The sequence below is a fragment of the Lithobates pipiens genome, unplaced genomic scaffold, assembly GCF_037356315.1.
Source record: "Lithobates pipiens isolate NorthernLeopardFrog02 unplaced genomic scaffold, aLitPip1_a1.2 Scaffold_17, whole genome shotgun sequence".
NCBI classification, from domain to species: domain Eukaryota; kingdom Metazoa; phylum Chordata; class Amphibia; order Anura; family Ranidae; genus Lithobates; species Lithobates pipiens.
Window position 1 is genome coordinate 1,096,748 of NW_027507755.1, and position 288,358 is coordinate 1,385,105.

Consider the following 288,358-nt stretch of genomic DNA (forward strand, 5'->3'; position numbering starts at 1 on the left):
TGCAATGCAAACTTCGGCGTGTAAATCCTTTCTGAGCAATGCGCGGAACTTAGTTTGACGAACAAGCCTACACACGAGGGGACTGTTCGCTGAAACAAAGTTTCAGCGGACAGTTTTTCGGAATTTCCGAAAAACTTTGTTCAGCAGACTGTCCGCTGAAACTGTCCGCTGAAAGCCCACACACGAGTGGACTGTCCGCCGAAACACTGTTCAGCGGACAAAGTTGAGCGAACAGTCCCCACGTGTGTACGCGGCCTTAGTTGTCGAAAAATCCGATCTTTCAGAACGTGATGACGTTATTTCGTTACGATGGGACTACATTCAGGCTAGTAGCCAATAGCTTTGATGTAGGAATTTGATCTGAGCATGCGTGGCACTTGGTCCGATCAAAATTCGCTACACATGATCGGAGTATGTCCGATCAAACCAGTTGGTCAGGAAATATTTCCAACATGTTGTAAAATTGGGTCCGACGGAGATTCGGACGGAATCAGTCTGATGCATACCACACACAGTCGGATTATCTGACGACACAGTCCGATAAGATGCATTCCGACGGATTCTCCGACCGTGTGTACAAGGCTTTAGACATGTTTTCCTCTTATCATCTCCATTAGATGGGGGATGATAGGATTATTGGTTTACAAAAGAAAGGTAACATTACTTATGCTTTTAGTTCATCTCACAGGAAGTGTTGAGAACACTATATTTCTAGCAGGTTCAACAAGTCATACTGTATTCTTGTATAAACCAAAATATATTATCCTGAAAATCATAACTAAGGTAGCTGCCATATCTACAGTAAGGACAGGTACATTTTTTGTTTTTGGTTCTAGATGTCAATAAACTAAAAAAATTATTAATGAGTGATAAAAGTGGTCGGGATGGACGGGTGAGAGAGGGTTTAACCTCCCTTGCGGTACGATTATTTCGGATTTTAGGTACTGAAAGCGGTACAATTATTTTGCATGAAAATTTGGCGTTTTATATTGTAGTCCTGTAATTCTTAGGAATAACTCACTTAAATCTGTCCAAACCAGAGTCTAGCAGACATCCCGGGTATGATAAAGTTTGAAAAATGAAATCATAAATTATAATATAATAAATAACTATAAATAATTGTACCAAATAATAATATAACAATAATAAAAATGATTCAATAATGTAATCAAATCAAAATCACTGAAATTTGCTCAGTTGCAGAATTGTCACTGTCATTACTTTTCAGTATTTGATGACGGATCTCCCCACAAATCGCTATCGCTCAATTCTGCGAGTGATTCCAATTTATTATCGCTCTTTTCTAGCTGGTCTAAAATCATTTTTGATGTAAAGGGACAGTTTTGGTTGCTATGGACAATCTCCAGTTTCCAAGCATAAAGAACAGTTTTTATATTATAAAACTGCATGCAGGACACTGGGCAGACCACTAGGGACAAAGGGGATGTGAAATTATTACATACAGCAATGTAATCTGTAAGATTACATTATACTGTATATATACTGTGTGTTTCACTTTTTGAATCTGGCGCCGATCTCCGTCCCCGTGCGTCGCAACGCTCGCAGGGAAAGGAGATTGGCTCCGTTATGAATCGAGCGGAAGACGAGCCGCTCGTACAGCGGTGGGACATCGCTGGATCCAAGGGAGAAGGTAAGTAAACCTCCTCCTGCATACAGCGATGCGGTCCCGGGTATAGCTCGGGGTTACCGCTTTTGGTACAAAACTTCCACCCCGAGCCAGACTTGGGAACACCGCCAGGGGGGTTAAAGCAGAACTTCACTCTAAAGGGGAAGTTCTGATTTATGTCCTCCTACCTCCTCCTCTTCTTCTTTTGGAACTTTTGTTTTAGTTTTGGTAGGTACACGCTCCCACTTCCGGTCGGATCCTAGGTGACTCAACCAACAGTTCTGAAACCCCCCTTCCTGCCCACAGCCTTCTAGGACACGTCACATGTCCTTGTAGGCTGTAGAACGTTCACATAGAACAGAGAGGCTCGCAAATATGCAGTGGGAAGCTGGCTGGGAAACTGCAAGGAGTCGCAGTTGGCTTCCTACACTAAACATGCTGGCACCAGGGACCTGAACTGAATACTAGCGAAGAACTGGCCTGGGTGAGGACAGTTCAAAATTCTTGGACAGGCAAGTGTCCTTTTTATAAAAGTCAATACAGGCATACCCCACTCTTAAGTACACAATTGGGGTTTATTTACTAAAGATGGAAAGTGCAAAATCAGGCTCTCTTCTGCATAGAAACCAATGAGCTTCCAGGTTTTATTACAAAAGCTTAATTGAACAATCTGAGGTTAGAAGCTCATTGGTTTTTATGTAGAAGTGAGTCTGATTTTGCACTTTCCAGCTTTAGTAAATAGACCCCATTGTGTACTTAAAAGTGGTGTATGCCTGTAGCTACAGTATTTGTAGCTGCTGACTTTTCATTTTTTCAAACAGCGTGAAGAACCTCCTTAACTTTACCTGGAGATGGGCGTTTATATAAACAGTAACCGTAATAGTATTAATTTTCCAATTTTGAGAAACAAGGTATTTCCAAAAACACACAAGCGGCCCACTAAACTTATAAATATAAATCAATTTAGCAGAACTCTGGAGACATTGCCGGCAAAGCCAAGAGTGATATTTTAAGCATGAGCCCGATTTCTTGTTTTTCAGGAGCACTTGGGTCCTTTCATTAAGGACATGTTTTGCAGGTTGAGGGGCAGGTGGCTTCGTCTGTGACATTTCAGCACCCACTTCGCATGACAAAATAAAAATAAATAGAATTCAATACATAAAACATTTCTTGTTGCAGAGAAAAATAGGTAGATGCTAATCTACGTGGCAGAACACATTATTCCTGCACATATAGCGGTTTCACGGGATTGAAAACTCTCACTGCATAGTACATAACATTCAAGTGATGAAGATCTTGCATAATTTAGGAGCAAACAGCTCCGAATAAACATTGTAACACTACGGCGGCATGAAATTCTGTCCACAGACTACTGTTAGTTTTTTGGCTGATCTACAAATGTTATGTTGATAATGTACATTAATAAGTACACAATCAAACATCTTGCAAACTCCATAAATAATTGAATATATATGGCAGGGAGAGATTGTTTTTAAACAGATATTTATAGACGCCTGTCCTAACAGATGTGCTGTTAGGGTTTCTTCGAGCGTGGTGAATTGCATAATGTGGAAAATGATTAGCCACTAGAGGTCACATTGCAGCACGCACAATATGCTGGATGCAGTGACTTCAGGCTCAGGAATCGCAGTGCATCGTGTGCTGCAGATAGATATACTGTAGTTGGTAGTCTAGATGTGGATGAATCTCCTGTGTAGTTCATTATTCAAGATATAAATAATCGCAGCCGACATGTTCTCTTGCAAGGGTTTTCTAGCCAACCTGCAGTGTATCCAGTTCTTCTGGATACAGTTATTAAAAGGTAGGAAGCAGGAAAGTCCTTCCTGCAAGTCAGAGAAATGAAATTGCCATTCACAATAAAAGTAACTTTGCATACATGACCCTGGAGACTTGAAGAGGAACTACGGCCATCATTAACCACTTCAGCTTTGGAAGATTTACCTCCCTTCATGACCGGGTCATTCTTTGGGATACGGCACTGTGTTACTTTAACCACTTCAACACCGGGCACTTCCCCCCCTTCCTGCCCAGGGCAATTTTCAGCTTTCAGCGTTGTCACTTTTTAAATGACAATTGCGCGGTCATGCTACACTGTACCCAAACTAAATTTTTATCATTTTGTTACCACAAATAGAGCTTTCTTTTGGTGGTATTTGATCACCTCTGTGGTTTTTATTTTTTGCTTAACGAATAAAAAAATACCAAAATTTTTTTTTGAAAAAATAATTTTTTTCTTTGTTTTTCTTATAAAATGTTGTAAATAAGTTTGTTTTCTCATTCATTGATGGGCACTAATAAGCCGCACTGATGGGCACTGATAAAGCGGCACTGATGAGGTGGCACTGATGGGCACTGACGATGGGAACTGATAGGTGGCACTGATATGCAGCACTTATGGGCATTGATAGGTGCCACTGGTGGGCACTCATAGGTGGCACTGATGGGCACTGATAGGCGACACTGGGCACTGAAAGGCTGCACTGATGGGTACTTATGGGTGGCACTGAAAGACGGCACTGCTGGGCACTGATAGGCAGCACTGATGGACTCTGAAAGGTGGCACTGATGGGCATTGATGGGCACTGATGGCTGGCACTGATAGATTTCACTGATAGGCATTACTGGTGGCATTTTTCATTGTCACAGATTGACAGCTGCCTGGACACTGATTGGCAGCTGCCTGGGCACTGATTGGCATTTCCCTGGTGGTCTAGGGTGGCATACCCGGTGGTCCAGTGTGGTGGCTATGCTTGGTGGTCCTGGCGGCATCTTGGTGGTCCTGGGCAGGCATCCGAGGGGGGGAGCTGCACTAATAAACAATCAACACAGACCCCCCCTGTCAGGAGAGAAGCAGATCGCTCTCCTCTACTCCCGTCTGTCAGATACGAGTGAGGAAAAGCCGATCAACAGCTCTTCCTGTTTACATCGTGATCAGCCATGATTGGACACGGCTGATCACATGGTAAAGAGTCTCTGTCAGAGACTCTTTACCTAGATCGAAGTTGCGGTGTCAGAATGGGGTGCACAGCAGTTTGATATCCTGACAACATCATATGACGTCCAGTCAGGATAACGCAACCACTTTGCCGACATGATTTTGCTATATGGTGGGCGTCAAGTGGTTAACTGACAATTGCGTATTCTTGTGACACTGTATCCAAATAAAATTGTTGCCCTTTTTTCGCCACAAATAGAGTTTTCTTTCGGTGGTATTTGATCACTTCTGTTTTTTTCTATTTTTATTTTTTTTTGCGCTATAAACAAAAAAACGACCCACAATTTTGTTTTGTTTTTTACTATCTGCTATAAAACACATCTAATAAAAAAAATTAAAACATCTATTTTTTTCATCAATTTAGGTCAATATATATTCTGCTATCAATTTAGGCCAACACCCCAAGAAGCACAATTGATTGATTTGTGCAAAAGTTATCGCGTCTACAAACTTTGGGATATACTGTGTTTCCCAGAAAATAGGACCAGGTCTTATATTAATTTTGCCAACAAAAGACACAGTAGGGCTTATTTTCTAGGTAGGTCTTACCATGTAATGTATTCTCTTCTCTCCCCCTCTCCCTCCCTGCCTGTCAGCAATCCCCAGTGTGAACCGAGTTAAAGTGGTTGTAAAATCCTAGAATCTACTCTATTACAGTATTATATAATGTACAATGTGTGTGTTTCTGTAATATAATTGTGCCAAATACCTCAGTTTTAGCGCCACCGTGAGCCGCTGGAGCTCTCTTCCCCGCTCTGAGCACAACTTTCCAGATTTTTGAGTGATAAATCATATCGTGAAGCTTAAGAACATGCATCAGCAGGCCATGCGTTGTTGTTCCCTTACACCTTACAGTTGTATGTACTGTATATTGAAGACACCTCTGAAGAAGGAGTCTCGAAACACATTAGTTGTCTGTATCTAATCTTTCCAATATTCATGTATGGTTGTCACACACTATTTTCACTTGATGTTTTGTATATGTACAGTTTGTAATAAAATGTTATATTTTTACAATTCTTACTACCTCTTTGACTTCAATCTACCAGTGCCATTATAGACCCACCCCTTGAGGGATTTCTCCATTTCCCTTTGTGTTTGGTGGGCAAGACTGCTGTCAAATGCAACCCATTCAAGTGAAAGGGGCCCTGCCAGATCCACCATTCACAAAAGCTATACTACAGCGTTTAAGAATAGCACAAGATCTATGAATTGAGGGGGGACCTATCAATCATCCATCTATCCCCCATTCACAGAACATGTGACATTCATTTATAAAAACTGTAGTATGGTTTCTGTGTAAGGTGGATCTGACAGGAAAGGGTAGGCATGGTCAAGCTCTCCTAATGGGAGCTCCTGACCACCCCTTAGTTATATTTTCCCTTACTCCACTGGAAGATTACAGAGGCATGTGTTTGGGGTTTTGGGGGTAGGATGGAGGAAGAGTTCTCCTAAAATAAAAAGAAGCAACAGAAGGGACACATCAGATTAACTGTAATTTATGTCCCTTGTGTTGATTTTTTTTTATTTTAGCTCAACTAAGGCTGTAAAGGGACCCTGTCAGGAACTACCCTGAAAAGAAAGCAGCTTTACACATAATTCTCCATCAGCTCTCGATTGCCAGTGCTCCCAGAGACTGACAGATGTGAACACTCGGAACAGGCCCACAGAGATTCCCCCAGGATGCAGTCTGAAGAGACAGGGACTGTGTGATGATAGAAGATGGATATAACTCCAAATGGGAACTTGGATCAGTGGGACCACTGTATAGTGCAGAAAATCACTGCACCGACATAGTCCAAACTGAAGATAGTACTGAGTCCGTTTTTTGGTAATGAAGCCAGGTGGTCATTATTTCCAAGCTCAAAGAACAAGTCCACACCTGTAAGCCCTTGTACACACGGTCGGAAATTCCGATGGGTAAATGTCCGATCGGACCGCGTTGTCATATAATCCGACCGTGTGTGGGCTCCATCAGACTTTTTCTGTCGGAATGTCCGACCAACAAAGTTTGAGAGCTGGATATAAAATTTTCCGACAACATGATCCGATCAGACTTTGTCCGATTGTTTTAAGAGAATTCCAATCGGACAAAGTGCCACGCATGCTCAGATCAACGTCATCACATTCCGAACGATCGGATTTTCAGGCATCTTTGTCCGACCGTTTATATGCAACACCAGTTTCGGACAAAATCCGACGGATTTTGTGGTCGGAATGTTCGACCGTGTGTACAAGGGCTATGAGCTACAGAGAGATAGACACACGTCCGGCCGATCAGAGAACCCTTTTCTTTATTTTATTTTCCATTATTTTGCCCCCCTCCTCTTCTGTCCCCCCACTCCCCATTTTCCTTCATCATTTATGGGTACATCTTTTAATATTTGTATATATGATGTCTGCTAACCAACTGATCATTGGATTTTGTATTTTTATTTTTGCTCTCCGTATTGTAAATGCGTGAGCCGATCGTTCTTTCTGCCACTGCAACTATTGGTCATCTTTCCATGCATCAGTGGATCATTAGCCATGCCTGTTTTCTCCCCCAACATCCTCGTACAAGCAGCCATATTCCACATCACCGAACACAAAGGGGCTTTCATTTTCACTGCAGCTGAGCATTGTGTCTACGGCATGTGTACATCCCTCTCTGGTTGTCTTTACAGCTTAACGTAGGCAATAAAATAGCAACTCAACTGCTTATTTTTACCACGCCCTAACCACAAGGGTAAACTGGACCTTAAAGGTTTTCCATTGGCTTAAAGTACTGTGCTGAGAATTTCTGGGGTCTACTGTACTCCAGCTCCCTCTGCCTGTATAAAACAGGAATTTATTTATTTATAGTATATACAGTATTATTCTTTTAATAAATGAATGTGAAATTTTCTATATTGCAAAAGAAGAAGATGAAAGTATCAGGTTCAATGACTGAAAATAACTCAGGCAATATGCAACCATCACAGTAAAGCATTATACTCAACAATCAATAACATATTATGTCTACTTCTGTTGTGTTGAGTGAACATTATGAAATGACCATGAAACATATCTGTATAATAAAAACATGGTTGTCTTGTCTTTCTGTACAATCTGCAAGCAAGATCACGCTGCCAATTTCTTCAAATGTACTGTAGATATACAGTTACAAAAGGAAAAGGAAAGATGTGAAATTAATGGAATGGTTTATAAAAGAAAGAATTTAAAGTAGATATAAACCCAATCACTAAAAATCTCATTGAAGCTTAATGTCATATAATGTTAATGCCATTTCAAAAAGGCTTTTAAAAACTGATGTAAACCCAATCATTAAAATCTCATATAAGTTTTAACCCCTTCACACCTAGCCCTAGTGACCCTTTAACTAGGCTATTATGCCAGGGGGCGAGTTGGTGGCCTGATCGCATGACCTCTGCAATTAGCTGTGGTCACTAGAGACCAGGGGCCTGTCATTGAGAACTCGGTCACTGTGCTTGGAAAGTGCAGTGAGCGCGCTCTGAGCACAGAAAAGTCTGCCACCCATGGACGCATATGAACTGCTTGTGAGTGTTAAAGCATGCTCCCTTTGCTGTTGCACATACGGTATGCATTACATGGGCTGCAAAAGGTTAACATGTTTATGCAACAATGTTTAATTTGCTGAATTCCATCTACATTTGCATCTACTTCTCTCTGCTATGCATCCTGGTCTAATTTGTATTAGAATATTCTGTGTATTACTTTGAAACTGCAGTGAAAGCTTTCTCAACCTACCCTGCCTACCCAGCCATCTATAATCAGAAAAGGTTATAAAATGGGGAACTGATGGCTGGTAAAGTGACCAAATGCATGGGCACATCTTCAGCCAAAACACAGTTATTAGGGTGATTTCATCTCACTTATTGTCCCTGTGACTGAAGTTGGTTATTGTATAAAGCACACCATTATAGAAAGAATATTTTCATAATTGTATCTAATAGTGCAATGAACTGCCTGGCACCCAGCCTGGGTGCCTCTATCAAGATGCAGCTTCCTCCACTCTAGAACCAGGAACCAGGTATTATAGCTGAATATTGCACCCACAAACTAGACAACACTAGCTTACTGTAGGTGCAAACTGGAACTTACTTTATTGTAAACTCACACAGAATATGGAACTTTAAAAGAAGCATATGATTTGGAAGCAAAAAAGAGTGATGTGATTCAGATATTGTGGATTTTTATTAACTATTACACATTCCATAATCTGTAATCAATCATGATTGGTAAATTCACATGTTGGCATATTGCACATTGGAAAAATTATTCAAACAAATTAAGTAAAAACAATACAGAGTATATAAAACTGCATGGTTGAATGTAATTGTAGCATCTGAAGCTCATCCATCACAATTAGTGAATTCATATGTTGACATAATGCACATTAGAAAAATTATTCAAATTAATTGAGTAAAAACAATACAGAGTATATAAAACTGCATGGTTGAATGTAAATGTTGCATGTGAAGCTCAATGCGTTTTGTGGTTATTTTGCCACTTATCAGGAGCTGATGTATGATGGATATCTATAGAACGAAAAGTAATGTTCCAAACAATTGTTCAGAAGTGCCTAAAAAATGAGGGAAGGAAAGGAAACAAATGTATAGAAGCCAACCGCTCATACTTACGGGTCAGGTGGTGAAAGGAGGCGCGGTAGCAGGTGTGGAGGTAGCTGGGGACATCGTCTGGCATGGGAGCTGAGACGGCACAGCATGCGGCAATGCAGGGAAGCATGAGTGTAAACCAAAAGGTGATCATCACCCTAGGATCAATAATTACACGTGTTAATGTCACCTAGCACATCTAAAGGCCCGTACACACGATCTGACTTTTTGACAACAAACATGCAAATTAGCTGTTTTAAGGCAACATCGGGCCGTGTGTACTCTCCATCGGACAAACTTTATCTGTTTTCATCGGACAAATGTTGGCTGTGCAAACATACAAACTTTTCAACAACATAAGTCTGATGGAGCAAAGTCCGATCGTATGTGTGTAAAGAAAACCATCAGACTTTACAAACATGCATGCTCAGAACCAATGCAAAAGATCAGACAACAATACAGAAGTTGACCAAACGTGGCAGTAAAGAGCAGAAAAACCACGTGATTTGGTGAAAGTTGGCTGAAAAAGTCAGATCGGGTGTATGCTTAACAAGTTCACGGCTAATGCCTTTTGTACAGAAATCCACGGCAAAGTTTATTTAGAGTCCGATCATGTGTATGGGGCTTAAGACTGAGCGTGAATACGATGTAATGGTGTGTTGTGTAGAAAATTGCTGAGGGGTAATGGGCCCTGAGGTAAAAAAAAGGTAGTTGAAATAATGTGACTGGAATATATGAGTAAAGCCATGTTGCAAGTAATGAGGATGCTCCTACAATAGTGAACACTGCTAGTTTAATAATGACGTTTTTTACAAACTTTTTTTTCATTGATCCATGTCTCCCAGGGCAGTACCCGGACCCTCATAACCATTGTATGCCAAATTACTTGCATATAAGCCTTCAAAATGGCCAATTTTTTTCATGTTCGGATCCCATAGACTTCAATGCAGTTTGTTATTCGGTTCCAAACTTTCACAATGTTCGAAAGTTCTCGTGCAAACTGAACAGGGGGTTGTTTGGTCTATCCCAAAGATTATGTTTTGCTGAGTAAATAGACACTAAAAATATCTTGCTTCAAAATTGCGTAGGCCCATGGAACAGCACCAAACTATGATACCTAAAAATCTCCATAAGTTATGCTTTAGAAGTCTTTCCAGGTTATCAGTATAGAGTTACAAAGGTCTGGCATTAAAATTATTGTTCTCACTCTGACGTTTGTGGTAATACCTTACTTATGTGTATGGCACCTATGTATGCATGCCCCTTTGTGCACGAGGGTGGGAGTGCTTTACATTCTTTGCTTTTTTATTATGCCATCACAAGGGACAACATCCGTTGTGATAGCATGGGCAGTGACAGGTTCTCTTTACTGAGACATTGGTGGAAATCTATTAGACCCCAGATCCCTCATCTGCCCTTAAAATAATCTTATCCAAGCCAAGATAAGTTTTTTTTTTTTATTATTTTATTTTGTTTTATACAATACATATTATAACAAGCCACACAACGTGGGCTGCAACCGGCCACAAACATGCCATTACACTACAGAAAAATAATACAGCATAAAAGTTCTCACAGAAACTTGTGGTACACCCCCCCCCCCCCCAACTTTGCCCAGACAGGTACACAAATGTTCCTACCTCCAGCCGGAGGCAATGGACACAAGGATACAATTCCGCGGCTCCCCCGTGTTTTATCAGATGTCCTCCGTGGAATGGTTACGCTCTTGACCCCCCGCTCCCCCCCACCCCATAGTGACATGGTTTAATTAGGGGAAAAATACCCATCCCCAACTGTGCAGTGTGCAAATTCTTCAATCACTCACTAATCTTCTAGCCCTTCAAGACAATCGCTCTTTCGTTTTATCTTATCTACAGAGGATCTTAGGTTATGTCCCAGTGTGGTTAATCTGATACCGTGTCCATGGAAGCCATCCACCCCCCCCCCCCCAAACCTTCTCAAATTTGTTCAGAGCCCCTCTGCTCACGTATGTAGCCTTCTAAAAGGGTACTGCCTTGTTGACCAATGTTTTCCAAGATTTCAATGTCGGTGACACAGAGCTCTTCCATGAAGGGATAATGCGCTTTTTAGCGTAAAACAGTAACAGGGTAAGAAGGGTCCGTATTGCCCTGGTAGTGGCCAGGGGCTCCACTAAGTGTAGAAGACATACTTCGATGGACATAGGGATAGAAATTGAGGTGACCAACCTTATACAGGAGGTGATGGCTTGCCAAGATTTAATTAGTGGGCATTCACAGAAAATATGCATGAAGTTAGCTAAGGATGCAGCGCATCTCCAGCACAGGGAGTGCTGATTCCCAAACATCTTTGCCAGTCTAGCCAGGGTGAGGTAAATTCTCTGTAGGAATTTGTAATGAATCAATCTGTCTCTGCTAGATACAAGATACTGGAACGCGGTCCCCCACATATCTTCCCAATCGTCTCTGTCCAGCCCCGGAGCTATAGCCTCCCAAGCTCTACTGCAAGGCCCCAACAGGAGTGCCGTCTCATGGAATAGGTATTTATATAGGCAGGAAACTGTTTTTTGCAGTGATTCCCTGAGGGTCAGTAGCTCTAGGTCACAGGGCTCAAGGTCAAGGGGCTCCCCACCAAATTGCAAGCAAAAAGCATGCCGCAGTTGAATGTACCTGAAAAAGTGTGAGTTTGGCAGATCATATTTTAGTTTTAATTCATCAAATGACAATAAAGAACTGTTTGATACAATGTGGAGCGAGGTTTTGATACCATATTTGGTCCATACCACTGGGTCTAGGTAACCAGAAAAGTGAGTTAAATTAGGGTTCCTCCACAGCGGGGTATTAGGGGAAAGTCTGGTTGAACTAGGTGATCATGGGCCATGACCCATGCCTTCATCACTGAGCGCATGGAGGATGTCAGTGGGTATGAAGCTTTTAGAACCTTGTATACCAAATGAGACAGTGCCTCGTAGGAGCCCACACAGGCCGCTTCCAGGGATACAGAGGCATCATCCAGAGGAGCAGTCAGCCAGCGGTGTGCCACCGTCAACTGCCCAGCCAGAAAGTATTTTTGAAAATTAGGAACCGCAAGCCCCCCCTCTCCCCATGGCTGTTGTAGTATTGCTAGTTTGAGATGGGGGATTCCTCCTTGCTAAAGCCAAGATCAGTTTGATCAGATGATTTCACAAGCCAGTAATTGCTTGCTTACATCTGAGCAAAACTGCAGTGGCCCAATCTTTGTCGCTTCTGGTTCCTTAGACCATAGAAATGAACAAGGAAATCTGGGCCTCGGGGCATCCCTATGGTAAGTTGGCTTCAGTCCCAGGCTCCCCCCGATGGGATAGGAGCCTGGAAAGGCACCAGAAAGCAGTGGTACCCCTTTCCGCTGTATGTAAATCTTATCCAGCAGCTATTTAGCCACTAGGATCAGTTTTACTTTAAAGAATATCTTCAGGGAAAAAGTTGATACCGAGATCATGCCTGTAGCTGCAGGTGTTCTGTCAAATGTGGTGACCCGTCAGAATTGGTAATGGAAGTGACATTCCGCCGACGCCATCTTGTTACACCCCGCACTCCTCCACAGTAATGATACACCAAGTGTATTGTTGCTTTTGTGAAGATTATCTGACATGGTATGCTACATATCTACTGTCAAAGAGCAGTCTAGATCCAGTTCCCAGTGGAGCATTGGTCCAGATTTGTCAGGTATATCAAGGTTGTTGAGGTAGCAATATAGATGTGATATGAGGCCTTTGTCTCTAGTTGAAAATACACAGATTTTTTCAAAGAAAGTATTAGAGGAATGAGTGGAGAGCGAGGAATGTTTTGCATAAAAGGCTCTAATTTGGAGGATGTGTTGTAGCTCAGAAGAAGGGAGATCATATCTAGCTTGCAATGTGGAGAATGGGAAGAATTCTCCTTTTATCTGTAGGGAATATAGAGTGGTTCATTTTTTACTGATCCAGAGGGATAAAGAGTGGTTATTATTATAGGCCAAGGAGAATCTGGGGTCACCTAGAAAAGAGGTTAGTGACGGAGTATCTGAGACTAGATTGAAGGCATTTTTGATCTTGAGCCATAGTTGGTAACTTGTGCTACAACTATGTTATGTTTAATAAGTTTGCTATAGGAGGTGGTTTTAGACCACAAGATCCCCTGTAAGTAAAATGGGGAAATTGAGGTGGCTTTGAATTGTTTCCATGGAGTTCCCTGGGTAGGTGTGAACCATTGAGAAAGTTGCGTCAGTTTAGCAGCAAGGAAATAGAGCCAGAGGCTAGGAAGGCTCAGTCCACCCTTAGATTGTGATCTGTGCATGAGGGCATAACTTCATCTGGCTTTTTTCTCCACCCAGGGCCGATGCTACCACTAGGCAAACTAGGAAACCGCCTAGGGCACACTGCTGCATTGAGGCGCCCGGACGCTGGTTTCCCTCCACGTCTGCATGCTCTGCAGGCTGCAGCATGTAACTAACTCAGTCGAACAGCAGTGTAATTAGAGACGCAGCACTGGAGCCAGTGCTAGAGGAAGCAGAGCCGATGCTTCTTGTATAGCGGCACCTTCTGTCAAATGGGCAGGGCAAAGGGGGTGGAGTCAGGGGTGGGGCCAATGGGGGCAGCAAAATCAGGTTTCGCCTAGGGTGTCAAAAATCCTTGCACCAGCCCTGTCTCCGCCCATATGAATTTGTTGAGTTCTCTTTGGAGAGAGGCAAGTTTAGCTTTCGAAACATTGATGGGGAGGGCTCGGAAGTAATAAAGAAGTTTAGGGAGGATTGTCATTTTTATGGCACATAATCTACCATGGAAAGAGATATGGAAAGATGACCAGGATTTGAGAAGGGAAGTGAAATGGGAGAAAAGACGGAGGTAATTGGTTTTATATAAGAGGTTATGAGATGAAGTGTCCGCAATGCCCAGGTATTTCAATGATTAAGAGCACCATATAAATGGAAACATTTTTGATAGGAGGGCACATGTGTGATGAATGTGATTAATAGTTAGTGCAGAACATTTATTCATGTTAATTCTAAGGCCAAAGATGTCATGGAAGATATTAAGTTCTTTAAGGAGGGATGGGATAGAGGTGAGAGGTTCCGTGAGAAATAAGAGAGCATCATCTGCATAAAAGCTAAGCTTGAACTCTCCATCTCTTTTGGGGTAGCCTTTTATATCTATATTATTTCAGATTTTTTGGGCCAGAGGTTCTAGTGCTAGTGCAAATAGGAGAGGGGATATAGGGCAGCCCTGCCTAGTCCCTCTGCTAAGAGGGAAGAATTCTGAATTGTATCCGGGAATTCTAATTTTGGTCTGAGGGGAATGATATAATGCATTAAAGCCTTGCAGGAAATTATCAGAGATGCCAAATTTTGACAAAAGGTGGTTAAGATAGGACCAGTTGACACTATCGAAGGCTTTGTGAATATCTAGGCTTAGCAGGCAAAGCTGGCGAGAGTGTAGGTTGGCGTCTCTTGGATAATGTTGGCTACCAGTCTAATGTTATTGACTATCTGACGACCAGGAAGAAACCTGTCTGGTCTATGTGTATCAGGTTTGTAAAAACTGCTGCCAGTCTGTCGGCTGGCAGTCTTCCAAAAATGTTTAGGTCATTGTTAAGGACCGTTATAGGGCAATATTTTTGCGGGAGGGAATGGTCTTTAAGTGGCTTAGGAATTAAGGATAGATTGGCTAGGAGCATCTCATCTGGAAAGTGATTACCATTGAGAATGTGATTAAAAAGTTTGGACAGATTAGGGGCTAAGAGAGAAGCATATTTTTTGTAGTATGTGGAGGAGAAACCATCGGATCCTGGTGCTGTAGAGGTTTTGAGGGATTTAATTATTTTGATTATCTCAGAGTCTGAGCAAGATGCATTAAGAGATTCTATTTGTTGAGCATTAAGAGAGGGTAATTGTATGTCGTCTAGCCAGGATTTTGAAGTTTGATCTGGTTAGGGTAGAGGGCCAGAGAGAAGGTCTCTGTAAAAAGAAGAGAAGATACTCAAAACTTGGGTGTGTGACAAGGTTGCCGGCCTGATCTCTAAGTTTATAGAGATTTGTGTTCTTGGTAGAGTTTTCTGGTGAATATTGCTGAGGGAGAATTACTATGGAGCAAGAATTTAGCTTTTGAGAATCTAAGGGATTTTTCTGTGTTTACTGATAGGATCAGGTATAAGGCTTGGCATATTTGTCTTGGATTTGTTTGGTAAGCTCTTGAGATGGGTTTTGTTGTAATTTGTTGTATAAATAGTTTAAGTCTTTAGCAAGACATCTAATGTCTGTAATGCCCCATACACACTATGAGTTTTTCTGCTGAGTTTTTCCTTCAGATTTACCAAAACCATATAATATGAGCTCAAACATTAGGAGTTTCAATTTGTATGCAATCAGGCAGGCCGTTGCAATACATGGTTTGGTAAACCTGAAGGAAAAACTGATAGTGTGTATGGGGCTTTAGTCTTTCTCTGTTTTTCTTCGCCGCTAGGCTGATTAAATGTCCACGAAGGACTGCTTTATGAGCTACCCAAAGTGTTGTGGGAGGAATTTCGTCATTTGTGTTTTCTATGAAGTAGTTCTCTATGTGTGTAGAAATGGATTGCAATATTGATGGGTCTGATAACAAAGAGTCATTTAGTCTCCAGTTAATGGGAGATGGTGCAAGACCTATGTGTGAGGTTTCTAATGAGGTGATGTCATGATCAGAGCAGGGGCAAGGGTCAATAAAAGACGAATTAGCTAATAATATGGGCGTACTGAAAATATAGTCCAGTCTGGCCAATGGTATCCTTTTAATCCTGGTGTTAGGTGTAGTGTAGTGTTGAGTTACTCTCCATAGTAGTGTTATGGAGGTATTTAAGTTGGAACAAATAAAATGTGCTATCTGTAAATAGGTGTAATATTCTGAGTTAGGCAAGTCATATTCTATCTGTAGGGATCTAAAGGTTTTGGGAGCTGGACCTATCATCATATCTTCTAATCCCATAGCTCCCAAGTGTCCCTGATTTGGAGCAATGTCCCTCATTTTGGTCTGATCTATATAGATGTATATAAAATGCACTTTTTATCTATCAAAAAGTGTTTTCCAGCACTAAATCTTTCATCTGATTTCTAAATTTCTGCATTTGAATATTAGTGGTAAAAAAAAAAAACACTTGTGGGTTTAACCAATCTTGTTTATTTTGTACAATTCTCCTTTAAGGGGGCGTGACCAGGGATGTGTCCTATGCCTTCATACTTTTTCTGATAGGTGTCCCTCATTCCCATCTCAAAAAGTTGTAAGGTATGTAATCCCTGTATCCCTTTTTCCACCCATCTGGTTATATTTGTGCCAGGTATGATGGTGGGCAAGCTTAGGAGAGGTAGAGGAAGTGAAGAAGGTGTGGAGTCCTGATAAGAGGTGTTTAGGAGGGTTCTCAAAGCCTGAAGGGAGGCTCTTATAGTAGGGGACAGAGGGGGTTATTTACTAAAGGCAAATCCACTTTGCACTACAAGTGCAAACTACAAGTGCAAAGTGCACTTGAAATTGCATTAAAAGTGCAGCCGTTGTACATCCGAGGGGGACATGCAAGGAAAATAAAAAACAGTATTTTAGCTTGCACATGATTGGATGATAAAATCAGCAGAGCTTCCCCTCATTTCAGATCTACACCTCAGATTTACAGCGACTGCACTTCCAAGTGCTCTTTCAGTGCAATTTCATGTGCACTTTACACTTGTAGTTTGCACTTGTAGTGAAAAGTGGATTTGCCTTTCATAAATAACCCCCCAAGTCTTGTTTCGTGGAGAGCTGTATTGGCTAGCAAAGAGGAAGTGGTATTGATTATTTCCCTGCGTTTGAATCTTTTCAAGTTCTTCCCATCTAGTGCTGGTATTTTGTGGAAACCATGTCTTTAGTTGATTTTAATAAATAGAAGAACCAAGGGAAGAGGGGATTTTTATGGTGCTTAAATACAACAAAAAGAAAAACAATATATAAAAACAATTATTTTATTCTCATATAGTAAAATTAACACATGACATGTGTTAAGTAGATATCTACATATAGGAAAATTACAAAACAGTGACTGGTCCACATAACAAAAAAATTGAAATGCTTGTACTTGATTATCCCGACATGTTTCGCAATAGCTTCTTCGGGGGAAATACAAGCTAATAACAACAAAAACACAAAATTAATTACAATCAATACATCCATAACAAAATATGTTTAATGCATACAATGTTGATATAACACATTGGTGTAACCTCCACACCCAGAACCCCAAAGAGGCGCTTACCCTCCCTCCAAATCCACCGTCCGTGCATAGGTTTCATTATTTATTTAAAGGTATCTTCTATGCACCCGCTTGATTGATAAGAGTATAGTTTTCATATTTTGGTAGTGTATTGAGTGTTTCTTTTTTATTACTGTCCAGACTGGCCCCCGTCTATGCCCTCTTGAGCCATTTTCCCCAGCTGCTGAATGAGTGGTCTTGCACACCTTCTATTACATCAAGACTGGTGTTTCTGCATATCCGCCCCGCCCATCCCCGACATCAGAGCTTGGTTTTGACAGCTCCACTCACTCTCAGTGTCACTGAGGCCGTACGCTCCTGGCTTGCCCACCAATCCAAACCACGCTGGATGGATATTGACATTGCTGCATGTCCTGTTAGGGCTAGGCTGTTAGCAATAAGTATAGGCACTCCCCCTGACAGAATCCTCAATCCGGGGACTGTCCTCAGAAACCGGGAATGTCTGATCACCCTAAGTTAGCAGGGGTGCCGAACATTGTGACAGTGAAAAAACCCTGTGGTGTGCCTGGGCATTAAGATCTGCCCAGGCACACCCGGCACACACCCTGCGCACGCCTATGTGAGGCACACAGGGGCATTTGCCGACCCAGATAAATTTAGAGAAAAGTCTAGCTGCCCTGCTGAAAAAGGGGTATGCAGATGGTAATGAATTAAGTATATATAGAAATTTAGGTAGAATTGTCATTTTTATTATATTGCAACTGCCAAACCATGAATGGAGTCCTAAAGTTCATGTATGGAGAAGGGTCTGAGCTTTCCGCAGAAGTTCAGGGCATATGTCTCCTGAAGGTTTTTGCATATGATCTAAGTTTATTCCTTACTTCCGTTTTGTGTGCAGTTCAGTCAGTCTTTCAGGATCTTGCGGTAATAGATATCATTTCAGTTTTTGTTCAAGGTCCCAGTATTTATTCAAAAGCTAGAGTTATGCAATTTTCTCTGTTTTTGAAAAACTGTTGTTTTTCAGCTCTCCCCATATTGCTGCCTTATGCCCATATCATATAGCTTGAGCAGATACCTCGTCAGAAGTGTTCATTTCAAAATAGTTTTCAGGGCTTGAGCAAGTTGTATATGGAAATTAGGTAAGAGAACGTTCTGGACAGCCGCACTTGTAAAAAGATATCAAAAATACATGCCACAGCAGAAAATAGGACAGACAAGCTCATTTTTGAGTGCGACTGTCCAGAACGTTCTCTTACCTAATTGCTATATGCATTGCCTGCACCTGCTGCTTCAAGGAGAGGTTTATTTCCATTGATCCACCTGGAGTGGTAATCCCCTTTCCAAACTGTATATGGAACTGTGTATCAGTGTATTGGCGACAAGTTAATAAGGGCACGTTATATTATTAGAATTATCAAGTTATGTTTATAGGTAGCAAACATTCATCAGTTTAGCTGACCAAATAAAGTGCAAATGTGCAAAGAGAGTATACTAAAATGTTACCATAAATTAATTAGCATACACGTTAAAGGGGACATGAGCATTCATCATAAAAAAATTCCTATTCTGCAGTAAACATATTTAAAAACATATATAAAACATATATCCGGCATGTGCAATATTATGTAAACAGGTAAGTAGTGTAACTACGTGTGGTTTCAAAATTGTGCAACATTCGCAAAAAATGAATAATTCAGAAAGTGACTTATTTCATCAAGGAGAAACACAAATTATGTATATAAAACAAATTAAAGGTATATAAATAAATAAATAAAATTATTTTAACAAGCTGAGTGTATCAAGTCTCTAGTGCAATATTGGACGCTATTTCCGGTCCAGTGTGCAACAGTAGTGCAAATGTGCAAGTGTTTCACAGGAACACTGTGTGCTGCTATACTGACATTCAGTGTTACTGTGCCTTTAAGTGCAAAGGAATGAGTCTTCAGTGTCACTGACACCCGTGGTTGTAATAAATGATTACCTTACTGCTGTAAGGTAAACAGCATGTAGTGAGGTTTAGTGGGAGGGATCCCTTCTGATCGGTCTGTTCCTAGGCGTTCATACTGTGTATGGGGTAAAGCCAGGGGGGATCCTTTCCTTTCCTCTCTTTCCACTGGGCGGTAGTTACTTGGATCACTCAGATCGTTTAGATCAGGGGTGTCCAAACTTTTTTCAAAGAGGGCCAGATTTGATGAACTGAACATGCTCGAGGGCCGACCATTTTGCCTGACATTCTTTGAACCATTAAAATTCGGTCTAAGTGTGTTCGGCCGAATACTAATACACTACCCAACCAGAATTCTCATGCCTTTGTGGCTGTGTGTGGTGAAGAGATGAACTCAAGTGTATTATTTGGATACACCGTATTTTTTGGGGTATAACACGCACCTTCACTTTAAGAGGGAAGCTTCAGGAAAAAAAAATTTAATTTTAAATAAAGAACTGAAGCAAAATAAGGGTCAGTGCCCATCTGCAGACCCACAATTGCCAGGAACGCAGCGCCCACCATTGCCAGGAACGCAGCGCCCACCATTGCCAGGAACGCAGCGCCCACCATTGCTAGAAATGCAGCGCCCACCATTGCCAGGAATGTACCCACCATTGCCACGAATGCAGCCCCACCATTGCTAGAAATTCACTCACCATTGCCAGGAATGCAGCCCCACCATTGCTAGGAATGCAGCGCCCACCATTGCTAGGAATGCAGCGCCCACTATTGCTAGGAATGCAGCGCCCACCATTGCTAGGAATGCAGTGCCCACCATTGCTAGGAATGCAGTGCCCACCATTGCCAGGAATGTACCCACCATTGCCAGGAATGCAGCCCCACCATTGCTAGAAATTCACTCACCATTGCCAGAAATGCACCCACCACTGCTAGAAATTCACTCACCATTGCCAGGAATGCAGCCCCACCATTGCCAGGAATGCAGCCCCACCATTGCATGGAATGCAGCCCCACCATTGCACGGAATGCAGCCCCACCATTGCACAGAATGCACCCACTATTGCCAGGAATGCAGCCCCACCATTGCCGGGAATGCACCCACTATTGCCAGGAATGCAGCCCCACCATTGCCGGGAATGCACCCACTATTGCCGGGAATGCAGCCACCATTGCCAGGAATGCAGCCACCATTGCCAGGAATGCAGCCACCATTGCCAGGAATTCACCCCCAATTGCTAGGAATGCAGCCACCATTGCCAGGAATTCACCCACCATTGCCAGGAATTCACCCACCATTGCCAGGAATGCAGCCACCATTGCCAGGAATTCACTCACCATTGCCAGGAATGCAGCCCCACAATTGCAATTGCCAGGAATGCAGCCACCATTACCATCAGTGCAGCCATGGAGGGCAGGACGAGCGCCAAAGACATCTTACAGGAGAATTTCCTGTTTACACAACGGCCCCTTTAAGAGAAAGTCCCGCCTCCTCTGATGGACAGAACAGTCGTCCAATGGCAGAAATGGGACTTCCTATTACAGCTGCCATGTACACAGGAAATTCTCAGCCTGTGTGCACGGCACTCGTCCTGCCTCCTCCCTCCAAGGCAGCTGGACTATATATCTTTTGTGACCCCGGCGCTGGGAGATCGCCGGGGGCCACAAAAGATGTATATGTTTAAATAACCAGGCGGGCCGTTCAAAACTGGACCGCGGGCCGCGATTGGCCCGCGGGCCGGACTTTGGACATGCCTGGTTTAGATGCTCAATGTATCAAGGTATAAGAAAGATAAAAAGAGGCCTACCATGGTGCAGTATATTTGAAAAAGGGTTTGAAGTTTATTTGAGTAGAACCATAAAAACTCACATTTCCATATGTAAGCTGAGCGATGTAAAAACAAGCGCCGAGCTCGTACCTGGGCGTCTGTTCCGGTGTCTAGTTTGCCTCTCGTATCCTACGCGTTACGTCACAACACACGTGACTTTGACTGGGATGAGGCTTATGGGCAATGAAATGTATTTAAATAGGCTCAGGTAATTTTGTTATTTAGCGGTCATTTTCTTGTGTATCGTATGAAAACCAATGGGGTTGCCATTTTCTTGTGGATCATATGTAGACCAATAGGACGGACATTTTTTTGTAGCTTATATCACGGACTACGATCGCAGCCATTTTGTTGTGTATTTAACATTAGTGCAAGGGTGTCTAATTATGTTGTGGCCAAAAACCGCCTTTTATGATGAATGCTCATGTCCCCTTTAACGTGTATGCTAATTAATTTATGGTAACATTTTAGTATAAAAACCAAAAAATGTAGCGCTTAAAATAGAAAACACCTCGTGGAGAGAAGTGTTATTATAACACACAAAAAATATAAATGTAATAGATAGCGTAGCCAAGGTACACCAAATAAAGGCAAGTGGACTTAGTATAACTACACATGTGTGAAAAAGTCTTTGTGACTCGTGACATGAAAAAAGTTCAAATAATGGATGTACCAAGTGGCCTGGGACTATACCAAGACCCTACATAAGAAAAGACAATAGTCTCTATAATCCTAGATGATCACTTCACGGTAGAGAGTAGTCAGGATCTGTTGCAATGCCCCAAGTCAAAATATCCCAGAGGTGAAGACAGCAGCTGGATGTCACCCTTCATACAGATACCACGTTATAAACAGGAAAGGTAATGGATATGCTTACCCAAAGGTGTGGACCCACACACCTTGGTGGTGAGTCATTCAGACATCAAATTGCGATAGATAGCAATTCCTCCATCCAGGTGATGTAAACCTCAGCTATGCCAATACACCATCCAATCTCGGGGTATCCAATCCGGGACGTTTTTTCGGCTCCAAGGTGGTAAAAAGAACAATCACATCCCAAATAGGTGCGTAAAAAATGCAAACAGAAAAAGAGGGAAAAAAACAAAAAGCCTCTTCATAGAGCAGATTAATCCGATAAGAAATGTTTTATTAAAACAAATTAAAAAAAAACAAGAAACATGTATGTACAAACCCTCAATGAAGAAGGGTACAAAAATACAGATATCAATAAAAAAAAGCGTAGAAAGTATGCAGGCTATGTACCCGACATGTTTCGCAATAAACTTGCTTCAACTGGGGCAATTTTTTAACGAAAAGGGACTTGAGCTGATACAATTCTTACTAAAAAGAAAACATAGGAAAATTAAGCTAATAGAGCAAAAAATAGGAGAAATAAAAAAGGAACTTGAGATTTACAAAGAATCCACAGAATTTATAACATTAACCACACAGCTAAACAAAGATCTGACAAAAAAAGATAAAGAGGTCCAAAACAGAAAGAGTAAGAAATATGCTAGAGATACTAATGACTTTAAGAATGACCAGGTATTCAAATGGCAAAGCAAACTAGGCCAACTTGACCCTATCTCTACCTACTCTACACCAGAAAAAAACATCACGATCAGAGAACATGACCATACCAAAAGATACAGTTCCTAATCGTAATGTTACATATAAACCCCTCCAGCCAAATGAACAAGTAAATGGAAACAGAAGCGAATCTCCGCGACGCACAAAATCCAATGGGGGGGTACATTAACCCCAAACATTCAACACCCCAACCAGAGAGGAGAGTACCCCAACATAACCAAACACCATGTAATAGATGGAAAAAACCTCACTGGAAGAATAACAAGAAACCTTATTATGGGAACAATTGGAACAGACCACCATACGAGCAGAGAGGACCCCAATACGCCACACAAGGCCCTCAAACTAGAAACAATGCACCATATTAAGAGAATAACTATAGAGATAGAGACCACTGGGGTCCACCCCAGACCTACAATTGCCCATATGAACAAGGATTTAGATATTATACAAGATGGAAATATCTTGAGCACGAAAACGCACTTTAAAAACATTGATAGAAATAGTTATCTACCCATGACGAGTTGTCACCACCTCAACTGGCTATAGAATATACCAAAAGGGCAACTTATGCGACTACGAAGAAATTGTAGTAAAAAAGAGACCTTTCTGGACCAGGCCAAGAAAATAGGCCACAGATTCGTAGAAAAGGGCTACAAGACTAACCACATTGAAGACGCAATCCGTGAAGTGAGCGAAATGGACCGAAAAGAGTTAATTAAGGACAAAAATAAAACAGACTTGAAGCCCAATAATGCAGCCATTATATTGGACTACAATGCCCAATATAAAAAAGTCGAGAGTATCATCAAAAAACACTGGCATATTCTGCTAAACTATATACAGTGGTGTGAAAAAGTGTTTGCCCCCTTCCTCATTTCCTGTTCCTTTGCATGTTTGTCACACTTAAGTGTTTCGGAACATCAAACCAATTTAAACAATAGTCAAGGACAACACAAGTAAACACAAAATGCAATTTGTAAATGAAGGTGTTTATTATTAAAGGTGAAAAAAAATCCAAACCATCATGGCCCTGTGTGAAAAAGTGATTGCCCCCTAAACCTAATAACTGGTTGGGCCACCCTTCGCAGCAACAACTGCAACCAAGCGTTTGCGATAACGTGCAATGAGGCTTTTACAGCGTCCTGGAGGAATTTTGGCCCACTCATCTTTGCAGAATTGTCCTAATTCAGTTACATTAGAGGGTTTTCGAGCATGAACGGCCTTTTTAAGGTCATACCACAACATCTCAATAGGATTCAGGTCAGGACTTTGGCTAGGCCACTCCAAAGTCTTCATTTCGTTTTTCTTCAGCCATTCGGTGGTGGACTTGCTGGTGTGTTTAGGATCATTGTCCTGCTGCAGAACCCAAGTTCGTTTCAGCTTGAGTACACGAACACATGGTCGGACATTCTCCTTCAGGATCTCTTGGTAGACAGCAGAATTCATAGTTCCTTTTATCACGGCAAGTCTTCCAGGTCCTGAAGCAGCAAAACAGCCCCAGACCATCACACTACCACCACCATATTTTACTGTTGGTATAATGTTCTTTTTATGAAATGCAGTGTTCCTTCTACGCCAGATATACTTGCACACACACCTTCCAAAGAGTTCCACTTTTGTCTCATCGGTCCACAGAATGTTGTCCCAAAAGTCTTGGGGATCATCAAGATGTGTTGTGGAGAAATTGAGACGAGCTTTGATGTTCTTTTTGCTCAGCAGTGGTTTTCTCCTTGGAACTCTGCCATGCAGGCCATTTTTGCCCAGTCTTTTCCTGATGGTGGAGGCATGAACGCTGACCTTAACTGAGGCAAGTGAGGCCTGCAGTTCCTTGGACGTTGTTGTGGGGTCTTTTGTGACCTCTTGGATGAGTCGTCGCTGCGCTCTTGGGGTAATTTTGGGCGGCCGGCCACTCCTGGGAAGGTTCACCACTGTTCCGTGTCTTCGCCATTTGTGGTTAATGGCTCTCACTGTGGTTCGCTGGATTCCCAAAGCTTTGGAAATGGCTTTATAACCCTTTCCAGACTGATAGATCTCAATTACTTTCTTTCTCAATTGTTCCTGAATTTCTTTGGGTCTCGGCATGATGTGTAGCTTTTAAGGATCTTCTGGTGGACCTTACTGTGTCAAGCAGCTCCTATTTAAGTGATGCCTTGATTGTGAACAGGTGTGGCAATAATCAGGCCTGGGTGTGGCTAGAGAAATTGAACTCAGGTGTGGACAACCACAGTTATAGTATGTTTTAACAAGGGGGGCAATCACTTTTTCACACAGGGCCATGATGGTTTGGATTTTTTTTCACCTTTAATAATAAACACCTTCATTTACAAATTGCATTTTGTGTTTACTTGTGTTGTCCTTGACTATTGTTTAAATTGGTTTGATGTTCCGAAACACTTAAGTGTGACAAACATGCAAAGGAACAGGAAATGAGGAAGGGGGCAAACACTTTTTCACACCACTGTACATCTGAAACCTATCCTTCCTCCAGTACCGAAATTTATCTATAAACGTGCCCTGACATTAAGAGATAAAATAGTTAAAAACGTACCGGATCCTCCAACCAATGGTTTTACTTTTTTCACAGGGAAGGGCTTCTACTTATGCAAACGTTGTTTTGCCTGTACCAAAACAAAGAAGCCAGCACAAAAAATATTCGAATTCACATCTACTAGCACTGGAAATTCATACGAGATTAGCGATTTTGTCTGCTGAAACACAGAAGTTGCAGTTTATGCATTGGAATGTAGCTCCAGCCTGCAATACATTGGGCGTACAAAAAGAACCCTTACAATAAGGATTAAGGAACACATACAAAACATCATAAAAGGCTTTGATAAGCACAGTGTTTCTAAACACTTCGCAACACACCACAGGAAGGACCCCACACATTTAAAATTTTGGGGTATTTAGCTGTACAAAAAACATTGGCGAGGGGGACATAAGGTTAGGACCCTCAGCCAAATGGAATCAAAATGGATTTTTACCCTTGATACACTTTGACCTCAATTGTTTTATTAATGTTCTCTATACCAATACTTGATATGATTATTTGCTTCTATATCTATATATTGATTTTATATGCCTCTTTTACCTGAACATCTTTTCCGGAGTCTGCCTATATAATTTTAAATTTCTTACAATTTTTTTAAAATTATTTTTTCATATTTTCTAATATTGTTTAATATTTTTTAATATTTTTTACTACATATCTTTCCAATAACATTTATATATCCCGAGCCTCTGAGTCTAGGTATATATATATATATAGAAGATATAGATATATAGAAGAATCACCAACAAGTGGAACAAAATCTATTGGATTTTTGAAACTTTTTTAACTAATAAAAAAATGAAAAGTGGGGCGTGCAAAATTATTCGGCCCCCTTGCGTTAATACTTTGTAGAGCCACCTTTTGCTGCGATTACAGCTGCAAGTCGCTTGGGGTATGTCTCTATCAGTTTTGCACATCGAGAGACTGAAATTCTTGCCCATTCTTCCTTGCAAAACAGCTCGAGCTCAGTGAGGTTGGATGGAGAGCGTTTGTGAACAGCAGTTTTCAGGTCTTTCCACAGATTCTCGATTGGATTCAGGTCTGGACTTTGACTTGGCCATTCTAACACCTGGATACATTTATTTGTGAACCATTCCTTTGTAGATTTTGCTGTATGTTTGGGATCATTGTCTTGTTGGAAGATACATCTCCGTCCTAGTTTCAGGTCTTTTGCAGACTCCAACAGGTTTTCATCCAGAATGGTCCTGTATTTGGCTGCATCCATCTTCCCCTCAATTTTAACCATCTTCCCTGTCCCTGCTGAAGAAAAGCAGGCCCAAACCATGAAGAGAAGCACGGATTAAGAATGAAATGATATAAGGAGTGCTGGACATGACAGTGTGGATGAGGGACACAGAGGGTTAAGCTTTATGGGTGGAGTTCAGGAAAAGGTTTGCAGGAAACAAGTTCAGTGTAGGGGAGGGGTCACATAAAAGGGAGAGGTGTGGCTTTAAGGAATCATTCGGAGCCCAGTGTGACACAGAGGAGGCAGTTTTTTCGCTGCTCCTCTGCTATGGCGGACCTCGAGGGACTCTTCGCGCGGCTGCGACGGGCGGCGGAGGTGCACGGTGCGGATTGGCTGCGGGAACGTGTGGGTGACCTGGCGGACGGCGATGTGGACGGCGGCGGGACAGGTGAGGTTCCACTGCGCGCGCGGAGGTCTCGGCCTCCGGCGCGTTTTTCTCCTGGGCCTACTCCTCGGCCGCCTCGTGACTCCCGGAGCCCGGGGGTGGACCGATCGGTCCCCCCGGCAAAACGGCAGGTTATCGGCTCCCCCCGGTCCGGGCGGTCGTTGCACCGCCGACCGGAGGGGGGCGGGGCTTCGCGGCCGCATGGAAATGGCGCCGGGACCGCACGGGGCCCGGTGGAGGTGGGGGGGAGTGTGGATGGCTCTGGGTCGGCAGGCCAAGGGGGGGTGCACGTGGCGGGGGATCTGCGGCATGCTGGGTCTGGGGCCAGCATCCGCTCGGTGGGGGGGAGGGGGGCGCTCCGGGGGGGTCGCATGCTGGAGGGGGGGGAGGGAGGGTCGCAGAAGGCTGCCAAGGTGCCTGGCAGGGCTGGTTTTAGACGCCGGCATGCCGGGGGTGGCGGGGGGAGGAGGACATTGCCTGCAGTCCCGGATCGCAGGGACCGGATGGACCGCGCGGAGCACAGGGGGATGGCCGCGTCCCCGGTGCGCGCTGGAGAGGTCGGTTCGGAGAGCGAGCTGTCCCAGGAGGAGGAGGGGTCCTTTTCTGCACCCGGACCGGTACCGGTCGCCGAGGCCCCTGGGGGCCCGGGTAAGTTGCGGGAGTCTACATTGCTGGCGGATGCCTTGCGGGATCTGATGGGGGTGGCACAGGGGGGTGCGGTACCCACGGGATCCCGGGACGTATTGGGGGGGTTGTGGCAGGTTCAGCGCAGGGGGCGGGGCCTGTGGCCCCGGGGGGGCCATCAGGTCAGTTGCAGGAGCTGTTGGGGGGGCTGCAGGCCCTGGTTGGTAAGTTTGCTGGGGGCTCCGGGTCGCCTCAGGTGGCCCCCTGGATGGGTACTGTGGGGGGGGCCGGGGGGCGGAGGTCATTCCTGCGCGGGATGCACCGCCTGCTGCGGTGTCGGGGAGCATGGATGCGGGGGCTGTGGGCTCGGGGGTCCCCCCGGTGCCCGCGGACCCGGGGGCGCGGTCTGACCTGGTTAGGATCGCGGATGCTGCCCGGTGCGAAGTCTATGTTTGTTTCGAAGGCCCATTGGGGGCGCATTTGAAGCAGGAGGTGCGGGACAAGATCGGCAAGGGTGAGTATGTGGAGATTTTCTCTTTGCTCCCCCTCGAGAAATTTAATTTGGACAGGGTTAAGCCGGACAGTTCCAAGAAGGACGACGAGGAGAAACGTAGGTATTGGCTGATCCCGCGCACATTTGCAAATTGGCTTCAGGCGTTCGCTATCTTGGCTAGCGTGATAGGGGAAAAGAACCCCGAGCATTGCTCGGCGTTATTTTGTTACCTGGACGCGATTGGGGAGGCTCACCGAGTGTATGGAGGGCTGGCTTGGCTGCGCTATGATGAGCAGTTTCGTCAGCGTAAGGCAGTGCGGGCTGACCTGCGGTGGGATCACAAGGACATAAGCCTCTGGATGAGGCTTATGTCTGCTCCGCGGGCGCCCACTCCGTTTCTTCAGGGGGGGGCCGGGAGTGCGTCTTCCTCGGGACTGCCGGCCGGAAAGAAGTGGGGGGTGTGCTGGCCCTTTAATGAAGGGGCTTGTAAATTCGGAGGCGCGTGCCGCTTCAAGCATGAGTGCTCCGGGTGCGGCGGCACCCACCCCCTGTCCCGCTGTTTCAAAATAGGTCAGCGTGCCGGTGCCGCCGGTCACAAAAGGGATGACGCCGGTGAACCTGGGAAGGATGCTTCCTTTCCTAAATAGGTATCCGGATGGTGCGGCGGCGCGGGGGTTAATTCTGGGTTTTCGGGACGGTTTTAGGATTCCCTGTTCTTTGGGAGGGGTGCCGCCATTGGCCAGGAATTTGCGATCGGCTTTAGATCACCCGGGGGTTGTGGATGACAAATTGGGTAAAGAGGTGGCGCTGGGCCGGATGGGTGGTCCTTTCGAAGTGCAGCCGTGGGGGGACCTGGTGGTCTCCCCGTTGGGTGTAGTTCCTAAGAAGGAGCCGGGGAAGTTTCGCTTGATTCATCACCTGTCTTTTCCGAAAGGGGGGTCGGTCAATGATTTCATTGACCCGGAGGCGTGTACGGTTTCCTACACGTCTTTTGACGCGGCGGTACGGTGGGTCAGGCGGTATGGTCGTGGGGCTCTCATGGCCAAGGCGGATGTGGAATCGGCGTTTCGCCTTCTGCCGGTCCACCCGGACAGCTTCCGGCTGTTGGGATGCCATTGGCGGGGCAAGTTTTATGTGGACTTGTGCCTGCCCATGGGTTGTTCTATTTCATGCGCCTATTTTGAAGCTTTTAGTTCATTTTTGGAATGGGTGGTGAGAGATGTTTCGGGCCTGGAGTCGGTCATCCACTATTTGGATGATTTTCTGTGCGTGGGCCCGCCTGCCTCCAATGTGTGTGCGATTCTTCTGTCCACGTTGCAGCACATTGCGGGCAGGTTCGGGGTGCCGTTGGCGGGGGATAAGACGGAAGGCCCGGTGACGGAATTGAGTTTTTTGGGAATCGTGATTGATTCTATGGCAATGGAGTGTCGCTTGCCAGAGAATAAATTACGGGATCTGCAGGCGGAGTTGGCAGGCATGCAGGGCCGGCCGAAGGTTCAGCTTCGGGCCCTGCAGTCCCTGTTGGGCAAGCTGAATTTCGCTTGCCGGATCATCCCTATGGGCCGTGTGTTCTGCCGACGGCTGTCGGGGGCCACTGCCGGGGTAACCGCCCCTACCCACTTCGTGCGTTTGCGAAGGGAACACCGGGAGGACCTGCGGGCTTGGCATGAATTTTTGGAGTCGTATAATGGGCGGGCTATGTGGATGTCGGGGCCAGTGAGCAACTTCGATGTGGAGTTGGTTACTGACGCGGCTGGCTCAACGGGTTATGGGGCATTTTTCCGGGGTCGGTGGAGTGCGGAACCTTGGCCACGCTCATGGGAGGTTGCGGGGTTGTTGGGCAATTTGGTCTTGCTAGAATTGTTCCCGATAGTGGTGGCATTGGAGCTGTGGGGGGCGGAGTTTCGTAATTTGAAGTTGCGCATCAATTGCGATAACATGGGGGTGGTCCAGGTCCTCAATCGGATGACTGCTTCCTCCCCCCCGGTCATCCGGCTGCTGCGACACCTGGTCTTTCGCTGTTTGCGGCTCAATGTTTACGTTTATGCTGTGCACATACCTGGGGTGGAGAATTCTTTGGCTGACTCGCTCTCTCGTTTTCAGTGGGACAAGTTCCGGCAGCTGGCGCCGGGAGTGGAGGAGTCGGGGGCGCCATGCCCCGGGTGGATGTGGGAACTTCCCTTGGAATCGCCGCAGGTTGGTTAAAAAGGTCGTTGAGTGAGGCTACATGGTCCGCTTATTCTAGAGTGTGGGCGGAATGGTGGGCGTTCCTGCGGGAGGTTGGAGTGGCTGGTCGGGGCTCCGACCGGCACTGGGTGGTATTGTACTGGGTTGCCCGGAACATTGAGACGGGCCTGTCTCCCGCGTCTATTGAGCGGAAGCTGGCGGGGTTGGCCTTTTTGTTCAAACTGTGGGGGGAGCCGGACGGGACAAAGGATTTTTGGGTGAGGCAAACGTTGAAGGGGTACAGGAGGGATTGGAAGGGTAGGGATGCGCGCCGGCCGGTGTCATTTGACAATTTGGTGGCAATTTGTTCTCGGCTGGTGGACGTTTGCTCGTCTGCTTACGAGACCGTTCTGTTTACGGCAGCGTTTTCGTTGGCGTTTTATGGGGCTTTTAGGATTGGGGAGTTGGTGTGTCGCTCAAAACGGGTGGCTGGGGGTCTGTTGGATCAGGATGTGCAGGTGGTTGCGGATCGGGTGAGTATACGGTTGCATAGGTCTAAGACTGATCAACGGGGCAAGGGAGTGGCGATTACGCTGCTCGCCCTGCCGGGCTCGGTTGTGTGCCCGGTGGCGGCGGTACGGGCTTTCCGGGCGGTGCGGCCTGTGGGGGCGGGCCCCTTTTTGGTGCACGAGGAGGGCTCTTTTCTATCCCGTTTTCAGTTTGTGTCGGTCTTTCGGCAATGCCTGAGGGCGGTGGGTTTGGATGAGCGGGACTACGCGTCCCACTCTTTTCGGATTGGGGCGGCCACGGAAGCGGCTCGATGTGGGCTGGAGGAGGCGGTGGTTCGCCGGATTGGTAGATGGGAGTCCCGGAGGTTCCGGTCCTATGTCCGGCCGCAGTTGCTACTGGGGTAAGGAGGGTGCGGCTGGGGGTTGTTTGCTGTGGGATTTATGGGGGGGAGGACTGTGCTTGTAACATTCCTTTGGTTGTTGTGTTATTTCTCTTGTTTTCATTCCAGATGGAGGTTCTCAACGCCTCGTTTGGATCCTGGGGCATTCGTACGTCTGCTGGGGGGCCAGGAGAGGTGATTCTCTACCAGCAGGCAGGCAATTAGGTATCCCCAGGGAGGTAGCTAGGGTGATGTGGTTGGGTTTCCCGGGCATGAGGTGGGAGCGTGTCATGAGGGAGGTGGAGCGTTTCGCTTTGAGGGATAGGCCCCCGGATGTGCTGGTTGTTCATGCGGGGGGCAATGACCTGGGAGTTCGAAAAGTGAAGGACATTTTGGCGGATATCAAGGCTGATGTGTTGCGCATGCGAGTCCTTTTCCCGGGCACCATTTTGGTGTGGTCGGACATTGTGGCCAGAACGGTGTGGCGGGGGGCCAGGTCTTTAGCCAGCCTTGAGAAAACCAGGATTAGGGTTAATAAGGTTGTTGGGCGGTTTGTAGTGCAGAACGGGGGCATTGTGGTGAGACACAGGGAATTGGAGGTGAATGTAGGGCTTTATCTTAGGCGGGATGGCGTTCATCTATCGGATGTGGGGATTGACCTCTGGTCCTTTGGCTTACAGGAGGGCATACAGAAAGCTCTTCGGGTGTGGGGCGGCCCTCAAGGTTGAGGGGGTCACCCTTTCGGGCTGTGGCGGTGTGTTTTCTGGTGGTTTCTGACGGTAGACAGGTACTCAGAAGGGATCTGAGGGTGTGGGGGGCTCATCTAACGATCGGCCCCTCTGGGTATTCCTGAACGTTGGAGGGAATACGGTTATGTTCACTGGCGGAAGTTGTCTCCGACCGGTCACAGGTGGAGGCCTTTGGGAAGTTGGTCAGGTGTACCGCAGTGATTGGGTATTGGCTTAAGTGTGGTCACCGTCAGAGATCACCAGAATGGGCAGTTAATGTTAATTAAAATGTGGTTTAATGTTAATAAAGTTATTTATATTTATATATTTATATATATTTATATATTTATATATTTTCATATTTACAAGTTATTGGAGTAATTTTGAGTTATGTTTAATAAAGGCTGTTGTGGCCAGTTTACTCCAACCTATGGTGTGGTCTCGTTTCTAATAGGTAAGGAATAGTATAAGGGGAACATTCAGACTACACTAGTCAAGAGAAGCACGGATTAAGAATGAAATGATATAAGGAGTGCTGGACATGACAGTGTGGATGAGGGACACAGAGGGTTAAGCTTTATGGGTGGAGTTCAGGAAAAGGTTTGCAGGAAACAAGTTCAGTGTAGGGGAGGGGTCACATAAAAGGGAGAGGTGTGGCTTTAAGGAATCATTCGGAGCCCAGTGTGACACAGAGGAGGCAGTTTTTCCCACCCTCCCGCCCTATTGTTATGTGTTTGTTTTGTGGTGTTTTGTTGCTGGTCTTTTTCTTCTTTTGCAGGTTTCATCGGTTGTCACGGCAGCTGAAAGTTTTTCGTGTTGGCGGTGTGTTTTCTGGTGGTTTCTGACGGTAGACAGGTACTCAGAAGGGATCTGAGGGTGTGGGGGGCTCATCTAACGATCGGCCCCTCTGGGTATTCCTGAACGTTGGAGGGAATACGGTTATGTTCACTGGCGGAAGTTGTCTCCGACCGGTCACAGGTGGAGGCCTTTGGGAAGTTGGTCAGGTGTACCGCAGTGATTGGGTATTGGCTTAAGTGTGGTCACCGTCAGAGATCACCAGAATGGGCAGTTAATGTTAATTAAAATGTGGTTTAATGTTAATAAAGTTATTTATATTTATATATTTATATATATTTATATATTTATATATTTTCATATTTACAAGTTATTGGAGTAATTTTGAGTTATGTTTAATAAAGGCTGTTGTGGCCAGTTTACTCCAACCTATGGTGTGGTCTCGTTTCTAATAGGTAAGGAATAGTATAAGGGGAACATTCAGACTACACTAGTCATGCTGCCACCACCAAGTTTGACAGTGGGGATGGTGTGTTGAGGGTGATGAGCTGTGTTGCTTTTATGCCAAACATATCGTTTTGCATTGTGGGCAAAAAGTTCGATTTTGGTTTCATCTGACCAGAGGACCTTCTTCCACATGTTTGGTGTGTCTCCCAGGTGGCTTGTGGCAAACTTTAGACAAGACTTTTTATGGATATCTTTGAGAAATGGCTTTCTTCTTGCCACTCTTCCATAAAGGCCAGATTTGTGCAGTGTACGACTGATTGTTGTCCTATGGACAGACTCTCCCACCTCAGCTGTAGTTCTCTGCAGTTCATCCAGAGTGATCATGGGCCTCTTGGCTGCATCTCTGATCAGTCTTCTCCTTGTCTGAGCTGAAAGTTTAGAGGGACGGCCATGTCTTGGTAGATTTGCAGTGGTCTGATACTCCTTCCATTTCAAAATGATCGCTTGCACAGTGCTCCTTGGGATGTTTAAAGCTTGGGAAATCTTTTTGTATCCGGCTTTAAACTTCTCCACAACAGTATTACGGACCTGCCTGGTGTGTTCCTTGGTCTTCATGATGCTCTCTGCGCTTTCAACAGAACCCTGAGACTATCACAGAGCAGGTGCATTTATACAGAGACTTGATTACACACAGGTGGATTCTATTTATCACCATCAGTCATTTAGGACAACATTGGATCGTTCAGAGATCCTCGCTGAACTTCTGAAGTGAGTTTGCTGCACTGAAAGTAAAGGGGCCGAATAATTTTGCACGCACCACTTTTCAGTTTTTTATTTGCTAAAAAAGTTTAAATTATACAATACATTTCGTTCCACTTCACAATTGTGTCCCACTTGTTGGTGATTCTTCACAAAAAATTTAAATTTTATATCTTTATGTTTGAAGCCTGAAATGTGGCAAAAGGTTGAAAAGTTCAAGGGGGCCGAATACTTTCGCAAGGCACTGTATATATACACATGTAAATATATGTATATGAATATGTGTATTTATCTATGAATTCCGATTATATAATAAATATTCTCCAATAAATGTATATATTATTCTAAATCTTCATATTACAATTAATGCGGCCCCTGATAAATCTCTTTTAGAGTATCATCGTAAAATTTGCAATGTTATTCATGCAGCACACTGGTTCAGAATGAACATTATTCTGTTATATAGTTTATAACGTCTGATCCATCATAGATTATCATTACGGCTACGGTCTCCCACTGGCAGCTAGACATACTCTGCTGACACCGAGAGTATCAATAGACATCCAGACCGGAGGTTTTTGGCCACAACATAATTAGACACCCTTGCACTAATGTTAAATACACAACAAAATGGCTGCGAACGTAGTCCGTGATATAAGCTACAAAAAAATGGGCGTCCTATTGGTCTACATATGATCCACAAGAAAATGGCCACCCCATTGGTTTACATACGATCCACAAGAAAATGGCCGCTAAATAACGAAATTACCTGAGCCTATTTAAATACATTTCATTGCCCATAAGCCTCATCCCAGTCAAAGTCACGTGTGTTGTGACGAAACGTGTAGGTTACGAGAGGCAAACTAGACACCAGAACAGATGCCCAGGTACGAGCTTGGCGCTCGTTTTTACATCGCTCAGCTTACATATGGAAATGTGAGTTTTTCTGGTTCTACTCAAATAAACTTCAAACCCTTTTTCAAATATACTGCACCATGGTAGGCCTCTTTTTATCTTTCTTATACCTTGATACATTGAGCATCTAAACGATCTGAGTGATCCAAGTAACTACCACCCAGTGGAAACAGAGGAAAGGAAAGGATCCCCCCTGGCTTTACCCCATACACAGTATGAATGCCTAGGAACAGACCGATCCGAAGAGATCCCTCCCCCTAAACCTCGCTACATGCTGTTTACTTTACAGCAGTAAGGTAATCATTTATTACAACCACGGGTGTCAGTGACACTGAAGACTCATTCCTTTGCACTTAAAGGCACAGTAACACTGAATGTCAGTATAGCAGCACACAGTGTTCATGTGAAACACTTGCACATTTGCACTACTGTTGCACACTGGACCAGAAATAGCGTCCAATATTGCACTAGAGACTTGATACACTCAGCTTGTTAAAATAATTTTATTTATTTATTTATATACCTTTAATTTGTTTTATATACATAATTTGTGTTTCTCCTTGATGAAATAAGTCACTTTCTGAATTATTAAATTTTTGCGTATGTTGCACAATTTTGAAACCACACGTAGTTACACTACTTACCTGTTTACGTAATATTGCACATGCCGGATATATGTTTTATATATGTTTTTAAATATGTTTACTGCACAATAGGAATTTTTTTATGATGAATGCTCATGTCCCCTTTAACGTGTATGCTAATTAATTTATGGTAACATTTTAGTATACTCTCTTTACACATTTGTACTTTATTTGGTCAGCTAAACTGATGAATGTTTGCTACCTATAAACATAACTTGATAATTCTAATAATATACTATATATAGCAGAAAAAAAATAATCTTCTGAAAGGAACGCAACACCACCCCCCTTTTTTCTGATTACTTACACACTTGGACACAAGTTTGGTCCTTACGGTGTATGCAGCACCTAAGTTTTCAATATACCATATATATAGATTCCTTTTAGCGCAGAAGTACCTACTTTACAATAAGGGCATGTTGGTGCAGGGGCAGTAAGACGGGGGTCATCTGCATCGCATCAGTGCAGTGTCGATAAGGAGGGTTGTAAACATCAGTGCAATGGAGTTGAGGGAGGGTTGTATATATCAGTGCAGTTTAAGCCAGGGTATTGAGCTTATTGATGTAGTGGAATAATAATATTAGGTTGACATCAGGACACTTGCAATGAGATTGCATGGTGGTACAATCATGGTGAGTAAGAAAGTGCACCTCATTATGATGGAAGTGGAAATGGGGTTGCTTGCATGATGCAGGTGAAAGGGGGCTGTGCAAGCACGGTGATAAGGGCAAGTGTGCTAAATTGAGGGACATGAGGCAGGCATAATGGTTAAGGGGGGAGAACGTGTGCAAGGGGAAGGGAGAGAGTGTATGGGTCAGGAGCAGTGGTAAGAGCTGAGGAGTGTTGATGATTGATGATAGTGCAGGTGCAGTGTTTACAATAAGTAGGTAGGTAGAGGAGTACAGTAGTTATCAGTGTGAAAGTGGTGGAAGACGGCATCTAAATGGAGGGAATGTAGACATGATGGTGAGAGGGGAGGGAGGGGTTATGTAGTTGTATTGGTGAGATTAAGAGATGGGGCATGTGTGGTAGAGACGCAGTAATGACAGCACAGGGGTTGGTTCTAATGCAGGGATGTGCCATGTTTGCTACAGCATGCCCCCAGTCATTCCCATGACATGGAGACATGGAGAGCCACGCCTGGCTGGAGTATCTGGCCTGTCCCTTCTCACTCTGCCCTGCAACCTGGTTCAGTACCTCAAACTGCTGGATGATCAGCTCACCTGCACTCCTGCAGCCATTGGTTCTGCACTGCAGGTCGGAAATGAATTGAAAGAGGGGCCCTACCAGGAATGAGATGCATTTGAGTCCTTAGGGTCCCTCCTGCTCCAAGATATATATAAAGCGCAGGAGAGCTCAGCATAGACAGGCTGATGAAGAAGCCAAACCGGCTTTGAAACACATCCCATGTCTTTAGCGCATGTGTCTATAGTGATGTCGGGGATTCCAGTCCCAAGTTGAACACTGGTTGCAGTGACAGCAATTTCCTCCATCTTCCGCACGTGTGATCCCCAGTTTGGGCAAAGGCTGGTGAATCTCTGGCTGTCCCTTGGGCATTTCTAGTCACCTTTATGGCATGCCCTATACATGAACACTCATGTGTGCATTTCTATTTTTCAATAAATTGTCCTTTATTTTTCTGTTTCAATAATTTTTATTCATTTTAACAAGTAGCTAGCGTGCTATCATTCTGCACACGGAGTGCCTAGTGTTGATAGTGGTAACAAACGTTAGCTAACAAAGATAGATAAACTGTAGCAGCATGAAACGAGAACTGATATAACAACAAGAGATAGGCCTTTTTATAAGGCCATGAGGGCTAAGGGATCCTAGGGAGATCCACTACAACAACAGGGTGTTCACTAGGCCCACCAATATCCACACAATAGTGCAATTTATATCCTATACAGATCTAAGAAGAGACAGATCAGAAACCAGGCGGAAGGTATATAGAAAGGGGGCACTAAGGAAAGAGAGAAGATGCACCTTATGAGTATGAGCCAGAGAGAGAATGAGGAAAGCTAGATGGGAAAAAGGACACTGTATAGAGGCCTAGAGAGGAGGAAGAGGTAAGGGCATCAAGGTCATCCGTCATAGGTGACCCAAGCTAGTTGGGGGGAGAGTAGGAAAGGCATGAGACCACCATGGTTCCCAAACTTTCATAAACTTAGCATGAGTGTCATTGCGGATGCTAGACACCTGTTCGTTAAGCATCAACACAGTCATGCAATCTCTTAGGCTGGTTTCACACTTAGTGCGAATGTGGCTTACAGCAGGGGTCCGGCATTTACCTGTTATCTGTTTCAGGGATGAATCAGGCACACATTTTTGTCTGAATTCAGGCCTGAAACTGAGCCAACACAGGACCCCTGTGCAATCTGCTCTGCGACCGTCACGGAGATGTGTGAACTGGCACCATTGAGAGTCGGTCACACTCTCCTGTCATACAAATTGGATGCGGGGAAATTCGCACTGGTGTGAACCCAGCCTTACCCCCTGGAAATGAACAGATGTTTTTTTTGCAAGCTCGGGCAATCATGTTTGGGCTGATAAAAATTGGTAGGATGCGAGCTTCTGTTGGTATGCAAACAGGCCTGGAAATTGGCAGTATAGAAGGGCAAACTTGGCTTCTCTTTGTATGGGAAGGTGGAATAAAGGGATAAGGAGGCCAAAACTCGCCACCGGAAACGAATAAGTCTTGGGTACATCCACCACGTGTGAATGACATCATCCTGATTGCCACAACCCTGGAAACGCGTCTACATGACTAACATGTGGTGTCCCTGGTGTATTTTGACCGTCTACAATAAAAGACCCTTTTGGAAACTTTGGATGTGCAGCCATTTCTTCTTTTTCTAAAATCTCATACATTTTAGTCAACTAAAATCAAATGGGTTTAGATAAATTGTAATGCATTATTTAAACATTTCTCTAGAATTTCCAAACTCATTATATACTCCTGGAGTAAAAATCTAATAATATGTTATTATTTATGGTATTAAGGTTTGAACATGCACTACAAATGCAGATAAGGTCTTTATAAGTAAAACCAAATTTCATAAACAAACAAAAATATTGCTTTTTAACAAATAGAAGTGCAACTTTAAAATCCAAAAAAAAACAAAAACTGTAAACTACAACTAAACTAGTGGGTGTAATTGCACATATTACCTGTATAAATTCCCAACAAATATTAGGAAAAAATATAAAAAAAGCCTTTTTCTAAATGTTTTCTCTTTCCACATCTTAGTAGATGCCCCTTACTTACAGTGCCTTGAAAAAGTATTCATACCCCTTGACATTTTCCACATTTGGTCATGTTACAACCAAAAACATAAATGTATTTTATTGGGATTTAATGTGAAAGTCCAACACAAAGTGGAACCTAATTGTGAAGTGGAAGGAAAATGAACCACCTTTCATTGCAATTACAGCTGCAGGGATCAGAAGTACATGTGTGCTACAGCTAGGTGGGGCTGTTGCAGAGATTTTTTGTTATGGGGGTCAGTTTCTGTGACAGCGTGGTGTGAGAGGAAGCGAGGGAGTGTGAGATCAGAGCACCAGACAATCTCCACTGACCGAGAGCGGCAGCAGGTGACTTGGGGACCGAAAGCGGCGGCAGTGCGGGACATCATGGTGGTGGAACGGGAGTAACTTGGGACAGTATCACCCCACAGACACAGACAGAGGAGATGGGAGTGAATCCAGAGAGGCTGGGAGGGGGACGTTCATTATCACTATCACATCACTGACATCCCATACTAAAGTTATGGGGTTTGTAGCAGAACATCGACACATTTTAGGGTCAGTTGACTCCTTCCTCAGAGATAGTGCTGCAAAAAAGAGTGATGCAATCTACAAGATTAAAAGTGCATTTGTTTAGAGTATGCAAAATACAATCATAAAGTATTCATAATACCCACCCCCATTATAATGAAGCAAAATAAACCTTATATTGATGAGGTATCTGGCCATCTCATCCCAAAAGTTTTGAGAATGACACAAATATACATTTTCCCAAAGTCTTGCCTCAGGTTTTATGATGGCAATTTGGATATACTCCAGAATGTTACGAAGAGTGATCAGATGAATTGCAATTAATTGAAAAGTCCCTCTTTGCCATGAAAAGGAATGTAATCCCATAAAAAAAAATATTTCCACTGCATTTGTGAATCAGGCTTCAGGGTGCCCAAGAAAGTCCAGCAAGCACCAGAACCGTCTCCTACAGTTAATTCAGCTGCGGGATCGGGGCACCACCAGTGCAGAGCTTCCTCAGGAATGGCAGCAGGCAGGTGTGAGTACATCTGCAAGCACTGTGAGGAGAAGACCTTTGGACGATGACCTGGTATCAAGAAGGGCAGCAAAGAAGCCAATTCTCTCCAGGAAAAACATCAGGAACAGATTGATTTTCTGCAAAAGGTACAGGGATTGGACTGCTGTGGATTGGTTTAAAATAATTTTCTCTGATAAATCCTCTTTCCGATTGTTTGGGGCATCTGGAAGAAACCTTGCCTGGAGAATAAAAGGTGAGTGCTACCATCAGTTCTGTGTCTTGCCAACAGTAAAGCATCCTGAGACCATTTGTGTGTTGCTTCCAATCAACAGCAACTCCTCGCAGGGCACAGCAAGACAGGTAATTAGGGCACTGATCATCAGTGCCCTAATTACAATAAAGCACCAGCAGTGCCAGCAATTAGTACTCACCAGTGACAGGAATCAATACCCACCAGTGCCACCAATCAGTGTCCATTAGTGATGCCAGTCATGCTGGCTTTCAGTGCCCATCAGTGCCGCCTATTAGTGCTGCCCATCAGTGTCCCCCAGAGCTGCCCATCAATTCCCATCAGTGCCCGTTGGTGCCGCCCATCTGATAAAGTGATTCTGATTCAAGTGAATTTATATTTTACATATTTTTTGTATGTAGTTATATTTGGACACTTGAATTTACATTTTTTGATTCATCTTTAACAATTTTTGTATATTTGTTTCCACATTTTTTTTGGTATTTTTTCTTTGCACCTTTTCAATGGTCACAGTAATATTTATTGAGCGCTGCACTTTTTTTCTTTTATATTTTTTTTCGTGCCTAGTATCTTGGTTATGGTGTTCAGCTGCTAATTTCTTTATTGTTTTTTACTAAGAGCAGATTTTTTCTATTTTTTTTTTGGTTCTGTTTATCACAAAAAGAAAGCTCTAATTGTGTGAAGAAAATTATAAAAATGTCACATGGTTACAGTGTAGCATGACAGTAAAATTGTCGTTCAAAGCGTGACTGGGCGGGAAGGGGGTGAAAGTGCCCTGTATTGAGGTGGTTAATGTACTTTGAAATAAAAACCTTTTGACACTTATAAAATGCTTGTAATTATACTTCAGTATACATAAGTGGTATCTGATGAAAAGATTTGAAAACACTGAAGTAGCAGACTTTGTGAAAATTTATATTTGTGTCATTCTCAAAACTTTTGGCCACGACTGAACATATCTTTATCCATCAAATTTCAACAGTAAATATCAGCCTGGGACATCTCAGGCATCAGATCAATATTTTTTCTAAACATACGATAACTGCCAATACATAAAGAAATAGAGACCCCCCCCCCCCCATAAAAAAGAGACAAAAAAGGTAGAGAAAGTATCTTCATTAGGTAGTGTTCATGAAACAATCAATGTGTTCTCACTTGGATGGAGCGGTTTGTAACATGTAAGTCTGAACATATGTGTCCAAAAAACAGCAAATTGATGTCTCACTGACACTCAGAAAGCCCCTTTGCATGGGGACTAACACAGGATAGTGGTCAGTCATCCTGCTAGGCACAGGTGTGCCCACTAATTGTCCTAATAATGAGGTCCATTGCGGAGGCCAGGACTGGCTTCCCGAACCCTTAGCTTGCGGGGTAGCCCGTCCCCTTGTGCGGGATGATGTCACATGTTGCATTGGACCTTTATGATCTATCATATGCTATAGTGACAGGGTCACTTTAAAGAACACGTATGAAAAGGGCAATTGATATATAAACTGTCTCGTTAAAAAAAATCTAACTACAATTTCATAAAAAACCATGACCTCTCTATAAGAAAACATTTTTTGGGGGTTCACATGATCCTGATATTCCTGAGATGCTGAAAAATGTAACTTACATCATTCATTTGCGGCTCCCCCTCTGACTCTCACTCTAGGTAGGTCTGATTCATACACAAGTAGATGAAACCTTGCAACCATTGCCTCCCTGTAGACAAGGATCACTGTTTCATTCAGTAAACACTGCAGTGCCGGCTGCAAATACATTATCAACAGCACCAATACAAAAATATCCTGTACTAGAGATCTTGGGTCAGAATTTACAAAGACCATTTTTCACATTTACTTCACTGTGGGGAGATTTCCTCTCAATTGTCCCAATAGGACACAAACAAAATATAAATTGGTGGGGAGTAAGCAATTCCTATTTGGAAAAAAAAACATTTGTCTATACTTTAGTGATATATTCCAATACTGTAGCCATTACCCTTGTTCTACAAGGCAAACATTAAATTCTTAGCTTTGCAGCAAAACAATGTTCGAAAGAATCTTAAATGTTTCCATTCTTTTCACACTGAGATTGTCAAAAGGTAAACGGAAAGTTGGCTCATCTGCTCTGCTCATTTTTCTAAATCAGCCAGTTTTGACACATTTTTAAAAGTAAAAATCGCTTTCATTGCTTTATCCATCTCTGTCAAGGCTGGGATAGTTTTCAATTCAGTTTCTCTGGTAAGGAAGTAATTATACATATTTCTAGTAAACTCGCCGCAAAAAGAACATTTTATATGGCATGCTCTTGACAAAAAATGCAGCATTTTATCAAGGTGTTCTAAAAAAATAAGATTTTTGTACTATTAAAACTTTTTCTTGAAGTCCATTAAGGGATACAGACATATGAGTTATATCATCTTGCCTATAGAAGGTTTTGACACTGGCAAACATAAAAAAATGTTAAAGGCCCCCCCTAACCATCATACTTCAGTTTTGTGAGCAAGCAGTACATAGGACCAATAAACATAGACCTGTGTCCCACAGTGGACTTTAATAAAAAGGTTTTATAGTAAGTACAAAAATCTTATGTTCACACCCAAATATAAAATAGAAGAGGTGACGCTTCCTACATGCCAAGGGAACTGCTAAGGACCCAGGGGAGGCCACAGTTGCTCAGACCAAGCCTAGAATCACCATCAAAAGGAGTGACTACCTCAGTGGACACAGATTCTGTATCAGCAGAAGCTATGAGGAAAGGAACAAACAGGTGGGTCATATACCTGACCAAACATACCAACAAAAATTGGTCAACAAGGGATACAATGGGAGGTTTCCAAGCCCTAAAATAGATCTTTAAGAGATGAATTACAACAGGTTCAGGAAGACAACAGGATGAGCAGCTGGTCTAAGGATGATAAAATACCTAAGCCTTAAACTTCTGAACATCAGAGAAGAAAGGCTCCAAGAAGGAGTAGGAATGACTAATACAGCCATGTTGCATACACACAGTCGGACAAAGTTGTTGGAAAATCCGATTGTACATAACGTGATGACGTTATTTCGTTACGACGGGACTACATTCAGGCTAGTAGCCAATAGCTTTGGTCTAGGAATTTGATCTGAGCATGCGTGGTACTTTGTCAGTCGGAGTAGGCTACACATGATCGGAGTATGTCCGATAGGAGCATTTTGTCAGAAAATATTTCCGGCAAGTTGGAAAAGTTGGTCCGACGGATATTCCGACGGAAACAGTCTGATGCAAACCACACACAGTCTGAATATCCGACAAAATGCTCCGATAGGAAACATTCCGACGGCATCTCCGACCGTGTGTACAAGGGCTAAGTGTTTCTAGAATGGGAAATACAGACCCCAAGGCTAAACGCTGTCTCTTAAGAGATATATGCTGTTGAGAGTAACATACTCAACATTATGTTATATAGCAACCAGGATCCTCACCCTGAACGTACAATACCAAGCTGACAATCAACGAAGGCCAGGTAAAAAGCCCAGTCATAGCAGGACCCCCCAATTATCAGATATTGTGTGCTCAGGTGAAAAAAGAACTCAATCTCAGACATGAGGACAACCCTGAGATAGGAGTTCACTCATGATGGGGAGAAGAGACCACCCTGCAGACCCTAAGAGAGTGGGAGTTTATATTGAATATTAGAACAGATTCCAATGAGCCAGAATGTGCAAAATGCTTCAGCAAGGATCTAAACTGGTCAGTCTTTCCGGCTGGTGACTGATATTTACCAAAACTAGACATGTGTAAAGCTCTAACCATGTCTGGTTAGGTCATCAACCATGTCTAGTTAGGTCATCAAGAGAATTCTGGCTATCAGATTCCAGAATACTGACCCACATCAAGGAACATTGCTTAAGTGTTTTACAATAGGAATGACAAAAAAAGTCTTTAGAGGGGCCATAAAGTCCAGTGCTGTAAACAAGTACAAGTACCCTTGAAGACACTGAGGGGTTTTGACTACTAGTAACTGTAAAGCAATAAAAGCAGAGAGACTTCAGCTGGGCTTTAAATGTAAAATCTTCATGAAACCTCATAGTCTCTTAACACCTCACGCTTCCACAGTAGCTTATGTGCCAAATCCTCATAGTGTTGTTGAAAATAAATGACAAAGTCAATCACAGAAAACTAAAAGCTACTGCTTTGTACAAATCAAGTATCATTGCCATTTAATCAGATTTAATACATTATCCACTTCTACCCTGTTGCACTTAATAGTGCTGTTGTCTGCTGTCAATTGGCTGCCTAGTACAGTATTTGACATTAGCCTATCCCAGGAAACAGTCTAGTCTACATTATTGTCACATATATTAATCTTTGCCGTCTTGGCAAACCTAAAAACAGTGAGTACTAAATTCTGCCAGGTTGTGCCAGGCTCATGTAGTGCTTCTGTTCCATGGCAGCTACTGGTCTCATAACAGCATCCTGGTTTTTGCATGAGCTGCACTCTCCCTGTCTTATTGCCCACCTGCATGGTGATTAATGCAGAAACAGTGTCTGGGTAGAGATCATACCTATTTTAAGCCTGCCGAAGCCTTGCTATTGATAATTTTTTGTAACGTGCTTCAAGCTCCCTGTTTCCCTGTCTTGTCTCCATGCCTAGACTTTTACCTTAGCCCTACCCTGCTGGCTTGTATAGATTCCCTTGTTGAAAGCCTCGGATTGGATTTGGCTACACTCAGAACTATGCCTGCCTTTTGACCATGGATTGACTCTGACTATTTTGGAACTCTGCCTGCTGTGAACCCAGACTATCTCTGCTGCTCTGTCTAACTGCCAACTGCCTCCAGTGAATAATCATTTTATTAGGAAGGATTCACAGCAAGCAAAACAAAATATGTAAAAATTAATGTCATATCAGCATGATTTCCAGATAAACGCAACAATAAAAATTGGTATCAGTACCAATACTAAGCATTTGCACAAGTACTTGGTACTTGGCAAATGCTCCGATACCTAAGACCGATACCTTTGCAGTGAGATTTGAGCCAATACAAAATTAATGGGCTCAAATTGCACTGCAAAGAATTGCATGTAATTTGAACAGGAATGCAATTAAATTCCTGTCCAAATCACATGTGACGTTCCAGCTAGAACTGTGTGATCCCAGGCTGCTGAGTCTTCCTTTTTCTGTCCATACATTCCCTCTTTACAAGTTGTGCTCTTGTCAGGCCAGCGAGACATCTCACAAATGTGCTTTGTGGAAACCAGCCACTGTCTGTATAAACCACTTTATGAATTCAAAATACAACACTGTCTTATCCAGATTTACTGTTAGCTGTAGAGCATTCTGTTTGAATGATACTTTAACACTGAGCCTGGATTCACACAGGAACGATACAGGAAACCGCATGTGATCCAGACAGGAATCGCACTGTATTCATGCTCAAATCACATGGGATTCTTTGCAGGTCAATTTGAGCCCAATCATTTTGTATTGGCTAAAATCACACTGCAAAGGTATCAGTAATTGGTATTTTTAAAACAGTGATGCTATTTTATTTAACTCAGAAAGATATTATAAGGAACTCAGAAAAAGGTCTGAAGGAGGTCAACTCAAAAGATCAGACGAAACTCAGACAGAGGTTTGAAGGAACTCAAAATGAAGTCAGAATAAACTCAGATTCAGATCAAAAGGAGGGGCCAGATAAAACTCAGAAAAGAGGTCAGAAGGAGTTCCAACAGAATTTCTGACTGTCAGAATGGATTCAAGTTGAGGTCACATGTTACTCAAAACTGGGTCAATAGACATTAAAAAAAAAAACTCAGAAAAGATCAGGAGTAGAGAAGCTCAGGAGCTCAGAAGGATGTCAGTGGAGACTCAAAATAGAGGTAAGAAGCAAAGCAGAATAGCGGTCAGAGAGTATTTTGACAGAACTCAGATAAAAATCAGAAGGAATTCAGATGGAGGTCAGGAGAAATTCAAGAGAAGGTCAAAAGTATATTAAAAGGAACTCAAAAAGAGATCAGAATAAACATAGAGGTTAAAAGAAACTCACAGGGAGGTCAAAAGGCACTCAGAATGGAAGTCAGAAGAAACTCAGCAAGATCTCAAAATGAACCTAGATGGAAGTCAGAAGAATTCAAAACAAACCCAAAAGAGAAGGAAGTCAGATAGTAGTGAGAAGAGAAGAAATCCAGATGAAGGTCAGGAGAAATTTAAGAGGCGATCAGAAGGATCAGAAATATCTTAATACACCCGTATGCTAAATATACCTAAAAGCAAGCAAATATTGCCTGTCTACACTAAGACCTAAGAAAACTGATTTGCAAAGTATAAATGTTAGGTGGTGTGAACATAAGAACCACATTAACCATTTGAAACTCTTTATTTTTTTTAAGGTCCCATTTTGTGTATTTATTGAAAATGAAAACAAAAAACAGGAGTGGGACTTTAAATGTAGCTTTTTGTTTCTTAGTATCTGATTAGTGATGGACATATGTGGTTATGTTATTTAATTTGAGCTTGAATATCATCATTTCCTAGTAGCTGGCCTTATAGTACCCCCCCCCCCCCCCGCACCTTGCCCCTTGTTGCCAGCAGGGTTTTTTTATATAATACTATACAGAATGGGTTGTGGTTCACTGCCCTTACTCCAATCTTCAATTAGGCTGTGGTTGTTGTTGGGTTCTTCTGATTCTCATGAGCTGCTTGATCTTTTATCTTATCCAGGAGCTGCGATGTGCAATTGCGGGCTTCCCCTCCTCCTCCGTCTTCTGTGATGTGTGGTGGGCGGGTGTGCTTGCACTGCGCATTGCCGCCATCATTTGGCATCATTTCCAGGTGGTTTAGTTAGCTTGTTTTTTCCTTTCTTAGACCACACACTATGCACTGTTTTGGATCGTAATGTTTATGTCTTAGTACCAGGTAATTAGTTTGGTCTATTTAAGTTTAGTTTATTATTTGTTTCCCCCTTCTTTAGTTACATTTTTGCATATTTTTTTTCTCACTTATCCTATGGTATTTCCTTGTATATAGGCTTTACTTCAATTACTTGTATATTGTGGATTAAATAATATATATATATCTATATCTTTTACAGAAGGGTTCTGGCCCCATTGCTGATTACACAGGAGGATCAATTGTTTATGGATTTATATCCACCCTAGATGTTTTTTGTGTGGGTTTGCTGTCATGGAACATACTGTATCACCACAGTTCCCAGAAATTATGTTCTCAGGGGGCTCCCAATTTTCAATAACATACTATCTATACCTAGATATTTTTGTAAGTAATACATGGTGGGGGGGGGGGGGGGGGGGAGCTCCCAAATCCAGTCTCAATAGATGTTGTTGTTTTTTATTATACTAGATTATTTAGGCATTCATGCATCTCATTGCAGAAAATACATCACGTGCTTGCTCCTGAAGAGTGGCTAAGAGCCACCAAATGTGTTGAGACAACAGATGCCGTGTTTAATACTAATTATCAGATGTTTACATCATGCTGTTTTTTATGCATTTATGTCCATAGAAATACATAGTTTTTAATTATATTATTCCAGTGTTATCAGTCACGTTAGGGATTGGAGATTACAGGCCACATGTTTAATACAACATGTATATATCTATATGAATTTTTTGGAATTTTTATTATTACGAAATATTGTTTTTTATATATATATATATATATATATATATGTAAAACAATATATAGAAACATTAAATAAATATAAACAATAATATATATATTCATTATCCAACTTTTTTTGCAACCGCTTACTTCATTTAAAGTCCCACTCCTGTTTTTTGTTTTCATATTAATAGGGATGGTGGCATATAACCCCACCAGGTCATTGCTTCATTCAAAGCCCCAAACCTTTTTGCTTTTTGTGTCTTAGTATTCATTTAAAAAAAAAAAAAAAAATGTAATCTCGGTATTCTAGAGAGGCCACTCTTGGCAGGCAGTGACTGAAGAGGTATATTTATAGATTTTGCTCCAACAAAAATGTACTCATGTTGTTTGATACAAAAGAAGCAAAATAGTTGGAACTGCTCAGGATTTATGAGTCCAAAAACACATGAAAAATCAAATGATTGAAAATGCTAGGGTGGGTGAATCACATCTGATGATAAAAAAACCCAACAAACATAACAGAGCCTAAGCAGCAATAAAAAGAACTGGAAAAATAAACTACTGATAACGAGAAAATAGCTTGCAAATTACATAGAAATATTTGAAGATTTAGCTTTATGATAAATCAAAAAAAATCATTAAAATGCTTATGATGTGAGTAATCCAAAATGTCAGTCAATTTTAGTTTTCAATAATGCCTTTTGGATTTTAATAGTATGCAGAGGGAAAAAAAGAAAACAAGTTTTTCTAAAGTGTAGCTTGTGACCCATTACATGTGAAGGAATATATTTTTGCAGGCATTCAGAGGCAAAGAAACCTAGCTGAATTGTGATAGCCAAATCAAAGATCAGACTGAAAGATTATAGAATAAGGTAGTCTTAAAGCAAAATTAAAACTCTGCAAAAAAAAAAAAAAAAAAGAGAGAATAGTAAATTGGGCCCCAGGAGCTTTTAGCCATAATGTACTAGTATGCACACCATACAGTATTAGCGCATTTAGGTAGACCTATCTGACTAGGGAATAAAAATAAAGGAAAAAACCGCGCTCGACAACGGTGGGAAGTAAGAGAGGATAGTAATAACAGTAGCTACGGCTAAATACTAGTTATATCATTAGGTTGCTGCCACCCACAAAAGAAAGAAACTCCAAAAGGAGTTTCCTCCAAGAAATAAAAACAATATGATAACCAGGGTAATTGGCGCTACCTACAAGTAAAACTCCTTATATGTATGTATATCAATATATAATTCCGAATATATCATGTATTCATCTAGAAGAATATATATATAATAGAAGGAGGCATAACCCCAAAAGAATACCAGTCTGCGATTTAAAATACACAAGTTACTCAGAAGTCCCAAAAAACAACAAAGTTCCTACTAAAGATTAGTTCCTGGGATTAACAAATAATTCCAATAGGCAAAAGAAAAGGAAAAAACTAAAACCAAACAACAAACTAGAAACCAAACGAATTTTTTGTATCTGTATCGCTAAGAGACAGTATTCCCTAAAGTCGCATTAATGCCAAAGTGTGGTTTGAGTAGGCAAATTCCCAGTAAGAGGCGTATGTAAATGTGCTAGTGAATTTATAATCCCAAAAATGCAAACTGTAAGTGTAAAACGCTAATGTAGATACATATGAAAGAATTTTTTGCCTAAAGTCGCATTATCGCCAAGATGTGCAAAAAACCAAGTAGAAGGTGTATATAAATGTCCTTATTGAGATTAAAATACACACTCCAAATTTCAAATTATACAACCTATACATGCAATTGTTAATATAAGCATATATATATGAAAAAACTAAAATGTTAATAATATATAGAAATTATATCAAAAATATATATCAAAAAAGTGCAGGTGAAAAAACAAAGGACAAAGAAATGTGTACAAAAAAGAAGAAAAAAAATATATATATAAAAAATATATATATATATATAAAAAAGCAAAAGGTCTCTTAAATAAACAATACCGTATATACTCGAGTATAAGCCGAGATTTTCAGCCTCTTTTTTGAGGCTGAAAGTGCCCCCCTCGGCTTATACTCGAGTCATCGCTGTCTGCCCGCTCGATCAGCGTGTCGAGCAGACAGACAGCGGCCATTCTATAATTCAAAAGCCGCGCCTCCGGCTCCGCCTTCGCCTGTGATAGGCGGAACACTGAATTTCCCAGCAGCCTGTGTTCCGCCTATCACGGACATCGTCTCATCCTCGTACTACGGACGAGGATGATACGATGTCCGTGATAGGCGGAACACAGGCTGCTGGGAAATTCAGTGTTCCGCCTATCACAGGCGAAGGCGGAGGCGCGGCTTTTGAATTTTACAATGGCCGCCGAGGCGCCGACGAAGAGGGCACGGGACGGAGGCAAGGCAAGGCACGGCACGGGACGGGACGGAGGCAAGGCAAGGCACGACACGGGACGGAGGCAAGGCACGGCACGGGACGGAGGCAAGGAGGCAAGGCACGGGACGGAGGCTCGGGACAAAGGCTCGGGACACAGGTAGGCTGGACACACACACACACACACACACACACACACACACACACACACACACACGGATGGATGGATGGAGACACACACACACACAGGGATGGATGGATACACACACACACAGGGATGGATGGATACACACACACACAGGGATGGATGGATGGATGGAGACACACACACACAGGGATGGATGGATGGAGACACACACACACAGGGATGGATGGATGGATGGATGGAGACACACACACACAGGGATGGATGGATGGACACACACACACACAGGGATGGATGGACGGACACACAGGGATGGACGGACACACAGGGATGGACGGACACACAGGGATGGACGGACACACACACAGGGATGGACAGGCATGTCTCACCCTCGGCTTATACATGAGTCAATAAGTTTGCCAGTTTTTTTGGGGGTAAATTAGGGGCCTCGGCTTATATTCGGGTCGGCCTATACTCGAGTATATACGGTAAATCACAAAAATAGTGTCCAAATTTCCAAAAAATCTCTTCAACAGTGCAATTACAGAAAGTTCAAAAAGATGTGACTAAAGTGCTTCTCGTGCAATCTCCAACGTGACTTCTGTGTTCCCCCACAAGGTCCCCCACTCACCAGAAGAATACACCCCTGCAGGGGTAATTCGCCTTGGAATCAAAGTCTGCCGATAACCAGCTCTTCATTCGCATCCAGAGAGAGTTTTTTCAGTCCCTGCTGATGTCCAGCTCCTCAATCGCAACCAAGGGGGAGATTTCCTCATAGGAAAAAAATTGTAGTCTCCATAGTGTGATTTGTATAAAAAATCAATTTATTGCCACAAAAATATAAACAAATAAAAACATAAAAAATGATAAAACGGAAAAAACAATTCTCATATGTTGAGACAAGATGTGGAACCACAGTCCATTAAAAAAACCTTTCAGCCTCCATATATAAATGATAACGTTCCAGGAAAAAAGATAAAGAATCCTAGAACAGGGCTGAGAGAAAGGTAATAACCATACGCTAATGGCACTTTATCCCAGTTAGTTTTCAATAATGCCTTTTGGATTTTAATAGTATGCAGAGGGAAAAAAAGAAAACAAGTTTTTCTAAAGTGTAGCTTGTGACCCATTACATGTGAAGGAATATATTTTTGCAGGCATTCAGAGGCAAAGAAACCTAGCTGAATTGTGATAGCCAAATCAAAGATCAGACTGAAAGATTATAGAATAAGGTAGTCTTAAAGCAAAATTAAAACTCTGCAAAAAAAAAAAAAAAAAAGAGAGAATAGTAAATTGGGCCCCAGGAGCTTTTAGCCATAATGTACTAGTATGCACAGCATACAGTATTAGCGCATTTAGGTAGACCTATCTGACTAGGGATCCTCTCCTGCGCTCAGCTGCTGTCAGTCACAAACAAGGCCATCTTCTCCTGGTCCTCCTTCTGGGTTCTGACTCATCAGCTGCTTGATTGGCAAGGCCACGATGATGCCCTGCTCATGTGCACAGGAGTCACATCATCACAGCACAGAACCGTTTCATAATTATACGCTGAGCTGTGCATGCTTGGCTCAGCATATACAAACGCTGATAGGCAGGGATGGTTTTTATTTATTCATGTTTAATTCCATTTTAAGGTATTTCTGTTTTGGATAGAAAAAAATTAATCTTATTTATTTTATTTTTTTTCTGAACCCTGGAAGTTAGGAAGTTAAAGGGTGTCTCCAATGTAAAGATAATTCTCCTCTTTGACAGTCACTGAAATAGGTGACTTCCTTGCAAAATTTCCCGTGTATTGACAATCACAATTTTGTTTATTTCCCTTTCTATACAGGAGGCCTGTGTTTAACACACAGAGGGTAAATATCCCCAAAGGTGATAGGGTTTTTAGTTCTTACTTGCTATATCTTATGTCCCGTACACACGATCGGACTTTCCGACAACAAAATCGTGGATTTTTGTTCGAAGGATGTTGGCTTCAACTTGTCTTGCGTACACACGGTCACACAAATGTTGGCCAACAATTACGAACGTAGTGTCGTACGAGACGTACGTGATATCTCCATTACGAACACTAGTTTTACAAGACCGAGCGCTCCCAGCTCATAATTGATTCTGAGCATGCGTGGACTTTTGTGCGCCGGACTTGTTTACACATGATCGGAAAGTCTGACAACAAACATTTGTTGGCAGAAAACTTGAGAACCTTCTAGCCAACATTTGTTGGTGGTAAGTCCGCCAACAAATTTTCGATGGAGCATAGACACGGTTGTGTGTACGGACTCCAAAAAAATGTTTGGCTTTAGATACACTTTAACTAAATTGTTATTGATGAAAATCTTTTTACAAAGCCAAGCATATATTTAGAACAATGATTAGGCAGGGGTTAAAAACAACATGTAGATCCATGTAATTATGGCCAGGTAACATTATATATGTAAAGAATTTTTTAATTTCTAAGAAAGTCAAGTTGGGCCCCACTCACTGAATCTATTGCTCAGTAATGTTTTCTTTGAGATTAAAGGACCAGTAGGAATTTTGTGAGGTAGGAGGATAAGAGAATGAAAAAGTTTAACAGGAGGAAATTTCAAATGTTGAATCGGGTGATCGGTTCCATCAACCTGAGTGCACCCAAACTCAAAAGCTCTGTACAGCTGTGTGCCCACACCCTCACTCTCTTTTTCTCTCTCTCTCTAGATATATATACTGTGTATAAACAGTGCCTTGAAAAAATATTTATACCCCTTGAAATTTTCCACATTTTGTCATGTTACAACCAAAAACATAAATTTATTTTCTTGGGATTTTATGTAATACACCAAATGCCACAGAGTGGCGTGCATTTATATTCAGCCCCCTTTACTCTGATACCCCAAACTAAAATCTATTGGAACCAACTGCCGCCATAAGTCACAAATTAGTAAATAGAGTCCACTTATGTGTAATTTAATCTCAGTATAAATACAGCTGTTCTGTGAAGCCCTCAGAGGTTTGCTAGAGGACCTTAGTAAACAAACGGCATAATGAAGGCCAAATAACACACCAGACAGGTCAGGCATAAACCTGAGGAGAAATTTAAAGCAGGGTTAGGGTTTAAAAAAATTCCAAGCTTTAAACATCTCAATCCATTATTTAATCCATCATCTGAAAATGGAAAGAGTATGGCGCAGCTGCAAACCTACCAAGACATGGCCATCCAGCTAAATTGACAGGCCAGGCAAGAAGAACATTATTCAGAGTAGCAACCGAGAGGCCCATGGTAACTCTGGAGGAACTCCAGAGATCCACAGCTCAGGTGAGAGAATCTGTCCATAGGACAACTATTAGTTGTGCACTCCACAAAACTGGCCTTTATGGAAGTGCGGCAAGGAGAAAGCCATTGTTGAAAGAAATCCATAAGAAGTCCCGTTTGCAGTTGGGGGGAGGAGCCATGTGGGCGACAAAGCAAATATGCAGAAGAAGGTGCTCTGGTCAGATGAGACAAAAATTTAACTTTTTGGCCTAAAAGCAAAACGCTATGTATGGCGTTAAGCTAACAATGCACATCACCCTGAACACACCATCCACACCATGAAACATGGTGGTGGCAGCATCATGTTGTGGGGATGCTTTTCTTCAGCAGGAACAGGGAAGATGGTCAGAGTTCATGGGAAGATGGATGGCGCCAAATACAGGGCAATCTTATGCCGTGTACACACGACCAGACTTTCCTGCAGACTAGGTCCATCGTACTTCTTGACGCAATTCCGATGGACTTTCCAAACGAACGGACTTGGCCACACACAATCACACCAAAGTCTGACGGATTTGACCGTGATGACGTACGACCAGAGTAGAATAAGGAAGTTCATAGCCAGTAGCCAATAGCTGCCCTAGCATCAATTTTCATCTGTCGGACTAGCATACAAACGAACAGATTTTTCAACCAGACTTGAGTCCGTCAGAAAGATTTGAAACATGTTCTAAATCTAAAATCTGTCTGATTTTTCGACAGCAAAGGTCCGATGAAGCACACACATGATCGAATGGTCCCACGGATTCGTTCCGTCTGACCTTTGCTGCCGAAAAGTCCAGCTGTGTGTACATGGCCTTAGAAGAAAACCTGTTAGAGTCAGCAAAAGACTTGAGACTGGGGTAGAGGTTCACCTTCCAGCAGGACAACAACCCTAAACATACAGTGAGAGCTACAGTGGAATGGTTTAGATTAAAGCATATTCATGTGTTACAATGGGCCAGTCAAAGTCCAGACCTAAATCCAATTGAGAATCTGTGGCAAGACTTGAAAATTGTTGTTCACAGACATTCTCCATCCAATCTGGCAGGCCTTAGCCCCTGTACACACGGTCGGAGATTTCCACAACCAAATCCGTCGGATTTTGCCCGTCGGATTTTGTCCGTCGGATCTTGTCCAAAACTGTTGCATGCACACGGTCGGACAAAGTTGGCGAAAAATCCGATCTTTCAGAACGTCATGACGTAATTTCGTTACAATGGGACTACATTCAGGCTAGTAGCCAATAGCTTTGATGTAGGAATTTCATCTGAGCATGCGTGGCACTTGGTCCGATCAAAATTCTCTACACATGATCGGAGTATGTCCGATCGGCCCAGTTGGTCGGGAAATATTTCCAACATGTTGGAAAATTGGGTCCGACGGATATTCCGACGGAATCAGTCCGATGCATACCACACACAGTCGGATTATCCAACGGATCCTCCGACCGTGTGTACAAGGGCTTAAGGTATTTTGCAAAGGAGAATGGGCAAACATTTCACTCTCTAGTAGAGCTGCACAATTCTGGCTAAAATGGGAATCACAATTTTTGTCGCTTAGAAGATAGATCACGATTCTCTTGGCGTAACATCATCTTTCACATTAAAACAAAAAAAATTAAAATTGGGATAACTTTACTGTTTTTTTTTATTTTTTTTATTTTATTGAATGAAGTGTATTTATTTTCCTAAAACTTGCGATTGAAAGACTGATGGGCAAATACAGTGTGACATAAAATGTTTCAACAATTGACATTTTAATGTTTGGGGGTTCCAAGGAATTTTCTAGCAAAAGTTATTGATTTTAACTTAAGAAACAAGTGTCAGAAAAAAAGATTTAGACTTTAAGTGGTTAAACTTCCTACATTTACACGTTAAAAACTTGGCAGACTGCCTGGATTTTTTATTTACACTCAGAAGTTTAGCCCTTTGATGTAAGAAGGAAGAGCTAGTTAGAATGTTTCATGTTAAAAACTTGGCAGACTGCCAGGATGTTTTCTTTTTACAGCTGGATGAGCAGATAAGTCTCTCCACTTGTTATATGAAAGAATCGTCAAACTATACAATAGAGATCGTCAGGGGGGTTGAATCGAGATCACAATTTTTTAACGATTAATTGTGCAGCTCTACTCTCTAGATGTGAAAAGCTGGTAGAGACATCCCCAAAAAGACTTGCAGCTGTAATTGCAGCAAAAGGAGGGTCTACAAAGTATTGACTCAGGAGGGCTGAATACAAATGCACACCACACTTTTCACATATTTATTTGTAATATAGTTTGAAAACCATTTATCATTTTCCTTCTACTTCATAATTATGTGACACTTTGTGTTGGTCTATCACATAAAATCCCAATAAAATACATTTACGTTTTGGTTGTAACATGACAAAATGTGAAAAATCTCAAGGGGTATGAATACCTTTTCAAGGCACTGTAAATATATAATATAATGTCAATTCTAACATGGGAGAAGTAGTGGCAAAGACAGGAATCATGGCACTATTACATGGCCACTCAAAGTCTGACACTTTCTCTATAAGAAAAATCCCCATCCATCATCAAGTGATGTCAGCTTTTTGCTATGCACATAGTTAATACGTTCAATTTCGTTGCCACTGCTAAATGTAATTTGCGATTTGCTCTCTTGGGAACTTCTCTTCCACAATATCAAATAAAAGAGATTGACTGAATGACAGCCACACTGCAATGATTAATTCCACTCTTATAAAGACATCTGAACTGCAGCCTTAGAGATATTCAGTAAAATATTTGCATGGCCTAAATGAACTTAAGATGTTCAGGTGAAAGTGCTACAATTATTTTTTGTTATTTTAAATTGTATTTTACTGCTGGACTAATCCCAGATGTCAGGCAATCAATGCACTTAGCATTTCAGCGGGTGCCAAACTTTTCTGAGCGCGTTTTGTGCTTGTCAGTAGAAAAACACATTCATGTTGTCAAATATAGACACAGGGCCATCCAGCGAAACTCCAAAAATAAAAGTGTTTGCTAATTTACCTCTAGGAAGAAAAAAAAACGTAGAAAATTGGGGGTCCTTCTTTTAACTTTAACTCAATTTCCTTCCTGGGCCCTAAAGAAAATCAGGTAACTTCTGACCAAAATCTATTATTTAATTCATATAAGTAGCTGTTTATGTTTTGTGCTTTTAGGAATGCATCTAATCTTTTTTGAAGCAATTTAACTTTTATATCCAATTCTAGTGGAAGATTCATATTTCCATATGTACACTTATCCTGCGTACATACGAGCAGATTTTCCGTCTGAAAAATCTTGGATGGTTTTTCCAAAGAAATTCCGCTAAAGCTTGGCTTGCATACACAACGTCACACAATTTTGCTGAACTTTCAACCGTCAAGAACGCTGTGACGTACAACACTATGACGAGCCAAGAAAATGAAGTTCAATACTTCTGAGCATGTGTCGAATTGTTTAAGAGCATGTTTAGGAATTTTGCACGTCAGAATTGCTATAGACGATCGGAGTTTCCGGTTGGAACTTTTTCCAACCGAAAAATTGAGAACCTGCTCTCAATCTTTTGCTGGAGGGAATTCGGCCAGCAAAAGTCAGACGGAGCATACACATGGTCGCATTTTCCGACCAAAAGCTCTCATCAGTCTTTTGCTGGCCGAATTTCCGATTGTGTGTACGTGCATAACAGTAACAAAAAACTCTTTCCATATGCAGAGATTACACCTTTTTTCTTTTTATGCAAAGATTTTCATGAAGTTGTTTATAGCAGTGGTGATCAACCCTGTCCTCAGGGCCCACTAACAGGCTAGGTTTGCAAGATAACTGAAATACATCACAGATGATATCATTTTCTGCTCAGTGACCAAGGTAATACATAAAACCTGACCTGTTAGTGGGCCCTGAGGACAGGGTTCATGACCAAGTATTCTTTACAGGCCGTGCACATCATCAGGAATGTGATCATCATTTTCTAGAGTCACTCAAATCAGATAATCCCGGTTCACACCTGTGTGTTTTGCGTGCACAAAACTGTGTAAATAATCTTGCTGCTGCATCTTTGAAGCTATTTCATCAAAACACATAAGTAGAGTTCAATCGTAATGTACCGAAAACACACCTAAAGAGCACTACATAGATGTGATCCAGGATTTAACATGTATGTAAACCCAAACAATAAAGTTGTGTAAATAGCTCCTTTTTATTGCAAATGTAGTTGTGCAAAGTTTTAAACATATATACAAATTTATACAATTTAAATAAATGCTTGATGAATACATGTGTGTCCTGTTAACTGTTTATCCTGCCAGTTTCTGCTCTCTGCAGTTGTAGCAATCCCCTGCAGTCAATGGCGCCTGCTTGTTGAATGACAACTGCTGTAACCATTTAGTAGCGGGGACTGAGAGTTCCTGTAGCTATAACTATAAGTTTTGTTGGACAGCCTGGCCCATTACAGCGGGTAATACAAATATGTTGCAGGGGACTCTTAAGACCAAATCTGCCATCTAAATGCTATTGATAAATTGCATCATATGTAACTTTTTATTTTGCCCAAAAGTTTACCATTTGCCCCTGTTTCCTGGGGACTGTCCCTGTTTTGGGAGGCCTCTTACCAGGAAACTAACTTTCGCACCGACAATGAACTCTGCATTATCTAATCCTGACCACTAAACTCTGAATTACCCAATCCCGACCCCTGAATTCTGCATGACCTAATCATGACAAGCCAAAACTCTACATTACTAACTCCTTACCTCTAAATTCTGAATTACTTACTCTGTGCAACACTCCTGAACTTTCCATTGCTTAATTTTGACCCCTGAACTCTGGCTTACCTAACCATGACCCCTGAACTCTACATTCCTTACTCCTGACCCCTGAACACTATATTTCCTACTCCTGACACCTGCACTCTGTGTTACACTCAATACCTCAAAACTCTGCATGCTTGTTCCTCACCCCTGAACTCTGCAAAAGGGCCCTTTCACATTTCACGCCCTTTTAGGTCTGCCTGTCAGTTTTTCATGTGGACCTGATTGGACCCCCTAGTCTCTTCTACGGAGGGACGGATGCCAGAAGACACATGTCTGCTGACACCCACCGCCATCCAATCTGATCCTGTCCGCCAAAAACATACGGATGGTGGTACTATTTTCCATTTGGAGGATCGGATGGAAAGCGGGCAGGTGGTCGGTTTTCATCTGATTTCCCAAAAAAGGAGAGCGGGACTGTGTCTGTGCCTGCTCTACATAGCTGGGCGGACACAGACCTGTTATCCGCCTGCTCAATGGGGATCAGTGGAGCAATCCCTTGCTGAGCAAGCGGATTCCGTTAAGCGGAGGTGCCCGTGTGAAAGGGGCGATGCTTACGCCTGACCTTTGCACTTTGTGTTACACTCCTGAATTCTGAGTTACTCACTGCTGACCTTTTAATTCTGCCATGTTAATTAATCCCTGCACTCTGTGATACATACTATTGATATCTGACCACAGAATTATATGCTACTGATCTTTGAACTCTGTTTCTTACTCCTGACCCCTGCACTTTAAATGAAGGTGAAAATCTACATTTCTCACTGAAGCTAAAAAGATAGCATACATTTTTATTTTTACAGTGAGATTTATATAGTTATAATGTTCTTGATATTCTCAAGGCATTCATCTTAAAGTGGAGTTCCACCCAAAAATGCTTTAAGAACTCCTCGCCCCCTTACATGCCACATTTGGCATGTCATTTTTTTTTGGGGGGAGTGGGGGCTTCGTTAGGAGGGGGACTTCCTGTCCCACTTCCTCCTTCCGCCCAGGGACCGCCAAGGCGGCTCCTCCTTTCGCCTTAGGTGGCCCCTCCCTCTAGGCGATCTCCTGGGACACGCGACAGGTCCCAGGAGATCGCCTATCCACTTCGGGAGTGCAGCGCTACTCATACATGCGCCGTGCGTGCCCGGCCCTGAAGCCGAAAGCTGTCACGGCCGGGTGCCCAGAGTGGCAATGGAGGCGCCGGCGGAGGGGGGGTAGAGGAGTGACACCCTGTTCCGCCACATCGCTAGACCGTGGAACAGGCAAGTATCTGTTTATTAAAAGTCAGCAACTACACTTTTTATAGCTGTTGACTTTTAATAAGCCTGGAATCCACTTTAACTATGCATGCATATCTTCCTACACTTTATTTGAAATGAGTGTACTTTGCATTTATATCTTAAATGTCTGCCTCTTCTGGGGACCATATGTCACTTTAAAGAGGACCTGCCCTATTTCTATTACAAGGGATGTTTGCATCCCTTGTAATAGGAATAAAAGTGATTAAAAAAAAATAATAAATAAAAAGAAAGCATCAAAATAATAAAATAAAAATAAAATAGACAATAAAAAAATAAAAATAAATTAAAATTCTCCCATCCTTGCGTGTTTGCTCACAGAAGCGAATGCATACGTAGGTCACTCCCGCATATGTAAATGGCATTCAAACCACACATGTGAAGTATCACCATGAACGTTAGAGTGAGTGCAATAATTCTAGCACAAGAACTCCTTTGTAACTCTAAACAGGTAACCTTGTAAAAATGTTTAAAGTATCGCCTATGGGGATTTTTAAGTAACAAAAATTGGCGCCATTCCACAAGTGTGCGAAATTTTAAAGCATAACATATTAGATATCTATCTATTCGGCATAACATCATCTTTCACATTATGCAAAAAAATTGGGTTAACGTTAATGCATAAAAAAACACGTTTGAAAAATTGCTGCACAAATACCGTGCAAAATAAAAAGTTGCAACGACCACCATTTTATTCTCTAAAGTCTCTGCTAAAAAAACATATATTATGTTTGGAGCTTCTGAGTAATTTTCTGGCAATAAAAATATGATTTTTACATGTAGGAGAGAAGTGTCAGAATTGGCCTGGTAGGCAAGTAGTTAAATTGTGCTTTTTTTTCTTGTTCAATATTTTTATTAAAAAGATTGCAGTGCTTACATAACAGAAGCAATTAAAGCGCTTGAAAACATGAAAGATATACAAAGTCTGCATATAATGTCACAGCAATAGAAGGTGAAAACTAACAAAACATTGCTGTGGTAGAACAATTGGTCTTAGAAAAAAAGGGAACGGAGGCTCAAGGCCTCCAAAGACACATATTAGCCCTTGTACACACGGTCGGACATTCCGACAACAAAATCCGTCGGATTTTGTCCGAAACTGGTGTTGCATACATACGGTCGGACAAAGTTTTCGGAAAATCCGATCGTTTGGAATGTGATGATGTTATTTCGTTACGACAGGACTATGTTCAGGCTAGTAACCAATAGCTTTGGTCTAGGAATTTGATCTGAGCATGCGTGGCACTTTGTCCAAATTCTCTACACACGATCGGACAAAGTCAGAATGTCAGACCGTGTGTACAAGGGCTTACAGAAGTCCATGCAACTGGAGATATAATGCCAACAGGTTAGCCGGTAATGAGAGACATAAAAAAGTCACAGGGGAAAACCCCTAAGAACATATTGAAAAAGTAACAGAAAAAAAAATAAAACAAAGAGAAAAGAGAAAAAAGAAGAAGAAGAAGAAGAAGAAGAAGAAGGAGGTCAGCCACTCAAACTGGGCCATGGTCACAATCAACAGCCTTGACATTACCCAAAGCTTTGAGGAGAGAGGAGTGAAAGCCAGGTAGTGTGAAGCAGTCTACCCAGGGCTGCCAAACTTTGCGGTGTTTACCAATTGTGTCTAGTGCGGTGGCCTCTATTTTACTATGGATCATAGCTTGGGTCAATCTATTTTTGATCTTCAATGGAACAAAATGCTGTGGTCTTCCAGGCTCTTGCTATGGTTTGTTTCGAGGCAGTCATATGTTGCTGTAAACGTTTCGTCTGAGCTCTCGTGAAATCAAGAGCAAAGTGGTTTAATAGATTAATTGCTGAGTCAAGTTCCAAGGTTTGATTAGGCAATGTTGAGGCCATCCTCAAAATCTCAACCCAGAACTGCCACACGATCGGGCATGTCCGCCAGATATGACTGCTTTTTTTAAGGGTTTTTCATTTGGTAAGTGAGTCTTTATCTCATTTCAGTAATTTTTATTCTAGGGCTTCTTTTCCAGGTAGGAGTTGTCTTGATGATTATCCACTGCAGAAAGTGTTGGGTTACCATGTAGGCATCTGAGCTAGCCTGAGTCTAGCTGGTAACAACTGCCATGAAGACGGTCTTGGTGACATATGTTCTGCATATCAATGGACCTCCACTATCTCCCTATAAAGAAGAAGATTTAAGAAAACAGATCAGTATTAAATATACCAAAAATTGTAGACTTTGAAAACAAATACCTATAAAAGCGTTGCTGCTCCCTGAAGAAAATGAAGGGCTTAAAACATGTATATGATGGGGTAGTATAAATATGCTACAGAAATGTGTGGTTATGCGCAAAATCTGGGTGTGTTTTGTATGGGATGTTGTTAAGGACACTGGGCATTCTATACACTTCCAAAAAATGTCATGAAAATACACAGTGCTTGCACAGTGTGCCCAGTTCTTCTGCCCTACTGCTGTCTCCTTCCCCCACACACCGTACCCAACAATTCTCAGCTCTGAAAATCAAAGCAGGAAATTTCTTTGTGAATACAGCACCCCTAGCTGTAGGGCAGCTGCTGCTGTAAAAAAAAAAAAAAAAAAAGCCATCTGGTTAGGCCCCTTTCACACTTGTGCGATTTCAAAGGCGCATGATTTTTGCCGTGATTTCAGGGAATGAACTTGTTCTAAAATGAATGGTAGTCATTAGAAATCATGGGGAATGACTTATGCGACTTTGCAGCCCCAAGTCATACTTGTATGAAAGGGGCCTTAGAGAGATATAAAGTAACATTGCTACTTTTGTATCTACTCTGTTTCATTTATTTGCAGATGAAGGGATGAACTTCAATCTGCAGATGATGTCAATTTAAGCAACCCAATACGGTTCTTTTATTTTTTTTTTTACAAAATGTGCCTCTAACCTCCTATTAACCATTAGTTTACTCTGATCAGTCCTAATTTACATCCTTCTTCCCCTTCTCCCTTTAACTATTATTTTCCTGATATTTTTTTTTTTTTTGTTTATTTCTGTTGTATTAACCATTAATACATTTGTTTTTATTAATTTTGTTCTTTATTTTTTTCGTGTCACATTTAAAAAGGTTCAAAATCGAAAGAAAAGAAAGCTTTCATTTGAAAATCAATTTGCAATACTTTGTATGATTTTCGTGTCAATCCCAGAATAAAATGTACCCTTTTTTCTAAAAGGACTTTTTTTTAAATTAACACTGGACAAAAAATAACACTTTTTTTTTATTTTGTTACTTTTCTGAGGATTAAAAAGATACAAAAAATTCTGCTCTAGCTTGGTATTGCACCTGGCTACCTTCCCCTTTAGGTTGTGGGCGATGAATGAACAGAAGTAACTCATTCAGTCCTCAAAGTCCTGTAGCAGGGATGGTAACTTCTGGTCAGACCTCCTGTTGAACAGGTTTTATGTGCTTCCAGGGTGTCTCAGTCAAGCCTGGCTGAGGCTGAAGGGGGTGAGGGCTCCTCTCAACTTCCTTCCTGATCACTCGTTCTCTCTCTCTCTAATAACAAAGAGATAGCAATGTGACATCCTTGTTAGTAAAATGTTAACAATTTATTCAACAAGAAAAATAGTACACTTGCATAATAAATCCATGATAGTCAGCATGGAAACTGGATAGGAGCACCGCAGGGCTGTCAGCATTTATCAGTAGTACAGAGACTTGTGGAATACAAAGCTGTCAGCATGGAACGGAATTGGTGTACATCTCTCCCCAGAGCCTGTCAAAAGTCCCACCAATTTTGGGGGTTCTGCACTGGGATTTCTTCCTCATGGTGGATAGTGGGGCGCAGTGCTGAAGGGGGTGTGGTCTCTCTCTCTTTCTGGCAACTTATGCCTAGAGGCAAAGTCCCCTGGCACAGGCGTTCCCTCCATGCCATTGGATGCTGGAATCTCTCTCCACATGGCCAGGCTCCACAATATTTAAGGGCCATCTACCCACCTTCTGGACCGTCCTTACCCAGGGATTGACAGGGATCCCTTAAAAATTCAGGCCCTGATCTCTGCCCACTAAGTTCTAGAACCTTCAGGGAGCTTCTAGAATCCAGGGGGTGGTGACTGAGACTCAGTCTGCAGAGTCTGCCAGCTAACTGAACAATTACAATTTAGCTAAACAACTATGTATACAAAGGTAAAAAGCTAAATAGGTATTGTCAGGCACTCTGTGTTGCGTTCAGTGAGGGCATGCTTCCATTTAGGAACATGTTGCTTTGTCCATGCAGGGCAAAGCAACAGGTTCACTTTAATGACAGATGTAAAAAAGTTTATATACTTATATATGTATATATAAGCTATTTTAGCATTTGCTATTTGAGCTACAAATTGATAGTCCTCATGCGTACTGAGTGACAACTTTAACTTTATTAGTGTACAATGACCAGTTGCACACTGGACCTATTTTGATCTATAATTTTATTTTAATCAAGTTGTGTATAAGTTGTTATCCAGATGAAACAATCTTTTTCCCTGCAGGGGACCTTGTCACATCTTGTTTTAATTATAAGTGGAGCGATATTGTTAATGCATTTTTGGGAAAATCCATACTGATGGCAAAGTAATTGTTTCTGTAATATACTTTATCCTGACATTTATTATTGCAAGAGAAAAAAAACTGCATAACCCCATTTATTAGAGCCATGTTCCTTATGATTGATTATTTACATCTACTAATTAGATATGCACTCCGTTAAATTAAGTAAAAATTCTAGCTTCATTAACACAGCATTGAGATACAATCAAATATAAAGGCAAAGCCATACTACAATTTACTAATTCCATGATAACATCTGCCCCAATTAAAAAGTATTAGGATTCAAAACAGCATGCTTTCAAATGAAGTGCTGGGAACCCAGTAATTATAAAATGCTTACATGTTTTTTTAAGCTTAATTTATGTGTTTGACAAACTGAACATATGGGTTGGTATTTCATAGGTTACAGCACTTGCTGCCTTGCATTATGATTTACTGGTACGTTTATGCTGGAATACTACAGAGGAGTAAATTATATGAATAATATTAATTTTATTTTCACACTACATGCCAGAAGGTTGTAAAAAAAACTCTATTAGGACGTGTACTCATGAGCTTAAATGCAAAAATGCATCCAGCACAGGTGTGACTTTTGGTTCCATCTACCAAATTTTCTTAGTGGGGGGTCCTGTTGGCAAAAGCACTGTTTTAGTTGAACAAAGATGCAATCTCATAGTGGAATTATAGACAACATAAAAAAATGGCATATACTGTATGATATACGGTAGTCTATTGTTAGCATTCACACAGAAGTTTTTGCCCGGTTTGTACAAGCACTGAGGTCAGTGTGAAACTCACACGTCACCTCCTAGGTTCGGACACTCTGGGGTTTATTTACTAAAGGAAAATCCACTTTGCCCTGAAAGTGCACTTGGAAGTGCAGTCGCTGTAGATCTGAGGGGGACATGCAAGGAAAAATAAAAAACAGCATTTTAGCTTGCACATGATTAGATGATAAATTCAGCAGAGCTTCCCCTCATTTCAGATCTACCCCTTAGATTTAGAGTGACTGCACTTTCAAGTGCACTTGCAGTGCAAAGTGGATTTGCCTTTTGTAAATTACCCCCTCTGTGTTTGTTGGCTGTTTATTGCTATTTTTTGGAATAAAATCGTTGGAACGTTCCTGTGGTGTGCAGCCGTTCTTTTCTTTCTAATGATCATCGGTGGTGGGCTGTGGCTTGCACCCAGCACATTCGGACTGTAGTGACTGCTCACCGGGAGCTGCGTATTCCTTGTTTGAATCTACTGTTTTAGTTGAACAGAGATGCAAACTCATAGTAGAATTATGGTCAACATAAAAAAGGGGCTTATATGATATAGTCTATTGTTAGCATTAACATGTTTTTGCCCAGTCCGAACTTACGTTCTGGCTGATTGGATGTTCAGAACGCCAAATGGTTGGGATTTTTATTTTGTTTTTTTTTAAAGGACTTTCAAACATTTGGGTGCCTTTATTTCTAGGCGATACCTCTTTTTGTGTCCTTATCAACAAGGGGACTAGGTGCCTTGCATATGTATTTATTTGAATGGAGTCCCCCTTAAATAAATACCAGACCCAGTATGGATTTCTTAGGGGAAATCACATTTTTTTTGTGAGGTACCCCTTAACCAGTTAAGGAGCAGCCACTGCGGTTGCACTGCGGCAGGTTGGCTCTCCTGGATGAATCACCGTCATTGTACGTCGGCCATTTTAAGACCACTAGGGGCACATGCTGTGGATGGACGCCGGAGCCGATGGCACATTGTCGGCGGCTGTGATGTTGGCCGCCAGCCGTGATGTCCATCGGTCATCCGCGATCACTGAGATCTGAGAGAGACAGAGTTGGAATCTGTCAATGTAAACAGACAGATCACTGTTCTGTCAGGGGAGGATAGACAGATTGTCTGTTCCTAGTGATTAGGAGCAGCGATCTGTCTTCTCCCCCAGTCACTACACTGCCCCCACAGTTAGAAACACCTCCCTGGGGAACACTTAACCCCTTGATAGCCCCCTAGTGTTAACCCCTTCCCTGCCAGTGACATTTTGGCTATTTTTAGCACTAATTGCTATATACATGTCAATGGTCCCAAAAAAGTGTCAAATGTGTCCGATCTGTCGGCTGCAATGTCGCAATCCTTTTAAAAACCGCTGGTCATGGCCTTTACTAGTAAAAAAATAAATAAAAAATTAACACAACTATTTATTTTACACAGGGCTTATTACACACCAGAGAAAACTATTTAAATGGAAGTGTAGCGAAACGTCCCAATGCCCCAGATGTAAAGGGAGTCCTACTGTTTTAATACATATGCTATGGAGATGCCCTAAACTCCATTGCTTTTGGCATGGGGTTCTATCTACAATTAGTAACCTCTTTAGGACTTATACCCCGTACACACGATCGGAATATCCACCAGCAAAAGTCCGATGAGAGCTTTTGGTCGGAAAATGCGACCGTGTGTATGCTCCATTGGACTTTTGCAGGCCTAATTCCCGCCAGCAAAAGATTGAGAGCATGTTCTCAATTTTTTTGTTGGAAATTCCAATCGTCTGTACCAATTCCGACACGCAAAATTCCTACGCAATGCACGGAAACAATTTGACGCAGGCTCAGAAGCATTGAACTTCATTTTCGCGGCTCGTCGTAGTGTTGTACGTCACTGTGTTTTTGATGGTCGAAAGTTCAGCAAACTTTTGTGTGACTGTGTGTATGCACGCCAAGCCTGAGCTGAATTCCAGTGGAAAACCAATCCAAGATTTTTACGATAGAAATTCTGCTCATGTGTAAGCGGCATAAGTTGTCTCCAAAGCTGGTTGGATGTCTTCTGAGTTTCCTGGATGATTTCAGGATCCCAGGAGACATCATGGTATCAATAATAAGGAGCCTATTGCATGCCCGTAAGCTTATAGCACAAAAATGGGTATCCCCATATCCACCACCAACAAACACAATTAAGGGAAACCTTAATTAGGGAAAAATATATATTTTTAGAGAGAGAGGGGGGAATGTTGGGGTTAATTGTGGGTGGGAGGATTGTGTTCCCTTTTTTTTTGTTTTTTGTTTGTTTCTGTGATATTTAATTTCAATATGTACATGGGCTGTATGTTGTTTGTATTGTTTGTGTATAAGAGCAATAAAAAATACATTTCTTAAAAAAATGAATAATAAAAATGCCATAAATCTATCCACTATTTTGTAGACGCTATAACTTTTGTGCAAACAATCAATATACGCTTATTGCGATTTTGTTTTTTTACCAAAAAATATGTAGAAGAATACTTATTGGCCTAAAACTGATGAAGACATTCATTTATTAATTTTTTTTACGTTTTTTTTTGTTGGGGGCGCTCCCCCCCAACAAAAAAAAGGAGGGATATTTATTATAGCAAAAATTTAAAAATATTGTTTTTTTTCTTTCAAAATTGTCGTTCTTTTTTTGTTTATAGCCAGGGCCATCTTTAAGGCAGGGCAAAAGGGGCAGCTGCCCTGGGCCCTGTCATTGTTGGGGGGCCCAAAACAGCTGCCTCATACTTTCCAACTATCCAGGTTTAAATTCCCTTGTCCCTTGAAGTTTTATTCCTGTGCTGTGTCCCAATATCTCAGTGTGAAGTTCTGGTACTAATGCTGCCCAGCTCTGCCTTATTGTTGTGTGTAGATGACTCACCTGCAGACCCTGTGTTTACATGTAAATAACTGGAATTCGTATGTAAATAGCAGTAACAATACTAAGTAAATAGCTGCGGCCGGCGGCATTGACATGTAAATAAAGGCTGCATTCCTATGTATATCATGCTCCCCTGCTGTGAGGAGGTGATGTGCTGTAACCTCTAGCAACTAATCAGTGATCCATAATGTGTGCTGTAACCTCTAGCAACTAGTCAGTAAGCAGTAATGATATGCTGCAACTGCTGGCAACCAATCGCAATTGCTGCCTGATCTGATACAGAAAACTGATTTAAAGTCTAGCTGCTATTTATTGTATGTCTCAGAGTAGGTGGAAAAGGAAATTGCATGGGGGGGCACCCAAGAAAATGTTTGCCCAGGGTCCAATCAATATTAAAGACGGCCCTGTTTATAGCGCTAAGAAAAATAAAAAATGCAGGAGTGATCAAATACCACCAAAAGAAAGCTCTATTTGAGGGGAAAAAAGGACGTCACTTTTGTTTGGATACAGTGTCGCACAACCACGCAATTATCTGTTAAATTGACACAATGCCGAATTGCAAAAAAATGGCCTGGTCATTAAGGAGGCAAATTCTTCCGGTCCTTAATTGGTAAAACCTAAAAAATACTCAGAGGGTCTGGTATGTGTTTTGGGAGGGACTCTATGCATTCTTTTTCCATTTTTGCTGTAGCAGGTGCTACAGCTAAAAAATACATTTACAAAAAAATAAATACAAAATCTACAGTTTAAATTGCCAGAAAAGGACTTTTATTGCAGATCTCTTAAAAAAAAATACAATATATATAATTTTTAGTCTTGAGTTAAGCTCTTATACCTCTATACTCCACATTGACCAGAGCAATTTTTATTTTTCCGCTATAGACCTACTGGTCGTGCAACAACCTAATTACTTAACCACCTTAATATCAGAACATTAAAGCCTAAGTTTAGTCAAATGTGTTAAAAAAAAAAAAAAAAATCAGCACAGGAGATAATACTTAGAATTGATGCATAGGGGGTTATTTACGAAAGGCAAATCCACTTTGCACTACAAGTGCAAACTACAAGTGCAAAGTGCACTTGACATTGAACTGCAAGCGCACTTGGAAGTGCAGTCGCTGTAAATCTGAAGGGTAGATCTTAAATGAGGGGGCGTTCTGCTGATTTTATCATCCAACCATGTGCAAGCTAAAATTATGTTTTTTATTTTCTTGGCATGTCCCCCTCGGATCTACAGTGACTGCATTTCCAAGTGTACTTTCAGTGCAATTTCAAATGCACTTTGCACTTGTAGTGCAAAATGATTTTGCCTTTCCTAAATAACCCCCATAGTGTCCCTTTGGCTGATGGCTACTGCTTTAGTTGAACTCTTCCATCGTCCGATCCCTCCTAGCAGTAATCGTCTGGCACAGGGAGGGTTAATAGAGTCAAGGGACCTGTGACAAGAACTCATCAAGAGTGCCAACTATACCGGTCCCTTCTGCCACCCCCACCCCTATTTATAGAAGTTGTAATAAAGTTTCCATGAAGATCGATCTATGAATAGAGGTAAAGAAAATGAGTGAAAGGTTCAACTCCTCCATTCATAGATCACTTTTCACAAGACAGCACTGCATTTCTGATTAGATCAACAGGCGGCACACTCCTGACCCAGTCCTAAGCTCCGTGACCGTGGCCGCGGGCCCAGTGGACCCGATCGCCGCTGGTGTCCCGTGATCAGGTCACAGAGCTAAAGAACAAGGAGAGGTCTGTGTAAACAAACCTCTCCCCTTGCTTTCCTGTGTGGCTGTCACCGATCGTCTTTTCCCTTTTATAGGGAAGGATGATCAGTAACGTCACATGACATGCCACGCCCCCTACAATAAAAAAAACACATAAGGTCATACATAACACCTACACTGCGCCCTAGTGGTTAACTCCTTCACTGCCAGTGTCATTTACACAGGAATCAGTGCATTTAAATCACACTGATTGCTGTATAAATGACAATGGTTCCAAAAATGTGTCAAAAATGTCCGATGTGTCCGCCATAATTTCGCAGTCACAATAAAAATCGCTGATCGCCGCCATTACTAGTAAAAAAAAAAATATTAATAAAAATGCTATAAAACTATCCCCTATTTTGTAAACGCTATTACTTTTGTACAAACCAATCAATGGTCGCTAATTGCGATTTTTTTTTAACCAAAAATATGTAGAAGAATACGTATCAGCCTAAACTGAGGAAAAAAAATTTTTTTTATATATTTTTGGGGGATATTTATTATAGCAAAAAGTGCTCTATTTTTGTTTATAGCGCAAAAAATAAAACCTGCAGAGGTGATCAAATACCACCAAAAGAAAGCTCTATTTGTGTGAAAAAAGGACGCCAATTTTGTTTGGGAGCCACGTCGCACGACCGCGCAACTGTCAGTTAAAGCGGCGCAGTGCCGAATCGCAAAAAGGGGCTTGGTCCTTTGGCTGCAAATTGGTCCGAGGCTTAAAGTGGAAGTAAACCCATCGATTTAAACAGTTAAAAAAAAAAGGCATGCCGGGAATGCTAACTGCACATTGGCTGTGCTCTCAGCCAAACTATCAAACCATCCAATGGCTGGTGTCATAACGAATCACATGTGCAGCACCATAGCAGTTGAAGATTAAACAGAGGCAAAGATGGCAGCTTCCTTGGCTGAAAACAATAGGGGCGTTTACTTCCACTTTAAGTGGTTAAACTGGAACATAGAAGAGTTGATTTGAAGATAAAGTTGCATACTCAGTATGCGATTAACCGGTTCCCGACCAGCGCACGACGATGTACGTCGACAGAATGGCACGGGCAGGCATATTGACGCACAGGTACGTCCAATCTTCAATGCCGCCCTGCCATCGGGAGCGCGCCGGTGGCGGCGCGCTCCCGCGCTGGTCGGGACCCCCGTGAGTCCGGTCACGGGACCCGCAAACTCGATCACCGCGGGCATACCCGCGATCGTCTCACGGGATGACTGAATGGAGGAAATGTCGTGTAAACAGCATTTCTCCATTCTGCCTAGCAACTAGTGACGCTGATCTCTGCTCCATGTGATTGGAGCAGAGATCAGTGTTCACTAAATGAAAGCCCAACCCCCCCACAGTTAGTAACACACCCCTAGGAACACTTAACCCCTACACTGCCACCCACTGGTTAACCCCTTCACTGCCAGTGTCATTTACACAGGAATCACTGCATTTATATAGCAGTGATTACTGTATAAATGACAATGGTCCCAAAAATGTGTCAAAAATGTCCGATGGGTCCCCCACAATGTCGCAGTCACAATAAAAATCGCTGATCGCCGCCATTACTAGTAAAAAAAAAAAATAATAAAAAATTATTAATATAAATGCTATAAAACTATCCCTATTTTGTAAACGCTATAACTTTTGCGCAAACCAATCAATAATCGCTTATTGCGATTTTTTTTACCAAAAATATGTAGAAGAATACGTATCGGCCTAAACTAATGGAAAAAAATGTTTTTTTATATATTTTTGGGGGATATTTATTATAACAAAAAGTAAACAATAATGCGTTTTTTTCAAAATTGTCGCTCTATTTTTGTTTATAGCGCAAAAAATAAAAACCGCAGGGGCGATCAAATACCACCAAAAGAAAGCTCTATTTGTGGGAAAAAAAGGACGTCAATTTTGTTTGGGAGCCACGTTGCACGACCGCGAAATTGTCAGTTAAAGCGACGCAGTGCCGAATCGCAAAAAGTGGTCTGGTCTTTGACCAGCAAAATGGTCCGGTCTGTAAGTGGTTAAAGCCTAACTCTGAGAAAATAAAAAATCAATGCAGGTATTTCGTCACATATATGTAAACAGAAAGACAATCAGCGCACACATATACCAATAAAAAAATTGCAAGCTGAACACCCAAAGGAGCAATACACAAAACACCTCAATAGAACGGTAAAATATAAAAAATGGTGCAGCGCAAATAAAGTCCAAATAATGATCACATATTATTGTGTAGCAGCAGGAAATATGTAGGAAGAAACACCACGTAGTGAGGAAACTCTTCTCCTGTGTGTAACCAATCCTTCCACCAGTATTAGTAAATTCTTACCAGCTGGGATGGACCTCTGAATACTCAGATGGTCAAACAGGCAGATTCACACATATGGTATGCAGAGACCAAACTGCTACGCTTCCCAAGTGTAGACAAGGCAATCTCCAATTTTGATCCTCCAGGAGTCTCAATCGTCAGCTATAACCGACTTCAGATGTATGCATAATAATTTCAATCCAGATGTAAATATGCAGAAAATGGCTCCTAAGTAGCGTCAGATGGTGACTCACTTGGGACTTGGGAAGCGTAGCAGTTTGGTCTCTGCATACCATATGTGTGAATCTGCCTGTTTGACCATTTTCTTGTTTATTTCTAGGGGAACAGTAAAAGGAGATTTACTTACCTGATCCTCCTCTTCTACAGCTAGACTAGTCCTGGCTGTCTTTGTACCCCCGTACTTCACCAGTCTAGGGTCCTGATGTCATCTAGACCAGAGCAGGGTCCATAGCCCTGGACTGGAAGTGAGGACAGTGCGCCGCTGGATTGTGGGGGAGCCAAGAGGATCAGGTATGTAAACTGGTTCTGCTCCCCTCTAGAAAAAAACAAGCTAATAACCCTTGCAAGGTAAGTTCAGCCCCACTGCAAGGGATAATGTTTTGTAGCACTTCTCCTGCAGGAACTGCCGAAATATCTATATCTGGGTCTCCCACCGATTATCCTGGAGCCAGTTACACGTTATTTTCATGCAGCCAGCTGCACACGCTCTTCTGCTCGTTACCTCCAATCAGTAGAGTCACTAGGGTTGGTGTCATCTGGTGCGGAAAAAACAGGGTGTCACCCCTCTCCACCATCTACTATAGCCCCCCTCAATACAGACACCCCTCATCAGTACAGACCCCCCTCCTTCAGCACAGGCCCCTCTTATTAGTGCAGAGCTCCCTCCTTCAGTACAGACCCCTCTCATTAGTGCAGAACTCCCTCCTTCAGTGCAGACCCCCCCCCCATTCAGTACAGAACCCTGATTCAGTTCAGAACCCCTTCAGTGCAGACCCCCCTTTAGTGCAGACCCTCTCTTCAGTACAGACCCCCCCCTTCAGTGCAGACCCCTCCTTCAGTGCAGACCCTCCCTTCAGTGCAGACCCCCCTTCATTGCACACCCTCCCTTCAGTACAGACCCCCTTTAGTGCAGACCCTCCCTTCAGTACAGACCCCCCTTCAGTGCAGACCCCCCTTCATTGCAGACCCTCCCTTCAGTACAGACCCCCTTTAGTGCAGACCCTCCCTTCAGTACAGACCCCCCTTCAGTGCAGACCCCCCCTTCAGTGCAGACCTCCCTTCAGTACAGACCCCCCTTTAGTGCAGACCCTCCCTTTATTGCAGACCCTCCCTTCAGTACAGACCCCCCCTTCAGTACAGACCCCCCCTTCAGTGCAGACCTCCCTTCAGTGCAGACCCCCCTTCAGTACAGACCCTCCTTCAGTACAGTCTCAGCCTTCAGTACAGACCCCCATTCAGTGCATAACCCCCCTTCAGTGCAGACCCACGCTTCAGTACAGACCCTCCTTTAGTACAGACCCCCATTCAGTACAGAACCCCCATTCAGTGCAGATCCCCCTTCAGTACAGACCCATATTGTACATACCTCAGATCAGCATGGGACATGCACAGCAGTGCCCCTCCTTCTGTGTAGATGTAAACAGAGAGGAGGGGGAGTGAGACAGCGGGGACAGCTCAGACAGCCCGCAGCCGTGAGAGTTGCAGATTGTTGGTGCAGTGGTGTTGCCCTGGGCCCTGCTGATGAGTGTCACCGGGGTGCAGCCCACCCTCGATGCTTCCAATGACCAGTCTAAGGGATTTGTTTTTATGTTTTATTTGGAGAACTTAGATAGGAGAAGGGAATTAGTAGAATACTCCAAATTAACTATGCACAAGTGAGGACAACACTCTCTCTGTAGATCTGGGAAGCAGATTATCTGCTGAACTATACAGTGCCTGTATGGAAGAATGAGCCTCTCTGTAGCAGGAGAGACTCAGTGGACTTTGTCAGTGGACTTAAGTCTTCAAGACACTATCTAGTGTCTCCTTTAGCTCACACACTCAGTATGCTGACTTCTAGGACCAGAGGGGGTTTTAGCAACACACACCCAGTCTCAGGGATCCCTTCAGAGGTCTGTACAGCTGGTAGCCTCCTTGCAACTGACACTCTATACCAGTTATGTAAGACCAGATCCATAGACTTCCTCCATCAGTCAGCTTGCACAGGAACCCTGGGTTGTAGCTTTCAGGCTTCAGACCCTGAAGTTAATCCCCTGAGGCCAAATGACAGCCTATGCTGGGGAGAGGCAGCTGCCTCCTCCCTACCTTGACCTCTCCCCCGAAGTGGGCTGGAACTGGAACCCCGAGCTCATGTACTTTTTCAATATAAATACAGTCACCCAGCATGCAGTGGGGCACATTCCCCTCTAATTGGCCAGGGCTGTATCTACTGTACATCCATGCTCTCCCACTGTCCAATATACAGTCTTGCTATTGCATCAGTGTGAAACATCAAGGCAGCATGAACAGCATCAGAGCACACTGAGTAGACCTCACTAATCAATTACTGCTCTCTGTTAAGCAGACAGCACCTAAATGTGCATTTGCTTCGCTGTTAAGTAGAAAAGGCAAAAACAATATACTTTAGCACCTACCTAGGAGGGCGCTACAGTTTTATTTGCCCAGAGTTGGGTTTTCAATCAGCTACTATAAATGCTCAAAAATGAAGGGTTTAATATCACATGCAGTGTATGTAAATGTGTACAGCAAGGGTGCTCAACCTGTAGCCTGTGGTGCCCTCTGATGTGGCCCTCAACCTCAAACCAGAGAAGCGCTTACCTGGGGACGGCAAGCCGTTGATCGCAATCTGGGCTTGCCAACCCACCTTCCCAGAGCATCAGAGTGCATCGACCCTCCTCTGTCCCAGACGGAGTGATAACAAGTGCACCTCACCTGTGTCGCCTCTAGCACCCTGGAGAGCAAAGCCAGCAGATACTGGAAGAGGAAAAAAAGGTCAGTGTATTAAACAACAAATATTGTACACTGCTCTTTTGCAATGGGCATATTAGCACCTGTAAAAGGGCTAACTATTAGGCTGCTTTCACACTGACCCATGGGTGCAGCACAGTGCACCTTCAGCTTTGCTATGGGTTAGCTGCACTTTGCCATAGACTTCTATTATATCCTGCATGTGTGGTGCACTTTTGGAAAGCGCACCAAAATTCCTACATTTAAGAGATTGGGTGCGCTTTCAGAAAGTGCACCACACCCAGTTAAACCACAGCTCATCAGTGTGAATGCAGCCTTATAGGAGGCTCAGGACAGGGCTTGTTTACATTTGCAGTTTTGGGGGCTGTAAAACCCCATAGTTGTAAACAAATTAATTAAATGGCGCTAATTGTCACAAGACAGAAACTGCACTGACCCACATCCCTAATTGAATAAACAGAAAGTTCCTCTAAATGGGACTTTGAAAGGGAGCAGTGAGTACCTAAGAGGTCACAAGGGAGTACAAAAATATAAAGTTTTAATTGTTCAAGGTTTAAAACAGGGGGAAGTAAATTTCATGTACAACACATAAAATATTCAGGATGCAAATACATACATATGCAATTATAACAGCAATTTGTTAACAGCCACCATTGATCTGTTGAGAAATAGCGAAAACAACAGAAATACCCAACGTTTTGAGTTTGTGATATTGATTCTCTTCTTCAGGGGTGGAGGGTGGGGGGTGCAACAGGTCATGAATACGTCTATAATTAATAAAAGAAAAGGTGTAAAAATCTATATATACGCATTCTACCAATATGTTAGACAAGCATAAAACATTACATTTTTCACTGACCGTATAAATTGCATAAACATTCAGAGTATCTTGCATCCAGTAAAAATGGCTAAAAACAGGCTGCAGCCAGAAGCCCACCCAAGTCCCAATACAGGGGGAGGAGGAAACTGTGACCTAGGCACATCAAGGCCCAGGAGGGAAAACATCATATTTTTGTACTCCCTTGTGACCTCTTAGTTAATGACTGCTCCCTTTCAAAGTCCCATTTAGAGGAACTTTCCGGTAATTCAAACCCAATAGTTGAGACTTGTTTTTGCCACACACCCCAGCCACTGGTGCAGCATCAGGGATCACACAGGTGAACCCGTCCCATGCTCCAGGGGGCCCATATGGCCTTCTGTCACATTCTGTTTAACACATGAGCAGAAGGGACAGCGGGGGCAGCATATCAAGGAACAGATCCTCTCCATTTTCCTCCTGCAACCGCTGAAAGCCAGTTTCTCCTGTTCTCCATCCTGCTGGCATTCAGTTGGCTGCAGGAGGAAAATGTTCATTATGCTATTCATAATAAAACATTTACATTTCATTGTTGCCTGTAACCGGTTACCAAATCACTTAAAGCGGAGTTCCACCCATTTAAAAGTCAGCAGCTACAAAAAGTGTGTGGCTGCTGACTTTTAATAATCAGACACTCACCACAGTCCGCCGATGCGGGGGAACGAAGCCCTGCTCCTCTACCCCTCCTCTCTGAGGCGCTGGCATTCTGACTGTGGGTGCCTAGCTGTGACTTCACAGCTGGGCATGCACTGCGCATCCGTGAGCCGCGCTGCATGCTGTGAATGGCTGGGCAATCTTCTGGGACCTGTGACATGTTCCGGAAGATTGCAGGGAGGGAGGAGAGATGAACTTCCTTCTGCCGCTGTGGAACCCTGGGAGGAAGTGGGAGCTAGGTGCCCGTAAAACAGGGTACCCACTCCTCCACCAAAAAAATGACATGCCAAATGTAGCATGTCAGGGAGTCACCTGCACTTAAAGTAGAAGTTCCAATTGTGGGTGGAACTCTTCTTTAAGTGGCCCTCGTTCTTCAAAAGGTTGAGCCCTCCTGGTGTACAGTGTATGGATCGATTTGCCCATGCGAATGAGGCCTCAGGGTTTACATGTACTTCAATATCATTCAGTTATGCCGCGTACACACAACCGGACTTTTCGACAGCAAAGGTCCGACGGAACGAATCCATCGGACAATTCAATCGTGTGTGGGCTGTCCAAAAATCCAATGGACTTTAGAAATAGAACATGTTTCGAATTTTTTTGCCGGAACTCCGCCAGACCCAGTTCCTATCGCGAAATCCGCTCGTGTGTATGCTAGTCCGTCAGACAAAAACCGACGCAAGGGCAGCTATTGGCTACTGGCTATGAACTTGCTTATTCTAGCCCGGTCGTTCGGCATCACGTTCGAATCTGTCGGACTTTGGTGTGATTGTGTGTGGCCAAGTCCGTTCATTCGGAAAGTCCGTAGGAACACTGACAAAAATCAGTTGGGAAGACCGTCGGACCTAGTCAGTGAAAAGTCCAGTCCTGTGTACGCGACATTAGGCTCTACATCAAAACAACCATTGTATATCTAGTATAAGCACATGTGTCTATAGATATTTTATTGCTCCATGACAAACACCATTATTTCTTCAACTACTTGATCAAACCTTGTTGATAAAATTTAATACAATTTCATATTTCTCACTCATCATGATATAAAAAGCTTTTTTTTTTTTTTATGACTGCAGTCTGCAAGACCTCTTATGTTTTCCACTATTAAGCAATATCAGTTTCTGATGGTAAAATAACCAGAGTGACAATGCCAGCCTAACAAGTCTATCACTAGCTGAACCCTTGTAAATAATACTGGCAAATGAAGCGCCCTTGTCAGTGAGTGCAAAAACGGAAAGATAATGTTGGCAGTTAAGCTAAAATTAGATAAATTATAGTTGTTTCAAATTACTGGTAAGTGATGACGCCTTGTCATACCCAGAAAATGAATTAGTTTGAAATCTCTGATCATATCTAGTAGAAGCTAATGATTTCAAGCCCTAGGACAAAGGCAGTAATTCATAAACAGAGGGGGGGGTGGGGGGAGGGATTCGCAGAAATGATGCAGTGGCAAGATCATTTTCTTGGAATTGTAAGAAAAGTACTTTTTTTAACAAGAGGATACTCAGAGGAGAGCTGAACAAATGCTGTAAGTAATATTTTTTTAAACTCCATTATTAAAAGAAGGAAAAAGGGAAACTCGATATAATGAGTATTTGATGTAGTTTGGATATTTGTAAATCAGATATATTGTATATGTAAATATAATTTATTTATTTTCACCCCATTCCTGCCCAGACCAATTTTCAGCTTTCAGCGCTGTCGCACTTTGAATGACGATTGTGCGCTCATGCAACACTGTACCCATATGAAGTTTCTATCTTTTTTTTTAGATAGATAGAAATTTATTTTTGCTAAACAAACAAAAAAGACTGAAAAAATATATTTCTATTAGTTTCTGTCATAAAATTTTGTAAATAAGAAATAATTTTTAGTGATGGACGAACTTCCGACGGGACGTTTTACGAACGCGGACCGCGAACGCGGCCGATAGTCCCCGAACCGTAACGTTCGCGGCGGGCCCCATTGACTTCAATAGGAGGTGAACTTTACAAATCTACAGGTCAAATTTGCAGCCACAAAATAATTACTAGCTGTGCACACATAGTGCCACCACATGGCCAATGACATAACACATGTATGAGGTGAATCTGGGATCGACAATTACAAGCATTCTTTTTTTATATGTGAAATTGTGACAATTCAGGACTGTGGAGCGCATGAAGGCAATGGAGGAGAGGGAAGGTCAGGGTAGGCAAAGAAGAGGGTGCAGGAGATGATCAACCGCACCGTGATAGAGAGCACTGACATCAGCAGCGTGACATACAGCAATGACACCAGCACCGATATATCGGCCGATATTTGGCACTTTTTAATTAATCGGCATCGGCCGATTGCGCTGATAAAAAAGCTGATTACATGTTCAGTGCGACTTGCAAAAGACTTCTGTAATAGAAATCAATGTAAGTTGCCTGAAGACATCAGTGAAGGACTTTCCTCTCTGGGCAGGCTGCCAAGAAAAGATCAAAGTGATACAATGTTTCTTCTTCAATGGGCTGTGTAGAAGTTCTCAGTTTAACCATTTAAAGACTAAATCTTTTCTGACAATTGTTGCTTACAAGTAAAAATCCAGTATTTTCTGCTAGAAAATCACTCAGAAGCCCCAAAAATTATATATCTTTTTTTAGCAGAGACCCTAGGCAATAAAATAGCGGTTGTTGCAATATTTTATGTGACGCGGTATTTGCGCAGAGGTCTTTCAAACGCAAGTTAGCCCTTTTCTTTTTTCGTCCAAAAGTTTTGAGTACCTGTTTTTGTGTATTTAATAAATAGTTTTTTTTTTAATCTAAATTATACATACAAGTGAACTGATTGGAGGTTTGTTTTGTTTAATAAATGTGTAAGAAATTTTCTGCATCACTTATTAAGGCTGCTTTCACACTGGATCGGGCAGGCGTTGACGGTAAAACGCTGCAAGTTTTAGCAGCGATTTAACGTCATTTTAGCCCCGCTATTCGGCTGCTAGCGGGGCAGTGAAGCACTGCTGCAAAATCGCATTGCATGTGCTTCAGCAGTGGTGACCATTCATTTCAATGGGCAAGAGTGGTGGAGGAGCGGTTTACACCACTCCAAAGATGCTGCTTGCAGGATTTTTTTTTTAACGTCCTGCCAGCGCATCTCCTCATTGTGAAAGCACTCGGGCTTTCACACAGACTGCAGGGGAGCCGTTTTGAAGGCAATTTACAGGCGCTATTTTTAGCCCAAAATCGCCTGAAAAATGCCCCAGTGTGAAAGGTGTCCAACTTAGATTTTATGAGATGAAGGGGGAAAAAAAAAAAAAGGAAAGAATAAATAAAAAATCAGCCTAACATATCGGCCCAAAAAAATCAGCATCATATATCGGCCATCGGCCGCCACGATTTCTAAATATCGGCATCGGCATCGGCCAGAGAAAAACCCATATTGGTCAACCTCTAGAGAGCGCTGACATTAGCAGCGTGACATACAGCAAGGACACCTGCACCGTGATAGAGTGATCTGACACCAGCACCGTGATAGAGAGCACTGACATCAGCAGCGTGACATACAGCAATGACACCTGCACCGTGATAGAGTTATCTGACACCAGCACCGTGATAGAGAGCACTGACATCAGCAGCGTGACATAGAGCAATGACACCTGCACCGTGATAGACTGATCTGACACCAGCACCGTGATAGAGAGCACTGACATCAACAGCGTGACATACAGCAATGACACCAGCACCGTGACATAACACATGTATGAGGTGAATCTGGGATCGACAACTACAAGCATTCTTTTTTTATATGTGAAATTCTGACAATTCAGGACTCTTGAGACAATGGAGGCGAGGGAAGGTCAGGGTAGGCAAAGAAGAGGGTGCAGGAGATGATCACCAGCACCGTGATATAGAGCACTGACACCTGCACCGTGATAGAGTGATCTAACACCAGCACCGTGACATAACACATGTATGAGGTGAATCTGGGATCGACAACTACAAACATTCTTTTTTTATATGTGAAAGCACTCCTCAGAGCTTCCACATCGGCCGTTAACCCGATGTAGTCAGACACCTGACGTTCTAGGCGTTCGCTGATGCTGGATCCGGATGACACCTGTCGATGGGTCGGCTGAAAGAATGACCTCATATCAGAAGTCACCAACACATCTTCAAACCGGCCTCTTCTTGCAGGCGCTGTTGGATTGGTACCCGCAACTCCTTCTCTGGGAGTGGGAATTGCTCCTCTGCCAGTGCACGCAAAAGCAGAATGCAGCATTTCTCGAAGCAAGGCCTGGAAGTGCTCCATTCTGACAGCCCTCTGTGACGGCGGTAACATTTCCGCCATTTTGTGTTTGTACCGGGTGTCTAAGTACATTGCCACCCAGTACTGGTCCTTGACCCTTATGCTTTTTATACGGGGGTCCCTATTAAAACACTGGAGCATGAAGGCCCCCATTTGCACTAAACTGGAAGCGGTGTGGTGGCCTGGCTCCTGCTCATCATCCAGGATAATGTCGTCCTCTTCATTCTCCTCTCACCATCAACGCACAACAACAGGGATCCCAGAAAGGTTTAAAGCATGCTCTTCTTACTCCTCCTCATCCGCCTCGGCACCATCCTCCTCTGACTCCTCTTCAGACTCCTGTTGTTGACTTGTCTCAGATAGAGTAGCCCCCCCGGGAATTCATCCAGCATTGCGACTTCCTCATCTTCCCGCTCCTGCTCCTCCACAGCTTGATCAATGACACAACGCAATGCACGCTCCATAAAGAAGGCATAAGGTACCATTTCACTGATGGCGCCATGGCTGCGACTGACCAGTTTGGTGATCTCCTCAAATGGATGCAGAAGTCTGCATGCGTCGCATGAGCAGCCACTGGCGCTGTGAAAAAAAAACAGCTCCCCAGAACCTGTTCTGCCGCAGAGTTCATATAGGTAGACGTTAACTGCACGTTTCTGCTGGAGCAGCCTATCAAGCATATAGAAGGTTGAGTTCCATCGCGTCGGGCAATCGCAAATAAGACGTCTGACCGGCAGATTGTGTCGCCGCTGAATGTCAGCAAGGCGAGCCATGGCCGTGTAAGATCTTCTGAAATGGGCCGAGATTTTCCTTGCCTGCCGCAAGATGTCCTGGACCCCAGGGTATTTGACAATGAATCGCTGCACGACCAAGTTTAAGACATGTGCCATGCATGGCACATGCGTAATTTTGCCCTGTTTCAATGCACTAAGCAGATTGGCACCGTTGTCACACACCACTTTACCAACTGTCAAATTGAGCGGTGTTAGCCACTGATCTGCCTGTGAACGCAAAGCTGAAAGGAGTGCCGGGCCAGTGTGGCTCTTGGCTTCCAGGCACAACAGACGCAGCACGGCATGGCAACGTCTCACCTGGCATGTCGAATAGGTTCTGGGGAGCTTGGGTGGCGCAGCGGAAGAGACGCTAGCAGCGGAAAAGGAGGAGTCAGCCGAGGAGGAGAGGGAGGAGGATGGAGTAGGAGGAGGAGGAGAAGAAGAGCCAGGCCTGCATGCAATCCGTGGGGGTAAAACCAAATCTACACGGGTGCCACGGGTTACATGCTTGACGGCCATCAGAAGGTTCACCCAGTGGGCAGTAAAAGTGATATACCTTCCCTGCCCGTGTTTGCTAGACCATGTGTCTGCGGTCAGATGTATCTTGGCACCGACACTGTGTGCCAGAGATACATTCACTTGCTGCTGAACATGGCCATATAGCTCTGGGATGCCCTTCTCTGAGAAATACTTCCTTCCTGGGACCTTCCATTGTGGTGTTCCAATGGCCACAAATATTCGAAAGGCCTCCGAGTCCACCAGTTTATATGGCAGTAGTTGGCGGGCTATCAGTTCTGACAAGCCAGCCGTCAACTGTTGGGCAAGAGGGTTATCCGGCGTCATCAAAGTTATTTCTGCTTCTCCTCCCTATCTGCTGGTCCATATCTCCCTCTGAACTCCCCTCCTCTTCCTCTCTTGTGGGCACCCATGTGACATCACTAGACACGTCATCATCAACGCCACCTTCCCCACCGCTATAAGTAGAGATCTCGGAGTAGGCAGCAACACCGGGGGCCAACCTCCTCCTTGGGCTGATCTGGGTACTGTCGTCAGACTGCTGAGTGGCGGTTCTTGCTACCTCCTCTTCCTGATCCAATGCCAAGAGTGGCTGCGCATCAGAAATGTCTTGATATGGATCGGAAAATAATTCCTGTGACTCAAGCGGAAGGTATGTGGTGGTGGTGGTGTTGTTGGTGGTAGTGTCTTTGGGGGTGCACATAGCAGAGAGTGAAGAAGAGAGTGCAGATCGATAGGATGAGGAGGGTGCAGAAGAGTAAGGCTGAGTGAGCCACTCAACCAATTCTGGTGCTTCCTTTGACGTAATCGCACGCACCTTCTGCAATTTCCCACTTTGGCTCAAGCCTGTTGCTCCTGCCCTACCCCTACCACCCCTGCAGAAGGGCCTGCCTCTTCCTCTGCCTGTCATTTTTTAAATGACCCTGTGACAAAACTCTCAGTCCCTATACTGATAAAGGACTGCTGCAGAATAGGGCAGCAGTCAGCAGTAGTGCACCTCAACCCTATATATTGTGGACCTATACCAGTCCTTAAGGATTAGCAGACTGTACCCCACTCAACCCTATATACTGTAGTACACTATACCTTACCAGTCCTTATAAGGACCTTTGTGGAACTAGTAGGTTGTGATTAGCAGACTGTACCTCAGTCCCTATACTGATAAAGGACTGCTGCAGAATTGGGCAGCAGTCAGCAGTAGTGCACCTCAACCCTATATATTGTGGACCTATACCAGTCCTTAAGGATTAGCAGACTGTACCTCACTCAACCCTATATACTCTAGTACGCTATACCTTACCAGTCCTTAGAAGGACCTTTGTGCAACTAGTAGGTTGTGATTAGCAGACTGTATCTCAGTCCCTATACTGATAAAGGACTGCTGCAGAATAGGGCAGCAGTCAGCAGTAGTGCACCTCAACCCTATATATTGTGGACCTATACCAGTCCTTAAGGATTAGCAGACTGTACCTCACTCAACCCTATATACTGTAGTACACTATACCTTACCAGTCCTTATAAGGACCTTTGTGGAACTAGTAGGTTGTGATTAGCAGACTGTACCTCAGTCCCTATACTGATAAAGGACTGCTGCAGAATTGGACAGCAGTCAGCAGTAGTGCACCTCAACCCTATATATTGTGGACCTATACCAGTCCTTAAAGCGGGAGTCCACCGTTTTTTTTTTTTTTTTTAAAGCCAGCAGCTACAAATACTGCAGTTGCTGACTTTTAAAATAATGACACTTACCCGCCCAGCGCGCCCGCGATGTCGGCACCCGAAGCTGATCTCTCGATCGTCTCTCGGGTGCTGCCGCCACCATCTTGGGTATGGGAATCAGGAAGTGGAGCCTTTCGGCTTCATTTCCTGGTTCCCTACTGCACATGCGTGAGTCGCGCTGCGCAATAAGGATGGTCCCCACTGTCTCTGGGATCCATGTGTTTCCCAGCAGGCAGCGGGGGACCTCTGGAAAGGGGCGTAGATTCTGCGGAAAGGGGCGTACCTTCTGCAGAATCTACGCCGGAAGTGGGTGCAGATACCTGTACTGTACAGGTACCTTCACCCCCTCCCCCCTGAAAGGTGCCAATTGTGGCGCCGGAGGGGGGAGGGTTCCAATGAGCGGAAGGTCCATTTTAGGGTGGACCTCCACTTTAAGGATTAGCAGACTGTACCTCACTCAACCCTATATACTCTAGTACGCTATACCTTACCAGTCCTTAGACGGACCTTTGTGCAACTAGTAGGTTGTGATTAGCAGACTGTACCTCAGTCCCTATACTCATAAAGGACTGCTGCAGAATAGGGCAGCAGTCAGTAGTAGTGCACTTCAACCCTATATATTGTGGACCTATTCCAGTCCTTAAGGATTAGCAGACTGTACCTCACTCAACCCTATATACTCTAGTACACTATACCTTACCAGTCCTTAGAAGGACCTTTGTTCAACTAGTAGGTTGTGATTAGCAGACTGTACCTCAGTCCCTATACTGATAAAGGACTGCTGCAGAATTGGGCAGCAGTCAGCATTAATGCACCTCAGCCCTATATATTGTGGACCTATACCAGTCCTTAAGGATTAGCAGACTGTACCTCACTCAACCCTATATACTCTAGTACGCTATACCTTACCAGTCCTTAGAAGGACCTTTGTGGAACTAGTAGGTTGTGATTAGCAGACTGTACCTCAGTCCCTATACTAATAAAGGACTACTGCAGCAGAAGGGCAGCAGTCAAGTATAATATTCTTTCTATATTTGGAAGAAAGAATATTATACGTGTACAACCCTATTACCATACCAGTCCTAAAAATAACCTTTGTGGACCTAATAGTAACAGCTACTGATTAAACTGACTGTCCCTCACTGCCACACACAGCTTCCTGTCTGTCCCTATTTAAACTGACAAAACACAGGCTGCTGCAACAATAACTTGAATAGCACTCAAAACTATATCCTGTACTACTTTACCATACCAGTCCTGAAAAGGACTTTTGTGGACCTAATAGTAACAGCTAATGATTAAACTGACTGTCCCTGCTGCACACAGTGTCCTGTCCCTCTCTCAGCACTGACAAAAGACAGGCTGCTGCAACAATGACTTGAATAGCAGTGCCTCAAACCTATATCCTGAACTACACCTATACATACCAGTCCTTAAAAGAACTTTTGTGGACCTAATAGCTAGCGATTTGGGTCACTGCAGTCTCTCCCTGCTCCACACAGCAACATCTCCCTATAGTGACATACGAAAGAATGTAAAATGGCCGCCGGATCGGGTCTATTTATAAGTTAGGGGGAATGTCCAAGTGTCCATGTGCTGTAATGTCTCAATTGGCTGTCCTGTACCACATGATGGATGTGTCATCATAGGTCAAAGTTCTTTTATACAGTAAACACGTAAGTCCGCCGGGCGAACAGCGGCAATAGTCCGCCGATCGGGCGGACCGCCAACAGCCGAAATTCGCCGCATACCGACCGCCGGGTGAACAGTTCGGCCATCCCTAATCATTTTCACTGATGTGTACTGATGAGGCTGCCCTGATGGGCACTAATGAGGCTGCACTGATGGGCACTGGTGAGGCTGCACTGATAGACACTGATGAGGCTGCACTGATGGGCACTGATGAGGCTGCACTGATCAGGCAGCACTCTCGGTCCTTGATGAGGCTGCACTGATGGACACTGATAAGGCTGCAATGATGAGGCAGCTCTGATGGGCACTGAAAAGCTGCACTGATGGACACAGATGAGGGAGCAGTGATGGGCACTAATGAGGAGGCACTAATGAGGTGGCACTGATATCCGAGCATGCAGCCCGACCGGTCAGGAAAGGGGGTGAGGGCGAGTGAGCACCCCCCCGAACCGTACCAGGCTGCATGCCTTCAACATGGGGGGTGGATGCTTTGGGGAAGGGGGGCACTCTGCGGTCCCCCCACCCCAAAGCACCTTGTCCCCATGTTGATGAGGACGAGGGACTCTTCCCGACAACCCTGGGTTGTCGGGGTCTGTGGGCATTGGGCTTATCGGAATCCGGGAGGGCATTCGTGGCATGGTACATGGCATTCGCACTTTGAATGACGATTGTTCGCTCATGCAACACTGTAACCAAGTCTTTATCTTTTTTTTTTTTTTAGATAGATAGAAATTTCTTTTGGTGGTATTTAATCACCACTGTATTTTATTTTGTTTGCTAAACAAAAAAGACCGAAAAAAATATATTTATATTAGTTTCTGTCATAAAATTTTGTAAATAAGTAATCTTTTTCACTGATGTGCACTGATGAGGCTGCACTGATGGACACTGATGAGGCTGCACTGATGGGCACTAATGACGCTGCACTGATAGGCACTGATGAGGCTGCACTGATGGGCACTGATGAGGCTGCACTGATGGACACTGATAAGGCTGCACTGATGAGGCAGCAGTGATGGGCACTTATAGGCACTAATGAGGTGGCACTGATGGGCACTGATGGGGCTGCACTGATAATCAGTGCCCTAATTATCAGTGTAAAGAAAGTACGGTCAGGCTTGACAGGTGGTTATCGGCACTCCTTTCCTCACACAGACACAGCGCATGGGGAAAAGACTGCCGATAATGGGTAAGTCCATTTACATGTGATCTGCTGTAATTGGTGAACAGGAAATAGTTATTAGTGCCCAGTGCTGTCTTCAGCCAGTCTGGGGAATACCTCTCACTGGTGAGGCTACATATTAAGCAAGTAGGCTTCAACCAGTCCCATGGTGGCCAACACAGCCAGAAGCGGTCCCTTCTCCTGCTATTGCTTACTCTGAACCTGGATGTCCACACCACTAATATACATGACCTTCCATTGTCTGGTACCAGAGCATGATCCATGATCCCTCAGCTCACCCAGTCACTTGTCGAGACAGCACAGTAGGGTGAATAAAAGCATATGACTTTATTTGAAGAACAGACCCAAGTATATATCTTCGGAGACAATCCCCCCTCCTTGTTGGCATAGAGACACAGGGTGGGATAAACTTAACATCCAATAACATCAGGCACAGGTACATTCAAACTTTTTGACACATCTATAAACAAAATTTGGGCATGCAGCCAAAAACTAGTGGTACTGAAACATTTAACATTTCAACAATTATTTAAAAAAGTAACTGGGTGCGCAGATCACTTCTTTCATGGAGAGACCTGTTAAAGGAGCTCCTCCTCTCCTATGACATGGGCATGCTTGCCTACACACAGGTAAAATGTCCAATGTCAGTAAACAACCTGGCTGGTACTGGAGTACATTGAAAAGCTGAGTCCAGTGTGGTTGTACTTAGTCTAATTAGTGCAGATCAGACTGGACTTCTCAGATCACCCTGTGCCTTACTGAACAAGGAGTTTCCTGACCCCTCTAAGGTAAGCTGGGTTCTACGGGCCCCCTGCCCAAAGTGACTCCCATCTCAATTATATACAGTAGGTGTGTCTAAAAAAAATTATATTATCTTTCAAAATAACCACCATTCCTCACAACACACTTTTGGCAAAGTTCATAAAACTTCTGGAGACTGTCAGCAAAGGCCTCTTTAGGGATCAATCGCAGAACCGTTGTCACACATTCTTGGATTGCTACCACGTCCGCAAAAAGTGCACCTTTCATAACGCTCTTCAAGCAGGGAAACAGAAAGAAGTCCACAAGTGCCAGATCAGGGGAGTACAGTGGATGTCACTTGGATTCTGGATTGAGCTGATAGCACCAGGTCTCATCCTTTGGGATGATAGTTCACAGAAAGGTTGGATTCTGGTCACACATGGTAATGAAATCTCAAGAGGTTTCCATTCGTTTGCTTTCTGTTCATCTGTCAGCTTGTACGGCGCAAACCAGGAACATATCTTCCGCTTACCCAAACCTTTGCTGACGATGCTGCACTGTGTCCTTGCTGATGCCCAATTCCTCCACCATCAATCGTAGAGTCAGTCATTGTTCTCTTGCCAGCATTTGTCACACTCCCTTGATCACGTCTGAAGTTCTGCTTGTCGACAGCCAACCTGAACATGGCTCATCCTCAGTTGTTTCCTTCCCATCATGAAAGCATTTGAACCAGTCGTAAACACATTTTCTGCTCACGGCTTCCATCCCGTACACTTGCACCAACATTACATGTGTTGCCGTTTTCTCCAATTTGTAGCAGAACTAGCAGAACTTGATGTTCACTGTTTGCTCCATTGTACTGTGAACCTGATGGTCACGTGCACCTGGCCCATGTTGCCGTTGAGATATCGGACCATTCACCATTCTTTTTTGACACACCTTGTGTGTATATATATATATATATATATATATATATATATATATATATATATATATTGTAGACATGTCACTGGAGAAGTGGTTGAGGGGGTGTACATCTCACCTAGGTTGCTACACAGTGTGAGATGGTAAATCCAGGATGGATCAGTTTCTCAGCAGCAATATGCTGCTGAGTTGTTATTTAATCTTGCCGGGCCTGGGTTTATATGGAATGGCAGGTAGGTTTGGTAGAGGGACCTGTCATTCCACACCCCCCATCCCTCGTTCCAGTTCTGGGTTTTGGATCAGGTGAGCTTTGATCCTAATTAGCTTGGGAAGGTAAAGGCTCTGCGGGCCTGCAGGTGTTTGCTCTCAGCCAGGGAAACGAACAGTCTGTGTGTTTGAGGAAGCTGCAAGCACAGCCACTGCTGGAGCTAAAATCCACCCTGCGATATCCAGGCGAAAGACGCTGTGTTTATAAGTGTCAGATAGGTGAGAAGAACCTGTTAGTAAGCGCCCAGCCGGGCTAGGTTGTTTGTTTTTGTTATTATTTTGTTCCTGTTATACACAAGAAGCACGGTGTTGCTGTATACTTTGTTTGTTGGACTGTTTGTACCACGAATAAACGCCAAGGTCTGCTTTATAAAGTCCAAGTCTGCTGTGAACTGTGTCCAAACACACCCTACCCCGGGAAGATCCCTTACAATTGGTGGAGGTAGCGGGCAACACGGTTGCTAGGGGCAACGGTGTGGACAGACTTGGCTACAGCTGCTGATGTCCTGGGTGAAAGCTGCAACTACACTCCAAGAACAGTCCAGCAACATGGAGGAGATGCTGAAGCAGTTTATGCAAGTGAGTTTGCAACAACAGCAGGCTCAGACAGAGGCCAATAGACGACATGAACAGTCCATGGCTGCACAACAACAACTTCTCGAGCACCTGATAGCAAATCGAGAGGCGCCTGTGGTTGCTAATCCACCCACAGTGATGGGAGCCGCTCCAGAGATTTTTTTTGGGAGAAGGACTGTGCAGAAAGCGCTGCAAAAGATGACTGCTGAGGACGATGTTGAGGCCTTTCTAACAGTATTTGAGCGCGTGGCTGAGCGAGAGAAGTTACCAGCCCCTGAGTGGGCAGAGGTAATTGCGCCCTATTTAACAGGTGAACCCCAAAAGGCCTACTATGACCTCAGTGAGCAAGAGGTTAAGGACTATACTCGGCTAAAAGAGGAGATACTTGCCCGACTAGGAGTTACTACTGCAGTCCGTGCCCGGAGGGTACGCAACTGGAGCTACAGTCTGGACAAATCAGCGAGGTCCCAGATGTATGACCTAATCCATTTGGCAAGAAAGTGGTTGGAGCCAGACACTTCTACTCCTGCACAAATCCTAGAGAAGGTCGTGATGGATCGCTACCTCCGAGCACTTCCTACTGACCTGCAACGCTGGGTGGGACAAGGTGATCCTAAGAATGCAAACGAACTTGTCAACCTTGTGGAGAGGTTCCAGGCGACTGAGGACTACCTCCGTGATGTTCCTGCAGCATCTTCACCTCCCCGGAGCGCCAGATCTGTGCCGTCAGCTGGTAAGAGACTTCCATCTATTGGGGGAGTGTGGAGGGGTGCTGATGGAGGGAAAAGGGCTCAAGTGGTGTCTCAGGGACAAAAGACTGGTGATGGTCCCGGGTGGCTAAGGGGCTCTGAAAAGGACTCCTTGCCAAAGAGACCAGGCCCTATCCAGTGTTGGAGATGCCATGAGGCGGGACACGTGTCGGCCCATTGCCCTCTTACCACTGAACCCATGGAGTGTGACGCTAGCCGGCGTCAGTCGCTGTTTGTGGAACCATCTTGTGCTGCAGTTCCTGGACTAGAGACTGAACCGCAAATCTGCAATATTACCATCAATGACCTTCCCGTTGAGGCGTTAATGGACTCGGGAAGCCTCGTAACCTTGGTGCATGCTAGCCTGGTGGCTGGGGACTTAGAGTCTAAAAAGCATATGAGTGTTGTGTGCATACATGGTGATACAAAAGTGTACCCTATAGTGCTGGCTAAAGTCGGGACTGAACAAGGCACCGTACAATATGAAGTGGGTGTGGTAAAAAACCTCATGCATAGTGTAATATTGGGGCGCGATTTTCCATTATTCTGGGCTCTCTGGGAAAAAAGAAAAATCCCCAAAAGGAGTGGGGATACCTCTAAGGGGGTTGCTTTGTCCCCTGTGAATGATAGAAGTGTGCAGGATGAAAATGATTGTTCTCCTTTGCAGGTCCTGGCTGGGGAGGAGGAGGCTCCTCCCACTGAGCAAAATATACTAGACTTAGAGGTGTCTAGGGATAATTTTGGCGCTGCACAATTACAGGACCCCACTCTCAAAAATGCGAGAGAGCAGGTTGCTGTTATGAATGGGGTACCTCAGGAACCAGATGCTGAAAAAAGATTTCCACATTTTTCGGTGACTAATGATCTTTTCTATAGAGTCAATAAGGTTAAGGATGAGATTGTGGAACAGCTTCTGGTACCTAAGCCGTACCGGCGTCAGGTGCTTGACATGGCACATAACCATGTTCTTGGGGGACACTTGGGGACTGACAAAACGCGAGAGAGGGTTCTCCAGAGGTTTTTTTGGCCGGCGATATATGATGACATTAAAAAATACTGCGAGTCGTGCCCCACATGTCAGGTTAGTGCCCCAGTGTCACATTTTCGCAGTCCTTTGGTTTCGCTCCCTATTATAGAGGTGCCTTTTGAGCGTATTGCCATGGATTTAGTGGGTCCCGTGGTAAAGTCAGCTAGAGGACACTAGTATATTTTGGTAGTCATAGATTATGCGACCCGCTATCCTGAGGCTGTACCCTTAAGAAACACTGCATCTAAAACAATTGCACGTGAGTTGTTTTATATGTTCTCTAGGACTGGGATCCCCAAAGAAATCCTAACTGACCAAGGTACGCCATTTATGTCAAAACTGATGAAGGAATTATGCAAACTATTTAAAGTCTCACACATCCGTACCTCTGTATACCACCCCCAGAAGGACGGATTGGTGGAGAGATTTAATAAAACTTTGAAACATATGTTGAAGAAAGTGGTGGTAAAAGATGGTCGTGACTGGGATCATTTATTACCCTACCTCATGTTTGCTATTAGGGAGGTGCCCCAAGCATCCACAGGGTTCTCACCATTCGAGTTGGTCTATGGTCGTCACCCTAGGGGTCTACTGGACATTGCAAAAGAGACATGGGAGAGTGAGTCCACCCCATACAAGAGTGTTATTGAGCATGTAGCACAAATGCAGGACCGTATAGCCACTGTAATGCCCCTGGTAAGGGAACACCTCCAGAGAGCTCAAGAGGCCCAAAGTAGAATTTACAACCGGTCCGCAAGAATCAGGACATTCAACCCAGGCGATAGGGTCCTTATACTAGTCCCCACTGTTGAGAGTAAATTCCTAGCGAAGTGGCAAGGTCCTTATGAAATTGTTGAAAAGATCAGTGAGGTGAACTACAAGGTGCACCAACCAGGTAGAAGGAAGCCTTTCCAAGTTTATCACATAAACTTGATCAAGCCCTGGAAAGACAGGGAATCCTTGGTGGCGACAAATACTGTTAATAATTTGTCATCACCAACCCCTCCAGTCAAAGTAGGTGATGCTCTATCAGTGTCACAGAAACAGGAGGCTCTGGAATTTTTACAGAAAAACAAAAACAAGTTCTCTGACCTCCCAGGGCGTACCCACCTCATCCATCATCACATTGAAACTGAGCCTAGAAGCAGAGTAAACCTAAAGCCCTATAGGATACCGGAGGCACGTAGGAAAGCCGTATCTGACGAGGTAAAATGTATGCTTGATCTGGGGGTAATTGAGGTGTCACAGAGTGAATGGTCCAGCCCGATTGTGCTAATCCCAAAGCCCAATGGAACTTGGAGGTTCTGTAACGATTTCAGAAAGTTGAATGAGATCTCCAAGTTTGATGCTTATCCTATGCCCAGGGTAGATGAGTTGATTGAGAAGTTAGGTAACGCCAGGTACATAACCACCCTCGATCTCACAAAGGGCTACTGGCAGATTCCACTTTCTGACGAGGCTAAAAAGAAAACTGCATTCTCCACCCCTGATGGGCTATTCCAGTATGTAGTGATGCCATTCGGGTTACATGGAGCGCCTGCAACTTTCCAGAGGTTGATGGACTTGATTCTGCGACCACATCGGGATTACTCAGCCGCCTACCTCGATGATGTGGTCATTTTTAGCCCTGATTGGGAAAGTCACCTCTGTAAGGTACAGGCCGTGTTGGATACCATAAGTGATGCAGGGTTGACCATAAATGCCGAGAAGTGTGCTCTAGCCCTAGAAGAGGCCAAATATCTGGGCTACATTGTTGGGAGAGGATTGATTAAGCCACAGCTAAATAAAATTGAGGCAATACAGAATTGGCCTAGACCCCTGACAAGGAAACAGGTTAGAGCTTTCCTGGGTATTACCGGTTATTACCGTAGATTTGTGCCGAACTTTGCCTCAGTTGCTGCTCCACTAACTGACTTGACAAAGGGCGGAAAGACAGCAATGGTCACGTGGACCCCAGAGGCCGAGAAGGCTTTCCAAAGCCTTAAGTCTGCCTTGTGCCAACCACCTGTGTTAGTTACCCCCAATTTCAGGCAAGAATTTCTGGTCCAGACAGATGCCTCTAACACAGGCTTAGGTGCAGTACTCTCACAAGTAGTGAATGGTGAGGAGCATCCGGTGACATACTTGAGTAGAAAACTAACCCCGGCCGAGAAAAATTATGCCATTGTGGAGCGAGAATGTTTGGCAGTGAAGTGGGCCCTAGAATCTTTAAAGTATTACTTGCTAGGCAGGAAATTCAAGTTGGTGACAGACCATGCCCCCCTAACATGGATGAAGTTAAACAAGGAGAGAAATGCAAGAGTGACTAGATGGTTTCTGTCCTTACAAAACTTTAATTTCACTGTGGAACACAGGCCAGGGAAATTACAGGCAAATGCTGACGCATTGTCGAGGGTGAGTTGTCTGTGGGGACAAAAGGCTCAGCCCTCCGGTCTGAAAAAGAGGGGGGGGATATGTAGACATGTCACTGGAGAAGTGGTTGAGGGGGTGTACATCTCACCTAGGTTGCTACACAGTGTGAGATGGCAAATCCAGGATGGATCAGTTTCTCAGCAGCAATATGCTGCTGAGTTGTTATTTAATCTTGTTGGGCCTGGGTTTATATGGAATGGCAGGTAGGTTTGGTAGAGGGACCTGTCATTCCACACCCCCCATCCCTCGTTCCAGTTCTGGGTTTTGGATCAGGTGAGCTTTGATCCTAATTAGCCTGGGAAGGTAAAGGCTCTGCGGGCCTGCAGGTGTTTGCTCTCAGCCAGGGAAACGAACAGTCTGTGTGTTTGAGGAAGCTGCAAGCACAGCCACTGCTGGAGCTAAAATCCACCCTGCGATATCCAGGCGAAAGACGCTGTGTTTATAAGTGTCAGATAGGTGAGAAGAACCTGTTAGTAAGCGCCCAGCCGGGCTAGGTTGTTTGTTTTTGTTATTATTTTGTTCCTGTTATACACAAGAAGCACGGTGTTGCTGTATACTTTGTTTGTTGGACTGTTTGTACCACGAATAAACGCCAAGGTCTGCTTTATAAAGTCCAAGTCTGCTGTGAACTGTGTCCAAACACACCCTACCCCGGGAAGATCCCTTACAATATATATATTCTACAGGGCTGCAAGAGTGCAAAATGGGGAAATGCATTGCCACCCTCCTTGGAGTTTGTGTTCTGAACAATTTAAGTGAAGTAGTTATTCTCAGCTATGCTCTCCATTGTGATAGAGTCTTATGCCACGTACACACGACCAGACCTCCCAGCAGACTAGGTCCGACGGACTGCACGACGCACTTCCGGCAGAGTTCCGATGGACTTTCCAAACGAACGGACTTGCCCACACATGACCGGACTTCCCGGCAGACTAGTTCCGCCGGTCTTCCCGGCGGACTTTCGACTGAGTTACGACGGACTTCCAAATGAATGGACTTGCCCATACACGGACTAAAGTCCGTTAATTTTGAACGTGATGAGTTACGACGGGACTAGAAAAGGAAGGTCAATCTCGCTGCTTTTATCGGCGAGATTGACACCTTGCGAGCCCCATCGCCTGGTATGGATTTTAAGGGGAACCCCCTATGCTGAAAAAACGGCGCGGGGGTCCCCCAAGGTCCATACTAGACCATTTTCCGAGCGTGCAGCCCGACCAGCCAGGAAAGGGAGTCGGGACGAGCGAGCGCCCCCCTCCCAAATCCTACCAGGCTGCATGCCCTCAACATGGCTACTTTGGGGAAGGGGGGCACTCTGTGGGCCCCCCACCCCAAAGCACCTTGTCCCTATGTTGATGAGGACAAGGGTCTCTTCCTGACAACCCTGGCTGTTGGTTGTCGGGATCTGCAGGCGGGGGGCTTACTGGAATACGGGAGCCCCCTTTAATAAGAGGGCCCCCAAATCCCGACCCCCCCACCCTATGTGAATAAGTATGGGGTACCCCTACCCATTCACCTGGGGGAAAGAAAGTCAATAAAAAAACACACTAGACAGGTTTTTAAAGTAGTTTATTAGGCAGCTTCAGGGGGCCTCTTTTGCTAATGGTGGCCCAGTCTCTTCCACCATCTTCTTCCGATGTTGACACAACGTTCTCCCGCTATAATTCTGTGTACAGGGTGGGCAACAACTTATATAGGCATGGGGCGGGGTCATGCCCCGGGCAGTGACGACATAATGGCGGGGTCCCGAGGCATGCTGGGATTGTGCCATCATAAGGGGTGGGGTCACTGGGTGACATCATCCAGTGACCCTGCCCCATGCCTATATAAGTCTTTGTGCACCATGTACACAGCATTACAGCGGGAGAGAGCGTTGTGTCAACATCGGAAGAAGAGAAGAGGGAAGAAGATGACGGAGAAGAGGCCGTGAGTGGGAGAAGAACTGGAGAGAGGGAAAGAAGGCCGGACAGCAGGAGAAGAGGCCGGCGAGAGCGGAGGAGTCGGAAGAGACCCTTGAAGACGGAAGGGACCCCCTGAGCTGCCTAATAAACTACTTTAAAAAACTGTCGAGTGTGTTTTTTTATTGACTTTCTTTCCCCCAGGTGAATGGGTAGGGGTACTATGTACCCCATACTTATTCACATAGGGTGGGGGGCCGGGATCTGGGGGCCCTCCCGGATTCTGATAAGCCTACCGCCCCCAGACTCAGACAAGCTGCCCTTGCATCATATTTGGTCCGTCGGACCAGCATACAGACGAATGGGTTTCCCACTAGGAACTGGGTCCGACGGAGTTCCGGCAGGAAGATTTAAAACATGTTCTATTTCTAAAGTCCGTTGGATTTTTGGACAGCAAAGGTCCGATGGAGCCCACACACAATCGAATTGTCCGATGGATTTGTTCTGTCGGACCTTTGCTGTCAAAAAGTCTGGTCGTGTGTATGTGGCATTATAGAGTCTAAGCTATGCATCGCTACCCTCACTAAGCCAAGGAGACATTGGTGTGAAGAGGCCATGTTTGTGCAGCTTTCACAACCTGTGTGAAATATTCTGCAGTTTATGCATACTCTTTGGCTTCCTTAACCTGCTTGCATTATTGCAGGAAACTGCAAGGTACAGTTACTCCCTGTCTGGTTATTTGGCAATTTACCTATTCACCTAAACTATCGCTTTGCCTCTTATCTAATCTAATCTAATCTAATCTAATCTAATCCTTTCAGCACAATTGTCAATGCAGTGCCCTAGCCAGTGTAAACTAATTTCACTTTTGTCTGAAAACGTAACTTTTCCTGTTGCGCTTCACACTATTCATTTGTATTTGTCTCCTGCTTGGCTCAGAAAGCCTCTCTTTAAAGAGAAATGTCCAAGAGAGGAAAATATTGAAATACGCAAAGCCTGTTTGATTTTTATCTGTCTCTTCTGTGGCTGCTTTGGTATGGATCTCCCAATGGAGCTTATGACAATGGAACAGCTCCTTTAATCAATTCAGCACAGGCAATGTTGAGCTGCATACTGTAATATTTCATGTCACGCAATGACAAATGAAAAGATGTAAAACCCATCAGAGAAGCATGGTGTTCTTATGACATGCTGTGTTGGCCCTGACTGGGTGTCTTTCCTTTAATCTGCCTTCACTATGTCTGGACACACCGGGACCACTGCCTGCCTCATGCCAATGTTGCGCTGTGTGTCTGTTTGTCTTATTTCTTTTCTCCTATCCATCAGGATAACATCAGCCATTGTACCTGTCATGTGAAGTGGAGGATGGTTTGGGAGCACAGAGAAATAAGCAGACAAGGAGACCTGGGGATACGGCTCTGAGGATGTTTGTGTATGAGATCTCCAGCTACACCCTGTGCTTATGTTTCCATCATGTTGCTTATCTTGTCTATAGAGTCAGACATTCCAATGTGCTGAATATTTCCCTACTTCTAAGAAGTTCTTATAATTTACAGTTCTTGCTCTCTAGTTATATTTCAAATGTTTAGCTGCCATAATCTGTAAAACTTTTTGGCCTTCATGTGAACTTTAAGGCTCCATGCACACTGAAGCTCATAAATGCCCGTTTTTTGGAGTTTTGGCGTTTTTTTTAACAACCCATAAACTCCCCTCTATGTTATCCTATGTGTCCATGCACACATGGATGTTTTTTGGATGTTTATCAGCAGTGGAGTTTAAGGGCTGTTTTCTGAACGCCACAAAATTGTGTTCAGGAGTCGTTTTTCCAACCACAAAAACCACCAAATGCTCATAAATGCTCATAAACATCGATAGACGCTCAAAAACGTGGCTCACCAGCATTTTTAAAGCTTTTGATCCATTGAAAGCAAAAAACAAAACAAAAACGCTAACGTGGAAAAATGCTAAAGAACGCTAATAAACGCTATTGCAAAAATGTTAAAAAACGTTGAAAGACTCCCTGCAAAGCTACTGACGTTTTTTATAAAGTTATTTTAACATCCAGTGTGCATGGAGCCTTAAACCTGGAATTCCATTCCTGTGAGGTCTTCATATTATACTTCATGGGATTGAATGTTGCATGTACAACTACAAAAATAAATATTATTAACCACTTCAGCTCCGGAAGGTTTTACCCCCTTCCCGACCAGCCATTTTTCGCGATACGGCACTGCGTTGCTTTAACTGACAATTGCGCGGTCGCGCGACACTCGTCCCAAATAAAATCAATGTCATTTTTTTCCAGAAATAGAGCTTTCTTTTTGGTAGGATTTGATCACCTCTGCGGTTAAAATTTTTTGTGCTATAAACAAAAAAAGACTGACAATTTTGAAAAAAAAAACAATATTTTTTACTTTCTGCTATAAAACATATCCAATAAAAAAATCTAATTTCTTTATAAATTTAGGCCATATGTATTCTGGTACACATTTTTTGTAAAGAAAAATCCCAATAATCCTATGTTGATTGGTTTGCCTAAAAGTTATAGCGTCCACAAACTAAGGGATAGATTTATGGACTGTTTAAAAAATATTATTTACTAGTGATGGCAGCAATTAGTGATTTTTAGCAGGACTGCGACATTGTGGCAGACAAATCTGACACTAAGTAACAATTTTTGGGGACAAGCGACACCACTACAGTGATCAGTGCTAAAAAAATAATGCACTGTCACTGTATAAATGGCACTGGCAGAGAAGGGTTTAACATCAGGGGCAAGCAAAGGGTTTAGTGTGTTCCCTGGGAGTGCTTGCTAACTGTAGGGGGAGTACTTTGACTAAAAGAAAACAGAGATCCGTGTTTTTGCTTAGCTTCTGCGGAGCCAAAGAAGATGATCACATACATGTACGTGATTTTGAGCTTAAGGGTTGCCCTGCCGCAGTACATGTATGTGGGGTGGTCCTTAAGTGGTTAAATGAATCGATCAAAGATTCTAAAATACTTGGCAAAAGGCCACTGTACAAAAAAGAAAAACACAGCGCTATTTCAAAAATCAAATAAAAAAGTGAAGAAAAAGTAATAAAACTGCAAAATTTCTGTGGGAAACACAGCCCAGCTGCTAGCACACAAACAAACCAAGTTCACATAACATATATACAAATTAGTGCTGCACTTAAAGGCACCTATTTAAAGTCCATGCAATACTTGAGAACAGTCCCAAAATTAATCACTCTGGTGCATCTAAAACTTAGTTAAAAGTCCACAGATGGCATTCAAGGTAAATTATCCTGCTAGGTTCCCAGACCTCGGAAACTCTTGAAAATGGGTTGTAGGCAAATAGAGAAAGTAGATACCCTTACCAGATGGGTTGGACACATCCACCTTATAGTAGTGTGTCTTGCAAGCTAATGGCGGGGCTCCAGCCACTCACCCCAGTACACCGACCAGATGTTGTTTTCCTCTCAGGGTTCCTTGCGGTATCCAGATGGGAAAGGTGAGTAGGGTTTCCGTGCCATAAACTGCTGTAGGGCTTGGTGCCAGAAGTCTCGTGAGAGTTCACCATAAAAGGAACAAAGCATAGAAAACGCCTCGCATGGTGAAATACAACCAATGATGGTTTATTGAAAAAAATTCTGATAAACAGAACTAAAATTATAAAATCACGTGATACATAAAAAACAATAGCAATGTGGGGAGCAAACAACTTCAGGCCACTGTACTTTATTGGTTTACCGAATACATGAATGACCTATTGTAAATACAGGCAGTCCCCGAGTTGCAAATGGGTTAGGGACTGCCGGTTTGTTCTTAAGTCGGAAATGCTGGTAAGTCACAAGCTCATGTGCAGAACGCCAAAGACGTCATTTTCCAATGTTTTCTGATGTTCTGTCAAGTAGCCACACATGCACAGATGACGTTTTCCGCTGTTTTCCAAGCTGCCCGCCGTTTAATAGTGGCCGTGCATGTGCAGAAGGTCACGCTGTCTACCGTACGTAAGTAGGAGTCGTTCGCAAGTCGGAGGTTCGTAACTCGGGGACTGCCTGTAAAACCTTATTAACTAATTTAGCAAATTTCAATTGAATCTAAACCAAAACTATTTTTGAAATCTTGGATAGAGTAGGGGATGTTTAAAATCACAGTTTTTTTTTTTTGTTTTTATTGTGCCATCTGAGTCTTGTTTCGCTTCACTTTCTCTGTTGTAAACTCAACATAAATTTAGAAGATATTTTTCCAATGTGAGATATTTTTCCAATGTGACTGTTTTTCCAACAACTAGAATTTTTTCCTCACTGTCATTTCTGGTAATATTGGTGATCAAAAGAATTAAACACAGATAGAGATGCAGACAGCAATAAAAACCAAAAAGTTTACCTTTGGTTCTAACTTATAAATTTATATTAGGTCAACCCCTTTGAGCTGGCGCCTGCAAGCCCTTTAAGGGCTTTAGCATGCTGCGAGGCAGGACTTATGGTCATATGACCACTGTGATTGGCTGCCATGGTGATCACATGATCAGAAAGCTCTCGATTGCAAGCAGCGAGCAGGAGCTTTCAGCTAGCATGGCGCACGCTCTTGGCACAGCTCTATCTGCACTATTGCACGCAAATATTTGGCCGCTCTGTGCCAAGGCCTGGCTGCCGAGAGGCCGCATGTTTGCGTGCGCTCAGCGCGAAGAAGTTAAATTAAACAACTCCTGCCAGCACATCAGGGTCCTTTCACAGGAGCGAAAGTTCAATGTTAGTCTATGGGCAGGCATATGTAAACAGACATGCATTTCTTTTAATTTCCGACTACCTTCAAGTATCTCTCTGATTACCCCTGAAGTCCAAAAAAATAAAATAATGAAAAAATCTAAAAAATCTGTATCCTTTTGCATTTTTTTCAGACCTAAACATCACAGATCAGAGTTAAAAAGATGTAAATCGATGAACTCAACCTTGAAAGTTGGAAATCAAATGTGAAATTAGTAATTACAAGAATTGTAATGTAAGAGACTTACAATTTATTACTTATTAATTTATTTATATTCTGAAACATGTTGGATATGTCAACGTGAACCCCATGCTTGAGTATTTATACTTCTAATAGATCTATCCAGGGGTCCTTCACTTTGAATGTATGGTATATGTGGGCAATATCGGATTGTTATATTTCCATTTGCATTGTGACATGTATCACCTTTTTTACCGTTTTTGGATAACATTTATTGATTTGATATTTTCTACCATCATTACTCTATTAACTTACTGCCTAAAAAATCCTGGGGGGGCAGGGTATTTCTCTCTTTCTGAAGTATGAGACTAATGCCCCGTACACACGATCAGAAATTCCGCCAGCAAAAGTCCAATGAGAGCTTTTGGATGGAAAATGCAATCGTGTGTATACTCCATCGGACTATTGCTGCTGAAATTTCGGCCAGAAAAGATTGAGAGCATGTTCTCAATTTTTCGGTCGGAAAAAGTTCAGATTGGAAATTCCGATTGTCTGGACAAATTCCGACACGCAAAATTCATAGGCATGCTCCGAAACAATTCAATTCTCGGGAAGCATTGAACTTCGTTTTCTCGGCTCGTCATAGTGTTGTACGTCACCGCGTTCTTGATGGTCGAAAGGTCAGAGAACTTGTGTGTGATCGTGTATATGCAAGAGCGGAATCCCGTCGAAAAACCATCAGAGCTTTCTCCGACCAATATTCCGATCGTTTGTATGCGGCATTAGGGTGTGCCTATGCTAATGCAAAAAATTTAGTTGCAGTGACTAATATTCCCTAAAAGAGAACTTTAAAGTTAAATTCCTAGCATATATTAAAAAAAACACCAAATAAAAGCATTAATTGTGAATTTATTAAAAAATATCTGAATTTATTCTTAAAGGCACAGTGTCATTGAATTAATAAAAAATAAATACAATAAAACATGACCTGCAAAAATAAGGATTTATACAATTTTTTCCAGTCTTGAAAGTGAGGGTTTGGCCCTCACAGAGTCTTGATCGCAATATCATTGAGTCTATCTGGGATTACAAGAAGGGAGGGTTTTGAGGCAGCCTAAGAAGATCTGTGTTTAGTTCTCCAAGATGTTAGGGACAACCTACCTGCCAAGTTCCTTCAAAGACTGTGTGTAAGTATACCTAGAAGAATGGATGCTGTTTTGAAGGCAAAGGATGGTCACACCAAACATTGATTTGATTTGGATTTCTCTTCTGGTCATTTACTACATATTTTGTTAATTGATAAAAAGAGACTAGCAACATTTTTAATTTATTTATACAGTATTTTAGCTGTGAATTTTGCTGTTTTCCTGGAATTCAAGTTTAAGCTGCAAGTGCAGGCACAGTCTGAATACCATGACCGTACATGAGACTGGAGCAGGAAAGGTGGCCATTGACTCACAATACTGGATCCAGCTTGTCTCATACCATTTCCTGGCTTATAGCTGAACTTCAGATTTTAATGTGTGCCTCCAACTCTTATCCTCTGCCTCTTTTCTCATTTCTGAAAGCAGTGCTCTTTTCATGTACAGGCGATGATTGCAGTTAATTATAAAGATTACAGGTAATTATGACAAACTTTAAAAAAGTTACAGTGCTGCCTAGAATGTGAAATCTTCAATCTGCATGCACTAACAAATAACATTTAGAAAGACTGTTAACTCTATGTACTTTATTTCCCTTTTTTGCTAAAGTTGTTCTTTTAAAGTCCAGCTTCAACTTGAGAGGCCAAATAACCCATTCCCCCTCAGGCCCATGAATACATTTATTTATTTATTTTATTGTATACATATCCTTTTCCCAGGGGTATAATAGCTTGTCACATGACATGCAGTGTCCTCTTCCTCCTCTTGATTGGCGGTCCACAATGATGCAGAGAGAATCACTGATCTACTGACAGACAGCAACTGTTCAACTTTGTATTATGTAGTAATGTAGAGGCAGGTCCGTGAATAATGTTGGGTGCAGTGGCGGCTGGTGCTCCATTTTTTTTGGGGGGGGGGGGCAAATGAACCCCCTGCCGCTGGGTCCGCACTTACCTCATCCACAGTTGCAGGACTCCCCTCCTTCTCAGCCACCGTAAAGTCCATACACAGCAGAAGGATGAAGCAGTAGGAGAGCAGCCAGGTAGACAGAGCCAGGCTGTGGCACACACCAACGACAGACATTGCCATCTTTCTTCTCCAAAGCTCAGGCTGCATGGTATTTCTGCCTCTGAACAGACTGCACACTCATTGGCTGCCGCCAGCTCCCCCCACTTCCTCCTCCTCCTCTACTCCTCTTCTCCTCTTCTCCACTGCTTACCTGCTCCAACTACCGCTGCACACATCACACAAGTGGGTGGGCTTGGGGCACAGAGCACTGCCCAGACTTTTTGAAGCCAATTCAAGCCCCAAGCTCTAATCATGTGCTTCTAAAAAAATAACAGTGAAATCCATGTTTCCGGTGCCCTACATAGAGATTAAGGGCTGGGCACAGGAATTAGGGGGGCAGAGCCCCTAGTGAGCAGGCAGCCACTGGTTGGGTCTCAGAAAGAGGGCCAGCACTGGACCACAGCATTGTAAGTCTTCAGGGGACAACATCAGGGAAGAAGGTGAGAATTGCAGCAAAGGTTAGTTTTAGGTTCCATTCACACTTGTGTGACTTGTCATACAACTTTGGACATCAAAGTTGCCTGACAAGTTGTTCCCCATGTTTTCCAGTAATAACCATTCATATATGCACGACATATATGCATGTTCGACTCGAACACCGGCTGTTCGCCCGTTCAGCGAAGCCAGAACTCTGTGGGCCGTACGTGCCAAATTCGCGTGACGCTCACAGCCCACAATGCACTGCGCCATCGCAGTGCATTGCTGGCTCATGATTGGCCAAGCATGCACTGTGACCCAGCATGCTTGGCCAATCACAGCGCCGGCAGCGAGGAAAGCCATGATTGGCCACAGGCAGGATGCCTGTGGCCAATTATAGCTCAGGCTGTGTAGTGCATGCCCCACACTATAAAAAGGCTGCTGTCTGCAGGAGTTGGTGGATGTTGTCTGTGTGCCTTCACCTGCACAATACATCTGTATCTACCTTTCATTGCTGTTCTGAGTGTTCTCTAATTGAGCCATCTGCCATCTGCAGGAGTTAGTGGGTGACTGGGTGTTGTCTGTGTGCCTGCACCGTAGAATACACCTGTATCTACCCTTTGTTGCAGTTCTCTAATTGAGCCATTTGCCATCTGCAGGAGTTAGTGGGCGACTGGGTGTTGTCTGTGTGCCTGCACCGCAGAATACACCTGTATCTACCCTTTGTTGCAGTTCTCTAATTGAGCCATCTGCCATCTGCAGGAGTTAGTGGGTGACTGGGTGTTGTCTGTGTGCCTGCACCTCAGAATACACCTGTATCTACCCATTGTTGCTGTTCTCTAATTGAGCCATCTGCCATCTGCAGGAGTTGGTGGGCGACTGGGTGTTGTCTGTGTGCCTGCACCGCAGAATACACCTGTATCTACCCTTTGTTGCAGTTCTCGAATTGAGCTATCTGCCATCTGCAGGAGTTAGTGGGCGACTGGGTGTTGTCTGTGTGCCTGCACCGCAGAATACACCTGTATCTACCCTTTGTTGCAGTTCTCTAATTGAGCCATCTGCCATCTGCAGGAGTTAGTGGGCGACTGGGTGTTGTCTGTGTGCCTGCACAGCAGAATACACCTGTATCTACCCATTGTTGCTGTTCTCTAATTGAGCCAACTGCCATCTGCAGGAGTTATTGGGTGACTGGGTGTTGTCTGTGTGCCTGCACCTCAGAATACTCCTGTATCTACCCATTGTTGCTGTTCTCTAATTGAGCCATCTGCCATCTGCAGGAGTTAGTGGGCGACTGGGTGTTGTCTGTGTGCCTGCACAGCAGAATACACCTGTATCTACCCTTCATTGCTGTTCTCTAATTAAGCAATCTGCCATCTGCAGGAGTTAGTTTGTGTTGTGTGCCTCCAGCGCAGTATATACCTGTAGCTACCTATATTGCTCTTCTCTAATTTAACCATCTGCAGGAGTTAGTTGGTGTTGTGTGCCTCCAGCACAGCACAGTATACACCTATATCTACCCTTTATTGCTGGTGTTCTATAATAAAGGCATCTACAGGAGTTAGTGGGTGTTGTGTGCCGCCAGCACAGCACAGTATACACCTATATCTACCCTTTATTGCTGGTGTTCTATAATAAAGGCATCTGCAGGAGTTAGTGGGTATTTTGTGCCTCCAGCACAATATACACTACCCAATTGCTGGTTTTCCCATCTCCCTGCAGGCCATTATCATGTCTGGAAGACCAACAAGGAGAGGCAGACAGGCATGAGCCAATAAAAGAGGGAAAGCAGGCTCTGTGCCTAGAGACAACAGTGCTGGTCATGGACGCGGTGCATCATCATCATCAGTACGTGGCCATGGGACACGCTTGTCCTTATTTTCGGCAGCTGGACGCGTTGAGCCGCATCATGCCGAAGACTTGGTAGAGTGGATGACCAAGCCCTCTTCATCCTCCTCATCCTCTCTCACCCAGGCTCAGGGTACTAGCAAAGCAGCTGCCAACGCATCCTCTTCCCTCGTCTCAATGTCTTCATAAGTGACTCCTTCCCTAGACCCACCACGTCCTCCTGAGGAGTCCCCCGAAATGTTTGAGCACAGAGTGGGTACATTCTCCAGGAGGATTCCCAGTGTTTTGACGGCTCTGATGATGAAACCCAGCTAGAGGAAGGCAGTAGCATGAATGCAGAGAGAGGGTAAGCTCAAGAAGGACAGCAATCTAGCAGTCAAGTTCCACAAGCTGCAGCATACTGCCAGGTTTGCTCCAGTGATGAAGAGGTAGGGGATGATGAGCGCACTGACTCCACGAGGGTGCCTGGTAGGAGAGAGGAGGAGGAGGAGGCACATCTCCAACGAGGCAGGATGCCCTCTGGGGGCCAACTTAGGGGCAGCACACTGACTGAATCAAACCGCAGAGCTCCGCCTGTGCAGGGCGCTGCTTCTGCGCTTTATTCTTTTATTTTTTTTTTTTTTTTCCATAAATAATTTATTGAAGTTTTAAACAGTACAATAACAGGCGATACAGAATGTACTAAAAAAAAAGGGAAAGACATAGCACAAATTGAGATCACAGATAACAGTATAAACTGAGGGGTGGTCTCGAACCCATTTTGTTTTATATAGCAGTCTACACCTTAAACAATATTGACTGTAAGCGGAAGGATCGCGGAGATTGGCCCGATAAGTTCCCATTGCAGGTGGTTGGGAAGTGTACTGTACACAATCCAAAGTTGAAGCTGCCGGGGTATGTCATTGGTTGTGGGCGTTATCGTCTCCCTAAGGGATTGTTAAGTTGAGTGAAGGTACGGGGGGAATGGGAAGAATGTCGGGCGATAGTATGGTATGTGGGGCAGAACAAGTGGGTAAGCGGCTAACCGGAGCCAGTCAGCCGAGCTGAGATCTAAGTCATCTGTGTCTGGGCTAACTCCCCACAGGGGGGAGGTCAGTGGGGCACTAGGAGATGGAGGGGATGTGGATGGGACAGGTATGGGGGGGATAGGGGATAAGGAAGGGGCATGGGAGAGGAGGGGTGTCGTCTCTCCGGGCTCCTCCACCAAATATGCACCGTTGCATAGGTGCGTATGGCCGTCCGCTCGAGTTCCTTTGAAAGGAGGAAAAATACAAAAAATAAAAATAAGACTTGCACCACCTGGGCCAGTACCAGGTCGTATAGCAAAACAATCAGGGGTTTACTAAATGCGTACTTAATTATGGGAGCTATTTGAGGAGAAAAGGCAGCCATAATCTCGGGAAATGTGTCCACTTATCCCAGGTCCGCGCATACTTCTGTGGGGAGTCTCGGGCAATGTGAATGAGCTCCTCCATTTCCGCTACTTTCGCTACCGTGTTTAGCCATTCAGTAATGGAGGGGATATTGGGGGAGCCCCAATGGATTGGGATGCAGAGCTTGGCGGCGTTAAGGAGATGTAGGGTCAATGATTTCAGGTAGAGTCGTGTGGGGATAGAGGTATGGTGGAGAAGCATGCAAACCGGTGTATATTCTATCGTGCTGTTGGTGATGGTGCTAGATATTCTATGAACCCGTGTCCAAAAGGTTTGGATTTTGGGGCAAGTCCACCAGATGTGTAGGAGCGATCCCCCATCATTTAAGCATCTCCAACATTTGTTGGGAGCATCAAGTTTAAATTTATGTAGCAGCTCAGGCGACCGATACCATCTAGATAGAAGTTTGAAGTTATTCTCCTGGGTGTGAACATTCAGCGAGCCTTTGTGTGTGATTATTAAAATTCTTTCCCAGTCTTCCTCAGAGAGGTTTATTTGTAAATCTCTCTCCCAAGCCTGACAAGCTTTCCAGTCCTTCGGGGAGGCGGACTGAAAGAATAGGGAATAGATTATAGAAATTAAATGTCGTTGAAGAGTGCTTTGGGAACAGAGATTTTCAAATGATGTTAGCCGTCTGGACAGCTTGCCATCTACGTTTTCCGCTCTAAGGAAGTGGCGAATTTGGAAGTATGTCCACTTAGGGCAGGGGGGGGCAGTCATCCTTGGTAGGGAGAGCACTACATTCCAAAAGTCCCTCATTGCTGTAAAAGTGGTGGGCTCGGACTTCCTGGTGTACCCAACAATCCTTGAGAAAATTATTAGACATTCCCGGGGGGAAGGCTGGATTAAATCGGATGGGTGTGAGGGGACCTGGAGAGGAGGAGAGCTTGAATTTACAGCAAGCTTCCTTGAAATTATTCAGAGTAGCACTTACAAGGGGGTGATCTTTAAGCGTTTTGGGAACATTGGCGGAGTGGATCCACGGGGCGTTTTTGATGGGTATGGCAGAGAGCGAGTTATCTATGTGGATCCAGTCCTTATTCCCTTTGCGGGTGGACCAGTCCACTATTCTGACCATATGGCAGGACAGGTAATAATTTTTGAGGTCTGGTAGGCCGATTCCATCTGCGCTTTTGGGGAGTGTGAGCTGATTGTAACTAATCCTAGGGCATCTGTGTTTCCACAGAAATTGGGTGGATAAGCGTTTAACAAGTCGAAAGAAGGAGGGCGGTAGTTGGATGGGAATAGTTTGTAGAAGATAGAGAATTCGTGGGAGAACATTCATTTTGAGAATGGCTGCACGACCAAACCACGAGAAATGGGATTTGTCCCATTTCCGTAAGTCTTCGGCTATGGTACGCGAGAGGGGGAGGAAATTTGTAGAGAATAGATCGCTAAGGCGTGTGGGAAGTTGGATTCCTAGGTACGTTATAGCTTCCCGTTGCCAGGAGAACGGGAATGAGCTTTGGCAGTGGGAGACTAACTCTCCAGGCAAGGTGACATTCAGGGCACTGGATTTTGAGAAATTTATTTTGAGATTGGAGATACGGCCAAAAGTTTCAAAATCTTTGAGTAGGTTTGGGATCGTTACTAACGGTCACTGAGAAAAAGCAGAATACCGTCCGCGAATGCAGCTAATTTATGGATACGCCCAGCCACTGGAATTCCTCTAATATTTTCGTTTGCTTGAATACATCTGAGCAGGGGTTCCAGTGTCAGAATAAATAAAATGGGGGATAGCGGGCAGCCCTGTCTCGTTCCGTTGCGGATGGGGAAGGCATTTGACAGGCGGCCGTTAACCCTTATACTGCGCTTTATTCTAAAAGTTCTTTGGTGTGGGCTTTTTTTGAGACGAGTGCATCAGATCGCACCGATGCTATTTGCAACACATGTCTCAAGCGTATCTCCTGTGGCCAAAACATCAGCCGCTTAGGCACCACATGCTTGACCAGACATATGTTAACCTGCCATGCAGCTTGTTGGCAAGCTTACCTCAAAGACCCACGCCAAAGAACAAAGCAGACCTCTCCTTGCACCTTATCAGCTGGGATCTCCAACCCCACTAGGCCTTCAGTCCTCTCTGAAACCTGTGCTGAGAGGAATGAAGGTGTAGAATTAGGTGTGTCAAAGCCAAGAGCTTGCGGGCACTCTGCTAGCAGTACACCCACTTCCGATTGTAGCAGGCAAATTTCCCTGTCCCAGCTGCTGGATCGTCAAAAGAAGTTCACTCCCAGCCATCCACATGCCCAGCGGTTGAATGCTAGCTTGGCTAAATTGCTAGCACTTCAACTGCTGCCTTTTCAGTTGGTAGACTCGGCCTTCTTTCGTGAGTTTGTGCAATGTGCGGTTCCTCAGTGGCAGGTCCCCAAACACCACTTTTTCTCACGGAAGGCGATTCTGGCTCTCTACCGGCATGTGGAAGGCAATGTCCTTGCCTCGCTGGACAGGGCGATCAGCGGTAAGGTGCATATTACTGCTGACTCATGGTCCAGCAGGCATGGAAAGGGATGTTACCTGTCTTTCACAGCCCATTGGGTCACTCTTCTGGCAGCTGGGAAGGATGCAGGACAAGGTGCAGTAGTGTTGGAGGTTGTTCTGCCACCATGCCTCCAAAATGCTACTACTGGTTGTGACACACCTCTCTCCTCCACCCCCTCCTCTTCTTCTTCCTCCATGGCCTCTTTCAGTGCTCTGTCCTCAGAACCAGCGGTGCTCCGTAGGCGTTCAAGGGGCTACGCAAGTACGCAGGCAAAACGATGCCATGCCGTGCTTGGGCTATTTTGTTTGGGGGACAGGAGCCACACTGGGGCAGATATTTCGTTAGCTCTGCAGGGGCAGGCCGAGAGGTGGTTGACAACATGCCAGCTTAAGCCAGGATTGGGGGTTTGCGACAATGGCACCAACCTCCTCTCCGCCCTCCGACAGGGACAACTGACCCATGTGCCCTGTGTGGCTCACATCCTTAACCTGGTGGTGCAGCGGTTCTTGGGCAGGTACCCGGGCTTACAGGATGTCCTGAAGCAGGCCAGGAAAGTCTGTGTGCATTTCCGCATAGCATTTAATGCCTGTGCTCAGCTGGCTGAGCTCCAAAAGGAGTTGAACCTGCCCAAGAACTGCCTTCTATGTGACATGCCCACCAGGTGGAACTCAACGTTGGCCATGCTGCAGCAGCTGCACATACAGCAGAGGGCCATCAATGAGTACCTGTGTGACTACAGCACCAGGACAGGGTGAGGGGAGCTCAGTTTTTTCTTACCACTCCAGTGGGACATGATCAGGGATGCATGCACTGTCCTGTCACGTTTGGGGAGGCCACAAGGATAGTGAGCAGTGACAGTGCATGCATCAGTGACACTATACCTCTTGTCCACCTGTTGGAGCATACGCTGTGTGGAATAATGGACAGGGCACTTGAGGCAGAACAGAGGCAGGAAGAGGAGGACTTCCTTGCCTCTCAAGGCCCCCTTTATCCAGACAGTGTTCCTGCTGTCCCACTCATCACACAGGAAGAGGAGGATGATTGTGTCAGCATGGAGGTGGAGCCTGGCACTCAGCATCAGCAGCAGCAGTCTTGTAGGGATGATTTACAGTCCCAAGAAACACGTGGACTTGTACGTGGCTGGGAGGAGGTAGCTGCGGATCATGTTGTCCTTAGTGACCCAGAGGACTCCGGACCGAATGCCTCAGCTAACCTATGCTGCATGGCCTCCCTGATCCTGCAAAGCCTGCGGAAGGATCCTCGTATTCTTCGGATCAAGGAGAGGGACCATTACTGGCTGGCCACTCTACTTGATCCACGGTACAAGGGTAAGGTTGCGGACCTTATCTTGCCGACACAGAGGGAGCAGAGGATGAGACATCTCCGGGAGGCTTTGCAGAAAGGTCTGTGCAACGCGTTCCCAGAGACTGGGAGGTTACAAACTCCTGGTCTTGGACAATGTGTTACTGAGGCATCGGTCAGAAGGAGCGTGGCTGTCTGACCGATGCGTTCAGACAATTTTTTAGTCCACAGCCCCAAGGTATGATCAGTTCCAGCAACCATCGCCAGCGTCTGATTTACATGGTGCAGGAATACCTAGGGGCAAGGTCAGACTTGGACACCTTTCCCACCGAAAATCCTCTGGCTTACTGGGTCTTGAGGATGGATAACTGGACAGAGCTTGCACAGTATGCAATTGAGCTACTGGCCTGTCCTGCATCCAGCGTTCTTTCAGAACGCACCTTCAGTGCTGCTGGTGGCTTTGTAACTGATCACAGGGTGCGCCTGTCCACTGACTCGGTTGATCAACTGACCTTCATAAAGATTAATCAGTCTTGGATCACCAACAGTTACCAAGCACCTGAAGCTGATGTAAGCGAATCATTTTTTGGAAATTCCACATCCCTTCAAGACTGCCTATGCTGATGCTGAGTGGCTGTCCTGTTATGTTGCCTGTCTATCCTCTTCCTCCTCCGCTAATATCTTGGAAGAACATTTTTGGTTCTGGGTGATGCCACCAGCCCAATTTTTTAGCCCCTGTTTAACAGGGGTGTGTAATTAAAATTTTTGATGCAATGCTTTGTAGCAGGGCTCATTCCTGCACTACAAATAGAGTATATGGGAGAGGTTACAGTGTCGTGGCTCCAGCACCAGTTCCACCAGTCCAATTTTTAAGCCCCTGTTTAACAGGGGCGTGTAATTACAATTTTTTAAACAATACATTTTTATTCAAGTTTTTCACAGGGCATAAAATATACAAACTGACTTTCGTACATAAAACATTTTGTTTTAACAGTCCGCTTCAGAAGGAGACAATAGAGACAGATCCCATTTACAAAGTAAGTACGAAATTAGCAGGAGAATGCGATACATTACAAACACACATTTCTATTCAAATATTATCTCCATTAACTAGGACCGTATTGCCCTCCTACTGCAGGTGCCCCTTGCGGGATCTAACTGCACCCCCAAAGGAGAGCCCGGACAGATCCATTGTGCAATCGTGTGTTGTGCAAAAAAAAGGAAAAATCCAGCAACATGCATTTCCATTACTCCGAAGGTATAACAATTACTCAAAATGCAACAGTGCTGACTCCCCATGATATCTACTACACATCATAAAGAAAGTCAGAAAATAAACAGGAAAAATAACCAAAACCATAACAAGTAGGGAAAAAAAGGGGGGGGGGGGAGGACGGGGGAGGAACCCATAACTAGGTTCCAAAGCAGGATGCTGCCATTCGCCAAAAGGTGTTGGTTGTAAAAAAAAGGTAAGGTGTATTACATCAATTGGCTATGGTACATTAGCCTTATACCAGTCGCACCACGGTTGCCAATTATTTAGAAAAGCAGTATGTTTGCCCGATGCCGATGCCAAGATTAGCTCATAGTTATAGTGAATAGCGAGAGTCCGAATGACCTCAGGGACATCCGGAAGGTGAGGGGATTTCCAGATCCTGAGAAGTACTAATTTAGCGGCCAAGAACAAGTGGGTCACAAACTGTCTAAGTGAAGGCGGAATATCTTCTATCCCTACATTAAGCAATGCCAAGGCAGGGGAGGGGGGTAGTATGATTCCGGTGACCTGACGGAATATTGCAAAAATTCTCATCCAGAACCCAGCTAGTTTACTGCAGGACCACAGTACATGAAGGATAGTCCCCACTTGGGAGCAATTCCGCCAACACAGTGAAGAGATAGAAGAGTTGAACTTGGCTAAACGGTACGGAGTAAGATACCATCTTTGCGTAGTTTTGTGCGCTAATTCCCAAAGGGAGGTGCATTTGGTGGCAGAATATGTGCGGTGGATAACTATGCTCCATTGCTCTTCGGAGATAGGGATACCAAGATCTCTCTCCCAGGCCAACATGGGCCCAGTCTTTTCTAACAAAGATTTGTCATCGAGAGTGTTATAAAATAAGGAGATCCCGCCTTTTTTCCCCCCTCCCACTATCAAGATACTGTTTGACACGCCAATGAACTTTATAAGGTGTAATGTGTTTGCCTGTAATGTAAGACTGGACTCAATAGTAATTAAAGTATTCCAAGTGCGCTAGTCCGTACTCCTCTTGCACTTTTGCAAAGGGTTTAGGCTTGGATTCACTAAACAGGTTGTGGATCCAATGGATTCCCGAGTTATACCAAGTTTGCAAGGAGAGCTCCGGGATTAGTAATGTTAAGATTGATATGGGCAGTTGTATTGTGGAGGATAGACCACTCCGGGGTTGTGTAGAAACTAGTAGTTTCCATGAACGCAGGGATGCCAACACCGGGAGCGGAAGACCAGCCGGCGTCCGTGCCAGGTGCGGGAATGCCAGGGCGAAATTTCTCAAGTTGTTACCCGGGACACAGTGCTGCTCTATTTCCCCCCACAGCGAGCTAAGATAGCTGCTCTGTAGTAATCCGCCAGCACAGGCAAGCCGAGACCCCCAGCTTGTCTAGATTTACTCAATTTTTTGAACGCGCTCCTAGCTCTCCTACCCTCCCAGAGAAATCCTGATAGCATAGTCTGTAGTTTACTAAAAAATTGGTTTGTAACCGGAACAGGGACCGTCCGGAAGATATAGATCAGCTGGGGCAATATTTGCATTTTGAACGCCGCAAGGCATCCTGACCAGGAAAGAATATGTTTACTGAGGATTTGGAGACCGGACCTTAATTTGTCCACCAGGGGAATATAATTAGCTTTAAAGAGTTGGTTAGGATGGGGGGTTAATGTAATCCCTAAGTAAGAGATCCCCAAGTCTTGCCATAGAAAAGGGTAAGTATTCTGCAGGAGTTTCCTTTCGTGCAAGGGAATTCCCAGGTCCAGAACATAGGACTTGGATGAATTCACTTTGTAATAGGAGACTTTGCTAAAGTTATCGAGAATCTTGGTGACATGCATCAGAGAAGCCGATGGCCTAGAAAGCATTAAAATCACGTCGTCTGCGAAAAGGCCGATCACGTGTTTGCGACCATTGACTTCGAACCCATGAACATTAGGGTCTTGTCTGATGCACGCAGCCAATGGCTCAATAAGCATATTAAAGATCAAGGGGGATAATGGACACCCCTGTCGGGTGCCATTCGTAATTTGGAAAGGTTTCGACATCATTCCAGAGGAGTATACCCTAGCTGAAGGAGATGTATAGAGAGCCAATATGGCAGATAATATATGGCCGGTAAAACCGAATGCACCCAGCACCCCAGACAGATAACCCCAATGGACCCGGTCGAACGCCTTCTCCGCATCCAAAGCAAGGATCTGCTCCTTGCTTTGGATGCGGAGAAGGCGTTCGACCGGGTCCATTGGGGTTATCTGTCTGGCGGCGTCCGAGGTCTGTCGCCCCTTAGTGAATCCCGATTGGTCAACATTAATGATAGTAGGTAGCATCGGCATCAGGCGTAGTGCCAGCATTTTAGCATATATCTTTAGGTCATTGTTTAACAAGGATATAGGCCTAAAATTTTGAGGAACCTCGAGGGCCTTGCCCGGTTTAGGCAAAGTCACAATAATTGCTTCCAACATTTCTGGCGGGAAGAGGGCAGAGGCAGCAGCATTCTCATAGACCTTGAGGAGATGGGGAACCAGAACAGCCTTGAAAATCTTATAGTATTCTCCAGTCAGCCCATCAGGACCTGGGGATTTGTTGCTTGGTAATATGTCTATAGCCCTATACATCTCAATAAGCGTGAAAGGCAGATTCAGGCTATCCAGCTGTTCAGAAGTTAAAGTAGGGATCTTTGCTGTTGCTAAGAACCTCGCTATATCCTCCCTAGAAGGCTGTGGGGTAGAACTATCTTTACTCAGATTGTAGAGAGATTCGTAGTAATCGCTAAAGGAATCAGCTATCCTTTGCGGATCATATTTCTTGGTATTAGTCTTGGGGTTGAGCAAATGAGGTATCTTCGATTTAAACCGTTGTCCCTGAAGTCTACGCGCCAAGGCCTTCCCGGCCTTATTGCCCGTAGAATAGAAGGACAGTTTTAACCTCTGCTCCATACGCTCAAACTTGTGTAATAACACGAGTCTGAGTTCATGCCTCAAACGTCCTAAAGCTACATGGTAAGATGGAGAGGGAGTGGTTTTGTTCAGATTTTCTAGAATTGTAATCTGGTTGAGAAGGTCGTCAGTCTGCTTCTGCCTCTGCCTCTTTAACCGCGCCCCTTGCTGAAAAAAAATTCCACGAATAACCGCCTTATGGGCATTCCATACTGTGACAGGAGAAATCTCAGGGGTAGAATTGATCTGAAAATACTCAGAGAGGCACTCCTCCAATAAGCGTTTGGTAGTGGGGTCTTGCATTAATTGGGAATTAGATCGCCACAAATAGGCGGCGTTAGGGGGATCTTTGTCTGCGATGGTGATCAGCACTGATGCATGATCTGACCATGTGATTGAGTTAATTTTAGTGTGCATAATATTCTGGAGGAGCCACCTATCCGAGAGGAAGAGATCAATCCTACTATAAGAACGATGCCGATGAGAGTAGAAAGAATAATCCCTCTCATCAGCATGTCTACAACGCCATACATCAAAAATATCATTGGTTCTGAGGAAGTTATTCAGAGATTGAGATTTCCTAACGGAAGCACAGGTTGAATCCATCTTGGGATCCGGTACAATATTAAAGTCTCCGCATAACAACAATGCTCCTTGTCTAACTTTAGCTATTTTCTTCATAAGTCTGTTCAGGAAGCGAATCTGACGGACATTAGGCACATAGACATTCACTAGTGTATACCGAGTATTGTTGATGTCGCACACCAATATAATGTATCGACCATTAGGGTCGGACAGTTCCTGGTGCAATGTAAAGGAGACAGTATCTCTAATAGCTATCATAGTGCCTCTCTTCTTCTGCTGGGCGCTAGATAGAAAATAGTGTTGGAAACCTCTTGAAGTGCATTTGGGAGGGGAATCTTTATGGAAGTGCGTCTCCTGAACACAAAGCACATCACTTTCCACAGAGAAAATCTCTTAGCCGGGTGATTTAGCCCGTGGCCATTGACTGACATAATGTTAAGCGGCATGACATCTATAGGACGGGGTGCTGTTCACGGGGAAACACTTGTACTCACTGCCGAACTCATCCGGGTGTAGCTTGGAATAGTAGTGCCGTAGATACGGTGAGTAGATTGTCTCCGCCATGGTCTCACCAGATAGTGAGAGTGTTGGAATCCTGAATTTGGAAAGACTTGGATTTGGAAGTAGCACAGACAGCTCCTGCAGGAAAGACAGAAAGGGGGAAAAATAACCAAAACAAAAACTGAGTAAAAGGAGGGTTATCATAACCCGTGTGCAGATCTTATCTGCTCAGGTAAGTGGGGTCTGTATTGACCAACAGAGCACGGCTCCGTCAGGCGGGGCCCAGAAAGGGCTGGGTAAAGTTGCACAGTGGCCGCCAGCAAGCAGCCAGACTAACTTCCAGTGTCCTGGTGCAGCTATTCAGCTTGTGACCGACCTTGTGGGCTGCGTGTGTCAGAGGGTGGGGGAGAGTCGTCGGTGATGATCTTCCATTTCCTTAGAAGCTGAAGGCCCTTGTCAGGTGAAGAAATCACATAATTAGACCCCTCCCTGTTCACAACCAACTTGGTGGGAAAACCCCACTTGTAATTGATGCTGTGGTTCCTCAGAACTTTGGTGATGTTATTCAGGTTTTTGCAGAGCTGCAAAGTGTGCTGTGAGAGGTCCGCATAGAACTGAATGTTAGCAAACTCTGTGTTGCGGTGCTCCCCTCTCCTGGTAATTTGCATTGGTCTGGTAGAAGTGCATACGAAAGAGGACATCCCTAGGGATATTTTCAGGGATAAATGAAGGCTTGGGGATGCGGTGTATTCTATCTATAGATACCTCTATAGACGAAAGATCTGGCATAAGAGTGGTCAGTAGATTGGTAACATAGGGGCGCAGGTCTGCTGGGGTCACCGACTCGGGGATGCCTCTGAGCTTCACATTGTTCCTCCTGGCCCTATCTTCCAGGTCTGCCAGCTTAGCTTTAATCCAATGCTGCTCTTCCTCCACTGAGTCATGGGCATCAATGAGATCATTTATGGTGGTGGCATATTCCCCCATTTTGTTTTCAACATGACTCACCCTGTCTCCCACTTCCTTGAGTTCAGAGCTAAACCTTCTCATACAAGACATCATGTCCGTATGAATAGTGCTGCGCAAAGAGATAAGCATGTCTTTGAGGGTGGTGTCAAGGACAGGTTGATTTGATGTAGGAAAGGCAGTAATGGAGTCAGGGAGTTCCCTGGTGTCATCCTGGGAGTCAAGGGGGATCTCACCTCGTGCTGCTGGTGTGGATCAGAGCTTTCCCTTCTGCTCCTGGCCTTGGCTGGACTTCTGCTCAGCAGGGTGGATGCCTGTGAGTCTCCCGGGGATTGTTCACCGCTAGTCTGTGCTTTGTCTGCGGATCGCTCCAGGCTTCTAGATGTGGAGAGCGGAGTGGAGGACGCGCCGGCGCCATCTTGGCCATGCTGTCTCGGCGGCTGCATGAAGTATGCAGTCAGTTTGCGGGGCTTCCTCTCCGCTCTTTTCCTCCTGGACATGTCTGCAAGCTGTGCCCGGACCGAACCGCCGCTATAGGGCTGCAATCCGACGCCTCTGTGCTCCGTGAGCCGCTCCGTTATCCCGCACTGCACCGGAGCTCTGAGCTTATGCTGCCATCTTGGCTAAGGTCAAGCCACGCCCAGCGTAATAACAATTTTTGATGCAATGCTTTGCAGCAGGGCTCATTCCTGCACTACAAATAGAGTATATGGGAGAGGTTGCAGTGTCGTGGCACCAGCACCAGTTCCACCAGTCCAATTTTTAAGCCCCTGTTTAACAGGAGTGTGTAATTACAATTTTTGATGCAATGCTTTGCAGCAGGGCTCATTCCTGCACTCTAACTAGAGTATATGGTAGAGGTTGCAGTGTATAGGCCCAATTTTTCAGCCTCTGTTTAACAGGGGCATGTAATACAATTTTTGATGCAATGCTTTGCAGCAGGGCTCATTTCTGCACTCCAACTAGAGTATCTGGGATAGGTTGCAGTTTTGTGGCACCAGCAAGCAGGGCCTAAGGCCCAATTTTTCAGCCTCTGTTTAACAGGGGCATGTAATTACAATTCCTGAAATAATATTTCACAGCAGGGCCCGTTCCTGCACCCACCGAGAGTAACTGTGAGGACTTACATTGTTGTGGCACCAGCACCACTACCACCATCACAACCACCAAAGGCCCTATTTTTCTACCACTGTTCAACAATGGCATGTAATTACAATTCTTGATATAATTGTTCACAGCAGGGCTCTCCAGCGCCTACCAAGAGTCTCTTTGAGGGCTTACAGTGTTGTGGCAACACCAACACCTTAGATGCAAATTTATGCAGAGCATATAGCTGCCCCTACTTTCAAACATCCAACTTACAAATGTCTCCTACTTGCAAACGGAAGGAGACAACAGGAAGCGAGATGAAAAAAGATGGACGGCAAAACAAATTATACAGGGGGGATAACCCTTCCCCATGTTTTTCAAAAAGCTTCAAAATTTATTTTTTTGGAGCTACACTTTAAAAATGTACCAGTTCAAAATTACAAACAGATAACAGACAACAAACCTACACAGTCACTGTCTTGTTTGCACCGCCTGTATACACCTGTTCTGAGTAATTGGGTCTGGGGGCCCCACGCCTTTCCTTTTTTTAATATGGGTACGGGGTTCCCCTTAATATCCGCACAAGACCCAAAGGGGCTGGTAATGGGCAGGGGGGCTACCTATGCCATTTTTCTCAATGATTTTCATCCATATTGCCGGAACCGGATATTACATTAAAACCACAAGCAGTTTTAAATTACTTTTTTCTGTTAAATGTCATTTTGTGCAGGAACTGTTCTAAACAGGGACAGCCACTTCACAGGCATGCTATAGCCACCCCCCAGGCATGATATTTAAAGCAATATTTCACTTTTTTTTCACTTTAATCATCATTAAAATCAGTGCTCCCGAAAAAAGGGCCATTTTTAAAAACATTTTAGGCATTGACCCATGTCCCCTGGGGCAGGAGCCAGGTCCCCAAACCCATTTTAGGACAAAAACTTGCATATTAGCCATTAAAATTAGCACTTTTTATTTCGAATGTTCGAGTTCCATAGACTTCAATGGGGTTCTAAAGTTCTCACCAATTTTCGGTCCGTTCGAATGTTCTGGTGCGAACCGAACCAGGGGGTGTTCGGCTCATCCCTAGTCAAAGCCAAGGTCCTATCCAAGTTGCACCCATCCAAAGTTGCATCAAAGTGGCACTCCAGAGTTTGGAGTTATATAATTCTGAATGGAGCACAATGTTGGGCTACTTATTAAAAAAAAAAAATCTAACTGCAGTTTTGTTTATAGGGCTCGGTTCACACTTCAGAGATGCGGAAACCCTGCAAATCCACTGCGGGGTCCCGCATCGCATGTCTCCTCATGTGAACTGCTGAGAGTGTCAATAGAAAGTTAATGGCACCCTCAAATCAGTTTGCATATTGTAGTGCGAACTGTCAATTCGGACAAGAATTGGGTGAACACCCATGCGATCTGATTCTGGTGAGGACCAAAAAAGGGACCGGTGCAAGTTTGGTCTGAATTTTGGTCTGAATGCGATGCAAATTCAGCCATACAATCTGTATGGCTGAGTTTGCATCGCACAGACATTGCGTGTGATTTGCACTGCAGTGCGGTGCGAATCACATCCAATGTCGGACATCACTGCAGTGTGAACCTAGCCTAAAGGGTATTTCCACTTTTGCAGTCAAACTTGAAAAAACCCCTCTATATGTTCCAAATCACACCGTATATCTAAAGAAAAAAAAAAAAAAAGAAGAAGATGAAGGTGTCATGGCTGATTCTAAGAATTCCTGAGCCCCTACACAGATTTAACTATCCTTCATTAACATACAATGCAGTAGGACCATTTCTAATTGGACCACCCTCCCAGATAGGTGCTAGGTTAGGTAAATTTAGTTGTGGCTCACTGTAATCAGTGTAGCTGCATGTGTTTATTCAGGTCTGTTTCGTGTTTCTCTGGCTGCATGGTTGACTGCTTCCCCCTGTCTGTCTGAAAAAATTCTGGAAGATAGTGGGGCAGTGAGAGTCTAATCAGCAGCTGAGTTTTTATGCAGCCCTGGCCAATCCCTGGGGGGAGGTGCCCAGATGATGGCTGGGAGTGTGTATAAATATGCTGAGACTTAGGTCCCATTCATACCACATGCAGTGCGATGCTTTTTTTTCTACATCAACAAAGCAATGGAAAGTAGGTTATATGGGTTCCAATGACATAGTTCACACCAGCGGCGTGCATTCCAGTGCTTTTCAGTCCCAGTACAACATGCTTATTTTTTCTGGTACAGAACTGTCCTGGAATCTAGGTAAAATGCATCATAAAACCGCTAAAACCGCACATGCAGAAATGCATCTGGAAGGGATCTGGAGTACTTTTTTGTGGTGGGAACTGGCACTTAGAGCAGAAGCATCTTGTCCCTGAGGAGGAGATCCATGTGTCTGCTGTTCGAGGTCTCAGCTAGGTTAGTATGGGGCCTACTCTACTGAAAGCTACTGAAGATGACTTTTGGGGATTTAATTTGGTATCTCTTGGAAACTGTCTGGAAGATATTGGGAGGAGGCAACCAATTATCCAAGGATATTAGTGAGAACAGACTGGTATGAGAGATACTTGAGATTGTATGCTACTGTCATCTCTATAATCACTTTTGTTCAAAGGGGACATTGTGTCTGGTGTCCTGAAAAGTTAAATTCACTAATTGCTTGAACTAAGACTCTGCCCACATTTTTGGGGAAGATTTTTTTTTTCTTCAAGTTGCTGTTTCAAAGCTATTTGCTTGTGCAAGGACTCTGCTCAGATCTTAAGAGGAAGAAGAGTGTCCTCAAGTTGCTAAGTTACTGTAATATTGCATACCTCCCAACATTTTGAGGTTTGGAATGAGGGCAACTACTAGCAAATGTATGTAGGCATAGGACACGCCCCCTGCTACGCCCCATTAAAGGAGAATTAACCCCCAAAAAGGTTAATTAAATCAACAAGTGCTTTTTTTACCAGTACTGTTCCCTTACATTGGCTTTTAAAATGTACAAATACAGAAATTTAGAAATCAGGTGAAAGGTTTAGCACTGGGAAACACTTTTTGAAAGATAAAAAGTGCATTTTATATACAACTATATAGATCAGACCAAAATGAGGGACAAATGAGGAGGAATGAGGGACAGAGGGGCATTGCCCCAAATCAGACACAGTACCTCAAAATCAGGGACAGTTGGGAGGTATGGTATCGCACAGTTACCCTGAGCCTATCCAAGTTCAAGTTAAACAATAAAGCATCAGAAAAGCATACAACTTAGACTGCTCATTGAGCCAAAGAAGTGAGTGCCCCTAGCTGTGGGGCAACTACAGGAAAAGACCCTAGGGACTTTTAAACTGCAGACTCCTGTGGGAATAAGTGCTACATAAATATTTAACCCTTTTTTAGGACAGACATTGTTCAAATCTAGTTTACAGCTGAGAATGAAGAACTGTGAACACAGTACAGACAGAGCTTGTTATGTTAAAGTGGTTGTATGCTCAATTTTTTTACTTTTACCTACAGGAAAGCCTATAATAAGGCTTACCTGTAGGTAAAAAAAAGATCTCCTAAACCTGTACGGTTTAGGAGATATTCCCCTCGGTATGCGCCGCTGATTGCAGCGGCGCATGCGCACAAGGGGGTTCTCGCCGTGAAAATCCGGCAGCGGCCGGACTGAAATCTCCCGCGCGCATGCGCGGGAGTGACGATATCGCGGCTCCGGCCACTCACAGCGCCGGAGCCGCGATACCCGGAAGAAACGCAGAGGGAGCATGTCAGCTCCCTCGGCGTGGATCGGGCCAGATGTCGGGGCCTCGTTCTAAGGTAAGTATTTCATAATGAGCTAGTATGCGGTGCATACTAGCTCATTATGCCTTTTGCTTTGCAGGTTTAAAAAATAAAAATAAAATTTGCGGGTTTACTACCGCTTTAAACATTACTCCACAGGCCCCTCCTAAACTTCACAAAGCAGGGAGAACACGTGAAAAATTTTAAGTTACGTAAAAAGCACTTAAAAAAGTAGCCAGCAATTAAAAAATAAACTACATTTTGCTATGTTAATAGAGACATGTAACAAATATAAAGTAGGTGTTATCCCAATTTGGCAGCAAAAGCGGAAACACACTTTAAGGCTTAATGTACATGGGACGTTTTTACAACCTCTCCTGAACGATTTAACCTGACAGATAGTAACCCACATCTAAAATGTCAGTTTTGCCGCGTTTACAATTTATTTATTTTTAAATAGCCAAAAATGAAAGACGCCTCTAAACAAAATGCTAATTATTGCGTTAAGCCGCGTTTAGAAGCGTTGGATGCTTGAAATGCCTCTAAACTCAGCGTCTGAACATATTCTTTTGCTTTCCAAAAAAAGTCTCTAAACTCAACTGCCTAAAAATGACATTAAACAAACTTCTGTACATGTACACATAAGATAACATTGGATGAGTTCAGGGGCAGCTGAAAAAAGCAGCCAACTGCCTCTGAACGTCTGTTTACCAGCAGCAGTGTACATGAAGCCTAAGTGTAAACCAACCTTAAGTTTAAAATCTTGCTATAGAATTTAATTTAATTGGAGACCTTGCCTGAGTCAGTTTTGAGTGGGCCTGCTACTCTTCAAATGTTTACATGCATCCGTTATGCTCCACCCGTGACATCAACGTCCCTTATCACATAATTGCATACCATGAAATATTCCAAAGCATCGTGGGATTTTCCCACGAAAAGAGAGTAATATCCTCATTTAGCTGCATTGCTCAGGGGAAATACACATGTATACCTAATACACACACAAAATAATATAAGGTTATTCTATTATTATGTCCCCCTCCTTCAGGCTTTTTGTGTCTCGTGTGGATTTGACCATCTTTCGTCTTTGATGGTGCATTCAATTCCACCTCTTCGAGTACTTTTTTTTACAGACAGTGTGATATTGTGTTTCCAATTGACAGAAGTTGCCCCGGGCTTAGTTTCTTGCAGTTTGATATGCATGAGAATGCTTAACTGCCTCCTGACCATCACCTAGAATGAATTGATAGCATTATTAAAAAGTCCCAAATTAGAATTAATGAACTGTGTTTTGTTACTAATGAGTTTTATCTCCTCATTATGCTGGCTTTTCAATGTGAACAGCCTTGCTATCCACTTTTGTGTGTTTTCCCACAGAGAAAATTATTTGGGGCAATTTCTCTTGTAGCTGAATGTCCTTTCTGATGTTTTACGAATGGCTCTCTGTGGTCGGAACAGCAGATGGAGATGATGGGGCTGAGGCTTTTAACAAAAAAAAACTGAAGTAAATACATTTACGAAGATAATATAAATAGCATACTGTAGTCATTATGATGGACTAGTCTACCCTTCGGAAGTACATCTAGGTCATTCATCCTAAACAGGCTTGAGAAAAGTCTGTTAAATTCAAATGGAAATGGTTCAAAGCTGATTGTAAAAGAAAGTTAAAGTGGAACGTAACCCTCCTATGCTTTACAGCCAAGGAAGCAGCCATCCTAGCCTCTGTTTAACCTGCAGATGCCATGATGTTGACCATTAAATCAGTTATGACACCAGTCATTGGATGGCTTGACAGTTTGGTTGATGGTAAAAGCAAATGATACTTATCGCTCACGGTATACCTTGCACTTACCTGTTTTGGTAAACAGTTAAATCAGTGGGTTTAAATGCCAACTGAATATTCCGTTTTCCTTAGAAAGCAAACACAGCCTGAGTAGAATAGCCTGTCACATGCCAACATGCTGCACAGAAGGACCCTTGCTCTCCAGTGGAATCAGTTGTCTCTTCTGAGTTAGACTTAAAGCTCTCCAATCAGCAGAGAGCATGAGCTTTGCTGAATCCAGAGCTATAGGGCTGACTTGGTAGGAGACGTGTTGCAAGTCTACAGAGAAACCACTGCTTCCACACAGTGCAAAGTTCCTTTGCGGTTTTTCTACTGGCTGTGGCTGTTTTCCAAAAAAAACAAAAAAGAAACAAACTGGAAGTCTTTTGCACACCTTTTTTATGACACATGGAATGTACAGTGCTTTGAAAAAGTACCCCTTAAAATTTTACACATTTTGTCATGTTACAACCAAAAACGTAAATTTATTTTTATTGAGATTTTATGTGATAGGCCAACATAAAGTGGTGCATAATTGTGAATTGGAAGGAATGATAAATGTTTTTCAAATTTTTTTACAAAAAAAATTTGAAAGGTGTGGCGTGCATTTGTATTCAGCCCCCTTGATTCTGATACACCTAACTAAAATCGAGTGGAACCGATTGCCTTCAGAAGTCCCCTAATTAGTAAATAAAGTCCACCTGTGTGTAATTTAATCTTACTACAAATATGGCTGCTCTGTGAAGCCATTAGAGGTTTGTTAGAGAACCTTAGTGAACAAACAGCATCATGAAGACCAAGGAACACACCAGACAGGTCAGGGATAAAGTTGTGGAGAAGTGTAAAGCTGGGTTAGGTTATAAAAAAAATATCCCACACTTTGAACATCTCGTGGAGCACTGTTCAATCGGTCATCCTAAAATGGAAATAGTATGGCACAATTGCAAATCAGAGAAGCAGCCAAGAGGCCCATGGCAACTCTGGAGGAGCTGCAGAGATCTACAGCTCAGGTGGGAGAATCTGTTCACAGCACAGCTATTGGTTGTGCACTCCACAAATCTGGCCTTTATGGAAGAGTGACAAGAAGAAAGCCATTGTTGAAAGAAAGCCATAAGGAGTCTCATTTGCAGATCATGTGCAGCCATGTGGGGGATATAGCAAACATGTGAAAGAAGGTGTTTGGTCAGATGAGACCAACATTTTTTTGGCCTAAAACCAAAACACTATGTGTGGCGGAAAACTAAAACTGCACATCACCCTGAACACACCATCCCCAAAGTGAAACATGGTGGTGGCAGCATCATGTTGCGGAGATGCTTTTATTCAACAGGGACAGGGAAGCTGATCAGGGTTGATGGAAAGATGGATGGAACCAAATACAGGGCAATCTTAGAAGAAAACCTGTTAGAGTCTGCAAAAGACTTGAGGCTGGGGTGAAGGGTCACCTTCCAGCAGAACAACGATCCTAAACATACAGCCAAAGCTACAATAGAATAGTTTGCATCAAAGCATATTCATGTGTTAGAATGGCCCAATCAAAGTCCAGACCTAAATCCAATGTAGAATCTGTAGCAAGACTTACAAATTTCTGTTCACAGATGCTTTCTATCCAATCTGACAGAGCTTAAAGCGGGAGTCCGCCGGGACTCCGCGTTTTTTTTTTTTTTTTTTAAGTCAGCAGCTACAAATACTGCAGCTGCTGACTTTTAAAATAGTGACACTTACCTGTCCAGCGCGCCCGCGATGTCGGCACCCGAAGCCGATCTCTAGATCGACACTCGGGTGCTGCCGCCGCCATCTTGGGTATGGGAATCAGGAAATGGAGCCTTTCGGCTTCATTTCCCGGTTCCCTACTGCGCATGCGCGAGGCGCGCGGCGCAATCAGGACGGTCCCCGCTGCCTCTGGGATCTGTGTGTTTCCCAGCAGGCAGCGGGGCACTTGCGCAAAGTGGCGGGCACTTGCAGAAAGGGGCGTAATCTACGCCCCTTTCCGCAGACAGCTATCCCGGAAGTGGGTGCAGTTACCTGGATTATCCAGGTAACTGCACCCCCCTCCCCCCTGAAAGGTGGCAATCGTGGCGCCGGAGGGGGGGGATTCCGATGAGCGGAGGTCGATTTTAGGGTGGACCTCCGCTTTAAAGCTATTGCAAAGAAGAATGGGCAAAAATGTCACTCTCTAGATTTTCAAAGCTGGTAGAGAAATACACAAAAAGACTTGCAGCTATAATTGCAGCAAAAGGTGGTTCTACAAAGTATTGGCAAAATGTAGAAAATTGCAAAGGGTATGAATACTTTTTCAAGGCACTGTATTTAGCCAATGTACTAAAATGGAAAGTTCAATTTAGCTTGAATAGGTTTATGCAATTACTTAAATGCAATATTTAAAAAAAAAAGAGTCCTTTCATAACTAGTATGCTTTTAGCCCATTGCTGAACCATGGATTGTCAACTGCCATGCGCTGATGACACAATCTACCTTATGTATATTGTGTTACATTTTTTTGTAGAAAAGGGTTATGACAGCATTACTCCAAGGCTGAGCCAACATCTTTATGATTGTGGTGGGGGAATCGATGAAATGACTAGCAGAGGGGTTTAAAATTCCTTGAATGCCCTATTTATCAAAACAAGTAAAAAGTGTCATGCTTACCCCCAACACAGGTTGTAAGACCCTATAGTTAGCTTCTGTGGTCTTCACCCATAAGGCAAGCAGTACACAGTTGCCCCCAGGTAAAACAGGTACTTGCAGTTGGCAGAGTGGTTCAATGACAGTCTGGATATAAGGCAGGCAGAGTTCAGAGAATAGTTAATATCTAATCCAGAGGCACCTTATAAATTGATACGGGTTCTCTGCAGCATTCTCATCTAAGTCCAGGATGGGGAAGGGGGAGCATTGTTGCCCTGAGCTAACAGGGAGTGAGTTGAATGGCACTGGGCATAATTCAACCTAAAGAGGAGATGGATAGGCGACTGGGTAAATCTTTAGGAAAAAAGGATTAGTATTGCAGCTGTAGCCCCAGGTTGGGGACCGACTATGGAAGCTAGAGTACAGCTTGCATGGAAGAAGGAGGAGGGAGCAATGGGCGAGCATTGTCGGAACTCTGAACATGCATGAAAGGTCCCTTGGTTTGTATAAACTCCTGAAGAATATCACTGAGGGGGCTAAGGGGAGACCAGAGAACCTAATATTTCAACTAAGACCTCAGCCAGCAGCACAAAGCACACTTCTCATTGACTGTAACATCCCTTGTGCTGATTTACCCCAAAAAAAAACTTTTAAAACTTTGTATGATTTATAAAAATCAGTGTTGCAAATACCTAATTTCAGAGCCGGGATCACAATCACATGACCGGCCAGCTTTCTCCTTTCCTCCTCTGACAGATGCAGCAGGAGGGGCTGAGATTCCACTGCTGACGTCAGTCTGGAGGGGATGAGGATGGGAGGAGGACAGGAGAAGGGAGCTGGCCTATCATGTGATCGCAATCTCGGGTCTGAAATTAGGTACTTGCATAATTTATATTTATAAATCACACACAGAGCGGGACACTGCAACAGGAGGCAGTGATGATGGTGTATACAGGTTAGTGTAATGCAAGCAGCAGGAGGGGAGAGGGGGTGGCACTGTCACAAGCATACAGGCAGAGAGAGAAGGGGGGAGATGGACACGGAGCAGAGAGGGGAGGAGATAGCAGGCTGCGGATGACGGAAGCATGTATACTGATGATGGTGTCAGGGCTCAGCAGCCAGTAAGTTTACATGGGATGGCAGAAACTGGCAGGATCAGCCAGGTTTTTTTAATTAGTACAGTGGGCCAAATTACACAGCACAAGCACTGTACTGTATAAAATGTTTTAAAGGAGCAGGAACCTTTTTTTGTTTTGGGTTAAAAAACACTTTAAGTCCCTTAGAAACACCCACTGTATGTTTACAGGACTTTAGAGGGCTGGAAGGCTGCCAATATTTTTCTCTTGTTTCTTTTGTAAACTTTGAGGATGAATTTCTCCACAATGTCTGTAGTTACATAGGTGAATGTGGGTTTGTTCTAAAGTGCTTGTTTACTGCCTGTTCAAAATATATAAATATGTTGGTACATTTTCCCTGTAACCTCCCAATAGCACGTGAACCTTGATGTAACCTGTCTTAGGATAGAGGCTGCAATTGCTTTAATTTCTGAAAATTGCATATTTCCTGGATGTCATGCTTCTCTATTCAATATTTCAGTTTTAACCTAGAAATATTGTTCAGATCAGGAGAATGAGAGAAAAGTCATTATTGGTAAATTTGTTCTAGGTCATATACCGAATGTATTTAAGAAAATACAGGTCAGCATCACAGTCTGGCAGCTAGCATTTACAGAAAGAGACATAAATAATGGCAGCCTGCATGCTTTCTCAGGTTTTCTTGTTTTTGTTTTGGGCAGAGTACTGAAAACATACAGTATGTCCTTGTTTCTACCGGGGAAGATTGATCCTTTCCTTTTTATCTACTGACTTATGTTTTTAGGACAAGTGTAATCAGGGCCACAACTTTTTATACTGACAAAACATGGCAAATTTTCCTGGAAGAGCACATTTTTTTCTGCCAATTTTCACAGAAATGGCTATTAGAAACGAAAGAAATCATTATTTAAAGCAGAAGTTCACAGTAAAGGGGAAGTGCCTCCTTGTGCCCTCATCCCTCCATCCGCTACTATTTTTGGGACTTTTTTTTTGTGTGTGTGTGTGTGTGTGGGGGGGGGGGGGGTCTGGTTTTGATAGGTACTGGCCTCCACCTCCTGTTGGCTTGCTGTGGCACATTTACCAGAAGTTCACCGCCCCTTCCCCTCCCTGCCCTCAAACTTCTAGGACATGTTACAGGTCTCAGAAGGCTGCAGGACCATTCATAAAGCACAGCGAAACTCACGCATGAGCAGCGCGCAGCCGGCTGTGAAGCCGCAAGGAATCGTAGCCAAATGGCCATAGTAGACATGCCAGTGCTGGGGACCTGAAGACCAGTGAAGGATTGGTTTGGGTAAGGACAGCGCTGCACACTTGGACAGGTGAGTGCCCTTTTTTAAAAAATCAGCAGCTACAATATTTGTAGCTGCTAACTTTTATTTTTTTTTAAACAAGGCAAAGAACCACTTTAATATAAGCTTGAAAAAGAAAAAAATAGTACAGGCATATCATCTAATGAACAGGGAGAAGGTGCGCCAGACTAAGTGCATTATAAAAGATAAAGTATTTATTAAAATAAAAAACATACGGCCAAATGGCTACTCACAAAGGTCAGAGTGATTTAGGCTTGTAAATGAAATAGGGATGTATCCATGTCTCAATCCAGTCCACGGGGTTTGCAGAGCTGATGGAGTATAAAAGCAAACAGGGGGATGACAATAGGCTTGCCTCTGTGTTCCAAAAGCTGATTTGGAGCAGCACCTCTGTATTTCCAATGTTTTTCATTGGTTTCCAGCTTTGTTAAGCGTCCGGATGGTCCGATGGCCGGAACCGATATCATCTAATGAATGGTAAGCTGCAATGTATAACATTTTTGTTTTTGGGTTTTGAATACACTTTAGCACCCAACACATAACCATTTACATCTTAATAGCTAACCTTCCCTGTTCCACAGAGCAGCCCTGATCCTCCTCTTCTTGAGTCCCCTGCCAGCATTCTGGGCCCCTCCCCCTTGCAGAGTGCCCCCATAGCAAGCTGTTTGCTGTGGGGGCACTCGTGCATGCTCACTCCTGAGCTGGATCTTTGCATCCATAAGACACAGCGCCCTCCGCTCCTGCCCTCACTGGCTGTGATTGACAGCAGCAGGAGCCAATGGCTCCCGCTGCTGTAGCATCTCAGCCAATCAAGGAGGAAGGGGCCCAGGAAAGCCTTGGGGTCTCTTACACATCGCTGGATCAAGATCGGGGCTTAGGAAAATATTAGTCGGGCATTTGGGGGGATGTTGCACACTGAAGATTATTTACAACCACTTTAACAGAGAGGAAATAAGGTTTAGGGCTCATCCACATCATGTGAGGACATACTGCACTTGTAGGATGTATTAATAAAATACAAAGTAAGGAACTTTTGCTCCTGCTGTGAAATTGAAGAAAAACAACACAACATAATGTAAATGTGTACAAAAAGCGCACGTCAAAGCATGTTTAAAGCGCATAAATGCAATATACTTGGTGGGAATTCGGGCTTAACATGTATAAATGAAAGATATTGCACTTCAGAACTAAAAGGCATTGGTGCATCATATAGTCTAGGGCAGTGGTCATCAACCCTGTCCTCAGGGCCCACCAACAGGCCAGGTTTTCAAGATAACTGAAACACATCACAGGTGATATAATTTTCTGCTCAGGGATTGCAGTATTCTAGTCTGCATCTCCCCAAGGTAATACATAAAACCTGGCCTGTTAGTGGGCCCTGAGGACAGGGTTGATGACCACTGGTCTAGGGGATAAAAACTAGGTAAATCAGTCATGGGAATGCATGGGCCCTGGGGGATTTTAGACTTAACGGAAGAAATAGACGCACAGTCAGCTAGACATTATACCAACAGCCTCCATTTTACAGAATAAGCTCCACTTTCCTGTTACAGCAATTGGGCATGGTGTCCATGTATGATTGTGTAGTACCAGAGTTAACCACTTAAGCCCCGGACCAATTGTCAGCCTAAGGACCAGAGGTCTTTTTACGATTTCGCACTGCACTGCTTTAACTGGTAATTGCGCGGTCATGCAATGTTGTACCCAAATGAAATTTTTACGATATAAAAGGAAAAAGACTGAAATTTTTTTTAAATAAAAGATATTTTCTACTTTTTGTTATAAGAAGAATCGAATAAACTAAATTTTAGTCATACATTTAGGCCAAAATGTATTCAGCCACATGTCTTTAGTAAAAAAAATGTCAATAACCGTATATTTATTGGTTTGCGCAAAAGTTATAACGTCTACAAACTAGAGTACATTTTCTGGAATTTACACAGCTTTTAATTTTTGACTGCCTATCTCATTTCTTGAGGTGCTAAGATGGCAGGGCAGTACAACCCCCTCCCCCCAAATGACCCAATTTTGGAAAGTAGACACCCCAAGGAAATTGCTGAGGGGCATGTTGAGCCCATTGAATATTTTTTTTTTGTCCCAAGTGATTGAATAATGACACAAAAAAAAGTTTACAAAAAGTTGTCACTAAATGATATATTGCTCAACACATGCCATAGTTATATGTGGAATTGCACCCCAAAGTATATTCTGCTGCTTCTCCTGAGTACGGGGATACCACATATGTGGGACTTTTTGGGAGTCTAGCCGTGTACGGCACCCCGAAAACCAATCACTGCCTTCAGGATTTCTAAGGGTGCAAATTTTTGATTTCACTCCTCACTACCTATCACAGTTTCAAAGGCCATAAAATGCCAAAATAACACAACCCCCCTCCCCCCAAATGACCCCATTTTGGAAAGTAGACACCCCAAGGAAATTGCTGAGGGGCATGTTGAGCCCATTGAATATTTTTTTTTGTCCCAAGTGTTTGAATAATGACACACACAAAAAAAAAATAGTTTACAAAAAGTTGTCACTAAATGATATATTGCTCACACATGCCATAGGTATATGTGGAATTGCACCCCAAATTAAATTCTGCTGCTTCTCCCGAGTACGGGGATACCACATGTGGGGGACTTTTTGGGAGCCTAGCTGCGTACGGGACCCCAAAAACCAAGCACCGCCTTCAGGATTTAAATATAAAACGCTACCAAAAAACTGTTAGCGATCGCAGGGATCAGGCCTGACTCTGCGAATGCTGCAGTTATGTGTTTAGTGTTTTGTAAGTGACAGGGATCGATCGATACTGCACTTGGGTGCGCTGGGCGGAGGGGAAAAACGCAGGTACTAGCAGGTATCTGGGCTGATCCCGCTAACAATGCGTTTTTTTGCAACCCTAAAATGCTGGGGACGCTAGTATAGATCTGATCAGATCAGATATTGATCTGTTCAGATACTATACCACTACGGGAGGTGTATGCTTTGTGCGTGGGTGTTAGCGGTACTGGCACTAATCTAGCGCTGCCTGGGGCGATGCAGACCCTGACCCTAAAACCTAATTGATATCACCCACCGGGTGATCAGGGGGTTAAACCTTTATTGGGTAATAAATGGTGGGTGCCCTGATGCTATAAAAAGCAAACTAACTAACCAGAGTCATCCATAACACGTATACTGTTATCACTGGTGAAAGGGTTAACTAGGGGCAATCAGAGGGTTAAAATCTATATTAGGTAGTATATGGGGGTCCCTGACGCTATATAAAAACCTGACGGGGAACCTAAATAACTAACTGGCTAACCAGCGTCACCAGTGGCACTTATACGGTGATCACTGGTGAAAGGGTTAACTCTAGGGGCAATCAGGGGGTTAAAAACTTTATTAGGTAGTATATGGGGGTACCTAACGCTATAAAAACCTGGTGGTGAACATAAAAAATAACTAGCTACCTAGCGGCACCAGTGACACTAATGCAGCGATCAGAAAAACTATTGCTTAGTGACACTGGCAAAAGGGGGTGAAAGGGTTAACTAGGAACAATCTGGGGGTTAAAACCTTTATTGGGTAGTATATGGGGGTACCTAGCGCTATAAAATCACATATGATTTGTGTGCCTATGTGTACCTACATGTCAGTGTAGTGTTTGGTGCACTTAATATGAGTTCTCCTCGCAGTCCGGTCAAAAAGACCGCCCCGAGGAGAATGACATCACTTCCTCCCTGCCTGTGTTTACACTACACAGGCGGGGGAAGCTTCTCATTCACCAGGAGCGATCGAGTGGGGATGGCCAGAAACCAAGGGCCATCCCCTCATCCCGGATCACTCCTGAAGCGAAACGGACCGCTGCAGCCAGCGGGAGGGGGTCCGATCGGACCCCCCACCCGCTGGAAGGCAAGCACGTACATGTACGTGCTTGTGCCTGTCGGTGCCATTGTCCCGACGTACATTGCCATGCGGCGGTCCTTAAGTGGTTAAGGCCAATGCACCCAGTAGTCGGCACTCAGTCACAGACCTGATCTGACACACCCCTCTCTCCCTCTGCAATACAATCCTGTGTGAGGACAATGAGGGGTGTGTCTGTTACTCAGCTCTGTCAACATAGAGCACTGGAGCGGGTATACAGGAAGTAGTATTTTCAGAGAAAGAAAAATACATTTTAAAGCATTTCCAAGCAACAAATTAGTCACAAATCATAACATATAAATAAATAAAAAGGTGGGAGACTTCAGCTTTAATAACTGTACGCAGTCTAGTGTTGGCAAGAAACTTTATTGTAGTAACTTACTGTTAAATGTTATTACCATTCCTAATTAATTATTGCTCTTCTCTGCACTTTCTCCAGTATAATAATTTTTATCTTTTGTAAGCTGATGTCCAAATCTTAACTGCACACATGAAATGAGGTTACTAATGCTTTGTATAGGGTATAAGATCACGACTCTCCTTGGGTGCACTGTGCTAAAATAGGAAATCAACCCCATTTGTTGTATTTGTGATGGAAATGAGACGCTCAGATACTTTTTTTTTTTTTTAATGAATACCATACCGTTTTTTTTAAGTTGGATATTTAAGCTCGAGTTTGTGATTGGCTGTGATTACAGATTGGTACTTATCAGCTCTTTTGTAAATATAGGAGCCTGAGTTATGCTTGTCAAACCTGATGCTTTTGCAGAGGGCTATAGTAATTAACCTTTTTTTTTTTTTTTTTTTTTTTTTTTTGATAAATCTTTTTATTGAAGAAGTCATGACATACATCAGAAACAGCGGGTACATATAACATGTTACAAACAAGCCATTATAAGTGCAGTACAATGTCTAATAAACCATCAGTAATAATTGTTAAGAAAATCTAACATAGTTCTTCTCATTGAGGATACGAAGGCTTCCACATCACGATCCGTGTGATCCAGAACCAGGTCTGGAAAGGTGATAACCGGAATGTGTCAGCTAAAGTTAAATGAAAACATTGGAAGAATAACCGAACTGTTTAATAATTGGTTGCCGTACCTCTGAATTGCTCTATCGTAAGTGTCTGAAATGTTACATCTAATATATGATGACCAGCATCATAACATAAGGGGAAGGAGGGGGGGGGGGGGGGGTCGAAAAGGAAAGGGGAGGACATGTGTACTTTAGTGTGTAAGGAATATTGCCTAATCCGATCACATCCTATAAAGACCATAGAGGCATCAAGTAACAACGACTTGCTGAGTATTTCGTTAATCTACCATATACCGTTTGTAATCATCGGTTGTTTGGAAGTGTTTCCAACATGCCCAGGTGTTAGTGAACTTAGGAGATGTGTCAAGGATTCGATGCGTGAGTTCTTCCATGTCCATTATTCTGTTTACTCTACGTAACCAATCCTTGACACAAGGGGTCGTAGTTGACTTCCAATGAACTGGGATGCACATCCTGGCTGCATTAACTAAGTGTATTACAACTGACTTCCTGTAGTGGCGCTGAGATAAGGACGTATGATGAAGTAAGTATTGGGACGGTGTAAAATCTAGTGTGAAAGTCGTTATATTAGAAATAGCTTGGTGGATCGTCTGCCAATACAAACGGAGTGCTGGGCATTCCCACCAGATATGTAGGAGGGTTCCCGGAGTCTCGCCACATCTCCAGCAAGCTGGAGAAACCGAAGGGTAGAAGGAATGCAGAATATCGGGGGTTCTATACCATCGGGAATAGAGCTTAAAACCATTTTCCTGCACTGATACATTCCTAGAACCTTTGTGAACATTTATTAGTATCCGTTCCCAGTCGTCTGGTGTTAGGTCTATACCCGTGTCTCTCACCCATTTAGAGCGCAATGATGTCACTGAATCGTTCGTAGTAGGAAAGAGAGCAGAGTAGAGTTCTGAAACCAGATGTCTTTGTGGAGTCGTTTCAGTGCAAAGTTGTTCAAACGGGGTCAGATCTCTGCACCACGTAGTGGCTGGAGATTCCTGTAGTAAAAAGTGTCGGATTTGTAAGAAATTAAAGAAAGGTATCTTTCTGTCCGGGAATCTAGCCAGTAGAGTTTGAAATGTAATCATTCTACCTTTGTCAAAGAAGGATCTTGCACGAACGTAGTCTTTGTGTATATCATCAGTGGGGAGTGGAGCTTGAAAACCAGGGGCGAAGTCCGGATTGTGTTCTAAGGATGTGAGCGGGCCATGCGGGGAGGATATTTTAGTATTCCGGCAGACTGTTTTCCATATAGTAAGCGTGGTGTTAATCAGAGGGTGATCTGAGATATTCTGAAGAATTGGGGCTGTGCCTATCCAAGGAAGCAAATGTATCGGTGTTTGTACGAACGCCTCTTCGATCGCCACCCAAGCTTTGTGTTGTCTATGTAGGTGCCAGTCCACGATTCTGGTCAAGTGACAAGCCCATTGATATTTGCGTAAGTCCGGGATACCCAGACCCCCCCGCAATTTGGGGAGAGTCAGGGTCTCCCATTTGATGCGAGCTTTTTTGTTCGCCCATACGAATTGGGAGCATAGAGTTTGAAACGTTGCAAAAAAGGTGGGGGGAAGTGTGATTGGGATCGTTTGTAAAAGATATAAGAACCGTGGGAGGACGTTCATTTTAAGAATCGCTGCTCTCCCAAACCACGAAATAGTGGGTATTTTCCATTTCAACAAATCAGAACGGACAGAATTAAGTAGTGGTAAATAGTTGCGAGGATATAGGTCTTTTAGTTTAGTCGGTAATTGAATCCCCAAATAAGTGATAGCGTGCTTTTCCCAACCAAAGGGGAAGTTCGTCTGGCAGTGTGTCAAAACGTCGTCGGGTAAAGTGATGTTAAGGGCCTTCGATTTGTGGAAGTTAATTTGCAGGTTTGCTATTGTCCTAAATTGAGCAAAGTCCTTGAGTAAATTGGGTAAAGTAACAAGTGGGTCAGTAAGAAATAAAAGGATATCGTCCGCGTATGCAGCTATTTTAAAAGTCTCGCCCCGTATTCGTATTCCCTTGACATTGATGTTCGTTCGGAGTTTGTGGAGGAAGGGTTCAATCGTTAAAATGAACAAAATCGGGGATAGTGGGCAACCCTGTCTCGTACCGTTGGACAGGGAGAAGGCGTCCGACAAATGTCCATTAACTTTAATTCTGGCTGTGGGTGAAGAATACAGTGCCGTGATATATTGTAAGGTACGTTCTTTAAAACCCATTTTCCTCAGGGTAGCCAGCATGTAATCCCAAGCCACTCGGTCGAACGCCTTCTCCGCGTCCAACGACAAAAAGAAGCCCGGACTGTGAGAGGCCGAGAGCCATTTGTGGACATTGATTGCTTTCAGCGTGTTATCGCGCGCTTCACGACCCGGAACGAAGCCTACTTGGTCCAGGGAGATCAGGGAAGGCAGAAAGGGGAGAATACGATTCGCAATGACTTTCGCGTACAGCTTCATGTCTACATTTATCAACGAAATCGGCCTATAATTAGGGACCAAGGCTTCGTCTTTCCCTGGTTTCGGGATCATAGTAATGTGTGCCTCATGGAGATCTGCGTGAAGTGCTGGTGCGTCAGGAAGATTATTAAATAGTTCAGTAACGCGCGGTATAAGCAAGTCAGAAAAGGTTTTATAATATACAGTGGGGAAGCCGTCGGGGCCGGGGCATTTACCCGGTTTAAGCTGTTTAAGGGCTGTCAGTATTTCTTCGGTCTAAATTGGTTTCTCCAAGTCTGTGGCAAGATCGTCGGATATAGTCCCGGGGCAGTTCTCGGCAAGAAAGTCTGTTATCTGTTGCGTTCTGTCGTGTTGTGTGGTAGTCGAAGAATGTCTAGGGAGATTGTAAAGATTCGAGTAAAATTTTTTAAATTGTTCCACTATGCCAGATGGTGAGGAAATCTTTAGACCTTGCGGATCTAGTATATGATGAATCGTGGACATTGCTTTTCGCATTTGGATTGCCCTTGCTAGAAACTTCCCTGATTTGTTGCCAAATTCGTAAAAATTGCGGTGCATAAGGGTATACTTCTTCCTAATTGGAATGTTAAGTTCCTCCAGGAGATCTAGTCTGGCCTGTTGTAATGCTTGAAGTGTGTTTTCTGCTAGCGTTCTTTTGTGCGTCAATTCTAACGAGTGGATGGTCTTTGACAGTTTATCAAGTCTGGCCTCCCTATCCTTCCGTCTCTTAGCTGCAAGGGAGATCAGCTCCCCCCGAATCACGCATTTATGAGCTGCCCATCTTGTTATGGGATGGATTTCTGTGGAAGCATTATCCGTAAAGTAGTTCGTTAGACTATTAGAGATAGAACGCACTACTTCCGAATCGCTGAGTAAAGAACCGTCCAACCGCCAAATATAGGGTTTAACTGTTCCGATCGGGAAGGACAGGGTGATCGAGACTGGATTATGGTCAGAGATCACCATAGGTTCGATGGAGGCTACAAGTAAGCAGTCCAAGTCCGCCTGAGAGAGAAAGAAGTAGTCGATCCTCGAGTATTTGTTATGAGGGGGTGAATAGTAGGTGAAGTCTCTGGCGGTCGGATATAACGTTCGCCATGTGTCATGTAATGTCAGTACGGTCAGTTGGGATTTTATAGCCCTCAGCGCGCTGTATTTCAAAGAGGAGGTACCGTTTGAAGAATCTAATGCGGGAGTTAAGGCTGCATTGAAGTCACCACCGACCACCAGAGTGCCCTGATAGAAGGCGGTGAGTTTCAACAACGTGGAGTTGAAGAACTGGACATGTTGCTGGTTGGGGGCGTAAATGTTGGCTAATGTGAAAGTTTTGCAATATAGTTCGCCTTTCAGAAAAACAAAGCGTGCATCCGTATCCAACAACGAGTCTTTCACCTGGAAGGGGCAATTCTTAGATATAAGAATTGACACTCCCTTTGATTTTGCTGATGGGTTAGTAGCATGAAATACTGTTGGATAAAGTGAAGATCGTAAGTTAGGTATTTTGTCAGATCTAAAATGAGTTTCCTGGAGAAACACTATATCCGCCTTAGTTTTTCGTAAAAGTCGAAATAATTGCGATCTTTTTTCCGGCTTGTTAAGGCCTTTCACGTTAAGCGAATACAATTTAACCTGAGAGTCAGGGATAAGAGATTGTCGTTTGTGCATGATGTAAAATCACCCTCTTTACTTAGTGCAAGTGATCGTATAACAGGTCGTTCAAATTGAAAGTGTCCTAGAAGATGTGAGGGCTAGGGGAGGGAGAGGGGAGGGGAAGAGCGGGGAACGTGAATAAGGATAACGGGAAACAGGGATAAACCCTTAGGCGTTCACTGTGAGGATATAGGACCAGCCTCACCCTCAAAGCGAAGACGTCCGGGAAGTGTGCGGTGAGCGCGCGGACAGCGTCCGGAATAATACAGGACACCACCGTACGATCAACCGCAGTGGGGTTGAACCAAATCTCTCGGTAAGGGTGGATACTCTAGATTCCAGATGCGACCGCGATCCGGTCCAATAATAAAAAAAACATACATAGATTCTATCAAAGGAAGCGGACTGGCGCAACCTCTTCTGCGTTCAATCTAAGGCTTGCAATTTTATATAAACCAAGTCGCCCACCTAGCTGAGAGGATGTATCACTTACGAACAGTGCAAGTAAAACAGATCAAGTATACATGGGCCATTTTCACTACATAAAGAGTATGTACAGGCATAGAGGTGGACAGAAGGTGACCAGGAGGAACCTTCTATATTCATATACATCCTTCGTAGAAGCGCCCTGTTAACAGTAATTAACTAATAAATCACTAATACAAAGATTGCTGCTACGGATCTTAGTAAAGGAGAGTCGGGACTGTGCAAGGAGTGGAGGAAAGAGTTCCTCAGTATGTACTATAGGAACGGGCACATTGCTACGTAGGCCTGTCTCTTCTCTCCGAACGAGCCACTCGATGGGGTTGATTTGCATGGGGGGACGAGCAGAATTAGGCCATCCACGTCTGCAAACCATAACCCTCAATGACCCCTAAAAGTGATGTCAATATCAGCTAAGCGTACGGGCGTCTATTCAGTAATAAGATAACTAAAAGGAACGTGGCAATGTGAGCTATAACCCTCCCACCGTATAACAGGCAATAGGAACCTTGCAAACAACAAAAATACAACATTTCGTGAATATAAGGTAGTGTTCACCAGTTCAGTGCATCCGAAGGAATTTCTCCAGGAAGGAGGTAATAAGTCTAGTTACAGCACGTTTCTACCTATCGGTAAAAATATACTACCTAAAATTACTTTACCGTGAATACGTGGCTAACGAAAAAATTTGCCTATATAAAACTTCAAACCGATAGGCTGCGGGGTCCAATTCCAGAACCGATGTTGGCTAACTTAGGAAAGAAACAGGCCAGCTCCGGACTGGAACAGGCTAACTAAGCGTCCCGTAGAGGTATAAACCCGAAGGTATAGTTCTCCGAGGAAGGGGTATTTCACCCAAAAGAAAGAAATGAACGAACTTAGCTGAAGAGTCTCACTCCTGGGGAACGATCCCGATGCTGAGCAGCGTCTCGCCTGGCTCGGCCAGATCGCGGGGAATCCGTCGGACTACGGTCAGGGCGGGAATCTCTTCTAGAACGATAGGATCGACTTCTAGATTCCATCGACGCCGTCGGTGCCTGCTGCGCTGAGTATCCATCGGTTCGGCGTGGTCTCGTTCCCTGCTGGGTTGGCTGTAAGTGCGAAAAGCTGCGTACCAATTGGGAACTTCAACCAAGGGAATCTCCAAGGCGTCGCAAAAAGAAGGAAGTTCCTCCGGGACTCGTAGCAGGGCCGTTCGGCCCCGATAAGTGGCCGCTAGGCCGAACGGGAACTTCCATTTGTATGAAATGCCTTTCGCCCGTAGTACATCAAGAAGTGGTCGCAGGTCCCTGCGATTTTGTAGGGTAATGCCCGATAAGTCCTGATAGATGTGGATCGTAGCACTCCCTAGAGATATTTGGATCCTATTTCTGGCCTTTCGTAAAATGTCTTCCTTCAGCCTATAATCCACCAGGCAGCAGACCACATCACGTGGGGGATCTGTATCCCGGCCTCTGGGTCGTAGAGCTCTGTGAATTCTCTCGAAGGCCACCGGGGTACTCGCCGGTCGGTCCAAAAGATCGTTGAATAGATCCATAACTGTCGTCTCCAGTTGATCCGCGTCTACCGACTCGGGGAGGCCTCTCACCCGAATATTATGCCTTCTCCCCCTATTGTCCAGATCTTCCTGGTGACGTTGGAGGTCTCTCAATTGCAGCGTGTGAGCATCCAATTTGTGGGTAACTTTACGAAGGACCGTTTCATGGTGTGTTGTGCGGTGCTCCACTTCCACTACTCTGTCAGCAATGGCGCGCAAATCCAGTCGGAGATCCGCTATGGCTGCCGTGAGAGTCTCTTTGATGTCCGTTGCTACTGATCTTAAGTCCATGAGGCTCGGTTGTTGTTGAAGGGCGTGTAGTGAAACCTCCTGACCCTGAACAGCTTCGCTGTGAAGCGCGGGAGACTGTGTGGAGGCTGGGGCCTGCGATGAAGTGTGGCGGGAAGACGCCATGTTGTCTCTCTGTGAGCGGAACAGCTCCGGGAGAGTTTGACTAATGCCGCCGCGCTGTCGCCTCGGGGATCGCGAACGGGAGGCAGATGATGTTCTTGAGGCGGTTCCCATAATCTTCGAGGTATTGTAGGGTGTTAAGAAGCTTCCTTAACGGCTGTAGGACCGGATCGCGGCAGGAGCTCAGCTCTCAAGCGTCCATTCCGTCCCGAGGTTAGGCCACGCCCCCGTAATTAACCTTTTTATTATAAAACCTGCACACCCTGTTCAGAAAAGACTTGTGTATCCGCAGTCCTACTAAAATTAGTGAGTCATTACAGAAAAGGTGAAAGGTACAACTAATGGTTTCATCAGTTAAACCTTTCTGAATAGTTGGAACAGTATATTGTAGATATATATGGTATATATTATTACAAGGTGCGGATTTTGTGGCTCATTGGTAGTGCCAAACAGGACGTTTACTCCATGGCAAAAGTATGTTTTAGGGCTTTTTCTGCCCACTTTTATTTAAAAGTGACAAAAAAATTTACATGAATATCTTCCCAGGATTTTCTTACCCTTAATATGATAAGCTGCTCCGTCTCTCCCAGGCTGTCTCTCTTTCTCTCTGGCTCATGTCCAAAGCCTCGTACACACAATCTGATTCTCTGATGGGAATTGTGTGATGATAGGCTGTTGGCGGAAAATCCGACCGATCGTTTGCTCCATTGGACAATTGTTTTCGGATTTTCTACAGACAAATGTTGGATGGCAGGCTTTAAAAGACAAATGTCTGTTGTCGGATTTTCAAAGCGTTTGTTGGACAAAAGTCCAAAGTACAAACTAATTCTTGGAAGCAAAGACTAGCCAGAAGTGGTTGGTCTTGTAAACTAGTATTAGTAATGGAGAATTAACATTCGTATCATGGCAAATTATGAAATATCGAAATGCAGCGCACATTCTCTTCTTCTTTAATGGGATAATAATGAAGCTGCTTTGCTGGTGATACTGATGGCAAACGTATTTTAAAAGGCTTTTATTTTCTGGTGATATCAAGAATAATATTATTATGCTTTTTTTTTTGGCAAGTTACCACAACACCATTATCCCATAGTTTTTAAGATCAAAGATACAAAAACTATGTTGGTGTTCCTTGTTAATTTTACATTGTATTTTTTTAAATGTTACTACCTACTCCCAAACTGGCATTTGAAGTAAAACACATAGCCAAGTATTATTATTCTCCACAATATTTTTATTGTGCATTAAAAAGAAAACAAATAAAACAAAGCAGGGGGTCTGTCATCTGGAGATAACTCCGAAAATCATCTGGATTATTCTCCTGGAGCTCCCGCAGCAAAGGCATATGACATAATTGGACCCTATTAATAAAGCAACCAAATCCTCCTCCTGTTCCTGGACTGGACTTGGGTCAAAGCAATAACTCCAAGGCCAATAATAAATAACACGTTATCTCCTCCAATTCCGCAACATGTCTGGCTGACGAACGGCTGCCCAGAAACTAACTGAAAAGTGTGAAATGAAAAGCGTGAATCAACATTCACCAAACTTCTACTAACACAAAATTAGCAGAAGGAGCCCAAAGGGTGGTGCTAAAGAACTGAAAAACCACATAGTACGCCACTACGTTTGTGTTTGTTGGCCAACAATTCCTTGCAGTTTGTATGCAAGACAAAATCAAGGCACACGCCTTCGGACAAAAGTCAGAGGTTTTGTCTGTGGAAAATCCGATCGTGTGTATGAGGTTTTAGTCTGTCCTGTCCTCGACAATATGGTGCAACCTCTCACATCTCTTTTGCCAAACTGACCCCCTCGGGAGGGCAGGGCACTGACCTCTAACTCAGTCTCTAACATAAACCCAGCACACACCTGCATCATTAGTGCTCCTGTTTCTGAGAAAACCTTGCCCAGACTGCCATATTAAACAGTGGCACAGACACACCCTGCCACTATATATATATATATATATGAACTAAGTAAAGTGAAGTAAGCCAGTTCATCAAATGCTGTGGGAATGTAGCCAAAGAGTTCCTACAGCCATTGGACTTCCTAACAATATATACATATATATATATATATATATATATATATATATATATATATATATATATATATATATATATATATATATTTGTAGCACTAACCCCCGAAGGAGCTGCTGGTTATTTTTTGGCTTACCTTACGTTCTCCTTATGACACGTCTAGGGGATGTCCCGTAGTAGATGGCCCAGTAACTTGAGACTGACAATAGATCCAGTTGAATGGATTTTATTTGCAAACGTCAACCATTGAACAATCTTTTAACTTGGGATCAGAGGGTTGGAAAGGAAAGTTCAGGTACTCTCAATGTCAAAGTCTATAAACGTTAAGGAACTTGCTTACTTTGACTGCATCCAGAGAATAGCCATTCGCAGCTGGATGAGCACTCGGGTTGGACAGTCCTTCTCTCACAAGGCCTAGCAGCCAACAAGGTGCTTACTCAGGAACAAAATCTTTATCACCGATGTTGTTACAGAACACGTAGGGAAACTAAGCGGGAGAACACTTATAGGATACCTGAATCTTTCAGCCCACTTGGCGATATCCACCACACCGGATTCTCTCAGTTACTGCAGCCCTTCCAGGCTCTTGTTAAGAAAACCAACCTCACGCGTGGTATGCTTCTAAAGAGTCCTCCCCTGGAATGCTCGAAGTACACCGCCGCTACATATCTATCTATCTATCTATCTATCTATCTATCTATCTATCTATCTATCTATCTATAGATAGATAGATAGATAGATAGATAGATAGATAGATAGATAGATAGATATGTATATGTACATCCAAATCAGAGGAAGAATTTAGGAATTACAGCTCTTAAGAATAGCCACCTTTTTCAAGGGACCAAAAGCAATTGGACAATTGAATCAAAAGCCATATCCTTTATTATCCATTATTTCTTCATCAATTAACCTCTTCCCGACCACCCCATGCATATATACTGAGGCAGGGCGGCCCTCCTGGGCAAAAACACGTACCTGTACGTGATTTCTAGTTCTAGGTCTGGGGCGCGCACATGCGCTGCTGGCGACCCACTCCCTTTGTGATTGGACACAGCAGGAGCCAATCAGCAGGTCCAGTGGACCCGATTTTCACTGGCACCCTGCAATCGTTCCCAAGAGAGGCAGAATGGTGGTCTGCATATGTAAACACGAGAGATCGCCATTCTGTGAGAGGGGAAGATGGTAAGTTAAGCAGACACAGACCTCTGTCTTCCCCCAGTCAAAGCATCCCCCATACAGTTAGTAAGCACTCTCAGGGAACACATTTAACCCTTTGATTGCCCCTGATGTTAACCCCTACACTGCCAGTGTCATTAGTACAGAGACACTGCATTGTTTTAGCACTGATCACTGTATTGGTGTCACTGGTTCCCAAAAAGTGTCAATTAGTGTCCAATTTGTCCACCCCAATCTTGCAGGCCCGCTAAAAACCACCGATAACCATCATTAATAGTAAAAAAAAAATACAATTTTAAATTCCATAAAAATATTCCATAGTTTGTAGAAAGTATAACTTTTGCGCAAACCAATCAATATACGCTCATTGGGATTTTTTAAAAATATGTAGCAGAATACATATTGACCTAAATTTATGAAGAGATTTCTTACATTTTTTATTGGGTGTGTTTTATAGCATAAAGTAAAAAATATTGTTTTATTTCCAAAAGTGTCAGTCTTGTTTTGTTTATAGCGCAAAAAATAAAAACTACAGAGATGATCAATTACCACCAAAATCAAGCTCTATTTGTGGGAGAAAAGCACATTGATTTTATTTGGGTACAGCGTCGCATGACTGCGCAATTGCCAGTTAAAATTAACGCAGTGCCGTATCGCAAAAAATAGCCTGGTCATGAAAGCGGTAAAACCTTCCGGGGCTGAAGAGGTTAGGCAGGTAAAAGGTCTGGAGTTGATTCTAAGTGGGATATTTGCATTTGGAATCTATTGGTGTGAACCTACATCATGCGTTCAAAGGAGCTGTCCATGCTAAGTTAAACAGGCCATTGTAAGGCTTCAAAAATGAAACAAATACATCAGAGAGAGGGCAGCAACATTAGGAGTGGCCAAATCAACAGTTTGTTACATTGTGAGGAAAGAAGAATGCACTGATGAGCTCAGCAACATAAAAAGTCCTGGAAGTCCACTGAAGACAACAGTGGTGGATGATCGCTGGATCCTCTCTATGGTAAAGAAAAACCCATTCACAACATCCAGACAAGTGAAGGGCACTCTCCAGGAGGTGGGCATATCATTTTCAATGTCTACAATCGAGAAAAGACTTCACAAGAGCAACTACAGGGGGTTCATCACAAGGTGCAAACCATTCATAAGCCTGAAGAATAGAAAAGCCAGATTCGATTTTGCCCAAAAAAAAATCAAAAAAAGGCAGAGAAGTTCTGGAAAAGCATTCTTTGGTGGGATGAAACTAAGATTAATCTGTACCAGAATGACAGGAAGAAAAAATTGTGGAGAAGGCTTGGAACAGCTCATAATCCAAAGCATACAATGTCATCTGAAAAACATGGTGATGGATGTGATGGCATGGGCATGCATGGCTCCCAGTGGCACTGGGTCATTGGTGTTTATTGATGATGTGACAGAAAACAGAAGCAGTCGTATGAATTCTGCAGTGTTTACAGATATATACGGTCAGCCCAGATTCAGCCAAATGCAGCAAAGTTGGGTTGGACGGTGCTTCACAGTACAGATGGATAATGATCCAAAACACACTGCAAAAGAAACCCAGGAGCTTTTGATGGAAAATAAGTGGAATATTCTGCAATGGCTGAGCCAATCACCTGATCTCAACCCAATTGTGCATGCATTTCAGTTTTTGAAGGCAAAACTAATGGATGAAAGACCCACAAGCAAAGAACAACTAAAGACAGCTGCAATTAGAGCCTGGAAAAGCATCAAAAAGGAGGAAACCCAATCTTTGGTAATGTCCATGGGTTCCAGACTTCAGGCAGTCATTGCCAGTAAAGGATTTACAACAAAATATCAAAAATTAAAATGTTCAAAGGAGGGGTGAGGATTGTGGGTCCCAATGTGAGATGGGCCTGCGGTCGGCATCCCCCCAAACGAGAAATGTACAACTGAAGTTGGGGTTTTTCTAAGAGCCCACACGATTATCTTTACTTCACCATGCTTGCCCTACATACCATAGATTTTTCTTGTATGAATAAAGGGCATACACATAAAGCCTAAAAGTAGTTCTTTTGAAATTACTTGTACATGTTGCTTGTACTCAGACCGAAGATGATGTACCATATTCTCTTCTGTAATGATTACAATATATGCTTGTCTGTTGCGTTCTTGTAAGGAATTACACATGTTTTGTTTACCATTATCTTTAATAAAAGAAAAATTTTCATGGAAAAAAAAAAAATTTAAATGTTATTTATGATAATATTCATTCATCCAAATACATTTGAGCCCCTGAAAATGGGGTTGCTGTGTATAAAAATTATTGTAGATCCTAAAATTTGTACTTGATATTTATGTTCAGCCCCTTAAATTAAAGCTTAAAGTCTGAACTTTAAATTCATTTGGATTGTTTAATTCTTTTTTATTCTGGTGGCATACAGAGCCAAAAGTATGAAAATTGTACCTGTGTCCAAATATATATATGGACCTAACTGTATATGCCTCCCCTTTTTAAAAAAAAGCTTAAATTCCTTTAAAATGGAACTAAACTCCACAAATATTCACCTCCAATGGGTCCATCATCTGCAAGCTCCCATTGTGAGCATCTTCTCCCTGGCTTTTCCAGGTGACGGGTCTTCAACCATTGTGCTTGGCTGACTTGGGTTGATGTAAAACATGCACAGAAGTTTATTCATCATCTTTGTGAATTGAGCTTATTGTATTTAAGGGATATTTGTATTATTATTTTTTATGATCATTATTCATTTTATGTTTTACAGCCATCCCCTAGATGTGCAATGTTTCCCCATTTCCCACCTTGGGACATGACTGATATCCTCTCAAGCACTCACCTTGACTCTTCTAAAGATATAGTAATCAGCCCATACCATAATCCCATAAGAAGAAAACTACATCCCTGCTTGTTGGTTGGTTGAGCAGAGCGGCAGAGGCTTAGGAAAGATGTATGTTCTGTCACAGAGGTCATGAGCTCATTATGCTGAAAGTTCTTGTATGCCTGTTTGTACCTGCTCAGTTTTATGCTCATTTCTGGTGCAGAGCTATGATGAATGTGAGGTTGGAGGGCCCAAGGCTATTACTTGCCTTCAGCCCTGATTAATCCAGCTATAATGATTATATCCCACATCACTGGCATCATAATAATATCCCCCACCTCTTGAACCATAGTTATATCTACCACTGCCCAGCACCAAAAAAAATCCCCCACCACCAGCTCTAGAAAAGATTATCCCCCAGCAGCACCACCAAAAAAGTATCCCCCAGCAGAAGCAGAAACAGCACTTTTTTGGTATTGCCCTTAAAGTCTGTCTGTGTCTTTCTGTGTCATCACCAAGAAGGCTGTCCGCCACTTTTTGGTTATCGTTATCTTTGCATGTCAAACTTTACCTTCTGTCCCCAACATTTCCAGGCTATTGATCCATGCCAGTCAATGTACACTTCAATACTAATCAGCCAGCCTGTCGATGTCTGCCTATGCATGTCAATATATCTTCTGTAATCGGTTTTTCCATCAAAATTGCATCGGTCCATTTATATTTTAACAATTGCACAAAGCCAGTCTGTGTTTTTTGTGTTAGTTTCTGTCTACCCTTGTCAATGACAGTAACTATACCTGTGAGAACTTTTTGGTGCATTTACACTTTGGATAGTTTTCTCCACCTCCAGCCCCCTGCCACTCGTATACTCACCTGTCCCCAACAAGATTGTAAACAACATGGATTCACTACCATTTTCTGCCCGGTTCCCCCCGGATACCGCCCCCATTTAACTCCTAACAGAACTTGAGCGGGATAAGGAAACAAACATTTTTTAGGAAACCATTCTTCCATTTTGGGGCCACTTCCATTCTCTCAGCTGGAGCCCACATTCCGAGTACCTGAGGATCTGTTGTAATAAAGGGTTGCCCACACAAGTTGCTTTTTTGTTTGCTTTGCTTGAATCAGAACAAATTGCTCCATAACAAAGCTTTTTGCCAACTTTATTTTCCACTTATCCGCACTTATATCTCTTCAAGAACCAGAGGTTTTGCACAGCCTTTCCAAACGACCAAATTAGTTCAGTTTCCATCCATAAATTTAGGTCACGTTAAACAAGGATATTCCCAGACCTCTGCCAGAGGGGCCTCTTCCCAATATTCCTTCAGTTTCCATGAGGTGATGTTTTTTAAAACTGGTGCATACATAATCTGGTGCAGCTGTGCATAATAGCCAATTAGCCAAAAAATTGTATCGTAAAATGATGAGACTTTTTAGATGCAAAAATGATATTCAGGAATGGACAACACTAAACCAATAAAATCACCACTATTTATTATGTATAGACATTAAAAACATAGATGGCTACTATGTCATAGACAGCATATGTAATATTAGACTCCATCCCACATCCAGTATTATCTAAGAAATATATAACACATTACAAACCTTCCAAAATTGGAGAAGTAAAGGTGAATCTTTAACACGGTTCTTTTCTCCAGATGTGAACTTTATACGTGTTTTGTGAATAATGCTTCATTAGGAAAAATTCTGGTGCTAATGTAGAAAAAACAAACTACATTATTAGCATATAGACTGGAGTTAGGACCACACTATTTTGCAAATGTTTTTATTGGATTTTTTTTTTCTTTTGCTGGCTAGCTGGTATATGTGCTGGGAAATACATATTGTAAAGTTGGCCATACACTGATCAAATTTGATCCTGATGAATCATAATTCGTCTTTGTGGGTGGCCCTGTTGGCACCCTCCCACCTGCTATCCTTTGATTGAAAAATTGAAGAAGTTGGCCACAAAATTGTCACATGAACTGTGGCTTCATCTGATCATATGCAACCACAACTTAGGTATTCTGACAGCTGCTGGAACTGGCTGTCAGAATACAATAGCCAGCTTTGCCTATTCATCCAATTACACTGTATAGTGTGGAAAGATGAACCTGTTTTATTCAGCCTGCACCCTCAATGAAAGAAATCTTTCAGTTTATGGCCAGCTTTACTCTTCATAGAGCTGAATAGGAGTGCCCCACGTCAAGGTATATTCTTTTAGTTGCCTGGAGTTGGACTTTAAGACTGGTGGGGTCTGGATGTGTATGGGACTATATACTATATGTGCTTTTGATGCAGTTAAGTTTCAAGTTTAAGTGGGCTGAAGTAACACGGTAATGAACAACCGAGATATGCCCCCTGCTCCTTGCAGATTTTCTTTTCCAATGTATACTGCATGAAGCATGCATTCTTGGCGTGGCAAGAATAGAGCTACATGTTAAGGATGCATTAGTGAATTGCTAGTGGCTATCAAATTACCGAAAAGAAGTGCAGGACCCTGAAGAAATAGTGGGGGAGTTGGAGGCATTGTTGGATGGTGTAATGACTGAATATTGAACCTACATACATAAGGGGTGTGGGGTCAATCTGCTAGCTTTTTAAACTGCACGGATCAGATCTTCTGTGCCTTCACCTTGGACTCTCTCTGCTGTGTTTTTCTGTGAAACACTTTTGCTTGGCTGACTTCTTTTCTGGTTAGTGATCCTGTTTGCTGCACCCGACTTCACTGATCTCTGGACTCCTGTGTCTCTGGCTTGTTCTGACTACCCGTCCTGGTTACCAAACTCTGGCTATGTGTTGACTATATTTGCTCTGCTTATACCATTTTACCATTTTATTAAATAGTGTGATTTTTACTGCACTTCTGTCTCAGTCTGATTCATGGTTCCTGACACTATGATTTGTAATCATGTTTGGATACTTCTTGAATAAGTTTTATGTTGCAAAATAGCTCACTATGACGTGTTGTATTGAATCTTAGGTATCTCTTGTATCCTATACCTAATGTGATTACACATTCCTCTTTGTGAGGACTGTGGCACTTGTGGGCAATCTCTTTCTCTGTTATTGGATAGGCGTGTAGAGCCCTCACGTACAGACTCCATACCTTCAGTTTTCTGTTATGTGACTCTACCTCTTCAGAGAACAGAGGTAGGATTTGCAACTTAGGGAAACTCTTGTCCAAATGGGGGGATGGATCCATAATGTTGGTTGTTTAAGTAAAGATTTGGTTGTACTTTATGTATATATATTGAGAACCTTTTTTGTATGCAATACATCTTTTGTAATACGTTTTTATTAGAATGGAGTTGCAGTAGTCAAGGCAAGAGATGACCAGGGAGTGAATAAGGAGTTTTGTGGTGTCATTGGTTAGAAAGGGGTGTGATGTTGCGGAGGTTGAGGTGACAAAATTTGGACAGCGATTGAACATGGGGCTTAAAAGAGCATTCAGAGTCCAGGATTACATCTAGAACCTTGGCATGTGGGGACACACTGATAGCTGTCCTATCGATTTTGAGAGAGATCAGGAGAAGGGACATGTGGGGAGGAAAAATTATAAGTTCTGTTTTGGATAGATTGAGTTTGAGGAAGTGGTGTGACATCCAGACTGATGTCACACTATATCTGTTAGTAAATTAGTGATAGGAGACTGAGGGAGTGAGCTGAGGGTATGAGATAAGCATGCTGCATGTATTTGTGCAGTATGGCAAGAGCCCTCCACTCTATGTGGATTTGAGTCACATTTTGTAATTTGCATGCAGGTCCACTATCAAGAACCACTACTAGTCTCGTGTAGTAAGCTGAAGACAAAATACGGCAACATTTAGTAACCAATTATCTCCTTTAGGGATGAGCAAACCAACCTTGCAAGTCAGAGTTTGTTATGGATCAGGACATTTTGCTTGAATACAATAAAGAGTGATTTTGCACGTTTTCTGTTATGATACATATAGTAGATATACAGTAGATGTAGTGCAAAATGACTGCGCGTATTAGAGGCTAGTAGACTTTGGCTATTGGAAACTATTATGTCTTTACAAAGTGATGTAAAAAATATTCTTGCAATTCATGCGTGTGTGTAAAAGCATTATGTAAATTGTCTGTGCTATATAAATACCCCTAATAAATAAAAATAAATACTGTTGCCTATGTATATACTTTTCTAACAAATATTTTTATGTCTGTTGTCACTGTTTCTGTTCTCACTGAAGAATTTCATCCCATTTACCATTATACAGTTTTTCTGATTGACACTCTAATTATTGTCACTTGTGTGTTCAGAAAAGGCATCCAAAAACTCATTGGTGGAGGGAATACTCATTATACAAATGTAATACAACTTCTGGGACAGTCTATAGACTTTTTGCAATTGAAGAGAGCCAAAATGTTTACATATTAATTTATTTTCCGCACTTAAACCAGGGATGGTTTTCAATTTTACAGCTCAGCATCAGAAAACAAATTACAAACCAAATGTTCAATACTGATGTCATCTTAATGAACAGACTCAAATACACTCTTGCCACTGGTAAAAGTTTCTGAAATTTCATTCAGTAGGCCATTTCCTGGATTTTATTTATATAAGTCAAAAATTGTCCTTGTGAAACAAAGCTTCATATCTGGTAATTAAAGCAGATTTTAATACACAGCGGGTAAAATAAGTACAGAATATGTCACCATTTTTCTAGATAAATATATTTCTAAAGGTGCTATTGACATGCAATGCTCACCACATGTCGGTAACAACCCATGCAATCCACACATACAAAGAAACCAAAACAAATAAGTTAAAAAATGAAGCTATGTGTAATAAAATGGATATTCAGAAAGACCTGGAATTAGCAGGTACGATTGTTTTAAAGAAAACAATAAGTAATGCACTAAACCACCAAGGCCTGTGTGCAAGCTCACCACATCTCCACCAAGACTCCACTTCCTAAATAAAAAGCATGTTGAAGTTCATATAAAGTTTGCTGCACAACATTTAGACAAGCCCGTAACATACTGGGAGAATATAGTCTGGTCAAGTGAAGCCAACATTTAACTCTTTGGATGCCATAATACACACCATGTTTGGAGGTCAAATGGCACTGCACATCACCCCAAAAACACCCCTATACCAACTATGAAGTTTGGAGGTGGAAACATCACAGTGTGGGGCTATTTGTCAGTATTCAGTACTGGCAAACTTCATGTCATTAAAGGAAGGATGAATGGAAAAATTTACCAAGACATTCTTGGTAAAAAATCTGCTGTCATCTACCAGGATGAGGAAGATGAAATAAGGATAGACATTTCTCTAAGACAATGATGCCAAACACAAAGCCAAGGCAACTCTCAACTGGTTTCAAAGAAAGAAAATAAAGCTGCTAGAATGGCCCAGCCAATCACCTGACTTGAATTCAACAGAAACTCTATGGAATGAACTAAAGATCAGAGATCATAGAAGAGGCCCATGGAACCTTCAAGATTTGAAGACTTTGTTTTCAAGATTTGAAGACTTTGTTTCAAGATTTTGTTTGTGTGGAAGAATGGGCCAGAATCACACCTCAGCAATGCATGCGACTAGTTTCTCTATACAGGAGGCATTTTGAAGCTGTAATTACCAACAAAGGATTTTGTACAAAGTCATGAATACATTTCAGTTATCATGTTCAATACTTTTTCCCTGTGTCTTTCCATTTTATTACACATAACTTCAGTCTGAACTTATTTGTTTTGGTTTCTTTGTATGTATGGATTGCATGGGTTGTTACCAACATGTGGTGAAAATGTCATGCCAATAGCACCTTTAGAAATATATTTATGTAGAAAAATGGTGATGCGTTCAATGCTTATTTTACCCGCTAACTTTTAATTGTTTTTTATAGAATTGGGAAAGATTTATTACTGTCTGTGCCCCCTCTATTTGTCCTGTTGTCTATTATTATAGCAAACCTCAATAAAATGAGGGGAAATCCAACAGTTTATTGATAGAAATGAATTTCACTTTGGTGAGATTTCCCCGTATTCATAGTTGCTTCTCAAAGACAGAAAATTAAGACAAATTTCCTCAGCAGCACCATGGCAAAAAAAAAAAAACGAATAGGAGTACTTTATCTAAAAACGAAACAATAAAAAGTTTTACATAGTTACATAGTAGGTGAGGTTGAAAAATACACAGGTCCATCAAGTCCAACCTATGTGTGTGATTATATGTCAGTATTATATTGTAAGTTGCGGTTGCTCAGGTGCTTATCTAATAGTTTCTTGAAACTATCAATGCCCCCCACTGAGACCACCACCTGTGGAAGGGAATTCCACATCCTTGCTGCTCTTACAGTAAAGAACCCTCTATGTAGTTTAAGGTTAAACCTCTTTTCTTCTAATTTTAATGAGTGGCCCCGAGTCTTGTTAAACTCCCTTCTGCAAAAAAGTTTTATCCCTATTGTGGGGTCACCAGTATGGTATTTGTATATTGAAATCATAATTCCTCTCAAGAGTCTCTTCTCCAGAGAGAATACATTCAGTGATTGCAACCTTTCCTCATAACTAATATCCTCCAGACACTTTATTAGCTTTGTTGACCTTCTTTGTACTCGCTCCATTTCCAGTACATCCTTCCTGAGGACTGGTGCCAAGAACTGGACAGCATACTCTAGGTGCGGCTGGACCAGAGTCTTGTAAAGCGGGAGAATTATCGCTTTATCTCTGGAGTTAATCCCCTTTGTAATGCATGTCAATATTCTCTTTGCTTTGTTAGCAGCAGCTTGGCATTGCATGTCATTGCTGAGCCTATCATCTACTAGGACCCCCAGGTCCTTTTCCACCCTAGATTTCCCCAGAGGTTCTCCCTCCAGTGTATAGATTGTATTCATATTTTTGCCACCCAAATGCATTATTTTACATTTTTCTACATTGAACCTCATTTGCCATGTAGTTGCCCACCCCATTCATTTGTTCAGATCTTTTTACACATCCTGTGGAGAAGTTATTGCCCTGCTTAGCTTAGTATCATCAGCAAATACAGAGATTGAACTGTTTACCCCATCCTCCAGGTCGTTTATGAACAAATTAAATAGGATTGGTCTCAGCACAGAACCCTGGGGGACCCCACTACCCACCCCTGACCAAGTTCCCTAAGTACCCTTGGGTGCAAGCCATCTGGTCCCGGTGATTTATTAATGTTAAGTTTCCCAAGTCTAATTGTAATACTGTCCTCTGTTTGGCTTTACATAAAATTACATATACACTTTAAAACAGTTTCAATCCCAATCACTAAAACCTTGTGTAAGCTTTAAAGTGCTAAAGCACAATTCCAATGTTTTTTGAATTTGCAACCCTTATTACAATAATGCCTGATGTCCCTGCCATGATGGCACTTGTCCAGGAGACCTTTAATCAGCTGCCAATGATGGAAAGTGATCTCCACAGAATGGTACTATTGGAGTGCAGTGTAGGTTACTGCGATAGCCAGCTATAGATGAGGGTGATGGCAAGTTTTTGTTATCACGTGTGTGTTTGTATTGGTCCAGCAGTGCACCAACACCTTTGCAGCCATTGGGCTATCGCTGGGTGTATGGTGTGCTCCTTTAAGGAGGGGTGGGCTCCCCTTCAGTCCATGTGCTCTCATCTATCCATCAGAATGCATGTGCCTCCACTGTGGGGGACACATATTTTAGTGTTCAGACTAAACCCCTGTTTTTAACGCATACTGTTAGACAGGTCAATTTGGTTGTCTGCGAGCTGGTGGTAAGTAGGCTTTGAGTTTTTTTCCTGGGCATTCCCCAGACATTGTTGTTACTTATTACAATAATGCCTGATGACCCCGCAATGATGGCACTTGTCTAGGAGACCTTTAATCAGCTGCCAATGATGGACAGTGATCTCCACAGAATGGAACTATCGGGGTGCAGTGTAGGTCACTGGCAAAACCCATTCCACTACTAAATTTCCTTCCCTTGATACATTTCCAAAATAATGTTTTATGTTGATTTAGGGTTTTTTGTGTGTGGTGGGAAAGAGGAGGATATGCTGGTGAAGGTTAGGAAGTGGCATAAGACTAACTGCATGCAGTTGGCCAGTTCAGTCCTCTGGTTTCATCTGCCAACCCAATTATCCAGAGAACATACAGTAGTTTAAGCATGGGGCAGATTAATCATGAGAAAACACTATTTGATCAGAGTTTGCAAAATAGGGTATATCAAAAAAGAGTAAGGCCGCGTACACACGGGCGGACTGTTCGCCCAACCTTGTCCACTGAACAGTGTTTGGGCGGACAGTCCGCTCGTGTGTGGGCTTTCAGCGGACAGTTTCAGCGGACAGTTGGACGGACAAAGTCTTTCGGAAATTCCGAAAAACTGTCCGCTGAAACTGTGTTTGAGCGAACAGTCCGCCCGTGTGTGGGCTTGTCCGCTGTACTTTCGAAATGAGCGGACTGTTCCCGCTCGGAAAGTCCGCCCATTTCGAGCGCGTGTACAGGTAGGCGGGGCCCGCGAAGGAGACGTCGCGGGCTCCGCCGCCTGGAATGGGCTTAAAGGGGAACCCCAACGCCGAAAAAAATCGGCGTGGGGGTTCCCCCCAAGTCCACACCAGACCCTTGTCCGAGCACGCTACCCGGCCGGCCAGGAAAGGGGGCGAGCGAGCGCGCCCCCCCTCCTGAGCCGTACCAGGCCGCGTGCCCTCAACATGGGGGGTGCCTTGGGGAAGGGGGGGCCGCGCGGCCCCCCCACCCCAAAGCACCTTGTCCCCATGTTGATGAGGACAAGGGCCTCTTCCCGACAACCCTGGCCGTTGGTTGTCGGGGTCTGCGGGCGGGGGGCTTATCGGAATCCGGGAGCCCCCTTTAAGAAGGGGGCCCCCGGATACCGGCCCCCCACCCTATGTGAATGAGTATGGGGTACAATGTACCCCTACCCATTCACCTGTGAACTAAAGTACAATAAAAAACACAACACAGAGAAAAAATATTTTATTGCACAGCTCCGGGGGTCTTCCGTCTTCGGGGGTCTTCTCGCCGGACTCCTCCGCTATGTGTGTGTAGCTCTTTTGCTAGCGGAGGAGTCCGGCTTTCTTCCTCCCCGCCGCCGGCCTCTTCTCCCGACTTCGGGGGTCTTGTCCCCCTCTTCGGTTCTTCTGCCGGGCCACCGCGCCTGGTCCGGTGGCCCGGTCTTCTGTCGCCGTCTTCCGTTCTTCTGTCGCCGCCTTCGGTTCTTCTGCCGGGCCACCGCGCCTTCTTGTAGCTCTTTTACAGGCGGTGGCCCGGTCTTCTGTCGCCGCCGCCGCCTTCCGTTCTTGTTCTTCTTCTTGTTCTTCTTCTTCTCCTGGAGATGTTGACTCGACGAGCTCTCCGGCCGGAATGCCAGGGACACGCTCCGCTGCCACTTATATAGTGACAATGGGGCGGTGTCACATGGTATATGTCACATGGGTTGGTCACATGGGTTGATGTCACATGGGGACTATGACATCGTAAGGGGGCGGGGTCACCATGTGACCAACCCATGTGACATATACCATGTGACACCGCCCCATTGTCACTATATAAGTGACCGCACAGCGCGGCTCTGGCATTCCGGCCGGAGAGATCGTCGAGTCAACATCTCCAGGAGAAGAAGAAGAACAAGAAGAAGAACAAGAACGGAAGGCGGCGGCGGCGACAGAAGACCGCGGCCTGGTACGGCTCAGGAGGGGGGGCGCGCTCGCTCGCCCCCCTTTCCTGGCCGGCCGGGTAGCGTGCTCGGACAAGGGTCTGGTGTGGACTTGGGGGGAACCCCCACGCCGATTTTTTTCGGCGTTGGGGTTCCCCTTTAAGCCCATTCCAGGCGGCGGAGCCCGCGACGTCTCCTTCGCGGGCCCCGCCTACCTGTACACGCGCTCGAAATGGGCGGATTTGCCTCCGCCTTACGTGGGCGAGTCCGTTCATTTCAAAAGTTGAGCGAACTATTTGCCCAACCTTGTTCGTCAAACAGTCCGCTCGTGTGTGGGCAAGTCCGCTCATGCAAATTTTGAGCGGACTGTTTGATGAAACTGTTTGCCGAACAAGGTTGGGCGAACAGTCCGCCCGTGTGTACGCGGCCTCACAAGCACTCAATTTCACAGAAAACTGACACAATTTCAGAGAGGTTCCAAAAGTGGGTCATACACAGAGAGTATGTAATGTAGTGCCCATACTTGTTAAATAATAACAATAAAAAAGGTTTGGCAAATTAAATTGTATATACACGACCAAACTTTTTAGTTCTAGATCGCAAATAATAAAGTGACTGGGGTTTTGACCCTTCCCTTCTCTAGCCAAACCTACAAAAAGGTTTGGCTTTACATACACGTTACATTAACATTTTAACATTTTATTCCATGAACACACTTTGTACTTTAACCCCTTCACGCCGATATAATGCATATATATATGCAGCCTTCTGCTTCAAATGGTTGTCGGCATCACCCCGGTACCGCTTTTTAAAGCCGATGGTTGGTTTTCTTGTAATAACAACCTATGTGGCTAATCAGCCACTCGGCTGTTATTATAAGTAGGGGGAGGGGATAGCCCACAGGGAGGCCTGAGCGACCATCCGGCATGTCCGCCAGCTGGTCAGAGACCCAAACAAAGCCAGAGTCAGCTTTGATTGGGTCTCAGATCTAGTAACCCCGGAAGCATGTCATGACATAACTTCCGGTTTTCTGGACCCTTAAGGGCACCAGATTTGAAAAAAAATTTCAGTATTCAAAACAGCCAAACTGCTTTTAAGTGTAAAGGAGGGATTTGGGGCCTTACAGACCCCAGATTCCGCCAAAAAATACCTGACTATGTGACTATTGCTTTCACAAGGGATGTTTACACAGCAATAAAAGTAATAAAAAAATTAAAAAATTGAAAGGGACAGTGTAAAAAAAATATGTTTTTTTTTTTTTAAAGCGCCAATCCCTTCGTGTTCGCACGCAGAAGCAAACGCATATGTAAGTCACGCCTGCAAATGTAAACCGTGTTCAAACCACACATGGGAGATATCGCTGCGATTGTTAGAGCAAGAGCAATCATTTCTGCAATAGACCTCCTCTGTATCTCTAATCTGTTAACTGTTTTAAAGCCTTGCCTATGGAGATTTTTAAGTATCGTTGTTTGTCACCATTCCACTAGTGTGCACAATTTTAAAGCGTGACATGTTAGGTATCTATTTACTCAGCGTAACATCATCTTTCACAATATATTAAAAATTGGGCTAACTTTACTGTTTTGTCTTTTTTTGATTCATGAAAGTGTATTTTTTTTCCAAAACTATTGCGTTTGCAAAGTCGCTGCACAAATACAATGGGAAAAAAATATTACAACCACCGCCATTTTATTCTCTAGGGTCTCTGCTAAAGGTGTGTATATATATATATATAATGTTTGGGGGTTCTAAGCAATTTTCTAGCAAAAAATACATATTTTACCTCGTAAGTAACATACAAGGCTTAGGCTTTATTCTTTTAAGAGGTCTAAGCCATCTTATTAGCCATCTGGACCTTGTAAATTAGCCATGTTTGGTAATCAACTGAGTGGTATAATTTTGTTTAGTAGTATAGTAGTATAACCTCTTTTTTTATAATGGTAATTCCATTACAGTAGGATTTAAGATGACAGAAAGTTCAGTTTTCAGTCAAAAACCAAACCCACTGGTGTGTATTGCTCTGTAGACAGTTTATGACAATTTACAACAGTGCATTATATATATTTATTTATTATAGGTATTTATATAGCACCTACAATTTACACAGCATTTTGCATATATATTGTACATTCACATCAGTCCCTGTCCTCAAGGAGCTTACAATCTAAGGCCCCTAACTCACATTCATACATAACATAGTAGGGACAAATTAGACAGGGGCCAGTTAACCTTCCAGCATGTCTTTGGAGTGTGAGAGGAAACCAGAGTACTTGGAAGAAACCCACAGAGGCATGGGGAGAACATGCAAACTCCATGCAGGTAGTGCTACTTTTATATATATCACTTTCGTCTCAGTGCTTTGTGTGACTAGAAATAGTTCAATAATCTTAGCCTTCAAAACAAGTTGGCTTGTTGAGCAGAAATTCCCTTGGTTAGATTATTTTTCTGTCATTGCACATTTTCACCCATTATTTATTGTATACAAAACACCTCCAAGCATACTAAGATCACTCTAAGTGCTAATACTGTTTGAATTTGTTGGCATTGACGTGATGAAATAACTGGCAGCTGGGTCTCAATCCACTTGACACCAAAGGAGATAATTGGCTGCACTGATTTATGGTACTGTTAACTGGAGTTCCAATGATTACTTGGAAATAAACAATTAGAAACATGTTCCAGGAAATTAAAAAAATAATCTTACTAAAGTAATTTAATATGATAAAAATACATTTAGATTTTCCAACCTCACACCGCTTGTAAAATTCAGATTGCTGTTTACTATCCCTTCATAAAGGCCTTAGAAAATACTTATGCTCTTTTTAGCTCTACTTCACTATACATTCTCCCTTGATGGTGACAAGAAATTCTGAAGTTACAATAGTGACCCGAAGGAGATTTTTGCTTTGGGAGACACCATTTTGAAAAAAACACCAAGAACTGTTTCTTCTTTCGCTTCTTTCTTTCCAAGTTCTATTCAAGTGAAACAAAAGAATTCAAACTTCGAAAAAGTTTTTAAAAGAGGGGCTTCAGCTTTTTTTTTTTTTTAATATGTTATAGAGTTGAAAAAGGTTAGACCTTCTGCCAGGTTTTTTTTAATCCTGCACATTATCATGTTGGATAGAGTTGGACCGAACACCCCCTGGTTCGATTTGCGCCAGAACTCTCAAACATTGCCAAAGTTTGGACCCGAACGTGAACCCAATTGAAGTCTATGGGACACTAACTTGAAAAATCAAAAGTGCCCTCTTTTGAAGGCTTAGAGTATATGCAAGTTATTGGCCATAAAAAGGGTATGGGGGCTCGGGTACTGTCCTGAGGGAAATGTATCAGTGCAATATTTTTTTTAAAAAAAAGATTGTTTTTACAGGAGCAGTGATTTTAAGAATGCTTAAAGTGAAACAATATAAATTTAAAATTCTTTGAAATATGGTACCTGGGGGGATCCCCTTAGTCTGCCTGTAAAGTGGCACATCTGTACCATATATAGAACCTGCTGCAGCAAAACTGACATTTATAAAGAAAAAAAAGATCATTTAAATTGTCAGAAATACAATACCATTGTCGGCAATACAAAAAAAACAAAATCCATAACAGACCCTTATCCAAGCATGCAGCCCTGCAGGTCAGGAAAGGGGGGGACTAACAAGCACCCTGCCTCCTGAGCCCTACCAGGCCACATGTCCTCAACATGGGGGGGTGCTTTGGTGCAGGAGCTAGTTTTTGACAGTCCCTTTACTTGCCGACCACCTAACTATAAATGTACGTCATTACTTTGATGTTAAATTATGGCTGCCAAAACCCCAGTATCTTTATTCACAGCCAGGGGCTGTCTTTCATATGATAGTGATCTCAGCAGTGGAGTCCCCACAATATCACTTTTATAGGCAGCGGGAGAGGTGGCCCCCTCCTCCAGCTGATTCCCGTTTGTCTCTGAGCTTACCGGAGCAGCTCCTTCTGATGCCTGGGCAGGAAGCCATGTGAGGGCAGGATAGCCCCCACTTGACTCCATGCCCTAAGAGGTGAGGTCTCTTCTGCCTCTCAGCCTTAAAGGGATTTTTTTCATCTTAAAGTCAAAATTGTTTTTTGTTTTGAATTTTTTACTTTTAAAGGTAAATGAGACATCTGGGGTCTTAACCCCAGATCTCGCAATAAAGAGGACCTGTCATGCTTATTTCTATTACTAGGGATGTTTACAAAAATCAGACAAAGTTACGTGATTCATCCTTGCAACACACATTGACATAATCAGCGTCATGTCCCAGAAGTGATCCCAGGATGAGCGAGGCAGCCTGCTAGCCTGACATCTGTAAAACAGAGTGGAAGCTTTGGAATTTTGGAAGGGATATATGTGCTGTCAGCGGCTTTGCATTGGTAAATGTATGGGCAAAGGGGATTCCATAGAGAGAAAGTCCATACAATGGGTGTAACTCCACTTTAAGATATCCCAGAATACATCATTTATTATGAAACATAATTTAAAAATCTGCATGGCCATCCAATCTACTAAATACTGCAGTTGTGCTGCTAAAAACACAGCCAGGTTTTGCCCGCATCACTTTGCTCATGCGGCATTGTTTTCAGTTTAATCCTTGCATGACCTTGTTTTCACACCAGTTCTGGAAATATCAAGTGGATTTTATGAAAGCATTTATATGATAGCCACATATGTGTAACAAGATATACAGTATAATACTGCATACACACGATCAAATTTTCCGACAACAGATGTTCGATGTGAGCTTGTTGTCGGAAATTACAACCGTGTGTAGGCTCCATCTGACATTTTTTGTCGGAATTTCCCACAACAAAAATTTGAGAACTGGATCCGCAAAATCCGTTGTCAGAAATTCCGAGTGTGTGTACACAATTCTGACGCACAAAATTCTACGCATGCTCTGAATCAAGTACAAGACAGAAGCGTTCGGTCTGGTAAAACTAGCGTTCTTAGTGGAGATAGCACATTTGTCACGCTGCACATTTTGTAATCTTTCAATGCAGCACATTCTCTTCTTCTTTATAATGCTAATAATGAAGTTTGTTTGCAGCTGATATTCACACAGGGTTCTGACAAACTGATTTCTTTATTATTTCTGGTGATCTCATGGATACATTTTTTTGTTTTTTTGCCAGATCTCTAGAATAATGTTTTTCATTTTTGTTTATAGTAATATCTTTTTTTTTGTCAATCAAGATCTCCTTTTTTTCTAGTGATCTCCATAATCTTTTTTTTTTGTTTTGTGTGTCAACTTACCACAACACCATTATTACCTTTTTTTAACCTCAAAGAGATTGGTTGGTGTTGGTGTCCCTTGTTAATTTCACATTGAATTTTTGAAATGTACCTGCCTACTCACAAACAAACTGTCCTTTTTCAATTATAACACATAGCCAATGATTTAAGAAAAAAATATAGATGTATTAGGGGTCCTAATAAAATAAAGAGGAAGGCGACGCTGGATAAACTGGTGAAATTAGTGAAGCCTTTGTACCCCAGGACATAAATCAACTATTTGACAGTCAGAATTGGGAGCCTGAGGAGTTCATTTAATAGGGAGCACAATCCAATCCAGGACTCTGACAGATCAGGAACAGCAGCAGATGACATATATGTCCCCAGGCTGTGGTCTTACCACAGCCTGCGTTTTTTGCCAGACCAGACCGAACCCAGGCCATCACTCTCTTGTATTCCTTACATGCTTGCTTCCACGCTTGCTTCCAGGCTGCAGCTCTGGTGTTGGAGTTGTGGCAGGAGGTGTAGGAGTTGACTCTCAATTTGTGTGCATCTTCAAAATCTGGCTTTCACAGGGGTGACATCACCCCATCTGACGAAGGCAATATCAACACAGTTTGGACATACTGATGTTTAATATTGCCTTCAATTTATAAAAGTTGAAGTTTGTAAGTTCCTGAGTTGTGTATTGTTTTATGTTTTGAAAGAACATGCCTGTTTACCACAAAAAAAGATATGTCTACTGTCCTAAAAAAAAAAAAAAACACATTTGAAAACATGTGTTGGTTTGTTCAGAAACCCTTTTCTAAATGCACATGTGAATGTGCACAGAGTAAAAAAAAAATTTTACTCAACAATGTGTGGCTTCTTCTTTCAATGCTCAATATCATTTTTTTTGCTTAAGTTGGTGTTTACAGTGACAATGGGGGTTATCCACTTTGCACTACAAGTGCACTTTCAGTGCAGTTTTGCAGTGCGCTTGTAGTGCAAAGTGGATTTTCCTTTCGTAAATAACACCCAGGTGCTTTATAATTTGTATCAATCAGGCTATTATCGTCACTCCAAAAAATAATTTCAGGGTTCTGAAAAAGATGAATATTATTATAGTTAATGCATTACATACATTAATAACAAAAATAAGGTGTGTGTGTAGCAGAACCACAACATAAATAATTGTTAGCTGAAAAAGAGATTGTCACCTCATGTATCAAAGAAATTACATTGGAACTATTGAAGAAAATGGGCAAAAAAAAAAAAAAAAGCCCACTGGAGAACCTAGGAGACAGCTAAAAGAAACGCAAGCAGTAAATCAAACAAAACATTTTTCATTTTTTTAAAAAAAATTATTTTAAAAATACATTTATTTAAATACATATAATGTGATGTTAAAGGTTAAAATTTGCCCTAATATAGTTCTTCTGCAGGACCTGAATGATGGCAGAACAGGTCTCTGGAATAATAATCCCCAGAGCCTGGGGAGAGATGCCTGTCAAGAACTTGATGTCCTGCAGACTTCTCCCCATCGCCAAGTACCGCAAGGTGGCGAGGAGCCTCTGTTCGGGAGTGATTGCTTGGTGCATGAAAGTGTCCTGCTTCGTAATATAAGGGGACAGCAAAGCCAACAGACGGTGAAAAACGGGGTCCGTCATCTGGAGATAATTCCTGAAATCATCAGGATTATTCTCACGGATCTCCCGCAACAAAGGCATATGAGAGAATTGGTCACTCTGGAGCAACCAATTCTTCGTCCATGAACTCCTCCTCACCCTGTTCATGGACTGGACTTGGATCAAAGTAAGAACCCCAACACAAAGCCCCTGCACAGCACGAACTGTACGATGAGTACGTGCCCGCAACATGGCTTCTAAACGGTCGGGTGGTTAGAACAATCTAACAGAATGCACTGAAAATCAGAAATGCCTGAGAAGAGCTGAAAATCAGAAAGGAGCGGACAGGAACGCACTGCAAATCAAATACGTACTATAAATAGCACACACTGAAAGATGCGAACTGACTACACACACTAAAAACCAGATACAAACCCACAAGCACAAACTGAAGAGCAGTAACTATCGGAAAAGCACCAGGCTGAAAAGCGTGAATCGTCTCCCACCAAACTTCTACTAACATGAGATTAGCAGAAGGAGCCCAAAGGGTGGCTCACTGACTATTGAATTTCCTCTTTATAGTGTCGTCGTACGTGTTGTATGTCAGCGCATTCCTGGCGATTGGAATTTCCGACAGCATTTGTGCGACCGTGTGTATGCAAGACAAGCTTGAGTCAACATCCATTGGGAAAAATCTCAGGATTTCTTTGTCGGAATGTTCGATCGTGTGTACGCAGCATAACAACTAACAATCACTTTAGTTAGGTTGAACCTACCGACCACTGAAAAAATATTACCGTAAACAATGACACCTATTACGTTTACTTTTCCTTTTAACCCTTTTGCTGGCAGAGCCATTTTTTCATTTTTTGCACACATGTTTAAAAAAATGGCCTGAATATTACACAAAACCCACAAATATGATATATTTTCTGAAAGCAGACACCCTAGAGAATAATAGTGGTAGTTCCAATTTTTTATGATGTTACCGCAAAGGTCTAGGAAAATTTTTGTAACAAAACACACTAACGTAAATTCAATAAATTAATAAATAAACTACAAATTTTTGGTAAAATATAAAAGATGAGGTTGCACCAAGTAAACAGATACCCAACATGCCAAACCTTAAATTTCTGTGCGCCCTTGAAATGGCGTCAAACTTTAGTACCCTATATGTTCTATAGGCACCAATTCAAATCCCCGTATTGGTATCAGTTTAGTGTTAAGGCCCATACACACGATCAGACTTTTTGACAACAAACATGCAAATTAGCTGTTTTGGAGCAACATCTGACCGTGTGTACGCTCCATCGGACAAACTTTTTTGGTTTTCATCGGACTTTTGTTGGCTGTGCGAACGGACAAACTTTCGGGCAACAAAAGTCCGATGGAGCAAAGTCTGATCCTGTGTACAGAAAACCATAGGACATTTGTACAAATTACAAACATGCATGCTCAGAACCAATGCAAAAGATCAGACAACAATACAGAAGTTGACCAAAGGTGGCGGTAAAGAGCAGAAAAACCACGTGATTTGGTGAAAGTTGGCTGAAAAAGTCCTGCTGTGTGTATGCAATACAAGTTCAGGGCCGACGCCCTTTGTACAAAAATCCAAGGGAAAGTTTGTACAAAGTCCTATCGTGTGTATGAGGCTTTACAGAGGAGGTCTGGTGCTAGAATTATTGCTCTCACTCCGGCGTGCACGGCGATATGTAACATGTGTATCGCAATCAACGTTTTCGAGTGTAGGCTCCCCGCATACGTTCGTGCGTTTGTATATGTGGGGGGGCCCTCACAATTTTCTGGGGGGGGATTTTGTGTGCTTGGGTGTAACTTTATTTTTTGCAATTAATTTTTTCATCACATATGATTTTTTTTTTTTGGCAACAGGTTCTCTTAATTGAGATATGCAGGGTCTAAAAGACCCTGCATGTCTCCCCTGTGCTCCAATAAATGTTTTGCAATGCAGCTCACATTGCAAAATATTATTTTCCGGCTGAGCTAGCCGAGGACACTGAAAGCTTGACACGTAAGTGACGTCAGAGATGTCGCTTTTCGAGTCATAAGAAGAACAGAGCGGATGTGTGTCCGCTCTTTTCCCCCTCTAGCTACTGGCACCCGCCATGGAGCTCCCAGCCCCGCAGATGGGCAAGTGAAGCCTGGTAAGCATGGCGGGGAGCGGTGTCACGAATACTCTCACCTGACAGGCAGGAGTCTGCCTGTCAGTTTCACACACAATCCCGATTGTGTGTAATACCCCCCACTGTCAGGTCCATACGACATACAGACCGGACGGCGAAAGGGTTAAATGTAATCCCAAGTTTAATTCTATAATCATCCACTGATGCTGAACTATAGATACCAAGATATTTCATTTATTTAAAAATTTTAATTTGCTTTGCTGTTTGTGGAGAAGATCACATTTAGGGTCACAAGGGGAAGAAACCATATGTATAACAATGTATTTTTTAACCCTCAAAAAAAATCCAAATTCAGTGATAAATTCCATCGCTTCTACTAAAGATTTCCCCTGTATCACCAAGAAATAACAGTGTATCATATGCATACACAGTTATTTTCCCCTTGCATGGTCATTTTCTAAATCCATGTATGCTCTTGGCCAGCTCCGGACCAAAACTGTGAGCCGAGCATCAGAGCCATATTTTTTACTGGCAAACTTTTCCTGTTTCTGGCATTTACTGGCAGGAGAAAAGTGTCTGTTTTGTACTGGCTGCCAGTAAAAATACTGATGGTTGGAAACACTGGGAGTAGGCGGTATAAATTGTATAGATGTGACACTTCACAGGCAGGTTTAGGGCATGCACAAGGAATGTTATTTAACTAGTAGTTGTCCAGTTTTCTCAAGATTACCTTTCCTTGTAAGAGATCATATGCACCATATAGAGAGTACATATACACCACAATGTGAACACAATTTCCACTGGACAATGCAGCTTGAAAAAAGATAGAAATGAAAGTATAGAGAAAGTACAATAAAATGAGAGTGGCTCTGTACCATGTGGTTGGTGTGACCATTCACAGCGATCACACATTGTTTACACTGGCTGAATTTAGCAGTAGCTTTCACTGTCATCTCACATAGCCCCTGAATGTTTCTGATAATAGCCAGCATACTGTGAAAAAAAAATTAAACCAGTACAAGGATCACTGTTACACACCCCTCTACTGTCATGACCCCTACACGGTATATGCCAGCCCCATCCTGTCCCCAATCACCTCCCTTATCCTGCACATCTCTACATGAACCTCTTCACCTCCAATCACCATGGGGTGTAATTTTTTTGGGGGGTTGGTGGGAGTTCTTACTGTTCTGGGAATTATATGTGATAGTTTTGCTAGAAAGTATGGGAGAGTTCGCTTTTTCAAACATGTTTGTTCTTTTTCCTTTAAATAGTAAAAAACAAAACAAAAAAAACAGTGCTTATTAACCCCCTCCCGTCCAGCCTATTGTAATATGAGGTTTGTGGGAGCCCAGTTATCCTGGGAGAACATCATATGGGCCTTACTCCGGTGCAAAACTGTCACCCAAGGTGTCCACTGAACACAGCCAATGACATATCACTGTACCAGACTGCTGTCAGTACCATGTAATCGATGTGGCCAATCACAGCAGATCACATGACAATGGTAAATGATTAAAGGCTTTATTTCATGCCTTTCATTGTGTACTATTGTGATAAGTTTTGTGATTGGTCGCAGTGATCCCAGGGCCAATCACAGCCCATTTGGGGCTAGAGCCCGTAGCAGTGGTCACCAACCTTTTGCAGGCCTGGGGGGGGGGGGGGGGGGGCACACTGGTGGTAAGCAATTTTTCATGGGCAATGGTTGATGTTGGCGCTTTAGTCATCATGGCACCGTGGTTGATATGGTGTCAGGGTGATTGAAGCGCTTTGTAACGCACAGAACTATATGGCCTTAAACTGGCAGTAACGCACATAGAACTATATGGTGTTAAACTGGCAGTAACGCACACAGAACTATATGGTGTTAAACTGGCAGTAATGCACATGTAGCACTTACCCCCGAAGGAGCGGCTGATTATTTTTGGGCTTACCGTTACCTTCTTCACCTCGTGTACGTCTAGGGGTTTCCCGAGGTTGCTGACCCAATAAACTATAGAGACCGACACTTGAATCCACTTTAGGGATTTTCATTTGCAAAACGTTGAACGGAACATAGTCTCTCAGTAAGGAATAGAGGGTATGGGTAGGAAAGCTCAGGTACTCTTGAAACTGCTGACACTTGAATGTCTCTCTCTATGCAATCCAGGGAATAGCCATTTGCAACTGGATGTTACAACTATAGAATAAATCCCCTTTTTGTGGATTTAGCAACCGACAGGTGATTCAAATAAGCAAAGTCTCTGCCACAGACTTGGTTGTAGAACTTTAGAATGAGAAAAGTCTCTGCCACAGACTTGGTTGTAACTGAAGGATGAAGTTAGGAACTTTCATATGGTACCAGTATCTTGCAGCCAGTCCGGCGATGCCATAAGTATCTGGATTCACCTTGGTGTCCGTTCCAGCTTAGCTTCCAGGCTCTTACCGAGCAGCCAGCCCTGTGCGTGGCCCTCTTCTGAAGAGTCCTCCCCTGGTTGCGTTTTCAGTTGCTGGGCCTCTCCAAAACTGAGACGGCACCGGACCACCTTGGAACCCTCCTTCCAGTTACTGTGCCTCGGGCTAGCCAGCCACGAGACTCGAAAATGGATGGATCCGCACTCCAGGCCATGAGAGCCTCTGGGGGCTAGTCAGGAGGACCAGGGAGTCAGAACATACTTCTGGACTGGAAACCCAGAACCACGTGACCTCAGCACCTTAAGTACCCTTTCCTTGAATACTCAGCGAGACAACCTGCCCACTGATTGGCTCCGAAAGAGAGATTGGTACCCAATGCGTCCAACCAGACTGCGTTTCAATGCCTGGCAAAGGTGACACCCACACCCATGAACAGGCAGAACACAATACAGTCCAGCCAAACTGATACTGAGACCGTTTACCACGATTAACCCTGAAACCAAACTATTGTCTTAGGAACATTTAAATTGGCAAAAACATAGCGCGTGCTCTTCAGGAGTCCGGCGTACACACTCCCCCAGGTTAATTAGACAATGACCTCATTGTCTGACTAAAAAACGAGTAACACTACAAAAATTCGAGAACCTGAACTTTTGAGGTTTGGAAAGGGAGGGGAAGAAAACATGAAACACATTTAACTTTGTCATATAAGAACAGTTTACATTAGCAGACTATACACATACCACCCAATTCCTGCCTATCTACAGCACCCACTCTCCGGCGGCTTGATAGATGATCTTGGTGAATCCTGAAAAGAAAAAACACAAACAAAAATACAAAATATATTACACTCTTAGAAGGCAAGATCCCATGCCAGATTTACCCACCTTTATATCCAGGCCATTTTTTGCATTAGGGCACTGCGTTATTTTAACTGACAATTGTGTGGTCATGCAACACTGTATCCAAATAAAATTGATGTCATTTTTTTCTTCACACAAATAGATCTTTCTTTTGGTGGTATTTGATCACCACTACGTTTTTTATTCTTTAGGCTATAAACAAATAAAGACTGACAATTTTGTAATAAATAAATAAATACTTTTTTTTTACTTTCTGCTATAAAACACATTCAATCATTTTTTTATAAAAATCTAATTTCTTCATAGATTTAGGCCAATATGTATTCTGTTATGTTTTTTGGTAGAAAAAAAAATCCTAGTAAGTGTATATCGGTTACAGGGGACTCAAACTGGCGGCCCTCCAGCTGTTGTGATGTCTCTTCTAGATTGTAAGCTCTAACGAGCAGGGCCCTCTGATCCCTCCTGTATTGATTTGTATTGTAAGTGTACTGTCTGCCCTCATATTGTAAAGCGTTGCGCAAACTGTTGGCGCTATATAAATCCTGAATAATAATAATAATAATGTCTCTGCCTGTGGGAGTCATGCTTGTATAGCGATACCCTCACTTAAGAGGGCCGCAAGTTTGGTTTTGGCCCTGAGCACAGCTCCGCCAACCCCCCCGGCAATCTGCTCTACCCACTCTGGCACAGTTAGTATCTAGCAATACACATTAAATCGCTTATACTCTAAATAGGTGTGTGTGCGTGGGTGGTCAACTCAAGCTCATAGACAATCTTTGAAAGTATATAACTGACTTTACTTGTTGTTTTTATAAAAGGAATAACATGAATCGAACATTTGGTTTGCAACACATAAGCAGGTCCCTGCAGTAACCAGTAATAAAGATAAATAGAGTAATCAGCATAATAAAGTATTGCTATGCAACTCTAGCGCTGCCCTTTTTCAGCTACTTCCCCGCATGGGTAAACTAACACCCAGCACTATCTACCTATGCAGTCAGGCCTGACTGATCTAGATGGAAGTCCAGTGAAACAATATTCGCTAGCAATCTTTCGGTGGTGCACTTGAAGAACAACTTTGTAATCCAAACGAATAATAAAGATAAAGTATCTGTCTTTAAATAGCTCTCACCACCCGGACAAGTCCAAGTCCGTTTCCTCCGCCGATTCGTCTAGGAACAGGAATCCACGACCTCCGAGTCTTCAATCCTTCTGGTGTACTGCAGCAAGGATGAGAAAATGTCTCTCAGGTGCAGCTAGGCTGGCAGAGGGCTCTTTGGAAAAGAGCACAAGGCCCAGGCTTCAGGCCTTGTGCCTCCAGCAGTTCAGCACAGACCTCCTCTTGCTAGGAGAGGGGGGGGTGTCCAAAAAGAGCGAACTAGGCCTCTCCCCCTCCTTATATGCCCTCCCCCATGAGTCTCTGGGGCATAACTCCAAACATCCTGGGAACCAGCGGGGTTCTGGGAACAGTAGTTTTATAGTCCTTAAAGAGACCCCGCTACACTTGTAACTGTCAGCCTTGCAATGCCTCATGGGACTTGTAGTTTCACAACAGCTGGAGGGCCGCCAGTTTGGAACCCCTTGTTTATGTAAACGTTACAGTGTCTACAAACTATGGGATATATTTATAGAATTTTTTTATACTAGCAATGGCGCGCAATCAGAGACTTACAGCAGGACTGCAATATTGCGGCGGACAATCAGAAACAAACTGACACTTTTTACACTAAAGTGATCAGTGTTTAACCGCTTGCCGACCACCTCACACCGATATATGTTGGCAAAAGGGCTCGTACAGGCAGAATCATGTACCTGTGCGTTGCCCTTTAAGGGGCGGCCAGCGGGCACACGCATGCAGCCGGCGACGTGCGCCCGTGGCAAGCTCCGTGAGCCGGGTCGCAGATAACGTGGACTCAATCGCGGCGGGGGTACCTGCGATCGTGTCATGGGGAGTAAGAACAGGGAGATGTTAATGTAAACAAGCATCTCCCCGTTCTCCCTGTGATCGGAGCAGAGATAAGGGATATGTCACATGTAGCCACGCCCCCCCCACAGTTAGAAACAAGCCCCAGGACACACTTAACCCCTACACTGCCCTCCTAGTGGTTAACCCCTTCACTGCCCGTGTCATTTACACAGGAATCAGTGCATTTGTATAGAACTGATTGCTGTATAAATTACAATGGTCCCAAAAATGTGTTAAAAATGTCCGATGTGTCTGCCATAATGTCCCAGTCATGATAAAAATCACTGATCCCCGCCATTACTAGTAAAAGAATAATTAATAAAATTAATAAAAATGCCATAAAACTATCCCCTATTTTGTAAACGCTATAACTTTTGCGCAAACCAATCAATAAATGCTTATCGCAATTTTTTTTACAAAAATATGTAAAAAATACGTATCAGCCTAAACTGAGAAAAATAATTTTTTTATATATATTTTTGGGGATATTTATTATAGCAAAATGTAAAAAAAAATGTGTTTTTTTTCAAAATTGTCGCTCTTTTTTTGTTTATAGCACAAAAAATAAAAACCGCAGAGATGATCAAATACCACCGAAAGAAAGCTCTATTTGTGAGGAAAAAAGGACGTCAATTTTGTTTGGGAGCCATGTCGCACGACCGCGCAATTGTCAGTTAAATAGACGCAGTGCCAAATCGCAAAAAGTGCTCTGGTCAGGAAGGGGGGAAATTCTTCCGGGGCTGAAGTGGTTAAAATATGCACTGTCACTGTACTAATGACACTGGTTGGGAAGGGGTTAAGCATCTAAGGCAGTCACAGTCACAGTGTGCTTCTTTCAATAGGGGAAGAGGTTGATTCTAACTCCCGCTTTGTAGAGACACAGAATACATCCCTTCCCCCCTGTCAGAACTGAGATACCCTTCCCCCCGTCAGAACTGATTTACATATGGCATATGGCATATCTCAGATCTCTGTGCCTGGACCCTGCAGATCAGCCTTTACTGTTAATTATCACCGCAGAAGTGGCCCACCAGTGGTGCATGCGCCCCCTGCAGGCGGAAATACAGAACCACATTGAGGTATTATTTTTTTTTAGTTCATGCCCATCAGGGAAGTTGCCAGCCCCCCATGCCATTTATTTGACAATCCCTTGCATATTAGACTAGAAAATGTCTCACCAGAGGGGGTTTTCTAATGAAGATGTGTTCTGGTGGTGCAGCCAGCAAGAGAGGGTTTCACATTTCTATTTTACAGGAACACTTTTTCAGAAACCTTTATGCAATGACAGGGTCTCTTTAACTGCTACAAACAATACATTTCTCAATAATTTAAGGAGCTTGAGTAAGATTTTAATTACAAGAAAATCCCACAGAGGATCCTTTGCAACTATGTAATACAGATTACAATTGAACTGAGAGTTATTATCAGTTAATACATTTCGGAATTCTGAAACAGGTTTAGTTTTACTGTGCAAGTTGAGGATACTTTCATCAAAAATTATGATTGTAGCATTCATGAAATAATATAATCTTAAATTACTTAAGTACCATTTTTGTTAACAGCTGTATTCAGTTACTCATTAACCCATTCACCACCAGAGCCATTTCTTCCATTTTATGCACATGCTTAAATGCTAAAACACTCTTGATAAGACAACATGTTTTAAACACCATGATATAGTTTCTGAACTATATGGCGTTAAACTGGCAGTAACACACAAAAAATGATATGGCGTTAAACTGGCAGTAATGCACACAGAAGTAAATAGTGTTAAACTGTCAGTAACATACAAAACTGTATAGTGTTAAACTGGCAGTAACACACACAGAACTATATGGTGTTAAACTGGCAGTAACACGAGCTGCTGGGGGAGATGGCTGTTCCGTAGAGTGAACCCATTGCTGCTGCTGCTGATGCTGCTGCTTAAGCCTGGTGTATATGGCTGGATGATAAGGACACTACCCTAATATGCCTCGATGAGAGAAAGAGACACTCAGACACTAGCATACCTGTGGACCAGCAGCGGCTGTCTGTGCCTTCTTTTGGGGGGTTGTGCGGACTCTGGAGGAGTGAGCCGAGAGGACCGGAGCCTGCTTGTGAGACTTGTGGAGCCAGCGTGTGGAGCAACGCCAGCGTGCAGAGCGCCGCGGAACGGCGCGTAGCCGAGCTGAGCCGAGCCGAGTTGAGCCGAAGAGGTGGAGGAGGTCCGGCGAGGGCATCGGTGCGCGGGTGGAAGCCGACGGCCGATGCCGATAGCTGTTTGACCGTCCACGCAGCGGGGCGGACCCGGAGGAACCAGCGGGGACCAGGAGGGACCCCAGGGGGAGCAGCGGAGGTGCCCATGGTGGAGGGCAGAGAGCAGAGGCCGCAGATCCTCAGAGGAGCCCCAGATGAATGATTAAAGCTCCAGAGTGATCCAAGGACACAGCGGGGACACAGCAAGACACAGTAAAACAAAAAAAAAATGTTTTTTTCTATCTACCTTTTCTTTTGTTTTGGCTTTAAAGATAAATGAACTGTATGAATATCAGACAATAATAGAAAGAAAAAGAAGAGAAAAGACCCTGGGAAAGTTTTAAAAAAAAAAGAGGAAAAGGGAAGAGTACACTTAAACATAAAAGTGTTTAAAATCATAGATGGTTGTTTGCTGTTGGGTCTAATGATCTAGTTATGGGAGTTCAATCATAAGCCAATTAAACCAAAAAAAAAAAAAAAGAGTTTAATATACAGAGTATACAAAATAAAAGGACTTGGTATAATTTAGGTATGACCCATAATGGATTGGTTAACCAGATATACATACAAGAGGATTATATCTAAAGTACTATTGAGATATGCTGGATGGTATACTGGACGGTCGATAATTTATTTAAGGCTACTGCTGATAAACATTGCAGAGAAAAGGAAGGAAAGGAGAGGGAAAAAAAAAAAAACGGTGTCTAGAAAAAGGCTGAAATCCCTACAGAAAAACCCCATAGAAATACTAAAGGATAAGATATGGCACCAAAAAGGGGTAGCAAAACACCACAAAGTCAAAAAAATAAAAAGGACAAAAAAGAAGGAATTAAAGGTACCACAGGGGCCCAAGCCACTCAAACCACTGATATTAAGGAGTTTTTTCAGCAAATGCATTCACAGAAAGAGATACAGGGTCAATCTCAATCTCAATCACCTCAACAAACATCACATATAGGACATACGTTACAAATATCACAGGAAGTACTAGAAATGACAGAAACAGAAACATCAGCGTCTTTGGGGACACTAGGAGAGGAAACAACAAGTCACCCCAGGAACAGCTCACCGATAGAGATAACGGGATTATTAACAGAACAAAGGGAGGGAGATAATGAAAGTTGGGACATAAGGACATATATTCGCTCCCTCCCTACTAGGGTGGACATGGATCAATATGTACACAGATTGGAGGATACCTATAAAGCTGAAATACAAGAGGTTAAAACATCCACCCAAAAAACGCAAGAGTCAATGGGCAGACTGGATGTAAGAATGACAAATATGGAGCAAGAGATGTTTCAACTAAAAGAAAGATTACAGGAACAAGAAAAATAATTATTACAAGCTAGAACTGCTTTAGATGAATATGAAAATAGAAGCAGAAAAAATAATATAAGAATCAGAGGTCTGGATGAAAATGTGAACTCAAGGGACTTGACTTTGGTTTTACAGGGGATCTTCCAAGGGTTGGACGAGGATTTGTCCATAGATGATCTGTTGATCGATCGGGTGCATAGAATAGCTGGAGTTTTTTTTTTTTTTTCCTTTATAACTAGGGGTAATAGTGGTGAGTAGGGTTTTATTTTTTTTTTATTTTTATTTTTTTATTATTATTATCCACTATGGGTGAGTAGGTTTTTAATATGTTAATTATCATCAATTTATTTATGTATTTATTTACTTGGTGTTTTTTTTTTTCTTTTTTTTCACAATTAGATAAAAAAGGGATGAGGAGGTTTTTGATATACTGAAGTATTGCAAAAAAAAATTTTTTTTTTCTTTCTTTCTTTTCTCTTCCTCTCACAGTTAATTGATTTAATAAAGAGAGATGGGGGTGATCTATAGAGTAATAAGGTTGATATAAAACACGATTAATAAAAGTAATATTATATATGCATATATGGGTATGCACAGGAAGGGAAAAAAAAGAAAGAAAAAGGGATCTAAATGAAAGCTTTTTTTTTTTTTTTTTTCTTTCTCTCTTTCACAGGTAAAAGATTAAATAAAAGGGGGGCGGGTATGATCTAAAGAGTAATTGAAGATTATATAAAACACGATTATTAAAAGTAATATATATATACGGGTGTACACACACAGATATAGAACTTAAAAAAAAAAAAAAAATGTTTTCTGTCTTTCTCTCCCCCCCTCTTCTTTCCCTCCCCCTTGCCCCATCCTTGCGCCATCCGCTCCCAGAATATAACTGGGAGATCAAGGGCGAGAGGGGAGAGAGAGGAGAGGCCTAGGGATACGAAATAAGGGATAAGTTGATTAGCAATAGAAGCCATAAGTACGGAAATAGATGTGAATAGATAGGTAGCATAAGTGGTATGGGAGAAACTGACGGACAGCTAATCTAAACCAGTGGTTCCGATATTTCCCCTCCTAATAGGGACCTTACTTATTAAGTAAGTTAGACTTATTGAAGTCATTAGTTATAGGGTAGTGAATGAGGAGTGAGTGGGGTGGGGAACGAATGGAGTAGAGATTTAGGGGGTGGGGAGGAAATTAGGGATAAGGGGTGTTAGGTTTAAGTGTGTGGGATAAATATATACATTTTTTATTTTTATTTTTTTATAAAAAAACAAAAAAAACAAAAAAAAAACTGGCAGTAACACTCACAGGTAGGGATGGGCGAACTGTTCGCCCGGCGGTTGGTTCGCGGCAAATTTTGCATGTTCGCGAGTCGCCAAACCAGCGGACTATTGCCGCTGTTTGCCCGGTGGACATATGTGTTTACAGTGTGAAAGAACTTTGACCCATGATGACACATCCATCATGGGGTACAGGACAGCCAATTGAGACATTTCAGCACATGGACAATTGGACATACCCCCTACCTTATAAATAGACCTGATCTGGCAACCATTTTACATTCTGTCTTATGTCAGTGTAGGGACAGGACGCTGTGTGCAGCAGGGAGAGACTGTAGTGACACAAATCACTAGCTATTAGGTCCACAAAAGTCATTTTAAGGACTGGTATAGGTGTAGTACATTATATAGGGTTCAGTGCACTGCTGTACTGGTGATTGCAGCATCCTGTCTTTTGTCAGTGTAGGGACAGGATGCTGTGTGCAGCAGGGAGAGACTGTAGTGACACAAATCACTAGCTATTAGGTCCACAAAAGCCCTTTTAAGGACTGGTATAGGTGTAGTACAGTATATAGGGTTCAGTGTACTGCTATGCTGGTGACTGCAGCAGCCTGTCTTTCGTCAGTGTAGGGACAGGACGCTGTGTGTAGCAGGGACAGTCAGTTTAATCACTAGCTAGCTATTACTACTAGGTCCACAAAGGTCCTTTTAAGGACTGGTATAGGTGTACAGTATATAGGGTGCTGATGCACTGCTGCTGACTGCTACCCTATTCTGCAGCAGTCTTTTATCAGTGTAAAGACTGATGGACAGTCTGCAAATCACTAGCTACTAGGTCCGCAAAGGTCCTTTTAAGGACTGGTATAGGTGTACAATATATAGGGTGCTGGTGCACTGCTGTGCTGCAGATTACTGCTAGTTTCTGCAGCTGTCTTTTATCAGTGTGGGGACTGAGGGACAGTCTGCAAATCACTAGCTACTAGGTCCACAAAGGTCCTTTTAAGGACTGGTATAGGTGTACTATTTGGTGTGCAGTATATAGGTGTGTAATACATGTATAAAATACTTGCACATATAGAAAGCATAGTATCGAGCATTTGCACTGTGCAGCATTGTGACTGCTGAGCGGTTCTGCAGCGATACTACAAAGAGTGACAAACGCAATAAAAAAAAGTATTATAACTGGTGTGATAGACCAGTGGCCCCCAAAAATGACAGATTGAAGCGGGGTGTTATATACCTTCTTCCACATACATACAGCACTTCTCTAGAGACTTTTGTCACAGGGTCATTTAAAAAATGACAGGCAGAGGAAGAGGCAGGCCCTACCACAGGGGTGGTAGGGGTAGGGCAGGAGCAACAGGCTTGAGCTAAAGTGACAAATTGCAGAAGGTGCGTGCAATTACGTCAAAGGACGCACCAGACTTGGTTGAGTGGCTCACTCAGCCTTACTCTTCTGCACCCTCCTCATCCTCTCGATCTGCACCCTCTTCTTCACTCTCTGCTATGTGCACCCCCAAAGACACTACCACCAACACCACCACCACCATATACCTTCCGCTTGAGTCACAGGAATTATTTTCCGATCCATATCAAGACATTTCCGATGCGCAGTCACTCTTGACATTGGATCAGGAAGAGGAGGTAGCATCAACCGCCACTCAGCAGTCTGACGACAGTAACCAGATCAGCCCAAGGAGGAGGTTGGTCCCCGCTGTTGCTGCCTACTCCGAGATCTCTAATTATAGCGGTGGGGAAGGTGACGTCTATGATGACGTGTGTAGTGATGTCATGTGGGTGCCTACAAGAGAGGAAGAGGAGTTCAGAGGGAGATATGGACCAGCAGACAGGGAGGAAGAACTTACATTGCACAGGAGGGACAAAGCAGACTGCTATGTATCAGGAGCGAGGCGTCAACCATGTACGGTCACATCTGGCGCTCCCAGGATGCCGGCACATGGCTCCGCAGGCTTTTTTTAACGTGTCTCCGCTGCTGACAATAGTGTTGCCATCTGCAATCTTTGCAGTCAACGCATAAGTCGCAGTAAGCCCAACACTCATCTAGGGACGACCGCCTTAAGAAGGCACATGAGCTGTCATCACCGAGCCCAGTGGGAGCAACGGAACCCACAAAGCCACACTCCAGGCTCTCAACGTCCAGCCTCGTCTTCTACTTCTCCTTCTCCTCTCTCCTCACAATTGTCCTCCACTCCACCTTCCATCATGCCATCCTCACGTTTTTCTGCATAAAGGCAGGCTTCCGTGGGCCAAATGTTCGAGCGTAAAAAAATGACAGGTCTCATCCGGATCCAGCATCAGGTAACGCCTAGACTGACAGGTGTCTGACTACATTGGGTTAATGGCCGATGTGGACGCTCTGAGGAGTGATGAACCCCTGGACTACTGGGTGGGCAGGCTTGACCTTTGGCCAGAGCTTGCCCATCTTGCAATGGAACTGTTGGCTTGCCCCTCGTCCAGTGTCCTGTCCGAAAGGACGTTCAGCGCAGCAAGGGGGATTGTGACCAATAAGCTATATAAGATATAAGATAAAAATGAATGAGGCATGGATCTGGGAGGAATTCAACACATGTGACCAGTAGACCATGTATATCTCGATAAACTATTTATTTAATAGAGCACACAGACCTTTTTTCTACATTTGTCTCACTTCCTTGTACAAAAAAAGCGCACCGTACTATATGCCCGTACCCTCCTGTTTGAAGAGGTTGAGCGGTGTCATATTTTTGGGGCCCAGCAGCGAGTTGCTGGTATCAGTGTTGCTGTCAGTGCTCTTGATCTCTGTGCTGGTGTCAGTGCTCTCTCTCTATCTCGGTGCTGGTGTGGTGTCAGTGTTCTCGATCTCGGTGCTGGTGTGGTGTCAGTGCTCTCTATCTCGGTGCTGGTGTCAGTGCTCTATATCACGGTGCTGGTGCCAGTGCTCTATATCACGGTGCTGGTGTCAGTGCACTCTATCACGGTGCTGGTGTCAGTGCTCTATATCACGGTGCTGGTGTCAGTGCTCTATATCACGGTGCTAGTGTCAGTGCTCTATATCACGGTGCTGCTGGCAGTGCACTATATCACGGTGCTGGTGTCAGTGCTCTATATCACGGTGCTGGTGTCGGTGCTCTCTATCACGGTGCTGGTGTCAGTGCTCTCTATCACGGTGCTGGTGTCAGTGCTATATATCATGGTGCTGGTGTCAGTGCACTCTATCATGGTGCTGGTGTCAGTGCTCTCTCTCTATCTTGGTGCTGGTGTCAGTGCTCTTTATCTCTGTGATGGTGTCAGTGCTCTCTATTACGGTGCTGGTGTCAGTGCTCTCTATCATGGTGCTGGTGATCATCTCCTGCACCCTCTTCATAGCCTACCCTGACCTTTCCTCTCCTCCATTGCCTTCAAGCGCTCCTGAGTCCTGAATTGTCAAAATTTCACAGATAAAAAAGAAGGCTTGTAGTTGTCGATCCCAGATTCACTTCATACATGTGTTATGTCAGTGGCCATGTGGTGGGACTATGTGTGCTCAGCTAGTAAGTATTTTGTGGCTGAAAATATGACCTGTAGGTTTTTAAGGTTCGCCTGCCATTGAAGTCAATGGGGCCCGCTGCGAACTTTGCGGCTCACAAACTTTTGGCGTGTTTGCGAAACGTCCATTGGAAATTCGCCCATCTCTATTCACAGGACTATATTGCGTTAAACTGGCAGTAACGCACACAGAATAGCACACAGAACAATCAAATAGACGGTGTTCAACCGCCACTACACTGACGCTATCTGAGATGTCCCTACTATAGCTATACACTAATGTCAAGATTACTGACACTGTCTCACTAGACTACACTGAAACTATCTGAGCTGTCCCTAGTCCAGCTGCACACTATGCAAAGCTGAATGATGGTCCTCCTCACTACACTCACACTATCCTGGACCAGATGGCATCCACCCACAGATCCTAATAGAATTGAGCTCTGTCATTTCAAAGCTATTGTTTCAAATTTTTAGGGACTCATTAATGATGGGAATGGTACCGCTGAATTGGCGTAGGGCCAGTGTGGTGTCTATATTTAAAAAGGAAACAAACTCTTTACCAAGTAACTATAGACCTGTTAGTTTAACTTCTATAGTCGGGGAGATACTTGAGAGTTGTTTCTTGCTGGAAAAAAATATTTTAGGTAACAGATAGCATGGGTTCATGAAAGACAGAAGTTGTCAAACAAATCTGATTTCTTTTTATGCAGAGAGGTAAGTAAATCCTTGGACAGAGGGGTGGCTGTGGATGTGGTATACTTGGATTTTGCAAAAGCGTTTGACACATTTCCCCACACACAGCTAATGTGAAAGGTAAAGTCTACAGGTTTGGAAATATAAGTTTGTAAATAGATAGAAAAATGGCTAAAAGACAGAATTCAGAGAGTAGTGGTTAATTATTCTTACTCTAAATGGTCTATGGTTATCAGTGGTGTACCATAAGGTTAGGTGTTGGGACCCTTACCTTTTAATATCTTTATAAATGATATAGGGTCTGGGATAAAAAGTACCATGCCAGTCTTTGCAGATGACACCAAACTGTGCAGTGGATCGACGTCCTTACAGGATGTCTCCAATTTACAAGCAACCTCAATGCGCTGTTTAATTGGGCGACTACGTGGCAGATGAGGTTTAATGTTGATAAATGTAAAGTTATGCACTTGGGGGATAAGAATATGCATGCATCATAACTACTAGGGGAGTACAACTGGGGGAATCCGTAGTGGAGAAGGATCTGGGGGTTTTGGTAGATCATAAGCTCAATAATAACATGCAATGCCAAGTTGCGGTTTCCAAAGCAAGCAAGTCCTTTCTTGCATTAAGAGAGGTATGGACTCCGGAGAGAGAGATATCATTTTGCTCCTGTACAAATCATTAGTAAGACCTCATCTGGAATATGCAGTTCAGTTTTGGGCAGCAGTTCTCAAAAAGGATAACGGGGAACTGGAGAAAGTGAAGAGAAGGGCAACCAAACTGATAGGAGGCATAGAGAAGCTCAGCTATGAGGAAAGATTAAGCCCCGTACACACGAGTGGACTTATGTCCGACAGACTTCCGAAGGAGTTCTGCCGGAGTTCTCCTGGAGTTCCGACAGAGTTCTGAAGGACTTTTCGAATGAGCGGACTTGGCCACACACAATCACACCAAACTCCAACGGATTCGAACGTGATGACGTACGACTGGACTCGAATAAGGAAGTTCATAGCCAGTAGCCAATAGCTGCCCTAGCGGCGGTTTTAGTCCGTCGGAATAGCATACACACAAGCAAATTTTTCGGTAGGAACTGGGTCCGGCGGAGTTCCGTCGGAAAAATTTGAAGCATGTTCCATTTTCTAAAGTCTGTCAGACTTTTGCGAATCAAAAGTCCGTTGCAGCCCACACACGATCGAAAAGCCTGACGGAATCATTCCGTCAGACTTTGGATGTCGAAAAGTCCGCTCTTGTGTACGGGGCTTTAGAGGAACTGAATTTATTCTCTCTTGAGAAGAGGAGATTAACAGCGGATATGATGAACATGTACAAATATATAAGTAGTCCATATAGTGAACTTGGTGTTGAGTTATTCACTTTACTCTCTACAAAATTCCTACAATAATTATGATATAATATCTATTGATATATAATACCTGCGTATTATTGTTATGTTTTGTTAAACACAACTTGCATTTAATACAGTTTTTCATGTTTGTAATTTTTGTACTTTTTTTCAGTTTTTAAAAATTCATGAGAGCGAAACATGTAGAAAGAAAAGAAAATCGCAGCATAAGAAAATGTGTTGGACTGGTAACATTTCATGGTGATTTGAAGTGTACCCCTCTTGTATACATTTCCATGAGTTGATTCTCTTGAAGACTGTATATGTGTTCATCTATGGACTTCAATTTTTAATATTTTTTTTTTTTTTACTCAATATTTAATAAAGAGAATGTACTATTTCTGTGGGTATTATTTATGATTTTTTCCTATTTCTGGTACCATTTAAAAGTCCCGGGGGTTGGTTACCCTCCAGCCCCTTCTCCCCTTTCCTTCCCTCATTCCTTGTTTTATTCACTTTACAGTCAACACAGAGGACAAGAAGTCATTCTTTACACCTAGAGGAAAAGAGATTTCATTTTCCAATACAGAAAGGTTTCTTCACAGTAAGATCTGTGAAAATGTGGAATAGACTCCCTCCAGAGGTGGTTCTGGACAGCTCAGTAGATTGCGTTAAGAAATGCCTGGATTCTTTCCTAAATGCACACAATATAACTGGGTACTAACATTTATAGGTAAAGCTGATCCAGGGAAAATCCGATTGTCTCTCGGGGGATCAGGAAGGAAATTTTTCTCCTGTTGTAGAAAATTGGATCATGCTTTGCTGGGGTATTCCGCCTTCCTCTGGATCAACTGTGGGTATAGAATTGGGTATATGGGACTGTTTGGTATTATTTTTTATTTATTTATTTTTATGGTTGAACTAGATGGACTTGTGTCTTTTTTTTAACCTGACTAACTATGTAACTATATCCCTATAGGTGAATGTGCGATATGGAAGATTATTGCGCTAACCTGTTAACCAACAAACAAACAGCTGCTACACACGAATGTGACAAAATTCTTATGAACACCAAGCACGAACAGGCGAGTCCTCGATCTCACAGGAACAATAAATGGGTCCTTGATTTCTCAGGGACAATCCAGCTACCACAGTTACCTATGTAGGGCTGGTTTCTATGTTCCCTATATTGCTTTTAAACATTGTGATTTTTTATTTTACTATTTTTTATATTTTGTGTATGTTGGTTTTACGCCAATAAACAGCATAAGTGCTCTTTGAACTACACTATGGGAGGCGGTTGTCCTTTTTTGTTTTATATATGATCCACCCTGTGAGCCTCTTCCACACTCATCGGAGACCCATTGCTTGGTGGCTGCTCCCCAATCTTTGGACTTCATTGAGAGAAGGTCGTGATCCCTGAGGACATCGAGGTATGCCCACTCCTAGTTGAAGGACCAATTGTGATAGGCTGGATTGTCCCTGAGAGACTGAGGACCCATCCATTGTTCCTGTGAGATCGAGGACTCACCTGTTCATGCTTGGTTGACCTGGTGTTATCCACATGCAGGTCCACAGACTCTGGTAAGAGTACCCATTCTTTATTTATCTACTTGGTGTTATTGCCTTCGGATGCCTATTGGGTGTCTCCCCATTCCTCCATAATATGAACTATTACATCTGTGATTGACATATAGGAGTTTGGGACTGAACTATTGGTTTACTTTTTGGATCACATAGTATTTTTATGGACACTTACTATGTTTTATTCATTTGAGTGATAACCCATTTGTTGATTTAGGTTTTTCACTACATACAACACTTTTTTGCACTCTCTCATATCAATATTGTTTTTTGTTAGCGCTACATTTTTGCCTTTCCAACTATATCCCTAGACTGACACTAAACTAATATTCTACACTGACAATTGAAGCAAAATAACACAGTATAGCACACTAACTAACTAAAAGGCACTGAACAGAGCCCTGTTCTATCTCACTCCACACCGAAATCAAACTGAAAATGTCTGTCATTGAATACTTTTATACTGTGGGGTGGGAATGAGCCATGATTGAATACAGCCATGATGACAGTGTCCACTCATGACTCCGACAGTGCTCTGTGCCCTGATTGGCTGAAGCTTTCACTGCTTCAGCCAATCAGGGCTTGCAATGCACTGTTAAGCGCCACAATACGTTGTGGTCGGTTCGGGGGGGGGGGGGGGGGTGAACAAATGGTGGAACAACCCATTTGAACATCCAAACAATGAAAGTTCAGCCCGAACTTATGCTTGGGCCCGACCAATCCCCCATCTCTAATCTGCATGTTCGGTTCTTTTGCAGAGAAAAAGCTATGGCCAACCAATGTCTGGACAGGGAATAGTTAACAGACATTACACGGTGTGCAGCTGACAGGTGTGAAGCTGATTGTTGGCACATTCCCATCTGATCAGATGCCAGGATTGGAAAGGAAGCATGAAATAAAAGCTAAGAAGTGTAACTGGTTTGTTGAACAAATATTGCAGACCACTGGCTCTCAGTCCCCTAACAGATTAGAACATTGATGTGCACCTTGCATGGCCACAGGTGACTTAACCAATTCACAGCCCGGCCAAGCACGCTTTTGTACTACAGTTCCCATGTTTTGTGCAAACGTGGGAAACAGATGTTAACTTAGCCCTCTTTAATGAAGTAAAATGCTAATGTACATGCTATGGCTAAAACTGGTATGAGATCATATTCAGCATTGCAAGCATCAATGTGCTAATTGCAATAATGCAAAACAAAAATTCAGAAAACAAATGTAACAGGATAGAAAAACATACTGTTGGGATTTCCTAAAGAGCGTTGCAGACATCCTTTATATCGAAATTGGGTATACTGTTCAGTTTTGGTCACCAATCCTGAAAAAGGAAGTCCTTGAACTGGAAAGAGTCCAGAGAAGGGCCACAAAGCTAATAAGGGGGCTGGAGGACCTCAGTTTTGAGGCACAATTACAAGCTACAATGAGGAAGGTATCTCCCCCCTCATTAGCTGAGACATTGTCTCCCGCTACTGTCAATCACAGCCAGTGAGGAGGGAGCAGGCGGTGGGGCTGATCCATGCTGTGTGTGTCATATAGACACAGAGAAGTGACCCGAGAGTGAGCATACATGAGTGCCCTCCTCTGTGTGCAGTAGCCCCCCCAAAAACGTACCTGAGCCCCATCTCGATCCAGCGATATGCACAAAAGCCTCAGCTCTCCTGGGACTCTCCCTCCTCATTGGCTGAGACAGCAGTGATAGCCATTGGAAGTCCACCGGACCCAGTTCCTATCGGGAAGCCCGTTTGTCTGTATGCTGGTCCGAAAGACCAAATACGACGCAAGCACAGCTACAGCACCTGCCCGCGAGAATGTTTCCAGATATCGTATCGCGCTGGTTCTTGGCTGCAGGATACCGTATATCTCCCAACACATTTTCCTATTGCAGCGAGCGTGAGAGATAGGTGGCAATGTCCCTTAGGTCTGGTATGGATTTTAAGGGGAACCCCTAGGCCGAAAAAACTGTGTGGGGGTCCCCCCAAAGTCCATACCAGATGCTTGTTCAAGCATGCAGCACGGCCGGTCAGGAAAGGGGATGGGGACGAGCGAGCTTTTGCCCTCAGCCCAGCTGCCAAGCCATCAAATGGTTGGTGTCATAACTGATCACATGGGCAGCTAAGATGGCAGCTTCCTTGGCTGTAAAGTATAGTCGAGTTTAGTTCTGCTTTAACCACTTGCCGACCATCCGCCGCAGTTGCAGCTGCAGCAGTATGGCACGGATGGGTGAAACAGTACGTAACGTTGCTTCGCCCTGTGGCCACTAAGGGGGGGGGGGCGCCTGAGGCACATACGCCCCCTGCTCGCCCACGGAGCCGATGCGAGTGCCCAGCAGTAGCAATCACCACCACGCTCCCGCTCTGGGCCCATGGAGAACCGGGATCTGTGTGTGTAAACAGACAGTTTACGGTTCTCTGAGGGGAGAACAGACAGATTGTCTGTTCATACAGAGGATGAACAGCGATCTGTCACCTCCCCTGCACAATCCCATCCCCCCTTCAGTTAGAACACACAATATGGAACACATTAACCCCTTGATTGCCCCCTAGTGGTTAACCCCTTCGCTGCCAGTGACATTTTTACAGTAATCAATGCATTCTATAGCACCGATCGCTGCAAAAATACCAATGGTCCCAAAAATGTGTTAAAATTGTCCCACGTGTCCGCCATAATGTCACAGTCCCGATAAAAAATGCAGATCACCGCCATTACTAGTAAAAAAAAAAATTATAATAAAAATGGCATAAAACTATCCCCTATTTTGTAGACGTTATAACTTTTGCGCAAACCAATCAATATATGCTTATTGCAATTTTTTTACCAAAAATATGTAGAATACATATCGGCCTAAATTGAGGAAAAAAAACATTTTTTATATATTTTTGGGGAATATTTATTATATCAAAAAAGTTAAAAATAATGAGTTTTTTTTTAAATTTACGCTCTTTTTTTTTGCTTATAGCGCAAAAAAATAGAAAAAAAGATTTGATCAAATACAACTAAAAGAAAGCTCTATTTGTGGGGAAAAAAGGATGTAAATTTTGTTTGGGTGCAATGTCGTACGACCGCGCAATTGTTAGTTAAAATGACGCAGTGCCAAATCGCAAAAAGTGCCCTGGTCAGGAAGGGGGTAAAATCTTCTGGGGCTGAAGTAGTTAAGAACATTTCACTATGACACATTTCTAAAGAATTACTGCCAGTTTTCCAGATTTGGAAACTAGTGATAATTAAGGGCCGGTTCACACAGCGAGGCGATGCGAGGCGACACGACTCGCCTCGCCTCGCTCCCGCAAGTCGCCCCCGTTCTGTACAATGGAACCGTTCTGAGAGGAGCGACTCGAGTCGCTCCGACTCAGAAAAAAGGTTCCTGTACTACTTCTGGGCGACTTCGGGGGCGACTTGCATTGACTTCTATACAGAAGTCCTCTGCAAGTCGCCGCTGAGGTCCCCGCAGGTCGCGGCGAGGCAAGTCGGAGACGCCTCGCCGCGCCTCGCTGTGTGAACCGGCCCTAAGGCCAGCTCTAAAATGTCATACAGAAGTATGCCAGAGCTCACAGTGGGGCATGTTTGTGCTGGGAAGTTGGAAAGTCCATACCAGACCCTTATCCGAGCATGCAGCCTAGCAGGTCAGGAAAGGAGGTGGGGATGAGCGAGTTACCCCTCCTGAACCGTACTAGGCCACATGCCCTCAACATGGGGGGTGGGTGCTTTGGAGAAGGGGGGGCACCCTGCGGCCACCCCACCCCAAAGCACCTTGTCCACATGTTGATGAGGACAAGGGCCTCTTCCCGACCGGGCTCCCGGCTTATTGGAATCCGGGAGCCCCCTTTAATAAGGGGGCCCCCAGATCCTGGCCCCCACCCTATGTGAATAAGTATGGGGTACATCGTACACCTACCCATTCACCTGGGGGAAAAAGTGTCAATAAAAAAACACACTACAGAGGTTTTTAAAGTAGTTTATTAGGCAGCTCTAGGGGTCTTTTCCGACTTCTCCGCACTTTCCGGTTCTTCTCCCACTCTCTGGCCTCTTCTCCCACTCACCGGTTTTCTGCCAGGCTCCTCCGCTATCTTGTGCTCTTTTGCCGCTCTTTTGCTAGCGATGGCCCGGCTTTCTCCTTCGTCGTTGCCATCGCTGGCATCGTCATCGGCATCGTCAACATCTTCTTTTTCTTCCTTCGTCTTCTGTTCTTCCGATGTTGACACGCCGCTCTCTCCCGCTGTAATCCCCCAACATGCCCCGGGACTGTGATGTCATAAGGGGTGGGGTCACCGGGTGACATCACCCGGTGACCCTGCCCCTTATGCGTATATAAGTCATTGTGCACCGTGTCCATGGCATTACAGCGGGAGAGAGTGTCATGTCAACATTGGAAGAACAGAAGAAGAAGGAAGAAGAAGACGACGGCAACGGCGACGACGAAGGAGAAAGCCGGGCCATCGCTAGCAAAAGAGCGGCAAAAGAGCAGAAGATAGCAGAGGAGCCTGGCAGAAGAACCGCAGAGTGGGAGAAGAGGCCAGAGAGCGGGAGAAGAACTGGAAAGTGCAGAGAAGTCAGAAGAGACTCCCGAAGCCGGAAGAAGAGCTGCCTAATAAACTAGTTTAAAAACCTGTGGAGTGTGTTTTTTTTATTGACACTTTTTCCCCCAGGTGAATGTGTAGGGGTACAATGTGGGCGCTGGCATCTGGGGGCCCCCTTATTAAAGGGGGCTCCCAGATTCCGATAAGCCCCCCGCCCGCAGGGTGCCCCCTTCCCCAAAGCACCCACCCCTCCATGTTGAGGGCATGCGGCCTAGTACGGTTCAGGAGGGGGGGGACTCGCTTGTCCCCACCCCCTTTCCTGACCGGCTGGGCTGCATGCTCGGATAAGGGTCTGGTATGGACTTCCCAGCTTCCCAGCACAAACATGCCCCACTGTGAGCTCTGGCATACCTCTGTATGCCATTTTAGAGCTGGCCTTAATTATCACCAGTTTCCAAATCTGGGAAACTGGCAGTAATTCTTTAGAAATTTGTCATAGTGAAATGTTCTTAACTGCTTCAGCCCCAAAAGATTTTACCCCCTTCCTGACCAGAGCACTTTTTGCAATTCGGCACTGCGTAGTTTTAACTGACAATTGTGCGATCGTACGACATTGCACCCAAACAAAATTTACTTTTTTCCCCACAAATAGAGCTTTCTTTTGGTTGTATTTGATCACCTCTGCGTTTTTTAAATTTTTTGCGCTATAAGCAAAAAAAGAAAGTAAATTTTGAAAAAAACTCATTATTTTTAACTTTTTTGATATAATAAATATCCCCCAAAAATATATAAAAAACGTTTTTTTTCCTCAGTTTAGGCCGATATGTATTCTACATATTTTTGGTAAAAAAAATTGCATAAGCATATATGGATTGGTTTGCGCAAAAGTTATAACGTCTACAAAATAGGGGATAGTTTTATGCCATTTTTATTATTACTTTTTTTTTACTAGTAATGGCAGTGATCTGCATTTTTTATTGGGACTGTGACATTATGGTGGACACGTTGGACAATTTTAACACATTTTTGGGACCATTGGTATTTTTACAGCGATCAGTGCCATAAAATGCATTGTTTACCGTAAAAATGTCACTGGCAGCGAAGGAGTTAACCACTAGGGGGCAATCAAGGGGTTAATGTGTTCCCTATTATGTGTTCTAACTGAAGGGGGTATGGGACTGTGTAGGGGAGGTGACAGATCACTGTTCATACTCTGTATGAACAGACAATCTGTCTGTTCTCCCTCTCAGAGAACCGGAAACTGTGTGTTTACACACACAGATCCCGGTTCTCCATGGGTCCAAAGCGGGAGCGCGGCAGTGATTGCAACTGCTGGGCACTCACATCGGCTCTGTGGGCGAGCAGGGGGGCGTGCGCGTCTCAGGCTCCCCCCCCAGTGGCCACAGGTCGAAGCAACGTTACGTACTGTTTCGCCCATCCGTGCCATACTGCCGCAGCTGCAACTGCGGCGGATGGTCGGCAAGTGGTTAAAGCAGAACTAAACTCGCCTATACTTTACAGCCAAGGAAGCTGCCATCTTAGCCTCTGTTGGATTTGCAAATTCCACAGTGCTGCACATGTGATCAGTTATGACACCAGCCATTTGATGGCTTGGCAGCTGGGCTGAGGGCAAAAGCGAATGTGGTAGTTATCATTCTCAGCATGCCTTCAATTTAACGGTTTTGTAAAACCGCTAAATCAATGAGTTTAGTTCCACTTAGTATAAACACACGATCTGTCTCCTCTCCCCTAAAAGAACCGGGATTTGTGTGTTTACACACACATTTACTGGTTCTCGCTCTGTCACGAGAGATCGCGGGTGCCCGGTGGTTATCACGCCTGCTGGTCACTTGCGCCCCTAGTGTGTGCGAAAGGAAAAGCAACATAAGGTACGGTAGATTTGCCCAGTCGAGCAAACTTGCCACAGTAAAATTGTGGCGGCTGGTCCGTAAGTGGTTAAAGTGGTGGTAGTTAGAACTACAGTACCTACATTTGGCACACTAGTCGGTAATGTTACCGAAATAAGCACAAATGCTTGTCTGAATTAGATGCAAATAGTTCTAAAGGACATTACCACCAGAAAAGTGATAGCAATGCTTTACTGAATTCCCCTGACTGTGTTTCCAAACAAGTGACAGTTACTTTCAGCTCCACTGAGAATTAAAAATGACAGTGACGTGGCTAAAATAAAAATGTGTATCTTATGTGAACTGAGCCTATTACATTTCACTGGTCAATTACATGATACGTGTTACTGAATTTTGCATATTACCACCTTTTAACTGCTTCATTGAGTAAGCCCATGAGATGTTCATTATCTCAAATGAGAACATGAAAACCATGGCAACAAATCAAATTCAAATCATACAACTGTTATCTTTCAGTGTAGTTTTGGATTTGATTGGTTGTACAGTGTAATTCAGACAGTTCTGACAACTTTGTTAATAGATAAGACTATATATACTCTGTGCATAAATGTATATCGTACAACTGTCATTGCTCAGCTTAGGTGTGAACGCGACATTAGATTAGTTATAGAACTAAAAGGACCTCAGTTCTAACAGCTGTGTTAATAAGGCTGAAAATAACCTATGCACAAGCAAGATTGTGCTTCTTTTTGTGCATATTATACCTTAGCCCCTATACACACGGTCGGAGATTTTCGACAACCAAATCCGTCGGATTTTGTCCATCGGATCTTGTCCGAAACTGTTGCATACACACGGTCGGACTAAGTTGTCGAAAAATCTGATCATTCAGAACGTGATGACGTAATTTCGTTACGATGGGACTAGATTCAGGCTAGTAGCCAATAGCTTTGATGTAGGAATTTGATCTGAGCATGCGTGGCACTTGATAAAATCTGGAGAGAAAAAGGGTGGGTTGCGCTAAAAAAATAAATGTAACTAAATAACACAAAAAATGCACCTATGTGAAAAAAAACTCCAATAGCTTTAACTTAATAATTTGTCAATCCTATGCGGAGAAGTTTTAAGTGCAAGGAAATTTCAAATATATATCAATGTTGTCAATGAAGATACCATAAATAATAATAATAAATTGTCCTAATATGATGTGAACATTCAAAGGAAAAGCACAATGTGACAACCAATGACCAATTGCCTTAAAACATAAATAAAAACTCAATATATGTGAAAAAAAATCATAACATTGAATATTAAAGTGTTCATAAAGTCCATGAAAAATATTTTTCCAAAGTATTCCACGGTGATATGGTGACATCATAAATATCCGAAACGAATGTGAACTGTGCACAACCTCCACCACAGATATTACTGCCGCTTACCGAAGGTGTATGGTTCCTTATTACAGAGAACCATGCAGAGCGATGGTTCGATTTAAATTTTACTTGGGTTTTACACTATTGTGAGTTTTATTACCTTCTATGTAAATCGGTGAGAGGGAGTGTATTTGGAGGCGAACGGGTTCCAGAGTTCCTTTGCATCAGTTTGTGAAAACCCTGGACTGGGGGAATCAGTCATCCGCTCTGCATGATTCTCTGTAATAAGGAACCATACACCTTCGGTAAGCGGCAGTAATATCTGTGGTGGAGGTTGTGCACGGTTCACGTTCGTTTTGGATATTTATGATGTCACCATATCACCGTGGAATACTTTGGAAGTAGATATTTTTCATGGACTTTATGAACACTTTAATATTCAATGTTATGATTTTTTTTTCACATATATTGAGTTTTTATTTATGTTTTAAGGCAATTGGTCATTGGTTGTCACATTGTGCTTTTCCTTTGAATGTTCACATCATATTAGGACAATTTATTATTATTTATGGTATCTTAGTTTTTTTCACATAGGTGCATTTTTTGTGTTATTTAGTTACATTTATTTTTTTAGCGCAACCCACCCTTTTTCTCTTTATGCCAAATGTAGTATAACATTTGGGTTGCTGCTTTTTCATAGTTTTTTTTTTTTTTTTATCTGATAAGCGCGGTTTTTTCCTCTCTTTTTTAACTTGATAAAATCTACTAGTACTGACCAGAAGAAGCCACACATTGTTGATGAGCAAAGTTTTTACTCTGTGCACATTCACACATGTGCGTTATAAAATGTTTGTGTAAACATTTTTTTTTGTTTGTTTTTTTCTATTTTTTTTTTTTTTTACATTTTTAGGGTTTTTTGTTCAAAATAGGCATGTTTAATAACATAACATACAAAACTCTGGAACTTACAAAGTTCAACGTAGAAAACCAGAAGGCATTATCAGACATTATAGTATGTCCTAAATGTCTGGATATGTCTTCATCAGATGGGTTGATGTCACCCCTGTAAAAGCCAAATTTTGAAGATGCACACAATTTGGGAGTCAAAATGGGTATTTACCTCCTGATCCCATGCCTAATGTCAACATATGCTATCTGCCATCATGGGGGATCAATGGACATGTTTTAACCCTTCCTCTCACCTACTTCATTTGGGAGGAAGGGGTTGCACCCATAAAAAAGGAAATATTGAAATCCCCTGATGGCAGATAGCACATGTTGACACACCATGTGCATCTTCAAAATTTGGCTTTTACTAATTACAAAAAAATAGTGTTTTTAGAACAACAATTCTTAAAATGGTTGCATTTGTTGTTTAAGAACGTTTAGTTTGTTTCTTATGATGTCAATTTCACGATTCCATGTCATGATATCCTGGATTAGGAGTTGTGCACTTGCACTTTAGAATTTTGGAGCTTGCTTGGAGCTGGGGTGTGAGACACTCATCTGTTGTGGTGACAAGTTCACCCACTTCCTCCATCTCTCCTTCCTCCAGATCCTCGGGTATGTTGTTTATGGGAGTTCCCCTTCTTTGTCAGGTGGGGGGTTCCTGGTGTCATCTGTTGAGTGGTGTCCCCCAAGTCTTTGGTCCCCTATGAGAATGAAACAAAAGGTATACTTTAGCACACAGATATTTAGGCATGACCTGTATCTGCCCAAAACACCGTATTTAATGAGCGAACAATGTTTACTGCGACTGATTACTGTGCCCACTAACCTGAAACTTGCCATTTTAAAATGTCCTACAGTAAAGAAAATCACATGGCGCAGCATGCAAGCAATAATAAAGAATCGGAGCACACGACAACTATTTACTTTTTCTAAACACTTTCTTGATTCTTCTGTACTGATCCAGCTCCCTCAATTTCAGGTCTGACCAGCAATTCCTTATTTGCTCCTTGGATCATCGTACCTCAAAATTTGTGTGCAGACTCTTCACAACTTTCATCATGATTTTGTCCTTTCTCACATTCTGGTTCATGTACAATCCATTCTTGCCATCATAGTTGTTCCTCCTCAAGATGTCCACCATCTCCACCATCTCAGAAAGGGCATATTTGTAGCCTTAAATTGTTGCCTCCGGGAACGGGACGTTTCGGCCTTGAGACTTTCCTCCTCCTCGTTACTCCAATTATCACACACTTGCTGTGTCTCCGCCATGTCACTCCTACTGCGAGCCAAAGAGAAGGGGTGGGGAATAGACTAGAAAGAAGGTCAGGGGCAGCCGACGCATGTGCAGTGTATATAAAGTAACACACGTGTGTCGTATGTACGTGTCATGGTCGTCCCCAAAATCCAGCGGCCCATGGAAGACCTATTCACAGAAATCCTTCGTTGAGCGCTAATAGGTTTCCCTGGGCGCGCGTTGGCGCGAGCAGACGCACGCGGGTGCGAGCAGGTACGAACGGGCGCACGCGGGTGCGCGAGATTGCGGGCGTGCGCACGCGGGTGCGCGGGGTCACGAACGGCTGCACGGTTTCACGTGGGCGCGCGCAGGCACGCCGTGCGGACGTTCTTGGCCCCCAGAGGGCTTCTTAAGGAATCCGTTCTAGTGCCCCGGTGCTGTCCAGTCTACAGCGTTCCGGTGACTTACCTCTGCTAACCTGATTGTTCCTGCTCTGATCCACCCGGCCTGTTCCTGACTACTCCTGCTTGCTGCCAGCCTTGACCCTCGGACTGCCTGACCACGCTTCTGCCTTCTCCTTTGTACTTCTGCTGCCTGCTTGTTGACGACCCGGCCCGTGTTTGACCCTGCTGTTTGCCTGTTGATCCAGCCTGCGATCTGTGACCGCTGCTGCCTGTTGCCTGCCTGCCAGCCGCTCCAGTACTTTCACCTGTACCCGCTGCCAGCTGCTGACTGCTCACCAGCTGTTCCAGAACCACCTGCCTGCACCCGCCTCTGTCTGACGCCAGCTCCAGGGCCAAACCTACTATCACCTGCTTGACACTTGTGCCCTCTGACCTCTAGAGTCCCTGTTCCCACTCTCAGGGGATCTCGAGCCAGAGGCTTACGAGAGGCCGCTCCCTGCACTCCGGGCTCCTTCCACCAGGTACGTGACAGTACTGGACAGCCATGTCCGAGCCCACGCAGGGAGCCTCTCCTATGGACGAACTTTGCCGCCACCTCGCAGGACTCACTCAAGCGGTGAAGAATTTACAGGAGGGCTATAGTCAGCTGGAGGAACGGGTCCTGGCCCTGTCTACTTCCTCTCCAGCTGCTTCCGGGACTTCTGCTACCCCTTCTGTAGTGATGCTGCCTCCTGAACCTAGGGTGCCTACACCCGAGAGATTCTCTGGAGATCGTGGAAAATTCCAGACTTTTCGCAATTCCTGTGAACTTTTCTTCGCTCTCCAGCCCAGGACCTTTTCCCTTGAGGCCACCAAGGTGGGATATGTCATTTCTCTACTAACTGGCGAACCTCAGTCCTGGGCCCACCGCTTACTAGAGAAGAAGGATCCTTCCCTTGAAACCCTGGACATCTTCTTTCAGGCCATGTCGCGGTTATATGAAGACCCACAATTAACCGCCACCGCTGAAGCGGCCCTGCACTCACTACAGCAAGGCCGCCGACCTGTAGAGGACTATGTGTCGGAATTCCGACGCTGGAGTTCCGACACAGATTGGAACAATGCGGCATTACGCTATCAGTTCCGTATGGGCCTATCAGAACCCTTGAAGGACGAGCTTGCCCGAGTGGGCATTCCAGAGACTTTAGAAGCCTTGGTGAAGCTCGCTATCCAAATTGACAGGCGGCTAAGGGAACGCCGTCTGGAGCGGTCCTCAACTACTCCTCGTCCAGTATGGATGCTTCCTCGGGTCCCCAGCTCTCCTCATCCTGCCTCTCCCGCTGTCACCACGACGAATCAGGATCTCCCCGAGCCCATGCAGCTGGGCCTACTTAGGCCTTCCTTGACGCCAGAAGAACGCCAACGCCATCGGGAGGGAAACCTCTGCTTATACTGTGGAGAGTCTGGACATTTTGTGCGCAATTGCCCTGCCAAGCTCCGTAAGTGCCTCTCTGTGTCTCCTGCCCTTACGTCTGACATTCCTAGCACTACCTCCCATCTGACTGTGTCCATTTCCTTGCAGCTTCCAGGAGGGAACGTCCAGACCAACGCCATTATTGATTCGGGAGCTTGCAGTGGCTTTATGGACTTATCTTTTGCCAAGAGACATAACATTCCTCTTCGGCCCAGGGCAAAGGGACTCTCTATACATCTGGCCGATGGTTCTACTCTCAAATCCGGTCCTGTGACCCAGGAGACTCAGCCCTTATTGACTTCTATTGCCGGGATCCACCAAGAGTTGCTCTGTCTGGATGTCATTACTTCCCCCCTCTTCCCTATCATTCTCGGCATGCCCTGGCTAAGGGCACATAACCCCCAGATTGACTGGTCCACTGGGGAATTAAGATTCCTCTCACCTTACTGTCTCCAGCACTGCTTGTCGGGAACCGACCAGGTCTCCTCCTCGTTGCTCTGCCTGGAAGTTGACGCAGAAACCCGTCGAGCTGTACCTCCTGCTTACCATGACTTCCTGGATGTGTTTAGTAAGAAGGGTGCAGAGATCTTACCCCCTCACAGGCCATATGATTGTCCTATAGAATTACTTCCAGGGGCAGAAATTCCCTTTGGGAGAATTTTCCCACTATCAGAGACTGAGTTGGTGGCTTTGAAGACTTACTTGGATACTTCACCGGCGGGAGCGGGAATCTTTTTCGTGGAGAAGAAGGACCAAACTTTGCGCCCCTGCATTGACTACCGGGCCCTTAACAAGATAACTATTAAGAATCGTTATCCTTTGCCACTTGTGCCGGAACTCTTCCAAAGACTGGGGTCTGCAGCAGTATTTTCGAAGCTGGATCTTCGGGGGGCCTACAATCTGGTCCGCATCCGTGATGGCGACGAGTGGAAGACTGCCTTCCGTACTCGCTTTGGGCATTTTGAGTACCTGGTCATGCCCTTTGGTTTATGTAACGCCCCCGCCACATTCCAGCACTTCATCAACGACATCTTCAGAGACTACCTAGACCTGTTCGTCATTACCTATCTAGACGACATCCTGATCTTCTCCTCCTCCCTGGCAGAACACCGGGAACATGTCAGGAAAGTACTATCCCGACTCCGACTTCACGAGCTATACGCCAAACCGGAGAAATGTACTTTCGAACAACAAAGCATTCAATTTCTGGGGCTGGTCATTTCTGTAGATGGCATCGAGATGGACCCTCAGAAGATCTCCGCCATCCGTGACTGGCCCGCTCCCACTGACAGAAAAGGGGTCCAGCGATTTGTCGGATTAGCGAATTTTTATAGGAAATTTATCAAAGGATTTTCTGCTATTATAGCCCCCATCACAAGACTGACCAGGCAGGGTCTGAAGTTCCAATGGTCCCCAGAGGCTCAGGAAGCTTTCTCCACTCTGAAGAACTTGTTCGTGTCGGCCTCTATTCTCAAGCATCCTGACCCGACCCGGCCTTATATCCTAGAGTTTGATGCCTCTGAGATTGCGGTTGGGGCGGTTCTATCTCAGAGACATGGGCTTAGGTCCCGTCTGCACCCAGTCGCATTCTTTTCCCGCAAGCTATCCGAAGCAGAGGCGAATTACGACGTCGGAGACCGGGAGTTATTAGCCATCAAAGTGGCCCTCGAGGAATGGCGCTACCTACTGGAGGGGGCCACACACCCAATCCTTATTTACACAGATCATAAAAATCTGGAATATTTGAAGTCCGCCAAGAGGTTGAGGCCACGTCAGGCCAGATGGGCTCTTTTCTTCTCCCGGTTTTCATTCCATATAACTTATTGCCCGGGGTCCAAGAATACCAAACCGGACGCCCTGTCCCGAATGTTCAACGAGCCAGAGACTTCTCCACATCCAGATACCATTCTGACCTCAGGGAACTTTCTTCTCCTTCAAGCAGATCTGCTGTCTCTAATCAAGCAGGCTTCCGCTGGTACTGCTGCACCACCTAACGTCACACTTCTGGCCAAAGACGAACTTCTCTGGTATGGAGACAAAATTTTTGTTCCCCAGGAGACCCGGGTGCCAGTCCTCAGTTCTTGCCATGATCACCCGCTGGCCGGCCATTTCGGAGCCCTCAAGACCACCGAATTGGTTCAGCAAACCTTTTGGTGGCCCCAGTTGAAATCTGACTGTAAAAGGTACGTGGAGGCATGTGTCACCTGCATCCGGAACAAAAGCAACAAGTCCAGGGCCTGGGGTCTGATGAAACCATTACCTGTCCCAGAGAGGCCTTGGCGGATGATATCGATGAATTTTATCGTAGAGCTACCACCATCAGAAGGCTACTCCACAATCTTTGTGGTAGTGGACAGGCTAACCAAGATGGCCCACTTCTTGCCAATGAAGGGCACCCCCTCCGCTGCGGAAACAGCCGAGGTATTTATTAAAGAAATCGTGAGGCTACATGGCGTTCCTGCAAATATTACCTCTGATCGGGGAGTGCAATTTACGTCCAAGTTCTGGAGAGCACTTTGTAGGGCCCTGAAGATCGATCTTTGTCTTTCATCTGCTTACCACCCACAGACCAATGGGCAAACGGAACGGACGAACCAGACGCTGGAGCAGTATCTGCGCTGCTTCTCGTCATTTTCCCAGGACGACTGGGCTCCTTTGCTCCCGTTAGCAGAATTTGCCTACAACAACTCCATCCACTCTGCCACAAGTCAGTCCCCGTTCTTCGCTAACTACGGCTTCCATCCCTCATTTCTGTCCAATGACCTGCCAGAAAGCCCGGTACCAGCGGTTCAGGAGAGTATCGACTTTTTCAGCTCCAATAACAGACTGCTGCAGGAGACCATGACAAAAACCCAGAGATATAATAAAGAGGTCTTTGACAGGAAGAGAAGGGGGGAGCTTGAACTCAAAGTCGGGGACCAAGTTTGGCTCTCCACGTTGAACCTAAAGATGGCCTGTCCTACTAAGAAGTTGGGGCCAAGGTTTGTGGGTCCCTTCCCTATCGTGAAGAAAATAAATGACGTGGCGTTTGAGCTGAAACTGCCAGAATCGTTCCGGATTCACCCCGTATTTCATGTAGCTTTGCTCAAACCAGCCGTCCCAGATCCCTTTGACAGCCGGAGGGTTGTCCCACCTGAACCTAAGATCATTGACTGTGAAGTCGAGTACGAGGTGGAATCTATCCTGGACTGTAGGCGTAGACGTAATCAAGTTCAATTCCTGGTGAAGTGGAAGGGGTACGGACCCGAAGAAAATTCTTGGGAACCTGAATCTAACATTCACGCCAGAAGACTGATTCTCGCCTTTGAGAGGGCCCATCCGGGTAAAATGGCTCAGTTGGGCATCCGGAGGCTGCCCCTTGGGGGGGGCAATGTCATGGTCGTCCCCAAAATCCAGCGGCCCATGGAAGACCTATTCACAGAAATCCTTCGTTGAGCGCTAATAGGTTTCCCTGGGCGCGCGTTGGCGCGAGCGGACGCACGCGGGTGCGAGCAGGTACGAACGGTGCGCGAGGTTGCGGGCGTGCACACGCGGGTGCGCGGGGTCATGAACGGCTGCACGGTTTCACGTGGGCGCGCGCGGGCACGCCGTGCGACCGTTCTTGGCGCCCAGAGGGCTTCTTAAGGAATCCGTTCTAGTGCCCCGGTGCTGTCCAGTCTACAGCGTTCCTGTGACTTACCTCTGCTAACCTGATTGTTCCTGCTCTGATCCACCCGGCCTGTTCCTGACTACTCCTGCTTGCTGCCAGCCTTGACCCTCGGACTGCCTGACCACGCTTCTGCCTTCTCCTTTGTACTTCTGCTGCCTGCCTGTTGACGACCCGGCCCGTGTTTGACCCTCCTGTTTGACTGTTGATCCAGCCTGCCATCTGTGACCGCTGCTGCCTGTTGCCTGCCTGCCAGCCGCTCCAGTACTTTCACCTGTACCCGCTGCCAGCCGCTGACTGCTCACCAGCTGTTCCAAAACCACCTGCCTGCACCCGCCTCTGTCTGACGCCAGCTCCAGGGCCAAACCTACCATCACCTGCTTGGCACTTGTGCACTCTGACCTCTAGAGTCCCTGTTCCCACTCTCAGGGGATCTCGAGCCAGAGGCTTACGAGAGGCCGCTCCCTGCACTCCGGGCTCCTTCCACCAGGTACGTGACAGTACGTTCGGTGTGCTGAAGAAGGACAAACGTTCTAACAAAGGTAAAATCTTAACTTTGTTACATCAGTGGCCTATAAAGCTTCAAGATTGAGGTCTATATTAGGATAAGATTATGAGATTTTAGGCTCACATTAGTGTTTTTGTCTTGTGTATTGTCTTACAAAAAATATGAATCATTTTAAGGACCCAGAATTTATGGCTAGTTTCATTGACAAGTACCGTACAGGGAGATGAGGAATTTGTGGGAGGTGAAACACAGCTTATATTATAATAAACAAGCTAGGAGATCAATGCTGGAGAAACTTCTGGAATGTGTTAAGACTCGGATCTCCGATGCAACCATCATGTTCTTGGAAAAGAAAATTGGGATCTTGAGAAACATGTATAAGAAGGAGCATAATAAGATCCAGAAATCACTCCGATCAGGAGCATCAGCAACGCAAGTGTATGTCCCCAGGCTATGGTACTTCAACAAACTGTGGTTTCTGGATGACCAGACTGAAGGCAGGGAATCTCTTTCTACCCTTCCCTGCAGCCTTCCTTCCACCCTTCCCTTAACCCCAGCAGAGGCTGACGAGGAACAACCTGGGCCTTCCATCCTGGATGAAGTGGATGTGCCCAGCTGGAGCCAGTTATATTATTTTTAGACATATTTATTGCCCTAATATTAATGATGTTAACTAGATGTTATAATTGCTAACAAATTAATGATTTAAAAGAAAGTGATGTATACATATCTTTAGACAGTAGGGGCCAAAAATGTTTGGGACAAGAATGAAAAATGCTGGGGTCAGAATGATAGTCTTTTCTATTTATTATCATTCAATTTGCAAGTCATGAGCTGAAAATGATGTGTGATTGATGAACCAAAAACTAAAACTATGCCCCTTTTTTATACACAGGATGAGCTCAGCCAGGAGGAGGGTCTGGAAAATGTCAGCCAGGAGGAAGCTGTGCCCAGTGGCAGCCAGGAGGAGGCTGTGCCCAGTAGCAGCCAGGGGTAGGCCATGCCCAGTGGCAGCCAGGAGGAGGATGGGCCTAGTGGCAGCCAGGAGGTGAGCGGGTCCAGTAGGAGCCTCACCCAATCTCTGGTGCCTCCCCTCTGCCTTACAACCAAAAGGCCCAGGAAGGGGACGATGACGGAGGAGGCAGCACTGGGCCTCATTAGGGAAGCAACTGATGTCCCCAGGAGCCACCCCGATGCTGAAGAGGCCTGTGGCTGCTATCTAGCAACTAGATTGCTGAAATTGGAGGAGGGCCAATGCCCCTTCTGTGAGGGAATAATTGGTGAAGCCCTTCAGAAGGGGTTGAGGGGCCAGCTGACTGAGAACAGCCACGTATATGAGCTCGCCCATCCTCCTCCTCCTCCTGCAACAAGTCCACCACCAGACGCACAGCCTCCAAGGAAGGCTGCAGGGAAGGCTGCAGGGAAGCGTGGAGGGAAGGCTGCAGAAAAGAGAAGATGATGACCTGGGTTCAGTAAGGTCTGACAGAAGACGCAGGCTGGTGTAGTATCACAGCCTGGGGACATATATGTCATCTGCTGCTAGTCCAAATCTCTGGGATTCCTGGACCAGATTGTGCTCCAAATTATATGGACTCCTCAAGCTACCAATTTTCTTTTGCACAGACTTGATGTGTGCCCTAGGGGCTAAAAGGCTTTGCAAATTCCAAAAGTTTCTCCAGCGTTGCCTCCCTCTTTATTTTGTTACCCAGAATAAATGGAGATTTTAGTTTCTGAAAATATTTCCTATATGTTTTATTCAAATAGGACAGTTTGTTTGTGAGTAGGCAGGTACATTTCTAAAAAGACAATGACAAATTAACAAGGGACACCAACCTCCTAGAGGTTAACAAAAAATACAAGATAATAATGTTATTGTGTTAACTTGACAAACAAAAAAAATTAAAAATTATATATGGAGATCACTAGAAAATTATTTTTCAATAATACAAAAAAAAGGAGATCTCGATTAAATATAAAAAAAAAGATGACTATAAAAAATAATTGTAAACATTATTATGGAGATCTGTCTTTTAAAAAATACAATATTATTCATGAGATCAGGAGAAATAATCAAGAAATACGTTTGTGAGAACTCTGTGTAAATATGAGCAGCAAAACAACTTCATGTTCTAGCATTACAGAATTTGCTGCGTGAAGAATGTGCTAGCTCCATTATGAACGCTAGTTTTACCACACCGAGCGCTTCTGTCTCGTACTTGTTTCAGAGCATGCATCGATTTTTGTCCGTCAGAACAGCATACAGACAAGCAGTTTTCCCGATAGGAATTGGTTCCATCGGAAATATTTAGAACATGTTCTATTTCTAGGTCCGTCAGAATTTGGCGTAAAAAGTCCGATGGGACATACACACGATCGGAATATATGATGAAAATCTCCCGCCTGACTTTTTCTGTTGGACATTCCGCTCATGTGTACGCGGCATTAGTCTTTTGACTAAAATTGCATTTTAGTTTTGGTCCCACTTTAGCCTTCTTCAATTGATTTAGTTTTATTCGGAAGTTAGTCGTAATTAGTCGTAATTAGTCCTACATTTTAGTCGACTAAAATCTCCACTACATTTTAATTGACTAAAATGATTTTAGTCTACTAAAATCGAATGTGTTTAGTTAAATTGTAATGCATTATTTAACCACTTCAAAAACTTCCCCCCTTCCTGCCCAGGGCAATTTTCAGCTCTCAGCGCTGTCGCACTTTGAATGACATTTGCGCGATAATGCAACACTGTACCCAAATTAAATTTTTACCATTTTCTTCGCACAAATAGAGCTTTCTTTTGTTGGTATTTGATCACCACTGGGATTACATTTTTTGCTAAACAAACGAAAAAAAGACCAACATTTTTGAAAAAAAAGGTTTTCTTTGTTTCTGTTATAAAACGTTGTTTTCTTTTTCACTGATGGGCACTGATAAGGTGGCACTGATGGGCACTGATGAGGAGGCACTGATATTTAGAATTGATGGGCACTGGTAGGCAGCACTGATATGGAGCACTGATGAGGACCGGTAGGCGACACTGATATGCAGCAATGATATGCACTGATGGGCATTGATAGGTGGCACTTATGGGCACCGATAGATAGCACTGCAAGCGGAACTTATGGGCACTGACAGTCTGCACTGGTGGGCACTGATAGGCAGGACTGATTGGCACTGGTAGGCGGCACTGATTGGCACTGACAGGTGGCACTGATGGACACTAATAGATGGCGCTGATGGGCAGCACTGATAATGAGTTACTGAAATGTTTTACTAATGAGCACTGATTGGCACTGTGATAGGCACTGATTGGCACTGTGATGGGTACTGATTGGCATTGTGGTGGGCACTGATTGGCACTTTGGGCACTGACAGGCATTTCTGATGGGGCACTGACTGGCAGCTGATGAGCACTGATGAGCATTGTTGGTGGCACATCTGATGGGGCTATGCTGATAACCAAAGTGCTGATTATCAGCACACCCCCCCCCCAACAGCTGATCACATGGTAAGGAGCCTCCGTAAGAGGCTCCTTACTATGATTGGAGATGCAGTGTGTCAGAGAGACACACAGCACCACTTATCGCCAAGCTGCATGCTCTCATGGGCGCACCAACATGTTATCCCGTAGGACATCAGGGAGAAAAAATGAGAGGTAGCACTTTGTTTATCAAAACAACTCTCATTCACTGAATCTAAAATACTGAGGGACCAGGAGGGGAGGTACCTAATGGTAAAGGGACACCTGGGGAGTAATTTGTATTTGTCTATTATGCCCCCAATATGAACCAGGTAGCATTTTTCAAATCCTTGCTCCGATCTTCAGCGCCAGAATTTGAGGGAGATGTGATCCTAGCTGGGTACTCTAATCTAGCGTTAGCCCATATAGTAGACAAATCTCACTTATCTCAACTTCAGTCACCTCCCAAACAAAGCTGAATATTTTCTCAGCTGTTACATCATCATGAACTAGTTGATGCTTGGAGGGAGGCCAACCCTACCGCTCTTGACTATCTCCACTTTTCTAGGGCTCATAATCGTTATTCACGTATCGATCACGTGTTTCTCCTTTAGAGACTGCTACCCAAATTGACCGTAGCCAAGATAGTGTCGACGCCTTGGCCTGGCCATGACCCTGTGGTACTAATATTTTCTAACTTAACAATCAAGTTAGCTAGATCCCACTGGGGGCTAAATGAATCTATCCTCAGTAAGGGCTCTTTCACACGGGGCGGATCCGTGTTGATCCACCCCGTGGATGTCCGCTTGCTCAGCGGGGATTGCTCCATCGATCCCCACTGAGTAGGCAGATGACAGGTCCGTCTCTGCACACTGCCCATGGATGGACCTGTCAGAGTGCCGCTCTCCCCTATGGGAGATTGGGTGATGGCGGACCGCAGAGTCCGTCACCACCCGATCCGATCCCATGACGGATGGAAAAGTAGGTTTTTCCTCCGTCACACTTTTTCGGATCAGAGCGGGTCGGATGTCAGCGGACATGTCACTGCTGAAATCCGACGCTCCATAGAGGTCTATAGAGTATCCGTTCAGGTCCACCTGAAAAACTGACAGGCGGACCTGAACAGATTGGCTGTGTGAAAGAGGCCTAACAAATCTTACTGCTTAGATATTATTACCCACCTTAAAGCTTACTTTGACATTAACCACTTCAGCTCCGGACCAATAAATACCTTAAGGACCAGAGGTCTTTTTGCAATTTCGCACTGCGCTGCTTTAACTGGTAATTGCGCGGTCATGCAATATTGCACCCAAACGAAATTTGCGTCCTTTTCTTCCCACAAATAGAGCTTTCTTTTGATGGTATTTGATTGCCTCTGCGATTTTTTTTTTTGCGATATAAATGGAAAAAGAGCGAAAATTTTGAAAAAAAAAGATATTTTCTTCTTTTTGTTATAAGAAAAATCGAATAAACTAAATTTTAGTCATACATTGAGGGCAAAATTTATTCAGCCACATGTCTTTAGTAAAAAAAATGTCAATAAGCGTATATTTTTTGGTTTGCGCAAAAGTTATAGCGTCTACAAACTAGAGTACATTTTCTGGAATTTACACAGCTTTTAATTTATGACTGCCGATTTCATTTCTTGAGGTGCTAAAATGGCAGGGCAGTACAAATCCCCCCCAAATGACCCCATTTTGGAAAGTAGACACCCCAAGGAAATTGCTGATGGGTATGTTGAGCCCATTGAATATTTATTTTTTTTGTCCTAAGGGATTGAATAATGACAAAAAAAAAAAAAAAAAATTCTTTTTACAAAAAGTTGTCACTAAATGATATATTGCTCACACATGCCATGGTTATATGTAGAATTGCACCCCAAAATATATTCCGCTACTTCTCCCGAGTATGGGGATACCACATGTGTGGGACTTTTTGGGAGTCTAGTCGCGCACGGCACCCCGAAAACCAATCACCACCTTCAAGATTTCTAAGGGTGCAAATTTTTGATTTAACTCCTCACTACCTATCACAGTTTCGAAGGCCATAAAATGCCAAAATAGCACAAAACCCCCCAAAATGACCCCATTTTGGAAAGTAGACACCCCAAGCTATTTACTGAGAGGCATGTTGAGTCCATGGAATATTTTATATTTTGCCACAAGTTGCGGGAATATTACAAACTTTTTTTTTTTGCACCAAGTTGTCACTAAATGATATATTGCTCACACATGCTATGGGCATATGTGAAATGACACCCCAAAATACATTCTGCTGCTTCTCCTGAGTACGGGGATACCACATGTGTGGGACTTTTTGGGAGTCTAGTCACGCACGGCACCCCGAAAACCAATCACCACCTTCAGGATTTCTAAGGGTGCAAATTTTTGATTTAACTCCTCACTACCTATCACAGTTTCGAAGTCCATAAAATGCCAAAATAGCACAAAACCCCCCCAAATGACCCCATTTTGGAAAGTAGACACCCCAAGCTATTTACTGAGAGGCATGTTGAGTCCATGGAATATTTTATATTTTGCCAAAAGTTGCGGGAATATTACAAACTTTTTTTTTTTTGCACAAAGTTGTCACTAAATGATATATTGCTCACACATGCTATGGGCAGAAGTCAAATTACACCCCAAAATAAATTCTGCTGCTTCTCCCGAGTACGGGGATACCACATGTGGGGAACTTTTTGGGAGCCTAGCCACGTACGGGACCCCGAAAACCAAGCACTGCCTTCCGGATTTGAATATAAAATGCTACCAAAAAACCTGTTAGCGATGGCAGGGATCAGGCCTGACTCTGCGATCGCTGCAGTTATGTGTTTAGTGTTTTGTAAGTGACAGTGATCGATCGATACTGCACTTGGGTGGGCTGGGCAGAGGGGCAAAACGCAGGTGCCAGCAGGTATTTGGGCTGATCCCGCTAACAATGCGTTTTTTTGGAACCCTAAACTGCTGGGGACGCTAGTATAGATCTGATCAGATCAGATATTGATCTGTTCAGATTCTATACCACTACGGGAGGTGTATGCTTTGCGTGTGGGTGTTAGCGGTACTGGCACTAACCTAGCGCTGCCTGGGGCGACGCAGACCCTGACCCTAAAACCTAATTGATATCACCCGCCGGGTGATCAGGGGGTTAAACCTTTATTGGGTAATAAATGGTGGGTGCCCTGATGCTATAAAAAACAAACTAACCAGAGTCACCCGTAACACTTATACGGTGATCAGTGGTGAAAGGGTTAACTAGGAGCAATCAGGGGGTTCAAATTTTTATTAGGTAGTATATGGGGGTCCCTGGCGCTATATAAAAACCTGACGGGGAACCTAAATAACTAACTGGCTAACCAGCGTCACCAGTGACACTTATACTGTGATCGCTGGTGAAAGGGGGTGAAAGGGTTAACTAGCAGCAATCAGGGGGTTAAAACCATTATTGGGTAGTATATCGGGGTACCTAGCGCTATAAAAACCTGGCGGTGAACCTAAAAAAATAACTAGCTACCTAGCGACACTAGCGACACTGATGCAGCGTTCAGAAAAATTATCGCTTAGTGACACTGGCAAAAGGGGGTGAAAGGGTTAACTAGCGGAAATCAGGGGGTTAAAACCATTATTGGGTAGTATATCGGGGTACCTAGCGCTATAAAAACCTGGCGGTGAACCTAAAAAAATAACTAGCTACCTAGCGACTGTAGCGACACTAATGCAGCGATCAGAAAAACGATCGCTTAGTGACACTGGCAAAAGGGGGTGAAAGGGTTAACTAGCGGCAATCAGGGGGTTAAACCCATTATTGGGTAGTATATCGGGGTACCTAGCGATATAAAAACCTGGCGGTGAACCTAAAAAAATAACTAGCTACCTAGCGACACATGCAGCGATCAGAAAAATGATCGCTTAGTGACACTGGCAAAAGGGGGTGAAAGGGTTAACTCTAGGGGCAATCAGGGGGTTAAATCTTTATTGGGGGGTGATAGGGGGCTACCCTGGACCTAACACTAACTGTCCTGACAGTTTTTACTGTCACAACTGACACTGAATGCATTGATCAGTAAAGAAATGATCAATGCAATCAGTGACACTGTGACTGGGGGGGGAGGGGGGGCGGGGGGCGATCGGGGGGGGGGATCGGGGGGGGGTTTGTGTGCCTGTGTGTACCTACATGTCAGTGTAGTGTTGGTGCACACTTACTTTTACTCTTCTCCTCGTAGTCCGGTCAAAAAGACCGCCCCGAGGAGAATGACATCACTTCCTCCTTCCTGTGTAAACAATACACAGGGGAGGAAGCTTCTCATTGGCCAGGAGCGATCCAGAGGGGGTGGCCGAAAACCAACGGCCATCCCCTCATCACGGAGCGCTCCTGGACCGAATTGGACCGCCGTAACCAGCGGGAGGGGGTCCGATCGGACCCCCCACCCGCTGGAAGGCAATCACGTAGATGTACGTGATTGTGCCTGCCTGTGCCATTGTGCTGACGTACATTGGCAATACGGCGGTCCTCAAGTGGTTAATAAAGCAGAAGATGCCAATCCTGACATTAATTGGGCAGCACACAAAGCCTCAATATGAGGTTTCTTGATTCAGTTGGCATCCAGACTTAACCACTTGCTTACTGGGCACTTAAACCCCCCTCCTGCCCAGACCAATTTTCAGCTTTCAGCGCTGATGCACTTTGAATGACAATTGCGCGGGCATACAACACTGTACCCAAATGAAATTTTTATCATTTTTTTCCCACAAATAGAGCTTTCTTTTGGTGGTATTTAATTAGAGCTGGGAGTTTTATTTTTTGCTAAACAAACAAAAAAAAAGATGCAAAAAAAAAAAATCATGTTTAATAGTTTGTTATAAAATTTTGCAAACAGGTAATTTTTCTCCTTCATTGAAGTGCGCTGATGAGGCGGCACTGATAGGCTGCACTGGTGGGCACTGATAGGCTGCATTGGTGGGCACTGATAGGCTGCACTGGTGGGCACTGATAGGCTGCACTGGTGGGCACTGATAGGCATAGTTAAGGTGGCACCGATGGGCACAGATAAGGCGGCACTGATGGGCAAAGATGGGCACAGATAAGATGGCACGGATGGGTGGCACGGATGGGTGGCACGGATGGGTGGCACTAAGGGGCACTGATAGGTACCACTGATAGATGGGACTGATGGGCAGTGATAGGTGGCACTGATAGGTGGCTCTGATAGGTGGCACTGCTGGGCACTGATGGGCGGCACTGATGGGCACTGGTAGATGACACTGATGGGCACGGATATGTGGCACTGGGGTGCAGCACCTTTGTTGAGGCAGATTGTGGGCACTGCTGGGTGGCACTGTGGGCACTGCTGGGTGGCACTATGGGCACTGACGGGGGCACTTATTTTTTATTGAGGTGGCACTGGCAGGGGGCAGGTGGGCACTGGCAGGGCTGGCCGTGATCGGGACTGATGTCCCGATCACGGCCGCCGGTGATCAGCTCTTTTTTTTTCTCCTCGTGCTGTCAGCGTGAGGAGGAATAATAGCCGATTACCGGCTCCGTTGTATCACATGATCAGCTGTCATTGGCTGACAGCTGATCACGTGATAAGGGGTCGGGATCGACCCCTTCCTCGGATCGGTTATCAGATCACAGAGTGCGCCGCGCGTGCCCCTCAGGGGGCGCGCAGGCTGCTCGTGCACGGACGACGTCAATAGACGTAGTCCCGGAAAAGGAGGTCCGCGCTGTAGCCGTCATTCGGCTATAGCGCGGGTCTCAAGTGGTTAAAAAAGCTTGCAATGAAATGATACTGGTCAAAACTAAGGAATATGAAACCCTAGCTACCCAACACAAATGTCCCCCACATCCAGACTTGTTGCTCAAGCTTGAGCAGGCCCATACAGAACTCAATATTTGCTTTACTACGAAAGCGGAGAAATGCCTACGCTGGACTAATTATACATTTTTTACCTAGTGTGACTGACTGAACTCATTGCTAGCATGTAGACTTACCCCTAAACACACACATACTGCTCTCCCAACAAATAGACTCTCGGGGGGTAATCTCTCCCAAAACCCTCAAAAAGTTCTTTGTGAATTTCAGGATTTCCATACTACCCTATATACCCCATCCCAGGACCGCATGTCTACCTCCTACATACTGTGTCACTACCATCTTTCACGGAATCTCACAAGGGAACTTATGGACCAACCAATTACATGTGAAGAAATACACAATACTGTTAAATTGTTGTCTTTGCATAAATCACCTGGCCCCAATGGCCTCCTTTTATAATAATAATTAGTAATAAATAATAATTATTCTAAAAAGTCCTGTGAACAATTGGTTCCTCATATGGCTCTCTATTTCAATTCCTTGCGAGATGGTGGCGAAGTACCTTTAGACAAAAATAGGGCTTACATTAGGTTATTCCTAAACCAAATAAAGACTCCACTGATATTTTTAATTACCGCCCTATATCGTTGATTAATTGTCTCAAGATTCTTATGAAGTTTTTAGCGTTGCAACTGGGTGCTTTTCTACCACAGTATATTCATAAAGACCAATAAAGCAATGCCAAATGCTAGACCAGATTCACTGATCTATAACATTGATTTCCGCAGTTCATTCTAAATGGGATGTCCTTGGTCTAGGGAACTGTTACTGCTTTCATTGGACCTTCATACGGCCTTTGATAGCCTGAACTGGGACTACTTATTTACAACTTTAGAGGCCTTTGAATTTGGTTCTACCTTTATTTCATTGTTAAAAACACTATATAGCAATCCTTCGTCCCAGGTCTCCATTCGGGGTTATAGATCACCTCCATTTCCTATTTGACGTGAAACAAGACAGGGCTGCCCACTTTCCTCATTACTTTGTGCATTAGCAATTAAACCTTTAGCTGTTGCAATTCGATCCAACCCTAAAATACATGGAGTATGTTATGGACAACAAGAGCATAAATGTTCTCTGTTTGCTCTCTGTTTTTGCCTATTCAAAACAGTTGAACCTCTATGCCTGTAGTAGCCAGTTTAAATAGCCATAAAAAAAAGATGACAAAGTAATATGGGTCCTAAAATAGACATAAATGATGCAGCCATTGAGTACAGGGTAAAGGAGTATTCAAGAGCCTACTTATTTCTTTAGAGTGGTCAAAGAAAGTTTCCCAATGCCAGCATATCTGTAGTGAGGTGTTCTATTGTTAGTCCTGCTCTGTTGGTAATGATCAGCCTAATTGCGAGGAGATCCGGGACACCTCCATCCCTCTGAACACCTGAGGTGTATCATTTATGTCTATTTTAGCACCCATACTACTTTGCCATTTTTTTATGGCTATTTAAACTGGCTACTACAGGAAGAGTTGTTCATTCTCTCCCAGGGGATTTTTGTGATACCACCAAATAATTATTTGGGATGATGCTAGCTGGGATCTGGATCCACCGTATTGGATAAATAGTTAGGCTTCTACTTATGGTCTTTTTTGTGACCTAAGGATCCTTTTTGATCTATTCACCATGACCCACGGCACACAATATCTCCCATCCAATATCCCCTGTTCAATAAGATTATGATGATCAGCCCACATGTGGCCTGTATAGGTTTTGGCGGTATTCAGCTTTGATTGCCCCTGAGCTTTCTCATATGTTTTTCTCTATTGGAAAACTTTTTTTGCCCAATCACTGATTGATAAACGCGTATTTACGTGATCCTCCTGCAAGATAGTGAGATCTTTCTCTTCTTTGCAATTTCTGAACCCCAAATGTGTCCTGAAGAAGTGTACAACGAAACGTGTAGACGCATTAGGACTCACATCATGTATTGATTTCTATCTCCATATGTGATTTTTATCATTATTTCTTTCATGTCTCTGGTCTTTATACTATATGTATTTTTCAATAAATGTTAAATATTTTTTTGTACTTCCAGTGTTTATTGTTCCTTTAAAATCCGACCACGGGTTTTCTTTGAATTCCTTTTTTTGTTTTCTTTTTGTTCCCTGGCTACTACAGGCACAGAGATTCAACTATTTTGAACAGGTAATATACTTGTCTGTTTATTCGGTTAACTTTGTATATAATTACCAGAACTAATTATAGCAACCATTATATTGAACTATGTGGTACTCGTAAGGGCTCTTTCACACGGGCGTGTCCGTGTACGGAGCCCGCTCTGCTCAGCTCTGCTCCGTCAATCCCCGCTGAGCAGGAAGATGACAGGTCTGTCTCTGCACACTGTGCAGGGATGAACCTGTCAGAGCGCCGCTCTCCTCTATGGGGGATCGGATGAAGACGGACCGTAGAGCTTGTGGTCGCCCAATCCATTCTGCAGATGGATGGAAAATAGGTTTTTCCTCCGTCACACTTTTTCAGATAGGAGTGGGTCGGATGTCAGCAGACATGTCACCGCTGACATCCATCCCTCCATAGACCTCTATGAAGTGTCCGTTCAGGTCCGCCTAAAAAACTGACAGGCGGATCTGAAAGGATCGTCCGTGTGAAAGGGGCCTAACAACTAAAATCATTATCTAGAATTCTGTGCACTGAGAATATAAATAGTAACATGTTTTAATAAAATTTAAACATTTAAAACCAAAATTGAATATATACACAATTAAACAAATATAATGAGCTTTATTAGCCTTTAATATTTAGGATTCTCAATCATTAGGAATATATATTTTATAGAACATAAATATATTATATATTACACATCCTTTTTCAGACAGTACAATCTCTGCCTCTATTCCTCTACAGTGCCTAGGCACCTACGAAAATCAGGGTGCATTATAAATGTGAGTATGGCCTAAATTAATATTATAATTACTGTAAATCTAAAGCAATATGCAAACCAGTGTACATCAACATACATACTTTACAATAAATTAAACACACAACCAGAAATGTATGTAAAACAGAAGTGCAAGTCCCAGTAATAATCATCCATGGTGAGTGCATACAGTCCATTTTGTTATGCTGGTGAAACAAGGAGTCACATTCAAGTATATGTCTCATCCAAGAGTATGTTTCATCTTCAACAAAGTGTAGACAATGTGGTTAAACCTCTCAGTGATAGCTCTGCAATTAACGTACTGTCCAAATACAATGTGACCACTGCAGCCTCTGATATATGTAAAGGATAAATTAAACGAATCCCCCATATAAATTTACTTCTTACCAGACCGCAGTAGGTTAATCAACATATCACACTCTGGCAAAAATGGACTTGTGTATACTGACTTCACTTCGTATTCACCAGCTTCTCCTCTGAGACACACACTGGTAGTGAATTGCTAGCAGGTGGAATGGAGCTCTGATCCAGCAGGCTCGTTCATAAGGGGATGGGAAAAGATAAACACTTCATAGCGTAATCCCTTTGGTAACTTTTATTGAAACATATCACCCCCCGTAGCTAGTACACTTACAATCTGAAACAGCAGACAAGAGCACTGAGCACAGTTAAAACCTCTGTACGAGATGCAGTGTTTGACATTGGCCTGACGGCCCGATTAATCAAACTATGGCTTCTCTTCACAATAGATCTAATTCCAGGATATTCGTATAGCCACATGCTGACGTGTTTCATCATCTAGGACATCATCTGAGGGCGTGGCTACACAACACGACTCACCCTCTATATACTACAATCAATTAAATTATATCCATATATACTCTATCCATACACATTATGTATAGAGTGTTACCGTCATCTCTACCAGAGAACCCAGTGTTTATATATAGGAAAGTGCCCAGTTTTAGAGACAGAATAGTTAAAAAGGGGCTTGATCCTCCAAGAAGACCAGGGACATTCTGGGATGTAGCAGGGTTCTATTCGTGTAGGAAATGTAAAGTCTGCTCTAAAAGTGAATCACCATATCCGAGGTTTGACAGAATTCACGTCCACAGCCAATGATAAATCATTTGAAATTACTGAATTTATTACATGTGCTACAACGCATGTAGTTTACGTGCTTCAATGCCCGTGTAACTTAATGTCGTACAGAAAGGACCTTAAAGAAACCTGTGTCTGAACAAATATACAATATAGAGGTAGGTTTCGAACATCATAGTGTGTCTTTACATTTTTAAAAATTCCATAATCAAGACCCGTCCGGTTTGAAGTTTTGGGGTGTTGATAAAATATTACCAAATTGGAGGGGGTCTAATATGGTAAGGGAAATTTCCCAACGAGAAACTAAGTGGATCTTTATTATGGGCACATTATTTCCACTTGGTATGAACGTCGAACTAGATGTAAATTGTTTTATTAGTGATTATTCATTAATTCATTTTTTGGCTGCGATCCAGATTGAGTATCTGGTAATGGTCAGTACTTGTGTAACGAGAGTGATTTAATTAATATTATCACTATTGTAACCATAATTCATTTTTTAAGAATGTTTTTTCACTATATGGTTTTATATATATATATATATTGTGGCAGCAGGCAGGTGAAGTCACCTGGTTGTATCCAGGATGGTAAATATGTGTGTCCTAGATTCAGGCTTTATGCAGACTTTTACAATTAGAGGGGAAGAGTTAATGAGCCCAGCTGAAGCATATAGGCATATAGCTCATTAAGAGTTAATGAGCCCAGCTGAAGCATATAGGCATATAGCTCATTAAGGCCTCTACAAAAAACCCCAGCATGCATAGGGAGATGCTCCATCCTGGAACCAGTTTTGTGTTGTATAGACTGGGGAGTGTGTCACCTGTACTGTGCGGTGAGTTAACGCCTGTGTGGCAAAACCTTTACAACAAAGGCAGGGACTGGTACAGCACAAGGCTGTACCCAGTTGTTAGACAGGGAGTCTATGTGTGTAGTTAGAGGTCAAGCTAACCAGGATTTATTTTCTTGTTTTATTTTGTTTGGCTGTTATATGTATCACTGCATGGAGCATAAATAAACCGGATCTTTTGTTTTTTGAACCTACACCGCTGTCTGCTGTGCCTGACTTTGTGTTGTGAACCCATCCAGGGGGTCACACACACCCGCTGCCGAGCTAACCCCTCACAATATATATATATATATATATATATATATATATATATATATATATATATATATATATACATATATATAATTAGTCTATCATGTTAATTGATTGTGAGCAACCAGCAATCACCTACCTCGTATAAATAATTATTTATCCAATTTTATATTTCATGTTTAGTATAATATTTTCTGATTTATTATGAATAATGAGCAGAGATTTCCTTTAAACAATTCCTATAGTATGTCATGAATAGGTACACACACATTTATAATATGTTTGATTTTTTTATCTGTAATTTTTTACTATATAGCATTTCTTGTACTGTGACCTATGAGATGAGAGTCTATTAATGGGCTGCTTTTTCTGTGAAACCTCGTCCCGGTCATCTACCACTATTATGAGTAGGGATGAGCTTCGTGTTCGAGTCGAACGTACGTTCGACTCGAACATTGGCTGTTCGTGCGTTTGGCGAATTCCGAACGTTTTGGGCGTTCGCGTCAAAATTCGAGTGACGCGCGCGCGGACCATAATGCACTGCGTTGGCGCAGTGCATTGCTGCCCGATGATTGGCCAAGCATGCACTGTGACCCCGCATGCTTGGCCAATCGCAGCGCCGGCAGCGAGGAGAGCCATGATTGGCCACAGGCATCCTGCCTGTGGCCAATCATAGCTCAGGCTGTGTAGTGCACGCCCCACACTATATAAGGCCGCCTTTGAGGCGGCTTCGTGTAGTGTGTTACTTAGCATCTGAAGCAGTGGGTGTTCTGTGTACCTTCAACACAGTACACACCAATCGTTTTTGGCTGATTTCCTATCTTGCTGCTGTGTAGTGGTTGTTGTCTGTGCCCTGACTGCAGTATACACCACTATATTCACCTCACCTATATAGCTAGTGATCTAGCTTTAACCACTTAACAACTGCCCATTGCCGATTAACGGCTTCAGGGCGGTTGTTTAACTCTGAGAGGCCGTTAATTAACGGCCTCCCAGAATTCTGCTCTCGCGTGCCCCGAGGTGTGCGCACTCGAGAGCATCCGTGACCGCCGGGTCCACAGGACCCGGCACATCACAGATCACGGTAAACGGCCGCTCATAGCGGCCGTTTACCACGTGATTGCTCCGTCAAATGACGGAGTGATCACTTGGAAACAAACCGGTGTCATGTTATGACGCCGGTTCCTCCCTCCCCTCTCTGTACCGATCGGTACAGCGGAGGGGAAAGAGATCGGTGTCAGCAGCGATGTGGGCTGCATCTGCAGTGCCCACATCGCTGCTCACCGAATTTAACCCCTCAATTCCCTGCCAATACTCTGCAATACCAGTGCATACTCTGCAGTACCCTGCCATTACTCTGCAGTACCCCGCCATTACTCTGCAGTACCCCGCCATTACTCTGCAGTGCAGTACCCTGCCATTACTCTGCAGTACCCCCCATTACTCTGCAGTACCCCCAATACTCTGCAGTACCCTGCCATTACTCTGTAGTACCCCCCAATACTCTGCAGTACCCTGCTATTACTCTGTAGTACCCCGCCAATACCCCGCCAATACTCTGTAATACCCTGCCATAAATTGCCATACCCAGCCATACTCAGAGATACCCAGCCATACTCGGTGATACCCTGAAATACCCAGCCATAGACGCCCCCCACCCCTCACCGCCCTCTGGTGCTTCTACCAACTCGCCAGTACGATCAAAGCCAGAATCTTTTTTTTATTTTTTATTTCAGGCTTCCCAGCCTAGAGGTGAGATGTGGGGTCATATTGACCCCCCAGATTTCACTGTAAAGAGGACCTGTCAACCCATATTCCTATTACAAGGGATGTTTACATTTCTTGTAATAGGAATAAAAGTGATCAAAAATATATTTTTGGGGAAAAAAATGTCAAACTAAAATAAATAAAGTAAAATGAACAATAAAAAAATAAAATAAAAATTAAAGCGCCCATGTCCCCATGTGCTCGCATGTGCCACACATGTGAGGTATCGCCGAGAATGTTAGAGCGAGAGCAATAATTCTAGTCCTAGACCTCCTCTGCAACTCAAAACATGTAACCAGTAAAAAAAAAAATTAAAGCGTAGCCTATGGGGATTTTTTAAGTAGCGACGTTTGGCGCCATTCCACGGGCATGTGCAATTTTGAAGAGTGACATGTTTGATATCTATTTACTCAGCATAACTTCATCTTTCACTTTATGCAAACATTGGGCTAACAAGTGGTTAATAATAGAGCTTGCAGTCAGTAGTGTTAGGAGATAGTGCGTGCTGTCTGCGTGCTCTGTACCCAGTACATACCGCTATAATATAGGGCAGGCCCCTACTTTCAAACATCCAACTTACAAACATCTCCTACTTGCAAACGCAAGGAGACAGCAGCAAGTGAGATGAAAAAAGATGGACGACAAAAGAAATTATACAGGGCTGATAACCCTTCCCTATGTTTTCCAAAAAGCTTAAAGATAGTTTTTTTGACTGGAGCTACACTTTAAAAATGTACCGGTTGAAAATGAAAAACAGATTCAACTTAACACAACAAACCTACACAGTCCCTGTCTTGTTTGCACCGCCTGTATACTGCTGTTCTGAGTATATAGGGCCTGGGGGCCACACGCATTTCCTTTTTTTAATATGGGTACGGGGTTCCCCTTAATATGCGTACAAGACCCAAATAGGCTGGTAATGGGCAGGGAGGGCTACCCATGCCATGTTTATGTTAATGTCATTTTGTGCAGGGACTGTTCTAAACACGGGAAACACGTGGCACTTCACAGGCATACTACAGACACCCCCCAGGCACCATATTTAAAGGAATATTTCACTTTTTTTTTCTCACTTTAATCGTCATTAAAATCAGTGTTCCCGCCAAAACGGCAGTTTTTAAAACTTTTTTTTGCAGTGACCCATGTCCCCTGAGGCAGGAGGCAGGTCCCCAAACCCTTTTTAGGACACTATCTTGCATATTAGCCGTTAAAATTAGCACTTTCCAATTCGAACGTTCGAGTCCCATAGACTTCAATGGGGTTCTAACGTTCGTACCGAACGCGGGGGTCGTTCGCAAGTTCTGGTGCGAACCGAACCGGGGGGGTGTTCGGCTCATCCCTAATTATGAGTTTATAAGAAATAGTTTTAAACTCTTCGCGCCCGCCCTATAGCCGAATGACGCCTGTAGAGCAGGCACTTTCGGCATGCATCGGGGAAGTTCTGTGTTTGCCGTGTCCCCCGGAGACAGGCAAACGCAGATCGCTGTAAATGGCCAATCACAGCGGCCGTTTACAGCGTGATCGGCGTGTCCAATGGGAGATGATCTTATATGTAAACATATGACATCATCTCTCAGCGCCGCTCTCCCTCCTCACACAGACAGAGTGTGAGAGGGGAGGGGATGAACGGCTGCAGCGGCCGTCAGTGTAAAAAAAAAGAAAAAAGTCAAAAAAGTGCCATCCTCCCCCAGTGCCATCCTGCCCCAGTGCCATCCACCCCAGTGCCATCCTGCCGCAGTGCCATCCACCCCAGTGCCATCTGCCCCAGTGCCATCCACCCCAGTGCCATCCACCCCAGTGCTACCTGCCCCCAGTGCCACCTGTTAGTCCTATCTGTCCCCAGTGCCACCTGTTGCCAGTGCCATTTGTCCCCAGTGCCATCTGTAAGTGCCACGTATAAGTGCCATCTGTCATCAGTGCCACGTGTCCTCAGTGCCACATAGTGCCATCTGTCATCAGTGCCACGTATTAGTGCCATCTGTCATCAGTGCCATGTATCAGTGCCATTTGTCATCAGTGCCACCTGTCAGTGTCAAGTGCCATCTGTTGTCAGTGTCACGTGTCATCAATGCCACTTATCAGTGCCATCTGTCATCAGTGTCACGCGTCATCGGTGCCACGTATTAGTGCCATCTGTCATCGGTGGCACGTATTAGTGCCACGTATTAGTGCCATCTGTCATCAGTCCCATGTATTAGTGCCACGTGTCTTCAGTGCCATGTATTAGTGCCACGTGTCATCAGTGCCACGTATAAGTGTCACGTGTCATCAGTGCCATGTATAAGTGCCATCTGTCATCAGTGCCACATATTAGTGCCATCTGTCATCAGTGCCACGTGTCATCAGTGCCACGTATAAGTGTCATCATTGCCACGTATCAGATAGGGAGAAGGCGCCCGACAAGTGGTTGTTTACGTGAACTCCAGCTGTGGGTGCAGAGTTTAGTGCCAATATGTAATGTAGCATATGGCTTCGGATGGCAAGGGCCTTGAATGATATGGACTTCTAATAAATCTTTGCTTGGGGAAGATGGTGAAAACAGTGTGTTAAACGCTTTTAGAAAGTGTGGCAAAGGGGTGTCTGTGAAAGATTTGTAGTATCCAATTGTCAGTCCATGCGGGCCTGGGCTTTTCCCGGGTTTTAGTTCTTTTAGGACTGTGGTAATTTCTTCAGGGGAGAGTGGACTTTCTAAGTTTTAAGCGTCTGAGGGAGATAGAGAGGTGGGGATATATTGTTTTAGGAAGTCAATGAGCAGCTCAGTTCTATTCCTTTTGTCTGTGCAATTACTTGGGGGGTGTAATATTGTAAAGTTTAGCATAGTATTGAATGAACTGAGCATCTATGTCTTCTGTGGTGGTACATTTTTGTCCTTTGGGATCATTAATTATGTGGACAGTTGAGGTTTCTTTTTTAGCTTGCAGGGCTCTAGCTAGTAATTTCCCGCCCTTATTCCCAAATTCATAAAAAAGTTTTGCGTCAGAACAAATTTACGTTTGACCATCTTTCCTAGTTCCTCGAATAGCTCTTGCCACACCTTCACTAATTCATCCAGTGTTTGGGCTGCAAGGGACTGCTTGTGAGCTTTTTTAAGGGACAGGACGCGTGCTGAGAGTGCGTTGATATGAGCTTGTTTGTTTTTTCTCTTTGTGCGGAAGCTATGGAAAGAAACTCTAATAATAAATAATCTAATAATAAATAAATAATAATAAATAAATAATAAATAAATCTAATAATAATAATAATAAACAATGGGCTGCCCATAAATGTGATGACACATTTATGGGCAGCCCATTGACTTATGGGTGAAGTGTCAGGGGAGTAATTTTCCAAGAAGTATCATTTTAGGTGTTCGCCAATAGTCGTCAGAGTAGATTGATCAGTAAGGAGGGAGTTTTCAGGGTGCCAGATTGGAGAGCATAAATTCTTGTTTGGGAAGGACAGATTCATAGAGATAGGGTTGTGATCTGAAAGGAACATTGGGTCTATGGAGGCGGTTTGGAGGAGCTGGAGATCATTCTATGTCATGAAGAAGTAATCAATTCTCGTATATCTGTTATGAGGTGGAGAGAAAAAGGTGTAGTCTTTGGTGTTAGGGTGCAGAGTGCGCCAGACATCATGGAGAAAAAGGATGATAAGTTGTATTTTAACTGCCCGTAATGCTCTATGGGGCAACGAGGAGGACCCCGATGACATATCTTCCGACGGGTTGAGTGTCAGTTTAAAATCTCCTCCTAACATCACTATCCCAGAATGGAAGGAAGTAAGGAGCTGCAGAGTGGAGCAGAGGAAAGCAACTTGGCGTTTGTTTGGGGCGTATATATTCGCCAGGGTAATGGGTTTACTGTATATTTCCCACATAAAGAACAGGTACCTTCCTTCGTCAATCTACAAGGGTATCCCTGATCTGAAGTGGGCAATTTTTAGCTATGGGAACAGAAACTTAATTTCATTTGGATGAAGGGTTGGAGGCGTGGTGTACCATGGGGTAATTATGATTGTGGAGTTTCGGGATGAAAACTAATCGGGATCTAAAATTAATTTCTTGAGGGAAGGCTATGTCTACATTGTTCTTATGTAAATATAATAGGAACTTAGAGCGTTTCTCAGGCGTGTTGAGTCCTCAGATGTTCAAAGAGTGGAGTCTGACCCATGAGTGAGAGTTACTATGAGGGTTGGGAAGCATATCTTAGCCTGCATAGTTCTTAAGGTAATGTAATGAGCCCCAGGTAGTACGGTAGGGTTAGTGCAGTACAAAGGGTTAGTGCAATAAATGGTTAATGTGAGCGTGAGACCATTGTGTGGGGGTTGGAAAGGACCTGGCAGTGAAGGGAGGTAAATCCATGGTACCCTGCCGCTACAGAGAATGGTGTCATATGTAAAGGTCAATGACCAATATAGTCAACAAGCTTAGACATCTGTGTCAGGAAAGGGTAGTCTATGGGATATGTCTCCTATAGAACTAATGCAGCCATCATCAGTGGTGCTGGTGTGGGTGAAGCAACTAAAACATACTGCATTTAAGCAGCATAACAAAAGAGTCATAATAATGCTGGTGATAGCCCAAATGCATTTCCCGTAACTAAGCAAGATTACCTTCCTAGACCCAGATGCATATAAGTGACTCGTCTCGTAACCCATATGCAGACATAGAGAGTAAATATCATTCTCTGAAGAAGCAGAATTTTATGAGTGCAATATCGAGGTCACTAGTGTACTCTGCGGCGTGTAAAGAATTTGGCAGTGAAGGTAAGGAATATAACACTCAAACCCATATCATAGAGAGGTCGCAGTAAACACTATAGTGTTAATTAGCATATGAGCCATATACGAATGTAGGTCTGAGTCAGGTATGAAAAATAAGAACCCGAGGTAATATAACATATAGTGAATATAGTGAAAGTATAGGGAACGGGAAAGGCAAAAACCTCTCACCGCCGCATAGTCGGATTTATAGCAAACGGGCCTTGTGAGGAGCAGGTAGATGGACCTGTGCCAAGAGGAGGTGGGTATGTGGACACTATGTGAAGCATATGTGAAGCATTCTTTGCTTGTAGGACTCTATTCCAGTCGGCAGGAGAATGACAACTTATGTAGGTAGAGTGTAAGTTCTGTAAACCAGTTTCAAAGGTCCTGAGGTAGCAGAGGACATCTTGGTAGTACATGGAGTTAGCTTTATGGTATCAAGCTGAGCACGTCATTGCTTGAACCTTCTGAAAAGCAGACCAAAGGATTTCCTTGTGGGGCAAGAAGTAGGTCCTATAATAGTCCTAGATTATAGAGTCCAGAGGTCTGGAGTGGAGGGAGCAGGAGAGGGACACCAACTTGTTTTATCAAGCTGTCTGATAAGTTGGATCAACTCAGAAGTGCAGGCTTAGAGCTGTGTACATACTCTCTCTGGCATACCATGTAACAAAACACTTCGGGGTCAGAGGTAAAACATAACAAGGAGAACTGTGAATGTGTGCCATCCTTTGTGGTATGCCTGAACAAGCTGTAAGGAGAGAAACTGGAGTATTAAAAAAAACTTTTGTAACATGGAAGAAGAACAACTGTTACAATAGAAAGCAACGGAGTCACCCAGAGCTTGGCCGGTGTGTAGAGGTTTAGGCGAGGCCTTTCAGTTGTCTCGCTGAGCCCTTCTGGATTTTGGTGACTTTGTGGGGCTCACTCTGGGGTGTAGACCCCTGGAGAGCGATTGGGAGCTGGTGGCCAGGGGTATTGAGGTCTGCGGTACCTCTTATTCGGCTGATCCTGCTCATCCATAGGTTCCTCATGGCGGGTATCCCTTCTTGTGGGGGGGGGGGCACGGAAGTCAGTGTACCAGTTGGGTACTTCAATCTGCCGTAGGCCTGTGGTGTCACAGAATGGTTGGAGATCATCTGGATCTGGAACCCTTAGCAGGGTCGTTCGACCTTGTGTGGAGGTGATGAGGCCGAAGGGAAACTTCTAGCAGTAGTGAATGCCATGTTCGTGTAAAATTTCAAGTAGGGGGAGCAGGTCTTTGTGGTGCTGGAGCGTAATGTGGGAAAGATCTTGATACATGTGGATGTCTGCATCTCTGAATCTGAGCTGGATTCTGTTCCTTGCCTTTCTCAGAATCTCCTCCTTTAGCTGAAAATCCACTAAGGAGCATATGACAGGGGAGGGCCGGACTCTCTCCCTTTCGGTCTGAGAGCGCAGTGGATGCATTCCAAACCAATTTGTATTTTAGGTGACATGTCCAGCAAGTTGTTGAAAATGCCCACCACTGTAGGTGAGAGCCGATCCCCATCAACCTACTCGGGTAGCCCACGAACACGCAGCTTGTGTCTTCTTCCACGGTTGTTGAGATCCTCTACATGATGCTGGAGGTCTCTGAGCTGTATGTTGTGCACATTCAGCTTATGGTATGTTCCTCTGATGGCTGAGCCTTGTTGTACTACAGCCTTCTCCACCTCCTGAACTCGGCCTTCCAGGGCTTGGATATCTAGCCTCAGGTCCGAGATGGCTGCAGACAGAGTGTCTTTAATGTCGGCAACAATCATGCAGAGATCAGTAATGTTGAGCTGATGCTGAGGGGAGGGTTAGCCGGCCGTACCTGAGCCGGTACTGGGAGCATGGGAGGAGATGACAGGATGATGCCACCTTGCTAGCCTGTGTGTGAAAGATCTCCGGAATACTTTGGGTCAGTCTGCTCCACGATACCCGCGATGAGCGGGATTGGGTGGCTGGGTTGCTGCGGGATGCTGTCCCCATGGTGCAGGAAGGCAGTGGTGGTGTATTACCTATGTAGATAGAGAAGCGAGACCTGCGAGGGCGGGAACTCAGGCTCTAAGCTACCATGTTCAAGTGAGGTCAAACCATGCCACCATGCATTTAAAATTTTTTTATTATTTATACAAGGTGTTCTCTGACGAGGAAAAAGTGGAGAGAAGGATCACAATCTCCACCCTGTTCAATCACAGACTGCCTTGTACCCACTGAAAAAATATATACGCATTTGGTGAATGTCGGCAGTGCCTAGCAAGTGACCCTCTGTGGTCATGAGGTAGAACGGTCACCATTCGGCACAGGACCCAGAAATCGCTGTAGTAGCTATGACTACTACAGTGGTTGTCACCTTCCACAGTGGTCCGTCAGACATGAGATATGAATACTCACATTGGACCAAACGTAACTACGTAATAAAGATCAACCTAGACTTTAAACTGAGCCAGGAAGTAATAGTTCTTTCATTGGAGTTCCACTGCAAGGAATATGAAATAAATGTCTTATTCCACATCTTTGCTCATTGTGCTTTTTATCACTGCCATCATGTGATGCAATAAACCGTTTTTATGCATTTACTTCTCCATTCAAAATAGCTCCTAGGAACTGAATTCATAATGTATTATGCAAGTTTTTGAGCAAAAAAAAAAGTTTTTTTATTATTTATTTGGTATGCATGCATAGTTCCAGAGTGGGTATGTGGTAATTTTCAGGTGCTAGATTTCAGTCTGTTGTTCTGTTCACTAATTACTTTGTACGTGATTTACATGTATACTGTCTGATACATTTTCTTAGGCAGAATCCCATGTGAATCTTGGAATTTAAAGTTATGTCTAAAATGTACTTAAAGCTGAACAACAAGTAAACAGCTAAACGCACAGATGATATACTTACTGTATATGGATCTGTTTTACATGCCAAAGGATTTGTATTCCTATCCATCCATTTGAGAGAATTACAAAGCTCTGCCACAGGTCCCTTCCCTATCCGTGCACTGTGACTGGACAGTAAAAGAAGCAGCAGACTGATGACCTCACTCAGCTCTCTCCTTCTGTTAGCATGCTTCTTATAGTGCAACACCCTTGGCATGCTCCTTACTCACTTAAACTCCAGAAGATTTTACCCTCTTCATGAGCATTTTTTGCTATTCTGCAGTACGCTACTTTAACTGGCAATCGAATGGTCATTGCACGATGTACACAAATGAAATATATTTTTTTTTCACACAAATAGAGCTTTCTTTTGGTGGTATGTGATCACCACTTCGGTTTTTATTTTTTGTGATATAAACCAAAAGATTTTGACATTTTTTTTTTTTTTTACATAGTTATGTAGCACCCTGGGGTTTAGTCAGGGAACTCCTCAATAATTTACTTGTCAAGAGTCATCTTGGTTGATTGATAGAGATCTATTCTATTGATTTCTCCCTAAGTAAGGCCTTGTTGCAATTTTCTCTTCTACCTCTAGGTAGCCGAGAACTTGGTGGTACTAGATATGAGAAGGGCAACCCAAGGTCAGGTAATGGGTATATGGGGTATCTCAGCCAGTGGGCAGGGCTTTCTTGAATCCCTTGGCCTGCTGGGAGAACCTATATATTCAGGGAAGGTCAGGTGATCGCTGTTCTGTGTCACGTGGATGGCTGTCTGGGTGTATGTGTGTGGTACACCCCAGACTGCTAGGCTGGAGATTGGGCCTATCCCGGGGCATCTGGCTGCCAGGCTGTGTGAGGGCTTATCCAGAAGTAAGAGGGCAGCACAGGGTTGGGACTGCGGCTTGCAGTCCAACCCAAAGTGACGGTTCTGTCGGCCGGAGAACCTGTCAGTGGTCGGAGATAGAAGGGAAGTTGTCGACACAAAGGGACCAACCACCTTTACCAGGGACCACAGTGAGTAACTGAAGAAAGTACTTGAACCATATTCTCACCGAACGGGCACGGTGTAGAATCTGGAAACTTCAGACAGTGACCAAGTCAGTGACCCAACCAACAGAAGAGACGCTTGCAGGGCAGCTTTATGAGTCAAGCCAGTGACCTCGCCAGTTAGAAGGGTTGAAGCTTGAGAAGTATCTGTAGTACTAAGCTAGGGACCCAGCAGGGAAGTGTGGGTGACGCATGAGGGAGATACCACTGCTAACCTTGGAGGAGCTCAAGGGATTCAGAGCCAGTGAATCAGTGAGTCTAATGAAAGACCAGGAGCTCAGTGTTGAAGAACTACAAGAGGCAGTTGCAGTGGAGCTGAAAGAACTGTTACATTTGAGTTAGGAACTGTTGCCATAGGAGACAGCATTCCTGCATGTGCAGAAGTGTGCGGCACAGCGGTGTAGTGGTTAGCACTCTCACCTAGCAGTAAAAATGGGCACTGGTTCAAATCCCAACAACGACACTACCTGCCTGGACAGAGGCGGCTCTCCAATTAGGCAAATTAGGCGATTGCCTTAGGCCTTGCAATCACAAGGGCCCCGCAAACGCCAAATTTGCCTGATATGTGTAAGCGGGTGCTGCGGATCTCCATTCCGCTTGCTCTAACTGCCGGCCGCCGCTGGCAAATGACAGGAGCGGGTCCGAGAAGGAGACCTGCTTCATCCCCCCTGCTCAAGCCACCGCTAAAAGACTGGATGTCTCTCTCTCTTGATGCTCCCTGCCCATTCCCCTCCTTCCTCCTGTCAGAGAGAGCAGAGCAGTAGAAGATCGGAGTGACCTTGTCTGTGTGGAGAGAGAGAGAAGCTGCTGCAGACTCTTCTCCCCCCCTCTCCTCCTCTCATCACTGTACTTGTTTTTTCTTCCCCCCTCCTTCTTATTGGACAGGGAAAAAATACTAGAAGCAGAGAGGAGGATTGTGGGAAATGTAGTCCCGAGGGCTGGACATGCAATACTAAGGGGATAAACTGCAGCCCCCAGCATGCCCCGCTGAAGAGGAGGGAGAGAGATCCAGGAGCCCAGGAGAGCTTTTGGGGAACTGCCCAGGACTCCATCAGAGCGAGAGAATCCCACTGCACTGCACCACCAGAGAGAAAGCCACACAGCCAGCACCATCCCTTCTGAAGAAATCTGTGAAGTTATTTCCAGAATACAGATCTGGGCACTATCCAGCGGAGTCGCCACATGCAACACAGAATGAGCTTATTTCTGATCGGAGGAACCATTGTTGCTGTATCCCCAGGTCTGGTAAGAGGGCTGGTCGGCCATAATCTACTGCCATCCATAGAAACTGCCCACCCTGTTATTTTTTGGCCCTAATACTGCCCGCAGGCCCTATTCACAGCTGCAATGTGCACCAGCAATTAGAGATGAAGATTTAGGACTTAGTGCTGGTTCACAGTGCAGCAATTTTCAAAATCAGATGTGATTTGTACCACACTGCTGTTAAACTCACATGCAATCTCTGTGCGATGCGATTTCAGCCATACAGATAGTATGGCTGAATTCGCATTGCATTCGGACCAAACTCGCACAGGACCATTTTTTTGGTCTGCAGCAGAATAGGAACGCGTGGGTGTTCACGCCCATGCGATCCGATTCCTGTCCGAATTTTCAGTTTGCACTGTGATATGCAAACTGATCTGGGGGTGTCATTAACTTTTAACTGACACTCCCAGCAGTTCGCATAGGGCAGTGTGAACTGCCACCGGGAGACATGTGATGCGGGAACCCGCAGTGGATTCGCTGGGTTCCCACATCATTGCAGTGCGAACAAGCACTTAGGCTTGGTTCACATTAGTGCGATGCGAGAACCCTGCAAATCCACTGCGGGTTCCCACATCACACCTGACTCGCAGGCGGTTCACACTGCCTTATACGAAAAGCTGGGAGTGTCGGTTCACATATTGCTGTGCAAACTGTCAATTCAGACATGAATCGGATCGCATTGGGGGTCGGCCGCTGTTTTATTCCAGGAGTTGTAGTCTGCGCTCAAGCTCCTGAGCAGGGCAGAGGAAACTACCACTCTGGTGAGCCTGCATTTATGAACACGCTGGTGTGAACCGAGCCTAAAGACTGCCCTATAACTGTAATGGCTCAAGGGCTATGGCTGACACTACCATATGGCAGCTTAAGCAGCCACCTCAGGGCGCCAGGATAGGGGGCAGTAAAATCCTAATCCCCAGCCACTTGCTGGGGATTCTGATTTTTACAGTGCTGAATGTGTTTGTTTTTTTTTACAGACTCCCAGCCCCTATAGCAGCTGGGAGTGTGTGTACTTTAGTAAAGCTGACTGTCACCTTTCATGTGGAAGTGTTACAAGTGGCTGTGAAGCCGCCTATCACTTCCACCATTGCCATGATGTACAACCTTCTCCACCATGTTTACCAGGCACCACTGTCCCACCTGTGGACTTGGTGCTGTCATGGTGGGTGGCACTGAGAAGGGCGGCGGTAGCTCAGCAGACCTTCGTCCACTCAGCCACCCTCCTGTACACAGACTGGGAAGTGTCATGTATGACGTCGGGGGCGGACTGGGCCGGGAGGCAGAGTTACAATTGCCCCCTAGGCCACTCTAACCTATGTTAAAAACAGCTGGCAGCCACTGCCCGCTGCCTTTTTTTGCTTCTGTAGGAAGTTGGGCCGGAGGCCCAGCCGGCCGCTGTTTTATTCCAGGAGTTGTAGTCCGCGCTCAAGCTCCTGAGCAGGGCAGAGGAAACTATCACTCTGGTGAGCCTGCATTTATGAACACTGGTGAGGCTGTGGGCACTGATGAGGCGGCAATGGTGAGGCTGCATTGAAAAACCAGGTGAGCATGGATGAGCAGATTCAGTGGTTCAATGGGCCACTTGATTGGACAGGCTGCCAGCCCTCCCCTGTAAGATATCACTTCTTGGACCAGGGATAAACAAAAATCCTTGCACCGGCCCTGGGCAGTTTGTTGTTGCCATTTAAAGGGGGACCCCACCTTCTCTCATTTTTTTGAGTGCCCTAGAAAACCACTAGGAAACTGCTATTCCTTTAGACACGTTTAGGTTACAGTTGTGTTGCTAAATATTGATTTACCTATTTTCGTATTGATTTTTCTGCTATTGATATAGAGCTGCTTTTATAGATATTTGTTTACCTTTATTACCTGAGGGCAGTTCTACTCTGCTTTGTGAACTGCGCTTTTTTGCCATTTATGCAAGTTCCTAATTCTAGACAAATAATGTCTACCACTAAGCACGTGTGTAATTGTTTAGTGCCTATATCCTACAGTAAGGTGAAAGGTACTATATGCTATGTGTGTTTGTAGTGATTCAATCAACCAGGTGTGTCAGAGGGACTGAGGGTGTTCTTGGAGTTGAGGCGCAGAACAGGGAACCCAAAATTGCCAAACTGCTCCTTCAGGGGTAGTGCAACACACATTACCCTAGTTTTGATTGACAGGGGACCTTAAAGCGGGAGTAAACCCAGTTTCAAAAAACACTTACATTCCCTGCATACCGGAAATGCTAACTTTCACATTGGTTGTGCTCTCAACCAAACTTTCAAACCATCCAATGGCTGGTTTCATAACTGATCACAGGTGCAGCATTATGGCAGTTAAAGAATCATTAGAGGCCAAGATGGCAGCTTCCTTGACTGAAAATTATAGAAGGGTTTACTTAAGTGCGCCGAACATCTCATCTGCAGCACTTTATTTTAGAGGTGACAGGACATGTTAATACCACTGTGTGAAGGCAACGTTAAGAGCCCTGTTACACTCACCTCTCTTGTAACCTAAGACTCCTGATGTTCTGCCTGCCAGCCAATGAGGACTGATGTTGCATCCGCGCACGTCACATTTCCTATCCACCACACAAGCATCTCAATCTGGGAAGGCCTGCAGCATAGTTCAAGGGCATCAGTGGGGCCTCATGTCTAAGTTTTGCCTAAGGCCTCACAAAGCCTAGAGCCGCCTCTGTGCCTGGAGTTTGCATGTTCTCTCTGTGCCTGCGTGGGTTTCCTCCAGGTACTCCGGTTTCATCCCACACTCCAAAGACATGCAGGTAGGTTAATTGGCTTCTGTCAAATATTGGCCCTAGTATATGAATGGAGACCTTGGATTGTGGGCTCCTTAAGGGTAGGGACCAATGTGAGTGTGCAAAGGGATAGGGGTAGACACTCACTCAGGTTTAACTGGATGGACTAGTGTCTTTATTCAACCTTACTAACTATGAAACTATGAAGTGGCGCCTTGCTGGGGCCTTTCCATGCACGGCTGTCCTCCTATTGAAGTCTAAGCCCTTGTACACACGGTCAGACATTCCGATGGACAATGTCCAATAGGACTGTGTTGTCGGATAATCCGACAGTGTGTGGGCTCCATTGGACTGTTTCCGATGGGCCGAGTTTTCCAGCTGGGCTATAAAATTTTCCGACAACATGATCCGATCGGACTTTGTCTGATCATGTGTAGAGAATTCCGATCGGACAAAGTGCCACGCATGCTCAGATCAAATTCCTAGACCAAAGCTATTGGCTACTAGCCTGAACGTAGTCTCGTCCTAATGAAATAAGGTCATCACGTTAAGTACGATCTGATTTTCTGACAACTTTGTCCGACTGTGTGTATGCAACAGTTTCGGACAAAATCCATCGGACAAAATCTGACGGATTTGGTTGTCGGAATGTCCGACCGTGTGTACAAGGGCTTAGAGTCTGCTAATTGAATCTATAACTACTTAAGGATGTCCTGGCCCTAACCCTCTTCCCCCAAAAAATACAAAAAGGACTGTCAAAAGAAGTAAAACCTGGCATCCAGAGTCTGGCGCCCAATGACTTTTGCCATCTTTGCACCCACTATGCCTCACAACCCACTTCATATTGAAGGATGTCAACTATATTTGACCATGAAGGTTCTCATTAGACTGGACGGAGACCTTGCTACAGTTACATAGTTACATAGTAGGTGAGGTCGAAAAAAGACACCAAGTCCATCAAGTCCAACCTATGTGTGTGATTTTATGTCACTATTACATTGTATATTTTTATTTTTTCCGCACCGGGTGACACCAACCGTAGTGATGCAACTAGTTATAGCTGCAAAGGGTGGGCCAACTCAATATTGAACCCTACGGACTAAGACTGGGATGCCATTAAACTTCAGGTGTCACAATACTTTTGACAATATAGTGTATTTTTGTATGCAGAAGTGAGATTCATTTGTGTCACTTATATCTGCCTAGAGTTCAGCTCTTAGTATAATAAAAGCCTTATTTGTCGAATTATGTAAAATATCTCTTTATCAATCTATTTATCTAGATATTAACTGCCTCTGCCTGTCTTCATCTATCTATCTATCTATCTATCTATCTATCTATCTATCTATCTATCTATCTATCTATCTATCTATCTATCTATCTATCTATCTATCTATCTATCTATCTATTTATCTATCTATCTATCTATCCTGTCCCCCTCATTCCAAAGACCTTGACATACACTAACCCTAGGTTCACATCTATAAGGCTGCGGTTGATGCATTTTTTTTTCCAGCACATTTTTGACGTGCGTTTTGAAGGAAAGGAAATCACACTATCTATGACCGGCCTTACTTTTTTTCTAATTGGTCACAAACTTGCCAGATAAGGACTTCTTGCACGGTACAGATAATCTGATTCTCAAATGAATGATAATCTTGTCATAACATATGTTTCTCATACAAGAGATAAAAACAGGACCGACAATGCTGCAGTCATTCTCATATCTGAAATAATTAAGTATTTCTCAGGTTTAACACATTAGAATGTATTTTGGCATGTACTGCATCTCTTTAGAATAAAATTACTATTTTCAACTCTGCAAAGCTATAATCTGCCATTTCTGCATTTCCTCTTTCTTTCTTTTTTTTTTCTACTTTTGAAAGTCACTTCAGCACCATAAAGAGCTATTTAAATTCATGTTAATATGCACTCTTTCTGAATGTCATAATGAAGTCACCATATTTTAAGAAAAAGTTTTAAAAGTCAGTTTTTTATAGACCTAAAAGCCTTGTAATGCCAACATATCTTAGATTTAAAGGGGTGTCTCTAGAAATCAATACCACACAGAAAAGTCTTTAAAAATGAATCCTGCACAATTTGACTTTGACTTCTTTTATCAAAGTTTTATTTTTCCACAACCCCTGTGTAATGTATAAAATTAGTTCAAAGTTGTCAAAAATAGAAGGATCATTTGAGTTCAAAGGTTTGATTCCAAGTAAAAAAAAAAAATGGATTATACAGTCATCTTTTTTGCTTTGTTTCACAAAATTGCCTCAAGTATGACACTCCAATTTAGGGAAGTTCTATGTCTGGGGAGGTTTTTGGTTTATTCAAATAAGTGTTGAACTGCATATTTTTCCATAGAGTCCTGTGCTAAACTACAGTAAATGGGGCTTTCTGCAATAATGACCGGTTCTGTTCAATACCTAAGAATGAATGGGGCTGTCACCAGTGGCGGCCACTCATAAAGGGCGCAGGGGCACGGCCCCCCCAATCCATGCACCGGTCCCTAATCTTCATGCAGGGTGCTGGACACATGGATTTAAATTGGGGTTTTTTAATAATTTTTTTTAAGCACATGATTAGAGCTCTATTTGGCTTCAAAAATGGTGGGCTCCGGGGGCACAGAGCACTGCTCCCCAAGCCCACCCGTGATATTAGTATATGGCAATGGTGAGGCTGCAATGATGAGCACTGGTGAGGCTGTATTAATGGGCACTGGTTAGGGTGAATTGATGGGCACTGCATTGCTCATCAATGCATCCTTACCAGTGCCCATCAATGCAGCCTCATGTTAGACCCTTTCTTATGCAACCTCTTAATGAAGCTGCCTCCTCCTCTTCATTTCCCCAGGAAAGGCTACAGGCCCTAGTAGTAGCCCTTCCTAAGCCTGGGAAGGAGCCTATAACACCACAAAATTTCAGGCCGATTTCCCTGCTCAGGATTTGTCAGGGGACGCCAGACCTCATGATCAACATTACTCACATGGCTAGGTGCTCTGGAACACCTTCTCTGCTTCTCTCCTTGGATGCAGAGAAGACGTTTGATGGAGTTCATTGGGGTACCTACATAACGTCTTGACCAAATTTGGTTTTCCTGAGAGATCCATTTCAGCCATAATGGCATTATACTCAACTCCATCAGCTAAGGTATATGTGGCTGAAATGGTCTCATCTACATTTAGGATATCTAATGGCACCCTAAAGATGCCTCCTTTCCCCTATCATCTTTGACTTAGCCAAAGAACTCCTAGTGGAACATATCAGAACATCCAATTTGATCTTGGGATTCCAAATAGGAGGAAAGGAACATAAAATCAGCCATTTCGCTGATGATGTTATCCTGATGCTGACAAACCCCCACTCTTCCTACCAACAGCCCATGAGCTTCTAAAAAAATATAGCAAAGTATCTTATTACAAGGTAAACCCCTCCAAATCACATATACTTAATCTAGGAGTAGACAGCGTCACAAAAAACCTTCTATCCCTACAACTCCCTTTCCAATGGTCAGAATCGAGCTTAGAATATCTAGGAATCACCCTAACCAAAAATACAGAGAACCTATTTAAAGCAAACTACATTCCCTTCAAACAGACATTTACTAAATCCTTCAGAACAACTATCTAAACACGAATTTTCCTGGCCTCGTAGACTAGCAGCATTCAAAATGGTAACACTCCCACAACTCCTATACATGTTCCGTTCCCTCCCCATACCCATCCCATATTCCTACTTAAAATCTTTACAATCCATTCTTTCTAAATACATTTGGAAGGGGAAAAGCCACAAATCTCCCACGCTTGGCTAACTAAATACAAATTGGTCAGCGGATCAGGTTTAGTGGACATTATAGACTATTACCAGGCCACTGTACTAACTCAACTTAGACCACTCCATATGGGGAGAATTGGAGTGTAGCTTGGTACCCAGCAGAAATCTGAAATTGTGGTTACTTAGCCGGCACCTCAAAACCAAAATCTCGAACCATCTCCCTCCTACTATGATAGCGTCAATCAGGGTGTGGCATAAATTTGTTGCCATGCCCTGGCTGTATACCCCTAGAGCTCCTATGGAGATATCACTCGCCACATTATCACTCCCAGATATAAATCTCAGTATATGGCCCAAAGACACCCAACTGAACCACTTAATCTTAAACAGCAACATAAAATCCCTCAACCAGCTTCAATCTGACCTAAACATACCAAAATTGCCATAATTCCAATATCTCCAAATTACCCACTGTATACACCACAACCCCCACCTCTTGGATCCCATCCCAATTCAAGCACTCATATTTTATGAACAAAGCAATAAACAAGTAAAAGGCATGTCTAAATTTTACAATATGTTGCATGAGAAATTGTATTTCCACCACACTAAACCCCTTCACGACCTACAACAAAAATTCTCCACAAATAAATGGGAAACTGCGTTAAAATCTATTTATAGGGCTACTTCATGTTCTTCCTTATGGGAGCTCACTCAGAGCATCACTCAATGTAGGTATATGAGCCCCCTTAAGATTACCAAATTTGACAGCAACGCCTCCCCGGCGTGCTGGCGAAAATGCGGAGACACAGGGTCACTTCTCCATGTGCTCGGGGATGTCCAATATTAACCTCATATTGGGCAGAAATCTTCCTTCTAAATGCGCAGGTCACCAACACCACCATCCTCCCCTTGCCGCAGATAGCACTTTTGAATCTATACTTTGAACTTATCCCCCACAAGGCCCAAAAAGCAGCAACTCATATTCTGTTAGCTGCCAGACAGAATATAACTAAACGCTGGAAAGATACTTCTCCCCCACAAGTTCTCAACGTGATGAAGTAGGTTCAAGACCATTACACATTTGAGACCACACTAACTGCAAATAGAAGCACATACCTTAAACTGTCCCATCTCTGGGAACCCTGGACAGATTGGTACAAAAATAATAGAAAATGAACAAAGCACATTCATGTTAAATGTAGACGATCAACCCCTCCTTTCCCCCCTCTTTCCCAGTTATCTCATCCCTTCCACCCCAAGTTACATATTGCCCCAATACAAGGCCTAAGTTCCCATGTGATACAAGCCTAACCCTACTGGAAAGTGAGAGCTGAAACAAACTTTACAGCAGGATGCAAACAGGCAGTGAAGGGGTGGTCACTACCCCAGACCAGCATGTGTCAAACTGGTAAATTCTTGGCCATACTTGGTTAGAGCTCCCACCCAATCTCACTGCCTATGTCATATGAGCTATCATAAGAATTTGTATGGTATTTCTTTTCAAATGTATGTATCTTACATATAACATGTACCTAATGTATCATATGGCCTTATAAAAGTTTGCATTCTTTAATCTTAAACTCAGTAAAAATTACTGGAATCTAAAGTTTCTTTAAACAGTAAGTAATACGCAATTTGGGCTGGATTACAGTGGCTATAGTTTGATAATTACTTATTATAATGGACTAAATGAAAAGAAGCATCAGAGTGGGAGAGTTTACTTCCTCTTTAACCAGTTCCCGACCAGTGCATGCCGATGTACATCGGCAGAATGGCACGGGCAGGCAAATGGGCGTACCTGTACGTCCCTTTAAATTTGCCGCTCTGCCATCGCGAGTGCGCCTCCGAGGGCACGCTCGAGCGCTGGTCGGGACCCCCGCGGGCATGCCCGCGATCGTCTCACGGGGTGGCTGAACGGAGAGATGCCGTTGTAAATAGCATCTTCCCGTTCTGCCTAGCAACTAGTGACGCTGATCTCTGCTCCATGTGATTGGAGCAGAGATCAGTGTTCACTAAATTAAAGCCCAGCCCCCAACAGTTAGTAACACACCCCTAGGAACACTTAACCCCTACACTGCCACCCACTGGTTAACCCCTTCACTGACAGTGTCATTTACACAGGAATCACTGTATTTTTATAGCACTGATTGCTGTATAAATGACAATGGTCCCAAAAATGTGTCAAAAATGTCTGATGTGTCCACCATAATGTTGCAGTCACAATAAAAATCGCTGATCGTCGCTATTACTAGTAAAAAAAAAAATTATTAATAAAAATACCATAAAACTATCCCCTATTTTGTAAACACTATAACTTTTGCGCAAACCAATCAATAATCGCTTATTGCGATTTTTTTAACCAAAATATGTAGAAGAATATGTATCGGCCTAAACTGAGGGAAATTTTTTTTTTTTATATTTTTGGGGGATATTTATTATAACAAAAAGTAAAAAAGAATGCGTTTTTTTCAAAATTGTCGCTCTATTTTTGTTTATAGCGCAAAAAATAAAAACTGCAGAGGTGATCAAATACCACCAAAAGAAAGCTCTATTTGTGGGAAAAAAAGGACGTAAATTTTGTTTGGGAGCCACGTCGCATGACTGCGCAATTGTCAGTTAAAGCGAAGCAGTGTCGAATCGCAAAAAGTGGTCTGGTCTTTGGCCAGCAAAATGGTCCGGGCCTGAAGTGGTTAAGAAGATACATTTAGGCTCTATTCTTAGTAATCGACAAAGAGAAATAAAAGAAATGTACAGCAAAACCAACATCAGAAATTCCTAACAGAACAACTGTGAAAATAAAGATAGCCTGTAATAAATATAAAACAACTAGGTTTGCTTGCTGAAAATGGCATTTTTTTCAGTTTCACCCACATGAGTTAAATCACATATCTTGGAACAACAAATAAGAATCCTTGCCACCTTTACTAGGCCCTCAAGCCTAGGTATTAAATATAAATCCTATAGGAATAATTCCCAGTAAACGTGAACATAAATCTATTGGTTGTGGTCATACATTAGTTTAGTGCTTCTTTAGGAACCTAGGAAACGACATGAATGGGTTTAGACTTTTTAAAACCTTGGAGCAATAGGTTCTTGCTGCCAATAGTCTTATTTAGACTGGTTGGTTAGCAGTTACAGACTACCAATTAGCACAGTTTTAGAGGATGCAGCTGGACATTACACTTTCAAGGCTGAAATCCCTAGTCATGATAAGGGGGAAACGAGTATGAGTACTCGGTCAAGTACTCACGGATACTGAGTAGCGATACCTTTGCAGTGAGATTTGAGCCCATACAAAATGAATGGGCTCAGATTGCACTGCAAAAAATTGCATGCGGTGGTGCAATTCCTGCCCAAATTGCATGCAGTTTCCTGCACTGCTCCTGTATGAACCCAGGCTAAAGTCACTATGATGTCTGCTTGCTCAATTAGGTTTGGGAAAAACTGGAAGCTGATTGGTTTGTATTAGGATCTGCATCAGATTTTGCACTCTCCAGTTTTAGTAAATCAACCCCACATAGTGTGTAATAAAATACTTAAAGAGGAATTTACCTATAGGTAAGCCTCTAATAAGGCTTACCTATAGGTAGGGAAAATATCTCCTAAACATGCACCGTTTAGGAAATATTTACACTGCATGCAGACAGTGACATCACTGGCGCATGCGCTCTGAAGGAACGCACGTGGAAGTGACGTCATCGTGGCTCCACCAATCACAGCGCCGGAGCCCGCGAACCCGGAAGTAACTCCAGGAAAGATGTCAGCTGTGTTATCGGTGTGCGGGCAACGCTGCAACAGCTTAATTCTTAGGTAAGTATTATATAATGAGTTAGTATGCGATGCATACTAGCTCATTATGCCTTTGTCTTACAGTTTTTTTTTTCAGAGTATACAACCTATTTAAAGAGGAGCTCCAGGCTCCTTCAGAAAGAATTACAAGTCAGCAGCTACAAATACCGTAGCTGCTGACTTTTAATATTAGGACACTTACCTGTCTAGGAAGCCAGCAGTGTCCTCTGCTGAGCCGATTGTTCAGCTATTGGGTACTGTTGCTGCCATCTCCATTGCACTCCATGAATGGGTTGCCTGTGGGGGAAGCAGGAGGGGGGCTAAACTTCCGGCTGAGTTTGCCAGAAGTAGGAGCAGGTAAGTGAGTGTGGGGGTGAGCATGAGATAATTATAACTCACACTGAGGCACCGTCCCTATTAGAAACAAAATTTAGAAAAAAGTGTGAACTGGTACTTTACATCTGCCTCGGTGGAGTGAAGATAAAGAAAAGCCCGGCGCCGCAGGGGTTAACAAAACCCCGTAGGCAGAGGGCTGGCATGACTGTGTGAACAGTGCATGTCAGCCCTGCATGATAGGGGGCGGGGGATTGGCCGAGGGGAGTAGGGTGGGAGTTACTCAGTGCAGAGAAATTGATCCCGCCCCCCTCCACGAGGCAGCATCCAAGAAAAAAAGTTTGTACAGGACAGCAGCATGGCAGCCATAGAGGAGCTGATTGCAAAGGTTAGAGAGGTGGCAGCCACTCGGGGGGAGGCATGGGTGCAGGAGACTCTGGGGGTTTTGCTGGGGCAGCCGGGGGGGACATCCACGGATGGAGGGGGGGCGGGGGGGGCGCCCACGGTGGTCACAGCCCCCATCCAGGTTTTCACCTGAACCCCCCAGGAGAGGGAGGGCTGATGCCAGCAGTCCGGGGAGGGCTCCATCGGGCCCCCCGGCGAAGAGAGCCACCAGGACTGGAGGGGGGAGACTGAGGAGCCGATCCCCAAGGAGACTGGGACAGAGGAGCAGGCCGGAAGGGGGATCTACAGGAGCTTCTGGGCCCCATAGGAGAGCAGTAGGAGCAGATGCAATCCCCCCACCCAGCGTGGAACACGCAGGGTTAGGACCTCAGCGGGGGAGATCTCAGGCCGCGGGGTGGGTCCACCCCCCCCCCCCCCCAGGGCTAGCATCACCAGGTCGGGTGAGAAGGGACGGAGACTGGCGTCGGCGATTGGTGGTCGATCGGACGGGGCTGAGGTGGTTCGCACCGGCCCTAAAAAGGCAACGCAAAAATCCACTGGCGGGTACGCAGCACGGCGGCAGGCCAGGTCGGCTGTTTTACCCTCGGCAGCCAGGCCCGTGTCCCCTGGTGGGCTGTCTGGAGAGGGTGCGCTGATGTCCGGTCACAGGTCGGAGGGTGAGGTGTCCGGATCGGAGGAGGAGGTTCCGAGAAGTCCAATCCCTGCTAGGGTGTCCGAGAGATCGGCTGGTGGGATCGCTCCTGTGCAGCCCGGTGAGTACCCTTTAAGTTTACCTATTGGTGGGGGGGTTGTTTCGGCGGGTGCCGGTGGTGCTGTGAGTGCGGGTACACAGGAGGTGGTGGAGCAGGGGGGTTTAGGGACAGGTGGGGCTGTCAGGGCAGAGAGTGGGCTGTTGGGTTTTCTGGCTGGGATCAAGGAGCTGGTGGGCAGGTTTGAGCACCAGGAGAGGGCTGCTGCTGGCCCAGCGGCGGCGTGGGTCCCTTCTGGCGGGGTGTCCGGGGGTGTCGCAAAAGGCACGGGAGCGGTGGTCGGTGCCCAAGGGGTGGTTGTCCCGGCAGTGGCTGTGCCCGCGGGGCAGGAGCCGTCGGTGCCCATTAAGGCATCGAGCGGGAGCGAGTCCTCTACTAGACAAGACATTGTGCGTTTGGCGGACTCTTCGAAATGCGAGGTGTATGTCTGCTTTGAAGGGCCGTTGGGGGCTCATTTGAAGCCGGAGGTACGGGAGAAAATATGGAAGGGTGAGTATGTGGAGATATTTTCACTACTACCACTAGAGAAGTTCAACCTGGACAGGGTCAAGCCGGATGATACTAAAAAAGACGACGAGGAGAATCGGCGGTACAGACTGATACCGAGGACCTTTGCGAATTGGCTGCAGGCATTCGCCATCATGGCGAGTGTGATTGGTGAAAAGAACGCTGAGCATTGCTCGGCTCTTTTCTGTTACATGGACTCGGTTGGGGAAGCTTACCGAGTGTACGGGGGAACCGCGTGGCTGAGATACGATGAACAGTTTCGCCAGCGGAGAGCGGTGCGGCCGTCGCTGAGATGGGACCACAAGGACATTAGTCTGTGGATGCGCCTGATGACGTCGGCGAGGGCACCGGGCCAGTTTTTTCAGGGGGGGGGGGGGGGGGGCGGTGGATCTTCTGCTCCCGGACAATCGGCCAGTAGAAAGAAGGGAACGTGTTGGCAGTTCAAAGAGGGATCCTGTAAGTTCGGCGGATCCTGTCGGTACAAGCACGAGTGTTCCGGCTGCGGGGGAACACACCCTTTGTGACCCTGCTTTAAACAGGGCAGGAACAGAGCTGGAGATGCTGCGCAAAAGAGGGAGGACGCCAGTGATGGTGGAAAGGATGCGACCGTTTCTCGCGGTAGGTATCCGGATAGGAAGGCAGCACGCCTATTGGAGGAGAGTTTCACAGAGGGGTTTCGGATACCGGGTAGGTTAGAGGTGGTCCAGCCGGTACCGCGGAACCTGAAGTCGGCCTTGCTGCATCCTGACGTGGTTTCTATGAAGCTGCGTAGGGAGGTAGAGTTGGGATGGATGGGAGGCCCTTTTCGGGTGGCACCTTTCCCTGATCTTGTGGTTTCTCCTTTGGGGGTGGTTCCAAAGAAGGAACCGCAGAAATTTTGGCTAATTCACCACTTGTCTTTTCCGAAAGGGGGGTCGGTCAATGATGCCATTGATCCTGAGGAGTGTACAGTTAGCTACACGTCCTTTGATGCGGCGGTGAGTTGGGTCCGCCGATATGGGCGGGGGGCGCTGATGGCGAAAACAGACATTGAGTCGGCTTTTCGGTTGCTCCCCGTCCATCCCGAAAGTTTTCAGTTGTTGGGGTGTCATTGGGACAACATGTTTTATGTTGACCGTTGCCTCCCCATGGGGTGCTCCATTTCGTGCGCGGTGTTTGAAACATTTAGCTCATTTGTGGAATGGGTGGTGCGGGATGTTGCAGGGCTGAACTCTGTTATCCATTATTTGGATGACTTTCTCTGCGTGGGTCCGCCAGATTCCAGAGTGTGCGGGGTGTTGCTGGCGACGCTGGAACACGTAGCGGAACGGTTCGGCATCCCGTTGGCACCCGACAAGACGGAAGGGCCCAGGAAGGTCATCACCTTTCTGGGTATTGTGTTGGATTCTGAAGCGATGGAATGCAGGTTGCCGGAGGACAAGCTTGGGGATTTGAAGACCGTCATTCAGGGACTGTTGGACAAGCGCAAGGTGCAGCTTAAGGTTCTACAATCACTGTTGGGGAAACTCAACTTTGCTTGTAGAATTCTTCCAATGGGTAGGGTGTTTTGTCGGCGGCTGTCGGCGAGCACGGCAGGTGTGCGGTCACCTGTGCACTATGTGCGGCTGCTTAAAGTGCATAGGGATGATCTGCGGATTTGGCACCGTTTCCTGGAGGCCTTTAATGGAAGGGCTTTGTGGATGTCTGGACCGGTGAGTAATTTTGATATGGAATTATTCACTGATGCGGCTGGGGCATCAGGTTTCTGAGCTTTTTTCCAGGGCTGTTGGAGTGTGGGCCCCTGGCCGAAGTCGTGGGTGGAGGCTGGGTTCACCAAAAATCTGGTGCTGCTGGAATTGTTTCCGGTGGTGCTGGCGGTGGAGCTCTGGGGGGCATCTTTCCGGGACAGGAAGGTTCGGTTCCATGGTAATAACCTGGGGGTGGTGCAGGTGATTAACAGAGTATCTGCATCGTCCCCTGCAGTCATCAAGCTACTGCAACACCTGGTTTTATGGTGTTTGCAGCTGAATATCTTCATTTATGCGGTGCACTTGCCAGGTGTGGAGAACGTGATTGCTGATGCGTTGTCTCGCTTTCAGTGGGACAGGTTCCGGGAGTTGGCGCCGGCCGCGGAGCAACACGGAGTGCCCTGTCCCGACTGGTTGTGGACGATTGCATTGGGCGACTGACGGGATGGATTAGGAAGTCGGTGAGCGAACCCACATGGAGAGCATATGGTAAGGTATGGGAGGAATGGGGGGTTTTCGTTCAGGGTTTGGGTGAGGATCCCACGGGCCCGGTAGTTCACTGGATGGTGCTGTATTACCTATCTAGACAGTTGGAGGAGGGAGCCTCAGGGGCTGCAGTGAGCAAGAAAATGGCAGGTTTGGCATTTCTGTTCAAATGGCAGGGGCTTCCGGATTTTACCAAGGATTTTTGGGTGCGCCAGGCGATAAAAGGCTACAAGAATTCGGTTGGGCGGAAGAATGCTAGGAGACCTGTGTCTTTTGCGATCCTGGGGGGCATTCTGGAGCAGTTGGTGGGGGTTTGCGCCTCCACCTATGAGCTGGGTTTATTCAGGGCGGCTTTTCTGTTGGCGTTTTTTGGGGCGTTTAGAATTGGGGAATTGGTTAGCCCATCTAAGAAAGTCCAAGGGGGCATTGAGTTTCAGGACGTCCAGTGCGCTGCAGACGGGGTTTTGGTGCGACTGCGGAGATCAAAAACGGATCAAGCGGGCAGGGGTAAGATGGTGTACGTCTACCCCTTGCCGGGATCGGATTTATGTCCAGTGGTGGCGGTTAGGGGGTTTTTGGATCACAGACCGGGGTTTACAGGTTCATTATTACTGCATGTGGATGGGTCCCCGCTGTCCAAATTTCAGTTTGTCGCTGTTTTCCGGAAGTGTTTACGGGGTATGGGTTTGGAGGACAAAGGTTTCTCTTCTCATTCGTTCAGGATAGGGGCAGCGACTGAAGCGGCTAGGTTCGGTTTGGACGAGGAAGCAGTAAAACGCATTGGGCGGTGGGAATCCAGGAGGTTTAGACTGTATGTCCGTCCTCACCTGTTGTGATGGCAGTTTGGTTTTGGGGGGCTCAGGATATGTTGAGTTGGGGTTAAGGTTGTTTTGGATGGTCATGGTGGCACGTTTGTCTTTCTTCTATTCCAGATGTGGTGCAGTGCCTGATCTGGATTTTGGGACACTCATATGTTTGCTGGGGGGCCAGAAGGGCAGATGTCCGGCCTAACGGGCGGCAGCTGGGGTTTTCCAACCGAGAAGCCTGTGTTCGTTGGTTGGGGTTTCCGGGTATGTTATGGAGCAGAATGGTATCGGAGGTTCACCGTTTTGCACGGCGGGACCGGCCTCCAGATGTTTTGATTTTACATGTGGGGGGCAACGACTTAGGAGTCAGGTCCATGTTGGATATCACACGGGACATGAAGTTCGACCTACTGGGGTTGCGTATGTCTTATCCGGACACTATCATCGTGTGGTCCGACATGGTGGCTCGTCAGTCTTGGAGGATGGCCAGGTCGGTGGAGGGTGTGAACAGGGCCAGACGCAAAATAAACAGGGGTATCAGCAGGTTTGTGATAGAGCATGGAGGTTTGGGGATCAGACATCTGGAGCTGGAATTTGAAACTTGGCAGTACTGGAAGAAGGATGGAGTGCACCTTAATGATGTGGGGACTGATCTGTGGGCACTGGGGATACAGGATGGAGCGCAGCGCGCGTTGCGCGTGTGGCAGGGCTCCCAAGGGTAAGGGGGTTACCCTTGTTAGCTGTGGCTGGTGTTTGGTCTTTGTGGGTGAGGAAGAGAGTTCTGAATGAAGAGTCAGGATCTGTCGGTAGTACGGGTCCTGTGGGTGGTACTCCAGTTAACGGAGGTTATCTGGTAATTGGTTATGGGGGCATTGCGGTAGGTGGGTGCCATTTGTCATCAGTGCCACCTGTCAGTGTCACGTGCCATCTGTTGTCAGTGTCACGTGTCATCAATGCCACTTATCAGTGCCATCTGTCATCAGTGTCAGGCGTCATCGGTGCCATGTATTAGTGCCATCTGTCATCGGTGGCACATATTAGTGCCACGTATTAGTGCCATCTGTCATCAGTGCCACGTATTAGTGCCACGTGTCTTCAGTGCCATGTATTAGTGCCACGTGTCATCAGTGCCACGTATAAGTGCCACGTGTCATCAGTGCCACATATTAGTGCCATCTGTCATCAGTGCCACATATTAGTGCCATCTGTCATCAGTGCCACCTGTCATCAGTGCCACGTATAAGTGGCATCATTGCCACGTATCAGTGCCATCTGTCATCAGTGTCACGTGTCATTGTCCTGGTGCTTCAAAAGTGTAATAAATAGTCAACAAGTTAGATGTGTAATTTATGTTCCTAGAACACATGATGGCGCTACCTGCATGTTGGGCCTCTCTATGTGGCCAGGCTGTGAAAAAGTCCCACACATGTGGTATTGTAATACTCAAGAGGAGTAGCAGAATTTTTTGGGGGGTTTCATTTGTGGTATACACATGCCACGTGAGAGAAATAACCTATTACAATGACAATTTTGTGGAGAAAAAAAAATGAAAAATCTTAATTTTGCAAAGAATTGTGGGAAAAAAATGACAACATCAAAAAGCTCAATATGCCTCTTACTAAATACCTTGGAATGTCTACTTTCCAAAAAGGGGTCATTTGGGGGGTATTTGTACTTTCCTGACTTGTTCGGGTCACAAGAAGCGAGATAGGCCACCAGTACATCAGATGTGATCAATTTTGTGCGATTTGCACCACACCTTGTAGACTCTCTAACTTTCACAAAGACCAAATAATATCCACTAATTTGGGTTATTTTTACCAAAGATATGTAGCAGTATAAATTGTGGCCAAAATTTATGAAGAAAAATTAATAATTTGCATAATTCTGTCACAGAAACAAAGAAATATGCGTTTTTTTTCAAAATTTTCGGGCTTTTTTCATTTATAGCGCAAAAAATAAAAACCCCAGAGGTGATCAAATACCACCAAAAGAAAGCTCTATTTGTGGGAAAAAAGGACAAAAAATTCATTTGGGTACAGTGTTGCATGACTGAGTAATTGTCATTCAAATTGTGAGAGCACCGAAAGCTGAAAATTGGTCTGGGCAGGAAGGGTGTGTAAGTGCCCAGTAAGCAAGTGGTTAAAGAGTTATATATTTTTGGATATTTTATACAGTTTAATAAATTAATGGCTGCTACGGCCTATTTTACTCCAAAAGTGGTATGGTCTTATTTATTATATAATGGGGAGGTAAGTGGAGTATAGGTTGGTAGCAAAATGCATATATGTTATACACTAGTCAAGAAAAGCCCGGCGCCGCAGGGGTTAACAAAACCCCGTAGGCAGAGGGCTGGCATGACTGTGTGAACAGTGCATGTCAGCCCTGCATGATAGGGGGCGGGGGATTAGCCGAGGGGAGTAGGGTGGGAGTTACTCAGTGCAGAGAAATTGATCCCGCCCCCTCCACGAGGCAGCATCCAAGAAAAAAAGTTTCCCACCCCCCCTCCCTAAGCTTGGGTTGTATATGTCGAGGTGTGTCTTTTCTGTGTTGTGTGTTTGTGTTTTTCTCTTTCAGGACTAGAACGTGGACTGTCGTGGCAGTGGCTGGTGTTTGGTCTTTGTGGGTGAGGAAGAGAGTTCTGAATGAAGAGTCAGGATCTGTCGGTGGTACGGGTCCTGTGGGTGGTACTCCAGTTAACGGAGGTTATCTGGTAATTGGTTATGGGGGCATTGCGGTAGGTGGGTGTCTCTGAGTCAGCCTGTCGGCTTGAGGCCCAATAACCCACGTCAGAGGGACCGCAGTGTCATAATTTTTGGATATAACCTGAGGGTTATTGGTGTACCTGCAAAGACCAACACTAGGGGGAACTGATGTTTTCGTCATAACTGATGTTATTGTTTTGTTACTGTTTTTATTATGGTTTATGTTATTTAAAGAGTTATATATTTTTGGATATTTTATACAGTTTAATAAATTAATGGCTGCTACAGCCTATTTTACTCCAAAAGTGGTATGGTCTTATTTATTATATAATGGGGAGGTAAGTGGAGTATAGGTTGGTAGCAAAATGCATATATGTTATACACATGTCATGATTTATGACACAATGTTTTTTTTTTTTAATTCATAAAGATATTTTATTTGCCATCCTTGGATGAAACTATTTAAAACATTACAGTTTAAGAGAAAATACAATTGTACTCTTAAGCTGGTCCTGGTTGTGCAAGTCCTGGTATGGAATATCATAAAGCGTGGCCTACGCATTTTGCGGGAACTCCGCTTCGTCATGGCCTTTTAGAACAGCACAAACAGATCTAAAATACCCTGACGAGGTGGGGTTCCCATGACACATGTAAAGTCCCAATCCACATTTTTTTCTAAATTTTCTCTCAGAAGTAGGAGCAGGTACCTGTCAAAACCAGGTACCTGCTCCCCTCTCCCCCCAAAAGGTGCCAAATATGGCAGTGGAGGGGGGGAGGCAGACAAGTGGAGCTTCCCCTTTTGGCTGGTGCTCAATTTAACTTTTATTCAATAACCAAACCTCCTCTGTAACTCTGTAAGAGGGGCTGTGTAATATGCAGGGGGGTTGGGTAGGAGGTGGCTGTGTGATGTACAGGGGGGCTGTGTGATGTACAGGGGGGCTGTGTAATATACAGGGGGGCTGTGTAATATGCAGGGGGGGCTGTGTAATGTAAAGGGGTCTAGAGGTGAGGGACTGTGTAATGTAAAGGGGTCCAGAGGTGAGGGGGCTGTGTAATGTAAAGTGGTCCAAAGGTGAGGGGGCTGTGTAATGTAAAGGAGTCCCGATTATTATCTTCATTTATCAGTAGGTAAATGAGGCCCTCCTTGCATTCACATACATTAAATCTGGCCATAAATTGGAAAAAGGTTGCTGATCCCTACTGTACACTGTCACTGTACTAATGACAATGGTTGAGACAATGGTTGAGAGGAGGTTAACATCTCGGGGTAATCAAGATGCTAAGCATGTGCCTAACAATGTGTTGTGTGTATTATGTGCTGTATTTTACTAAAGATAGCTTTGTTTCTTCTGCCTGCTTTGTACAGTGTTCCCACTGTACAAAGTCCTTTGTTGTTTGTCAACACAGGGCTCTGGGCTTTGATTGGACACAGCACATCCCACTATATATAATCACAGCTGAGTCAGTGGACGGGGGTACGCGCACATGCCCTGAACACGGAATAAAGCCACGAAGTACAGGTACGTTAGTGCCTTAAAAAGCCTCCCCTCCACAATATATGTCCTGCAGTGGGTCGACAAGTGGTTAACAATATAACAGCAGTATAACCTGATTGAGCTAATACCCATACAGCAATGATCTCAACAGGTTCAATCACAGAAATGCTTGCTTGCAATGAGCCTCTATGCACTTCACAGACTGTTATACCTGCTTCCTCAGAAGGTTAAAAATGAGAATGCAAAATGTATCAAATTGTATAAAACAGACAATTGGGTTGATTTAGTAAAACTGGAGAGTGCAAAATGTGGTGCAGCTCTGCATGGTAGCCAATCAACTTCTAACTTCAGCTTGTTCAATTAAATTTTGATAAAAAAAAAACTGTAACCTGATTGGTTTTCTATGCAAAACTTCACCACACCAGTTTTAGTAAATCAGCTACAATGAGTATAGCACAAACCTATATACATAACACAAATAGCTCACAGCTATAATATGGTCCTGTATTGGTAGTCATTCAGCCCAGGCCATAAACCAGAAAGGGGCACAAGCCGTGCCAAAAAAGGTCATCTACAGGTGAGATCAGGGGCCACAGCACTGCAACAAATAAATCAAAAGGGACAATAGACCTCAAATATGCACATAAAAAAATCAAACGCATGTTATAAGAAATAAAAAAAAAGGTCATAATACCGTAACAAGAAGGCAGAAGGGCCAAACACAGCCTAGATAGTCCAGGGATTGCATGTAGATGTTATAATGGGCTTGGATACCATATTAATTGTCTTGAATTCTGTTAAGAGCTATGTATTAAAGTGGGAGTAAACTCCCATAAAACGATTTTTACCTACAGGTTAGCCTATAATAAGACTTACCTATAGGTACAGTAAATATCTCCTAAAACGTGCACCGTTTAGGAGACATTTACTTTAGATGCAGCCAGTGACATCACCGGTGCATGTGCTCTGAAGGAACGGCATACCTGTGCTGTTCTTTGAGAGCCCGTTCCGTATACAGCTACTCCTGCACGCATGTGTGGGAGTGAGGTCATCGCCGGCTCAGTCATCTATATCACAGAAGCACGTGAATCCTGTAAGGAAGACCAGGTGAAGATGGAAGTGGCTTCAGCGGTGACAGCGTGCCACTGGAGGGCTTAGTTTTCAGGTAGGTCTGTCATAATGTGCTAGTGAACAATGGGGCGAAGCTACCATCTGTGGGATTATGACTGAACGCCTCTAAGTCAGAATCCCCCCTAAAGGTGACGATACTGCAGTGCCACGGAGCCCAGGTTGGCCTGGGATAGCCTGCCTCCAATACCCCTTCACTGGGACGAGAGCCAACGTGTAGTGGTGCTCGCCTCAGGACCAGAGCGTGGATGGAAGCGGGCTGCCTCTCTCCCAGAGCATATGGCATGTTCGTTGGAAACCCGGTGCTAAATCATTCGTAGACGACCTGATTCTGGGTCAGGGTTTCGTGTGTAGCAGAGCAGCTACCTCGCATGCTCTGCTGTTTTTTTTTGCCTTCCTCTGGATCAACTGTGGGTATAGAATTGGGTATATTGGATTGTACGATATTTTTTATTTTATTTATTTATTGTTTATGGTTGAACTGGATGGACTTGTGTGTTTTGTCTTTTTCCTACCTGGCTAACTATGTAACTATGTACCTGTAGGTAAAATGAATATCTCCTAAACTTGTACGGTTTAGGAGATATACACCGGAAGGGATGTTCTCACACGAGCATGCTGCTCATATTTAATGTATTGTGCAATTCGATCTTATGGAATGTGAGTAGTATTTTAAACTTTTTTTTTAATAAATCTTGGATTTTATAAATTACTACACCATAGCAGGCCCTATATCTTTATTTATGAGCTTTCTCAAGTTACCCTCGATACCTATGGTGGATGTAAAAAGGTGGTTTGAACAGGAGGAGCAAAAGACAGGAGCCAACCCTGTGTGGATTATTTTATGATTCACGCTGTTCACCTTACAACAGTAAGTTAAAGTGGAGGGCCACCCTGAAAAACAAAAGTGCATTAAAAATGAGCAAAAAATCTGAAAAAAAAATGAAAAAAATTTTTTTTTTACTTACCAGAAATGCCTGTTGCTAGGTATATCGTCCTAATCTGCCTCTTCCTCCTCCGCGGTGATGTTCTATCTTCTCTCCTCCACGCTGTCTTCTGGGTAATGGGTTGCGCTGTGTTCTGGGAACTGTGTGTCCCAGAACACAGCGCGCCCCATTCACAAAGTGCTGCGTGACTCGCGCATGAGCAGTAGGAAACGGGCAGTGAAGCCGCAAGGCTCCACTGCCTGTTTCCCTTGGATGAAATGGCGGCGCCGGGACCCGAGAGCCAAGGGACGGGTCAGCCTCAGGCGGCTGACATCGCGGGTGCCCTGGACAGGTAAGTCTGCTTATTAAAAGTCAGCAGCTACAGTGTTTGCAGCTGCTGACTTTTAAATTTTTTTTTTTAAAGCTGGCACTTCTCTTTAATTAAATAGCACTCCCATGGGCTCTGTGGATACCAGAGAATCACCAGTGATTTTGAACACTGCTTGCCACCTGTGTGTGATTTCCACTGGCTTCACTGTCGTTTGGAAGATTTTTTCATCACTTGAGAATTTTTTCACTTTAGAGACACTTTGCACTTTATACTTTGCTATATATAAATATTGCGGGACACAGATTTGATTCACACTAGTGTGCCACACACGTTGATATCTTTATGTGTTTTTATTAATTATGCTGACACCTGCATGTATCTGTTTTGAGTATTGATTTCACTTATTTTATTTTATTTATTTTTATTTATTTGATTGTATAGAGATTACATGAATACTGTGGATATTTCGTAGCACATTTGCACTTTATATACTAGCACCATTCACTTTATATTGCAGCACTTTCTCACTTTGTGACTTTTATGGATTTATAGGCTATCTTTATATTTATTAACCCCTTAATTGCCCCCTAGTTGTTAACCCCTTCACTGCCAGTGTCATTTACACTGGAATCAGTGCATTTGCATAGCACTGATTGCTGTATAAATGACAATGGTCTCAAAAATGTGTCAAAAATGTCTGATGTGTCTGCCATAATGTGGCAGTCATGATAAAAATCGCTGATCGCCGCCATTACTAGTAAAAAAAAAAATTATTACTAAAAATGCCATAAAAATGCCATAAAAAATGCGATTTTTTTTTACCAAAAATATGTTTAAGAATACGTAGCAGCCTAAACTGAGGAAAAAAATGTTTTTTTATATATTTTTGGAGGATATTTATTATAGCAAAATGTAAAAAGTAATGCGTTATTTTCAAAATTGTCGCTCTTTTTTTGTTTATAGCACAAAAATTTAAAACCGCAGAGGTGATCAAATACCACCAAAAGAAAGCTCTATTTGTGGGACAAAAAGGATGTCAATTTTGTTTGGGAGCCATGTTGCGCGACCGCGCAATTGTCAGTTAAAGCGACGCAGTGCCGAATTGCAAAAAGTGCTCTGGTCAGGATGGGGATAAATTCTTCCAGGGCTGAAGTGGTTAAAAAAGAACACCTCCCTCCCATGCTATGAAGATTAGGAGAGGAGAAGATAGTTTTTAGTCTGGGAACAACATTCCTGCCATAGGGTGACAGTGCTGCTCTTCCATAGATAAAGTAGAGTAAGTGAGAGTTGTCACCCCAAAATAAAATAAGGAAAATAAACATGAAAACATAAAACTAATGCAGCCACCTTATCTAAGGCCCGGAAAGCTGCAATATATTACTTTTTTGTTCTTAGTTTTATTCTTTAATTATGCATATGTGCTAATCTGTTTCATGGTCACCATTTTCGAAGAAGCACCATTTTGCAGTAGAATGTCTGAAAATAGCACAAAAATGCAAATGTTCTCGTAGTTATGTCAGCTGTGGTAGTATTGTTGTCATCAGCTTTTAAAACGCATTACATGGTGTACATAAAAGGCAATAGCGTTCTTACTGCCAACCAAGGTGACAGTGTTATCTGAGATGGATGCCCTTTAAAGGAGCTTGAGCTGTGGTTCTCACCTTGTCTCATTCTTTCTTGCGCCTCTGGGAGAGCCTTGCATATAAACTAACACCATCCTTGCACTGTTTCCTAGGTGTGTGCAGCATAAGCACCAGCGTGAATTTTAATGTAAATTGCTTTTTGTTAATAAGCAACGCTCAGTACCAGGGATGTTTGGGGACACTAAGGAACAGAACTTATATTTTCTACTTATTAAATACAAAAAAGGCTTTCAGGCAGGATATTTGAGGCACAACTTACACAATATTCCAATATATAAAATCCAGAAAAATGTATTACATTGTAGCAATTGATTGTAGCAAATAAAAATTTGGCCACCGATTCATAAAAACAATCCAATACAGTACCATTCCCACATGTCATATTCTGTTGATCATCATACATCAATTTTCTAAGGATCATTTGGTGGATAAAAACAATTATACTTCACTTTCTCTAAACTCACCAATAAACAACTCTATAGCTTACCGTAACATGTTTCTTGGATGGTAATCAACTTCTTCAGGAGTAGACAGTGGGAAAATAAAACATACCTGTTCTATGCATCAAAAAGAAAAACACACAAAAAAAATGTATTTACACAATTCAATTCAAACACATTAAATATCATGTACACATGCGCTGACTGGCAGTACTTGAGTCCCTTAGAGCCCTTTCACACAGCCAGCGTGGAGGCATCAGCAATAAAGCACCAATAGTTTTAGCGATGCTTTACCATAGTTTTAGAGGCTGCTAGTGGGGCGACTTTAACCCCCGCTAGCAGCCGAATAAAGGGTTAAAAGCCTCCACAAAGCGCCACTTTCAAGGTGCTTCGGCGGAGCTGGCCATTCATTTCAATGGACAGGGGAACTTTAGGAGAGGTATACAAGGGGTATAGAAAGTGATGTGTCACAAGAGTCAAGCTGGATAGCTGAAACACAACCAGAATGCAGAGAGCCCTGAGAAAAAGATTGAAAACCCCACCTGGCCGAATGAGGCAGTCTATCCAAAGGATGGATTGAGCCTCTTAAACAGGTTTGAACGGACATAGTAGCAGTAGGGTGAGGCCAGGTTACAGAAGGTCCTGAACAAGAAGCAGGAAACTCATTGGGCATGGGCTGGACTGGCATAACTGGTGCAGAGGCCGACTGAATAGTATTGTCAGGTGTAGTGACCATCTCAATCGCATCACAGGACATAGCGACTGTGGAACTTGCGGACAAGTTAGCCTGACTGTGCGTCCAAGGGAGATTAGGGACAGGCAAAGGTAAATGGTTATGCAAACTGGAGTGAATGATCGACTCAGATTCATAGGTGGGCCCCTCATCCAGAGTGCCACATGACCTAGAGAGTGCATCAGTCCGACTATTGCAGGACACATCCCAGAGGTCGCTATATACAACGGGAAGAGCAGAAGATACTGGGATGGTGGCAACAGGATTCTCTTTTGGGGTAACCTTGAGTAGGCAGGAAGAGGAACAGGAGGAACCCCAAGCCAGGATCTGTCCAGCAGACCAGTCAACGTGTGGAGAATGGATCCGTAACCAAGGCAGACCTAATATGATAGGAGATGAAGCCTTAGGTAAGACAAGGAAGGATATCTACTCCTGGTGGAGTTTCCCTACTGACATCTTAACAGGAAGGGTCTGGAAGCGGATAGGGCCCCCTGGGAGAACAGTGCCATCAATCGCCAAGACCACCAATGGCGTTGTAAGGGGCAAAAGGGTAAGTCTCATGGAGGATGCAGTTTCCCAATCCATGAAATTGGCAGTGGCTCTGGAATCCAGATGTGCTGAGACCGAACGAGAGGAAGCGCCGACATGAAGCAACACAGAAAGAAGAAGACAAGAAGGTGAAGGTGATATTTCAGGGTCTAATACTCCACCTTCCAGATGTATTAGCCCTGAGCGTTTTTCCAGATGAAGAGAACAAGTGTCATGCAAATGACCTTTGGCCCCACAATAAAGGCCTAGGCCCAGAGTTCTGCGCCTAGCATGTTCTTTGGGAGATAACTTTGTCCAGCCCAACTGCATAGGTTCCTCAGCAGGCAGGGGGTGCTCCTCGGATCGAAGAGAAGGGACTGGGAACTCAGGCTGCCTAAAGAACGGGGAGTGCTGGCGTCTTTTTTCCATGGACCTCTCCTGAAAGCGAATATCGATCTGGTTACACAAGGTGATGACACTGTCCAGATCAGTAGGAAGGGATCTTCCTGCTAATTCATCCTTCACCCTATCAGAGAGGCCATGTAAAAAGGTTGCAACTAGGGCCTCATTATTCCAGCTCAATTCAGCTGTGAGGATACGGAACTGAAGATCATACTGTCCCACAGAAGCAGACTCTTGACAGAGACGTAAAAGAGTGCTAGCCGCTGAGGAGACCCGGTTCCTCGAAGATATTCCGAAAAAGTTTCAAGAAATCACACAGGCTAGAAACCACTGGATCATTCAGTTCCCACAGAGGGCCAGCCCAAGCTAGCGCCTCGCCAGACAGGAGAGATATAATATATGCTACCTTTGCCCGATCGGACAGGAAGTTTTGGGGCTGAAGTTTGAAATGAGTTGTACACTGGCTAAGAAACCCCATGTAAGCCTTGGAGTCCCCAGAGAAACGGGCTGGAGCTGGTAGTTGTAATGAATGTGTGGCTGCGACTGATGCGATAGGTGCAGCAGCAGATAGCGGTTGAGGTTGTTGAACCGAGGGTCCTAATGAGGCCTGAACCTGTTCAAACCGGGATGCCAAATCCTGAAGGAATCGCATCATCTGGGTCTGATGCGATTCTTGGGTCTCAAGTCTGCGAACTAAGCCCTGCAATGGATCATCTGTGGATAGCGGCACATCAGCTGGGTCCATGGCTGATCAAACTGTCAGGTCACCCGAGACCAGGTGACAGATGCACTCCGTAGGAGTCGGAAGTGCACCGCTTGGTAGTGGACCTTAGGACTGATTGCTGCGGATTGTACCCAGGGAGATTCAGGACACAGGTCTACTGGATCACTAACACAGATCCCAGTAGGAGCTAGAGCATAGATTCCCCAGGGAGGGGAGTCTAAGAGCCAGCATGTGTTCACCAGAGCCTCCAGTGGTGAGGATGGACTTCGCTGAGTCTGGCTCCAGGTCGCGGCCCCTAGGGTCTCACAGCCCACACTCACAGTAGACTACAGGAGAAGGAAGCAGCAGACTGGAACAACAAGAAAAGTACGGGGATAAGGCAGAGGTCAGGGCAACTAGCAGACAGGAACAACAGAGTACACGCCAAAGGTTCAGGGTCACAGGCAGACAGGGATGGTCAGGGACATGCCAAAAGGTCAAGGTCACAAGCAGACAGGAATCGTTGAGAGCATGCCAAGGTTGGTAACAGAGACAAACGTAGAGCACACGGCAAGCAGGAAACAGGAAGCCAAACACACAATGAATACACAATGGTTGATCAGCACCGCTGGCTTGCAGTGCACAGGTTAATATAGGGTTCCCTGATAGGGCCTGGGGTGGAGCCATGCTTAGAGGAGAGGTTATAAAAACCACCAGGTGGAAGTGGCTGGCCTCTTAGTCTGAACACATGAGGAGAGGTAAGCAGAGGAAGATTACTGCATAACCATCACACGCCCCCAGTGTGAAAGGGGTCTTAAGAGGAGATGACATATAAGCAGCTCAAATAATCCAAGAATTGGACCCCAAAGCATAAGGCAGAACAGTGTAGCCCACCAAATGGCCAAGGACTACCCTCAACGACATTGCATGTAAGTACTCTCTTATATTATTATATTATTTACCTAACAAAACAAAGGAAGCACCAAGAGTGCTATCAGTCCCCATATCCTGCGATTTTTATATAACCTACTCTCTATATTAAACTCCAAGCAAATTTTTCAGTACAGAGTAATATAAAGTATTTTATAACTAGGGTATAACTAGCCAGGTAAATCAGTAGCTAAAATAAACAGAATTCTCTCCCTAACAATATATCAAAACCATATCACATGGTACCATATACATAGCACCAAAGAATGTATATTGCCCTTTTAGGAAACTAGTTCTCTCCAACATGGAAATATCGCCACACTCCAAAGGCACCATGTGGTGTTAAATTCTCTAGTAATAGTAAGTAATAAATAATTGGGTATCATCACACTCCATAATGATTATATCAATATGCCCACATATATTAAAGTTTCCCCATCTATACCTTTTTCAAATTAACAAGTATTCCATATGTTCAAAATGTCCAAAGTGCTGTGTAGGAGATGTCATGGGCCCCTAGGGAACTAACTGTCCTATGCCCAGGGGAAACATGCTCAAAGCCCAAAACTGACATTGACCCCCTTCTTTACCAAATCCACGAGAGAGACGGGGAAACAGCCAACTGTCTCCCGCCTCCAAACGCAAAAGGCAAAAAGTAGCGCCCTACTACTCTGCCTTAAATGACACCTGCCTGGGCTGCAAAAGACTCCTAGAGGACAGAAAGTAAACACAGCCAATGCATGAAAAAGCATCTTTCAATAACAAAGAATGAAACTATTTGACACAATACCGCCTCACAGTTCATTTTCACATAATCATTTGACACCAATATTTTCAAATAAGGTACATTAAACGTAACCACAATGTTTTTCTATTTGATGTTTTATTGATTACTAATATTCTTTAAATGTGATAGTCTCAAAGCTAATCACCCAAAGTCCCATGATATCCTTTAGACCCATCCAATTACCAGTCACCCCCTCTGGTGTTCTCATATAATCAATCTAATCTCATGAAATGCATAACCAATACATCAAAGTTATGAACCTACATGTCAACCAATCGGAAAAAACAATATTTCCATTATCAATGTAGTATACATAGTCGTACACTCGTTTATGGAATAGTCAATTTGTTTTACCTACGCAGAATGTGCCAAAGTCTCATGCCATTAAATTTGGTGTTGAGTTATTCACTTTAAGGTCATCCCAGAGGACAGGGGGGAACTCTTTACATCTGGAGGGAAGGAAATTTAATCTCAAAATCTCTGGGTTTCTTCACAGTAAGAGCTTTGAAAATGTGGAATAGACTCCCTTAAAAGCTGCTTCTGGCTAGCTCAATAGGTTGCTTTAAAAAGGCCTGGATTTTTTCCTAAATGTACATAATATAACTGGATACTAACATTTATACGTAAAGTTAATCCAATGAATATCCGATTGTCTCTTGGGGGATCAGGAAGGAATTTTTTTCCCCTGCTGGAGCAAGTTGGATCATGCTTTGCTGGGGTTTTTGCCTTCCTCTAGATCCACTGTGGGTATAGGATTGTGTCTTTTTTCAACCTGACTATGTAACTATTGCCCCATACACACGGTCAGACATTCTGACCACAAAATCTGTCGGATTTTGGCCGAAACTTGTTTTGCATAAATACGGTCGCACAAAGTTGTCGAAAATCCAGATCGTTCTGAACGAGGTGACGTCAAACACGTACATCGGGACTATAAACGCTCCAGTAGCCAATAGCTTTCGTCTCTAAGTTTATTCTGAGCATGTGTGGCACTTTGTCCGTCGGAATTGTCTACACACGATCGGAATTTATGTGATTGGATTTTGTTGTCGGAAAATTTAGATCTTGCTCTCAAACTTTGTGCGTCGGAAAATCAGACGGAAAAAGTCAGATGGAACCCACACACGGTCGGATTTTCCGACAACATGATCCGATCGCACATTTTCCGTCACAAAATCTGACCGTGTGTATGGGGCATATGAGGTAAACTACCCAATCTGTGATGCAGTCTATGTGGTATCTAGAGACAAAATGCTCCCCATTTTTGGAGTAAACATACAGTTATTACTCTCATTAATAAAAGGGCACTCAGGGAACCTAATACATCTAAAAGTTTCATTCAACTCCTTCCTTTGTATGGTCTTTTCCATAAAATATTTTTTTAATAATCTATCCTTCATCTATAGACCACTTCAGGGAGGGGTTTCACAGTACTTGTCAGTGATCCAAAATGTCTCTAATACTTTAAATATTTGTTGATGACGGTATGTATATTTAGTAATAAGCTTTACTGTATCTGTATCCCTCCTCTGTACCTGACAAAAAAGAGGTTCCAGTCACAGTCTGCCCATTGTTTTTGATAGGCCTTTTTAGGTGATATTTCTACTATATTCCTGTAATAGCTGGCGATCCCGACCATTAAGGCTTCCTGTGAAACAATTACTCCTTCCAATGTTCGGAGCAAAGCTAACATTTCCCTAATATAGGATGGTAAATATATGACATGAGGTAACATAAAGAACTCAATAAATCTACTTACTGGTTCTGTTTGTGCACTAATGGCTGAAATAATCAGGCAGCCAGGAGACATTACAAGATTTTTATAAATTTTAGATAAATTTTAGATAACAAATCAAACAACAGAAGATGTGGGTGTTTAACCCTCAAATAAGGTTTCTTTGTCTAACACTGCCTCATTATAAGCCATCATAATCATTCTGAATTCATTCGGAATGTCTGAATCATCTCTAGGGATATAGGTTATGTGCAATGATCTGCACATACTGATGCATATCTATTATTACCACATTCCCGCCTTTATGGATGGGCTTGATTACAATTTGTGTATTATTTTGTAACTTTGTTATGACATCACGTTGTTCTGCAGTTAAATTCACATCGTGCATTTTATCCGGGTTCAAAGCCTCAATTACTTTCTCTAATTACGTTAAGAATGCCCATACACTGGAAAGAAGACCTGAGTGGGAGAAACATGTTCCCTATATAGTCTGAGAATCTTCTAAGGAAGTAAAAACAAATGTCTCCAAAGCAAAAAGAAATTACAATTACTTCTTTCTGTACTTTAAAAAAAAAAAAAAACTTTGAATTCACTTTTTTTATATTAACCAAAAATGAACAAAATCATCACAATTTGAATTCATGAATTCATGAATTCATGTATTATTAATTTTAATTAAAGTTATTGCATCTGACAATTACAGTATTAAACAGTAGTTTCGTTTTGAATGAATCCTACAGCCTGCATATGATTCCTACCATAGTGGTCACATGATCAGAAAAATCTGAGTCATTCCCTATTAGTAGTGGGGCCTGTTTGTTTGTATCTAGAGATGTTTTCATATTTTCTAAGCTAGAAATAACCTTCTGACTCTCCTTTACATCCCCTGAGGTTCGGCTGTTCTCTAGCTCAGTAGGGGTTCGACTGTTCTCTAGCTCAATAGGGGTTTGACTGTTCTCTAGCTCAATAGCCACAAGGTCCACAAGTGACGATAGGAGCAAAAAAACAAACTAAGAATGTTATTAGAGTTGTAAGAGTATATAGAATATATGCATATATAGAATATATATATATATATATATATATATATATATATATATATATATATATATATATATATATATATATATATATATATATATATATATATATATATATATATATATATATATATATAAAACATTAAAGCGGTTTGGTACCTAAAAATGAAACTTCATCTTATTAAAATCACCAGATTGAATACTTACCTAAATGAACCCTGAAAAAAAAAATTATTCTTTACTTACCTTTTATTTCAGATGTTTCTGCTGACTTCCGGGTTGTCCTCCCGTGGGAGTAGGCGTGGTTATCGTCCTCGCAATGGTCCCTGGGAAATTTCTAAGCTATTTCCCAAGAATCCATGGGGGGACAATGAAATTGCGAAATCTCGCGAGATTTCGTTAAGACGCCGGTCACGTGACGAGGGCATGTCCGAATTTGCCATTTTTAAAGTGGGCAGGCAGCTGTATCTGCCATTACCACTATTGCACACTGAGCATGTGCGAGATGGAGTGGAGCATGCTGGGAGCCGAGTGTCATCGATACACAGGAAGTAAATGCCTGTGGGCTTCAGACGCCCACACTTAAAATGGAAAACGCCAGAGCACTTTTTTAAAAGTCATCCCGAGGAAAAGAATCGTCGTCGCTGTGATGTCATTGGATAAAACAAAAGTGACATGCCCCGTATGATTTTTTCTGACATTTGCAATTCCATGCAATAAAAAACATCACCACACACATTGAAGTCAATGAAGACTGGAATAAAAAAAATCTAAATGGAAAATCTTATAAACAGATTATATCATGTATGTGTAATGCCGCGTACACACGACCGGACTTTGAGGGACTAGGTCCGACAGATTTTCGACGGAGTTCTGAGGGAGTTCTGACAGAGTTCTGACGGACTTTCCGAATGAACAGACTTGGCCACACACAATCACACCAAAGTCCGACGGATTCGAACGTGATGACGTACGACCAGACTAGAATAAAGAAATTCATAGCCAGTAGCCAATAGCTGCCCTAGCGTCGGTTTTTGTCCGTCGGACTAGCATACACACGAGCGGATTTCTCGGTAGGAACTGGGTCCGGCGGAGTTCCGGCATAAAAATTTGAAACATGTTCCATTTCTAAAGTCTGTCGGATTTTTACAAATCTAAAGTCCGCTGCAGCCCACACACGATAGAATGGTCTGCCGGAATTGTTCCGTCGGACCTTTGATGTCGAAAAGTCCACTCGTGTGTACGGGGCATTAGGGATACATGTTTATGGGATAGCCCATAGTCCCGGTCTAGGGGCACATCGCTAGTTGCTTAGTAACAAAGAGACCTTAAGATGTTGGCATGATGCATAGTTGTTGGATGATTTAGCCCATATCCTAAACCAGACCTCTGAACCTAAGCCATAACCTGATCAAACCCCTATACATAACCCAAAATGATTGTTTAACCTCAAATGTAATTATTAATCTTAACTTAAGGTTTAAAACATACAGTATTTAAACTTTAGAATAAACATTCTTAAAGTTAGCCTACCATCTACCCTTTCCAGTGTCATCTTCTTATCTTTTTAAATGGAAATCCTGTCAGTTCCTCAACTTCTGATCCTTGAACGGCTTCCTGTGGGGTCCAAGCTGATGTGCCAAGTGAACCTTCAGTTTAAATCAGCTAAATACATTTCAGGTGCATCAAGACAAAAGGTGTTCAACATTTTACATAAAAAATGTTTTCTAAAGCAGCCACTACATGAGTGGAAAAGCCTGTCTTCTGCTGGCAGCTGTGACCCTTGATGTGTGTGGGGTAGCAGTGGTCTCCCAGAAGCCCAACCTGCCACCTACTGAATCAGACCTACAACAATACAATCATTAAAGCTCATGCTCCCCTCAGGCTGGAAAACTATGGCTATGGCCAAGTAGGGAGCATGTTGGACCTCTGCAAAGAGATTACTGCTTCCATACAAACAGCAATGGTTTCTCTCTACAGCATAGTGATAGGACACATGCTTCCTTACCCAAACTATGGCTGTTTTTTAAAGAATAAAAGTAAGACTTTGGGAAGGATTAGATCTGCTGTCAGGTTTTTACTGCCATGGGGGCTTTGTTAGAGAGCCCCCCCCCCCAAAAAAAAATCCTCTTTGCTAAAAACTGTTTAATCAGACAGGAAGTAAAAGAAAACCTCTGGAATTAAAGATCTGAAAGGGGTTGTAACCTTCCCATACACCCCCAAAAGAAGGTTATTTGATTTGAATCTGTATTCCTGTTGGAGAGTTCATCTCTCTTACTATCTGGTAAAACATCAGCAGAACAAGAGGTGAGGGTAAAACTTTCTAACAGAGCCCCTGGTAACTGTGAAAACCTGATGGGGTTTCTAAACCCTCCCCAATATAGCAAAAACAAAGAAAAAAAGTTTATGGCTTGACATACACTTGAAAGTTTTTGCTAGAAAGCAAAGATTATAATGTAGCTCACATCTCTGTAGGAAATTAAGTTTATACTTTCAAGTTCTTTCATAAGGCTTCATTTAAAGTACTTGTATTTCTGATTGCTTTCCACATCCGTTTCCTCTCCAGCCCAGGTGGTTCTCCAGCTGTGGTGGGATCGTAACATCAAGAAGTGATTTGCACAACAAACATGCTTAATTAACCATGCTGATAAGCATCACATAATGAAAGTAAACCGATCTGATGTCAATTCCATATTCCTGCAACAGGAGATGAAATACCAGTCCATATGTCTCCTTTTTTGCCCCTCTGAAAGGCCAAGTCCATTCAAACGTGTTATATCAGTTTTGTACCAGGAATGGAACTGTGCCTTAAAATTCCATGGACGAGCTCTCAACACTGGTCGTCTGTCATGGTTGTGGCAATGGACCCACGTGTTTGCCAATGCATTCTTATTTTATTCATCCACTGTACATTACAGAGAATTAGTGATGTTTTAACTCCAGAGTTCCTACGAGCAGTAAATAGCTGGTGGGTTTTTATATTTTTCTCTTGAGGTATTATCTAGTTTTAGTCGTATATTCCAGTGCAAAGAAACACTTTATTTTAAAAGTATTTGAACTCATAAATATTTAATATTTTTAGTCTGGAATTCCTACTAAGAATTAGCAATACACTTTCTAGCATGAATGTGCCTAGGCACGCCTGTGCCAATAGGCTCAAGGCTGTATATCTGCTGTGTAAGATTTATAGCACTGATGCCTTTGACTGATAGTCTAACAAGACTGATGCCTCGTACACACGATCGGTTTGTTGGCCAACAAAACCGTGGAATTTTGTCCAAATGGCGTTGGCTCAAACTTGTCTTGCATACACATGGCCACACAATTGTTGGCCAACAATTTACGAACGTAGTGACATACTATGTGGTTTTCCAGCTCTTTAGTGCCACCCTTTGGTCTCCTTCTGCTAATTTCGTGTTAGTAGAAGTTTGGTGAGTGTTGATTCCCGATTTTCATTTCGCACGTTTAATTTCACACTTTTCATTTCACGCTTTGCAGTTTGCACTTTTTTTTTGCACTTTTCAATCCTTTTCTGAACGGCCATTCGTCAACCAGCCATGTTGCAAAATCGGAGGAGATAGCGTGTTATTTATTATTGGCTTTAGAGTTATTGCTTTGACATTATTTTTTTGGTTGAATAATGATTTGATTTGGTATATTTTTTATATTTTTGGATGCATAGAATGCACTTTTGGTTAAGTTCTATTGGCAAATAGCATGTCTAATTTAATTTATTTTCTTTTTTTAATGCACAATAAAAAAATTGTGGAGAATAATACTTGGCTATGTGTTTTACTTCAAATGACAGTTTGGGAGTAGGCAGTTACATTTAAAAAAATACAATGTAAAATTGACAAGGGGCACCAACATTGTTGTATCTTTGATCTTAAAAACTATAGGATAATGGTGTTGTGGTAACGATTGAAAACAAACGAAAATTTGTTTGCAATAACTCCATCAGTATCATCAGCAAAGCAGCTTCATTATTATCCCATTAAAGAAGAAGAGAAGTGTGCGCTGCATTTGGAGATATCATAACTTGCCATGTCACAAATGTGAATTCTCCATTACAAAAGCTAGTTTACAAGACCGACCACTTCTGGCTCGCCCTTGCTTCCGAGCATGCGTGTTTGTACTTTGGACTTTTGTCTGATGGACTAGTGTACACACACTCGGAAAATTGGACAACAGACATTTGTTCACGGAAAATTTGAAAACCTGCTATCCAACATAGCCAGACTATAGACATAGAACCAGAAGCAATCAGCTGAAAGGGCTCAGAATGGTCAAAGCCTGTCCACAATGACCATGGAAGAGGCTGATTGGGCACAGAATCAAACCCTGGGACATCTGCCTGCAAATTTGAAGTGTAGGGTTTCTAGGCTCTCATGGACATTTCGTTGCAGAACCTTGTAAATTGTGGACCAAGTTTTAGTCAGTGATTCACTCCTCAGAAGGGACTCAATTTTGGAGGGGATTAACTCATGGACCCTCAGCCCAAACTGAGATTGGTCTGCTTGAGGAAGTTGCAAACAATTTTAAGTTAGGGAAAACATATTGCTGTTTTAGTTTGTCAAATGTCATAAGGGTGGTATTTTCATATATATGGTCGAGACAGTTAATATCATTGGATGCCCAAAGGAGTACAGTAATTGAGGGTTTAGTCAAGAGGATCTATGCAAGAACTGTTGATTTGGGGAGATTGGTGGTGTACAGTGTACAATGTTCTGTACCTAATAACCGTATGCATAGACATTGTCAGCAAGAATGGAACAGCACCCTTCTGTGAAGAAGGTGTCTTGGGGCTTTAAATAACCCCAAAAGGGCCTCCTCAAGAACCACTGCTGTGATAGTTTTATCAGAAATCAACCAATTACGGGCAAGAGAGAGGTCAGATGTAAGAAAATAAGTATAAAATCGGGGCACACCAAGTCACTATGTGTCCATGGTCTTTGGAATAGCTTCAACCAAAACCAGTGGTGTTGTGTCCCCCACAGAAATGATGTAAGGAGTGTGTTTAGCTGTTCAATGTATTTTTGCAGGATCTACACTTGGGTATTTGGCAAGGCACACAGGACAGAAAGAAGGATCTTCATCTTTATCAAATTATTCTGCTTATTAAGGATAGAGGTAAGTTGCCCCTCCCTTTAATTTAGTTTATATTCCTAGCACTAATTTGAACAGATTTAATTTACAGAAATTTGTAACGGTACATGAAGTTTTGGTTCCCAGATATTTGAATTGCCATCTCAAGAGTAGGTCAGGGTCTGTATCTGACTGTGCCTCCAATAGAAAGGATTTGGTAATTTTCCCAGTTGACTTTCAGGCCCAAAAATTCATATTATAAGGTGAGAATTCAAAGAGCCTCTAGGAGCATTGAACCTGGATCATATAGAAATAATATTAGATTAACAGCATAACTAGCTAGTTTTTCATCTAGTGAGTGTACCTGGGTCCCAGTTAGTTGCATAGATTGACAAATCAGGGTGGCAATGGGCTCCATCATGAAAGTGCTACTAAAGGCTTTTTTTTAACAATTAAAACAATAAACATGTTATGCTCGCCTGCTCTGTGCAATGGTATTGCACAGATCAGCCCTGATCCTCCTCTTCTTGGTCCCTTTCTTCTCCATATGCTCCCATAAGCTGCTTGCTATGGGGGCACATGTGCGTGCTCGCTCCTGAACTGTATGTGTTTATGGAGCACTCCATAAACATACACAACGTGGCTTGGCCCTGCCCCCCACTTCTTTCTCACAGCATTTGACTGACAGCAGCAGGAGCCACATACCCAAGTCTTAGTGTGAAGAGGAAGAGAAGAGAGAATAGATCCATTCATTTACATTTGATATGGACATGGAGTTGCTAGCCATTTTCTCTTCTACTATTGTGTAAGTGTTGTTCAGACAACACAGCAGCCAGCACAATTAGGGAAGTTAAGATAGAACACGAAAGACACATAGCGGAGGAGAGCAAAATAAAATCCCCAAAAATTCTTTGAGTATAAAAAAAAGTTAAAAAGGGAGGACAGACCATATTGGCCCCGTAAAGAATGGGGAAGGACATTTTGTTACAAAGGATGGGAAGATGGTGAAGATATTGCATTTATGCTTCTCCTCAGTCTTCACGAGGGAATCGTTGGGCTTCAGTGACCAAAACTGGAGTGTTTGTCCTCATGACACATCACAGGAAGCATCCTCATGGGTAACAGAGGACAGAATTAGAAATAGACTGGTAAAACTTAACATTAATAAATCACCAGGACCAGATGGCTTGCACTCTAGGGTACTTAGGGAACTCAGTCAAGTAATTGCTAGATCATTGTTGTTAATTTTTACTGACAGTCTGGAATGGTACCAGCTGATTGGAGAAAAGCCAATGTAGCACCAATATTTAAAAAAGGGCCAAAATACATCACTGGGAATTACAGACCAGTTAGCCTAACATCAATAATATCCAAGGGGATGATAAGGGACTATATACAAGATTTTAGTAATGACAACAGTATCATTAGCAGTAATTATCATGGATTCATGAAGAATCGTTCTTGCCAAACCAATTTAGGAGGAAGTGAGCAGCCATCTAGATAAAGGAAGACCCGTAGACGTGGTGTATCTGGATTTTGCTAAAGCATTTGACACAGTTCCCCATAAATGTTTACTGTACAAAGTAAGGTCCATTGGCATGGATCATAGGGTGAGTACATGGATTGAAAACTGGGTACAGGGGTGAGTTCATAGGATGGTGATAAATGGAGAATATATCTCTCAGAAGGTGAAAAAAGCAAACCTACCACTTACAATGCAAAAAACACCTTGTGGCGCTATAAAAACTACACACTGTTAGATAGCAGTGTGCTATGATAACCAAAACTACACAACGTGAAAATTATAAACACATGTGCATAAATATAATCAACAATAAAATAAATCGTGATTAAGTAACAAAAAAAATGCAATCAAAAAAATAATCGCACAAAAGTGATGCAGTGAATATGTGACAAAAGGTAAATATAAGAAATGAACACAATGACAAATAGTGCTCTAATGAAGATGTGCAGTTCCAAAGTAAATTAGATTGATCTTCAATCAAATACAATTATTGAGGAGCAATAACAGTAATGATGGCAATAGTTCAAAAAAAATTCAAGTGAACATTCTGTAACCAAGTGTCCATCAAATGCAGAACCTCCACCGCACCCTTGGTGTTAGTGCCCCCCTTGTTCAGAACACTCACCAGCAGTATTGCCCAGCACTCTCGTGTCGGGCAAAAAACGCTTATAGTGTATACAGATGATGACTATTTCTCCAAGCCACTTCTTATGAAAACTTCGCAGGCAGAGGATAATCACTTAATATCTCAGAGTTACCTCAGGGAGACAAAAGAAACTTCCCATAGTGCAACATTGCAAAACTATTTTAATCTCAATAAAACGTTCAATTAAAATCACACTCACATGGATCCAATTAAAAACAAGCACTTCAAATAGACAATCCACTGGTCAATTCAAAGATTCTTCACTCATAGGCATTGATGAGTACACTGGAAGCAAGCTAAGTTCATATCACATAGCACCGTCTCTACACAAGGTATCTGTGTGGTACCTGACAGCAGACAACTCAATTTGAAAACAGCGCCAGATGGTGATATCCAGTCCTTCAACTTGTGTGTTCTCCTTCCTCCGCCTTCTTTCTAGTCATTTACTGTGTGTGCTGGTCGCCATATAGCCACGCCCCCGACATGTTTCGTCCAATGGACTTCCTCATGGGTTTGGCTATCCAGCTGTAACAACCCCCCTTTTATTTGCAATCTCAGGCGACCAGTCCCTCCCAATCCAGGTGACCTCTCCCCCTTATGTCCTCCAATTGGTTGATAAACTCTTGCGGTGGGTGGTTAATAATTCGTACCTCCCCCAACCCCTCCCCATCTCTATGTGTAAAAACACTCCCAACTTCCCCACACATTGCTCACATACCGATCGGGAGGATAAAACCACATCTATTAAGGAAGGCACATCAACCTACCCTTCTAAATGGTTTCCTGATCATTCCGTAGCAATAGATGGTTTTATTTTATCGGCGCGCATGCGCGGACTTCCGGGGACGCTCGTATACTTCGTCAGCTGATTGGCTCAGTCTAGGCGCCGCCGTCATCACGCTTACCCTAGCGTGCCTCCCCGGACCGCCCACTCCACCCGCGCCATCATGCTACACCCAGGTGTCACTCGTGAGCTGCGCACGTGCCAATCACTGCACCTAGTAATAACGTCCTTCCCACAAACCTCCCCCTCCACCCACGCCATCTTGCTGCACCCAGGGATCACTACTACGTCAACTGCGCAGGCGCCAAACACTAAACAGTGTCTTGGCGAGAAAAATAATTTTCTTAATCATCGGCGCTCCACTCCTGTCAAGATACCCAATAGATCAAACAGGGGAAGTGCCATAATCACAACCAATCATGTTTCATAGCAAAGTCCTTCAGGAATCCCAAAATAAACGCCGTAAATGTGCACACCACTACGCCACACACAACACCCTAACGAACCCCTCACCTCCAACAAGCAGGTCCTAGACAATGTGTATATGTAGCAGAATAAGTGTGTCCACAGACTTTTAGCGTCTAGATGGATCAGCAATACCTATACCATACAATAATAAACTAACGAACTAAAAAATCGGGCAGAGGAGGAGAACATACAGAGAATTTGCAAAAAATGGATATTTAACCCCACTACTCAAAATTAGGATGCTAAATGTCACCCTTATTATTGAACAACTTGCTTGTGCGACCAATGCCCAAGAGTTCACATAATAATAAAAACAATATAAAAAAGTGTATATATAAAGGTATACCATCTCCTAATCTATAGATATACTCTTTACAAAATATACATAAAAATAAAAATAAATAACAATGCTAGCTATCATAAACACTAATTTCCTCAAACCCATCTACTCATTTCAACATGAGATACATTTCCCCAAGATGCGTGCGGGTCATATCCTCCTAGTTTAAATACAGCTAATAGGGAAACACAGGAAAGCGAGGCGGCCAACCCCCCAGCAAAAAATCTTGTCAGGAGTTATTGATGAAACTATTGACATCCAGCTCGATATTCATACCCACTGGTGCCAAACTCCTCATCAAAAAAATCCACCTCGTTTCCCTTTGTGACAGATCCCTGATCCGGTTTGAACCCCTCCAAGAATGGTGAACATGGTCAATGCCGCAGAACTGCAGAAGGGATGGATCCTACTGGTGGTGCTCTTTAAAGTGCATAGACACACTATGGTACTTGTACCCCTTTCGTATATTCGCAAGGTGCTCCGAAATGCGGACTTTCAAGAAAAGCAGTGATCGGACACAACATCAGTTTAAATTCTTGTCAGGTTTTCATCACCAATATAGGGACATATAATTTATTTTTGCTAAGCATTGGCATATTTTGGGGAAGGACAGATATCTGGGCACGGTTTTACCAACTGCTCCCAGATTCATCTACAGAAGAGCTCCTAATATTGGTGATAGGATCGTCAAGAAGGTATTAGATCCACCGTTGAAAATCACCATCTCTGGAGATCTAAAAGGATTTTTTTCATGTAGGAAATGTATATGCTGCAGGACGGTTTCAAAGATCAATAGGGGCATAATTTCAGTGACCAACGGGGTTGGGGAGTCCTTTCAAATAGAGGAGTTCATGACCTGTAACACGACTTTCGTAGTATATCTGCTGTGGTGTCCATGTAAACTCTATTATGTGGGACGCACTAAAAGGCAATTGAAGGTCCGCATTTCGGAGCACCTTGCGAATATACGAAAGGGGTACAAGTACCATAGTGTGTCTATGCACTTTAAAGAGCACCACCAGCAGGATCCATCCCTTCTGCAGTTCTGCGGCATTGACCATGTTCACCATTCTTGGAGGGGTTCAAACCGGATCAGGGATCTGTCACAAAGGGAAACGAGGTGGATTTTTTTGATGAGGAGCTTGGCACCAGTGGGTATGAATATCGAGCTGGATGTCAATAGTTTCATCAATAACTCCTGACAAGATTTTTTGCTGGGGGGTTGGCCGCCTCGCTTTCCTGTGTTTCCCTATTAGCTGTATTTAAACTAGGAGGATATGACCCGCACGCATCTTGGGGAAATGTATCTCATGTTGAAATGAGTAGATGGGTTTGAGGAAATTAGTGTTTATGATAGCTAGCATTGTTATTTATTTTTATTTTTATGTATATTTTGTAAAGAGTATATCTATAGATTAGGAGATGGTATACCTTTATATATACACTTTTTTATATTGTTTTTATTATTATGTGAACTCTTGGGCATTGGTCGCACAAGCAAGTTGTTCAATAATAAGGGTGACATTTAGCATCCTAATTTTGAGCAGTGGGGTTAAATATCCATTTTTTGCAAATTCTCTGTATGTTCTCCTCCTCTGCCCGATTTTTTAGTTCGTTAGTTTATTATTGTATGGTATAGGTATTGCTGATCCATCTAGATGCTAAAAGTCTGTGGACACACTTATTCTGCTACATATACACATTGTCTAGGACCTGCTTGTTGGAGGTGAGGGGTTCGTTAGGGTGTTGTGTGTGGCGTAGTGGTGTGCACATTTACGGCGTTTATTTTGGGATTCCTGAAGGACTTTGCTATGAAACATGATTGGTTGTGATTATGGCACTTCCCCTGTTTGATCTATTGGGTATCTTGACAGGAGTGGAGCGCCGATGATTAAGAAAATTATTTTTCTCGCCAAGACACTGTTTAGTGTTTGGCGCCTGCGCAGTTGACGTAGTAGTGATCCCTGGGTGCAGCAAGATGGCGTGGGTGGAGGGGGAGATTTGTGGGAAGGACGTTATTACTAGGTGCAGTGATTGGCGCGTGCGCAGCTCACGAGTGACACCTGGGTGTAGCATGATGGCGCGGGTGGAGTGGGCGGTCCGGGGAGGCACGCTAGGGTAAGCGTGATGACGGCGGCGCCTAGACTGAGCCAATCAGCTGACGAAGTATACGAGCGTCCCCTGAAGTCCGCGCATGCGCGCCGATAAAATAAAACCATCTATTGCTACGGAATGATCAGGAAACCATTTAGAAGGGTAGGTTGATGTGCCTTCCTTAATAGATGTGGTTTTATCCTCCCGATCGGTATGTGAGCAATGTGTGGGGAAGTTGGGAGTGCTTTTACACATAGAGATGGGGAGGGGTTGGGGGAGGTACGAATTATTAACCACCCACCGCAAGAGTTTATCAACCAATTGGAGGACATAAGGGGGAGAGGTCACCTGGATTGGGAGGGACTGGTCGCCTGAGATTGCAAATAAAAGGGGGGTTGTTACAGCTGGATAGCCAAACCCATGAGGAAGTCCATTGGACGAAACATGTCGGGGGCGTGGCTATATGGCGACCAGCACACACAGTAAATGACTAGAAAGAAGGCGGAGGAAGGAGAACACACAAGTTGAAGGACTGGATATCACCATCTGGCGCTGTTTTCAAATTGAGTTGTCTGCTTTCAGGTACCACACAGATACCTTGTGTAGAGACGGTGCTATGTGATATAAACTTAGCTTGCTTCCAGTGTACTCACCAATGCCTATGAGTGAAGAATCTTTGAATTGACCAGTGGATTGTCTATTTGAAGTGCTTGTTTTTAATTGGATCCATGTGAGTGTGATTTTAATTGAACGTTTTATTGAGATTAAAATAGTTTTGCAATGTTGCACTATGGGAAGTTTCTTTTGTCTCCCTGAGGTAACTCTGAGATATTAAGTGATTATCCTCTGCCTGCGAAGTTTTCATAAGAAGTGGCTTGGAGAAATAGTCATCATCTGTATACACTATAAGCGTTTTTTGCCCGACACGAGAGTGCTGGGCAATACTGCTGGTGAGTGTTCTGAACAAGGGGGGCACTAACACCAAGGGTGCGGTGGAGGTTCTGCATTTGATGGACACTTGGTTACAGAATGTTCACTTGAATTTTTTTTGAACTATTGCCATCATTACGGTTATTGCTCCTCAATAATTGTATTTGATTGAAGATCAATCTAATTTACTTTGGAACTGCACATCTTCATTAGAGCACTATTTGTTATTGTGTTCATTTCTTATATTTACCTTTTGTCACATATTCACTGCATCACTTTTGTGCGATTATTTTTTTGATTGCATTTTTTTTGTTACTTAATCACGATTTATTTTATTGTTGATTATATTTATGCACATGTGTTTATAATTTTCACGTTGTGTAGTTTTGGTTATCATAGCACACTGCTATCTAACAGTGTGTAGTTTTTATAGCGCCACAAGGTGTTTTTTGCATTGTAAGTGGTAGGTTTGCTTTTTTCACCTTCTGAGAGATATATTTAATTTTTTAAGTGGCAGCTGGGGGGAGGGGGAGTTTGAGCGCTGGGATGATATACTAATCGGGAGGTCATTGATAGTGTATCTTGAGTTTTTTGATAAATGGAGAATATTCTGAATAGTCAGGGGTGGGAAGTGGGGTCACCCAGGGTTCTGTGCTGGGACCAATCCTGTTTAATTTATTCATAAATGACTTGGAGGATGGGGTAAACAGTTCAATCTCTGTATTTGCAGACAATACTAAGCTAAGCAGGGCAATAACTTCACCACATGATGTGTAAATCTTGCGAAACCTTGGTTTCAATTGGTGGTTTCCATTTGCAACAGTCATGAGCTCTAAATGTGTGTGATTGATGACCAAAAACCTAAAACTATGTCCCATTTTCATACACAGAAAAGTCTCAGCCAGGAGGAGGGCATGGAAAGTGGCAGCCAGGAGGTGGCTGTGGAAAGTGGCAGCCAGGAGGTGGCTGTGCCCAGTAGCCTGACCGAATCGCAGGTTCCTCCCCTCCGCCTTCCAACAAAAAGACCCAAGAAGGGGAGTAACGTGGAGGAGTCAGCGCTTTCTTTGATTTGGCAGGCTACTGCAGCCCTCAGAACCACCCCCAAGCTTCAAGAGGCCCTGCCTGCATGTCAGCCAGAAAATTGCAGGAAATGGAGGTGGGCCAATGCCTCATTTGTGAGGAAGTCATGTATCAGGCCCTAAATAAGGGGGTAATGGGCGAACACACAAAAAAAGTCACATATGTGAGTTGGACCACACTCTACCTCCTGCCACAACTCCAACACCATAGCCACAGCCTGGAAGGAAGCATGGAAGGAAGACAAGAGTGTGATGGCCTGGGTTCGGTCTGGTCTGGAAAAATACGCAGGCTGTTGTAAGACCACAGTCTCAGGACATACATGTCATCTGTGGCTGCTCCCGATCTCTCAGAGTCCTGGACAGTATTGTGCTCCCTATTAAATGGACTCTTCAGGCTACAAATTTTGCCTGTCAAATAATTGATGTCTGCCCTGGGGTAAAAAGGCTGTGCCAATTTCAACAGTTTATCCAGCATTGCCTTCCTCTTTATTTTGTTATGACCAATAATATATGTGTTTTAGTTCAAAAAGAACAGTTTGTTTGTGAGTAGGCAGATACATTTCAAAAATACAATGTCAAATTAACAAGGGACACCAATACCAACCAATCTCCTTGAGGTTAAAAATTACAAGATAATAATAGTGTAATGGTAACTTGACATACAAAATAAAATAAAAAAATCAGATCTTGAGAAAAAAAAAAGGAGATCACTATAAAAAAAATAGAAAACTTTATTATTCAGGAGATCACAAGAAATAATAAAGAAATCAGCTTGTCAGAACTCTGAGTGACTATCAGCAGCAAAACAACTTCATTATTCTAGCATTCTAAAGAAGAAGAGAATGCGCTGCATTAAAAAATAAAAAAATTTGCAGTGTGACGAATGTGCTATCTCCATTACGAACGTTAGTTTTACCAGACCGATTGCTTCCGTCTTGTAATTGATTCAGAGCATGCATGGAATTTGTTGCATCGGAATTGTCTACACACACTCGGAATTTACGACAACGGATTTTGTTGTCGGAAAATTTGAGATCCAGCTCTCAAATATCTGTTGTCACAAATTCCGACTGGAAATGTCCGATGGAGCCTACACACGGTTGGAACTTCCAACAACAAGCTCAAATTGAAAATTTTTTGTTGGAAATTACTTTACATCCAGGAGGCTTCCTTTGGGAGAGTGCTGCAATCCCTTGTCTACATTCAGAGAATAGATCCAGTCGTGGACTCAAGTAAATATTTGGAGGTGCGGGAGGACAGCAAACTGTCAAATGTTTTTTTTTTTTACCTTAATGCAGGGAATGCATTATTTTGCCTTTCAAACCACCTTTAATGCAGATAGGGAAAAGGAAAGATGACACACTTGTTTTGTGTCCCTGCCAATTAAAGGTGGGGTGAAAGTTCACCGCCTATCTTTATATGGGCTATTGTTGATTTGTATAACACTTCAATCCAGCTTCGGAAAACCTGAAGAAAATTGATGGCCCCAAGCAGATATGGATCCAATTAATGGAGTCAAAAAAAAATTCGATATCCAAAGTCACCAGTACTCTATGACCTGGCTCCTCTGAAAGGAGCTGGAGTTGTGAAAACACCTGGATGTCACCAAACTTACTATTTTTACCTCCTGACTCAAATGTGTCAAAGAGGTGTAATGTAGGGACACATTCCATCTGACCTACACTAGTTGTTCTTAAAGCAGTATTAATCCCAAAAGCAAACATTTATTATATTTCAACTTGCAAATTCTTAGGTGTGATAGCTGCATTTGTTTTTGTAGAGCTACTTCTGAAGAAGGCTTTTGGTTTGTTGGGTCCTCTGTTCTGCCAGAGTGGGGGAACTGTAATACAGGAGGTGTGCTACTTGCCAGACCACCCAAAGAAAACAGGGGGAAAGTCTAAAAAAAGAAAACGAATGCAGCCACCACATCTAATAATTGGTAAGTTGAAATATATTACAGTTTTGCTTTGGGGTTTAAGACTTTCCCAATGGAGCATTGGCATGGGCAGTGGCAGCAGAGATCTCAGATTCCTCTAGATACCTAGTTTGTGGATGGTACTCCTCTGGCAACCTTACTTGCTGATATATATTCCACTCTTTTGGTTGCCTTAAAGGCTTCCAATCCTGCACTATAAGTGGCGTGGGATCATTTTTAATTTAACTCCCAGCATTCTGCAACGCTATCCGACATGACTTCTTTGACCTGTCTAGGATCAAGTCTCCAACAGCTTGGATTCCTCTGACCTCTTAATGTTAGAGAGAGAGTGGGTGAAGCAGGTAGGTAAGAGGCAGCATGAATCAAAGCCAGGATGCAAAGTTCTGGATACATATGCGTATGTGCTTTATCATTGTGGTGTTGCCAGTGCCACACCTCTTGGCTTGGGCCCAATGTAATAAGTCATAACAATTTGGCAGTAACCATGTTAAACAGCGACGCAAACAATTCTGACAAAATGCGTCTGATGGAGCTTGCGATCTGATGTTGCTGCGCACACATCTGCTTCTTTTGTTTTTACATATCTCTTAGTTTTGTGAGTAACATTTTATGAAAAATAAATTCCACGCCCTGGCACTGTGATAAAAATGGACTATATGGAATTCCCTTCTTTTTAATATGGCCACTTTTTAACATGGTTGCTGCTTAATTCTTCTGAGGTGTAGAGGAGCATGCTGGTTGGGTCATCACCAGCAAACACTTTTTCAGTGGGTACATATAAATTGCTGACTGTTTAAGCCATATGAATTGTTGGCTGTTACAAGCAAGCAAATATCATTATTGTATGGTTTGTCCCAGCTGGTATAACTGCCACATTTGCTAGACAATGTGACCTGTTAAGTGTAATGGAAAAAAATCAAATCTACATGAGCAAGATAATATACTGAAACTATATTACAGGGGGTAGAGGGGTGGACACTGAAAGACAAAAACTGCTACTGTATATTCATTTCATTGGCAGGCGGCCAGGGGCGGACTGACAACTCATGGGGCCCCCGGGCAATAGGAGATTATGGGGCCCCCAGGCAATCAGAGATTATGGAGCCACACAGTATACAAAAACACACACACACAGTATACAATCACACAGTACATACATACATGTACACATAGTATACACAGACATGTTTCTATTGGCTGAGAAGGTACTGGAGAGGATTTTTACACACTGTCCCTGGTTTTACTGAGGCTGGCAACCCTGATGGGGCCCCCTAGTGGCCCGGGGCCCTCGGGCAGTACCCGAGTGTCTGAATGTTCTGTCCGCCCCTGCAGGCGGCATCATATATGAATATGTTTATCTTGCTCACAGTTCCACTTCAAAGCAAATTAAAAGGCTACCTCTAAGTAAAGTATTATACTCACCACCTTTGTGTCCTACCTACCCTGTGTTCAAGCTCTACAGCCTCTTTCAGTGTCTTCAGCATTCAACACTTCCAAGAGTGGTGGATTCCCATGCTCCTTGCTATGCACTGTATCCTCTTCTTCTGACCCCAATATCTTTGGGCCCTTTAGTGACATAGGAACAAAAAACAGCAAATGCTAGTGCCCAGGAAACCGGTATAGTGGCTCACAATCAATTTAATGAAAATAAGTATATAAAAAACAGACTGGAAGTGAATATAGAATCAATTCTAAAAAATCCACGGGTGGGAATAAAAAGTCCAACCAGTTGTGGATCTTGAGAGCTTGATGAGGATGATAGAGTCTATTGGAAAACAAGCACTAAAGCCATTTTTGTCTTCAGATTTACCAAAACCATGTAGTGCACGGGCTTGCCTGATTGCATGCAAATTGAAACTCCTAAGGTTTGACCTCATATTATATGGTTTTGGTAAATCTGAAGGAAAAAATCAGCAGAAAATCTGATAGCGTGTATGGGGCTTAAGGGCTTAAGGGCTGCTCTTCTCAAGAGTGAAGCCAACTCAGGAAATCAACATGGAAAAAAGCACAGAAAAGCACCTCTGATTGCAATTTTTATTATTATTTAGGTATTACAATAAAAGTATCCAACACTTACATGTAGGTAAGTACAGATGTGCTCATAAGAGATGAACGTCTCACGTTGGGGATTTACCAGGCACTCAGCCAGCTGACATTTTTTTTTGGGCAGAGCATTTAAATCGCACCCCTTCCTTTCCCTTGTACACTTGAGAAAAGAGCATGCATGTTCCATACGGACTTCGCGCATGCTCTGAAACGCGTTGCGTTTCCCTTGATGCCGCTGACGCCACGTGCTGTTCCACGAGCAAACTGTCACCATCTCCTCCGAAGGATACAGCCGGTTTCCTCTCTGGCTCTTTGCGGCTTTCATAGCCCAGATTTGGTACTACACTGGACACGTTTCAGACACCGGCAACACCACCGTGAGACGTTCATCTCTTATGAGCACATCTGTACTTACCTACATTCAAGTGTTGCATTCTTTTATTGTAATACCTATTAAACATTGCACTCAGAGGCACTTTTCTGTACTTTTTTCTTTTAGTGACATAGGGGTTGGAAGAAAGAACCAGAATGAGACAAGGGCAGCTGACATGCCCAGATGTGTAGAACGCTGAAGAGTCTTATGAAGGCTGTAGTGCTGAAATAGAAGGAAGAAGACACAAGCCGCCGGAGGGAGTATAATACCTCTTTTCTTACAGGGAACCTTTATTTGGATTTTCAATTTTCTCGGACTGAGTTTTTTATGGTTCTTTTCCTCTATTTTATTTAATCTAGTAGAAGTCACTTGAATGTTTTCCCAAAGACCAAGAACACAAGTTACATAACTAAAAGGCTATAAAAAGAATACAGTTGTAAATTGAACGGAAAGAGTATATTCATTACTGGAGCACAAAAATGTAAAATACATTTCATCGTGCTTGCCTTGCAGCCTGATTTTGTCATCTGGTATATTCAGTATATATTTTGTTTGTCTAAGGCCGCGTACACACGCGCGGACTGTTCGCCCAACTTTGTTTGTCAAACAGTTTGTCAAACAGTCCGCTCAAAATTTGCATGAACAGACTTGACTACACACGATGAACGAACAGTCCGCTGAAACCGTGCGCGATGACGTGAACGGCACGTACGACGGGACTAGAAAACGACGTCCTATACACTGCAATGCAACCTTCGGCGTGTAAATCCTTTGTGAGTATGCGCGGAACTTAGTTTGACGAACAAGCCTACACACGAGCGGACTGTCCGCTCAAACCAAGTTTCAGCGGACAGTTTTACGGGATTTCCGAAAAACTTTGTTCGTCAGACTGTCCGCTGAAACTGTCCGCTGAAGCCCACACACGAGCGGACTGTCCGCTGAAACACTGTTCAGCAGACAAAGTTGAGCGAACAGTCCGCCCGTGTGTACGCGGCCTCAGGGTTTATTCTAGATAGTACACATTTATTATGTTTTGTAGTCTGTTTGGCTCTTGCCTCTGTGTATAATGTATGTGAAGAGCTATAAGAAGTTCACATTGCCCATTCCTTCTGTTTATTTAGAGCTGTGCTTCTTTTCTATATTTTAAGCCTCTTTTTTTCTATACAATAAAGGCTAGATGTTAGGCTCAGCACCTGCAAGATTTGCTCTGTGGTGCACAGTACCCTTTTGTTGGTAACAGTAGAAAAGTAGTGTTTGTAAAAAATGTGTGTTTTAGAAAGCTTGTAATATCTTGCAGTCATTTGAGTTAAAATTAACCCAAGGCTGAAAAAAATGTAACCAGATAAACATCATAAAGCCAAGTTATGTTCTCCCGCTATTGATTTAATTAGTTCTGTGCTATACCGTATATGTATTTTCACTAAGCCCCGGTTCATATATATGCGGTGCAGGAAACTCATCAAATCCTGAGCGTTTTCCGCACAGCGTTAAAATCGCACTCCGTTTATGCGATCTACCTCCGGTGTCAATGATAAACGCATGACTCACATGACAAAACAGATTGCAAAATGCAGTGCAATTGCAAGAATCGGATCCCATGGCTGTGTGGCAAAAAAAAAAAAATGTGGTGCAGTTCGAATTGAGTCCATATAAAATTAATGGGCCCAAATTGCACTGCAAAGAATTGCATGTGATTTGAATAGGAATGCGGGGCAATTCCTATCTGAATCACATGAGGAGTCCCCCACCGCACAAGTGTGAACCCATGCTTATAGAAGAAATACAGGTATGTATATGTTTACATAGTTACAACGGTCCAGCTTGGACCAATGTAACTTTGCCTATACCATACCTGTGGGATCCTACTGGAAGATGGAAATCACTGTAGTAGACACCACTACTGCCGTAATGCATTGTGAACAAAGGAAGTCATCCACTTGGCATAGGCTCCATTTTAAATCCATGCAAAACATTCCCTGTTTGGATGATGTGGAGGACATAATGCCACTGCATCTCATCTAATCAGAGAACACTTTTCATTTATTGAGGGAGTTCAAAGGGATTTCTGAATGGCATCTGTGCCGAGCAGGTGACCTCCTGTTTTCACAATGCAGCAGGACCACTGCCTGGCACAGGACTGAGAATTTGGTGAGAACACGGCAGTAGTGCTGTTCTACAGTGATTTCCAGCCTCTAGAGGGATCCCATAGGTATGGTATATGCATAGTTACATTGGTCCAAGCTGGACCAGTAAATATGGAGAAATATCCATACCTGAAATTCTTCTTTAAATTTGAATTACTTTTTTATCTTTTCATTTGGATCATTTAGCGCTTGTTAACTTAAAATGCTCCACATTTTCCACATTTTCTAAATATTTAATGCTCATGTCCAGCTTGGAGAAAAATTAAATAGAACAGTCACCAGCATCTTTTAAAAAAAAAAAACAATTCTGGCTACAATACCTACCCTGTCTCAAGCGCTGTCCCATGCAAGCTCACTGATCCAGCTCTGGTACACTTCTGAGCTGAATGATGCCCAGCATCATTCAACTAACTTGTTTTAAGCCCATGGTGTCAATGGCCTGCCCCCTGCCATCAGAAGACCAGTGACATACAGTAAGATGGGGTGGAGTAGCAGACATCCAGTGATTGTTAATGGAGAACATTTTCCTTGGACCTTCGTGAGATAAGGCTACTAAGGGCAGGGAGTCAGCTTGTTAGCATAGTGCAGGAAAGTATGTCTTGCAATAAGGAGATGTATTGACAGAGTTTTTGGTGTTCTAATTGTACACACGGTAGTTCTTTTGATGGCTCTTATGAAGTCTTCACTTGCTCAAAACACACACGTAGCTAGGTCTTCTCTCTTGCAGTAAATGGTCAGCTGTGTAATTTTCCCTGAAGCACAGTTTAATCCCTTACATTAAATTCTCTGATGCAACACATTCACCTAAAAATGAGAATATGGTCACAGGCTTAATAAAAAAGGAGTAGAAACTGCTAATAAATTAAATCATAGAGCAATTTTCTGAGCAGCAACTGTTTGTGAGATATAAACACAATCCCAAATATTATAAACCATTACAGAGTTGTTGCTAATTAATTGGTTAAACCATAAGTGACATTAGAAAAGTCCAAAAGTAATGAAGGTATTGAAGATATACTTAAACATCATCACCATCCTCCCCCTGGAAAATGTGATCCCTTAAAGCACCACCACCAACACAGGGTGCTTGCACAGATCTCCTATACACCCAGCCTGGGCCATTTGGTACCGTCTAAAGGATCCTCTCGCAGCAACCAAATAAATGGTCTAGAGAGTGTCGTCATAGGTAAATCTTCAGCATAGGTGTCCATAACAGAGAAGCACCACAGAAGCCAGCTAGCTGCAGAGGTTTTCAGCCTGTGTCTCCAAACTCACACAGGTACAATCATCAGAAGTCATACCAGTTTATGGTCATAGGGCTTACATGTGGTAACATGTGTTTAGGTCTACATTATAAATATAACACAAAGTACATATTTCTGTTACATTGGATATGCAGATATGGCAAAATGATTGTTGTGCTGTATATACACTATATTACCAAAAGTATTGGGATGCCTGCCTTTACACGCACACAAGTCCAAAAGATTTAGGAGTGTGTCTATGGGAATGTTTGACCATTCTTCCAGAAGTGCATTTGTGAGGTTAGGCTTTGATGTGGATGAGAAAGCCTGGCTTGCAGTCTCCACTCTAAATTATCCCAAAGGTGTTCTATCAGATTGAAGTCAGGACTGTGCAGGCCAGTCAAGTTCCTCCATCCCAAACTCGCTCATCCATGTATTTATGGACCTTGCTTTGTGCACTGGTCCAAATAATTTGGTGGAGGGGGGATGAATTAGGATTGGGATGAGCCAGTGTTTCTCATCCATCATCAGTGCCTGACCTTTTAATTTGCCTTTTATTTATCCTTTGTGTCATATCAGTGATAATTTACTTCATGAGATAAATTTCACAAATCCCTGCAATTCATGAAAAAAATTTGAGTTAAATTGCACATGCGATATTACCATAATTTATGCAGTGTTTTCCTATTGATTCATGCTTGTTAAGGAGTGGGTGGCCATCAGCATCCTTAACAACCACTAAATATCATGGTTATTAAGGAGCAGGCAGCTGCCACATCCTTAATAACCATGACTCATCTGCTGTCAGCTAGGTTCCCCACTGGCAGCAGAACAAAGGATCTGCTGGTTTTTAAAAAGGAAAAAAAAATGGTGTGGGGTCCCTCACAAAATCCATACCAGACCCTTATCTGAGCATGCAGGAAAGGGAGTAGGATGAAAAGCACCCCTCTCCTGAACCATAACAGGCCACATACCCTCTGCATGTGGATGGGTGCTTCAGTATGTGGATGGGAGAGGAGGGGACTGGTTGTCAGGTGGCTGCCCGCTCCTTAACCACAAGCTATTTACTGGTTGTTAAGGATGCCGGCAAGTGCTCCTTAACAACCAGCGCTAATTGAATATATTTCTTGAATAGTGCGTGGCTAGACTATGACTTATTCAATGAATGTATTTATTTATTTATATAGTTTCATGAATTGACTTTTGAGTCAGTTTATGCAGTATTTACCGTGCATTTTTACTATTGCAGTAAATACCGCATAAACTGACAGTGAAAGGACATTTTGAATATCGCATGAGATAATTGGGAAAAAAATGTGTCACACGATCCAATTATCCCATGCAATATTCTTTAGTGAATTGAGCCCCGAGCGTGTTAAAATGGACACTTGTAGCCAATCCTTTTCACTTGTACCAATTGCAGAGGCCATTGAGACAGTAAATACATGTCTGATACTATTAAATAAGGTTCTTGATAGCTGGAGAGAACTCATAATAATAATCATTTCTACTGACAGAAACATGGCTGTGAAACGTGATCACCGGTAGAGCTAGTCTGTACATGGAGGAGGTGGAGAGGAGAGCAATTAACTCATTCACAAGAACAACACAGAGTCTTTGGTTCAAGTATATGGATAATATATGGCTCAAGATAAAAACATCTGAAGTACAAGCTTTTATTGAACACATAAACTCAGGGGATAAAAAAAAATCAAGTTCACACAAAAAGCCGCATTGAATAACAAAGGACCCTTTTTGAACTGTTTGTTTGTAAAGACTTGTAGATTGTGGAGACAAAACAACCACTCAACAAATGGATTACCCAACATCAGAGGGCAAACTCATCAGTCTTCCCACACAGTAAAGTTGAACTCCAAGCAGATATAAAGGACACAAGTTAAAGTGGAAATTAACTGTATCCAAGCTCCACAAACTGAAAACATTATTTGTTCTTTTTAAATATTCAAAGCAAACTACCCCATCCATCCATGATTATATGCTTTATTTTGTTGAAAAATATTAGACATTCTGTATTTAGCCCTACAGAACAGACAGAGAGTGTACAATCCACATGGGCTTTGCCGCTTAACAACATATAGGAAATGTTATTACAAAGAAAAGACATAGAGTTTAACCATAGATGCAGCTACAAACTTTAAACACTGCCATCTACTGGTTGAAGAATATATTTTTACGAAATACTGATATTAATGTACAGTAGTTGTTGCATAACATACAAATGACCATTGTACTCCCCACTCAACAACTGCTGCTTATATTAGTCCCATTTCAGATCTCAGCTCTATAAATCTGTTTCTTGTAAACAGTATTGTCAAATGCTCTAATCCACTTTTGTTTCCCTTGAGTTGTAAGTGTATCTCATCCCATAAATCTGGCTCTGGTTCTAATGTTACATGGGCAACATAGGACAGACATTTGGCTGGTATTATAAAGCAAACATAATCTGTGCCAAACTGGAAAACAATCCAATCTAAATACCAAGCTGCAGTTACTAACTGACATTCTATGTAGGATATGTAACCACGCTATACCACCATAATACCATTTCTTGTAACCTAAACAGATAAACCCAAACAAAGCTACATACTCTCTGTTTTAAAAGTGCATTATAAATATCTTAATGCAATTTTAAAACAGAGTGTGGGGTTTTGTTTGGGTTTATCTGTTTAGGTTACAAGAAATGGTATAATGGTGGTATACATATCCTACATAGAATTTCAGTTAGCAACTGCATCTTGGTATTTAGGACATGAAACCAGATTCATGGTATGAGATGCAAAGACTTAAAACTCATGGAAAACAAAAGTGGATCAGAGCATTTGACAAAAATGCTTACAAGAAACTGCTTTATAGAACTTAGATCCGAAAAATGGGAAGAATAAAAGTAACCAAACTCTAAAATCTATAGCGCCATTAATGGCTATAGGTACACAAAATATTGTATACCAGACTCTAAAATCTATAGCTTCATAAGTGGCTACAGGCTTGGCTAGGATGCCTTTATTGCTTCCGGTGGATTTCCTGATTGAAGCCTCTTGTGGCTTGTTGTTTTCTTTTATAGCATTTGGATTGTCTACATAATTTTTAATTCTGTGTCACTTTGTTGCTTATCTTCATGTGACACTGATGTGGAATTTTTGCTTAGTAGTACATGAATTTTGAACACGCTGAAGTTTCATCGACAATTACACTTCTACTGATGGCTACCTTGTTTGTGTCTTGGTGTAGAACTCTGTATACCTTTTGAGATTCACTGTACCCCACAAGTACATCTTCCTTTGCGCAAACATCCCATTTTGTATATTTTTCTTTTGGATGTGCTTCTGGGATTTTTTAGATGGGTCAAATTTGGGGCCCTTCCATTCCACAGGTCATGTGGGGTTTTCTCAGTTAATTATCCTGATAAATGATTTTTGATATACCATGCGGTCATAAGTGCCTCCCCCCAGTATGTGGTTGGCATATCTACATCAAACATCATGATTCTTCCACTCTCACGTAAAGTACAGTATGGTTCATTCTTTCTGCAACCCCATTTTGTTCTAGGCTGTATGATACAGTAGTTTTAAATATTATGCCATACTTTCTGAGAGGCAGTACAAGGGGTGGGCGAGAGGGGCGGGTGCCCTGGGCGGAGTGTGAGAGGGGGCGGGTTGTTAGCAGGCATAAGAGTCCTATGCCAGGCATCACTAAATGGCGGCCCGTGTCTGGCCCAAGCTACTGCTCTTTCTGCCCCCCGCGATCGCGCTATCTATTTGTCACTTTTCTCCCCAGTCTCCTCCGCTATCATTAGCAGAGTAGAGAGGAGCGGATGGAGGGAGGCGGGACAATTCTGCACTGGGGGTGGGACCAGCACTGTGTGGAGAGCGGTAGCTGCCTGTCACATTAATCTGCAGGTGATTGGCTGCTAGGAGGCGGTCCTAGCAGCCAATCACCAGTTCACTAATATGAAAAGTCAACCCGGAAGCTCCCGTGCCCCATCCAGTGCTGCTGTGCCTTCAGTTTAGGATTGTCCTGCGGCTCCCACCTCCTGCTCTCCGCTCTGTGAAAGGTAGAAGGGAGGAGGAGGAAAATATATGGAACTGTGAAGGAAGGGAAGCAGTGCTGTGTGGAGGGGTCATGTAAAGGGAGCAATACTGTGTGGGGTATATATAAAGGGGCAATACTGTGTGTGGGGTGATATGTAAAGGTGCAATACTGTGTGTGGGGTGATATGTAAAGGGGCAATAAATACTGTGGGGGTGATATGTAAAGGGGCAATAAATACTGTGTGGGGTGATATGTAAAAGGTCAATAAATAATGTGGGGTGATATGTAAAGGGAAAATAAATACTGTGTGGGGTGATATGTAAAGGGGCAATAAATACTGTGTGTGGTGATATGTAAAGGGGCAAAAATGTGTGTAGGGTGCAATATTGTGTGGTCTGATATGTAAAGGGGCAATACTGTGTGGGGTGATATTTGAAGGGACAATACTGTGTGGGGGGGGGTCATGTAAAGGGTGAAATACTGTGTGTGGGGTGATACGTGAAGGAGGCAATACTGTGCGGGGTGATATGTGTGAGTGAACTCTGTTTCTATCGGATTAAACCTACGGTAATTGAATTTGCATTGTTTTAAGTATATTCTTGTTTTGAAATGACATTGCTTCTTTCTTAAAAATGGGGGGAGTGGGGCACAGTTTGCCATCTTCACCCTGGGCACCAAATGGCCTTGTCCCAGCACTGGTTATCACCTGTATATTAATTTAAATTGTCTGTGTGCAATAGATTTGACATTTTGCCACATTTGTTGCTTACTTGAGCCAAATACTGTTCAAGTTTCTCTGGTACTTCACTTTTGTTGTGTAACAGATATCTTGTAGTGCACCTACAGCAGTCATCTGTAAAAAGTGAGAAACTACCTCTTCTTCACTTTTTCCATTGGGTAAAGATCTGAATAAATTAAGTCCAGAGGTTTCTTAGCTCTGCTGTTACTCTGCTTTGGAAAGGCTTTTCTTGTAATGTTTCCTTTTTTACAGCTGGTGCATTTCAATGTTGATCACAAGGACTCATTTTTATTCCAATTGCTTAGTCATTCACAGTTAATATCTTTATTATGTTAGGACTTCTATGCCCAATTCGTCTGTACCATGCATGAATGCAGTTTGAATGTTTTTTCCTTCTTGGCAGTATTAACCACCTCATTGCAGCTCAGCTGATAGAGGTGATCTGTAATTTTAGCTTTTGCAAGTAAGATATCCCGTTTGTGATAGCACAAAAGGTCACCTCATTGCCTTGTTTTATGAGTGTCTTCACTGACAAAAGATTAGTTTCAAGAGCAGGAACATAGAGGACATTTTTCACAGGTATCTTTCTGGTGATACTCTGGGAAATCAGGAAGTAAAGAAAACCATCTTCTATTCCTTCTGAGTCCATTATTTGCCCATTAGCTGTGGTGTTTTTTTCTGTTTTACTCCTTGTCATGTGACTCGTAGCTCCTGAATCAATACACCATATATGCAAAGATGAGGTACGACTTTTGCATTAAAATACATATTTATTATCTGAAGCAAAATCTGTTTCTTTCTTCACACTTTTGTCCTTTTGTAGTTTAGTTTGTTTTTGCATTCTAGCTTTCCAGATTCTGCAATCTGCTTTTAAATTACCTTGTTTTTTTGCACACAAAACATTCACGTGTTTTATGTTGCATGTTACTGTTTTCATTCCTATTTTTCATTTTTAAAGCAGACTCTGCAACAGAAGCACCATCACTATTAATGATATCTGTTTTACACGTATTTTCATCCACAAGCTTGCTTTTAACATATTCCAATGTCAGTTCATCATCTGGACAGGCATCAAGTACTGCAACAAGCGTTTGATAACTTTCTGGTAAGCCACTGAGTAATAGTGCTGCGACATGAAAATCTTTTATTTCGTCACCTATACCTCTCAGGCATTCAACCATTTCCAAGGTGTGCCTTATGTAATCCTGCATATTTTGGTATTTCATCAGCTTGGTTTGGTATAGATTTCTAATCAAATACAGTTTATTGAAAAGAATAGCTCTTTCATGCACCTTTTGTAATCCTTCCCACATTTCTTTAGCAGTTTCACACTCACACATAAAAAAGAGTTTGTGCTCTGAGCTTTTTGATCTTTCTCTATTCTCGGAAGGGTGTTCTGGCCTGACTTCATTTATACATTTCCACATACCTTCTCTAATTATCAGCATTCTCAACTTGAATTTCCAAGACTGGTAGTTCTGGTTTGTCAGATTTGCAAATGAAAGCTTTGTTGCAGCTATGTTGCTGGCCATTTTCCTTTATTCTTTTGCAGTCTTCTTTCTGTTTCTGTATTTTGCACGTATCTGCTGTAGCTGGCTTTGACTGGGTTATGACTGGGTTATTCAGCTCTTCTCTGGGTGGGTGTCTGGGCTATGTCTGGGCCCATCACCTATTAGAGATGATGTATATAGCCCTACAGCACAGACAGACAGTGCACAGTTTTAGCTGCTTAACTGCAAACAGGAAACTTTATTATAGAGAAAAGACATGGCGTTTAACCATAGATGTAGCTACTAACTTATAAAGCTTGTCACGGCCTAGGCCAGGAACCTGGAAGCAACTGAAAAAATGTAAAAAAATAATAATAATAATTTAACAAGTAAATATAATATACCTTTCTAGCTAAGTCTAGTAGCATAAGGGTTAAAAATACTGGTAGTTGATGTTAAAGGGAAGTTGGGAGTATTTTTGCAGCAGTCAGAAATGGCAGAGTTGGCCAGTTAGGCAAGTGATTAAGGTAATCAAGTTACCTGTGTGGATAAAAATGCTGGGGTATGTTCCTGGCACTCATTAGAACAGAGGAATCTACTTGAATGATTGACAAAACATCTTTCACATTATAGAACAAGTGACCTGGAAAAATTATATCCTTCACAGACTTTTAGGAATGGTAATTTACAGAATGGCAGTCATGTCAATTATATATCAGCTTACACAAAATACTTAGCAGCAGACATCTCAAGTAATCTTTTGTAGTGCACCCAAGATGCCTTAACAATAAACTCCAGAGAAAGGAAAAATGCTTTGTTACAGTGGGGTTGCCCCTGCATTGCAAGGGTTAAATGTTTGTTTAGGTCTAGTGGCCTGCAAAAAAAGCAGTTTTACTTTCCTGATCCTCTACTCCCATAGGCTTTCTCCAAGTTGTAGACTGGTCCCCGCTGCCTCTTCTCTCCTATGGTTCAGAGGTCCTAGGTCTTCTGAGGGCATCAAGCCCATGGCCTTGCACTGGATGTGAAGATACAGATGGACAGTCCTCTGTCAGACAGTAAGAGAATGGAGGAGAGTGCTGGATGCTGTGGTAGCGGAGGATCAGGTGAGTAAAACTGATTGTAGCCCCTTAGACTTACATGAACCTTTAACTTCAAGGAGCCCAGTGCTCTTTAGGTTTCTTCTCTGTCTTGTCACTTTACTGTTTTCTGCCTACTAAAAAAAATGACATCCAGTACAGTCACAATTCTTGCTTAGGGTTTGTGCTTATGGCACTAATCAAACAATGACCTTTAAGTTAATATAGCAGTGTCAGTAGAGAGCAGATGTTTTGAGCATCTAAAACCACTGACACTTACAAAGGGAAAAAAACAGCACTTAAATAAATCACTTTGTCCAAATAGCCATATGGCGTGTCAAAATAATATGAGACAGAGATGTCTGCAGGCTGTGGTCTGTGACTGCTTATTCCAGAGGAAACGTATGCCAGTACAATGGCTCTATAACCTTGCAAACAGCTTATTATTCACTATTGCTTATAAACTATTGCTAACTAAGTGTATATTGGTAATTCACACAACAGTTCTAGGCTGTGGCTGGGCAGTACATTGCTTGACTGGTTCCAAAACTCACATTTGAGATATAGCATAGCAGCATCACTTATAACAATCATTGGCATAATAAAGCACAAAACTCAGCTTCTGATTTATGTTTCGTGCATTAGATTTATTGTTCCCTGAGATTTCCTATTGTCACAATTAGGGTTGCACCGATACTAGTTTTGGCATCGGTGCCGATACCTAGTATCTGCACAAGTATTGGTACTCGTGCAAATGCACTGACACCTGAAACCGATACTTTCAGGCTTGGTTCTTTTAGCTATCAGTGGGTCTCCACTGTTGGCAGCTGAAGTGTTAAAAAGTCAGGTAATTGGAGCTGTAAAAAAAAAAAAAAAGCAGCCGGAAATGTTTATTAAAGTGGAGGGCCAACATAAAAAAAAAAAAAAATGGCATTAATATTCTTTAAAAAATGTGAAAAAAAAATGTGAAAAAAAATGTTTTTTAACTTACCAGAAACCCCTGTTGCTAGGCAGTCTTCCTAATTTGCCTCTTCCTATTCCGTGGTGCTTCCTCCTCTTCGGCGAGTGGCCCCATTGCCTTCTGGGACATGTGTGTGTCCCAGAGCACAATGGGGCCATTCACAAAGCGCCGCGCGGCTCGCGCATGCGCAGTAGAAAATGGGCAGTGGAGCCGCAAGACTCCACTGCCTGTTTCCCTTCGTTAAGATGGCGGCGCCAGCAGCCGATTCGATGGATGGATCGGCCCGGGGGGGGGGGGGGTAGTCGACACCGTGGGCTCGCTGGGCAGGTAAGTGTCCTTATTAAAAGTCAGCAGCTACAGTGTTTGTAGCTGCTGACTTTAAAAAAAAAAACACATCGCAGCCGGAACACTCCTTTAACAACATTACTCAGCTGAAATGATAAAATAAAAATAAACTTTATTTCTTTTTGAATGTTACTCTTTCTTCATCTGCAGATCAAAGGGATGAACAAATGTCCCTCTGTTTAGCCCCTTATAAACCCTTAATTTACTCTAATCAGCCTTAATTAACTCCCTTTTCTCCTCCATTAAATTATTTGCCTGCTTTTTTTTTGTTCACGTCTATTTTATAAACGATAAATAATTACAACTTTTTTTTCTTTGCTTTGTTAGTGAATATTTTTACACATATATATTAACATACGGTATATTTACACATTTCACACTGAAAAAGCACAAAATTGAAAACAAATCTATTTATTTCATTTGTAAATAACTTTTCAATGCTTTGTACCATCGCTGACAGCTGAAGTGAAAACAAAACAGTTGCGGTAGGTATCGGTAATTGATATTGGCGAGTACAAAAAAAAAAGTATCGGTACTTGTAAAAGAATTGGTATCGGTGCATCCCTAGTTAAATGGCTGCCAGCTGCTATTTAGCTATCCAGGGTGCTGATTTAGAGCAGTGGTTACCGTTATTTTATTAAAGCTCATCTCCAGACCACCCCAAAGAGCGCCCCTATTTTTTGTTAATAATATGTAAAGTCGTGAATTACCCGATATAAACCCAGTGCTCTAAGTGATGAAAAAAGATGAAAAATACAATGTATCAATATATAACAAACAGATCACAAATATTGTAGAATTAAAAAAAAAAAAAAAACACATACGTAGTGTCCATATAACAATCCTCCTAATATTCAAAAAAGTGTACACACCAGTGTCCAAAGAAAACTTCTTATGATTTTATCTTAAAATGGTTGTATAGTAATTTTTGGGACTTTTACCTACAGGCTTACCTGTAGGTAAAAAAAATATCTCCTAAACCTGTATGGTTTAGGAGATATCTCCCTCGCAATGCGCCACTGACTGCAGCGGGGCATGCGCACAGGGGATTCTAGGCTGAAAGTCCGGCAGACGCCAGACCCTGCCGGGAAGAAATCTCCTGCGCATGCGTGGGAGTGACGATATCGCGGCTCCGGCCACTCACAGCGCCGGAGCCGTGATACCCGGAAGAAACGCAGAGGGAACATGTCAGCTCCCTCAGCGTGGATCGGGCCAGATGTCGGGGCCTCATTCTAAGATAAGTATTTCATAATAAGTAGAGTAAAAAAATAAAAATAAAATCAGCGGGTATACAACCACTTTAATGTTAACAACACCTCCCCGTTCATTAGAGGCTGCTCAACATGCTCTAATTAAATTTAGTGATGTTTCTTACTACAAAGTAAATCCCTCTAAATCATACATTCTAAATTTAGGAGTATCCCAAACTAATAAAACTATTCTACAATCAAGATTATCCGTAATATGGAACGATGAAGGTATAAGTTATCTGGGTATAACCCTGGGTAACTCCACCTATAATTTAGCATCTTTGAACTTCACTAACAATATAGCTAAATTAAAAGAAGAAATTCACCAAATATGAGCTGTCTTGATCTGGTCACCTAGCATCTTTGAAAATGTTTATTCTACACTATTTATTCAGGGCACTGCCTAAACCAACCAAAACATTGTACCTTACAACCCTTCAAACTACCGTATTATCAAAAAATTGGATGGCAAACCACCAGGCCCAAATCTGCTCATCTTTCACTGATTAAACATAAAATTGTTGGGGACATAGACTATGTAGATATTTAGGATTACTGCAAAGCAACTATACTAGATCAACTCAAATATTGGTTCTCACCCTCACAAGACATATCATGGTGTGATATTGAAAAATCTTTATTGCCAACAAAAGAACTCTGCTCTTCCCTTATCGCCAACATTTGGAGAACGTTTCCTATACAGCTCCCACTATCCAAGCAGGTATCCATGTATAGAAATCATTTTGTTCTTTAACCACCTCCCACCCACTGTATTGTGAAATGATGGGCAGGCAGCGTCTCTCTCAATCCCGGGCGACACTATATGGTTTTGTCCCACTTTCGCTATGCTTGGGTGCCCGTGGGGGTGCGCAGCGATCGGTGGTGCACTGTGTCCCTCAGACACGGCTCATCACTGATCTCTGTAAATGGCCGATGACAGGGGAGCTGATCGGTGGCATTTCCTCACAGGGGAGATCCGCACAGATAATTAGTGCCCAGCAGTGATGCTAGTCAGTGCCCAGCAGTGATGCTAGTCAGTGCCCAGCAGTGATGCCAGTCAATGCTGTCTTTTTCAGACCATTTTCTGTAAATCCTAGAGATGGTTGTAAATTAAATCCCAGTAGATCAGCAGTTTTTGAAAAACTCAGACCAGCCCCTCTGACATCAACATCCATGCCACATTTAAAGTCACTTAAATCCCCTTTCTTCCCCATTCTGATGCTCGGTTTGAACTTCAGCAAGTCGTCTTCAGAGGCCTAAAGTCGCTGCCCATATTGGCTGATTAACAATTTGTGTTACCAAGCAAATGAACAAGTGTATCTATTAAAGTGTATATCAAGTGTGAAATTTTCAATGGTATTGGTATTGGTATTCCATTTCACATGTTTTGGAGAGTTAAAACAGAACTAAACTGTATCTGAACACCACAAACTAAAAAAGTATTGAATGAATTTTTTAATATTCAAAGTACACTAACCAATCTATCCCTGTCTCCAAGCTTTATTTTGTTGAGAAGTCACTGTTAAAAAACAAATCATGACCATCTTGAGTAAGGGCAGATGATTTATAGATGGATTCCATTTACTTCCTAGAATCCACCTGTCCTTAGCTCAGGCATGCAGGCAGGAGGGTGTGTTTAGCTTAGAAAACCCCTCCTACCCTCCTCCAGATTAAAAAATAAATAAAAAATGCCCATGAAGATTCAACAGCAGAAATGTAAAAAAAAAAAAAGTTTAAAAGAAGTAAATATAATATATCTTCCTCTCTATTTACTAATGCTAACAGCATGAGGATTAAAATAGTTAATATTGATTGAGAGTTTAGTTCCAATTTATTTATAACCTTCAGATGTGACCAGACAATCAGACTTTTGTTAATAAATATATACAGTAAACCTACGAGTATGAAGTACATTCAGTTCTGAAGAGGCCTTAGACTGATATGCTGGTGTTGGGTATAGTTTGCCCAAATGCTAAAATTCTTCTAGCAGTTATCTTGCAGACCTCTGAAAAAAGCAAGAAAAGCATTGGTGAAAAAAATTCCAAATAGGAACTGAAATTACCGAAGTACATCCTGAGAGAGGGAGATAAGCTCTTTGGAAAGACCTGCACGAAAACCTCTGGGGCTGTAAGAGCTGCAATTTGGAAGCCTGCCCGTCAGAAAGCAAACACCACAACATCGAAAACTACTGAGGGTTGCTGTGGAGTTGCAAGAAAGATGGCACAATTTCACACAAAAGCTTTCTGTGAAACTTGCAGAACTAATACTAAGGTTCCCTCAGTCTCCAGTCGTACTTTGCCAATTGCCATCACTCATCCATCAAACACACACCCCGGTGCGTCAGAATAGCCAGGAGCACACATACTGACATCACTAAAATATAAATGCATTTTAATTTTCAAATGTCTAACTAGGAAAACAGCACAGGGTATAATACAAATAAAAAACATTTTACCACCATGTCAAACGCAATTAACAAGACACTGACATTTGAGCTAAAATATAAAATGGAAAGCTAAAGTTTTTTTGATTGTCAACAAAACTCTTCCCATAATGCTATATTTAACATATTTTTTGCATGTTATTTACCTATAAAAACCTCCCTTGTGTAAATATTTAAAAGCCATGAGGCTGCTACTGGGTGCTGCCATCTTGGATATCATTACCAGTGACAGCTGGTGGTTTTCTTTAGGGGGCCAGAAAAAAAACACCCATCCCCCTGCACGTCACCCCCCCCCCCCTGCTGTTTGCCATCCGGCACTTACCCCATTGGCGGCGGGTGGCAGGCAGCATGGTGCAGTGGCTTTGTGTCCTCCATGGTGTCTTCCGGCTCCTTCATTCCTTCTCCCAAGGTGTCCAATAGGATCGCTGGTCCTTTCAGCCAATCAAGTGACCAATGTCAAAACCAGCTTCCTGATTGGCCGGTAGGAGGATCAGTGGTATTCATTCATTGTTGTAACACAACTGGGTGGGATCGGAGCACACTCTCTGCGACCCAATTCCACCCTTTATTGAAGTCTATTAGAGCCTATGGCTTTAATCAGTGCTTAAAAAAAACAGCCCCCCCCACACTAGAATCCATGCGCCGGTGTCCTGAAAGGGGCATTAAAGGCGGCACTGTGCGCCATTAATGGACGGGCCACCCCTGGTGATTACATTAGGCAAATTAGAGATATCACTCAGGTAACACTCTGTAGTATTTTCCTCGTGCTCCAGCTACTTCATAAAAGGTTATATTGGGAGGAGCTGGGCCAGCACAGAGATTTATTAAAGGGAAAGTATACCCAAAGATATTTTAGATAAATTTCTACTGTAGGTGACCCATTTTCATCCAACAGCGTCTAAATTCTACTGTTAACTGATGTTATTTAGCCAGGCCAGGCTCTGAAACGATCCAGACCATACAGTCGGGATCCACCCAGAACCCTGGATCGGCACCTTGCCCAGCCTCTTGGCAGTCCCCTAACAGCCTAAGCCAGCCCATCCGCCCCCTCCACAGCCCAGAGCCCCAGTAAGTGCTGGGAGTCCAGAGCAGAGAGCCTGAAAATGACAGTCACAGCTCTCTGCTCAGAGCAGAGGGGAGAACTGAGCGATCAGCGTTGTTTGATTTCTCAGTTCTTACTGCAGAGCTGGCATTGATGCTGCATCCACCTAGGTGAGTATACATTTTCCAAAAGTCCTTACTTCTCTTTTAAGCACTCCCAAAAGAGGAAAATTTTATAATGTGCAAAAAAGGAAATACACTCTCCTGGAGTGATCACATTTTCTAGCATATTAACCACTTGCTTACTGGGCACTTAAACCCCCCTCCTGCCCAGACCAATTTTCAGCTTTCAGCGCTGATGCACTTTGAATGACAATTGCGCGGTCATACAACACTGTACCCAAATGACATTTTTATCATTTTTTTCCCACAAATAGAGCTTTCTTTTGCTGGTATTTAATTACAGCTGGGAGTTTTATTTTTTGCTAAACAAACAAAAAAAGATGCAAAAAAAAAAAATCATGTTTAATAGTTTGTTATAAAATTTTGCAAACAGGTAATTTTTCTCCTTCATTGAAGTGCGCTGATGAGGTG

At 43.6% G+C, this 288,358-nt stretch overlaps 1 protein-coding gene across 1 annotated transcript; it reads left to right on the forward strand.

Moving 5' to 3' along the window:
- The first annotated feature begins 29,056 nt into the window (after positions 1–29,056).
- Positions 29,057–33,149, forward strand: LOC143986550 (uncharacterized). Its single transcript, XM_077484930.1, has 2 exons — positions 29,057–30,328; positions 31,317–33,149. The coding sequence occupies exons 1-2, from the start codon at positions 29,171–29,173 to the stop codon at positions 31,410–31,412; spliced, it is 1,254 nt and encodes a 417-aa protein (XP_077341056.1). The 5' UTR covers positions 29,057–29,170; the 3' UTR covers positions 31,413–33,149.
- The last annotated feature ends 255,209 nt before the right edge of the window (positions 33,150–288,358 follow it).

Coding starts and splice junctions, on each gene's coding strand:
- LOC143986550 (XM_077484930.1), top strand. CDS start 29,171: ATGGCCAAGGCGGATGTGGAATCGGCGTTTCGCCTTCTGCCGGTCCAC. Junction 30,329..31,316: donor TTCCCTTGGAATCGCCGCAG/GTTGGTTAAAAA, acceptor TTTTCATTCCAG/ATGGAGGTTCTCAACGCCTC.